This window comes from Platichthys flesus, chromosome 4, assembly GCF_949316205.1.
Source record: "Platichthys flesus chromosome 4, fPlaFle2.1, whole genome shotgun sequence".
Lineage (NCBI taxonomy): Eukaryota > Metazoa > Chordata > Actinopteri > Pleuronectiformes > Pleuronectidae > Platichthys > Platichthys flesus.
Genome location: NC_084948.1, coordinates 8,057,094 through 8,304,444, shown reverse-complemented (window position 1 = coordinate 8,304,444; position 247,351 = coordinate 8,057,094). Strand labels below are relative to the sequence as shown.

Below are 247,351 nucleotides of genomic sequence, written 5' to 3'. Positions count from 1 at the left end.
ACGAGAGTGAACATTCTAAAGACATTTGATATTGGAAAAACACTCCTATATTCATGTCAAATTAACATATCACCCTAAACATGTCATATTTGGAGAGAAGGATGAAAGAGCAGGGAGAAATTACTCACCATGAAGGAAGAACCAGTATATGAAACCCTGACATTATTACTGAAGGACATTATTGAATTATTGTAATGATTTTTTTCTTGCTATACTATGACAAAAATGCACCTTGAGTGTCTTTTCCTTAACATTATATAACAATGAAAAAACAAGTTTCCATGGTCAAAAAGCAACCATACTATTGATGATGGTGGTGATTCATATGTATAAATAAGGTATTGTGGCTCGAGTTAATCGCTTACGGCCATACCACCCTGAACACGCCCGATCTCGTCCGATCTCGGAAGCTAAGCAGGGTCGGGCCTGGTTAGTACTTGGATGGGAGACCGCCTGGGAATACCAGGTGCTGTAAGCTTTTTACAATTTTCTTTGCAACCAGCAGAGGGGGCTGTTGCTGCTGCTTTAAAGGAGAAACACCTTTGAAAGAGCATGAAAGACTCAGCATCAAAGAAAACCAGGCTATGGAACACACAAACATCATCACTGAAGTAAAAAGAGTGAACATTTAAATGCCTTTTGATATTCGAAACACTACTTTATTCATGCACTAGTAACCTATCACTCTCAAAATGTCATATTTGGAGAGAAGGATGAAAGAGCGGGGAGTTTACTCACCCTCAAGGAAGAAACAGGATATGAAACCCTGACATTATTACTGAAGGACATTATTGAATTATTGTAATGATTTTTTTCTTGCTATACTATGACAAAAATGCACCTTGAGTGTCTTTTCCTTAACATTATATAACAATGAAAAAACAAGTTTCCATGGTCAAAAAGCAACCATACTATTGATGATGGTGGTGATTCACATGTATAAATAAGGTATTGTGGCTCGAGTTAATCGCTTATGGCCATACCACCCTGAACACGCCCGATCTCGTCTGATCCCGTTCAGGTGTGCAAGCAGGAAGTGAGCAGAGAGCAGAGAGCAGTCGAGTGTTTGTTGGGACCACGTGTGCTTGTGAGGCATAAGGTGCATTTGTGATAGTTTTATGTGTGATTCATTTCCCCTGCAGCCTGGCTGTTTGGGGGATTGTTTCATACTTTCTGTGATTGGATGGATAATTTGATAAATGACAAAATAGAAGGTAAGGCCACTTTGATTAATGCAGAACCCGAGATTGATTATGCCTCTAGTGATTGGGGGGAAGAACTTGTGAAGGAAAACATGGAAGTTAAGGACAGTTTGGCACATGTAGAACGGGAGAATGATTCTGGAAATATTGAAGCCAGCGAGAAAGGAATAACCCAGGAGATCAATTCCGTAATTAGGCCCATTGATAAAGCAAGCATGGCGAATGGTAGGAGAGATAAAGAGAGACAGGGAGAAAGTGAGGGTGATTGTGGCTATAAAAAGGAGCTGACATTGATTGTAGAGCCCGTCGGTGAGGATTACATTACCATGATGGAACTGTTGCGGGAAATCAAGGAAAAGTGTGGGATTGTTCTGGCATGCAGGGTCAAAAGTATGAACACTTACGAGATCACCATGCAGGAGGGAAAGGGCAAGACAAGGTTATTAGATGGCTTCAAAATCGAAAACACTCGGGTGACTGCCAAGGAAGTTCGCAGCAATGAAATTGTTGTTTCATTTCTAAACTTGCCATCTTATATCACTGATGCTGAAATTAGGCAGAAACTCTCAACGTGGGGCGTGAGGGCGATTTCGCCCATCAAAAGAAGGAAATGGCCTGGGACAGACGTGGTGGACGGGACAAGGTTCTGTAAAGTACAATTTACTGAACTTGTACAGTCGCTGCCCTACTCAGCAAAGTTCGAGACACTAGACGGAGGGGAGTACTTCCGTGTAATTCATGACAGGCAGGTGAAGGTCTGCAGGCTGTGCATCCAGCCAGGACATATTTTGAGAGAATGCCCAGACTTCACCTGTTATAAATGCAAGCGCCAGGGACACTATGCTAGGGAGTGTGACTTGCAGGGGGGGAGGCGCGGAGAGGAGAGGACAGTGGACGCGGAGCCAGCCGGCGGCGACGAGCGCGTTTCCTGGTCCGAGGAGGAGCAACGACAGCAGGACGAGGACACCGGAGCTGCCAGCGGGGGTGAAATTACCCCATCCACCATCGGCAGCAGTGCGGATGGAGTGTCCGGTGAGACGGGTTGCATGACGGGAGGAGCATCCGGGCAAAGTATGGAGGAAGGTGCTAGCAAAGCGCCCAAAACTCCCTCAGCCCGGGCGAGTGAACGAAGAGGCGACCGACCAGGAGAGGTGGAGGCCCCGGATTGCAGTGAGGCTCCAAGGGACGGCGGGGCTGCTGCTGCTGCTGCTGCTGCTGCTGCTGCTTCACCTAAGGAGCCAGATGATTCGAGCATGGAGGTGGTGGAGACAAGAACATCGGGAGAAGGAGAGTCGATGGACTACGAGGCGGTGAAAGGCAGCAGGAAGAGAATGAGCAAAAAGAGGGACAAAAGGGAGCCAAAAGAGCGGAAGGTATGAACAATCGAGCATCTCTGGAAAGCTGTGTTTTTCTTTTCACCGTTACTATGGTCATAATAACATCCTTAAATGCAAACGGCCTGAGGAACATGATCAAAATAGAAAGAACGATTGAACTCTGTAAATCTGACATACTGTGCCTTCAAGAAACGCATTGGGATAATGAACTTGTGGAAACCCTTGGAAAGATTTGGAAAGGGCCCATATTTATAGACAATGGGAGTGCGAAGGCATGTGGAGTGGCAATCCTTGTCAGAGAGAGGTCTGTTAGTGGTGTCAAGCAAACCTTTTGTGGAGGGAATGGACGTGTGATAGCGATAGAATTTGTCCACAATAAAAACACATACAAATTAATCAATATCTATGCACCAAACGTGGAGGAACTGAGAAAGGGTTTTTTTGAGGACTTGGAGGTTCTGTGCACGGGAGATTGTATGATGGTTGGTGACTATAATGTAAAATTATCAAGACTAGATTATTCAAATAATGTAAAATACAGGTATGATGGGTCAAGGACCTTTTTGAAAAGCATGATGGCAGAACACAAAATGGTGGACGTATGGAGGGAGGAAAATGCAGAACGAAAAGTGTTTTCGTGGAGGCAGGTGGTTATGGGGACCCTTAGACAGAGTAGAATAGACCTCGTCCTAGTTAAGGAAAACATTGTCAGCCAAATAAAAGAGGTGAAATATAATTTTACCACTCTTAGTGATCATGCAATCCTGTCGCTGAGGTTAAAGGACGTATGTATAAAGAATGTAGGTGGAGGAATGTGGTGCCTAAACAACAGCTTATTAAGAGAGGATTCATATAAAGAGATGATAGCAAAATGTATCAAAGAAGAAATAGAGAACAGATTAAACAAAGATAATATTTGTATTTGGTGGGAAAATTTGAAAGAAAAAGTTAAAAAGAAAAGCATATACTATTCCAAGCAAAAGAACTTCAGAATGGATCAGGTAGAGAAAGAGATACAAAATAAATTAAACGAAGAAGCAGGGAAAGCAGACAAAGATGGAAATTATAATATACAAAATTATCTGAAGATGAGAAGGCAACTAAAAGATTGTGAGAAAAATAAATGTGATGGGGCGATAGTAAGGAGTAGAGGACAGTATGCTGTAGAGGGGGAAAGGTGCACAGCGTACTTTCTAAACCTGGAAAAAAATAAGCAGGAAAATAATTATATAAACGAACTACAGATTGAAAATGGGGAGAAGGTAAATGATTTGGTTAGCATCTTGAATACAGTGGAAGGCTTCTATAAAAACTTGTATAAAAAAGGGAATACAGAAAAAGTATGTATTGATGAGGTCTTGAGTGGTGTGGATGCAAGGATATCAGCAGACGAGCAAGACATGTGTGACAGAGAGATTACAGTAGAAGAAATACAAATGGCAATTAAAAATGCAAAAAACAATAAAAGCCCTGGTTCAGATGGCCTGAGCAGTGAATTCTACAAAGAGTTTGCTGATGTGTTGGCACCCATACTGCTAATGATATATCAAAGCATGGAAGAGGGACAACTGGTTCCAGAATCCATGGCTACTGGGGTAATCACAATATTATTTAAAAATGGGGGGAGTAGGTTGGAGTTAGGGAATTATAGGCCAATTAGTTTATTGAATAGTGACTATAAGATATTAACAAGGGTTTTAGCGTATAGGATTAAGAAGGTAATGGGAGGAATAATATCACAGACACAGGCATATAGTGTCGAAGGGAGAGACATAGCAGATATAATAGGGACAGTGAGGGACGTTGTTAGGCACATGAAAGAACAGTCTGGGATTGTGTTGAGTGTAGATTTGAATAAGGCTTTTGATAGAGTGGAGCATGAGTTCTTGTTTCGGACTATGAAAGAATTTGGGTTTGGGGATAGAATAGTGAGTTGGATCAGGCTGCTGTATAAGGAAGCTAAGAGTAGGGTCAAATGTAATGGTCTGATGACAGACACCTTTGCTTTGGAGAGGTCAGTGAGACAGGGCTGTCCTTTATCAGCACTGTTGTATAGCATGTCTATCGAACCCTTTGCTGTCCTTATAAAAAAAGATAGTAATATAAAAGGAATACAAATACCAGGTGAGAAAACTAATATAATTCAACAATATGCGGATGACATGACAATAACAGTAGAAAATATGGACAGCATCAATATAATTATGAAACACATGGGAACATATGGGAGGGCAGCGGGGGCTAAAGTGAATATAGAAAAATCGGAACTAATGTGTATAGGTCAGGAGGGGGATAGGGTTGACAGTATGATTGCATTTAGAGTGGTGGACTGCATCAAAGTTTTAGGAGTAAACATAGGTCCAAACGAAAAGGAAGCAAGAGATATCACTTGGGCAAGAGTGATAAATAAGAAAAAACACACTTTAAATGCATGGAAGCAGAGGAAATTGAAATTAAAAGGTAAGGTAATAGTTGTTAATTCCTTATTATTATCCAAATGTGTGTATGTTTTGGGCGCACTAGATCTTCCGGTATGGGTTCTATCTGAATTAAATCAGCTGACTTCAAACTTCTTGTGGGATGGGAAGGGTGCGAGGATATCCCACAAAACGTTGATAGCAGGGTACAGTGAGGGAGGGCTAAAACTGGTGGACATTGACACAAAACGTAAAGCACTGAGGGTTAAAACAGTGAAGAAGTATCTCCATGATGTGAATGACTATGGGTGGAAACAATTCTTTAAAATGTATGTTCAGATGGCTGGTAGATGTGGAGAGAATAGTCTGCTTATGGTTTTGAAAGAACCAATGTATGAAAAAGTGCCTTCTTTCTACCAAGAGGTGTTCAGAGCGTGGGGAGAATTCCTACCCAACATATCATACAACTGTAGTAATGTAACCGAAGTAATGAATAAACCCGTTTTTCTCAATCCTATAATACAGCATAACAACAAAATGCTATACAATAAGGTTTTCATGGATGCAGGAATTAGGCAAGTAAAGGACATGGTCTATGAGTTTGTGCCTGGGTTTCTGCCTGGGCAGGCAATGGTAGACTGCGTAAGAGAATGGGATGAGGATGCTAGGAGAGATATGATTGTAAAAATGTATGATATAATTAAGGGGAGTATGCCTGTAGACTGGAGGTATTTGATTGAGAGAGAGTGTGTGAGGACAGGGGATGGACCTTTACCTAAACTAGTGTTTGTTAAAAATGACGCAAATAAAGAGTTTAAAGATTTAAAAGCAAAAAACATATATTTAGAACTGATAGCGAAACTGTTGAAAAGACCGGCATCAGAACAAATGTGGGAGAGGGTTCTGCCAGGTATGAATGTACAGTTGATATGGGAAAACCTCCAAATCAAATATAATGCAATAGAATGTGAAAACAATGACTTCATGACGAGACACAACAGGATCTATGTAAACACGGTGCTGCATCAGATTAACAAAGAGAACAAAAGAGAATGTGACGTGTGTGAAACTGAGCCAGAAGACTTGTTACATATATATATCCGATGTGAATGTCTACGTAGGTTTGTTTTGAAGTTAAAAGAGATGCTGTTTAAAAACTGGGAAATGGGTTTTGTAAAGGCATATGAATGGAACAAAATGTTGCTGTTTGGAGTAAATGGGAAAAGGAAAGATGAGAATGTTCGTTTGTTTAATTTTGTGTTAAGCCATGTAAGGTATGCTATTATGTCAAGAAGGAATCTTGCTCATTTTGAGAGGAAAAAAGTGCATGTGTGGGATTTGTTTGAATCGGTTGTCAGGAGAAATGTGGGTTTGATCTTTAAATATGGTGCTGAGGACTTTGCTGAATGTTTTATTGACGGGTGTGGCTTTATATCTGTAACATCGGAAGGGAAACTAGCATTTAATTTCTGAGTGTGCCGCTATGTTTATCAGGCGCACGTGTTATTATTAAGTGATTCATTTTTCTTTCTTTTTTATCATTTTTTGAGTTTTGTTATCCCTTAACATGAATGTGATTCCTGTGTGTATGTCATTGTTTTGTGTAAATATTTACAGATGAATGTCGTTTGTATATATAAATTGGTATTTTTGATAATAAAAAAAAAACAAAAAAAAAAAAACACGCCCGATCTCGTCCGATCTCGGAAGCTAAGCAGTGTCGGGCCTGGTTAGTACTTGGATGGGAGACCGCCTGGGAATACCAGGTGCTGTAAGCTTTTTACAATTTTCTTTGCAACCAGCAGAGGGGGCTGTTGCTGCTGCTTTAAAGGAGAAACACCTTTGAAAGTGCATGAAAGACTCAGCATCAAAGAAAACCAGGCTCTGGAACACACAAACATCATCACTGAAGTAAAAAGAGTGAACATTTAAATGCCTTTTGATATTCGAAACACTACTTTATTCATGCACTAGTAACCTATCACTCTCAAAATGTCATATTTGGAGAGAAGGATGAAAGAGCGGGGAGTTTACTCACCATCAAGGAAGAAACAGGATATGAAACCCTGACATTATCACTGATGGGAATTGTCATGATTTTGTTTGTTGCAATATCATGAGAAAATTGCACCTTCAGACTCTTTTTATTTAACATAAACAACAACACAAGATAAGTTTCGATGGACACAAAATAAAAGGAAAGTGTTGATTAAGGTGATGATTCTCTGTATCGCCAGCAGAGCTTGGTGTTGCTCCTGCTTCAGAGGAGACACATTTTGGAAAGAGCAGGAAAGACTCGCAATCAAAGCAAGAAAGGATATTCAACCCGGAGATCATCATAGGTGGAGGACGAGAGTGAACATTCTAAAGACATTTGATATTGGAAAAACACTACTATATTCATGTCAAATTAACATATCACCCTAAAAATGTCATATTTGGAGAGAAGGATGAAAGAGCAGGGAGATATTACTCACCATGAAGGAAGAACCAGTATATGAAACCCTGACATTATTACTGAAGGACATTATTGAATTATTGTAATGATTTTTTTCTTGCTATACTATGACAAAAATGCACCTTGAGTGTCTTTTCCTTAACATTATATAACAATGAAAAAACAAGTTTCCATGGTCAAAAAGCAACCATACTATTGATGATGATGGTGATTCACATGTATAAATAAGGTATTGTGGCTCGAGTTAATCGCTTACGGCCATACCACCCTGAACACGCCCGATCTCGTCCGATCTCGGAAGCTAAGCAGGGTCGGGCCTGGTTAGTACTTGGATGGGAGACCGCCTGGGAATACCAGGTGCTGTAAGCTTTTTACAATTTTCTTCGCAACCAGCAGAGGGGGCTGTTGCTGCTGCTTTAAAGGAGAAACACCTTTGAAAGTGCATGAAAGACTCACTATCAAAGAAAACCAGGCTCTGGAACACACAAACATCATCACTGAAGTAAAAAGAGTGAACATTTAAATGCCTTTTGATATTCGAAACACTACTTTATTCATGCACTAGTAACCTATCACTCTCAAAATGTCATATTTGGAGAGAAGGATGAAAGAGCGGGGAGTTTACTCACCATCACCAACATTAACACTGATGGGAATTGTCATGATTTTGTTTCTTGCAATATCATGAGAAAATTGCACCTTCAGACTCTTTTTATTTAACATAAACAACAACAAAAGATAAGTTTCGATGGACACAAAATAAAAGGAAAGTGTTGATTGAGGCGATGATTCTCTGTATTGCCAGCAGAGCTTGGTGTTGCTCCTGCTTCAGAGGAGACACATTTTGGAAAGAGCAGGAAAGACTCGCAATCAAAGCAAGATAGGATATTGTCAGGCGTGTTGGTTTATCCTAAATAAGAGAAGAGCCGGACTGGTCCAATTTAAATATTTATTGAGATGCAATGAAAGTTGAAAAACATAGCTATGGACAATTATCACAGCCTAGGCTAATTAAGTTAGCAATAGGTAGTGAATAATGGCCCCGAACAAAAGGGGTTTGATATAGTTATAACAGTAGATTTAATATGATTGGTTATGAAAGATTGAAGGGGAGTCACCGCAAATCAATTTGGTTCTCCCTTGTTGGTGCACAGGCATGTCCACGCCTCTTGGCACAGAAATCCAGGATCTGACAAGAAGCCGCTCTCTATGACGCTTCTACTACTCTGATAGTTGCTAAGCAAAATGTTCTCTTCATGAAAGGCCTTGACACAGCTGATGCCATGTGGGCCATTGGAGAAAGGAATATGATGTTTCTGCTATATTCAAACAATGTCCTGTTGATGTAAACATTAGGATCCTTGAAACCAAAACAACGAGACAAAACAATGTCAACAAAGTCACACTGTCCGACCTCCAGAACTTTATCAGACAGCTGCTTGAAATGTATTTGGGTCTAAGGGAATAATGGTTTAATACCAAAAGTTAGAATTCAGAACAATTATAAGATTCGTTATTAACAATATGCAGCAAGGGTTATTTATAAATCATTTGAATAAAGGCCTTATATATGGCCCAACTGCTCATGCTTCCCCCCCCCCTTTAGTTGCAAATAGTTTCAGTCAGACCCAAATACCAGCTAGAATTTAAATTCCTAACAATTCCTCTTTTCACACCATTTTCATGGTGTGAACAACTTACTTGGGACATCCATGTACCCCTAACACCCATCCCATCCAGTGCTGTTCGGACATCAGTTGAAGAGTCAATGATCTCGGATTTTAGCCTTGTTGAGATCCTTTTGTGGAATTAAAACTTTCCGTTTGTCAGGTTGCAAGAGATGTAGCTGTCACCAGATGGGAGTGGGTTGTGGAGACATGGAGCCCAGATCCCATAGATTGAAAGGAAACAAACAGAAAAGTGATTAATATGCTGCAGTGCGTAACTGAGTTTAAAGTTGATTATATAAACTTATATTTGCAAAGGAAAATAAACAAGTAATCAAAACAAGACATACAGGTAGACCCTTCTTTTGAGGTCAACAATTTCTTTAAGATTTTGAGGAGTAGTAGCCTAATAAGTGGACATTAAAAAATAAAGATTCAAAAAGTGGCAGAAGAGTGACAAAAATCTTTGGCATTTCATGAAATATTAAATGATCAACAAGCTAAATTTCAATAAGCAGCAGATATGAGAGTGTTTGAGTATTCGTGTTCAAACCATTCTCCAAAAATCATCTGACTGCTTCTATACATGATAATTCAGAAGCTTTGACTTCAAATTGCCGTGTGTCAACACAGGAATCACATACAAAGGAAAAATGTGTTAGAAATGAGATTCAACAAACCGTTTCAGAGTCGACAGCTGAAACAGATTAAATAAAAGTTATTCTGACACACTTTTCTTTCATGATAAAATAATAAAAACATAAGTAGAGCTTAACAACACCTTTCAAATTAAGAGAATTGGATGTTAAGATAATTGGTGAAACCAAAAAATAAAAACCTTCTTCACTGAAATTAAGAGTTTAAAGTGTTGCAACAAAATTTAAATATGGTTATAGATATGGCATTCAATAAAGTGTAAACAAAGGGCTTGTATTATGGTTTGTGCTTTTCATTTAAGATGAAACACGCTGAGTGTTTTAGACCTCTGGTCCTTAAATTGGATTCAGATTTATTCCTCTTTAAGTGGTGAAACATATTTATTTTAGGTCTCAAGAGTCTTACAATAGTTACATTGAGGGTGAATCAATCTCCTACGCTAAATTGCCCTGTACTCGGTGGTCAGCGCTTTGAATGGCGCATCAGAAACAGGGAAACGGCCCATAGGCATTTGTATGGTCTTTTAAGTGTTGTGTGAATTGCATGTATCGTATTTGTGTACTAAGTTCTCTACCAGAGCTGTCATGTGTTGATGCCACCAGAGTATTTCTATGTTCTTCTGAGTCTGTTTCCTACTGATGTGTGTGGGTCCAGGGGCCTGGTTGAGAAATATCTGGGCTAGTTTAGATTGGAGATCTTTTCTGAATTTGATCTCTTCTTGGGAGAGGTCCTTGGAGTTATGTGGGGCGTGTGTCCGATATCATTCCATTGGCCATGTTGATGGGTTTGGATCCTTCAGGTGATGTCAGGGTGTTTGAGCACCTGAGAGCTTTTGATTTGTCGGGGCTTGTGAAAAAAGTAATTTCCTTAAAGTTCAGAACTGCAGTGATGCTGTGGTCCAAGTTGACTTTGTAGGGGGTGACATATAAAAATGTGGCTATAATGTCACCTATAATCCAGGTGACTGTTTTTTCCTAATTCAATGGCGGTGAGGGTTTTGTTTAAAAGTGGGTATTGGGCTGTATTTATACATGATAAGGGGATGGACTATCCATTAGTTTTAAAAGGTCACTATGGGGTCTAATTGGGGGGTATAACGTGACCTTCCGTGGACACTGGGCAACTTCATTGGTCATAGCCGTTGCTTTGTTCCCCGGCGGCAGTTGGCATCTGGTGTGGGTGCAGGGGCATGCCTCTTCCTCTGCCTCGTCCTTGGGTTCCTCCGCGATGGGGGCCTGGCCTCTGTAGGGGTTAGGGTTAGGTGATGATCGTCTTTGTCCCATATTAGGGCACTCTCGGATCCAATGGTCAGATTGGCCGCACCGATGGCATCGATTATCGTTGTAACCTATGGTTTGATCTCCAGCTTCTGACCACCAGCTCAGCCACCTCCTCCTCAAACTGTCGCTTCATACTAATTCTTTCGGTGTCTGCACTTCGCAGACTCCCTCTCAGTTTGGTGTTTGATCGGCTGAGAGTGTCCCGCTCTTTGCTGACCTCACTGAGGTTGCGTTGCAGCTCCATACTCTCTTTCCTGTGGTTTTCTGCTGCGTCCTGAGTTTGGTTGGGCTGGCGTTTGCCGTTCATCAGATCCCGTCTCAGTTGGTCTCTACTCTCCTTGTTCGCTGCGAAAGAAGCTCTGCACTGATGCAACTGTTCAAGGGCAATATCAGCACGTGACTGAAGGTCGATACTTATCTCTCGTAGACTCTGGATTTGATGTTCGTCCTCGCAGGCTGCGTCTACCAGCTGAGAGAGAAGCTGCAGCAGGGTGGTGGGGGTCTGGACAGGGGCGGCGGCCCGTCTTTCGGGACAAAACACACTGTTTTTGACAGGTTATTATTTATTTTTCTTTAGCCTGTTTATAATAATACCTCCAGAACAGCACACTTCAGTATTATCAGTATTATCACTATCAGTATTCCAAGCAGAAGGGACAGACTCAGAATAAACCAGATCCTCTACTTCAGCCACTCAATGTTTTTGTAGCGCTATGAAATGTCGATGAATGTGTGTGTATTTTGGTTGGTCGGTGTTGGTCATGGTGGTATGTCAGGGGTGTGTATCTCTGTCTGTAAAAAGTTAAAATCAGAATCAGACTCAAAATTCTAATTCAAAATCTAAATCTAAATCCAAATTAAAACTAAAAATTAAATTAAATTAAATTAAAATTAACATTAAAAACAATAACAAAGACAAAAATAAAACAAAACAAACTTAATAAAATATTAAATAAAACCTAATTTATTATACAATTAAACAAGCAAATCCAATGATGTCAAACCAGTTGCAACCTGAGCTTTAATATCTTTAGTTTTCCCCAGGTGTAATACCCTTTATCAGCAACCAGTTGGTGTATAGAGGCCAAAATGGCAAAAGTATTAATTCAAAAGGTCTAAATTTTAGTATTTTGATAATTTCAGGCAGCACAGAATTAAGTTGAAAGTTTAGGTTGAATTTCTCATCCTCATGACTGATTTGGTTCATCGCAAGCACATGAATGACTTCAGCTCTAAAAAATATAAGTCAGTATTAGAGCATTTCAACAAGACTCAAACATTAATCCCTCTTTTGAAACAATTATCCTTTGTTTTCATTTGATATGAAACAGTGGTTAGATTATGCTCACAGATATAATCGATGATTGTTTCAACATAAACTGTTGTGAAATAAAAATAAAAGGGGTGGAGTATGGATTTATATTCCAAAGAGAACAGATAGATTTTCCCTTCTCATCAAACTCGAGCAGAACAAAGCAGACCAGCTCTGTCTAGCTTCACAGGGCTCATTACATCAGAGAATCAAGTTCTCCATACTAAAAACAAAAACAATTATCGTTTCATTGTCACACAACCACAGTTGAGGATGACACTTTTCAAGGGTGTAAATAGCAAATAAATATCGAAAAAAGAAAAAAAGAAAAATCAAAAAACATAAAATTTTATCTGTACCCAGAGATGGACTTTTAAAGGACACATTAATGTGATTTTGTAAGGTTGGTTAATCACTCATCCTTGAAGTTATATTACGAATCAAATTAATAAATTGTGAAGTATTAAACTGGTGTCTACTATTATCCCTGCTGTCGGGTAAAAAATAAGATATTAAATGATCTGATTTTATGTAGAAATTTGGAGGCCTAAACCTTTTCTCCTTTCCTCTAATGGATTGGATATATTTGAAAAATCTGAAACCACAAATTTGTGCCTAAAAAGTATAATTTTAACAATTAAGTTTGGAATTTATTACTTCTGAATGAAGCAATAGTAAAAAACAAACAACCCAACATAGAAACAAACAACCAAGCCTCCTTATGTGGTCAATGCCAGTTGCACGCTGTAAAGCTTTTGGCCATCCCCAGATGGCTTTCAGACTCCCAAACACTCTTATCTCCCTCCCATTCCTCCTGTTGTGAACGTACAAAATCTTTCTATTCCCACATCTCTTCCCCTACTTTCTTTACATTCTATTATTCATCTCAGAGCAAGATATTACTGAATTGAAACATCTCACTCCTATAGATCTTTCTTATTCCTAACCATAGCTTTATCTTTCTCGTCATCAGTTAATCTCTCAAACCTTCAGTCAACATTCTTTTACTTTCTTTGGCAAGTTCTTTACAAGTTTACGCCTCCCGTCCATACATACAACATACATCAGATGGCAGGCATATAGCCTCTAGTCTATTTTCCTATTTTTTCTAGGAAAAAGTCGTTTTCCTGTCAGTCAGTTTTTCGCTCAGTCAGTTTTTTCTGTGTCTCAGTCAGCAGTGTGACCTTGACTCTTTTTCCTCTCCTCCTCTCTCGTTTTCATAGACATACTTTTTAAATTCAACCTAGATTTAGTATTTTTTGTGATTCAGGCAGCCTAAAAATAAATTAAAAGATTATTCTCCCTATTTTGTGCCAATTTAGTTTGAATTTCTAGTCGCTATTTTGTTTATAACAATAGCACAAAGTTAAATCTGATATCAGGTATATTTACTTCCCCTCAGAATAAGCTCTTTAAGCCAGTGATTGATAATAAATAAATGCCCTGAGAATAAACTCTTTAATTCAAACTAGTTAATTTACCCGAAGCAAAAAATAGGAATCTTAGTGATATCCCCACATCGACCTCCTAAAACTTTATATTTAACTACGACACCTCTCCTGAGAGAAGGGAACAAAACAAAAACAAACTTTTCTGTTCACCTTTGGTGCAAACAGAATATTAATGTCTCTGTGCTTTATAATTTGGGCCTGATTCAAGCAACAAATCAGTCTCTAGGTCACAAAAACATCCTTGAAAACTAATTCTATGATCAATGCGTTTTACACAGAGCTAATAGTGATTGCAACGATTTTAACAGGTTTTTATTTACAGTGTTCCCCTGCCTTTACGTCTTCAGTCACTGTCTGAAAATCTCAAATAAGCTCTGATTTAAAACGTGAAAGACACAACACAATAACTTTTACCAAACTAAACCAGAATGAATCCTCTCAGGTCTTTGTGTCATGAATAATAAACCACATAAGCCAAAACGGACATTGCATATATGTATGTACATATGGAAGCGTTACCGTGGCGACTGCAGCAACAGCAGCTCCACGGAGACAAAAACAAAACAGCAGACAGCTTCCTACGGTGATCAGCCTCAGTGCTGAATCACCATAGACTTTACAAAACTTGTACAATTCAGGTGAGCTCACAATAATATTAATAGCAGCTTGGCGTCTTACCCCATTTTATGCTAGACTCAGAATAACGGTAAAGTCTGCTAGTCAAGCTCCTGCCTCGTTAGCACAGGTGCTTGGTGCAGAGTTATCATATTATTACCTGAGTCCCATTAACTAATCTTAGGCACTTGATTCAAAGTTGCACTCTGGGTTGTTAAGCTTCAGATTCGTCGAAACTGATGCCGCGGTCAGAATACAATATTTTCACAGCCGTTATATTCCGAATTCAAGGGCCGCTCCAAAGCGTTGTGACTGGTTGCAGTGAAGCGTCTGGTCTCGTCATAACAGCGCTGACTTCCCAGTACACAATATTTTCGCAGACCCTTATTATCATTGCTTCAGGATCGATTCAACAGGGTATCTGGCCCATTAAGCAACTGTCCCCGTCAGAACACCACTCCGTCCCCAGATCCCACCGCATTCGTCGTCACTGAATCTTATATCTATTAGGACCCGATTCAACAACAGGGTATTTGGCAGTTTGGTCCCTCACTCGCCGGTGCAGGTAAAAACCGCTTCCTCCAAAACCCCCTGACTAATTCAGGTTGCAGTTTGTTGTATTTGCAAACAATTGTTTGAATCGTCAAATTTTGAAATCTTTTGCGCCATGCTGAAAAAACCTCAAAATCCTTCTCTTGGTTTCTCTCTCATTTCCCCTTCATCTCATTTCTTTATCTCATTTCATTTCATGTCTTTATCTCATCTCATTTCTTTATCTCATTTCATTTCATGTCTTTATCCCATTTAATTTCTTTATCCCATTTCATTTCTTTATCTCATTTCATTGCATCTCAAAAAACACAGAACTTATTTATATCTTACCTCCGATCTCTCCACCGCACTCTCACACCTATAACAATGACTATCTAACTAATACAGAATTTGCTTTAACAGGTTTCTGCCTACCTTGTGATTTAGAGCTCTTGTGAGAATGCGGAGGATCGATCGGAGCCGCCTAGACCTCGAGGTCTGCGGTCTTTCTGGTCAAAAGATTCCTTCTCAGGATCACGTCCGTCAAAACTTCTCTTAGGATCACGTCGGGGGTCACCAAATTGTCAGGCGTGTTGGTTTATCCTAAATAAGAGAAGAGCCGGACTGGTCCAATTTAAATATTTATTGAGATGCAATGAAAGTTGAAAAACATAGCTATGGACAATTATCACAGCCTAGGCTAATTAAGTTAGCAATAAGTAGTGAATAATGCCCCCGAACAAAAGGGGTTTGATATAGTTATAACAGTAGATTTAATATGATTGGTTATGAAAGATTGAAGGGGAGTCACCGCAAATCAATTTGGTTCTCCCTTGTTGGTGCACAGGCATGTCCAGGCCCGGCGTCAGGGGGTCAAATAGGAGGGCAGTGCCCCCCCGCCCGTGTCTCTCTGCCCCCCCATTGGCTGTCAGAGGGGTAATGATTTTTTTTTTCCTGCCGAATTTTTTTTGGGTGGAGTTATAATTTGTTTTGTGTGTCACATTGTATTAATTAATCCGTATCAGAACCACCGTATCCCCGCGGCGGAGAAGGAGCTGCAGGAGCCAACAGCTAGTGAGCAGCCCCAGCTAGCTAGCGGTAGCAACACAGCCGCACAAGCCCCCCCAGCAGAGCGGTCCGAGCGGGAGCGGGAGCACGCCGATTATATCGCCAATCCCCGCTGCAGCAGCGGGCTCTCCCAAACACAAGGCCATGATCACAGTGGTCCTCCTGATGATTTAGGTGAGGACAAGCCCGCTCAGATCATTTTGAAGAACTTTCCCTCTCGCCTTTTTAATGGTCAGAAACGCTCATTTGTTGCCCTGTGGTACAACCAAAGAGACTGGTTAGAATACAGTGTTAAAGCTGAAGCTGCATTTTGTTTTGCATGTCGAAAGTTTGGGACTGTAGATTCTGTGTTCACGAAATCTGGCTATTGTGACTGGAAACACGCAGCAGAGAGAGGATTGCGCAAGCATGCAGAGTGTAAAGAACACATGGAAAATGTGGCAAAGTGGCGGGAGAGTGAAGAGGGCTGATTCAGGACAGGAGATTTCTACCCTTGTGAATGAAGGCCAACTAGCCAGAAATCGGTACTACATCGGTGCTATTATCGACATGTTACAGTTCTTGGCCATAAACCGATTGCCTCTCAGAGGGAGTGTGGAAGCATTTAATTATCAAGGTGATGCAAGCTGTGGACTTTTTTTGTCATTGTTTGAGTACTCTATGAGAAGAGACCCAGAGCTTGAGAAGATACTGCAAACAATCCCACAAAATGCCAGATATACATCACATGACATACAAAATGAACTGATTAAGATAATGAGTGATATTTTAACTGAAGAAATTGTACATGAAGTCAGTGATTCATGGTTTACAATTAAAGTTGATGGCACCCGAGACCCCACAGGGTGTGAAAACATTTCCATCGTGATCCGCTTTGTAGCAGAAGATTTTGAAGTTAGGGAGCGTCTACTAACTATTGCTACTGCAGATGTTGGAGATGCCAAAACTCTTGCAAACACTATCATCACAGAGCTGCGCAGAGTTGGTTTAAGTACATCGAAAATCCTGAGTCAGGTGTATGACGGAGCATCTGTCATGTCTGGGAAGCATGGGGGCGTTCAGAAGATACTGCAGGACATACTCGCCAGAGAGATACCCTACGTCCATTTTTTTAATCATCAGCTCCACCTCGTGGTGATAAACGCAATGTCGAGCGAGGGAGCAATTGAGGACTGTTTTGGAATTAGTGGGTCCCTCTACAAATTCATGAAGAAACCCACTGTTGCAGTCCACTATAAAGGAGACACACTAAAACGTCTGCTCGAACAGCGGTGGACAGGCCATCTAGCTACTGTCACAGTTGTGCTCAAGTCATTTGATGACATTTTCTCTCTGTTGTCAGAGATTGACAGCAATCGTGCCTTTGGAACTGACTTACGAATTGAGGCAGCAGGTCTGATTCGGGCTGTTTCAGAACCAAGCTTTGAATTCATTGGACGCTTTGTGCAGAAGATCTTGCAGCTGCTTGATGCACCCAACAAAATGCTTCAGTCAGAACAAATGGATTTGCTCTCTGGGATGTGGTTAGTGAAAAGCGCATCTGAATGTGTTGCACAACTGCGCTCAGAAAGTGAGTTTAACAACATATTGGGCCAATGTAAAGAGAAAGAAAGGCCACAAAAGAGGAAGAGGATGGTTAACAAAAGTCTCCAAGGATATGTTGTTGAAGAGACCGTTGGCCAGCAGCAGGGTGATACAGACGAGGGTGACACTGAACTGCGGAGATTATTCTACAGCACCCTGGACGCGGTGGGGGAAGAAATGAGCAAGCGTTTCAGTGAACGCAACAGTGAGCTAATGACCGCACTTCAATCTCTGGACCCAAACAGTGAAACGTTCCTTGATGTCAAACATGTAAAGCCCATTCTGACTTTATCAAGCACTGAAATCAATGAAGCAGAGTTTGTGGTTGCTCGCCACTTCCTCAAAACAAACATGACCGCTGACGATGAAACCTGGACAATATCACGGATTATCAAGACATTCCACAGCGCGCTGGAGGCTATGCCAAGTGTGATGACGGCCTTTAAACATGCACTGACGTTTGGAGCATCAACAGCCATGTGTGAGAATTATTTTTCTACTTTAAAAAGTGTTCTCAAAGACAATAGACTCAGCATGCTGCACCAACGAAAAGCACATTTAGTGCAGCTGGCCTTTGAAAGAGACTTAACTAAAAGATTTGCAACTGAATGGAAGGAAGCAGTAATGAAGAGGTTCAACTCTGGGAGACGCCGACTGCAGCTCTACTAAGTGGTGAGTAGAGAAGATATGTATTTAAAGGGGGTATGATATTGTGATTGCTGTTGGTTGTACAACTGGTTTTCATGTGCATATGAAATGAAATTTGACAAATTTGCTTGTTCCGGTAATAATATACCATATAGATGAAGTACAATATGTATGTATGTGCAGATCTGTGGGAAAATCAACACTGCCCCCCTGTGATCATCACATGCCCCCCTCACAATATGGTTCTGGAGCCGGGGCTGGGCATGTCCACGCCTCTTGGCACAGAAATCCAGGAAGTGACAAGAAGCCGCTCTCTATGACGCTTCTACTACTCTGATAGTTGCTAAGTAAAATGTTCTCTTCATGAAAGGCCTTGACACAGCTGATGCCATGTGGGCCATTGGAGAAAGGAATATGATGTTCCTGCTATATTCAAACAATGTCCTGTTGATGTAAACATTAGGATCCTCGAAACCAAAACAACGAGACAAAACAATGTCAACAAAGTCACACTGTCCGACCTCCAGAACTTTATCAGACAGCTGCTTGAAATATATTTGGATGAGTCTAAAGGAATAATGGTTTAATACCAAAAGTTAGAATTCAGAACAATTATAAGATTCATTATTAACAATATTCAGCAAGGGTTATTTATAAATCATTTGAATAAAGGCCTTATATATGGCCCAACTGCTCATGCTTCCCCCCCCCTTTAGTTGCAAATAGTTTCAGTCAGACCCAAATACCAGCTAGAATTTAATATTCAACCCGTAGATCATCATAGGTGGAGGATGAGAGTGAACATTCTAATAACATTTGATATTCGAAACGCTACTATATTCATATCAAATTAACTATCACCCTAAACATGTCATATTTGGAGAGAAGGATGAAAGAGCAGGGAGAAATTACTCACCATGAAGGAAGAACCAGTATATGAAACCCTGACATTATTACTGAAGGACATTATTGAATTATTGTAATGATTTTTTTCTTGCTATATTATGACAAAAATGCACCTTGAGTGTCTTTTCCTTAACAATATATAACAATAAAAAACAAGTTTCAATGGTCACAAAGCAACCATACTATTGATGATGGTGGTGATTCACATGTATAAATAAGGTATGTGGGTTGAGTTACTCGCTTACGGCCATACCACCCTGAACACGCCCGATCTCGTCTGATTGCGTTCAGGTGTGCAACCAGGAAGCGAATGAGCAGAGAGAGCAGGTGGAGAGAGCAGGTGGAATTTTTGTTTTTGTTTGGGCTAGATTGAAAGTGAGTGAGTGTGTTCGTTTTTATTCCCCCAGCAGCTTGCTGTTCGGGGGAACGGCTTTTTTTTGTTTGTGTGTGTGTTTGAATGAGTGACGTAATGGAGAGGAGAGAGCGAGTAGAGAGGAGTAGGACGGATCTCATGGCAACTGACAGCGGACCGGCAAGCACAACGACACAAAATATGGACAACGGCATGGAGCAGATATCGCCCAAGAACACTGACCATGGAAAGACCACGACCACGAGCAGGATCATGGACAACGGCAAGACGCAGCAACCGACAAAGAACGCCGACATTGGAAAGGAAACGACCACAAGAAGGATCACGGACAACAGTAAAAGTACCTCGGAGCTTCTTCAAAGCACAGAAAATAAATTTGAGAAGGAGCTTACCTTGGCGGTAGAGATCATTGGAGATGAGATGGTGACTATGATGGAACTTTTGAGTGAGGTTAAAAAAACGTGCGGGGTGGTGAATGGATGCCGTTTTTACATGCCCAAGAAATACGAAATAACAATGGACAATGTTGAAGGGAAGGATAAACTGTTAGATGGGATTAGAATAAAGAAGAGCACGGTATTGGCAAAAGAAATTAGAAATGACGAACTAGTTGTATCTTTTTTAAACTTGCCGACGTACATTGTGGATGGTGTCATTCTTGCAAAACTTGCAGAATGGGGAGTTAAGGCAATCTCGCCAATTAAAAGAATAATGTGGCCAGGAACGGACATAGCCGATGGAACCAGGTTCTTGAAGGTCCGGTTCACTGAAACAGTGAAATCGTTACCCTACTCAACCAAGTTCGAAACACTAGTGGGGGGAGAGTACTTCCGCGTGATCCATGACAGGCAGAGGAAAGTATGCAGATTATGTATAAAACCGGGTCACATCTTTAGAGAATGCCCAGAATTCAGATGTCACAGATGTAAAAAACAGGGACACTATGCAAGGGAGTGTGTCCCAGAAGCAGCGGAGAGAGAGGATGTCGGTGTTGCGGAGGAGGTCAACAGCACTGACAGCGAGGAGGAGGAGCCAGAGGACAGCGACGATGACGACATGCAGACGGAGGGAGACCCAGGGGGCGTCCCAGAGAGCACGGCGGAGTCCAAGGTGCAGAACCAAAGACGGCATCCCCTGAGTGACGCCGCAGCAGGAGACGTGTTGGAAACTATGTGGCAGGAGGAGAGCCGGTCCGGAGAGGAATCGAGTGGAGAGAAGGCTCCCCGTGAGAAGACTCCAGCAGACGGAACCGGCAGCGTTGGGGTAAAGCAGCATGGAGATGGAAACCGAGACGAGAGGGAAACTGCGATGGACTTCATGATTATCGAGGGTATTTCAGAGGCAGAGAGTGTAAGCAGACCGCAGAAGGAACGAAAGGCGCGGGAGACCACAAAGAAAAGGAAAGCTGCGCTCCAAGCTGAGGAGAAAAGGAGGAAGAGGGAGGAAAGAAGGACAAAATGAAGGTTTGAAATGAAACCATAATTATGTGTTTAATGTTAAGCTTGATTTCATTCAACACAAATGGGCTAAGAAATCAAAGCAAATTTGAACTATTACATAAATGTAAAAATAATGACATGTTATGTCTGCAAGAAACGAACTGGACAGACCAGATCATGAAAGATATAAAAACGAAATGGAAAGACATTATGTATGTAAGAAAATAGTGGCCTGCATAGAGAATGGAAAAAAGAACATAGACATGTGTAGAAACAAGGGATTATGGTGGGAAAGACTGAAGCAAAAGATAAGGACAATAAGTATTAGATATGCAAAGGTCCGGGCTTTTAAAGAAAGAGAGAAAATAAAATGGTTGAAGGATGAGCAGGCAGAAGAGGCAGAAAGAATTGATAAGGATCCAAAACATAGCATAGAAAAATACCTAAAGGTGAAATCCAAACTGGACGTTTATGAACAGACTAAATGTATGGGGGCAATAACAAGGAGTAGGGAGAAGTATGCGATGAAGGGGGAGAGATGCACAGGCTATTTTTTGGGATTAGAAAAAGGGAAACAGGAAAGGGTATATATTGAAGAGTTAGAAAATGAAAATGGAGAGATAATAAATGATTTTGTAGACATTATTGGAAATGTTGGGAAATTATATAAAAATCTATACAAAAAAGGAAATGCAAAGAAGGAAGATAGAAATACAGTATTAGGTAATATTAAGAAAACGCTAACAAATGATGCGAAAAGTATGTGTGATGACAACATCAAAGACATAAAAATAAAGGAATCAATAATGTCATTAAATACCAATAAAAGTCCGGGAACAGATGGCCTTACAAGTGAATTTTATAAAACATTTATCGACGATCTGCTCCCAATTTTAAACATAATATATGCAGAGATGGAGAAGGAACAGGAGATACCAGAGTCGCTGGCAACAGGACTAATAACGATCATATATAAAAATAAGGGAAGCAAAAGAAAACTATAGGCCACTAACTGTACTAAACACAGATTACAAGATCTTAACAAAAGGTATTAGCAAACAGAATAAAACCAGCAGCACCAACAATCATAGCACCAACACAGGCATATGGGATACCAGGGAGGGACATATCGGACATTATTTGCACAATAAGGGACACAATCGAATGCATGGGGAAGGATGGTGGAATTATTTTAAGTATGGACCTTAATAAAGCCTTCGATAGGGTTGAGCATAGTTTTTTATTTTGCACATTAGAAAAAATTGGTTTTGGGCAAAGAATAATCAACTGGATTAAATTATTGTACAAAAATGCAAGGAGTAGGATAAAAACAAATGGAGCAATAACGGATCCTTTTCCATTGGAGAGATCTGTGAGGCAAGGATGCCCGCTATCGGCAGTACTTTACAAATTAACTGCAGAAAGTCTCGCGGAAATGATAAAGGAGGATAAGGAAATAGACGGGATAAAATTGCCAAATGGAGGTGAAAGCAAAATACAGCAATATGCTGATGACACCACTTGTATGGTAAAAAATATGAATAGCGTGAAAAGGATAATGGGAAAAATGGAAATATATGGGAGAGCAGCAGGGGCTAAAGTAAATATAGACAAAACTGAAATAATGTACTTCGGAAATATAAACGAAAATGATTGTAACATACCTTTTAGAATTTCAAAGGATTATATGAAAATATTGGGGATAAATATGGGAGGGAAAGAAAAGGAGGCAAGAGATGAGACATGGAATGGGGTAATAAATAAAGTGAAAAACAAATTAAATGCGTGGAAGCCGAGGAGATTGAAATTAAAGGGGAAGGTTTTAGTGGTAAATGCATTAATACTATCCAAGATTGTCTATGCCTTGACTGTGATAGACATGCCAGAGTGGGTGCACAAAGAGCTAAACAGCACAATTACAAATTACATGTGGGATGGGAAACTGGCAAGAATAGCACAAAAGACACTGATAGGGAAATATGAAGAAGGAGGATTGAAATTGGTGGACTTGAATATTAAGAAAAAAGCAATACGAATAAAAACTGTTAAAAAGTATCTGTACGATAGGGTTGATTATGGATGGAAAAATGTTTTTAAGGAATATTTATATAAAAATGGAAGATGTGAAGAAAACGGTCTAATAATGATAATGAAAAACTCCATATATGAGAAAGTACCTAGATATTATAAAGAGGTGTTTGATGCATGGGGGAAATACAGAATAAACATTAAATATGAATGCACAAAATACAGTCAGGTAATAAATCAACCAATATGGTGTAACCCATTGATAAAAATGAACAATAACATGCTATGGGATAAAAAATTATTTTATTCCGGACTAACGCAAATAAAAGATTGCCTATATGAATTCATACCTGGGTTTCTAAGGTACCAGGCTATAATAGACGCAGTTAAGGAGTATGACGAAGAAATGAACGAAACAACTACTGTAAATATGTATGATAAAATAAAAGAAAGCATACCAATAGATTGGGTGAGGCAAATAGAAAATAACGTGGTTATAGAAAGGAAAATAACGTTCCCCGAGTTATATATAGAGAATAATGGGGAAAAAAGGCCACTAAGTGATTCAAAGGTAAAGGACTACTACAAAGCGCTGATCCAAAATTAATTTAAGGAACCTGCATCGGAAAAGGTTTGGGAAAAGGTGTTCCCAGGTATGGAAGGAAATCAAATATGGAAGCAGTGGAATGTAAGCAAGAAAAGTATAGAATGTCAGGATCATACGGCACAACAGACTGTACACTAATGTGGTGATACACCAAATAAATAAGAATGTAAGAAGGGAGTGCGATATATGCAAAACTGATCCGGAGACATTAATGCATTTGTATTATGAGTGTGACAAACTGAAGATCTTTTTCACGAAGTTAAAGGAATTCTTGCAAAAGAACTGGGGGAAGCTGTATTTTGAGGGAAAGGACTGGAAAAAAATGGTTCTCTTTGGAGTATGGGAAAAGAAAGAGAAAGTAAACATAAATATGATAAACTATGTACTAAGTCATGCTAGATATGCTATATGGCTAAGAAGGAATCTAGCACATTTTGAACAAAGAATAATATCTGTCTGGGCCTACTTTGTATTGGGGTTGAAAAAAGACATAAGTTTAATTTTTAAGTATGAAAAGGAAGAATTTCAACATTTTGTTAAGGGATGCAGTTTCATTTCTGTCAATCACAAAGGAAAACTGATGTATAGGATTGAATAATGCTTGGCAGGAGGGCCTATTTGTTAAAATGCTGATGTTATTGTTTGCTTTTATTTTATTTATTTTGTGATTTTACGTTTGAATTCAAGTATGTTTTTTTTCCTGAAGATTACGCTTGTACATAAAAACTGATTTATTTTTATAATAAAAGGTTAAAAAAAAAACACGCCCGATCTCATCCGATCTCGGAAGCTAAGCAAGGTCGGGCCTGGTTAGTACTTGGATGGGAGACCGCCTGGGAATACCAGGTGCTGTAAGCTTTTTACAATTTTCTCTGCAACTAGCAGAGGGGGCTGTTGCTGCTGCTTTAAAGGAGAAACACCTTTGAAAGAGCATGAAAGACTCAGCATCAAAGAAAACCAGGCTATGGAACACACAAACATCATCACTGAAGTAAACAGAGTGAACATTTAAATGCCTTTTGATATTCGAAACACTACTTTATTCATGCACTAGTAACCTATCACTCTCAAAATGTCATATTTGGAGAGAAGGATGAAAGAGCGGGGAGTTTACTCACCATCAAGGAAGAAACAGGATATGAAACCCTGACATTATTACTGAAGGACATTATTGAATTATTGTAATGATTTTTTTCTTGCTATATTATGACAAAAATGCACCTTGAGTGTCTTTTCCTTAACATTATATAACAATAAAAAACAAGTTTCAATGGTCACAAAGCAACCATACTATTGATGATGGTGGTGATTCACATGTATAATTAAGGTATTGTGGCTTGAGTTACTCGCTTACGGCCATACCACCCTGAACACGCCCGATCTCGTCTGATTGCGTTCAGGTGTGCAACCAGGAAGAGAAGGGAGCAGGAAAACGTTTGTTTGCAGATTAGGCTGATATAGAAGCCTGGTGTTTTTTCTTCTTATTGATTGGTAGAGTATATGATTTTGACAAAATCGTAATTTAATTATAGTTGAAAATCTCCCCACAGCTTTTTTTGCTGTTTGGGGAGGCCTTTGTTTGACGAATGGACCACATGGCAGCAGACACAGGACCGGAGCAGACAATGCCTAGCAGTGGAGTTGGAGCACTGGAGGAAGAGGGAAGGAATGGGATTGGGAATCGGACAGAAACGGGAGAAGGACGGCAGAAAGAGTACGGGAAAGAGCTGACCGTGGACGTTGAGGTGGAGGGAACAGCAGTGATTTCCATGATGGATATTCTGCGGGAAGTGAAAGTGCAATGTGGAGTGGTGAGCGGGTGCCGTGTGAGAGGGAAAAAAAACTTTGAAATTACCATGAAGGATGAGGTGGGAAAGCGCAAACTGCTGGATGGCGTGCGTGTAAAAGGAGCCTTAGTGCATGGCAGAGAGATTGTGAACAACGACATGGTGGTTTCTTTTATCGACTTACCTGTTTATATGGAAGATGCAACAATACTGCGAAGGCTGGAGGAGTGGGGTGTACGGCCAATATCTGCTATCAAACGGCGCAAGTGGCCGGGGACGGAGATTGTGGACGGGACAAGATTTTTAAAAGTCCGCTTCAATGAGCAGGTACGATCACTCCCGTACTCAACCAAGCTAGAGACTCTTAGAGGAGCGGAGTACTTTAGAGTAATACATGCACGGACGTAATTTGGGGGGGGGGGACACAGGGGACATGTCCCCTGCGCTTTTTCAAAAGGACGTTCTGGTCCCCTGCAGTTTTCACCGTCCGGAAACCATGTAACGCTAAGGTAAACATAGACTCGTCAGGCACTAGGACCAAGCGGAAACGGCCGCTCGAGCTGAAGCCAGTTTGCTTTCGTTTAGACCTGCCCACAAGCTCCTCCATTGGCTCTGCATTCCTTGTTTGATTGGCCGTCCCCGCTGTCACTCCATCAGGTTTATAACCTGATGGAGCACCAGGACGCACACCGGTCTGCCAGTTGGGGAGGAGGCCGTGTTAATCTTCCGCTGTAAATTGGGCGTTTGTTTTGGCTGGGCCATGTCAGCTGGAAGGATTGTAATATCAGAGGTTTCATTTACATTAACGTTTGAATCGGTGTGTGTGTGTGTGTTTGGTAATTAGACGCAGCCAGGATGTCTAAAAAAAGAAAAGTGGACATAAGAGACTTCTTTCAAAGTCAAAGTGTAAGTTACTCAAAGAAATGCGTTACACCATCCTGCGACACCTTCACTGGCTCCCAATAAAGCAGCACGTCCACTTCAAGATCCTTCTCATCAATTACAAAGCTCTCAGTAATCTTGTAAAGTGTATTTGAGTTATATTGAAAGTGCTGAAAAATAAAATGTATTGTTAAAAAAAGGCGCGAAAATGTCTGGAGGAAAGCAGAGGTACCAGTTTCTATCAATCGCTCTAAAAACCCCATTTCCTAACTTTAGCCACATAAAATATATATGCAGACGTTCAGGAAGAGCTCAGGATGCTCACAGTGAAGCCGGTTCAATGATAGGAACTAACTACAGTTTGGCCAAAAATGCTTCGGTTTCAGTGGTTTGTCTCTCAGCTGTGTCAAATGTCACAGGAGCCGCTGCGGGTGACTGCTCTGCTCTGATTGGTGGGCGCCACCAGGCCCTGACAAAATGTCTTTAGAAATGTTCTAGTTGTTGTTATTGTTATTATTATTATTATCATTATCATTATAACAGTAGAGCCTCAACAATGCAACGGATTTTAAAATGCTTATATTTAATGCCAAAGAGATACACTTATTTTCATGTATTATTTTTTATGTTGAAAGGCAGCAACATGTTATGTTGTAAAACACTAACAATGAAAGATTTAGGGAAAAATACAATAAAACCTCGGATTACAAATGTGATTTTATACATCAATACTCATAATTGTGAAAAAAGAAGTTTTTTCCTCTATAACCGTATCATTAAAATTGATGATTGTTGCACCCCAAACTGTCCCACTGCTCATGTCATGCATCAATATATTTTTGTCAGGTGACGGATAGTAGAGATGCAGAAGGAGATCTAGGAGGAGAGGCTGGAGGAGGGAGAGCAGGAGAGGCTGGAGGAGGTAGAGGAGAAGAGGCTGGAGGCTCACAGGTGAGGTTGAAAGAATAAACATGTTAGTTATGAGATTAAACATTGTGACAAATGTTAGGGTGATGATAATCTGTATCAGAGCTTTCAAAGTTTTGTGGCAGTTTGTCACATACACCAAGAAAGGATGGATGCCTTGGACAGGAAGAAACTCTGCCAGGAATTCATCATTGCCAATGACCGAAGACAACATGTGTTTGGAAGCTTCATGTAGCTGAGAGGCCGCAAATATACTAACTGAGGCTGGTGGATCTGTTAACCTCGCCACTGTGTGAAAGAAACAAAGAGATAACAAATACAGTGTTATCAGACAAACCGTGTAATTATAAATATACACCCTTTCACACCTTAATTGCCACGATCATCCTGTAAGGCTTAACAAGACGAGAAACTACTATAACTGCCTAAAATGACAGTGGTTCTGTGTTACATTAATTTTTAAAAAATTTGATCACTTGACTACTTATTCAGTGTAAGTAGTCAAGTGATCAAATTTATTTAAAATTAATGTAACACATTGTATGTAATGTATGGACATTTTATTCAATTTCTCCCCACCTGTGATATTCCTGCCTGTTTGACCTGCCCACCACTGGGTAGTGCTATGTAAATGAGGTCTGTTTACCATATATTCCAAAAATAAGTGTAAAATTGGTGCTACTGAGATGGAGTGAAGTTGACTAACAAGGTGAAACACAGAATTGGGTGATAATGTTTTGCTACATGCTTTACAACCAGACAAACCAAAAAAGGGAACAGTAAACTTAAAAGTAGCAACAGAAAACTAGAAGAACTACTAGAAAACACAGTGAACTGAAGAGTTTTATAAAACATATGTGTCCCCCCCCCACCTCTGAAATCAAAGTTTTGTCACTGAACACATGACCGACAGGTGCGGGTGTGCCGACTCTGCATCAAGCCAGGACACATCTTCAGGGAGTGCCCTGATTTCAAGTGCTTCAGGTGCCAGAAGACCGGGCATTATGCGCGGGAGTGTGAGGAACGAAACGCAGCGGCGAGAGAGGAGGAGGAGAGAGGAGAACAGATGGAGGAGAAAGACGGAGAGAGCGATGACGGAAGGGGAGCTGAAGAGGAGGCGGAAGGTGGGAACGAGGAAGCTGAAAGAGAACTGGAATGGCGGTATCTGACAGCGGCGACAGTGCTGAGAAGGACGGTGATGCCATGCCAGACTCGCGGTCGTCTGCAGGAGGAACTACGCACACTTTGAGGGGCGGAAAGTGAAAATAAAAATGTTGTTTAAATCAATCATGAAAAGAGATGTGAACTTGATGTATAAGTATGGAGGGGAGAAGGCGGAACATTTCTTTGTGAGTGGGAGTAAATTAATCTTTGAAGGGGAGGGAGGGGAGATATTGTTTAACTGGTGAAAAGACTGGGGCATGCAGATTGAGCTGTATTTTCTGATTTAACGTAACATTTGTCCTGTCTGCATTAGAATTGAGTGAGTTTTTGTGTAGGATGGACAAGAGAAGGGGATTAAGTTGGGTTTGTAAAAGGTTTTTTTTTCTCAGAGATGATTCATGTAAATAATACTCTGTGTTATAGCTTGCTGTAAACGTGTGAACTGGAAAATAATAAAAAAAGATTAAAAAAAAAAGAACATTCCCGATCTCGTCCGATGTCGGAAGCTAAGCAGGGTCGGGCCTGGTTATTACTTGGATGGGAGACCGCCTGGTAATACCAGGCGCTGTAAGCTTTTTACAATTTTCTCTGCAACCAGCAGAGGGGGCTGCTGCTGCTGCTTTAAAGGAGAAACACCTATGAAAGACTCAGCATCAAAGAAAACCAGGCTTTGGAACACACAAACATCATCACTGAAGTAAAAAGAGTGAACATTTAAATGCCTTTTGATATTCGAAACACTACTTTATTCATGCACTAGTAACCTATCACTCTCAAAATGTCATATTTGGAGAGAAGGATGAAAGAGCGGGGAGTTTACTCACCATCAAGGAAGAAACAGGATATGAAACCTTGACATTATCACTGATGGAAATTGTCATGATTTTGTTTCTTGCAATATCATGAGAAAATTGCACCTTCAGACTCTTTATTTAACATAAACAACAACAAAAGATAAGTTTCGATGGACACAAAATAAAAGGAAAGTGTTGATTAAGGTGATGATTCTCTGTATCGCCAGCAGAGCTTGGTGTTGCTCCTGCTTCAGAGGAGACACATTTTGGAAAGAGCAGGAAAGACTCGCAATCAAAGCAAGAAAGGATATTCAACCCGGAGATCATCATAGGTGGAGGATGAGAGTGAACATTCCAATGACATTTGATATTCGAAACGCTACTGTATTCATGTCAAATTAACATATCACCCTAAAAATGTCATATTTGGAGAGAAGGATGAAAGAGCAGGGAGAAATTTCTCACCACGAAGGAAGAACCAGTATATGAAACCCTGACATTATTACTGAAGGACATTATTGAACTAGAAAATTCCTCCTGCCGAGAAATTTCGAAATGGGTGCCTTCTGCGTCCGGGTCGAAAAGAGACTTTTTTGGGGAAGAGAGACAGACTGTCTCAATTTGAGAGAGAGAGAGAGAGACGGAGAGAGAGAGACTGGCTGCTTTAAGAGAGCGATAGACAGACCCAGAGAAGGAGAGACCCAGAGAGGGAGAATGGCTATAAAAAAGAGAGAGAGAGAGAGACAGACTGGCTGCTTTAAGAGAGAGATAGTAAGACCCAGAGAGAGAGAGAGATCATTAGAGAGAGAGAGAGAGAGGGAGACTGGTTTAAGAGAGAGAGATAGTTGATCAGTAGTCAACTGGCCACCTCTGGGTCACTGTCCCTCTGCTCTACTGACTGCAGCACCTACAGTGTTGATCAACACCCGTGAAGTATTCTATAAATAGATCTGACTGTCCCCCCTCCCTCTATGTGTGTGAGTCCCTGATTACGCCAGGTGTGCGGGAATGAGAGGGAGACATCAGACCTCAGGAGAACGTCCCGAACAAAATGCTCTAATACAAAATCTATAACTCCTACCCGTGAAATGAAAACACCGTGAGAATCAAAAGGCTTGGACGAACAAGAACATATCTATATTATTGTTTAGAGCCAAAAAATGAGGCTGTAAGAGCATTTTAGAAACGTACTTCTCATTTCATAATTCTCCTCCAAAGAAAACCTTGTTACTCAAAAACTATAAGTCCTATTTGGAAAATGAACACATTGACTTAAGATATCATTGACAGTTGATTGTTTAAAGAATTCAACAGTTCCCCCCTGAAAGACAAAGAAAATACAAATAAAATGTTTGTATCTTACCCACATTGATACTGGAACACGCCATGTTGAGTTACTGTCCCTCTGCGCCTCTGAATGCACTAACTGCAGTGTTGATTAACACCTGTGAAGTCTAAAAATAGATTTCATTGTTCCCCCCTCCCTCTGCGTGTGTCGCTCTGATTACGCCAGGTGTGATAGACAGAGAGGGAGACAGCAGCCCTCTGGAGAACGTCCCGAACAAAATGCTCTAATTCAAAATCTATAACTACTGTACGTGAAATGAAAACACCGTGAGAATCAAAAGGTTTAGCCGAACAAGGACATATCTATATTATTCTTTAGAGACAAAAAATGACGCTGTACGAGCAGTTTAGAAACTTACTTCTCATTTCATAAATCTTCTCCGAGAATAATCATTGTTTTCTATTGAACAGATATATTTCCACACTCTAGCTCTCTGCTCAAACACACTGTAAAATCCAATAGCTGCCCTGACATACATTCATTAGTTAACTTTACTAGGTTATCAACAATATGCACTTATGACTGGTATTTATCAAGTAACAGTTACTTGCATGGTGAAAAGCGCAAAATACTTAGTGTTAAGAGTGAAGATTACTTTATTTAGAGTTATGCTCACTCGCAACAATAAGTAGCCAACACAGTCTCACTCCCACTGCGCATTCAAAGAAGAAGAAGAAGAAGTGTGCATGCGCAGTAGCAACATTCAGTCTCTCCCGCTCGCCAGTCCAGCACACAGGCCGGGACACTGAGGGCAGCCTGCTGACTCGACTTTTGCGCCGTCTTGTTTATTCTTTTGAAAAATAATAAGGTAAGTTATCAAGCAAGTGTTTCTGTTAATATGTTTTAATTACTGCTAGGACTGTTAGCGTTCGCTAGCTAGCGCTAGCGCTAGCGTTAGCGTTCGCTAGCTAGCGTTAGCCCTAACCCTAATTTTTAAATCATGACCTCTACCTCTGATATTTAAAAAGAAATCTTAAGACATCATTTTAGCCTGAATTTTAAGCAAGGTGCCTCCATTATTAGTTGATTTTGCCTAATGCTATCTTAATTGTTGTGCCCTTGCTCACCTGTGGTTTTTGTTTTTGTTGCAGTGTCTTTCTATCACGTGCAGCACATTGGGTGTAGACATGTGCTATATAAATTAAGATTGATTAATTACATGAATACCTTTGAGGTCTAATAAAATTAAAATGTTACATTTTCATATTTTTCCATCCGCTCCCATTCTAAGCTGCTGTGCCAATGTGAGGACAGAGAACTACTGCATAATAGGAGCAATAAAAAAAAAAATCTGATAATTTTTTTGACCAAAATTATTAGGAAACTATAGCCCAAGGTTGGATTTGCCTGAACTTGTACTTTATTATTAAAAACAGGTTCCTGTAATACCTGTGTTAAGCATGCACATATTAAGGAACGTGTGAGTAATCTACAAACCACGACATCACTGGAACTTCCTTGTAACTACAATATTTTTCTCTTTCAGAACAAGTGCTCAGAGCTACTGAAGAGCTGCTTTGACAACGTGGGCCCAGTGCACTGGAGGTGAGATGCCAGTAGTTTATATTATGGGGGACATTTCATCTTAAAAAATCCAAAAAACTTCTCGTGAGCCATAATCCATATGTCCAGAACCAGCGTCATGTAAATTTATGTGCAAAAGTTGCCATTTAATATATGTTTACAGGCTAAATCCGTCTGTATGCTGTTAGCTTTTAGGCACATGTGCACGAGCAGTCATTTTGTAATTTTGCATGTTGCGGGTTCCGGACATATGGATTATGGCTCATGAGAAGTTTGGAGGGTTTTAAACCTTTTTTGGGGGTACTTTTATTCGGTTTTGCCTGTGCTTACCGCAGACATCCATTGTTTGGAAAAATACAGGAAGCTGTTTCCCCGTGGAGCTCCAGCAGTGCTTAGAGGGCTAAAAAACCTTCACCTGACATCTTATCAGCAAGGGGTGAGTAGATGATGACCGTATTTTCATTTTTGGGTGAACTATTCCTTTAAGGAGTTATAACCACCAGCAGTAGAACAGTTTTTGACAAAGTGCTGCACCTTAATTAGATTAAATTGAGAGACTATTCTTACTTATAATGTCCTTTGAAAATATTTCTTGCAGATGCTTTGGAACTGTAAGCAGTGCCTCTTTTCCGCAGACAAAAGAGGACAGTTGTTAAAACACTGTCGCCTAAAACATGGAGGTTTTACTGTAGCTTTTGAATGCTGCATTATCTATAGCTGAATTTGTTCATCATCCACTTCTAGAAACCAGATGTGACAGCGGTACGCACCGTTGTACTCCGAGGCCTCCCTGTTCTACTTGGTTATGACCCCAGTGACTTCTACAACACCTGCTTCGTAAGTTTTCATAGGAGCATCTTAAAGGAGCACACACAGTTATGGGGAAATTTGATTTGTATTTACCAGTGTCTCAATTAGAGTGAGATAAAAAAACAAAAAAAACGTAATACTGAATATATCCATGAGTTCAGTACAAACATTGGCATGGGCTGCTTGCTGACTGACAGTTTGATGTCTACCAGAAGTGTAAAATTACCAGCCTAGCTCCTGTGAAGTGAGAGGAATACCTTTCATCTCCAAAACTGAGTTATTTAAGTACAAGACCTTGTACATATTATTTTTTGTGGTTTCTGTTTTATTTTGAATGATGCAGTGGAGCGAAACAGTAAATCCAGGGGGAGGGAGAGGGGATAACATGCAGCAAATGGCCCAGGACAGATTCAAACCTGGGGTCACTGTGGTAAGGACACAGTAGGAGATGTGTCCCCCAGCAGTCTAAGCCTATAGCAGCGTAGCTATAAAATGGTTAAGGGCTACCTGAACCAGCCCTAATTAAAAGCTCTGTCATAGAGGAAGGTTTTAAGCCTGGACTTAAATGTAGAGAGAGCGTCTGCCTCTCTGACCCATTGAGAGAGCTGATTCCACAGTCACTATCAAATAAAGCAGAAATGCCTCAAAAAAATCTTAAATGTTTTCAACTTAGCTTAGTGCAAATCATGGCAGTGAATATTTTGTTCACTTTTACCGAGTATGCCACTGACTTCTATCCACTGCCATTGTTTGCGCTGAGCTAAGCCATGATGTTAAGAGCTGAAAGCCAGCTACTGGATGTACAGACACAAAAAAGGTATTGATCATGTTGTCTCACTATGAAAATGATAGAGAAAGTATTCCTTTAATGCACAAGGCTGGAAGGCAGTATAGGGCAGGACACAACAACTGCCAACAACATTTCCCTGTTGTAATGTAATGTTTTTGTTTGGTTTCATCACAGGATTGTGACACTGATGAGACCTGGGTAAAAGTATCTGTCGGGGTGCTGACTGTTCTCCCTGAAGATCTGCAACTCCTTCCAAATCAGCTCCACCTTCACCCAATGTCTACTGCCATCATTGTTGAGGGAGGTATTGTAATGGATGAACTCCAGAACCTACCTGAGGCACTTTGACTTTTGTTTGGAATGTCATACGCTTTGCATTTAGACCCTAAAGCCATGAAAAACACTTTCTGCTTCATTCAAAGAGTGATGCTTGGCTTGGGAGAGGACAAACTCCCACCAAATTACAAAGTCTTAAAAATCTCTTGTTGAGTTAGAATGCAAATGTAGAGTGGATTCAGTTGTTTTTTATTGTTCACTAAATTAACACACTCCACTCAAATTGTCAGCCCATGGGTTCATCAGCAAGTATAGAGGCTGTACATGTATGTATATTCATTCACATATATGTGAGATCCATTGCCAGTTATTACCCTGTCAGGTTTTTGCGCTCATTGAGTAAAGCCACTTTGCACTTTTTTTTTATTTTTTATATATATGTAGTTTTTATTTAGTGATTTTTGAGTAACATTATTCAGGAATACAAAAGTGCACTTGTCAGCTTGTGGGTTATTTCCCATTGGTGGGAAAGAACTGTTAGTTGTTACAGTTTTAAGGCTGTGTTTACTGTATTATTGATCTTGATATTGATATTGAGCTGTGTTTGTGGATGTCCTTCAAGGCAATCTTAAGAAAAAAAGTTGATATAAATGGAAGAAAAATTAAAAACAATTGATATATTTGAACATTCAACTGTGTTATTACCTCGATTTATTATATTTAATTGTAACTCCGATTATTTTAGGAGATTGGAACCTTTTTTTCATTCCTGTATAGATATTTGAGCCACTTAGATTGTTGAAGTAACACTTACTTGTTTTTTTAAGTGCAATCGGTTTGCATGGTTTTAGCAAGTAAGTTAGATTGCTGTTCAAGTAAATATAACTTAGAAATGCTAAGTTAGTCCAACTTAGATAATTATGTTATATGGACTAAACACAGAGTAAATTTCACATGCAATGACTTAGTAGATTAAAATAGGAATTCTGAGTAGTCTTTACTAAGTCGAGAGTACATCTAAAGTAAGTTATCAAGCACACTCTACTTGATTGTTTTAGTTGCTTAAACTCATGTATAAGTATACTCTAATAAGGAAGCACTAGTTAGTACAACTTAAAATACCTAGTTCTCTTTACATGTTTTTTTAAGTGCAACCGGTTTGCATGCTTTTTTAAAGTAATGATAACTAATTGGATTTTACAGTGCAAATACTTGTTACTCAAAAACTATAAGTCCTGAATGGAAAAAGAAAACATTTTGAGAATCACAAGAGTTTACACTACAACCAGATATGTTTTTCTCATTTATTCGTGAGAGCTGAGAAATGGAGCCGTGGGGGCGATTTACGTTTTATTTTTCAGTTTTAATCTTTTCAGAAAAATCTTCAGAATTAACATGGGGCTCCAATGGGAGAAGGATCCGGAAATAATTCCTCGATTTTTCGATGCGTATATAAGCAAAGGTCCGAGAGATTTGAGAGTGACATGTCTGCGAAGGAAACAATCTCACCACCTCAAATATCTAAAAATCATGTCTGAGAACCTTCGTTTGGGGATGTTTCCGATGCAGGAGCACCGGAAACACCACCAGCCAGGGCAGGCGGGGGCCCCGGTGCAGGAGCAGCAGAACCATCAACGGCCAAGGCAGGAGGGGGCCCCGGTGCAGGAGCAGAGGAACCACCCCCGGCCAAGGCAGGCGGAGGCCCCGATGCAGGAGCAGAGGAAACACCACCGGCCAAGGCAGGCTGAGGCCCTGATGCAGGAGCAGAGGAACCACCCCCGGCCAAGGCAGGCGGAGGCCCCGATGCAGGAGCAGAGGAACCACCCCCGGCCAAGGCAGGCGGAGGCCCCGATGCAGGAGCAGAGGAATCAACCCCGCCCGAGGCAGGCGGAGGCCCCGGTGCAGAGGCAGCCGACTGGCCCCCACCGGCTCTGTCCGGGCACAAGCGGATCAGGTGTCCCTCCTTCACACAGCCAAAACATTTCATGTTCCCTGATGTTACATACACCGTGTAGTTGAACTCCTCAACTTTAAAACTAAAAACCAGGTTCAACTCTTCCTCACTTTTCTTGAGCACCATAAAAACGTGTCGCCTAAAAGACACGACATGTTTTAGATTTGGAGATCTACTGTAAATGGGGATCATTTTTATGGGGGACATTAATTGTCCATGTCTGGCCAGTTCCTTCTCCAATAGCTAATTTTTCAGGAATGGGGGGACATTAGAAATGAGGACCTTCCTGACCGGATTTGCCAGGGACAGCACAGGTGTGAAGGAGCCCTGAATCACCACTCCCCTCTCCAGTAGCTGGTTAGCTTTTTCAATGCTATCCACAAACACCACCACAGCACTGTTCATACGTGAGGCAGACTTCACACTGTCATACACCACAACCTCACCCACAGCCAGACTGACCTCCTCCACCGAGCAGTCCAAAGCTGGACACAGTTTGATGCCGTGTCGGCGTGTTAGCTTGTGGAGGCCGAAGCCTCCACCTGCAGCAGCCATGCTGCACAAACACAAAACTAACAACTAAAAACTGCTGCTCATGACACCGTCACTCACACAGAAACAAAAAACACCTCTAACACAAGTGCAGAGGGAAAAAGACAAAAGAAAACGGGTAGAAAAAACAAACAATTTGAACAAACTTTCTCCAGCTCACTCACCAGACTCACTCCCAACATGCACTCCAACAGAGAGAGAGAGAGAGAGAAACTGGCTGGTATAAAAGAGAGAGCAACAGACTTGATCAGTAGGTGGCGCTATCACTAACACTGCATACACACTCATATATCTCTTCAGGTCAGGGCTCTGATCATGTGACAGGATTTTGGGGGCGATTGCTTAAACTTCATTTTCACACCGACCACCAGGTGGCGCTATCACTGTCACTTCATACACACTAATACAGGAACCTGATGTGGAGCCAATCACATTGTTGTCCAAATCATTGAGAGTTGTATGTTTAAAGAGTTCAATAGTCCCTTTCTGAAAAACAATGTTGGAGTCTTTCCCTTACCTGGACTTGAAGTCGCCACCTCTGGGTCTCTATCCCCCTGCCCTACTGACTGCACCACCTATAGTAATTATTAACACCTGTGGAGTAGTCTAAAAATAGATCTCACTCTCCCCTTTTCTCCCTCTGGCCCCTCCCTCAGCGTGTGTGACTCCACTAACGACGCAGCTGTGACACAGAGACAGTGACAGATTGGACCTGAGGAGAAGGTCCCGAACAAAATGCTCTAATTCAAAATCTATAACTCCTATCCGATAAATGAAAACACCGTAAGAATTACAAGGTGTGGATGAACTAGGACATATCTATATTATTGTTTAGAGACCAAAAATGAGGCTGTACGAGCAGTTTAGAAACATACTTCTCATTTCATAAATTCTCCTCCGAGACTTATCATTACTTTTAATGGAAGAGACATTTTTTCACACTCTAGCACCGTCATCAAACAAATACTTGTTACTCAAAAACTATAGGTCCTATCTGGAAAATGAAAACATTTTGAGAATCACAAAGCTTGACACTACAACCGGATATATTTTTTATCCGTGAGGGCTAAGAAATGGAGCCGTGGAAGCGATTTACGTTTTATTTTTCAGTTTTAATCTTTTCAGAAAAATCTTCAGAATTAACATGGGGCTCCAATGAGAGATCGATCCGGAAATAATTCCTCGATTTTTCGATGCGCATATAAGCACAGGTCCGAGAGATTTGAGAGTGACATGTCTGCGAAGGAAACAATTTTACCACCTCAAATATAAAAAAATCATGTCTGAGGACCTCCGTTTGGGGATTTGAGGGCAGTTTTAGTGACGAAAAAAGGGTCTTGAAACACTGATTTTCAGCCTGTCGCTCTTTTGGGCGAGAGACCTTGAGTCCCATTCGTCGTTTTTCGTCGCGTTTTCGCGATCTTTGAGCGAACTGTTGTACGAAATTCTTATAAAACACATAGCACACCATTCAACGTAATTCCACAGGTTTATTTGTAGGTCTCGTGAACGTGCGACAAAATTTGTGGGAGGAGAAGCGCGCCAAACTTTTACGGAAAAAGAAGTAAGAAGCACCACGGAATAGTAATATGTAATGCTTTGCATGGTGCGGCCTAGTGGCAGGCACCACTAGGTCCATGCTTTGCAGGGCGGTTCCAGTCACTAGGCGGCACCCATAATTATTGTAATGATTTTTTTCTTGCTATATTATGACAAAAATGCACCTTGAGTGTATTTTCCATAACATTATATAACAATAAAAACAAGTTTCAATGGTCAAAAAGCAACCATACTATTGATGATGGTGGTGATTCACATGTATAAATAAGGTATTGTGGGTTGAGTTACTCGCATACGGCCATACCACCCTGAACACGCTCGATCTCGTCCGATCTCGGAAGCTAAACAGGTTTGGGCCTGATTAGTACTTGGATGGGAGACCGCCTGGAAATTACAATTTTCTTTGCAACCAGCAGAGGGGGCTGTTGCTGCTGCTTTAAAGGAGAAACACCTTTGAAAGATCATGAAAGACTCAGCATCAAAGAAAACCAGGCTTTGGAACACACAAACATCATCACTGAAGTAAAAAGAGTGAACATTTAAATGCCTTTTGATATTCGAAACACTACTTTATTCATGTGATAGTTATGGAGGACCATACATGACATACGTAAAAATAAATAAATAAAGAAATGTATAAATAAATACAGAAATAAATAAATAAATGAATAAATAAAAATGGAAATAAATAAATAAATGTGGAAATAAGTTTAAGACATTGATTTATTTAATTCTGCATTTATTTCCACATTTATTTATTTATTTCCACATTTATTCCAACTTTTATTTTTCGATTTCAGTGTCCTTATGCTAATGAGAAAGCATTGCTCAGGGGCACTAGACAGGGTAGGGAGACTCTTGGATTTTTGGACAGATCAATCCAGGTACGTCTTTTGTTGTCTCTCCGTGGAGTTAAACCAGAGACGAACCAGAGACCTTCTCTGCCCATAGTCCAAGTTTCTGCCACTAGACCACCGCCTCTCTTAATTGTAAACACACTAAAAAGGAAATTCACTTTTTTCGCGTTGCTAGCAGAGGAGTTTATCTTTCACTTTTTTCCCCCCAGTGTGTCATGTTCTATGTCACAAACACACCAACCATTGAGATGCTCTCTCACCTTGTAGTCTTGCTATCTTAGCATGTTCACCCACTTATCACCTTTCCATCACTCATGAACCTGCAGCAGCGTCATTTGATCCGAGAGTGAATGCTGATTGACCAGTGGAAAGGAGGCTAAAACATGATGGAATATACTCTACAATACAACAACATCTCTGGCAATGAGTTACAGGAATATTAACAAGATAAACACTTTGACAATATAATAGCTTTAGAACATCTACACCCAGTTAGAATATTGCTCTGACGTTCCAGCGCCTGCTTTGTGTTCATCACAACATAAAATCTTTTTTATAAATGATATGAGATTCTAGTTTGTCACTTGTTATAATTTGGTCCTGCAGAACCTATTTTTTTTAAACTTTTTGTGGTTTTAATCTTATATAGTTTTTGAATATTAGACTTTATTTGACTTAACAGTGGTGAGACTGATGAGGAAAAATCCTCTGCACAAGAAGTCTGATGAATTAGAGGTTCTTGGTCCAACGTGCATGCTGACAGTCAAATAAAGATGTTCATCTTATCGCAACACCAGATTCAGGATAGCAGCTCCAGACACAAAACATCAAATCAATGGCACCACAGCAGAGGCTGTCAGCTCAGGTTCACCCTCTGTGAAATATCACTTTAGAAACAGTCTTATACGTTAAGTCTATAAATGATTGACTTTTGAGTCAAGACTTACTGGAAATTAAATAGAGCAGTTGCGTGATATGTGTGTGGGCATATGTCTGTGTGTGGGTGTGTGTGTGTTCGGAGGGTGGAGTGGACATGACCATCACTCTGATTTCTGCTGAAATGAACACAACCCTTCTGAAAAAATCTTCCAGGCAGGAGTTTCATGACTGTGTTGATTTTAAGGTCAGCTCATGAGAAAGGCTTTGATTCATGTTCATTTATTCAGTTTTAACACACATAGTTCTCCTGGTGCCTACAAAATATGTTTCTCTCACAGGTTCCACTGGTGCAGAATCAAGAGGTGTACGACTTTGAGGTGGAGTTGAAAGGCAAAAGCTTTACTCAAAAGAAGTGAGGAAAGTCAAGGCCACAGTCTACCAACCGATGACGTTTGTCCAAACAGATAAACCCATCTACCTCCCTGGACAAACAAGTAATTCTGAACTAATGATCTATGTTGTTGTGCCAAATATGCTGTATATCAGTTATACACGTGTATCAATAGAATAATAGAATAATCATGGCGGATGGTGACAGACTAAATATTTGACAGATCAATGAGGAAATACATTTAATCCTGTTTTATCACGTTTTGCTTTAATTTTACTCTTGAATTTTCACTTCAATTCAAGATGGGTCTGATGTGTTGGAGGCTTCCTGTGGGAATCAGAAACAGAGAGATAACAGAGAGAATGTTTTTAAAGCCAAACAGTAACAGCCTCTTTTGTAATCTCTGGTTTGATTTTTTTGATTTGACATTATCAGCTCAGAATATCGACGAAAGAGGAGATGGGACCCAGCCCGGAGATGGGACCCAGCCCGGAGGAAGCCCGGGGCCCCCGTCTGGAGCTAGGCCCAGACGGAGGGCTCGATGGCGAGCGTCTGGTGGCCGGGTTTGCCACGGAGCCCGGTCGGGCATAGCCCGAACAAACTACGTGGCACCCCCCCTCTTTTCATCTCATGGGCCCACCACCTGTGGGAAGACCCGTTGGGGTCAGGTGCGCAGCCACATGGGTGGCAGCGAAGGTAGGGGGTCTCGACGGACCAGACCCGGGCGGCAGAAGCTGGCTCTGGGGACGTGGAACGTCACCTCGCTGTGGGGAAAGGAACCGGAGCTTGTGAGGGAGGTGGAGCGCTATCAGTTAGATCTGGTGGGGCTTACCTCCACGCACAGTCTCAGCTCTGGTACCATACTCCTGGATAAGGGTTGGACTTTATTCTTCTCCGGAGTTGCCAAGGGCGTGAGGCGTCGGGCGGGTGTGGGGATACTCATAAATCCCCGGCTGAGCGCCGCGGTGTTGGAGTTTACCCCGGTAGACGAGAGGGTCGCCTCCCTGCGCCTAAGGGTTGTAGGGGGGAAAACTCTGACTGTTGTTTGTGCGTATGCACCAAACAGCAGTTCAGAGTACTCGGCCTTCTTGGAGACCCTGAATGGAGTCCTGTATGGGGCTCCAGTAGGGGACTCCGTAGTTCTGCTGGGTGACTTCAACGCCCACGTGGGCAACGATGGAGACACCTGGAGAGGCGTGGTGGGGAGGAACGGCCTCCCTGATCTGAACCCGAGCGGTCGTTTGTTATTGGACTTCTGTGCTAGCCATGGATTGTCCATAACAAACACCATGTTCGAACATAAGGGTGCTCATAAGTGTACCTGGTACCAGAGTACCCTAGGCCGAAGATCAATGATCGATTTTGTGATCGTGTCATCTGATCTGAGGCCGCATGTTTTGGACACTCGGGTAAAGAGAGGGGCGGAACTGTCAACCGACCACCATCTGGTTGTGAGTTGGATCAGGGAGTGGGGGAAATTTCCGGATAGACCTGGTAAGCCCAAACGAGTAGTGCGGGTGAACTGGGAACGTCTGGAGGAGGCCCCCGTCCTAGGTATCTTCAACTCACACCTCCGGCTGAGTTTTTCTGGCATTCCTGTGGAGGTTGGGGGCATTGAGCCGGAGTGGGCGGTGTTCAAAGCCTCCATTGCTGAAGCTGCGGCGGCTAGCTGTGGCCTCAGGGTCTTAGGCTCCTCAAGGGGCGGTAACCCTCGGACACCGTGGTGGACACCGGTGGTCAGGGAAGCCGTCCGATTGAAGAAGGAGGCCTTCCGGGATATGATATCCTGGAGGACTCCTGACTCGGTTGCAGGGTACCGACAGGCCCGAAGGGCTGCAGCTGCTGCCGTGTCGGAGGCTAAGCAGCGGGTGTGGGAGAAGTTCGGAGAGGTCATGGAGAAGGACTTTCGGTCGGCACCAAAGTGTTTCTGGAAGACTATCCGGCACCTCAGGAGGGGGAAACGGGGAACCATCCAAGCTGTGTACAGTAAGGATGGGACTCTGTTGACCTCAACTGAGGAGGTTGTCGGACGTTGGAAGGAACACTTTGAGGAACTCCTGAATCCGAATAACACGCCCTCTATGTTGGAGGCAGAGCTCGAGGTTGATGGTGTTTCATCGTCAATTTCCCTGGTGGAGGTCACTGAGGTGGTCAAACATCTCCGCAGTGGCAAGGCCCCAGGGATTGATGAGATCCGGCCAGAAATGCTAAAGGCTCTGGGTGTTGAGGGGCTGTCATGGTTGACACGCCTATTCAACATCGCGTGGGAGTCGGGTACAGTGCCAAAGGAGTGGCAAACTGGGGTGGTGGTTCCCCTGTTCAAAAAGGGGGACCAGAGAGTGTGTGCCAATTACCGGGGCATCACACTTCTCAGCCTCCCTGGTAAGGTCTACTCCAAGGTGCTGGAAAGGAGGGTTCGGCCGATCGTCGAACCTCAGATTGAAGAGGAACAATGCGGTTTTCGCCCCGGACGTGGAACTACAGACCAGCTCTTCACTCTCGCAAGGATCCTGGAGGGGGCCTGGGAGTATGCCCATCCGGTCTACATGTGTTTTGTGGATCTGGAGAAGGCGTATGACCGGGTCCCCCGGGAGAAACTGTGGGAGGTGCTGCGGGAGTATGGGGTAAGGGGGTCTATCCTCAGGGCCATCCAATCCCTGTACTCCCAAAGCGAGAGCTGTGTTCGCGTCCTCGGCAGCCAGTCAGTTTCGTTCTCAGTGGATGCTGGTCTCCGCCAGGGCTGCGCCTTGTCACCAATCCTGTTTGTGATATACATGGACAGGATATCGAGGCGTAGTCGGGGTGGGGAGGGGTTGCAGTTCGGTGGTCTGAGGATCTCGTCACTGCTTTTTGCAGATGACGTGGTCCTCATTGGATCATCGGCCTGTGACCTTCAGCACTCACTGGATCGGCTGGTGGCCGAGTGTGAAGCGGCTGGGATGAGGATCAGCACCTCCAAATCTGAGGCCATGACTCTTAGCAGGAAACCGATGGATTGCTTACTCCGGGTAGGAAATGAGTCCTTAGCCCAAGTGAAGGAGTTCAAGTACCTTGGGGTCTTGTTCGCGAGTGAGGGTACTATGGAGCGTGAGATTGGCCGGAGAATCGGAGCAGCGGGGGCGGTATTGCGTTCGCTTTACCGCACCGTTGTAACGAAAAGAGAGCTGAGCCGCAAGGCAAAGCTCTCGATCTACCGGTCGATCTTCGTTCCTATCCTCACCTATGGTCATGAGGGCTGGGTGATGACCGAAAGGACGAGATCACGGGTACAAGCGGCCGAGATGAGTTTTCTCAGAAGGGTGGCTGGCGTCTCCCTTAGGGATAGGGTGAGAAGCTCAACCATCCGTGAGGAACTCGGATTAGAGCCGCTGCTCCTTCACTTAGAAAGGAGTCAGCTGAGGTGGTTCGGGCATCTGGTAAGGATGCCCACTGGGCGCCTTCCTTGGGAGGTGTTTCAGGCACGTCCAGTGGGGAGGAGACCTCGGGGAAGACCCAGGACTAGGTGGAGAGATTATATCTCAACACTGGCCTGGGAACGCCTCGGGATCCCCCCGTCAGAGTTGGTCAATGTGGCCCGGGAAAGGGAAGTCTGGGGCCCCCTGCTTGAGCTGCTCCCCCCGCGACCCGACCCCGGATAAGCGGATGAAAATGAGATGAGATTATCAGCTCTGTGCAGACCGCAGTCTTAATGGCCGGATATGATATTTAGCAAAAGCCTCATGTAACCTCTTTGAATTTCTCAGTGCATTTCAGAGTCGTCACACTGGACAGCAGGATGAGACCCACCAGTAGGCTGGTGAGTATTTTAACTATCTCCTTCTTGTAGATTCAACTCACAAACCACAGTATCAGTGATTCTGTGTGACAACGGTGCAGGTTTAATTTGGCTGAATGGGTTAAACTGAACATCCGTTAAATAATGAAGTGACAGACATAGATTTTCCCTTTAATCGCAGTTACTGTATGTCTCTAAAACGTCAGCTCCTGATGAAGGGTCAATAGGACAAGCAGGACTCTGTTTGCGGAGTCAATAGACCTGCAGGCCGCTAACACTAGTTTCTCCCATATTATTGAAGAAAATAAAACTTAAAGTGCCACCTATGAGACTTAGCAATCAAATTAAGTAGAAATAGAGCGGGTTCTCGATGTAAAAAAGCCTATTTTCAGGTTGTGTTTAGTATAATAGTATCTACATTGACCTTGTTGGTCCCTGCATTAGATAATTGGTAGCGACACATCAGAGCTTTAGCTGCTCGATACACTCGAGGACACTGCATGATGACATCAATGTAAAGCAACCTGTCTTTCAACAAAGTTCTCTTTTTTTGTTTCTTTCTTATCTTGCAGTACAATATAATTGTTAAGGTAAAAGTTAAGGTAAGTCTAACATCCACACTACAGTACACTCACACTTTAACACCCTGTATATAGGAGGTGGAGGAGTTTTACACATTGGTAAAATGTAAACCTCCCAAAATCATCAATTGCAGGCCAACGAGTGAGCAAGCCAACTCAATGCTTTATGTCCGTATTTCAAACTTCTAAAGCTTTAAGATTCAATTAAGCTTCAAAGATTTTGCTACCAACCTATAAAATTTGCCTTCACTGACACAAGAAGGTTTACATGTGAACAACTGTTACAACAATGATGAAAGTTAAGGTAGATGGATAGATTACTTTATTCATCCCCGAAGGGAAATTAAGTCGACATATTATGCCCATTTTACCACAGTTGATATGGCTCCTTGGGGTCTGAATGAAATGTCTGTAACATTTTTTGGTCAAAATACCACAAGGATCATTTAAAACTGCACCCTTTTTACCCTGTCTAAAACAGCCCTCTTCAGATTGACCTGTTTTGAGTGCCCCGCCCCCCCTCTCACCGCCCCGCCCCCCTTCTCACCAACAACCCACACCCCCCTCACCCCCCCCCCCCCGCCCACGATTCACACACACACGCACACACGCACAAACATCCAGTTTCACGTCTTAAATCTCCCCTTAGCATATTTAAGGTTGTTAAAATCATTTTAAGTCACTGTCCTACACATATATTTCTGTAGCCGTTTGTTGTGTTTCTTCATTGAAGCTACAATTTTCAAACTACTACATCTTCTGATAAAGATGTACATTATTTAAGTACATGCATTAGATATGTGTGTATACAGTATATAATTGTACGTGTATATTTATTCATACAGGGCATATATTCTGAGTGCACACAGCACACAACATACGCACACACACACACACACACACACACACACGCAGTGGAGGGGCTACAGCTCTGGAGGCTAATACTGCTGCAACTTTTGAGTCAAAATGCACTTAAAACCCCGGGTATGAGTTTATTTTAAAGTGAGCGACGGAGGCGGCAACGAGCTGCTGGTGACCGGCACTGGTGCGTGCATAGAGGGACCACAACAAATCGCGGGAGTTGTTTTTTTCCAGAGTTTTTGGGACGGTAGACATGCCAGATACCCAAATTAACGTGTAGAAGCACTACAAAAGTGGAATTTTCATAATATGTCCCCTTTAAATCTTTTTACATATTTGTGCCTTTTTCCTTTTTAAAGGGCCCATATTGTGCAAAATACATTTTCTGGGCTTTTACTATCCGTAATTACTTGAAGGGCTCAGTAATCAAGTTAATATGTTCTGATGAATGAAACATCTTTATTCAAGTTGTGGTTGTCAAACAGTGTTCAATGATAAGGAAAAGCTATAAAATGGACCTTTACAGACCATCTCTTGTCAGACAAGATTAAAAAAAGGTTTTATTGAAATGTTTATATTTTTCTGTATATACAGTGTCTGTAATTCGACAGTGTGTTGATAAGGCTTTTAGAGTAGTTTGAAAAATAATACTATATGTAATTAAAGTGTGGGCTTATAGTTGGGTTAAATTTGATCAGAAGGAGAATATGAAATGCTGAGCAGCATGTTGAGCGCTGTATTTCTGTGTGACATCCCTTTACATGAATTTCATTTTGTGTCATAAACACATCTTCCTTCCCATTTATTTCATGAAACAGGATTCTAATGATAACCGAGTTGCACAGTGGCTGAATAAAACAGCCGATAGCAGCATACTGCAACTTTCTTACTCCTTGAACTCTGAGGCCCAGGAAGGAACCTACCAGGTTGTTGTGACCGTTGGCCAGGATAAAATAAAGCACAGTTTCAAGGTGAGGAAATATGGTTATGGCTATTTAAAAAAAAAAAAAAACATTTCCATATGCCTGCAATGCAGCAAATGTGTAACAACCATATTTCATCCACAGTTTTGCCTAAATTTGATGTAAAAATAACGGCAGATGATGTCGTCAGTATTGAGCAGGAAGAAATAAAAGCTGAAATATGTGCAAAGTAAGTGAAAATCTTGCTTGACATGTGCACTCTCAAAATACTTTAACTCTGAATAAGATTTACAGTTTTTTTTTTTCTTCTTGTCAACAATCGTAGGTATACATATGGCCAACCTGTGCCAGGCAGTGTCAAAGTTAAGGTCTGCCGACCTGATAATCCAGAGGGACTGCCTGACATAACACCCCCATGCTACGAGGAGACAAAGGAGGTAGATTTGACAGAATCATCTCTCAGCAGAAACAAGAAGCAAAGTGTAACTGTGTTTTTCTATCAATGTGGGTAAGGTGACATGTACTTCATTCAAATATCAATTTATACTTTACGTATTGATTTATCTATTATTATTTATTATTCTTAAATTCCAGCAGCAGACTGAGTCAACCCCACCCCCTTCGTTAACATACAGACAAAGAAATAGAGAAAAAAACATAAACATAAATTTCGAAACAAATAAGTAAATAAATAAGTTTAAAAAAGTTTAATTAATGAACAAATGTAAAAATAAATGGATACTTACGTATAAATATATAAACAAACCTTTCCCTCACCACACTTTTGTATTTTTTCATTTTCAAAAATATTTCAATTACCATATCTATTTATTTATTTACTTTTATATGCCAGCGTTTGACTGAGTAAACGCGCCCACCTCATTAACATACAGACACAGAATCACAGAACGAAATTATGTGAAAATTTGGAAAACATAAATTAATATTTAATTTATAAACCTGGGACAAGATGTTGAATATTCCATGTACGTTTTAAGTTCTTCGGCACAATTTAGGGAACCAACTACCATCCACCTGTTAGCAAGTGTTAGTGGCCCACAGTGGAGGTTAGGTAAACAACTTCAGTTTTGCTCCTTAGCTTCATCAAGTGTTTTGGTCTTGTAATCAATGCTACAAGCCGAACATGAGGGTGCGCTGAGGCTAAAGTTTAATCTGATTGGCTACTGGCTTGTATGGCAGTGCTATGAAAGCTATGTGGCCCCTTTAGTAGATTAGACGTCTTTACCTCTTCACCTTTTTTAACTTAATGCTTTCCCTTTTTAGAACATAGGACAAGATGGAGGATTTCCCTTGTTCTAACGCAGTAATTAATACCTACCTCCAGTTGAGGGTAGTGGATGTTAGGGACATACATATTTAACTGTAAAATAAAAAATGTAGATATTTATGAAATACATTCATGTTTCAAACTGTCTGTGTTATTTATGTTTATTTATGTATATGTTTATTATTGATATTTTCTAATGATTTATTTATTTATTCCTTTTTTTATTTTGGCAGTTTCAGTCCTAAATAGTCACGTTAATCAAAATGCCATTTGTTAATGGTTACTTAGTGGTTACTTTGGTTCTCCAAACATTTGCCAGGTTAAACTTGCATGTCACTCTACAGAACGTAGTTGTCTAAGAAGAGCGTGACCCTCAGACTGTAAATACTGAGTGAATGAAAGTTTAGGTTTGAATTAAATCCATCTAATCTTATTTAATTTGTGATTTTAGACGGGAAAGAAAGGTTGTGCCACTTTTAACTTCAAGATGACAACTTTCACAAAACTCGACCAAAATGTGCTTCAAGATTACTTGGATCTGATTGTTGAAGTAGAAGAGGAAGGGACAGGCAAGTCTTTGGAATATTTGATAATTTTTTCGTACGTCAGAAAGATATTTTGTAGTAAATTTATACAGAATATTTTACTGAACAACATGTTGCATACATCCATGTAACATGGAGGATTTCTGCATAGGTATTTCCCTCCACCAAATGAAGAGACTGCAGATTTCATATGTTATTGGAAAGCTGATGTTCATCGACACACCCAAGATTTATGACAAAGGATCAAATGCGGAAGGAAAAGTAAGTGCAGATTGTTCCCTTCACGTCGTCACTGTCATTCGACGGAAGCGATCTGCATCCTCACTGACACAACGCTCTGCCCTTAACAGGTTAAAGCGGTTCACTTCAATGATACACCCATAGCTGACATGCAGGTCTACCTGTTTAAAGGTGAGAGGTGGTCCTCACATCTGCTGCAGAATCTCACCACTGACAGCGATGGTGTGGCCACTTTCTCATTCTCCACAGCTGAACTCAATGGAGAGATCAACCTGCACGTAAGTAGGAGATAACTCGTCAGCCACACAAAAACAACTTCATAACAATGACAACACAGCTCAAGAGTGAGAAGCCAAGGTGTTTTATAAAAGTACAGCAGCAGTACTGGGTGCACCATTGTATAGGGGCCATATTGCAACAGGAACTGTGTCTTTACCTTGACATTTACCTTATTTATGATAACTGAACTCACTTTCCAATGTATTCCTCCGTTTCATCTGGTTCCTTTTCTACGATCTAGGTTAGTGATAAACCAACACTGGGCTTCTCTGGTTATAGAACTCAATACTACGAGACTGGCCAACACACAGTGTCTATGAGCCAACCTCCCTCTGCTGACAACCAAACAGTCCGCTCCCTGGAGGTGGTGAAGAAGACAAATCCACTGTCTTGTGACACAAAAGAAGAGATCTCCATCAAATACACTGTCGTTGGAGAGAAAGGAGCCTTCTTAATGGTGATCTACCTGGTGAGTTGTCGGTGAACTATTTCTCAGCTTATGAGAAGATGTTTTTCACAGAAATATGGACATGGAAAATGTATTTTATAAAAGGCATTCATATCAGTTTTTGACATCTGACTTAAAAGATCATTGCAGGCCCTTCGCATTAGCACAGAGTTTGGTAGAACTTCTATTAGTTTCTTTGCGCCTACGGCCTGGCACTCATTGCAAAGTGTCTTTAAAATAATAACGTATGCATATGCATCATATTTACTGTGTTAATTTATTCACTCTATCTGTTTTTGTGTATTTTATTGTATACCCTCAATTGACTTCAATTCAAATGAGAGCGTCCCTCAATCAATTTCGATTAGAAATAAAAGTTCATAAAATTGAATCAAAAAACCTCTACTTGTAATCTAGTATGCCAGGGAATGAGTTTTTATTTTTGCATGACTCATTTATTCAGCCATTTTGTCTCAAACTCTCTAGGTCTTATCCAGAGGAGCCATCATCATGCAAGGATTTAAACACATTAAAGTTCAAGACCTTCTAGGTGAGCAGAGACAGGCTTTAATCAAGAATCTGGAAAATCTTATATTTAAGATTTACATGGAATGAAAATATACTTGCACTGCTGTTTTAGTACATGGAGACATGTGGATGATACTTGTTTTTTATAACTTCACCTTTTAGTGACTGAGGGTGGAATATCCTTTGAGTTAAATGTGCATCCAGATATAGCACCAGAAGTCCAGGTCTTGGCCTACACCGTCCTCCCCAGTGAGGCTGTGATCGCTAACAGTGCTGACTTCTTGGTAGAGAAGTGCTTCAGTCACAAGGTCAGTATAGAAGAAAACATCAGGCACCAGCTACACTTGTCAGATTCATGTGTAGAAGGTGTTTGTTACATAATGTGGATATGAACACAGGCTTTCCACAAGGATATGGATGTTACCGCTCAGTTTGTGTGTGTTTGCATATGCAGCCCTGTCCTATAAAAGGAGAGGATATAGAATTTGAGCAAAAGGGAGCGGATCAAAACATGGCTTCTTATTAATATATGACCAATAATAAAAATCAAACAGTGAATTAGATTTGAAAGGCCACAATGAGCATTTATGAATCAATAAATCAATTAGCTAGATGGCACTTAGAAGGACTGATATAAAGTTTGTGTTTATGTAGAAAAACCACACTCACATCAGATGAATTACTTTTACCTGAGTTCAGTGACAAACCAGACATGTTGTGTTGTCATTTGTGTACGCCACGTTCACTTGTGTCATGATTCATGTCCTTCATCTTAAGTCATAAAGTGCAGATCAACATCTCAGTCAGCCAATCCACAGAGAATAGATCATTTATGACAGCTCTGATGCTCTGACCTCCTCCATCACCACAATGAAGAACAAGCCTGAGCACAACAGGCAGTTGAGAGTGGCAACGATAACTTTAGCTTGTAATATCCTTAATAACTGAGATTGGTTTTGCTGTATGGGACTGCCCTCAACAAAAGTGGGCCAACAGCACATGCAGGTCACCACCATATTATCTGGTGTTCATGTGTGGAATAAGTCACCATAGTTTGGCATAACCCAAACTGTAGTGTGTATAAAAGTGCACAATCACCCCTGTCAGCAGTCAAGTCTGTAGCTCTCCACATCTGACCTGAAGTTTGATCAAGCTTTAAAATACAGGACATCACCCAACTCAAGTTCATTTATACAGCAAACTCCGACAGGTCAATCTGCCATGTAGCCACTCCCCTCCGGAACACATACTACCTCCTTCATGTTTTGTGACATTTTTTTTATAATTTCAAGAAGTTTGGGTAGAATATACATTAATGTCCCACTGTCAATATTATAGGCCCTAGTCTTATTGAAATAAAGTCCAGATGGTGTGATGTGTGTTTTCTGTGTTTTCTATCCTCAGCAGTCCCAGGAGAGGAGACCACCATGCAGCTAAAGGCCCAACCAGACTCCCTGTGTGGAGTGAGCGCTGTTGACCAGAGCGTCCTCATCATGAGACCAGGGGAGGGCCTGACTGCAAGCAAGGTAACTGTTCCTCCACAAATAGAGGCTGACATCCTGGAGTTTTATTCTAGTTTTTCCTCTACAAAATCTTTTCCACCATTAATAATATCAATTACCCAGAGGCTATGGCTTTATGTCCTGATTGTTTTTCTTGTCCCTCTTCCAGGGAGGTTTTATTGTTACCACCAGTGTAACATAGCTGTTTAGTGCAGTCCAATGCTAATTATGTTACCTTTAAAGGGATAGTTCATCCAGAAGGGGACATTTTCTAATTGTGTTTGAATCCACAAAACGCTTTTGGAGTTTCAGGGGTAAATAGTGTAGCTGATTAGTGACCTATCTTCAGACGTAATAAAACAAACAGAAAAACCATAATAATCTCATACCAATCGTGTAGTAGATAATGAGTGTTTTGTACTTGACAACCACCTTTTGAGATGAAGCTGCCCTAAATCTACGAATACAGTTATCAGATATTCATGCAGCAGTTTCAAGCTTTCAACCTTTTTTTCTTACAGATTTTTAACTTGTTGCCTGTCACCAAAAGGTCTTATGTTCCATATGATGTACATGATGCAGTAGAATGCTTGCGGGTTAGACCAAGAAGATACATTCATCCAAAACCTACTGAAACAACTGATTTTGTTTTTCAGTTTTTGAGGTAAATCCATATACAGTTACATTCATAATAAAGGATTGAATTTTTTTTAAATACAGTTAATGGTTGTATGTTGTTTGAATGTCGAGAGGGTTGGACTGAAGATGGCAACAAACTTGTTTATCCAAATGCCTCCATGCCTCAACTTCAGAGGAAGAGAATACCATCAATACCACCAACAACGTAAGTATGCTAACTGCTCTGCACTGTTAAGAAACACATACTGGATTAGGTGCAATAAAACAATTCACAGTGTTACTGCCAGTGGTTTAGGAGGTACTGAAATATTTTACTCAAGATACAGTATAAATGAAAAAACTAAAATAAACTCAAGTATAAGTAAGAGGACCACATTATCATTTCTGTTGTTTCTACTTATTCTTGTATAAGTAAATACTTTCTTTTAAATAGTTGTAAATTATTGAGAGTAAAAGTACATGCCGAGTGTAGCCTATTCATCGTTCCATTTTTCCTACATTTATTTATAGATTTCCCACATATACCTCACAATATTATAGACACACCATTGCCCCTTAAACCCCCAACCACTACAATATCAGTACATTCATAATACACATTTTTTAAATCAACATTGCGACCCCACCCTGCATCTAATAATAGGAAAAATAAAATAATGACAATCAGCAGCACATAATACAAACAGAATATAATAAGTGGCTAACTAATGATAGTACACATTAACAATTAAACACTTTACGGGGCTCCCCACCGCTCCGGACATCCGACAGTCTGCTCTCTTTATTTTATTTGTTAATCATCCTCTGGATCCATTTTTTAAGATAGGAAATTACAGGGCTCCATACTATTTTCCTTTTACAATGTAGGTAAACTTTTCCATTGACATATCTATTTAAAAAAAATATATATATCTACTTCAGTAAAATATACATCACGAAAAATGTACTTAAATACAGTAACTAAGTCAATTTACTACGTTTCAATCCCACCACTGGTTACTACTGTCTCTCCATTTGAATCATTTTTTGTTTCTTTTCAGGTGTTTTATATCAAGAAACTCCTCTACTAACCCGAATGGCCAGTGCCCCAAGCTCTCTTCTCCCAGCTATAGAGACAGTCCGTACGTCTTCATCAAGACTTGGATATGGGACCTGGCGGTAGTTCGGTGAGCTTGTATATGAATCGAATACTAGTACAACTTTACATTATTACATTGTTGGATGTGTAAACTTGAGTTTTTCTTTCTGACTGTCTGCTTTTCCCTGCAAACTGTTTATTACATTATATTATACCAGAGAATTATTCCTTCTTATTAATTAATCTGCCTCAAACAGTTTTACAACATACTCTCATTTTTTGTATTTTGTGTGTAGAATGTTTTTTCTAAACATCCAGAGGGATTTTAGAAAACTTTGTGTTCATCCTACCTGGTTAATCTGCAATGACTATTAATAGTCAAATATGTCAAGTTTTTTTCTAGCTCACAGTATCTGTGTCATTGTGTATTTGTTAATCCAGAGCATCCGGGACGAAGGATGTGTCCCTCCTTGTCCCTGATACCATCACCACCTGGGACACGGAGGCTTTCTGTTTGTCCCCTCAGGGTTTTGGCTTGGCTCCTCGTAAAGAAATCACCGTCTTCCAACCCTTCTTCCTCGAGCTCACAATGCCCTACTCCATCATCCGGGGGGAGCACTTTGAACTGAAGGCAACCATCTTCAACTACCTTTCCAGCTGCATCATGGTAAATTAAGTTTTAAAAAGACTGTATACTAATGTCTGCATGGCAACAATCTAGCATCATAATGACAACATTAACTTTCTGATGTTTGGTAGATCTTATGTTCTCTAGCTAAATACAAACGTGAGGTTAAAGGAAATTTTTGCAGGGTTGTTGAAATTACTTCAAGCAGCCAAATTCATTGTGAAATCATAATTTGATTCCATTTTTTTTTTAAATAACTGTTATGAACAATTGAGATTCAAAATACTTCACTAACCCTTCTGTGGAGACCCTTTGGGCATCCTACACATATAGTGCAATGTTGATGATGCCCTTTAATATGTATTGAATTCATGTGTACACTAATGAATGTACATCACACCTTATGAATTAGTTATGAATTAAGTATCTAATATGTCTCATTTAAACAGTTAATATATATATAATGATGCAAGATGCACATTTTAAAGATAAACAGTGGTTAAGGCTGCATTTTGGTTTATTCCTAATTTCATTAGTATCAACGTGACAGAGACGTGGAATCAGGTTTATATGTCTCCAAACATGCAGCAGTTTGAGGATTTGTTCACATTCGCTTCACATTGGCGGTTTCAAATATATTGTTGTGTCTCTTGAACAGGTCTCTGTGACGCCAGGACACTCCTTAGATTACACCCTTACCCCCCTCTCTGGTGACAAGTACTAATCCTGTTTGTGTGGCAATGAGCGCTTGACCCTCAGCTGGAACATGTCCCCTACAGCTTTAGGTGAGGCAAGCTTTCATCCACACTTTTGCCAAGGTAGTGGAATGAGTGTGTCGGTTTCCACATGTTTTAAATCTCTGTGAAATCAGGGAAATCCATCAAAGGGGCAAAATACTTTTGAAATTTATAGGATCTGAGATAATTGTCAATCAAGTTTCAAACAGGGTTTAATTAACATTTTTTCTAAGGGGTTGTAAATGTGTCGGTGAGTGCTGAGGCTGTGGCATCTCATACTTCCTGTGACAATGAGATTGTGAGCATTCCAGAAAGAGGCCGTATCGACGTGGTCACCCGACCACTCATAGTAAGTAGTAGTTGTTCTAGGTAGTTATTCCCTATCTCTTTCCCTCTCAGGCTGAGGGAACTGAAATGACAAAGACCCACAACCTGCTGCTCTGTCCAAAAGGTAAATTGACCACCAGTTGCAAAAAGGAAGCATACATTGGTTATTTTGGCCTTTCGGCCAAGTCAAGTGAGAGCGTCTCCAAATCTTCAAAAGTCATTACTTAAATGCATTTTCATACATTTTGTCCATACAAATGTAATATTTGAACTGTTGTGCTTAAAGACAGACCAATGTTTCATTGTATTGATCTTATTGCTTCATCAGAACTGCTATGATTCAGGATCCACTAACTGTTAATAAATCTGAATGAAGTCTTTGTTTTGATCCTGAACGTGGCTTGAGTTTGTCTCTAAGGTGGTTGTTCTCTATCCGTACACAGGAGATGGATCAGCTTGTTCCTCACTATCAGTTCTGGGTAAACGGATAAACTCATTTTGCAGAGTTAACAGTTCACCATTTTCTTGATGCCTCAGAAATGAGGACATTGATAGTAAAAAGGGACGTTTGGATGTTGATGTTATTGTCCATCTTGAGAGATTGCATTTGCTCGTATAATGCAAAAATGCACTTTCATACAAAATACAGAATATAGTTATTTAGTCAATACAATTATTATAATAATAACTTCATTTGTAAAAAAAACATCTAAACAAGGTTATAAAGTGCCTCACACAAAAAATCCAGGGCAAAAATTAAAAATGATTTATAATAAAAGGTATTCAGTTCAGTTCAATCTTGAGGGTTATGACATAAAAAGGTCAAGACCTTAAATTTGTAGAGAAACCCAACAGTTCCCACAAATGTTGAGATTGGTGTTGAATTACTGAAGCACTTGTGATTTCAGATAATGCTTGTATAAAGAACACAATTTCTATATTTAAGAATTCAGTACAGTTGAGGGAAAATACCAAAACTCCTTCAGTGCATGGCATTCTGTATCAGCTGTGTTTGAAGCTTGTTAACATGGTTTTATATCAGTGTGTCAAGTCATTTACATGCTTAGGGAATCACTGTATTTGTGCAGGCGACATCCTGGGTCAAGCCCTGAAAAACCTGGATGGGCTGCTTAGGATGCCATATGGATGTGGTGAGCAGAACATGGCGCTTCTGGCCCCCAACATCTACATCCTCCAGTACCTGAAAAACACACAGCAGCTGACACCGGCCATCATGGAGAAGTCTACCAACTTCCTGTCAAGCGGTGAGCCTCAGTTAGCTTCAGCTGAATAATCTAGGACTGGTGTGAATCATTATGCCTTGTTAAAATTGTAGTAGTATTTTATTGCACAGGTTACCTGAGACAGCTTAACTACAAACATATTGGTGGAGCTTACAGCACATTTGGATCAGGAACAGGGAACACTTGGTGAGAAATAACTGATGTACATAGAATTATTTTAATTTCCTACTTATTCCACAGCTGTCTGTGTTTCTGTATGCATCACACTTGGCATGTGTATTACTAATGACCCAGGGAAGTGCCCTGTAGCAGAGATCGGGGCGAGGCAGTGTGCTAATGGCCAGCCTGTGAACTGAGTTGATTGGATTGTGGGTGCTGATCTCCGTCATGACAACAACAGTCAAAGCACAAAGTTTGTTTTGTTGCTGCAATGACTTATATCAAGTTGACTTGAACAGCTTTTATTTGAAAAGTTGTTAACTGAAGATTGTGTCAGACCTCTGAAATAGCTAACTTGCGATGTATACAAAAATAACAGCAGTTCAATTTATCATTTTCAATTATATATAAAACCCAAAGTAATATTTATCGATCAAATTCAGTTTAATTTTATGAAAACATTGAATTTATAATCTTCATTGCAGATTAACCAGGTAGAGTGAAGTTTTCTAACTTCACTCTTCACCATAGACCGCTTTGCACGCAATGTCCAGCACACAAACAATAAAAAGGGACAGTGTATTCTAGAACTGTTTGAGAAGGACTCACAAATGACAAGGGATATTTCTGAAGTAGCTCTAGAGCTTTAACAAACAACAAGAGAACATGCCATTCCAAACAGGCAGGTTAAGAACGGGCCCTGCACTAGTTGGTACCTAATGCATGAACTAGCCAAACTTATGACCTATACCATATTGTGTTATGTTCGGTATCATGAAGTGTGATAAAGAACAAGTGCGTCTCCTTATTTTCCTTTTGTCAGTGTGTAACTGTGTTTTGATGTCCTCAGGCTCACTGCTTTCGTGTTGAGATCTTTTGCCAAAGCAAAATCTTTTATCTACATTGACCCAAGGAATATTGAATCATCTAAAACTCGGCTGGAGGAAAAACAACGTGAAAATGGCTGAAAATGGCTGTTTCGAACAGTCAGGAAAACTTTTTAACAACAGGATGAAGGTGAGCTTTTTGTACCTGTAGATTGTGATTAAAACAATATAACTATAGACATTTTATTATCACTGAGTAATATCTTGCTGTACCTTATTTACAATGTGTGGGTGAAATTCGTTTGTTTAATGGAATTAAAGTGAATGTGGCTGCAAGTGCAAAATCATGTTTCTTAATTGGGTCCCTGTGCGTTGCATACAGAGTGATGCGATATGTGAATATTGTTCCCTTCCTACAGGGTGGTGTGTCTGATGAAGTGACGCTTACTGCTTACATCACTGCCGGTTTCTTGGAAATGAATTCGTCCACTGATGTGAGTAAACTCCCTCCCCAAAATTATCTCACGCTGTTTCACTCCAAACTTCACAATAACAAGACAAACCTATATTTGCACCAATCACCACTCCATTGATAAAGAAAACAAATAATTTTAGCTTTTTTTTAATTAAAGAGTTATGTGGTGAAAGCACCCCTCTATGCCAAAAAGGGTGAAGGGGTCAAACGTTTAATCCTGTTTTATGCTGACAACCCTGCTATGAAAGTATTATAGTGCATGAATAGTAATATTGCACATGAAATAATAAAGTGATATCACACATTGTGTTAAACAACGACAACACCTCTACTGTTTGACTTGAGTAACAAGCTTATGACGGCCTCAGATTTTAAATCTGGTGGCTTTGCTCGACAAAGCAACCACAAAACTGTTTTGTGACTATTTTATGGCATCTGTTTCAGTACAGTATTAAGCTCTGATTGTTTCACCAACTGCTAATGTTTTCAAAGAAAGTTTTACACAAATGTAAACTGAATTAACCTTTTATTATTAGTAGTTTTGTTTGTACTAATGAGTGAAATACAGAAATCTTCCCACTTGCCACTCGTTAGTATACAATTTTTTTTTGTGAGTGTAACAATTAATCCTGATTCACAATTAACAATATAATATGCACTATCACAATGTATAAACCTAACCTAACTATAACAACGGCTACTTTTTATCAATCTGAGACTTCAGATTGAAAAAACTCTTAATCTTAACACAAACAGTTCTTTTAGTTTAGTGTAGTTGTAACCCTCTGGGAAAACCAGTTGTTACCAAAACACTTATTTATAGTATTATTTATATTTCCTCCTTACTGACAATTCCTTTTATTTAATTAACAATTCTGTTTTATTTCTTCTGTATTTAATTTATTATTATTAAGTAATTTCCTTTTTGCTCAGGAAGTGTTCTACCTGTCAAGAAACTTGACAACAAGTGAGCCTATTGGTTCAAGGTGAAATAACTGCATGTTATTGGTGTAAAACGGTCTAAGTCCCGCCTCCTCACTCGAGTCAGAGAGGTGCAGTCGAGTGTGGAGACAGACGGAGCCTGATGAGAAGTGGAGAAGTTGGAATTACGGAGCGATATTACTGCTACTGGTACTCGATATTACATACATTACATGTCATTTAGCTGACGCTTTTATCCAAAGCGACTTACATTTTTAGAACACTCATCATTTTATGAGGGGCCATCTAGGGGTTCAGTATCTTGCCAAGGACACTTAGACATGCAGATGGGATAGAGTGGGATTCGAACCGGCAACCTTCTTGTTGCAGAGCACCCACTCTATCCCCTAGGCCACGCTCTCCCCGATATAATACTGAACAAAGAGAAGTTCGTGTATGTTTGAGCCCATAAGAAGTTTATCAACTACTGACAGGACCTGAAGAGCGACTTAGAGCACCGTTTATTCTTTTCTTTTCCCGGCTGGGTTTTCTGGATACCCTTGAACTTTGAGTTGGATTGGAATCTCTCCCTGACGAGGGAGATGGCGAGCCACCCGTGTTGAGCACCTGGATTGAGTAGCGCTTCCAGCATTCATCTACCTTGCTGTCAGTGTGCTAGGACTGTGGGGAAGAACCTCAAAGGACAGTTGAATCTAGCAGAACATCCTATTTTTTGAGGATTACTTTTATTTTCTGGGTGCACCTATTTCAAAAGACATTTCTAATTTTACTAAACTGAATGCCGGCAATGTTGTAAATATTTTGTGTGTTAATACAATTGTTTTGATTTAAACTTAACTCTGTGTTCTGGTTGCTCATTCTGGTGTCTGATTCCTGTTAATTACTCCTCCCTACGAATCTGGGTTATACTGGTCCAGTGTGCACCTACCCTCCATGTGGGTTACATGGTCATAAAATAACGACCTGTCTGTGTAGTGCCTTACAACACTGGTTGATTAGCTACTTCTGTATCTTTCGTCATTATTTAATTGAGTGGTTCTGAAGATGGACTGAAGACAATATCTATAGTGACAATATCTAAATTCAGAGTTTTATTGTTGTTATGTATTGGCACATACTTTCTCAATCTAAAATATACTTTACAGGATGCTGTGGTGAACAAGAGCCTGTCCTGCCTTAAGGAGTCTGCCAATGACCTCAGCAACACCTACACCACAGCTCTGTTGGCGTACGTCTTTACCCTGGCAGGAGACATGGAGACCCGTGCTCACCTCCTGACGCACCTTGACAAAGTTGGACACAAACAAGGCAAGCTGCCGTCCTCCTCAAGGAAATCGTTCTGCCTTCACTTACTGTCACTGTAGCTGACCTTATGCCTGTATGTTTTTGGATGAGTGTGTTTTAGGGGGTTTCCTCCATTGGTCTCAGACAGCAACAGAAACATCGGCCTCTCTGTCTGTGGAGATCTGCTCCTATGTGATGCTGGCCAAACTCAGTGCCTCGCCCAGTGCTGAAGACCTGGGCTACACCTCTCGCATTGTCAGATGGCTGACGGGTCAGCAGAACTATTATGGAGGCTTCTCTTCCACACAGGTACAAGACAAACAGAGGAATGGTTCATTGACTAGATGTGTGCTTAGAGCTGTCATGTGAAAACCATGTCTTTGTATTTATATAGCGCTTTTCTTGATGACCACTCAAAGCGCTTTACAGTACAGTTCTACATTCACCCATCACACACACAATCATACAATGCATCTATTTGCGGCACTTAGTTATTCTATGGGGGGCCTTTCGGGGTTCAGCATTTTGCCCAAGGACACTTTGGCATGCAGATGGGTCAGACTGGGGATCAACCTGCTGACCTTCAGGTTGGAGGACAACCACTCTACCCCTCAGCCACAGCCGCCCACTGTGTGTGTGTGTGTGTGTGCCAATAGAGCGGGTATCTAAATGCTGTATTTACAGTTTATGATTTAGATTGTAAGTAGTATTAAGAATATTACATCATATTTGATCTGTAAAATTCCAAATAATAGTTTTTTTTTAGAAAAAAATGAAATTCAGTTTAATTCCTTATCGTGATAAAAATAAAATTTTGTTTACTTCAACATGTCACCATTGTCAGCTTTTACATTTTAATGGTGACCTTCCACCTCTTCCTGCTGTATGTGTAAACACAACTGATTATATGTGTAAAGATTTAAAGTAACATAGAGTATTTGATGTGTCTTGTAGGACACAGTGGTGGCTCTTCAGGCTCTGGCTCTTTACTCCACTCTGGTATTCAGTCCAGACGGTTCAAGCACAGTGATGGTCCAGTCCCCCAGTGGTCAGCTGTCATTTGATGTGAACAGGGACAACAAACTGCTGTACCAGGAGAAGAGGCTACAGGACGTGATAGGAAAGTACAGGGTGAGGGTGAAGGGCAGCGCGTGTGCTTCAATACAGGTCAGTAAACACTGGAGCTATAACTGCTTCTGTTGGATAAATGCTCACCTCAACAGGCTTACAGTAGCAGTGCAGATAGTCTGAAAGTGCTGCATCTCCAATTATATGTGGTGTCTGTATGCAGAGAGCTTTGCTTCTCATTTTTAATTAAATGAGCCGGTCTGACTATTCAAATAACTGGATTTTGATTTTAATGAAATAACCAGTTGGTCCTAACCTCTTACAACCTGGGAAATGACTTGATGCTACATGAAACCATTAAACATGACAGAACTAAGATCCTTTTGCATAACCATCACACTTCAGGGTTTTTTTGGTAGATAATCAGCATAGATTGAATGCTCCCGGAATTATCAGAAGCGGTGAATCAGGTCCAAAACATCCATATTATCCTGTTTTGTGCAGCAACCTAAAATCTGGACGTGTAAATGTGACTCCCTTGAAAACAACATGGTTCTTCTGTTTCATAAATTTGAGGAAAGAAAATTCTTGATATTCTATTTCAGTATTTTTAATCCTATACTTTCCTTTGTCTCCCTATTTCTCAGCTTAGTCTTAACTACAACATCCCAACTCCGACTGAAGTCACATCCTTCAGTGTTGAGGTCAAGCCAGAGGCTGACTGCCCCAAAAACAAACTCAGTCTGTTGCTTAAGTGCCTGTAAGTAATCTACTCCCACAAGTTACAGTAATGATTGAGGCGTACTGACATTTTTGTAAAACAATGCTCTGTTTATACCAGTGTGTACTTGATGGTGGATGAACCAGTATGCCAACATTCTCCAGCATATCCTAACTGTGAGGACAATGGTGAAGGTATGGGACTTCACATCTTTATGGTTTATTGCAGCTATCATGGAAAAGAAAATAATACAAACATGGTGATCCTGGACATCAAAATGCTCTCCGGCTTTGTCCCAGATCCACAGTCTTTGAAGGAGGTGAGTTATTAGTGTAACTTAGACTAGTTTACATCCGTAATTGATGAGAAACCCAGTTGATTATCCTCTTCCCCACAGCTCAAAGGTGCCCTGCTGGTGGATCGTGTTGAAGAAAAGGAGGATCATGTTCTGGTGTACATCCGGGAGGTAAGAGGAATTCACAGTGAGGGTCAAGAGATAAGGATTTTCCGATTGTTACTAATTGTGTCATCTGTCTTTTCTTTTTAACCAACAGCTACCAAAGGACATACCCATCAACTACAAGTTACGTGTCATCCAGGAGCTCCCAGTGCAGAACCTGAAGCCAGCCGTGGTCAAGATGTATGACTACTACCAGCCAAGTAAATATAACACTCACACAGACAAACCCTAAGTCCCTTTACAGAGACCAGATCAAGCATATATGAAGAAAGGTTATATTTTAAAAAATCCATCTCTCCTTCTGTTCTTCTTTTCTCAGGTGACCAGGCTGAGACAGAATACATCCACACTTGTGCTTCAGGTAACATACATGAAGATACAAGAACTTTCTGACCCAACCACAATAATTAATAATGTCTTTAATTGGTCAGAACCTTTCTCATGAGGCTCTATTGCACTGAGTCGGGAGTAACTCCACAAAGACCCAACAATCCCCTTTTGAAACCACATTTAAATTAACTGCATCTGTGTTTTTAATTTGGATCATCACCATATTGCACAAACACAAACATATCAGTCCCCTTAAAATAAACGATTTGTTTCATCAAGATCCATGAATTATTGTCTGAGATAAATTTTGAAAAGCACAATATCTCATCTCATTTTCATCTCATTTTCATCCGCTTATCCGGGGTCGGGTCGCGGGGGGAGCAGCTCAAGCAGGGGGCCCCAGACTTCCCTTTCCCGGGCCACATTGACCAACTCTGACGGGGGGATCCCGAGGCGTTCCCAGGCCAGTGTTGAGATATAATCTCTCCACCTAGTCCTGGGTCTTCCCCGAGGTCTCCTCCCCACTGGACGTGCCTGAAACACCTCCCAAGGAAGGCGCCCAGTGGGCATCCTTACCAGATGCCCGAACCACCTCAGCTGACTCCTTTCTAAGTAAAGGAGCAGCGGCTCTAATCCGAGTTCCTCACGGATGGCTGAGCTTCTCACCCTATCCCTAAGGGAGACGCCAGCCACCCTTCTGAGAAAACTCATCTCGGCCGCTTGTACCCGTGATCTCGTCCTTTCGGTCATCACCCAGCCCTCATGACCATAGGTGAGGATAGGAACGAAGATCGACCGGTAGATCGAGAGCTTTGCCTTGCGGCTCAGCTCTCTTTTTGTTACAACGGTGCGGTAAAGCGAATGCAATACCGCCCCCGCTGCTCCGATTCTCCGGCCAATCTCACGCTCCATAGTACCCTCACTCGCGAACAAGACCCCAAGGTACTTGAACTCCTTCACTTGGGCTAAGGACTCATTTCCTACCCGGAGTAAGCAATCCATCGGTTTCCTGCTAAGAGTCATGGCCTCAGATTAAGCGGTGCTGATCCTCATCCCAGCCGCTTCACACTCGGCCGCCAGCCGATCCAGTGAGTGCTGAAGGTCACAAGCCGATGATCCAATGAGGACCACGTCATCTGCAAAAAGCAGTGACGAGATCCTCAGACCACCGAACTGCAACCCCTCCCCACCACGACTACGCCTCGATATCCTGTCCATGTATATCACAAACAGGATTGGTGACAAGGCGCAGCCCTGGCGGAGACCAGCATCCACTGAGAACGAAACTGACTGGCTGCCGAGGACGCGAACACAGCTCTCGCTTTGGGAGTACAGGGATTGGATGGCCCTGAGGATAGCCCCCCTTACCCATACTCCCGCAGCACCTCCCACAGTTTCTCCCGGGGGACCCGGTCATACGCCTTCTCCAGATCCACAAAACACATGTAGACCGGATGGGCATACTCCCAGGCCCCCTCCAGGATCCTTGCGAGAGTGAAGAGCTGGTCCGTAGTTCCACGTCCGGGGCGAAAACCGCATTGTTCCTCTTCAATCTGAGGTTCGACGATCGGCCGAACCCTCCTTTCCAGCACCTTGGAGTAGACTTTACCAGGGAGGCTGAGAAGTGTGATGCCCCGGTAATTGGCACACACTCTCTGGTCCCCCTTTTTGAACAGGGGAACCACCACCCCGGTTTGCCACTCCTTTGGCACTGTACCCGACTCCCACGCGATGTTGAATAGGCGTGTCAACCATGACAGCCCCTCAACACCCAGAGCCTTTAGCATTTCTGGCCGGATCTCGTCAATCCCTGGGGCCTTGCCACTGCGGAGATGTTTGACCACCTCAGTGACCTCCACCAGGGAAATTGACGATGAAACACCATCAACCTCGAGCTCTGCCTCCAACATAGAGGGCGTGTTATTCGGATTCAGGAGTTCCTCAAAGTGTTCCTTCCAACGTCCGACAACCTCCTCAGTTGAGGTCAACAGAGTCCCATCCTTACTGTACACAGCTTGGATGGTTCCCCGTTTCCCCCTCCTGAGGTGCCGGATAGTCTTCCAGAAACACTTTGGTGCCGACCGAAAGTCCTTCTCCATGGCCTCTCCGAACTTCTCCCACACCCGCTGCTTAGCCTCCGACACGGCAGCAGCTGCAGCCCTTCGGGCCTGTCGGTACCCTGCAACCGAGTCAGGAGTCCTCCAGGATATCATATCCCGGAAGGCCTCCTTCTTCAATCGGACGGCTGCCCTGACCACCGGTGTCCACCACGGTGTCCGAGGGTTACCGCCTCTTGAGGAGCCTAAGACCCTGAGGCCACAGCTAGCCGCCGCAGCTTCAGCAATGGAGGCTTTGAACACCGCCCACTCCGGCTCAATGCCCCCAACCTCCACAGGAATGCCAGAAAAACTCCGCCGGAGGTGTGAGTTGAAGATACCTAGGACGGGGGCCTCCTCCAGGCGTTCCCAGTTCACCCGCACTACTCGTTTGGGCTTACCAGGTCTATCCGGAAATTTCCCCCACTCCCTGATCCAACTCACAACCAGATGGTGGTCGGTTGACAGTTCCGCCCCTCTCTTTACCCGAGTGTCCAAAACATGCGGCCTCAGATCAGATGACACGATCACAAAATCGATCATTGATCTTCGGCCTAGGGTACTCTGGTACCAGGTACACTTATGAGCACCCTTATGTTCGAACATGGTGTTTGTTATGGATAATCCATGGCTAGCACAGAAGTCCAATAACAAACGACCGCTCGGGTTCAGATCAGGGAGGCCGTTCCTACCCACCACGCCTCTCCAGGTGTCTCCATCGTTGCCCACATGGGCGTTGAAGTCACCCAGCAGAAGTACGGAGTCCCCTACTGGAGCCCCATACAGGACTCCATTCAGGGTCTCCAAGAAGGCCGAGTACTCTGAACTGCTGTTTGGTGCATACGCACAAACAACAGTCAGAGTTTTCCCCCCTACAACCCTTAGGCGCAGGGAGGCGACCCTCTCGTCTACCGGGGTAAACTCCAACACCGCGGCGCTCAGCCGGGGATTTATGAGTATCCCCACACCCGCCCGGCGCCTCACGCCCTTGGCAACTCCGGAGAAGAATAAAGTCCAACCCTTATCCAGGAGTACGGTACCAGAGCTGAGACTGTGCGTGGAGGTAAGCCCCACCAGATCTAACTGATAGCGCTCCACCTCCCTCACAAGCTCCGGTTCCTTTCCCCACAGCGAGGTGACGTTCCACGTCCCCAGAGCCAGCTTCTGCCGCCCGGGTCTGGTCCGTCGAGACCCCTGACCTTCGCTGCCACCCATGTGGCTGCGCACCCGACCCCAACGGGTCTTCCCACAGGTGGTGGGCCCATGAGATGAAGAGAGGGGGGGTGCCACGTAGTTTGTTCGGGCTATGCCCGACCGGGCTCCGTGGCAAACCCGGCCACCAGACGCTCGCCATCGAGCCCTCCGTCTGGGCCTAGCTCCAGACGGGGGCCCCGGGCTTCCTCCGGGCTGGGTCCCATCTCCTCTTTTATCGATATTCATTGAGGGTTTTTGAACAATTCTTAGTCTGGCCCCTCATCTGAGACCACTCTGCCATGAGAGACCCTACCAGGAGCACAAGGCTCCAGACAACACAGCCCTCAGGTTCACAGGGACACACAAACCTCTCCACCACGATAAGGTGACGGTTCAAGGAGAGGCTCACAATGTTAAGAAAAGTGAAAAATAGTTGTTGTTTTTTTTGCAGCTTGAAGAGAGAGAGTTTTCAGTCCTTGGGTTGTCCGACAAACGAGCAGTTTAACACAAATGCTTAACACATTTCTGTCTATATATTGTATGTGTTTGAGGTGAAACTAATGGAGAATAAAATAAAGTGATGTAAATGTCCAACTTAGTTCTCTTATGTTTTACTGTTTCAAATATTTGCTGAGAATATATATGATATATATATATATATATATGATATTTGGAGAGAAGGATGATAGAGCAGCGAGTTTACTCACCATCAAAAGAAGAAGCAGTGTATGAAACCCTGACATTATCACTGATGGAAATTATTGACAATTTTAATGATTTGTTTTTCTTGCAATATTGTGACAAAATGGCACTTTGAGCTTCTATTTCCTTAACATTAAATAACAATAAAAACCCAGCTTCAATGGTCAGCTGGTTAGTACTTGGATGGGAGACCGCCTGGGAATACCAGGTGCTGTAAGCTTTTTACAATTTTCTTTGCAACCAATAGAGGGGCTGTTGCTGCTGCTTCACAGGAGAAAAGTCTTGGAAAGAGCAGGAAAGACTGGCCATTAATTCATACTCCACATGACAATGGGAATTTTACGCCCAGCCGAGATGAAAATCTACCACTCTTGTCTTACCTTATTAGTTAGTTTAATGTTAGTTTACTTTTTGTTTGACCTAAGTTGCAGCATTTACTATATATCGTTTTGCATTTAGTGTTATCGACTTAAGGTTTGCTTCGCACTTGTGTATGTGAAGAAATGGATTAAAAGCACAGATTTGTTGAGTTGAAATTAGCTTTTTAACTGTTTTGACCAGCAGTGCCCACAGCCTGAACCACATCACTACAACCCGGTATGATTCTTCTAAATAAAATTCATAAACCCAAGGTTTGCACAATTTGTGAGAAAGAAAGACATATGTCATGAATAGACGTTGTCCAAAGTATTCACAAGCTAAAACAGGGAAGATACCTTTTATTGAATTAAACAAACAATAAAGTAGAAACTATATAGTAAAATAAAATCACATAAATACAAGTTTCAACTTATTTAAAAAGCCAGAGACTATGGTGAGGTCCTCATGTGGAGGAGAAACAACCGAAAAGGCCTGATATCATTCTCAGGACTTCCAGAAGCATCTGATCTGCAGAGGCATACACAACGTGTTCGGTTCAGTTTTTGGTCTCACCCATCTGCTCTTACTCAAAAATAGACTGTACTTGTGCTCTCTCGCTTATGCAATAATTAACTTCATGTTTGAACAGAAGAAACTATATGAAACAGTAGAGCATGGGTCAAAAAGGACATGTTTGCTAGCTCAGACCAGGGGCTTTAATTGCGTAATTGTAAATTTTCTATCAGTGTGTATGAGGACTGACCTGAAGACTTTGTCATCAAAGTCGGTGTTTACCTTCAGATATGTACTTGTATCTGAGTGAAAACTGGATCAGACTACATCCTGTTCCATGGTTATATATGCCAAAGCAGCTGCAGAGAGTTGCGAACAGAAAGGGGACTGATTCATGCAGATACAAATCAGTGCCTGCATGAATTGCATGAATATTCATTTCAGTTGCATATATATGTCTATGTTTTATAAAGACTTTAGCACATACAAAAAGTTTGAATCGCATATCGCTTTGTGTGTTGTAATCCATCAGCAAAGTTCAAGGACTTTATCAGTCCACAGGTTTACTTATTGTGAAAGAATGTCTACTTTGACCTAAGTCAGAGGGGTTAGCATGCCAAAACCAAACATCCCCTGCTGGGTAAAGGGCAACGTTGTAGAACCCAACAAGGATACCTGCAGCTGTGGTATCCTTCTTTTACAACGTTAGTGGATGTACGCAGTTTTTTTAAGTAATTGTAAACACACTAAAAAGGAAATTCACTCTTTTTGCGTTGCTAACAGAGTAGTTTGTGTTGTAGTTTCCCCCCCCCCCCCCAGTGTGTCATGTTCTATGGTACAAACACACCAACCATTGAGATGCTCTCTTACCTTGTTGTCTTGCTATCTTAGCTATGTTCACCCACTTATCACCTTTCCATCACTCATGAACCTGTATCTACAGCAGCGTCATTTGATCCAAGAGTGAATGCTGGTTTACCAGTGGAAAGGAGGCTAAAAAATTGTGGAATATACTCTACAATACAACAACATCTCTGGCAATGAGTTACCGGAAAATTTACGAGATAAACACTTACACAATATAATAGCTTTAGAACATCTACACCCAGTGAGAATATTGCTCTGACGTTCCAGCTCCTGCTTTGTGTTCATCACAACATAAAATCTTTTTTGTAAATGATGTGAGATCCTTTCTAGTTTTGCACTTGTTATAATTTGGTCCTGCAGAACCTATTTTTTTTTTACTTTTTGTGGTTTTAATCTTATATAGTTTTTGAATATTAGACTTTATTTGACTTAACAGTAGTGAGACTGATGAGGAAAAATCCTCTGCACAAGAAGTCTGATGAATTAGAGGTTCTTGGTCTAACGTGCATGCTGACGGTCAAATAAAGATGTTCATCTTATCGCAACACCAGATTCAGGATAGCAGCTCCAGACACAAAACATCAAATCAATGGCACCACAGCAGAGGCTGTCAGCTCTCTCAGGTCCACCCTCTGTGAAATATCACTTTAGAAACAGTCTTATACGCTAAGTCTATAAATGATTGACTTTTGAGTCAAGACTTACTGGAAATTAAATAGAGCAGTTGCGTGATATGTGTGTGGGCATATGTCTGTGTGTGGGTGTGTGTGTGTTCGGAGGGTAGGGTGGCGGGGGTTCTGTATCAGCGGCTATTTAACAGACGCTGACTGTGAGGATCATCTCAGTCAGTCATGGGTCGTCCTGGGTTTCAGAAGTGGACATGGACACTCTGTGTCCTCTTAAGCTGCATGTGTGTCGCCCAAGTCATGGCAGGACCGTAAGTTTGCCTGTTATTTTTTTTCTTTTCAAACTAGGGTTTTGATCTTGTTGATTTGCTACAGAAGTTTGTATTGGTGTTCCCTGCGTTTGAGATCCAGTGTGACAGGCCTCCCAATGGCATGTGTGTATGTTTCTGTGTCTATAGGCATTACATGGTAGCCATCCCTGCAGTTCTTGAGGCTGGAGCTGAAACAAAATTGTGTGCCAGTCTCCTGAAGCCCAACGAGACTCTGGACATGACCATCACTCTGATTTCTGTTGAAATGAACACAACCCTTCTGAAAAAATCTTCCAGGCAGGAGTTTCATGACTGTGTTGATTTTAAGGTCAGCTCATTAGAAAGGCTTTGATTCATAAGACATGTTCATTTATTCAGTTTTAACACATATAGTTCTCCTGGTGCCTAAAAAATATGTTTCTCTCACAGGTTCCCCTGGTGCAGAATCAAGAGGTGTACGACTTTGAGGTGGAGTTGAAAGGCAAAATATTTTACTCAAAAGAAGTGAGGAAAGTCAAGGCCACAGTCTACCAACCGATGACGTTTGTCCAAACAGATAAACCCATCTACCTCCCTGGACAAACAAGTAATTTTGAACTAATGATCTTTGTTGTTGTGCCGAATATATGTGGTATATCAGTTATACATGTGTAATAATAGAATAATAGAATAATCGTGGCGGATGGTGACAGACTAAATATCTGACAGATCAATGAGGAAATACATTTAATCCTGTTTTATCACGTTTTGCTTTAATTTTACTCTGGTATTTTCATTTCAATTCAAGATGGGTCTGATGTGTTGGAGGCTTCCTGTGGGAATCAGAAACAGAGAGATAACAGAGAGAATGTTTTTAAAGCCAAACAGTAATAGCCTCTTTTTGTAATCTCTGGTTTGATAGTTACATTATCAGCTCTGTGCAGACCGCAGTCTTAATGGCCGGATATGACATTTAGCAAAAGCCTCATGTAACCTCTTTGAATTTCTCAGTGCATTTCAGAGTCGTCACACTGGACAGCAGGATGAGACCCACCAATAGGCTGGTGAGTATTTGAACTAGCTCCTTCTTGTAGATTCAACTCACAAACAGGGCAGGCACACTTGGCTCTCTAGGTAAGCTTCACTCCTGGCGCCCCCCCCCCCCCCCCCCCCCATAAAACAATATTTATTCAAAAGGGGTACAAGGAGGTACCTACCCCTTCCGTTTTTTATTTAAAGTGCAAAAAACATACATTCAATTATTATGGTGTCTCTTTACTTCAAACATCTTAATACACATTATTACAATATTGACCTATTGAACATTAGTTTATAAGATTAAGATGCATTTATTAGTCCCAAACACATGCACAGACACACTCATGCAGGTAGAGAAATTTAACCTCTGCTTTTGACCCATCTGGTGCAGGACACACAGAGCAGTGAGCGACCATGTGCGGCGCTCAGGGAGCAGATGTTATGGGAGTAAGGTGCCTTGCTCAGGGGCACTAGGCAGGGTAGGGAGAATCCTCTTGGATTTTTGGACAGATCAATCGAGGTTCGTCTTTTGTTGTCTCTCCGTGGAGTCGAACCAGAGACCTTCTCTGCCCATAGTCCAAGTTTCTGCCACTAGACCACTGCCTCATAACTGGTCTTTATAAGGCACAATAACAATACGTGACTTAATTACAGAGTCTGTGTGTCGGAGCTGAACTACATCCCTGTGTAAAGTAAACAATATACTATCGCGACCCGCCTGCAAGACGACGCGGAAGTAAATAGACACCTATAGAGGCGAATGTAGCCCCGCCCACCTAGTGGCGCGAGAGCCCTGCCTCACTGCCCAGCGGAGTTTCTAAGTTTTTACCAGTCTAAGTAGATAATCAAAACAACATCAACATGTCTCAGTGACACTCGTGGTGATCAAGCAAAGCTTTAGGAGCTAACGTAGGTGACTATCACCCACTACTAACCTGTAGAATACTGGATGAATGCAGCAGCAATAAAGACACGGAGCATTCAGTTCCTCATCCAGACTACATCTGGCATGTGGGCGGACGTTACCCCCAAAGAGACTACTCTGCTCCGGTGCCAAACGTTCCACCTGAGTGCTGCTGTCATTTACTGATCTCTCTAATGAAACATAAACCCACGTGACTATCAAGTATATTATTAGGAATAATCTTAAATTACTAATTACTAATTATTAAAATACTTAAATACAATATTTTGGGGCATACCACATGCAAAAAACTCTGTCCAGCAAACAATTATATATATTTTATTATTTATTTTTGCTGGGCGCAGTTTTTGACGCCCCCCTCTGAGTGGCGCCCTAGGCAACCGCCTATGTCGCCTGTAGGAAATACCGGCCCTGCTCACAAACATCTGTTAAATATAATAAATAGAAGAGCGGGTTCACGATGTAAAAAAGCCTATTTTCAGGTTGTGTTTAGTATAATAGTATCTACATTGACCTTGTTGGTCCCTGCATTAGATAATTGGTAGCGACACATCAGAGCTTTAGCTGCTCGATACTATTGTGTTGTGTTGCAACCTGTCTTTCAACAAAGTTCTCTTTTTTTGTTTCTTTCTTATCTTGCAGTACAATATAATTGAAGTTGAGGTAAGTCTAACATCCACACTACAGTACACTCACACTTTAACACACTGTATATAGGAGGTGGAGGAGTTTTACACATTGGTAAAATGTAAACCTCCCAAAATCATCTAGTGCAGGCCAACGAGTGAACATGTTTCTGTATATATAGTGTCTGTAATTGGACAGTGTGTTGCTAAGGCTTTTAGAGTAGTTTGAAAAAATAATACTGTATGTAATTAAAATGTGGGCTTATAGTTGGGTTAAATTTGATCTGAAGGAGAATATGAAATGCTGAGCAGCATGTTGAGTGCTGTATTTCTGTGTGACATCCCTTTACATGAATTTCATTTTGTGTCATAAACACATCTTCCTTCCCATTTATTTCATGAAACAGGATTCTAATGATAACCGAGTTGCACAGTGGCTGAATAAAACAGCCGATAGCAGCATACTGCAACTTTCTTACTCCTTGAACTCTGAGGCCCAGGAAGGAACCTACCAGGTTATCGTGACCGTTGGCCAGGATAAAATATATCACAGTTTCAAGGTGGAGAAATATGGTAAGTTATGGCTATTTAAAAAAAAAGACATTTCCATATACCCGCAATGCAGCAAATGTGTAACAACCATATTTCATCCACAGTTTTGCCTAAATTTGATGTAAAAATAACGGCAGATGATGTCGTCAGTATTGAGCAGGAAGAAATAAAAGCTGAAATATGTGCAAAGTAAGTCAAAACCTTTGCTTGACATGTCTACTCTCAAAATACTGTAACTCTGAATAAGATTTGCAGTTGTTTTTTTTCTATTTGTCAACAATCACAATGTGTTTCGTAGGTATACATATGGACAACCTGTGCCAGGCAGTGTCAAAGTTAAGGTCTGCCGACCTCTTAGTCGCTATTATGTTGATATAGCTATTCCTGATAATCCAGAGGGACTGCCTGACATAACACCCCCATGCTACGAGGAGACAAAGGAGGTAGAGTTGACAGAATCATCTCTCAGCAGAAACAAGAAGCAAAGTGTAACTGTGTTTTTCTATCAATGTGGGTAAGGTGACATGTACTTCATTCAAATATCAATTTATTCTTTACGTATTGATTTATCTATTATTATTTATTATTCTTAAATTCCAGCAGCAGACTGAGTCAACCCCACCCCCTTCGTTAACATACAGACAAAGAAATAGAGAAAAAAACATAAACATAAATTTCGAAAACAAATAAGTAAATATTTAAGTTTAAAAAAGTTAAATTAATGAACAAATGTAAAAATAAATGGATACTTACGTACAAGTATATAAACAAACACTTCCCTCACCACACTTTTGTATTTTTTTATTTTCATTATTTCATTTACTTTATTTACCATATCTATTTATTTATTTACTTTTATATGCCAGCGTTAGACTGAGTAAACGCGCCCACCTCATTAACATACAGACACAGAATCACAGAACGAAATTATGTGAAAATTTGGAAAACATAAATTAATATATAATTTATAAACCTGGAACAAGATGTTGGATATTCAATGTACGTTTAAAGTTCTTCGGCACAATTTAGGGAACCAACTACCATCCACCTGTTAGCAAGTGTTAGTGGCCCACAGTGGAGGTTAGGTAAACAACTTCAGTTTTGCTCCTTAGCTTCATCAAGTGTTTTGGTCTTGTAATCAATGCTACAAGCCGAACATGAGGGTGCGCTGAGGCTAAAGTTAAATCTGATTGGCTACTGGCTTGTATGGCAGTGCTATGAAAGCTTTGTGGCCCCTTTAGTAGATCGGACGTCTTTACCTCTTTACCTTTTTTAACTTAATGCTTTCCCTTTTTAGAACATAGGACAAGATGGAGGATTTCCCTTGTTCTAACGCAATAATTAATACCTACCTCCAGTTGAGGGTAGTGGATGTTAGGGACATAAATATATAACTTTAAAATATTTTTTTTTGATATTTATGAAATACATTCATGTTTCAAACTGTATGTGTTATTTATGTTTATTTATGTATATGTTTATTATTGATATTTTCTAATGATTTATTTATTTATTCCTTTTTTTATTTTGGCAGATTCAGTTCTAAATAGTCACGTTAATTATGATGGCATTTGTTAATGGTTACTTAGTGGTTACTTTGGTTCTCCAAACATTTGCCAGGTTAAACTTGCATGTCACTCTACAGAACGTAGTTGTCTAAGAAGAGCGTGACCCTCAGACTGTAAATACTGAGTGAATGAAAGTTTAGGTTTGAATTAAATCCATCTAATCTTATTTAATTTGTGATTTTAGACGGGAAAGAAAGGTTGTGCCACTTTTAACTTCAAGATGACAACTTTCACAAAACTCGACCAAAAGGTGCTTCAAGATTACTTGGATCTGATTGTTGAAGTGGAAGAGGAAGGGACAGGCAAGTCTTTGGAATATTTGATATTTTTTTCGTACGTCAGAGAGATATTTTGTATATTTGGAGTATATTTTACTGAAAAACATGTTGCATACATCCATGTAACATGGAGGATTTCTGCATAGATATTTCCCTCCACCAAATGAAGAGACTGCAGATTTCATATGTTATTGGAAAGCTGATGTTCATCGACACACCCAAGATTTATGACAAAGGATCAAATGTGGAAGGAAAAGTAAGTGCAGATTGTTCCCTTCACGTCGTCACTGTCATTCGACGGCAGCGATCTGCATCCTCACTGACACAACGCTCTGCCCTTAACAGGTTAAAGCGGTTCACTTCAATGATACACCCATAGCTGACATGCAGGTCTACCTGTTTAAAGGTGAGAGGTGGTCCTCACGTCTGCTGCAGAATCTCACCACTGACAGCGATGGTTTGGCCACTTTCTCATTCTCCACAGCTGAACTCAATGGAGAGATCAACCTGCACGTAAGTAGGAGATAACTCGTCAGCCACACAAAAACACCTTCATGACAATGACAACACAGCTCAAGAGTGAGAAGCCAAGGTGTTTTATAAAAGTACAGCAGCAGTACTGGGTGCACCATTGTATAGGGGCCATATTGCAACAGGAACTGTGTCTTTACCTTGACATTTAGCTTATTTATGATAACTGAACTCACTTTCCAATGTATTCCTCCTTTTCATCTGGTTTCTTTTCTACGATCTAGGTTAGTAATAAACCAATACTGGACTACTCTGGTTATAGAACTCGATACTACGAGACTGGCCAACACACAGTGTCTATGAGCCAACCTCCCTCTGCTGACACCCAAACAGTCAGCTCCCTGGAGGTGGTGAAGAAGACAAATCCACTGTCTTGTGACACAAAAGAAGAGATCTCCATCAAATTCACTGTCGTTGGAGAGAAAGGGGCCTCTGTAATGGTGATCTACCTGGTAAGTTGTCGGTGAACTATTTCTCAGCTTATGAGAATATGTTTTTCACAGAAATATGGACATGGAAAATGTATTTTAAAATAACTTTCATATAAGTTTTTGACATCTGTCTTAAAAGATCATTGCAGGCCCTTCGCATTCGTACAGAAGTTGGTAGAAATTATTTTAGTTTCTTTGCGCCTACTGACTGGCACTCAATGCAAAGTGTCTTTAAAATAAAAACTTATGCATATGCATCATATTTACTGGGTTAATTTATATACTCTATCTGTTTATGTGTATTTTATTGTATCCCCTTAATAAATTTCGATTAGAAATAAAGGCTCATTAAATTGAATCAAAAAACCTCTACTTGTAATCTAGTATGCCATGGAATGAGGTTTTTTTTGCATGACTCATTCAGCCATTTTTATCTCAAACTCTCTAGGTCTTATCCAGAGGAGCCATCATCATGCAAGGATTTAAACAGATTGAGTTTCAAGACCTTCCAGGTGAGCAGAGACAGGCTTTAATCAAGAATCTGGAAAATCTTGTATTTGAGATGTACATGGAATGAAAATATACTTGTACTGCTGTTTTTTTACATGGAAACATGTGGATGATACTTGTTGTTTCTAACTTCACCTTTTAGTGACTGAGGGTGGAATTTCCTTTGAGTTGAATGTGCATCCAGAAATGGCGCCAGAAGTCCAGGTCTTGGCCTATGCCGTTCTCCCCAGTGAGACTGTGATCGCTAACAGTGCTGACTTCTCCGTAGAGAAGTGCTTCAGTCACAAGGTCAGTATAGAAGAAAACATGAGGCACCAGCTACGCTTGTCAGATGTAGGTGCAGAAGGTGTTTGCTACATATTGTGGATAGGTACCCAGGCTTTCCACAAGGATATGGATGTTACCGCTCAATTTGTGTGTTTGCATATGCAGCCCTGTCCTATGGGAGGAGAGGACAAAGAATTAGAGCAAATGGGAGCAGATCAAAACAAGGCTTCTTATTAGAATATGGCCAATAATACAAATCAAACAGGGAATTATTGAATCAATTTATGAATCAATAAATCAACTATCTAGATGGCACTTGTAGAAGCCTTGATATAAAGTCTGTGTTGGATTAGAAAAACCACACCAACATCAGATGAATTACTTTTACCTGAGTTCAGTGACAAACTAGACATATTGTGTTGTCATCTCCCAAACTGCAGTGTGTATAAAAGTTCACAATAACCCCTTATTGGTAAGAATATACATTAATGTCCCACCGTCAATATTTCAGGCTTTAGTCTCATTTCAATAAAGTCCAGATGGTGTGATGTGTGTTTTCTGTGTTTGTCAGGTGTCGCTGGAGTTTCTTCCATCCTCAGCAGTCCCAGGAGAGGAGACCACCATGCAGCTAAAGGCCCAACCAGACTCCCTGTGTGGAGTGAGCGCTGTCGACCAGAGCGTCCTCATCATGAGACCAGGGGAGGGCCTGACTGCAGACAAGGTAACTGCTCCTCTACAATTAGATGCTGACATGCTGGAGTTTTATTCTAGTTTTCCTCTGCAAAATATTTTCCATCGTTAATAATATCAATTACCCAGAGGCTATGGCTTTATGTCCTGATTGTTTTTCTTGGCCCTCTTCCAGGGAGGTTTCATTGTTACCACAAGCGTAACATAGCTGTTTAATGCAGTTCAATGCTAATTATTTTACCTTTAAAGGGATAGTTCAGTGTAAACAGTGTAGCTGATTAGTGACCTATCTTCAGACGTAATAAAACAACAGAAAAACCATAACAATCTCAATACCAATCGTGTTGTAGATAATGAGTGTTTTGTACTTGACAACCACCCTTTCAGATGGAGCTGCCCTAAATCCACGACTACACTCATCAGATCTTCATGCAGCAGTTTCAAGATTTCAACCTTTTTTCTTTACAGATTTTTAACTTGTTGCCTGTCACCAAAAGGTCTTATGTTCCATATGATGTACATGATGCAGTAGAATGCTTGCCGGTTAGACCAAGAAGATACATTTATCGACATCCTTCTGAGAGAACTGATGCATTTAAAGTTTTCGAGGTAAATCCACATACAGTTACCTTCATAATAAAGGAGTGAATGTTTTTTAAATGCAGTTAATGGTTGTATGTTGTTTGAATGTCTAGAACGTTGGATTGAAGATGGCTACAAACTTGTTTATCCGTATGCCTCCATGCCTCAACTTCAGAGGAAGAGAATACCACGAAGGTGGTCATCGTCAGTATGGTAACTGTTCTGCACTGTTAAGAAACACATACTGGATTAGGTGCAAAAATCAAATCATAGTGTCACTGCCAAAGGTTGAGGAAGTACTGAAACATTTCACTCAAGTAACAGTATAAATGAATAAACTAAAATAAACCCAAGTAAGAGGACCACATTATAATTTCTGTTGTTTCTACATTTTCTTGTATAAGTAAGTACCTTCTTTTAAATAGTTGTAAATTATTGAAAGTAAAAGTATGGAGTGTGGCCTATTCATCATTACTTTTTTCCTACATTTATTTATTTATTTTCCACAAATAATTAACAATATTATAGACCTTATAATATTGGTCACCCCACCCTGCATCTAATAATAGGAAAAAGAAAATAATGACAATCAACAGCACATAATACCAACACATTATAAGGTCTAGTGGCAGAAACTTGGACTATGGGCAGAGAAGGTCTCTGGTTCGTCTCTGGTTTGACTCCACGGAGAGACATCAAAAGTCGAACCTGGATTGAGCTGTCCAGAAATCCAAGAGTCTCCCTACCCTGTCTAGTGCCCCTTATCAAGGCACCTTACTCCCCCAACATATTGCATGTACGGCGCTCCCCGAGCGCCGTTACATGAGTAAGGTCGCTCACTGTCTGTGTGTCGCTCACTGCTCTGTGTGTACCAACATAGCTATTGGTAAGATAGGAAATGACAGGGCTCCATACTTCTTTCCTTTAAGGATATAGGTAAACTTTTCCATTGACATATCTGTTGCCATCTCTTTCAACCATCTGCCTATTCATCATAATGGCTGGTCAAATTCGTTTTCCATCTTCAGCTTTGCTGGCGTTAAACGAGGCAGTGTCTAATGTTCCTCCATGTCCTGATTGGTTCAGAGAAACAGATCTCTCATTGATTACAACATACAAAAATAACATACTTCAGTAAAATACACATCATGAAAATGTACTTAAGTACAGTAACTAAGTCAAATCACTACGTTAAAATCCAACCACTGGTTACTGCTGTCTTTCCAGTTGAATATTTTTTTGTTTCTTTTCAGAAATTGCATATCAAAATACTCCTACCCGAATGAATGTACACCGGGAAATGGTCGGGCCAACTGGTCATGGTTCCCCAGACTCTTCTCTCCCAGCTATAGAGACAGTCCGTACTTTCTTCCCTGAGACTTGGATATGGGATCTGGTGGAAGTTGGGTGAGCTTGTATATAAATTGAATATTAGTACGACTGTACATTATTACATTGTTTGATGTGTAAATTAGAGTTTTTCTTTCTGACTTTCTGAATTTTCCCTGCAAACTGTTAATTACATTATATTATACCAGAGAATTATTCCTTCTTATTAATTAGTCCGCCTCAAACAGTTTTACGAAATAATGTCAATTCTTTGTATTTTGTGTGCAGAACTTTTTTTATAAACATGCAGAGGGAATTTAGGGACGATTTTATAGTCAAATTTATAATTTTTTTCTAGTTCACAGTATCTGTGTCTCTGTGTGTTTGTTAATCCAGAGCATCTGGAATGAAGGATGTGTCCCTCCTTGTCCCTGATACCATCACCACCTGGGAGACGGAGGCTTTCTGTTTGTCCCCTCAGGGTTTTGGCTTGGCTCCTCGTAAAGAAATCATCGTCTTCCAACCCTTCTTCCTCGAGCTCACGATGCCCTACTCCATCATCCGTGGGGAGCACTTTGAACTGAAGGCAACCATCTTCAACTACCTTTCCATCTGCATCATGGTAAAGGGGGCTTAAAAAGCCTGTAAACTAATGTCTGCTTGGCAACAATCTAGCATCATAATGACAACATTAACTTTCTTATGTTTAGTAGATCTTATGTCTTTGCCTGCAATCATTTACGAGTTGGCACTAAACACAAACGTGAGGTTGAAGGGAATCTTTTGCAGGGTTGTTGAAATTACTTTAAGCAGCTAAATTCATGGTGAAATCATAATTTGATTCCAATTTTTTTTTTAATAACTGCTATGAACAATTGAGATTCAAAATACTTCACTAACCCATCTGTTGAGACCATGTAGGAATTCATGTGTACACCAATGAATGTACACAATGAATGTATATATATAATGAAAAAAGATGCATATTTTTAAGATCAACAGTGGTTACGGACGTATATTGGTTTATTCCTAATTTTATTATAGACAATCAGGTTTATATGTCTCCAAACATGCAGCAGTTTGAGGATTTGTTCACATTTCGCTTCACATCAGCAGTTTCAAAATATATAGTTGTGTCTCTTGAACAGGTCTCTGTGACGCCAGCACACTCCTTAGAATACACCCTTACCCCCCTCTCTGGTGATAAGTACACATCCTGTTTGTGTGGCAATGAGCGCTTGACCCTCAGCTGGAACATGTCCCCTACAGCTTTAGGTGAGTCTTCAAGCTTTCATCCACACTTTTGCCAAGGTAGTGGAATGAGGGTGCCTATTTCCACATCTTTTAAATCTGTGAGATCAGTGAAATCCATCACAGGGGTAAAATACTTTTGAAATTTATCGGATGTGAGATAATTGTCAATCAAGTTTCAAACAGGGTTTAATTAACATTTTTTCTAAGGGGTTGTGAATGTGTCGGTGAGTGCTGAGGCTGTGGCATCTCACACTTCCTGTGACAATGAGATTGTGAGCGTTCCAGAAAGAGGCCGTATCGACGTGGTCACACGACCACTCATAGTAAAGGTAGTTGTTTTTATGTAATAGCAATGGTCTTTATTCCTAAGCCCTTAAAAAAATACAAGTTAGAAACTCTGCCATTCTCATTATTCCACCATCTCTTTCTCGCTCAGGCTGAGGGAACTGAAATGACAAAGACCCACAACCTGCTGCTCTGTCCAAAAGGTAAGTTGACCACCAGTTGCAAAAAGGAAGCATACATTGGTTATTGTGGCCTTTAGGTCAAGTTTAGTGAGAGTCTCTCCAAATCTTCAAAGGACGTTACTTAAATGCATTTCCATACGTTTTGTCCATAGGAATGTATTATTTTAATTATTGTGCTTCAAGACAGACCAATGTTTCATTCATTTAATTGCTCCATCAGAACTGTTATCATTCAGGATCCACTAACTGTTCATAAATCTGAATGACGTTTTTGTTTTGATCCTGACTGTGGCCTGAGTTTGTCTCTGAGGTGGTTGTTCTCTTTCTGTACACAGGAGAGGCCTTGACAGAGGAAGTAGAGTTACAGCTCCCTGAGAATGTGATCGATGGATCAGCTCGTGCCTCACTATCAGTTCTGGGTAAACGGATAAACTCATTTTGCAGAGTTAACTGTTAACCTTTTTCTTGATGCCTCAGAAATGAGGACATTGATAGTATAAAGGGATGTTTGGATGTTATTGTCCTTCTTGAGAGATTTAATTTGTTCGTATAATGCATCCATGGCACTTTCGTACATTATACAGAAAATAGTTATTTAGTCAATAAAATTATTATAATAATAACTTAATTTGTATAGCACAACCTAAACAAGGTTATAAAGGGCTTCGCACAAAAAATCCAGGGCAAAATTAAGAATGAATTATAATAAAAGGTATTCAGTTCAGTTCAATCTTGAGGGTTATGACATAAAAAGGTCAAGACCTTACATTTTTAGAGAAACCCAACAGTTCTCACAAATGTGCAGAGTTGTGTTGCATTGCTGAAGCACTTGTGGTTTCAGAAATGCTTGTATAAAGAACACAATTTCTATATTTAAGAATTCAGTACAGTTGAGGGAAAATACCAAAACTTCTTTAGTGCATGGCCTTCTGTATCAGCTGTGTTTGAAGCTTGTTAACATGGTTTTATATCAGTGTGTCAAGTAATTTACATGTTTAGTGAGTCACTGTATTTGTGCAGGCGACATCCTGGGTCGAGCCCTGAAAAACCTGGATGGGCTGCTTAGGATGCCATATGGATGTGGTGAGCAGAACATGGCGCTTCTGGCCCCCAACATCTACATCCTGCAGTACCTGAAAAACACGCAGCAGCTGACACCAGCCATCATGGAGAAGTCTACCAACTTCCTGTCAAGCGGTGAGCCTCAGTTAGCTTCAGCTGAATAATCTAGGACTGGTGTGAATCATTACGCCCTAATAAAATTTAATTTATTTTATTACATAGGTTACCAGAGACAGCTGAACTACAAACATATTGATGGAGCTTACAGCACATTTGGATCAGGAACAGGGAACACTTGGTGAGAAATAACTGATGTACATAGAATTATTTTATCTACCTACTTATTCCACAGCTGTCTGTGTTTCAGTTGGCATCACACTTGGCATGTGTATTATTAATGACCCAAGAAAGTGCCATGTAGCAGTCATCGGGGGCGAGGCAGTGTGCTAATGGCCAGCCTGTGAACTGAGTTGATCGGATTGAGGGTGCTGATCTCTGTCATGACAACAACAGTCAAAGCACAAAGTTTGTTTTGTTGCTGTAATGCCTTAAATCAAGTTCATCAAGGACTCACTAATGACAAGGCATATTTCTGAAGTAGCTCTAGAGCTTTAACAAACAACAAGAGAACATGCCATTCCAAACAGCCAGGTTCAGAACGGGCCCTGCACTAGTTGGTACCTAATGCATGAACTAGCCAAACATAAGACCTATACCATATTGTGTTATGTTCTGTATCATGAAGCATGATAAGGAACAAGTGCGTCTCCTTATTTTCCGTTTGTCAGTGTGTAACTGTGTTTTGATGTTCTCAGGCTCACTGCTTTCGTGTTGAGATCTTTTGCCAAAGCAAAATCGTTCATCTACATTGATCCAAGGAACATTGAATCATCTAAAACTTGGCTGGAGGAAAAACAACGTGAAAATGGCTGTTTCGAACAGTCAGGAAAACTTTTTAACAACAGGATGAAGGTGAGCTTTTTGTTCCTGTAGATTGTGATTAAAACAATATCACTTGAAACTGAAGAGTAGACATTTTATTATCACTCAGTAATATCTTGCTGTACTTAATTTACAATGTGTGGGTGAAATTTGTTTGTTTAATGGAATCAACATGGATGTGGCTGCAAGCGCGAAATCATTTTTGTTAAGTGGGTCCCTGTGCGTTGCATACAGAGTGATGTGATATGTGAATATTGGTCTTTTCCTACAGGGTGGTGTGTCTGATGAAGTGACGCTTACTGCTTACATCACTGCCGGTTTCTTGGAAATGAATTCGTCTACTGATGTGAGTAAACTCCCTCCCCAAAATTATCTCACGCTGTTTCATTCAAACTTCACAATTACAGGATAAACCTATATGCGCACCAATCGCCTCTCCACTGATAAAGAACACTTTTTTTTGTTGCTTTTTTTGATTTAAAGAGTTATATGGTGAAAGCCCCCCTATATGCCAAAAGGGGTGAAGGGGTCAAACACTTAATCCTGTTCTATGCTGATGCTGACAACCCTGCTATGAAAGTATTATTGTGCATGAATAGTAATATTGCACATTGTGTTGGCAATATGCAGATTGGTTGAAACAATACCTCTGCTGTTTGACTTGAGTAACAAGCTGATGACGGCCTCAGATTTCAAATCTGGTGGCTTTGCTCGACACAGCAACCACAAAACTGTTATGTGACTATACTACATAAAGTCTTTCTTTACTTCCCATTTTATGGCATCCGTTTCAGTACAGTATTAAGCTCTGATTGTTTCACGAACTGCTAATGTTTTCAAAGAAAGTTTCACACAAATTTAAACTGAATTAACTTATTATTATTAATAGTTTTGTTTGTACTAATGAGAGAAATACAGAAATCTTCCCACTTGCCACTCGTTAGTATCCAATTTTATTTTGTGAGTGTCACAATTAATCCTGATTCACAATTAACAATATAATATGCACTATTACAATGTATAAACCGCACCTAACTATAAAAACGGCTACTTTTCCTCATGGAGAGGTCAGATTGAAAAAACTATCTTAACACAAACAGTTCTTTTGGTTTGTGTTGTAGGCCTCATAAAATAATAACTCGTCTTTGTAGTGCTTTACAACACTGGTAGTTGTTTAGCTACTTCTGTATCTTTCTTCATTATTTAATTGAATGGTTCTGAAGATGGACTGAAGACAATATCTATAGTGACAATATCTAAATTCAGAGTTTTATTGTTGTTACGTATACATACCTTCTCAATCTAAAATATATGTTACAGGATGCTGTGGTGAAGAAGAGCCTGTCCTGCCTTAAGGAGTCCGCCAATGACCTCAGCAACACCTACACCACAGCTCTGTTGGCGTACGTCTTTACCCTGGCAGGAGACATGGAGACCCGTGCTCACCTCCTGACGCACCTTGACACAGTTGGACACAAACAAGGCGAGCTGCTGTCCTCCTCAAGGAAATCAATCTGCCTTCACTTATTGTCACTGTAGCTGACCTTATGCCTGTATGTTTGTGGATGGGTGTGTTTTAGGGGGTTTCCTCCATTGGTCTCAGACAGCAACAGAAACATCAGCCTCTCTGTCTGTGGAGATCAGCTCCTATGTGATGCTGGCCAAACTCAGTGCCTCGCCCAGTGCTGAAGACCTGGGCTACACCTCTCGCATTGTCAGATGGCTGACGGGTCAGCAGAACTATTATGGAGGCTTCTCGTCAACACAGGTACAAGCCAAACAGCAGAATGGTTCATTGACTAGATGTGTGCTCAGAGCTGTCCTGTGAAAACCATATGTCCACTTGTGTGTGTGTGTGTGTGTGTGTGTGTGTGTCTGTGTGTCTGTGTGTGTGTATCTATTCAAGAGGTTTTCTAAATGCTGTATTTACATAAATTAGTTTATGATTTAGATTGTAAGTAGAATTAGGAATAGTATCCTATCTTATCTGAAAAATTCCAAATAATAGGTTAAAGAATAAATAAATACGAATCTCATTTTAGTTCCTTGTCCTGATAAAAGTGGAAATCATGTTTACTTTCACCATGCACCACTCTCAGCTTTTTACTTTTTAATGGTGACCTTCCACCTCTTCCTGCTGTATGTGTAAACACAAGTGATTTTATGTGTAAAGATTTAAAGTAACATAAAGTAATTGATGTGTCTTGTAGGACACAGTGGTGGCTCTTCAGGCTCTGGCTCTTTACTCCACTCTGGTATTCAGTCCAGACGGTTCAAGCACAGTGATGGTCCAGTCCCCCAGTGGTCAGCTGTCATTTGATGTGAACAGGGACAACAAACTGCTGTACCAGGAGAAGAGGCTACAGGACGTGATAGGAAAGTACAGCGTGAAGGTGAAGGGCAGCGCGTGTGCTTCAATACAGGTCAGTCAACGCTGGAGCTCTAACTGCTTCTGTTGGATAAATGCTCACCTCAACAGGCTTACAGTAGCAGTGCAGAGAGTCTGAAAGTGCTGAATCTCCAATCAAATGTGGTGTCTGTATGCAGAGAGCTTTGCTTCTCATTTTAAATAAATGAGCAGGTCTGACTATTCAAATAACTGGATTTTGATTTTAATGACATGACCAGGTGGTCCCAAACTCTTACAATCTGGGAAATGACTTGATGCTACATAAAGCCATTAAACATAGACTGAACTAAGATCATTTTGCATAACCATCACACTTCAGGGTTTTTCGGGCAGACAAACGGTATAGACTGTAGGTAAAAAATCTTCCAGATTATCCTGTAGTGTGCAGCAGCCCTTAATACAACAACCAAAATCTGGATGTGTGAATGTGACTCCCTTGAAAACAACATGGTTCTTCTGTTTCATAAAATTGAGGAAAGGAAATTATTGATATTCTATTTCAGTATTTTGAATCCTATACTTTCCCTATCCCTATCAGATTAGTCTTAACTACAACATCCCAACTCCGACTGAAGTCACATCCTTCAGTGTTGAGGTCAAGCCAGAGGCTGACTGCGCCAAAAACAAACTCAGTCTGTTGCTAAAGTGCCTGTAAGTAATCTACTCCCACAATACACTAATGATTGAGGCGCACTGACATTTTTGTAAAACAATGCTCTGTATATATCAGTGTGTACTTGATGGTGGATGAACCAGTATGCCAAAATTCTCCAGGATATCCTAACTGTGAGGACAATGGTGAAAGTATGGGACTTCACATCTTTATGGTTTATTGCAGCTATCATGGAAAAGAGAATAATACAAACATGGTGATCCTGGAAATCAAAATGCTCTCCGGCTTTGTCCCAGATCCACAGTCTTTGAAGGGGGTGAGTTATTATTGTAACTTAGACTAGTTTACATCCGTTATTGATTAGAAACCCAGTTGATTATCCTCTCCCCCACAGCTCAAAAGTGCCCTTCTGGTGGATCGTGTTGAAGAAAAGGAGGATCATGTTCTGGTGTACATCCGGGAGGTAAGAGGAATTCACAGTGAGGGTCAAGAGATAAGGATTATCCGATTGTTACTAATTGTGTCATCTGTCTTTTCTTTTTAACCAACAGCTACCAAAGGACATACCCATCAACTACAAGTTAAGTGTCTTCCAGGAGCTGCCAGTGCAGAACCTGAAGCCAGCCGTGGTCAAGATGTATGACTACTACCAGCCAAGTAATTCTAACACTTACACACACAAACCCTAAGTCCCTTTACAGAGACCAGATCAAGCACATATGAAGAAAGGTTCTATTTCTGAAAAATCCATCTTCTTCTTTTCTTCTTTTTCTCAGGTGACCAGGCTAAGACAGAATACATCTACACTTGTGCTGCAGGTAACAATACATGCTGATTCAAGAACATTCTAACCCAACCACAAAAAGTAATAATGTCTTTAATTGGTCAGAACCAATTCTCAAGAGGCTCTATGGCACTGAATAGAGAGTAACTCCACAAAGACCCAACAATTCCCTTATGAAACAACATTTAAGTTAACTGCATTAACTGCATCTGCATTTATTTGGATCTTCACCAAATTGCACACACACAAAAATATCAGTCCCCTAAAAATAACTGATTTGTTTCATCAAGATCCATGAGTTATTCTCTGAGAAAAATGTTGAAAAGCACAATATCTCACAATCCTAAGGTTCCTGAAGCCGCACCATAATTGTATCGGTTCTTCATCACCGATACCATATCTTTCTTCCAAGATTCATTGTAATTTGTTCAGTTCTTTTTGTGTAATGCTCTTAACTAAGCAGAAGTAAACATAATGTCCTTGGCAGAGGTAATGATATCAACAACAACTCTGGACTTCACATGGTGTAATATACTAATATTTATTATTTTTTTCTTTTTGCAGCTTGAAGGGAGGAGAGTTTTCAGTCTCTGGGTTGTCCCACTATGAGCAGTTTAACACAAATGCTTAACACATTTCTGTTTATATACTGTATGTGTTTGAGGTGAAACTTATGAAGAATAAAATGATATGATGTGAATGTCCAACTTAGTTCTCTTATGTTTTACTGTGTGTTTTACAGTGTTTCAAATGTTTGCAGGTGCAGCTTCAGCAGTTCATTTATTCATACACATATCGGAAACCACATTTCAGCTTAGTGTGGAATATGGAGGACCATACATGACTTAAGTAAAAATGAATAAATAAATAAATGTATAAATAAATACAGAAATAAATGAATAAATAAAAAAGGAAATAAATACAGAAATAAATAAATAAGTATGTTAATACCAAGAGAAATGTCAAAATAAATGTCTTAAATATATTTGCACATTTATTTATTCCCTGATACATTTCCTTTTCATTTGCAGTTTCCTTATGCTAATGAGAAAGGCGGGCCTAACCGCAGTCTATTGCAGGATTGGTCACAGGAGTGTAATGATCAATGCTGGTGTCCAGTAGCTGTTTGCAGCTTTGAGCCAGTTCACACTTAAAATGAACTAGTTCAAGTTCAGAGGGTTAGTTAAGGTTATTTTTTATTACTTGGATGGGAGACCACCTGGGAATACCAGGTGCTGTAAGCTTTTTACAATTTTCTTTGCAACCAGCAGAGGGTGCTGTTGCTTCTGCTTCACAGGAGAAACGTCTTGGAAAGAGCAGGAAAGACTGGCCATCAAAGAAACCAAGGATATGGAACACACACATCACTAAAGGAAGAGAGTGAACATTCCAACCACTACTCTATTCATGTAATAGTAACATATCACTCTCAAAATGTCATATTTGGAGAGAAGGATGAAAGAGCAGCGAGTTTACTCACCATCAAAAGAAGAAACAGTAAATGAAACCATGACATTATCACTGAAGGGAATTATTCGAAAATTGCACCTTGAGCGTCCTTTCCCCATTAAAAATGTATTCATGCATTTACCTATTTATACTTTAGTCATGTATCATCCTCCTTAAACCTTCTTGTACAGTGGCTGTTATCAAATCTAAAAACGTCTGGGTTCCTTCCTTATTTAGATACAGTCAAACTAAAACACATATATGTAATGATTTATTAATCAATTTTACACGCACGCACACACACACACTGTATAGTTTCATTTTATTGGATGCACAGCCAATGCCCTTTTTCTCGGTGTCTTGCATTGTCGATGTAGTTTATTTGATCATCCTCTTAACATTATAGTGTCATCACTGATTTGGGATTTCACACTAAGTCGTATTTCTTACAAATAGTTTTGACCTAACTGTGCAGGAGGCTCACAGGGTTATTAAGACATTAATGTTGTGTGTTACAGTAACACAGAAAAGCTCCTGTACCTCATACCTTAGAGTACACTGCAAAGACAGAAGTCATTCCTTAACATGCGGGGCTTAAATGTTTAACAAGGCATGTCGTTCAGACAGAAATGCACTCTTTAACAAGAAAACCCACTGGAGAGAAAGGTTACTTTTCTAGTGCACGCTGCAAATAGTGTTGAGAGTTGAGAAAACCAAGCCTGCATACCTAACTGACCTATGGAAGTAGAAAAATAAATACAGAAATATAAAAAAATTTAAATGTAGAAGCAAATAAAATTATGAATAAATGAATAAACGTGCAAACAAATAGATAAATGTCAAATCAATAAAGATAATACATGTTGAAATACATAAATTGAGAGAAGAGGATCTACCAACACATTCAAAAGAATAAGAGCATCAGACACATCTGCAGCTTTCCATGAAACAGATCAATAGAAATGATGATCTCTATCTGCAGGAGCATCAGCAGGAATATGACATCATGGAAACTCTTCTCAGGGGTTGCCTCACTGTTTTTTAGCTTTTGTATCATTTGAAAGACACTATTAATTATACTCAGAAGAACAAGTGTGAAGTTAAAAATATCCGCTGATAGAAATTCAGTGTAAATTATTTTTAAAGGGAAATCTCATTTTCTGTTACCAAGCGACGTCACTTCCGGAATGAAAGTGGGGTGAGCAAAATGACAGCTGGTTGTTTTCATGAAGAAGGGGATTTCAAAGTGGACATTGAAGGTAAGTAGGAGGACAAGCTACTGTTTCCTCCGTGTTCACTCGTCCTCTTGTGTCGGGTTGTCATCCGCTGCTGGTCGCTGACCGTGTCTTCACAGCGGGGCCATCGGTGATCCGTGTCCGGCCGCCTCGAGCTGCTGCTGGGGGTCAGGCTGTGTGATGCTGGGGATGACACTGCCCGGTTCTCCGATACACACAGTCCGTGTTTACTGCTCAATGACCAGGCTGTTCTGTGGAGCTGGAGCTAGGATGAGCATGCTCTAGCTCAAAAGAAAAAAACCAAACACCTTTCACAAATCTGTCAATTCTGTAGTTTCTGTGTCTTATCGACCGACGTGCAGCATAACAAGACCCGCATGACACATTTGATTGATCCGCAAGTGTTAAACATTAACTCGGCGTGAGTCTCATAAAAGAAAAAACAGCCATAAGGCTAAAATATCAACTTTTATCGCGGCTCTGCCTGTTGTTGCCAGGGTAATTTTTCAAAAATTGTTTGGATAACGTTTGCTATGTCAAAATGGTAATTGCCGATTTAATGACAAAGTAAATCTGAATCACGATTGACACAGTTTTGTAAATTGAGATGTTTCTTTTCGCTGACAATCGAATAATATTCAAATTAATATATTTTTCAAGGGAGAACAGTCTGCCAATAAATCAGCTGATTTACATTCTAAAATATGTCATTTTAAATTTGTAATTTTGGCATATACGTTACAACCATACTATATTTTACGAATCATCAAGAGTTACACCACAAATCAGTTATTGTAGTATAACATGCACTTTTATTATCTGTTGTTCTGTTGTTGTCAGTATCATTTTCCAAAGATTGTGGTAATTTAGGTAAACCACCAATAAAAAACACTGTCAAAGGTCATCGATCTTTTGTTCGTCACTGACAGATAATTATGTGTTTTTCCCTTGTGGAGAAACTTCTATGTGTGCTGTACTATATCTTTGTTGTGAAGTTCTAAGATATGTCCTTCCACGCTCTTTAGATTTTATTGATATTTGCAATTCAATAAACAAGGACCAAAAAAAACACTGATGTTTGACCTTGATTTCCAGTGTCATGTGGTGAACTCCTACAGAGTCCTCCCTGCCCCGGCCTCTACAGACCAAATCCTGACAACTGACCACAGAGGCTCCAGCATTTCATCAGGGGACACGTGTCAGCCCCATCAGCAACTCTGGAGTAAGACAACCCTTACAGCGCCTGCATGTGCACCATCTCCCAGATAGACAGCGTTGTGTTGTGCAGAAATTACATCTTTTACAGGTTCAACTGCATGAATAAAATGGATAATCAGATGTAGGTGATTTATATACAAATTGTGTTTGTGTGGATGTAGCCTGCATCAGGCCTCTTCCTCTGACAGGCCCTCAATGCAGACACCGAAGGAGACAGAGAGAAGTGAAAGTGGTCAAATCGAGGGGTGCATCACTTCAGGTAACACGTCTTCTGAACTATAATGTTATACAGTTGGAGATGAAAGGAACAAAAAGGACACTGGGTTAGATGGCTGACAAACATGTATCTGTATTTTATTTGTCTGTTGTATGTGTCTAAAACTAAAACTGCGGCCACATAGCTCAGAGTAGGATTCATTAGATGAGGAGTAACAAACTGCTTTCATACATTACCACAATTTTACTGCAGCCCGTTTATTTTCTCAAATAAGATATTGTAACAAGATCCTTTTATTTTTTTTAATCCCAGCAAAAAACACTACATAATTGATGCTTCCCTGCAGCTCATTCCACAGCAAGGCTCTGCCCACCAAGCATTTTAAGACTTTACAATTTGAATTGCAGTCACTCAAGTGATGATTTCACAATAAAAAATTGTTTTAATGTTCAGCTTAAAGTTGATCTTTTTTCAACTCTAATTTTCGACACATATTAAATATAAGGAAATTTAGATTGGACAGTGTCTCTGGTTTGCTGATTAAGACCAGAGGACTCCTCCTCTTGTCCCTCCCTGCTTCAAATATCATTTTGTTACTCGCCTTAAACAAAAGGGGCGACATTTATCAGACTGGACAGCTTTGTGTCATCAGGGTGAAGAGGCAAAATCCTAATACCAGAACGTTGAAGCAAACAGACAGAAAGTACACGTATTTTGACATGAAGTGATATCTTACTTCTATTAAGGTTGTGTAGTATAAATAATACCTACAGTCAGGAATTTTTTGTTTTAGTTTTAACAATGAATTCATTGTATATTAATCATTTCATTAGCAGCTGAACCCGTGGCTATAGTGATCCTCTTTACATTACACAATGGAAAACTTGGAGCAGCAAATGTCATGGTTTGTTTAAATGTGGTGGGTTTCTTTTGGCTGTCTCTATTTTGGAAAGAAAACCTTAGTATGCATGGAAACTAGTCTGGCTTTCAACTGGTCTTCACCTCGTTGGTCTGGGCTAGAACTTCAGATTGTTGATGAATTATTTTGGTGATTGGCAAAGAGAAATCTGTTACTTTAATGATCAACTCATTGTTAAAGAGGTTTATAGCTTGGGTTGATAATCTGTAACTGAATAGATAAAAACAATAACGGTTAGATGAAGCTCTCATCTGTTTTTTTACAGCGATGTAAAAAATCTGAATTGAGCAGTTTATGATGTAAATTGTAGCTTTGGATGTGCTTGGATGTTGTACTTTTCCCTGGTCTTTGCTGTTTCATGGTTTACACACGGCCCTGGTAGCAGCTGGCAGATAATCACTGTGGGCATCTCTCTCCCACACTGCTGATCAGGTGAGGGGGAGGCCATGTACCAGGACATATCCATGGAGCCACAGGAGGACAACGATGGCCGTACCTTTGTGGAGGTGATCAGTGAAAAGTACAGTCCAGATAACTTTCCATGCCGCAGAGGACCTGGTATGGGGGTGGTGGTCGTGCCCACCGCACGTCCTCAAGGTTCCCCTTTGAAAGGTAAGCAGGGGAGGGAAAATTACAGGGTACATTAAATTAACAGATAAAAATGGTTATGTAACTTTCAAATGAAGTTTTTATGACAAAATACACTTCATACCTTTTATTGAATACTTTCAAATTACTCAGTCTGGACAGACATGGATATAAAGTGCAACTTGACTGGCTGGGTCAGGCATACAAACAAAAGGTTGTAATGTTATGTTGAACATTAAATTGTATTCATTGTTTGTATTTTTTTTTAAATTGTATAGAACTTTTCCAGTCTTAAAGGGATAGTTCAAAGAAAAAGGAAGATTTACTCATTATCCAGTCACCACAAAGCCGATAGAAGGGGGGTGAAGTGTTCCAAAGTACACTTTTGGAGTTTCAGTGGTAAACAGTTACGTAGCCAAAACCAATAGAATTTAAGTACATGGTGATCAATTGTTCAAACTTCAAAAACCCTAACAAGCCTCCATAGTGCTCATGTGGTGTCACCCAAGTGTCCGCAAGCCATGACATTTATTTTCGACTTGAAGAGGTCATTTACACCGTGTTTTATGCCTAAAAGTCCACTGGAGGTGGCTAATGTAGCAACTTTATTGTGAGCACGAGGGTCCGTGAACGAGCGTCGTAGGAAGATATCAGTGGCCCTTTAGGCTTAAGACACGGTGTGAATTATGTCAGGGCTTGGGGACACTTGGATGACACCACAGGAGCAGTATGGAGGCATGTTATGTTTTTTCTGTCGTTTTATTACGCTGAAGAAACAGTTGCCATTGACTTCACTTGTATCGTATTCTGCTGCAACAAAGTTTACCCCGACACTCCAGAAGTGTTAAGTGGACTCAAACACTTCATCCACCCCTCCATCGGCAGAGTGGTGAGTAGATAATGAGTGAATGTTCATTTTTCGCCTCACTATCCCTTTAATGACCACTCAAAGTGCTTTACAGTCGTTTTTGCCAGTCGCTCATTCACACACACACAAAGTGCATTTATGTTTAGCACTATTACACATCACTCACATAATAAAAAATAAATAATTGGATTCCATCATTCACAAAAAACTATTTAGCCCCTTTATCTCCATTAACAGCTTTTAGTCCATTTGCCAACTTTGTACAAATTATGTACATCGGTATATAAGCAGTTTATCAAAGGTCCTAGAGTTTTTAAATGTATTTATTCAAAACCAATCAAATTGTGTGTGATGTGATCATTATTGTTAAGTTACTTCCTCTACACAGTCACATCCATATTGGTATAAACTATGGGCAATCTTCACCGTCAAAGTCCACACTTCAAGCAGACTCACTGAAAGTTCACAGAAAGTCTGACTAAGCCCCCTTGCAGATTTGCAGATCTGGACAGTCCTCAGCACTTGGAGACTGACATTTGCATTCAGTCCATGTCTTATTGCTGCATTGCATTGTTTCCAATGTTCTCCGGTGGTGGAAAAACTGACCCATAAAAGATGACATCCTGACTTATCCTTATTTTGGCTCTTATTTCTTTTTCATAGCATCAGCATTGACTGTATGAATTATGACTTGTAAATTCTGTTTTGACAAGTCACATCTTTCTTTGACTCACTGCATTTAGATTTAAGCTGACTTTGCCAAATTTAAAACCCTCTTTTCCCTGTGGGACCCTTCCCCTGGGTTCAACTAACCACATTAATTATTCTCTCCATCCTCTCCCACCTCACCTCCAGAACGTCTGAACCTGCCCAGTGTGCTGGTGTTAAATGGCTGCGGCATCAGCCGGGCAGGAGACCAGACGGGGATCGCTGCCTTCTGTGCTCATGTCAGGGAGCTGGACCTGTCCCATAACAAGCTGCAGGACTGGAACGAGGTGAAGTTTATTAAAGTTGTTTATTCCCATTAAAAGAGTAAGCCATTAAATGAAACGATGAATGGATACTGCTGAAGTAATAGTCGTACTGTGGGAGCCTGGCCTTGCCAGATTAAACAGTGGGTGAACCAACTGGAAAAAGAGTAGTCAGAAGCAGGGGGTTGTGGTGAATACAACTCAGGAGTTTATTTAACCTGAGAGGGAAAAGGGAGAGGGCTTATAAAGGTAACTCAACAAGCTTCACCGGACTGGCAGGTTGGCTCTTGTTGGTCCAAGAGAGAGCGAGACAGCAGTTATTCCTCTTCATTAGTATCAAAGGCGTCTGGTCCTCATTCCTCTGTGGCTCAAGACAGTCTGCCTTCTGTCCTCTGGCTGAGGTTTAAGATGGCTCCTGATTGCCTGGTTGATTCGCTCCACCTGTGAGTGACAATTAGAGACACCTGGGAGGGGAGGAGTTCCCTAGGAGGATCCTCTGGGGTAGAACCGCCCATCCAACACCACGCCTCTGGCTTTCCTTTGTTTGGCTGAACTCAGCCATGTGTGGCACTGCTCACCGGCTGGGCCATCACAGTACCAAGCTCCATCGTTGGCCAAACACTCTTTCTTGAGAGTCATAAAAACTGAAAAACAGCCAGTCCCATCCTGTATGTGTTACCAGGTAAATGTTCCAAACAGAGAAAAAAGAGAAGAGGTTGTCTTTTGTTTGAGAGGAAGAGATAAAGATCCTGATAAGCAGTAACTATTTTTGATTATGCTATTGTCCACCAGATAAAGTCGCATGTTGAGGTTTTGTATTAATTAATTGTTTCTAAAGCTTCTGGACTCACACAATATTATTGTCTTTTTTCAGATCAGTAAAATTGTGTCCAACATCCCAAAGCTGAAGTTCCTGAACCTGAGCTCCAACCCCCTAGCAGGAATGACCCTCGAGCCACGGTGCACCGAAGCCTTTTGCCGCATCCGTCGTCTTGTCCTTAACAACACCCAAGTGTCCTGGGACACCGTACTGCTTCTCATTCGGGAGATGCCTGAGTAAGAATAAGGCCAAACATTCCCCTAAAATTGAATTCTGCACCAAATTTATCATTTTCATTTGGACTTAGTTGTAAATCTATGGAAGATATATCTACAGTTTTGATTCCTCCCTGAATCCACATTATCTCAGTTACACATTAGTGGTAGTTACAGGTTTGTAGCCCTATTAGTTAGTTTGTAGCAGCTGAAAAAAGCTGTGTTATTGAATATAAAAGTAAATATTTAAATTGTAAAATCGGAAGATGCAGGATAAAATACACTTGAGAGGTAGAGAAATGGACTGAGGAAATGTGTGTGGTTTTTATATTGCTGTCACCATCTTAAAATCTTATGAGGTCTTGTATGCGGGGGAGGGGCCATTCAGTTGATTAATGAGGAGAATTTACAGTTTGTACATTCTAAGTGGAGGAAGTCAGTTTTCTGTTGTATACAGAATATAGTCCCTACATTGTCCTGTGTCGTCCTGCAGGCTGGAAGAGTTGTTCCTGTGCCTTAATGAGTACAGAAGTTTGAGTGCCTCCGGTGTGGCCTGTCCCAGCCTGTGCCTGCTTCACATCACCGACAACAGCCTCCAGGACTGGGCCGAAGTCCGCAAGTTCGGCCCCATGTTCCCCAGCCTCGACACGCTGGTCATGTCCAACAACAACTTGGCATCCATCCAGGACAACGAAGACGTCCTGCAGCGTCTCTTCCCCAACCTACGCAGCATCAACCTGCACAACTCAGGTTAGGGGACACAGCAAATTCCTTGCTTGACACAGTTGACTATTTTACATGGTGTGGTAACTGTTTAATAGTGGTTTGATTTCAGTCGAAATTTCTCCTCATTTTTTCATAATACAACAAACATGCCAATCTGTAGTATCAGCAGTAGTATGACGACTCAATAAAACCAGATCATTTAGCATGTCACTATCTCCTAAAAGCTTTGAGTTAATTATGTTCTTATTCCGAAAAGATTCCTCTCCAGGTCAGCTTTTATCTCAGAAAGGAATTGTTCCTATTTTTGATCAGTGTTGAATCTATTTTTAAAGTTCTGTAGAGAGTAGCGGGAGCAGAAACAATACCAAAAGACATTTAAATTGGCTTCAGTGCATTTACTTTGTCATATCTGCTAAGCCCGAGGAATGGAAAAACACCCTTCTTGAAAGTTATTTTGTCTCAGTTAATGTTTATTAGAACAGAAATCTATTCTGCCCACAGACTGAGATAATGTCATATTCCACTTGTTTTTAGGACTGTCTTGAGACGAGATGTAAAATGACAGCAACAAAGAAGAGAGATGTTGATATAATTTGAGCATAATCAGGAGTACTAATAGGGGATTTCATTACATCAAGCACCAATATTCACTTGGCCTCACAAATCATGTTCTTGGCCTCATGAATGTAATATCTAATGCAGGGGTGTCAACCTAATTTTGGTTATGGGGCCATATACTGCCAACTTTGATCTCAAATGGGCCAGACCAGTAAAATCATAGCATAATAGCTCCGTACCCACCTATTTTTTTTTCACCGTGGCGGCCGCGGATACCAACATAAAACCAACATAACAGGGGGGGGTCCGACCCGTATAGGAACACAGACCTAGGAGTCTGATGCACAAATTGAAAGTGAAAGGTGAGGGCCAGCTCGCGCCAGCTTAGGTGGGATTCCAGCCCCCAAGTGAAAGGGATACAAACTTCCTGAATAACAAAGTTGCAAAGATCACCTTTTAAAAATAATTATAATATATGTGAAGAGACTGTCTGATCACGTCAATGTTGATTTTTTCTCACAATAATTATTAACAATGATTTCCACAATAATGATGGTAGGAAACAGTATATTTAAACATGCAACGTTTATTTCTGTTAATATGTTTCAACTTTGCTCAAATTCAACTTAATTGAAGTACTTTTGGTGACATTTGGCACTATATTCCTCCATCAGTCTGTAGTTTTTCAAAAATAGTGAAAAATTTGATTAAATTATAATCACTTTGTTACAACGATGATAAAGCTCAACAAAAAATAACACATGCATGTGACTGGGGTGTAAAACTGTGCCTTGTTGGGATGCTTCACAGGAACGAGCTATGATCTCATGTGTGTGTCTCTGAGCGAGTGAGTGGGGGCGAGCCCCGGGGCCTGTGTGCTGTCTGGAGACACACACACACATTTTCCACTCCTGGTATTTCATGCTGACCTCATACGATGATGATTTAATCATTAATTTAGAGCATGCCTTGCATCTGGCGGGCCGAGCTAGACCCCCTGGCGGGCCGTATCCGGGCCGCAGGCCATATATATTTGACACCCCTGATCTCATGTCTCTCTTTAGGGAATTTTCTTCACATTTTAGTCACTTGGACTCAATTAACTAATTGGATTTCAGCGGTCAAAGGTCACAGTGACCTCAAAAATCTGGAAATAAAGTAAATGTAGGTGGAAACTGCACTGATTGTTGGAGGCATACAACAGTGCGGCAGTTATTATAGTTTTATGACTGAAATCCCCCTAAAACAGTGTAAGTTGTTTTAAACAAATTATATTCAAACAGAAGTAAATAGTTGATGTGATTGGGGACTATTTTTGGTTGTGGATTTGGTGCTGTGTTGGTTGTTTCCAGCAGCACGTTAGAAGGCCCCATACACACCTGGAATTAAAAGTTTTTTTTTGTGATCACGAGCAGACAGCTCTAAATACAGGTGTGAAGATCCGTTCATGATTTGTTTGTAATCACCACGACAATATCAAAACTGATCGATACTTTCCTTATATGGTCAGTGTGTAGAATTTATTGACCTCTTGTGGTGAAGTTGCATGTTGCAGCTAAATACCCCCACCTCACCCTCCTTCCTTAACAACATATGTCACCTTTGTCGCATCTTTGTCTCATCAACAAGAAAACAGAACCAGAGATATTGTCTTTTTTATACCACACATTTTCTCAAAACCTGTCAAATATTACTTATCTTGACTAAACTCCTGATGGTGAATCAAATTACATCACTTGAGGACAGGGGGTTTCATTATTTGAACATGTAAATCTCAAAATAGAAAATACACATACAAATGAAAATGATCTTGTTTCACTGTTTGCTCTGGAGGCACAAACATCTTAACACAATTTGTACATAGACATATGCTTGACCTGTCAATGTGTGCTTTGATGTGTCCATTAGGTCTAAACCGATGGGAAGACATTGAGAAGTTGAACTTCTTCCCCAAATTGGTGGAGGTGCGACTGCAGGGCATTCCCTTACTGCAGACCTACACCAACGTAGAGAGACGCAGCCTCATGATAGCACAGTGAGTCTCATCGGTGTACTCAGTTAGAAATTAGCTCAACTTTAGCAGGTGGATGGCTTGATTTGTTTCTCCCAACTCTCAACAGTCAATCTTACAGGATCACAAATACCTGTCGCTTAACTACATCATGTACATGTGCTTCTCCTCAGCCTTCCTGCAATATCACAGCTCAACGGCAGTGTTGTGACAGACAGTGAGAGAATAGATGCTGAGAGGTTCTTCATCCGTTACCACTTAGACTACCCTGAAGAGGAGCTGCCTTACAGGTACACTGCACTCTCGTCTGTCCGTTAGCCGCAGACGTCGTAGTTTCTTTTGTTGCTGCTGTGTTGGTGTCATGTGTATCTGACAGCACAACCTGCTCTTAACCTCCTCAGATATCATTCGCTGGTAACCAAGTATGGGAAGCTAGAACCACTTGCAGAGATTGACCTCCGACCTCGCTGCCGTGCCCAGGTGGAGGTTCACTGTGAAGAAAAAGTGGAACAGGTGTTTTCAGCATTAGTTCACAATAGTTCACAAAAGTAGAATAGCTTGGTTTGATGAGATATATCTCACCTCATTTTGACCTTCTCTCATTTTTAAAGGTATATAGATTTTCACCACGCGTGGCTAAGAACAGCTGCTCCCATTATTTTTAAGTTTACAATGAATCACATGACTTTGTATAATCTCAAAGAGATTCTCAGCCCGCCTCTGCAGTTCCTCGCTTCTTTCAGCTCTTTTAGTTTTTGGTTGGCAGCTTCATTGTTTTGGTCTCATTCTCACCAGTCTCACCATTAGGTAGCTGTTTGTAAACCAGTACATACTACTCAGACCCAGATATTTCATTAAGGACTTAAAGGTATAGTTCACCTAAAATTTAATTCCACTCATTTTCTACTCACCACTATGCCGATGGAGGGGTGGGTGAAGAGTTTGAGTCCACAAAACACCTTCCGAGTTACAGGGGTAAATAGTAGCAGCCAAATCCAATACAAATTAAGGAACTGGTGAACCACTTCTTCAAACAAAAAAAACTTCATCATTTACACCATGTTTTTAGCTTTCGTCCACTACCGGAAAAAGCGATGCTACTGCGCGCCCCGCATGTTCCCTTGAGTGAGAGCTTGTGTGCAGTGGGTGCAGTATATGCGTGCGAACATGAATGCGGCTCCAGGGGAGGATATCAGAGGACATTTAGGTTGTTCACCATAACCCAGGGGTGGGCAAACTTTTTGACTCGTGGGCCACAATGGGTTCTAAAATTTGACAGAGGGGCCGGGCCAGGACCAGATGGATGGAGTATTTTTGTGAACTAATATAAATTACATGGAAAAATCCTTACATGAAAATTTGGCCTTTAACAAGTATCAAAGCATTTGTTTGCAAGGCAATTTAACAAATACTCAGCCAACCTCTGAGCTGTAGCCGCCCGTTCTTGCGTTGACTGCTTGCTGGTGTAGTTAGCATGCTTTGTAGCAAAGTGATGGCTGATGTTGTAATCAGCCAAACTTCTACAGTTTTTCGGCATATCAGGCATACAGCTTTCGATTGGATTTCAGTGACAAAGTATTTTGTTGTCCACTCTGTGTTAAGCACTCGGAACTCACTGTCCACTTATTGTTTCCTTGAGCCGCTCATTTTACAGAATGGCTCACAGGGCAAAGCGAAAAAGTTAAGGGAGATCATGTGCCCTTTCCAGCCCTATACACCACACTCCCAGTCAAATTTAATTTAGCGGACGCTTTTATCCAAAGCGTCTTATAATAAGTGCAGTCAAACCCAGAACCACAAGAAGCAAGAAAGTACAATTTCTTAAAAAATAAAGCAAAACTACAGAGCGCTATAAGTAAGTGGCATTCAAGTGCTACTAAATTTTTTCTTTTTTATTTGTAATACTTGGAAAAGTTCGGCGGGCCGTACTTTGACCATGTCTGCCCTAACTCTAACCCTTGTGCAGGTTTGATATTTCTTAACTTTGGTTTATTAAACATCTGAACTTATTCTGAGTGGAATGAGGATAAATTTATTGCTTTAAAATGTACTAACTGTTTCTTTGTGTGTCAGCTAAACATCCGCTTGGACCAGACAGTAGCTGGGCTGAAGAAGCAGCTGACAAAAGTGGTCCAGCTGTCCACGAATAGGATGAGGCTCTACTACATCGACAAGAACAGTGCCTTTGGTCCAGAGGAAATGAAGTACAACACCCGGGCCCTCCACTCCTACAGCATCCAAGATGGTGATGAAATACTGGTGGTACCCAAGACAAAATGAACAGCCGGTGTCAAACTGGCTGATGAGAGTGACTACTTTATTGATTGATTGATTGACTGATTCATTTGATTATTTATTTTCTGGTTAATGGCTTTGCATAACAATTGGAATATGCATGATCAGCATCACTGGCCCACTTGTTTGAACGGAGAGAAGTTATACGTGGTTCGAACACATTCACAGGGACTGTTAAGTGGACTATGATGCTGGGAGGCTCTGGCTGAAAAAGCTGCCAGTCTGGAGCTTATTGGGTCTTTATTAAATTCAGCTTCACATGAGGGAATCCACCGGAGTTAGTGCAAAAATCTTTCATGATGGAGAACAGGCCAAGAGAGTGGCACGAAGTCAGTTAGTTAGAAGGGCGCCAGCGAAGCTCACTGCAGCTCTGTATCTTAGTACATGGCTTGTACCATAGCGCCTTTGTAATCAAGTATCCAACACCACTGGCTTTCCCGCTCATCGCAAAAGCTACCAGTGGTAGTAGTGACACAGTGCTGCTGACTGAAGTTCTCAATTGCACTTTTTGTTTAGTCACAAAATCAGGAAGGACAATGTCTGTGAAATGAAAAATCTGCCTACACAACTTCTAAATGTCAGGAATGGGGGAACAACTGGGAGTTTTGTTTTGTTGTTAGTCAGGGTTTTCCTTTGTATTTTTTTGTATAATTTTGGATATGATATCTTTAATATTTTTGTGAAGTAACCACAGAGTCAAAGAGCAATGGATTAACATACATGAGATTCAGCTATCGATGACATTTCTTATTGAATAAGTTGATTTAGAATAGTTTGCTTCAAATCACTACTTGTCTTATAGGGCAAAAAGGTCCTAAAACTAATCTGCGAGAAAGTAAATACAGTGGGAAAAACAACAACAACAGATGAACTTAAGAGAAGATGGCAGGACATAAGAAGAGGAACTAAAGAACAAATTGCTCATAATAAAACTTCGGCAAATAAACCAGGTGTGGGGGGGGGGTGTCAGTGGAAGAGATGCCTCTGACCAATATTGCGCAGCAGGTGCCGTTCACTTTCTGAAAAAAACACTTCTGTCTGTCTTCTTCCTGCCGTATCCTTCTCACCACAATCACTGCAGCCATCTCTGCGCAACGCTGTGCCGATTAGCACCTTTACCGTATTAAATATAGACGCAGTCACAAGCAGCGCAATTATTTTCAGGCTTTGTAAATCACAATGCGTGTGCTAAATTAGGCAATCAAGTTTGCACAAATGCGCAAAACTTTGGCAGATCAGGTCCTCAGTGAATAAACACTGGAATTCACTGGCATACTGGACCATGATTGGCTTCCAAACTAGTTGCTATGTCAAAATCATGCTGTACAAACACGTGTTAAACTGATTTATGGCGAGCTCAGAAGAACTGGGCACCTTCAGCAGATGAATATGAAAACAGTAATTCGCATGTCAAACTTTGCACAGTGAATGTCAAACATCTGAATGAAGTATCAATATGTTAATCCCATTATTGAAGAAAAGGAGACAATGATTTAAAATGGCTTCATAATACGTGTAATAATCACTAACCATTCATATCTAATAGTATTAAGACACTCTAAAGGTTGATGTTTGCATCACTGGCCAAGATTTATTGTTACTAATTTTCCTTTTTAAAAAACTGATACCATGTGCTGCCTTCTAGAGGCTTCTTCTATGTCTTCAACAAAAATTTTGTTCAGCCAATAAGTAACCTCTGTAGAACATACACAGACACACACACAAACACACACACACACACATATTACTATTCCGTGGGGCTTATTATTACAATTCCAACCCTAACATTCAAAACCTCTTCACCCTCAAACAGCCATTTGAAGAAGTGACAACCGGCCAAATGTCCTCAATTTCCAAAAATGTCCTCACTTTGTACAGTCTATGCTTAAAATGGTCCTCACAAAGGTACAAGTACAGGAGCCAACACATATTCTTGTCTTTCTTCGGTTGTGAGGACACCCATTGGCATAATAATCTAAATCTTAAAACCAAGGCTTTGTTCAAAATCACCCTCTCCTTCTCTAACCCCTACTCATTATATAGCAACTTCTATGAGGAAGACAATTGGATAATTATAATGCATTGTGATATACAATAAGTCCAATGTTTGATAAAGCACTACAAAATGCCTATTTCACTATATAGAAGAAGAAAGAGGGGATTTTAGGGGCGAAATTCCCCCCAAAACACTATATTCCCAACAATATTTCAAGTCAAGTACAGAGTAGGGTACCTGAAAAACAATCTCTTTAAAGTAATATATATCTACATTTTAAAATATCCTTGTTGGTATTCAGACCATCCTGCTTCACTTCAACACATTCTGAAGCACAGAGAGGTCAAGAGCTTTTCATTAGCTTTCTCTCCATTTTAATGAAACAACATGGTTTTGACATTTCCTCTGGTTAGTTTTAAGTACACATGGCGATGTTATCTACCATGTGTTTAGCATTTTACCAGTTCCATGTTGTTAGAATGCATTTATGAAGATAGTGTTTCATGTTTTTTAAATGCTTATCTTTTTCTTATGGAAGTTGTATCATCGCGTGATTTCAACTTTTTGTTTTATGGTTATTTGGATTGTATTCAGTGTTTATCTATCTACTATTTATTTAGAATCTTCAACTTATGACAAGTAAGCCTTAAAGAGATGCTGATCTCAGCGTAATGCATTCATGTGCATTTTGTCATGAGCTTGAGAGCTTTTACCAGAAAGCTAGTGTTACAAACTGAAATTGTGAGGTTTGAAAGATGTGGGTATTAAGGCAGAGTGTGATAGGTTATAACAGTTGTATTATAGGAAATGAGGGAACCATACAAAGGACTTAAACTTAATATATGTTGCACACTGCTGCTGAAATTACCTTTTTTGAGTTAGTTTGAGTCCAACCACTTTAAAGAAGCACTATTTCTTGAGGGCCCCTATTTAAACTGCACACTATTGTATTAATTCACTACATTAGTGTTTCATGTCCCACACAAATATATTTTACATCTCAGTCCATGCAGAAATACCTTCTCCAAAGATGACTCAGTAGGTTGTTATTGTTGTAATGTATTAATTTTAATATGCAGCATCCCCCTCACGCAAGAGGAAGATGGATGTAGGATGTTTGGTGTTATTGCTTTTTCCTATAGCAAGCAACTTATCAGAGCAGGGGATTCCTGACACAGTATTATGGCAAAGGAAACAGCTGACAAGACAAATCCACAAAATAAAGTAATCATATTGAGTCGCTGCAGCTTCAATTCATTCAATGTGGATAGAAAGTAGTGTTTTTACCCTTCAAAGGTATCATATGTATACTATAAAAGTATTTAAATACCACAATATTTCAAATATACTATTATGTAGTATTTGTATGACACTGCTGCTCTACTTGATCATTGAAAGGTGTGATAGACTGAAGGCGTAGCAGCGAGCAGGTCAGATGAAAAGACACTGAAATCTTTTTCGACTCATTATAGTAGTGCAGAAAACATGCAGGTTAGTGTAGCATGAACCACAGCCATAGAGACCAGCAGGGTAGTGATGGCATCAAGATCCAAGTTTGAAGTGTTGAGCTATAGTGTCGGTCCTTATCAGTGCAGGGTTTGTCTATGTGCACTATGCAGATTGATTTAAAGGTGTGCCTGTTTTTTCGTGTACTGGTTTGTTGTTTTGTGAGGAACGTGGCTCTGCCTGATGATATATTTATGGATTAATGCACTTGATGGAACTTTGTTCGACATTAAGGCAGAGGGAAATATTTTAAGTCTCGGTGTAAATTTATTGGTTAACTGTTGAGTTAATATAGATTTTGTTATGATGTTATTTATCATGTCTCTTGCTTACTTCCCTTTGTATAGCCCTTAAAGCCATTTCATAGACCTTAAAGCCCCTAGAATTTATATTTTTGGTTTGAAGTATTCAATTTTTTTGTCATTTTCGATTAATGGCTAATTAAGCGTCAATGAGAGTTATGATTTATATTTAAGAGTATAATATTCTAAAAACTCAGCCAATCTGCCTGATCAGGACTGTGTGAGAGAGGTTTGACCTGAAATGTTGTGGATTCTTTCTCGAACCATCCACCAGGGTTCGTGATAATCCATCCTGCAGATTTTACATTATCTTGCTTGCAAACATACAAACAAACGGACAGGGGTGAACACAACCTCATTGGCAGAGTTAAAAACCAACAATGAAGAAAAACAGTGTTGATCCCATCGCTCACAGCAAGACAAATTGGTTTTCAGGCCTTTACCAGAAAGTGCCACCCTAATACCCTTTTAACAGAAGCTATTGGAGATGTGCTGTTTGGTTGTTCCTTCTGTTGTGTTTTTAGCCATGCTGTTCCTCTGCAGTACAGGTCAGCTCAAAATAAAGGTCACTCAGCTAAAACATGAGCAGCAGTGCAGCCGGTAATCGATCACTCAGCAATCCTTCAGGGAGATACCCATTTCAGAGGCAGAGGTAATAACTCCACCAGCAGTACAGTCACAAGACAAGTCCTGCTTCAGGGCCGAGTCAGAAGTGACTGTTCCTTGTGAAAACTCTTAATAATCAAAATCACGATTGCTTATTGTTTATTTTCTATATAGGACATTTAAAGGAAATAGGCTCATTGTTTTTCTAGCTTAGAATTCAATGAAAAGATAAAGAACAATCGTATATTTGTGAAAAAGTATAAGCTACTACAAAATATGCTTACAATTTCTTTAACATCTAATACCTCTTTTGTTTTAATCTCTATAAAAAGGGTAGTTTAAACAAGCTTTGGTTGTATGTGCTGGGCCAGGCTTTGTCTTGGCTTTGAAATATCCTGGTTGCCTCCTATAATATTGGAACTTATTTTTTATACACTTAGCAGTGATCTGTTGACGTGCTGCAGGGTGAAACTTGTTTTCACACGGAGCCAGGCGTGTTGTTAGTAGTCCTGAGCTATTTGAAAGTTTTTCTGTGCTAAGCTATGCTAACTGCTGATTGGTGTAGCCTCATATTAGCTGTGTCTCAATTCAGGGGCTGAATTATTTTGGCCCACTAATACTTAGTTGACCTCGAAGACCAAACTGAAGTAATACTGGTCTACAGAGGATTTCCATGATTGACATCACCAGCTCATCCCGCCTTTACTGGTGTTGCCTAGCAACAGAGCTGAAGTTGGGCACGATGATAAAATGTTAATGCTGTTTGTTTTTTTAACATGTATACCTTTAGCTGTTCGGTTAAGTTGAATTGTGATACTCAAGTATCAGACATCATGTCGCTTGCCAGTGCCATTAGCTCTTTGAAAAATGGTTTGTTACTGAAGTGCATTGAATCCTGGAATAGTTTGGGCCGGGAAGGATCCATCTATTGGAGCCTTAATTTCTCGGGGATGGAAGGATGCAGTAATCAACCGCATTTTAAGTGCAGCCTCTGAAGGATGCAGCCACTGAATTGAGACACTCATCTGACTCTCTCCTGAGCAATGGATAGGCTTATTTTCCAAAATATTTAACTACTGATTTAAGTTCAAAGAAGTCATTAAGGATGACAAAATGCATTTAAAGGTTCAGTGTGTAGAATTTAGTGACACTAGTGGTGGAGTTGCATGTTGCATCTTAATACGCCTCACCTCACCCTCCATTTCAAAATATGAAAGAACCTGTGAAAGCCTTCAGTTGTCATAAAAACTCAAAGAGTGTTTAGTTTGTCCAGTATGGGCTACTGTAAAAAAAACATGGCGGCCTCCGTAGATAGGACTCACACCTGGTGAAAAATATAAAGTATTTAAATATAAAATGTCCATTCTAAGGTAAAGACACAACAGTTTGAACAATTCAGCTGAAACACACTAGTGGAAACACCATTGGGATTATTTTATATTCAATTTCTTCCAATCAATCCCTTTCACCTAAATCTTACACACTGGATTTCAAAAACGAAAATAGAAGATATGACAAAACAAGTTGATGAAATACCTCCTGAAGATCAACTGATTGTGGAGAGCAAGAGAACAAATGAGAAGAAGAAAATTTTCGGTAAAATTTTAACAACCTCTCACAGTAATAAATGTATATTGTGACTGTAACAGAAATGCAACTCTGGTAGCTTTCGAACTGCACATTATATTTGAATGGAAACCCAACTATCTAAACAGCTACTCTGGATGTATCCTTTAGTACACTGCTTGAGTTATCATCTGCCTCTAAAAGTGGTGCACCAGTGCTCAGCTGTATCTCAGAAGTCCGTGTTTGTCTTTGATTATGTATTGTAGATTTTGGTTAGACTGAATGTTGACGACGCCAAGATTTCACCACTGCTCAGACCTAAACACCAGTGCTTAAGCTAATCAGCTCACCCAGCTATGTACCTGCTCATGATCTGTGGAATTTAAAGCATAATAACTTTTGTAGGAACCTATATGAAGTATCAAATGGAAAAGAATGAGTCATCTTTGCTTATGTTAGTATGTGTAGAGGAAGATGTGTCACTGAACGGTAATAAATGGAATTCTCCTGACTCAATGTGTGACACTCTCCATCACAACAGCAGCTTTGGAATTATGTCAGCGCTCCAGATGTGTTTCATGGTAGAGCTGGATATGCTGCAGTATTTTCTATGACTCATTCACTTACTGCAGACACACTCCCCTCCAGAATGAATGACTACTCTGCTGGTAAATACTGATACTAATAGAGGATAAGCATGTCTTAACTCAAAATATGAATTATATAAAGACCACTTTCAAAATTTGACCCAACCAATCCTGTTAAATGTGGTCATAACTGCATATACATAAAGTTATAATGTGACTTTAAATGACAACATTTCATCATATTGGACTGTCACAGACATCCACAATCGTAGAGTCGCGGCTCCTGTCCCTGGCAACAATATTCATAGAATAACATCCTGTGGCTCTTTGTCTTCATAGTAAAAGCACAACATTCGTTGCTGTAATGCTTTATATCGAGCTGAATTACAGAGATTTGTATTTGAAAAAGTTTTGAACTTGGGTCTGGACTTCTTAAATAGGCAACATGCAATGAGTGAAAAAAGTTATATAAAATATCCATATACGTTTGCAATAATAAAGAAAATTCGGTTTCATTTCATGAAAACAATTTTTATAAATCTTCAGTGCAGATAAACCAGGTAGGATGAACACAAAGTTGTCTGACATCATTCTGCCCCATAGACTGTTTCCAAACAGGAAGGTTTAGAACGGACACTGCACTAGACAAACAAAATGAAGTTGTGGTTGTTGTTTTACTGTGTACATTGCTATGAACATTCCTGAATAATTAAACATGTGCACTTAAAGAGCACTATTTCATGGAATGCTATTTCACTCTACAAAGAGCAGGTGCTTCTGTTTATGTTCAGGCCCAAGACTCTGAAGCCATCATGTAAACTGACTTTTGGAAACAAGTGTCGCACTCTCCCAGTGTGAATGTAGCATTAACCCCAATGAAAGCCGCCTATGATGTTTACGCTCGTCACCATGGTGACGGTGTGGGCGGAGACTCGCAGCTCCGGGTGATGACGCGCACAGGGAGGTGTGAACCAACCAGAAGCGAGCTCCGTCGGCGGACTGACGTCACCGTTAAAGTGCAACGCACCGTTACTCGGTCTCGGTAACTCTACAACTGCACCGGGGATAGGAGACATGGCTGGACTTCAGGCTTCATGAGCAGAGACTATGGCGGTGGAGTCCTCACTGCAACAGCACCGGCCACCCTTCACTGCAGCGTAATTACCGGTGCACACAGGAGCACCGAGCGGACAGAAAGACACGTTACCGGGGGCGTTCTCCAGCTGCGGGGTGAGTGGATGCAGTTACCTTACACCACCATGGTGCTGATACCCTACGTGCTGGTGTCTCACAAAAAAACAAACTCCTACCACATTCTGCCCAAATTGCCTCCCCCTGCTTACTCTGAGGAGCCATGTACCCCACCGAGCGCCATCTTAAACGTTCCAGAAGTCACTGCGAGCCCCCAACATATTCGGCAGCAGTGTGAGTGTGAAGTAGGTCCTCATTTTAGAGTAAGAGTGTTGAAGACATGTCAGCTGCAGTAAGAGAAGTGCGTGTGTTATGTACGCAGTGTGGTGAAGGGGTAATAAGCAGTAAATTACACTGCAGTTTGGCGGGGGGGGGGGGGGGGGGGGGCTGTTTGCGCTGTTACCGTAGAGTTAGCCGGCTACACCAGCTAGTTAACTGACGTTTACTGCGACTACACACCGCTAATAACCACACATTGTATGTTAATAAACGTAACTTTGTAAGTGTCTTCCCCCCACTTCAGGTGACTTGGGGGGCGGTTAAGTTTCCTCTGCTCCGGTCCCCCTCTCCGCCCCCTGTCACTGGTTAACACACTGTCAACGCTGCCCCGCTTCCATGACGCTCCCGGTCTGCATGCTTATCTAATACCCTGTGTTCTTAATAATAACAGTATGGTGGAGTATGTCTAATACACCGACGTGTGGCCCAGACCAGGCTCTGGAGAACCATATGTAAATGCATCGAGTATGGCTGCTGGGCCGGTGTCGTCCCATCTCCTCTCAGTGTCATGTAACGCTACACCCCTCACGGAGACCGTCCACCACAGCACAGCTCCGGTCTTTTTCCATTGTCTCACACACATACCTCAACTGCGCCGTGCTGCTGCAGTCACCCCATTTCATCTGATCATTTACTGTTTATCCGCCTCTCTCACAGGACAGTAACTCTACGATCCAGTTAAACCAGGTGCATCACACCTTTCAAATTGAAAGAGGGTTTGACGTCAAGTTTCTTAATTATAATTGATAGGAATTTTTGCTCGAAGCGCCATATATTTTACCTTAAAAATCAAAGCCAGTTGCAATATTACAAAGTCAAAGATTTTTTATTTTTTTATAAAACAAAGCATCATTATGCACCTTTTGCTGCTCCTTCGTACTTCCATATTTAACCTCCTGTGTGTAAGTGTGGGGGAAATACTTACAAAACACACACAAAGCCTGTTGTAATCCTTCATAAAAGAGCCATAACAATAGGAAATAAAAACACTAATAGAGTAAGGACTAACCCACTCTTTATAAAATTTAAAGCACTGGAATTTAGAGAGCTATATTTGTCTTCAGAGCTGTCAAAATGTTGTACAAAGCAGAGAAGTAAATATCATTGAATCACTCTCAAATTAGATTTTTTTTGGAATAATGGTACTAGGGATCTTTTTTTCTATTTTCTCCGAATGCTCTATTGAGCCTATGTTTAACATACATTTTGAAGACAAATACAGCGAAGGGGTAGGACTTGATAAGTTCACATTTAATCCTACACCTTTTGGAGGTAGAATGACACTTGAATTGTTTTTAATGTTCTTTTTGTTCTTGTCTAAAATGCCCAAATGAACTCCATTCATTCATTCATTTGATCCCAAATGACACATTTGGTACTCAACATAGTCTCGGTATCACTTAGTTGAATGGACATCCTTACAGACAAAAATAAACTCATGTTATTCATTTATAAAGCTCTACTTCTGAAGCTTCCAAGCTATTTCACTTCCCTTCTCTTATTTAAAACTAGTCACCACATCACCTTAGATATCCCCTTCACTCACATGCTGGTAGAACTGATTTTAGTTATAATGCACCCTTTAAAATGAATGAGCTGCAATCTGTCCTACAACTGCAGTCTTATCATCTGATGTTATTAATTCTCATTTGAATCAGGTCCTTGTTGTTTTGCTTTTATTTATTGAGTTGTATTTATTTATTTAATTATTTATTATTTGTATTATTTATCCAATATCTCAAAGAGACTGCTTAATCCAAAAAAGATTAGATTGAAACTGTGCATGTGTATAAATGTAATCAGAATGACTGTATGAAAATACAATCAGAAGAAGACAGACTAGAATGAACATGACAGATTTTGAAGAAAGTAAAGTTGCGTGTTAATAAGTCTTACCAATCAGTTATGTGAAATGTCAGAGCCACTGCAGTACAACAGTGTCTACAGTATCTGTAGCTTCATGCACTGACACTATTACTGGTGGAACTCAGATGCCTCCACTTGAATTGTGATCAAGTGAAGCTTTTTCCTAATTTCAGACTCTAATTTCAATGAAAGCAGCCAATATGCTGGCCACTGCAGTGTTCTGTTCTTTATGCTTATCCAGCTTGGCTTATAAACAGCCATAATGCTAGTCCTGTAAGAGCAAATTGGAACGCCACTGAGTGTGGAGTGGCCTGTAGAGGTCATAGGCGTCTGCTATATTTACTGGCTCTGTAACCTGATCTATGGCATTCTGGGTCGCTGTGCTCATGCTATCCTCTCACACTCTGGGGCCACAGCCTCCCAAGTAGCACCCGTTACTTTTTGTCGGTTGGCTCGGTCGCTCAGAACAACAAGGGTGAGCCTCTTACAAAACAATTTAACTGCCACTCTGCCTCCCCTTTCTTCTCCCAGGTACCCGTTGGTCAGTTAAAAGAACACAGTGTGGGGTGTTTGCGCAGCTGTAGTATGGTATATCTTCTCGAGGACATTATGACAGAGCAAGGGGGATAGCGTTTCAGAAAGTTCTGGATTTCTCTAGCACAAGTAGAGGGTCTGAGAAGAGCTGTCCGTGGGGCGTAAAACCAGGTGATATGTCGTTGTAGTGAAAATATATCAAGAAGCAGCTGGTTGTGATTGAAAAACTGTGAGCTTAGGTTCTGAAAGTGACACATAATGAAGGTTTTAAAGACAGAGTCAACTTTTTATGTGAGCTTCATCATTTGACAGTTTTTCCAGATTTGATTATACAAGCAGCTGATGAATGCATCATCAATCTTTCTTTGTTGGACATGAACTCCAGAGAATGTGTGTGCAGGTGGCCCGTACGTTCACTTCATGCTTAACATGTCTGCTGTGAAGTGTCACATTTTCCTGTGAGAGAAAACACGAGCAAGGAGACATTGACTTCTGTTATGTTGGTCAATTCCTGGGTGTGCAGGCAATCTGATATTTTTCCTGTAGAGTATTTGCGATCCACAGGCAGGGATTTTCTCACCGAGCAGGCAGTTCGATCTTTGGTGTTTGACCGCATACGTCTTAGTGAAATTTACTGGCCTGTTTCTGGTCACACATATCTCAAACACATGTCCTCAGTCTATAGCAAATGATTGAAGTTTTTACCCCTGTTGCTTTTCATTGTGTCCTTCTGTGTGTTGACTGATCACATGTAACACGTCTGTGTTTTTCAGCAGGACTGATCAGAGCCACAAAGCCTACATGTGTGTGTACACTGTGGGCTAGCAGGAGTAGGATGAGCTGCCCCAGACCCATCAAAGTCTGGAGGGACTGACGCACAGCTACAAATACGGCAGGTAACTTTTCACACACATGCACACACACACACACTTATAATACATGCCTATTGTGGCATGCAAGGGCAGAGTTTAACGTCACTGATTGCATGGTTCACATATATCACTGCAGCATTTATCAATCCCTTTAGAGAGAGTTAAAGTCAGTGTTTGCCCACACAGACACGTACGCACACAAGCACACACACAAGCACACACACACACACACACACACACACACACACACACACACACACACACATTATCATTACTTATATACTGGATTAGAGACCAAAACTTTTTTTTTCTTTCAGAGCAAGAGATCAGTTAATATACTTGGTTTTGGGAAAACTTATCCTATTTTACAGGTAGGAGAAAAAAAAAATAAAAGAGAAAACAAAAAGGTTTTAAAGTTCCCTTTTAGAGATAGCAACAAAAGGCAGCAACATTAAGAAGTGACAAGAATTGTTAATTTTCAGCCTTGACCTTGGAATAACCAAAGCCCCCTGCTCTGATGATCTCAATGATCCTCCTCCGGTGAGACTAAGTCCTTTACACAGGTGCCTGACCATGAAGGGTCTTGTGCTGATGTAAAGACAAACATTCAGTACCAGCTGTGGTTAAGATAGAGGAGATGTTACAGTAAGCAAAGTGTGATGAGCACGTATTACTTTTTCTATTCACAGTAATTATGCTCAAGGGATGATTTGTTTCTTTTTCCTTAGTTGGGGCAGGACTATTTCACATAGAGCTCAAAATTTTGTTTGGGCAATGTAATTGAAAGTCAAGGGGGATCATTTTGAGTCAGTGTGTGACTGCAGTAAAAAAGATTGTATCCTCTGATATAGCATCATGTTGTGATTGTTTTGGAATTGCATCTACATTGTACAGTTTTTGTCTATAAAAGTGAAAACAAGAGCTATAAGAGACAAGATAGTGGTAAGATACAGCATGTTCACAAAGAAGACCACTGTATCATACTCTGCATAAGCAATTAATGAAAAAACATGATTATTTGGTGGGAGCGATAAGATATAAACTGCAGACTGACAACTACTGTGTGCTTCAGGCTGATACTAGCGTTGACATTTGATAGTAAAGTTAACTGTATATCGTTTGCATATATTAACAGGAAATCTAAACAAACTTAAAACTGATCCTTAAAGGGATAGTTCACTTTAAAATGAAAATGCATTCATGCACTGGTGCACTCATGCACTGGACTTAACACTTTTGGAGTTTAAGGGGTAAGCGTTGTTGCAGCAGTATCTAAAAAAATTGAAGTCAATGGTGAGTCCTTCTTCAGACGAGATAAAAAAAACAAAAAAAAAAACACGCCTCCATACTGCTCCTCTGGGTTCATCCAAGTGTCTGCAAGCACCGACATCATATTCGACTCAAAACGAGGTAATTTATACCTTGTTTTAACCCTAAAAGTTCATAGGAAGTGGCTAAGCTAGCGGCTATAACCACTCAATGTTGTTTCCGAGGGGCTGTGAATTCACCTCGTAGGAAGATATCAATGGACGTTTTTAGAATCGAATTTGAACGTTGTGGATTGCGGACACTTGGATGACATCATAGGAGCAGTATGGAGGCATGTTGAGTTTTTTCTATCGTTTATAATTTTTCTTGTACTATTAAAACTTTATTTGCATAATATTATGGCTTCATTCTTGTAATATGACTTTGTTCCCTGTTAAAAAATACAGGTGGTGAATGACATTGTGAATCGTTAACTGTTACAGAAAAGTAAAGCTCGAGTAATTTTTGAACTAGTAGCTCACGTCTGTGTAACTAATTTATCTCTCAGCATCACTCAGAGGAAAGGCAGAGATTGATAGGTGTTTAAAATAATAATGTGCCCAATGAATCCAATGATTACCTTAATGAATAAAGAATTACAGCAGCCAGCTGTACAGGCTGGTGCATCAATCACTGTATCCGGCAGATCAGCCCTCTGCGAGGTCACTGCTGCTATTATGGCCTCTCATGTGAGTCACCAACAGATGGTGGTAATGATGAATGCTAAATGGCTCCTCCTCACCAGGTTTTAACATCATCGAAACCAGGTTTTGTAGAGAAGAATTGTAATGGGGGTAGATTCAGTTGCGAATGGGCTTTGTAGCAGAAAATATATCTGAGTATGAAATATGCAGCGTTATGGGAATGAGCGTGTTAGAGTGCTTAATAATTTGATAATGTTAATATGTTCAGTAATGCAAAATGAAAGGTAACCGAGTTGGAAGTCACATGGATTGCTGAAAAAACTAGTTCAAAGCAAAATCTTTTGCTTCTCTCATAGCATCTTCCTTCATGAACAAGATATTTTTTGTTTTTGCTTTACTGTATTTTCTCTACATAATTTTCTTCTTTTCTTTTATCTTGCTGTAAAAAAGAATTATATAAAATATTGTACTGCAGCACACTGAAAAGAGTTTAAACAGCTAGTTCGGAAGGCTAGGACAAGTTAAACATTGGCTGGTCAGAATAACAAAGTTGTCAAGCCTAATTTGAATATGCTTGCAAACTAGTAGTCAGGCAGATAAGGGGTGGGCAGAGGCGTCAGTGTGGCCCTATCAGACATCACCCGTGTCTTATCTGCTCACATTTCAGGATATATATATAGTTGCTTGTAAGGCCAAACCCAGCACAGCCCTTAGACCTCCTAACAGGCCCCATGTTGATTCCCCTATGAGAGCCACACTGTTGCTACGTTATGTTAGTTTCTCTGGTGTGTGTGCTCATATGATGCTAAATCAGTTTTGATTTTTAATGAGGTGACTAATTCATTGGCATAGAGAAGCTAAAAAAATCAAGAAAGTTCATGTAATTACAATTACTACATAGCAACTACTACTTTAGTCCTGCCAACGTCACAGATCGGAAATGTTAAGTCTTGGATTTTTCAACTCTAATGCTAGTAAAAGTAGTCTATCATTACTTATTTTCATATATCAGTAACACTGGTACTTGGAAACATCCTCATTAATGAAAAAGGATGTACGGCAGTAATACACATTTTTTAAATAATGATTCATATAATCATCTCTAATTCAGTTTACGGTTGCTTGTAGTGATGAACCCGTAGAGGGTTACGACCAAGCTCTGCAGCTTCCTGTTTGGTAAGGTACCCCTTAATTCCTTTTTAGCTCATTGTTTTGGTTTCACAGCACTCAACATTACTGTTGTGGTTCAGAGTCAGTATCACCTTAAGGTTTTCAGTGAAAAAGCTCCAGAAACTCACTGTTTTTCATGCTAAAGTAACTGTCCAGCAATAAACAACAGACAAAATCAGATTGTGACTAGCAGTTAAACAAAGTGGAGCATTTAACAAGGCGTATAAATGAAGAGGCCAGAAACCTGATTCTAAATAAATGTCAATGTGTCTCTATGGGGAAGAGCAATTGTGTCATGTGTTCAATACTGCAATATTTGTCTAAGACCTGGCAATCGCCACCGACAACTATAATTTCTTTAGCAAATGCACGTATGGCTGTTGTGTTCATTGGTGGCCTACGACAAAATTACTGAGTGATTAGTTGAGTGATTAGCAAATGGCCATAAAGGTGGATGTAATTGACTTGACTGTTTTTTACACGTTAACCTTTAGAGCAGGACAGCTCCCTGATCAATGTTCAGGATGTTAGGCTGAATGATTGTAGTGAAATGGAACAGCAATTCAGTGTAATCCTAATGCTGTCGACAATGTGCTCTGTCAGAGTTTTTGGCTGGAGATTAAATGATTCAATTTGGTTGCTATAATAAATATTTTCAACCATCAGCAAAGTTATTTGTAAAATATTGGTGATCAATAATATCGGCCATTGGGGGAGTGACATATTAAACTATTTGATGCACTTTTTTTTGATGAAATGTGACTTCTGTGTTTGGTGAAAGCTGCATCTGATCAGACCTGAACTTGACTTCTACACAGCACTCATCAGAAAAGCAGTGACTCAGCTGAGATTGAGCTAACCATTCATTATCGTAAAGCTCACCTACACTCACACACACATACAGACGCACATACCATCACTCCAAATTACCAGAGAGCATCCTTGCTGGTGTTACATTCCTACAATGTCACCCCAGAGCACAGTGGTTGTGGCATCTTGCGTCATTGCACAGACTCTTCTAACGCACTTTAGATTGGCCTTGCTCTCTAACTGGCCCGGGGGAGACCTGGGAGGACAATATGTTCTGTAAGAGATCTGACTCACTGACTGACTCCAATGATGGGTTTTCTTCAGAGGCACATTTCCACAAGTAAATAGAAGCAATCAAAACCAACATAATATCTGGAAAAACTCCCCTGACAATTAAAGAAATACAGACATTTAATCATTCTGAACATTCTCATCCATATTGGTAAGGTTTATTTTTAATTGTTCTTTCCTTGAACAAAGTTGAGATGCAACTGTGAGTGACATCACCAGTGACACTGAGGTGAGGTGAGGACCTAATGGTATTTGACACTTTGTGAATGGAAGGAGAATGTGTGTGCTGAAAAGCAAGTGGGTTTCGTAACTTTAGTAGTCGCTTGTGTTTAGTAAGCAATCATGTTTTTTTCTCCCTGTTTATTTCTTGTCTTTTAAATTGCTCTTAAATCTCGGTCCATGTATCAAAAGTGAGTTTACTGTTAAGTATTTAGCTTGGTTTTCTGAAACCTGCCCTGTAAGTGAAACCTCATCTCTGAGATTCTTTGCCAAGGATTGCCAGCAGTCAGTAGTCGCTCATGCAGTCACTCCTGCAATCTCTGTTGACAGCTTTCTTAAGACAGATTTAGGAGTTAGTTCAGTGGACAAACCAGCTCATTCACAGCAGTGGGATGTTGTATTTTCACACATATTTCTTTTGTGCTCTTCCCTTTCATATTTGATTCTGTCTTATACTGTTCCATCATTTTCCGACAGCAATTCCTTGGTGGTTTTCTAAAGGTGTGAAGGAAATATAGATCGTTAAGTCCAGACTACCGGATGTAATTATTGAAATAATATGGAATATGTCCATGTGCTTATTTTCAAGTTCTCTATGTGTTGGTAGTAAGCAAACAAATGCATCCTGTTGCCAAGGTAGCTATGGTAACTAACTGGTTAGCACCACCTCAAGAGAGGCTGAAAATGCCAGAGTGCATTTGTGTGTGTGTTTGTGTGTGAGAGAGAGACACATTTTTGTGCCTCTGCATTTGTTGTTTCCGTGGAGACATCGGCTCTCAGAAGTGAAATCCAGAGTTAGCTATCACCTTAAATCCTGGGTCCGTTACTCCCACGGGTGTGAGTCGCTGTTTGTGCCTCTCTCTCTCAGCAGCTCGCCCACCTGACTAATCCGAGCTTGTTTCACTCAGCTGCCCTGCCTGGTTGTGGGAATTCAGAGGGGGATGCATATGTGAGGCAGGGTTACATTCAACCAAGGCCACTGTGTGTAGCAGGCAAGGGTTCAAAAGACACAAGCTACCGTTATATGAGAGCTTTATCTTAAAAACCACAGTACCAGAGACATCCATAGGAAAAAAATTTGCCTTATTTAAGTCATTCGTTAATTCAGTGATTTGAGGAGTATTGCTTTAGTGAAGAGCCATGTTCTTTTAGTGTGATTTTCTTATTGTTATGTCAAAGAAAACAAATATTGCAATAGGGATGATGGGTGGATTCTTACTGTTTTTTATCTCACATATTGTTTTGCTATACTTGTGTGTATATATGTGACGATTCAAATAATGAGTGTTTGAGATAGAGTGATGATGAGGATGTGGTGGGCTCACAAGCTGCAATAGTATAAATCAGTTGAATCAGGCCATAAGATAGATAATAATGTGGTTGTGTGGGATCACATCACTCAAAGGAAGAGGCAGATTAAGAAAATATTTCCCCTGGACCTTGAAACAAAGTTATCACAGCATCAAACACTGAGTTGTTATGGCAGTGCTTCTGATACTGGCTCAGACTAAGTCTTATCAGTACAGGAATAAGGCCTGCGCACGAAGTTGATAGCTTAGCTAACACATAATCAGTTAGAAAACTCAGCGCACACTTGACTGTCAGTACTTTCTTCCACCAGTGAGGGGAGCTACAATCCAGAAAGTCACAGAAAATGGCTTCAAGGTTCAATGTTAGAAATTTGGTCTTTAGGGAACTGATCATCTCTAGTCTTACAGATGAGCATGTTTGGAAGCTAGGCGTCTCTTACAACTGGTGACTCAAGTTAACACATAGTTGAGGTGGTGGATGTTTATTCCATCTCAATTCTGACACATTGGCCTAGTCATCTGTGTCTGGTAACTGACAAACGTGTAGGTGCAGAATAAATCCAGATCAATGGTGACATCAGAGAAACGTTGCCTGTGTTTTATTGTTGCCATGTTCATTAAATTGCCAAAACCAAAATAACCCTCCAAACATCTGCTTCTGCCAAATTACAAAACCCTAGAAAAAAAACCTAGTGCATTTATGGAGCCATGTCTTTAGCTGGCTGATTTAGGGCCGAACTCTTGGCTCTGTTAGCCTGGCTGGCTTTGCAGTACTCAACTGAGTGGCCGCAGACACCTGGCCTGCTCTGTGTATTATTTTGGCCAACAGCGTGTGTTTGCCAGTCTCCATAATCTGCCTGTCTTCTTATTCCAGATCCATATGCTGAATTATTGATATACCTGTGGTCACAGGGACGGAGGGAGGGAGGGAGAGAGGGAGAGAGAGATAGGGAGGGAGAGAGAGAGAGAGAGAGAGAGAGAGAGAGAGGGAGAAAGCGATAGAGGAGAGGAGATTACTGGAGAAGTAGGTTTGCACTGAGGGAAGGAAGGTTGGTGAGGAGGAAGAGAGAGCTATACAGTATAGGGAGCACAGAGAGACAGAGAGAGAGAGAGAGAGAGAGAGAGAGATGAAAGAAATAGGAGCCTCCTAAACTAAACTCAGCACGGATCAGCAACACCGGATACTTTTATTTATTCAGACAGTGCTGTATATGTGAACCAGAGCCTCTTCCTGCTACAGGAACACTCTGTGATGCTTGCCTGGTTTTACCTCCAACACCCAGCCGGATGTGTATATGTACACATAAATGTGTACATATACACACGTGTGATGCAGGCTCATGTTATGGTAAAGTATAGATGTTGTGGCCATCTATCTGTTCCACTTTTCTAACCTGAGGCCTGGTTAACCAGCAGTTCACTGTAAAAGCCCATAGATACTAGAGTGCAGATTCACATTCAAAAACATCCTTATCTAGTCTCATTTGATTATTTCTTGTATAGGGAAAGAGGAGAAGCAATGACAATATATATGATTGTTTGCTAACACTATACAAATACAAATTTCCAGTCACAGGAACCTTTATTAGAGCAAGAGACATACAAAATACACTCTGAATATACACATTTTACATTATCCTCAATGTTTCTTATATATGTTGCTCCATTGATATCATTGAGGATAGATTACAAACTACATCCCACAAGATTATCATACAGTTGAATCAGCACCTAACACTTTCAACACAAATTCACTTCTTTATTAGACTGTACACACACACAAACACACACACACACACACACACACACACACACAAACACACACATAACTAAATTGTAACTCTTATGTTAAACTCTTCATTAAGTCCATGAGTGTCTTTAGTATGGAACAAAAAACGATCCTTGCAAAGTTTTGTCTTATTCCATCTGATAGTTTAAGGGTTTTGGGATGTTCATCACATTCTTGGGATAAATGAATCGTTTAAAGTGGATTTCACCTGTTCTTGGTCTAATAGAATTGATACAACACTTGCCTTATAGGACAAAATTAATATGGAGTGGGAACCAACAACATTTATCTGCAACAATAGCTTGCGTACCAAAAAAACACTTTTGAAATAGGAAGCCTGCAATAAAACTGTAGGCATGGAGTTTAAAAGACAAAAGACATATACAGCAATGCATGTCCATGTTGCACTGTGATGTATTTTTAAAGATAAAAAATAATAGCATTACTGAGAGAGTCACTACGCATACTTGATTTTGAAGTTATTTTTGTTGGACTTGCCCTCTGCTGAATTATTTACCACAGAGAAGTGACATAAACTGTGTTGACAGTTAAGGGAGATATTAATGTTCATTCTCATACATTATATACATAATGTTGTTTGTAGATCTTGATAAGGTAGATCACTTGTAAAATTTGGCTTTAAACATGAAACAGTGCTACCACGTTTAATAACTACAATGACTTAATGTTGTGTTTTCAAAGCCAAATTAATTATAAACGATGTCTTAATTGCTAAATACATAGTTTCTGCAATGTAAGTATTGCCGCCGATACTCTAATGTTGGTGTCTCTTTGTTGTGGCTTCAGTCGATGCAGTCTTCCAGAGGCTCTGCCTCCCTGTGGCTGAGAAACCAGCAGCAGCATGTCCCGTGTCTCCTCGACCGCCAAGCGTTACGCTGGCCCGTCCTACACCAGCCACTACAGCTCCTACACCTCTTCCCTGACACCGGGCCTTAGCTCGTACAGCGACCGGGACAGGCTCTCCACCTACAAGTCCCCGACCTCCTCTTCCTCAGGTTACTCCACCAGCTATCTAAGCAGCTCTACCGCCCGCAGCCGCAACTACAGCACTTCCTCAGACCCCGACATTGACCGGGGTCGAACCATCCCACGCACCGACATCCTCGGAAGTAGCAGCAGCAGCATCAGCCGTCGGAGTGAGAGTCTGAGCAGAACCCCCGTCAAGAGCTATGGAGTGTCTGGGCTGAGTGGGGGGTCGGTCTACACTGGTTACAGATCCTACTCTTCGTCCTCGGCCCAGTCCAGCTACCTCGCCTCTTCATCAGTGGCCTCAAGCATCTCGCTCAACCGACGGAAATCTGTATCTCAGACTGACTTGAGCAGGGATCTGGCCTCTCTGGGCTTCAAGGACACCACTACTTCCACCCCGTCCTCTTCCGCCAGTGCCCTGCGGAGCTACCGCAATCGGGCCAGTGAAGTGGCCGATTCGTACACCACTAGCTCACGCCCAAGCTACTCGGGCCTGTCACGGAGTTCTACTCAGGAGGCTCTGTCGCGGAGCTCCAACCAGGAGGCCTTTAGCAGCAGCAGCAGCAGCAGCAGCAGCAGAGCATACAGCTCTTCGACTTGGGAGCCGAGTCGTAATCGGGTGTCCAACTCCCCAACCAGGGACTCTACGGTAAGATAATGACCACTGTTCTTGATCTGTATGGGTTCCACTGCTCCAGAGGGGGTCAGTATCCATGGGCTGAATCAAGCTAAATGCAATCCCAGCTGCAGCCATCACCACAGGGGCACACAATGCTTTGTGTGAGTCATGAGAGTACTGCTTTTACCAAATGAGGGCACTGTTGTTCAGATTAAGTTCTGTTGTACAATCATTTATATACCAGACATGTCACTCTTTCAAATGCTTTTAACATGTTATTTAGTAAACAGTTTGAGCTAATCAGTAAAACAGACATCCCTATCATTTACAAACCGGAAGTCATTATACCTCTGTACGTAAGAAGTTCCATGCTTATATAACATATAAGCTTTATCATGGATACCTGGCCCCTTCTAACCCAGCAATTTACCAGCTCACATGTTGCTGTGGGGTTATGATGAGCTGGGTCTGTAGGCCACAAACCTCATCCCTGAGCTCAGTATTAATGACCTGCGCTTCATCTATGCAGGTCATAAAGCATCACTGACCCACTTTCCCCTGCTGTATTAGTCCTGATGACCTGTTAAAATGAGTGGAAAAGGGCGGTGAGAGTGGCTGGAAGGGGGGAGATAATGAAAGGAAGGAGTAAGATTAGGATGGAGAGGTAATTGTGGTAAATTACTACTTGAGAGAGGGTTAGGGTGCTTGAGTGTTTTTCTTCAGACATAGGATCAAACACGTTCATTATAATATTACACTGAATGGGGCCCTTAATGCATATTCTGTTGTACCAGCTCTTTTCATTTTTAATACTTTTTGCGTTACAGATCATTACAGAACAAGCTTTAAGAACATTTTGAAGTCGGAATAAGACGAAAGACAAATCATATTCAAAGTTAAATCTCTGAGACTAGATGCACTCCTTTCTAAAAAGGATTAACGTATAGACTTGATCAGATAATAGTGTATGTTACCTGGTCCACACCCTTCACAGATCAGATTTATTTTCAAAACAAGGAGTTACAGGAAGTACACTGGGTTTCCCATACTCAAAGCCATGTTTCCTTCAAAGAATACTCCCTCTGCCTCCCTTTCACAATGTTGTCTTATGTAATTGGTAGAATTTGCATTTATTGAAGTGAAGTCCTTGTAAAGTTTGCCTATGATGCCTTTTGAGCTGAAAGCATCAATAAGTATCTGAGTTACTCTTGAGGGCTCAGTAGAATCAGGCTTCCTTTTTGTCTGATACATTATACTCATTACCATTAGTTAACTAACTAGTATTTAAAGTGCACTCTGAGATGAGCCCTTCCTGTGCTTCTAATGCATCACAATGCATTATGTGCTTAAAGAATATAAAACAGCAATAAAACAACATAATATATAATAGCATTAATAATATTTTTGCCGTGCAATGTAACAATAGAGCTGAAACATCTAGTGGATTGACAGATAATTAATATGAAATATTTTATATTTTATAATGACTTGTTTTTATAATTTTTCAAACAGTCATTACTTTAATGATATGTACCTGCTCTATTTACTTGAATGACTCAAGCATATCAAGTAAGGGAGGTTAAAAAGTACTAACTAACTGGCCTTGTGGTTGGAGGAGTTAATTCAACAGCACATTTGTAGTTATCCAGGTCCTCCTTTTTAGCTCATACGAGACGCTATTCAGACAAAGATTAATGTGACCTAACAGAGCCTACAAATTACAGAATCATCAGCTCTCCTGAGATACAATGAAGACATTTTTTGACCACGAGACCATCGAATGACCCATTGATTAACCATTTTTTTTTTTTTTTTTGTGCAAAACATTCTTTCGAGATTGAATATAAGTGAGACAAGAGGAGACTGTTTAATATTGCACTCTGACATGGACCCCAAGTGAATGCTAATATATCAACAACAGTTGGATAACACACTCTTAAGACCTTGTGTCACAATAAGCTATGGTCATATGAATAAAGATAGGTGATGAAACTCCTGTTTCTCACACTTTACCATAAAGCCAAAATATCTTGCATATGGCTGCTCCCATTCTGTGCTGGTGACTCTTTTGAGCCAGAGTGTTGGCCGTAATGATCATAGAGGCGACCAATAACAGGTCAATCTCAGCTGTCAATCATGATATCTGTCAAATGTTTTTAGATCCAAATAACTAATTAAGAAAATTAAAGCACTTGAGTATGATATGGATGTCCTATAATGACAATAACCATATTTTGGGGATTTAATGAGATCATTTTTTTTTTTGTCTCGTCCCATCTGCTAACTTGGAGGGGCGCAGAGTTATATTGCAGCCAGCCAACAGGGTGCAATCCAGATGTTTTGGATTCAGTTTAGATATTATTATTATACATTATTGCTTATGAAGTTTCCCTTTATTTATCAGAGGTCAAAGGTTTCATGTCTTTCAAAAAGTCCGTTGTGATGCTTTTATGGATTATTTTATTGACTTAAACTACATCACTATCTTGCTAAATAATAACCATCATCATTTTAGGATGAGTTATGGGGTGTGCTTTGTCTAGTCAGGGTTCAGGTAGACAAACAAAAGAGAATGTCTGCCAGGCGAACCATTACCATTGCCCGAACTGGATCCAGCCACACAGTTAAAGTATAGACACAAGGACACTATAAATGTTCTCATATAATCCGTTAAATAAAATAAGTCAACTTTGATATCATGGCATTTCTGTATTTAGTATTATGAGTCAATTAATCAAAACTATAATAAACAGTTGTTTCAACACAGAAAATGTGGAGCTGCGACCCTCCTTTGATTTACACATGAACCTCTTGGTTGTACTCTATGATGATCTAATATATGTATGCCTAAATATTGACATAAGATGTGACAATGGATATGCTGAGTGCTGTCCCGTGTGTGGGCCTAATGTCCGACACATATTGGGGGCAAAAAAACATCAGGAATGATCTTGTGACTGATGAGCGTCACAATGACAGCTACTGTGACCACCACGTGGTGTCATTTTAGGTCAGCCATCTTCAGACCAGGGGCAGCAAGTCCTCAATCGAGCGGGGTCTTGTTTTCTTGACACTGAAATTGAACCCAAATGTATTAGGTAATTGTCATACAAGATGAATATGTATTCACAAGCGAGAAGCAAACAGAATTGTTTCAGATTCAGAATGAATACATCTCTCTCTCTCTCTCTCTCTCTCTCTCTGTATATATATATATAAACCATGCTTCAGAAAACAGATGTACAGAATTGTTCAATTTTAGTCAAATATGTACAAGTATTTCTCCACATATTTTTCTATCTCAATCCTTTTATGTTCTCATTTTTCCAGTATAAGTAACAGTATGACAAGAGAAGAACTTGAAAGTAAACACCCACTCATGTCTAGTTGTAATATGAATGTTTAAACACATGTGTGCCAGTGTTGAAATGTGTCTTGAAATAGGTTTGGCGAGGCAAGGTAAACCCAATCCTGATAGTTTCTCAGAAGCTTACAATACAAAAATAGCAGCAGCTGATGCCACATGGTCCAGTTCTTACGGTGCCCTGTTTATGAGTGAGGTAAACTGGTTGAAATGGCTATCATCAACCTTGTTTTTCATGCATAATATTCAAATCAGACCAGAACACATAAAAACATTTGATGTAAATATTTCTTCGGCTCTACTAAGAGACAAACAATTGACAGCATTGTCTTGCTGCAAAGTCGTATTTTTTGCGTTGTGAAGCTTCTATTTTGTTTATTTTTGTATTCATAATCAGTCGTATGTAAAATAATTTGGTACGGCTTGTTTAATAATTGCTAGTAGCTGCTGTCTTGCATCTGTGGGTTTTGACTTTTGTGCTCACAGTCAATGAATTAACAGGACAAAAGGCAGATGTCAATGTTCACAACTTAACTGGTGAATCAGCTCGTGAGTTAGATTGCTAACACGTTTAACGTTATCAGTATTTTCAAAAACTACACTGCTTTACCAACTGAGCCCAATAGAAATGTATTACTACATTATTTGTTTTTAAGGTATCGCCAACTTTCCTACCAGCTGTGCTAACCGATAACTTGATCTCAAAATTGCTAAGAATAAGTTCAAGAGTGCAATTTACACACATGGTCACACGATTGTACATGTTGTACAAACACTTGACCTTCCATATGATGCAGCTGTGTGCCCTTTGAGTTTCTGTGCATTGAGATGTTAGCCTCAATATTATATGTTCACTGATCTACCTCCAAATTAAAGGTTTTAGATAATCTGCTGGCTTGTTTATAACCTGCTAAAAATCACTATTAGTGTAGGCTCATTTCAACTCCTTGTATTGCTGTCTAGTCAAGGTACAGTGTTACCTCACTCAAACCCAGTCACAATTTTTACTCTTTGGCTCCACCACACATGCAGCCAGTGAAGGGAGATGGTGACATGCCCGAGTAAAAACTGATTATGCCAGAGTTCATTCTGCTTAGGCTATGTGTCTCGACTTTTTGTTGAGCCAACAATATTTATAGAGTGTCTGGAACTCAATTGGTCAGACAGTTCGTAGTTTGAATTTTTTTTTTTTTAAACGTCCGCTTGAGGTGGTGCTTTGCTTTATTATTTTGCATATAAGGGCCTGTACTTTAAGTAACTGTGAGCTGTTATCATGGGTTGTGTTGACTGGTGGAGTTGTAGGGTCAGTGAGTGGTCATTTTTCTTTTCACACAATACTATGCTATGAGGTCTATTATACAGTATCTGTCCATGCTGTTCATAGATGTTAGGGTGAGTGCATGGGGTGCAGCTGCCCACAGGTTCTTTCTGACTTTCTCTATATCTGGAAATACCTAAAGCTTCTAGGAAGAATCCAAAACAAACTTTTTAGTCTACCTGCCAACAACTGGTTGCCCGAAATGCCGTTGATGGGTGCGTACTATTCACGAAGAACATCTTTACTTACATATTTTACACAGTGAAGGGTCCCATTCTTATGTTTTGTGGTTTTTATCTTTTCCTCCTTTCCTCTGCTGTTCTTCTTACCTCCTCTTTTCTCTCTTTTCATCTGTCCCTCCCTGAACTCCATCCTTATTTCATGTTCCGTCTCTGTCTACTGGGGTAAACACTCGGATTAGAAGATTGATTGATTTTTGTGGTGGCAGGCTACCATGGTGAAAAGTGACTTGCGGAAACACTGATAATACTGGCAATGTGCCACATACCCCCAGACTTCCTTAGCACTTGCTGCTATGTTTAGCTTGACACAGTTCTCTGGCACCAATAATTGTAACATCTAATCTCTTGTGTCAAGCCATAGTGAATGGTGGACAGCAAGGGTCAATCAAAGGATTGAGAAACAGTGTCAATCAACTTTAGCGGTATTTGTTGTATTGAGGTACGCCCCTGTCAGCAACCCGCTTTTGTTATCTGACATAATTCATTTAAGTCGCCAACATTTTTTTTTGGACCATGCTTAAACGCCAAGAAATCATCATTCTCTATCTGGTGATCTGTGCTTAGTTGACCTTTTCTGTTCTATAGCAAACATCCTTACATTCTCATGCACAGTGAGACTTGCCATCAGTTTAGGATTGTTATGTTGGCCATTTTGGTCACTACCCAAAGCTCATTATTGTAGTTGAAGGCTAATGATGACTATAAAGCAATAAATCCAGAGCTGTGCTTATTGGGTCAGCTCCCCCATCACCCCACACTCTGATACAATGCTTTCATTACTCTAGGTGAAGCCCTTTTGTTCCTAGCCATAATGGAAATATAGAGGGGTGTTAATTGACCTTGGAAATAGCAGCTTGCTGAAAAATATTACAAAAATGATCCATTTTATAGTTTTTTTTACAGTTATTTCCACCACTTTCCATGGTGGTCATCATCAAATGAAATATCCCGGTGTTTATGGAGATCACCTTTCATTACCATTTCCTGGAGATAAGCTGCACTTTAAAATGGAAAATTCACTAATTATCTACTCACCACTATGCCAGTGGAGGGGTGGGTGAAGTGTTCCACAGAACACTTCTGGAGTCTCTGGGGTAAACTTTGTTCAGCCAATACTATTTTTGTTAATGTTGCACTGAAAACGTTTCTCTCTCATTATATATATATATATATTAAAAATTGTTAATGTATCTTGTAGACAAAACTTAATTCAAAATTCAAAATTGCACCTTTTCACTGTCTAATTAGGGCTCATGGGGGCCCACAGTGGTCTCAGTTATGTATGGGGGAGGATCTACAGTAACTGATTTTGAAAACCCCTCATTTAGACAAATACTTCTGAATTGTGAGCAGATATCGGACATGACTTATTCTAGTTCAGCCGTTCCCAAACTTAAGAATGTCGCGGCCCAATTTAAAAAATGAAAAAAGTGTGCGGCCCACCCACACCTTTATTGTGGAAATATTTGAATAGAATTTTATTTTTAAAGTGGTCCAAACATATTGTAGGCCCTTCTTTTTTTTTTTTCACAATATTTTATATTGAAGTTTCAAGTGCATGTCAAACTTTATGACGAATTTACAAATATTTTCAATTATATCCCCTCGAACAGTCACTCATTCACACAGACAAAGAGAAAATAAAAAAATAAAATGGACAATGACAACAGACATCAGACTAATGGAGTAAAATAAATAAATAAGAATAAGTACAAAAAAAGGGGCAGAATCATTTCATAACCTGTTATTCAGTCAGTGTTATCCGTTTCATTGGTCAGAAATTACATAAATGATTCCCAAATACAAGCAAACTCCTCCTGTTTACCTTTAACAACGGTAATTTTGCTTGCTTATTGATATGTTGCCTATTTGAAACTGTGCAACTGTAAATAAGACTTCATTCTGTTCTAGAACTGAGACACAGAAGACTTTGTCCTGTTCAGGAACTCTCCCACATACTCTCCTGAACTCTCCCACATGCTCCAAATGAGGGATTATTTACCAGAAGATTATGTAGCTTGTAGGAAATGTATAATGGAGGCCTAGGTTACTTATATGCAACAATTAATTGTTTTCATTGCCCTCCAAAGCAACATGTTGTAGCAAGGTTAAATTTAAACACATGAATGAGAAGATTGTCAGTCTAATTTAGCTTAGGGACTAGAACAGTGTTAACCTTATTTAGAGACTGCTTTTGTCCCATTTTTTTACCAGACCGCTTAGCTCTCTGCATCAGAATTAGATATCAGAATATAAACACTGACTCATTGCCCCTTCTCAAATTGTAGTTTTCCACCTAGGGGATTCAGGACATTCAGACACACATACACACGCACACAAACACACACACACACAGAGCGTGGTGATGGAATGTGTTTCTGGGCTGTTTGTTATGTACACACACTTGAGCTTGGGTCATGAGATTATTGCTAGGAACAAGTGGCATTTCGGTCACTCCAGACCTCAGTTCAGCTAAAATCAGTAATTGGTCATCCAAGTGAAAGCAGGTCTATTTTGGGCTGTCCAAATGTTGAAACGTAACCCTCATTTAAAAACTGATGCAACAGCACATAGTCATGTTCTTTGTAACACAGTTAGATTCCATCACGTGTGTGTATCACCAGGCTGCTTCGTAGAATTGGAAAACACAGATGCAACACCTTCATTGTTAAATAAAAATTTGCCTCCAGCTCTTGAAATCAACAAAAAAAAAAAAATGTAGAAAAAAAGACATGCCCACATCTGAAGTGAGCATTTTAGTATCTTCCTGCTTGACATTTATGTTAAGTCCTACAGCTCTAGTCCACCTTGTTTCTGAAAGCAGCAGGCAACTGATCAAAGAAATACAATCCATAAACCTGTATTCATCAAAAGTTGGTAGAGTCTCAAGCAGACCTATAAGTAGGATGAATGTTTGGTTCACATTTATCAGATTCCCATGAACATGATTACAGAGAATGCTGCTCCTCATTTGTTAAATGTGTAAATAAGCAACTGCCAATAAATCAATTCAAGCCAGATTGAAAAATGTAGACCTGAATCGCCACTTGTTCAGTAGGAAACTGAAATGTAAGGTTTACTTAGCATTGAGTACTACAGGCTTTTCTTGTCCCTCAAAACATTATGTCTGTTCAGCAATAAACAAAAATATCTATAAATCTATTTGGAAGAAGTCATAGGTTGTGTCTGAAATCACCCAGTCATACTACTTCCTACACACACACATTTATATAAAGGACAATATAGCAAGCTCATCAGCAAAATAAAGAATATCCCCTCAGACTCTAGTTGGGTCATTTTCTCTGCCCCAGTAACTATGTTACCTACCCCAACGACTCACTCTGAAGTGACAGGCAGTTAATTTTGCCCTCTTTTCTCTCGTCTATCTGCCATTTCCTCCCTGTCAATGCCACAAGCACAATGCATGATCGTATATTTTGTGACCATTGGTTCCACACTATACTTTTCACGATATAGGGTATAAAAAATGACACTAAATGTTCACACAGCAGTATATAATGGTGAATTTAATATAGTGGACTACGTATATAATGATTAGTGCGTCCTATCTATTAATGAATTGTCTGTATCGATGTGTTTTACATCTGACTAATCTGACTTGACTTGATTAAGAGTCTATATACTTGGTTAGATGTTTGAGAAACCTTGGTTTTCTTTTCATCCTTTACTATGACATGGTGAAAACACTGCCTCACAACTGTTCTCTGTGTTGATGCTGATGAATCATGGGAACCTCATTAAAGGCCCATTTTGAGACTGGCAGATCCTGATTTAAGATCCACCAGGCGAGATTGTACTAAGACACACACCCTACTTGTCAGTGTGTCTCTCTCCCGGCTGTTAACATGATTTTTCACCGCATTTAACAGAATGTATAGTGTTATATACATGAGTCCCAGCCAGGAGAGTGTATGCTTTCTGCCATTATGACAGTGAGGATGAAGAGAAGTCTCCTTGGACTTGAGCATTAGTCCTTCAGGTTCTTACAGCGGCGTGGAGCGGGCTGTGACGTAGACTGCGCGGCTGGAGGCGCTTGCTGACGTCTGTTGAGGGCCGAGCCACAGGGGGCGGATCTCCAGTCCTGTGAAACGGCACAAGACACGTTTATTACCATTTACTGAGCTGCTACTGACAGGGAACGCTTCCGTTTTACCCGATGACCCAGCGGCCAGTTGCTCCTTTGTCATCGGGTCTTTTAACCTATCTACCTGACAGTACAGTGTTAGTTGACCCATTTAAGGGAGAGCCACAGGTCTCCTCCTCGGCGTGCTGTGTGAGCTCGGTACTGTTATATGAATGAATGAATGCCAGCCGGCAGAGAGCCGGAGTGAAGCTTCCAATTCACCTGCCTGCGATAGTAAACGGTTCAGCAACCAAACAGCGGGAGCAGCCGGAAGAAACCTCCGCCGTCGCCTGAATACCTCGCACCGGTAATCGGCTTCCTTACCCCGCCAGCCAGCCTGCAGCATGCCGAGCATGCGACAGTCCTACACGGTGACCGTACCCGAGGAGCCCCCGGCCGCCGCTTTCCCGTTCCTGAAGCAGGAGATGCGGAGGAAGGGCAGCATGTCGGGCTCGGTGCTGGTCTCAACTTTCGTGGGGCTTCTGATAAACCAAGCCAAGGTAAGAGAGAAGCAAGGGTCGCTACATTCCGACATCTCAGTCCCGAGGGGAACCAGACTCCATTCAAAAATCATGCTATTTTGTTGAATTCGGGTTATAATTGCTTGATTTCTTGAATGGAGGTTGGTAAGCTATTGCTTTGAGAGTGGTTACCCTCTCATCATCAGAGCCCTGACAGTCAGAAGAAGATTTGTGAATGGCCGGTAATGATGAATCAAGGTATAATTGAGGAGCGCATACCACACAGCCTGGTGCGTGTGTGGTATCCATTATCTGATGTCACCACAACACTGAGCGATAAGTCTGAATAAAGTGATGCTTCAAGCTACATCTATTAAAAGGTCATAACTTCATACTATTTGAGCGGTTGCATTTAACGGATGGAGGTGATTGTCTGTGATTGTGGACAGATTTAGTAGAAGAGGACATGATCGTTGAAGGCAGAGATGAGCCACAGAGGACAGCGGTGCTTATTTGACAGGCTCATGTATGTTGTGAAAAATGATGTTGGTTGAACCTTGCGGAGTGTGTCATCTGCAGAGGTAAGCCGCTCTTTTAAGCCGCTGTACTCCGCTGTACCAGGATCAGCAGGCCCGCACTGGCAGGTCACTGGTTATATAACCACCTTTTAATCCCCCTCATACATTACAGCTGCTCTTACTACACTACTCTTATGTATACTCCTGTAGGCATCTGCAAATTAATGCACAAATAACCCATCGTGACAGGTCCTTCATTTATGCACTGGAATATCTGGGGCTGTGTGCAGTTGCCTCTGGATCTTTCCATATGGACACACACAGTGATTTACAGATAAATGTAGGTCTGAGTACAGAATGTACGGAAAATCATTTAGCATTTAAGGCACTGTTGCCTTCAGATAAAGGAATTATGGCAGGGCTTTCAACTGAAAGTTGCCATTGATCTGTTAATTCAAGCATTTTAAAATGTTACAATTAATCACCTGATGTTAAAGCTTCACTGTGAACCAAGGTGGACTAGTAACTAAAATGTAACTTGAGGCGTTTGATTCTACTATAGGTTTGGTTCAAGTAGGTCCTCAAAAGTCGTAAATTAAGTGAATGAGTACGTTTACCATACCAGGGGTGTTTGAAATTATTTATTCACACAGTGGTTTGCATGAAGCTTCAGTGACAATGGGAGACAATAGATTCTGAAATGTATTTTGCATTGGCATTGTCATCGCTGTTCACACCTTGTGTAGATCACTGGAAGTCAAGATTACACGTGTACTTTTCAGCTGCATTTTTTCTCAATATGAGAAGAAGAGAAGGAATGAGTTTTTGACGAACGCCTTGCTGCTATTGCCAATTGTTGACAGGTTTTAAGGGTTTGTTTGTATTGTTCCCAATGTGCTGTGTATGCCAGCTTCTGTTATGTAATGATAAATCACATTAAAATACACTTTACTGCCAGCCCGGCATGGACGCTTGGCATGCTTTCTGTTTCGTTGTCACCATCCACCTGCTCCTCCTGTCCTGTCCTTGTCTGTCTGCTCGTGCTCATCGTCTGTCTTCTCCTTCGGCTCCTCCCTCTCTACAGACCACCACACGCCTGCAAACCAGGCTCTGTCTTTCTCTCTGTATATGCTAATATGAATTTATGCCAGGGAATTTTATCATAAGAGGAATATGTGTGGACGACTGTTAGTCGTTAGTTGAATATGTATGTGTATGGGGTGCCTGTGTCTATGTGTGCACATTTGTCTCTAGTGTTTCTGCACATGGTAGCCGTAAGGTTTCTTTCTTCATTCATTAATTATTGATTATAAAAAAAACTCATCAGGAACTTTTTGCTTATATCTGTCTTGCATCAGTGAAGGTTGAGTATGTTTGGGATTGATGCTGCTACTTTAATTGAAGGCTATAAGATAAACTTTTCATTGCAGATAAACCCCAAAAAGAATGACAGTTGCAAAGAAGGCTAAAGTGTTCAAAGATGGTAGGGCCAGTTAAAGGGTTCATGCAGTTAATAATAGATCATATTAGCACACCTTATGCAATCTATCATTTCGTTATTTGAACTTTTGTTATATTCTTCTCAGAGAAGTAACATAATCCTTATAGATTTTTCAGCGAAAGAAATATATAATCAGCATGTGGTGTTTAGACAGGGTTTATTTCAGAGTCTGATTAAACCCAACCTCACCTTAACTTCAGTGGAACAAACTTGTTGATCTTTCACAAGGATCTCATGTGTGGTCCTTCTGCAGTGTAAAACCCAGGGGTGCGTGCAGTTTGTTGCACAGTAGTATTCGGTTATCTTAAGTGTTCATATTGAGGTCTGTGGGGTATGTAGTGGATATAGATACTAGCCCAGGGGCCCTGGCTTCAGTGTATAAAAACAACAGCCTGTTGGCAGTAGTAACATTTCTACCACTGAGGGTCATTTTTTCCCGCTAGGAGAAATACCTACCAGTGTGAAGATGAACAGAGCTGTTTTATAAGCAGCCAATGCATTGCTTAATGGCTACATGCTGTCTAGTTGTTCTCTAAGCAATGTCGGGTTTTAGCATGAGACCCCTGGTGGTTGAAGACAGCGTGTGAGGAGTCTTTGATCAAAGAAATGCAACAAACAAGGGGTCAGTTCATATGATCAGAGGCTATATTTATTTATACTACTCAGAAAGAAAGCAGAGGATCTTACTGTTTACTAGTTTGTATCTGATTGTGTGTGTGTGAGTTGAGAGAGTGATGAGCTGTGGCTCCACGTCACCGGACACTCAGCCCTGATGACTGATTCCACCCGTCTGTGCTTTAGGAGAAATAAATAGACGGCCTCTCTGTCTCCCTCCGAGAACCCCTTCCCTGACTCGCTCACAAGTTGCAAGCGAACATGTCAGTTTTGTGCACGTGGTAGAAACTCAATGGTAGCAGGAGACGTAATTTAGAAGTAGAAGGTGTGTGAGCAAGAGATTGTTTATGATGGTCTGCCAAATAGAGAAACATATCGGAACAGACCGGAACAGACTGTTCTGCTGCTCCTGCTTTCTCTCTCTCTCTCTCTCTCTCTCTCTCTCTCTCTCTCTCTCTCTCTCTGTTATGCTACTATGCCAGCCGATCAACAATCGGCATTCTGCACTGCCAGGTGGACCCAGGCATCCTGCTGCTGCTGGTATATGTGAAGTTTAGTTTACAGCCCCAGAGACACAGGCAGTGCAGGGGAGGGGAAAAGTGGCACTTGTTATTGCATTGGTGTTGAGCAGCATGTTAACGCAGCATTGCCAATACTGCAATTAATTCAACCACAGTGAGTAATCCACAATGATTTTGATTTAGCATTTTTTTCTCTGATTGGTACACACAAATACTTCGTTTTTAATACTTTTTGTTTCACTTCTAATAGCCCACAATAGTCTCAAAGCTTATTGAGGACTCTGACGGTCATTGCAATATGATATGACAGTATATACAATCTAATCTAATTACACTCACCCCATTCATATCAATCAGTGTAGATTAGAGAAGGAAAAGCACCTGTCTGTATAATGGAACACATTTCCAGAATGATCATACATCTGAATCAGTATCCATCTTAAACAGTTTCAATAAAATCTGAACATTCTTACTTTCTTTCAGGAAGACTTTATTGCCGGTGTTCTGTCGCATCTCGGCTATCCCTTTAATATCTTTGGTTGTATACAGTGGACTATGTTGTAAATCAATAAGCAATTAGAGAAGAAAGATTTGTTTAAATGATGTTGGAACCAGTTTGATGAAATAGATGATGTGTTTACATTGTTTACATTTTTTACATGCACTACAGATTTCTCAAATATGTACTGTGTGTATTATACATATGGTAGACATAGTGCTCTAAGATAACAATCTAGTTTATATATGATTTCCCCAATTTCTTATGTCATGTATAAGTAGATAATATCAAAAATCTATCCCTACAGCGTTCAGAACTTTGACTCTATTACTGTGTAAGAAATATGTAACACAAAATATATTAAAAAAAATACAGTCAATTTTTTGGACCAAACTTTAAAAACAGTACAGAATTGCAAAATGCTCCTGTCCAGTCATGTAAGGTTTGACACAAGCTTCCCTCTGGGATTTCATTAGGCTGCTTGCTTGTGCTCTGAACTCGTTATTTTCTCAACACATGTCCAGTCTCTATCAGGGTGAAATGACCGAGTGCACAGCTGCAGGTTGGTTGAGGCAGCCTGTCTCAGAAAGGTTTGGTCCAATAACTTCACATCAGTTCAAATAGGAAGAAGCATTCTTGTCAGCTGCGTGGGCCCAGCAACCAACACAACTCACTGTCTACAGTACATTTGAATTACCAGCCGGTGCAGAATGGGATGTGGCTTTCACATCATTCTCACACATCTGCTTTCAACAGCAATGAGAGTAACTAAGGATACTACTGCATGTAGAAGTTTTCTTGTAAACAAGAAGAATATTCTATGATATTTTTAGGTTTATTTGCTAATCTCTATCTGAATATTTGTTGTATCTTGCTGCCTTCTTCCTTTTCTTTTCCTAATTGCTATTTTCCTTCTCATGCTACCACTGCCAACTGTCGATAGGTAAACCAACGTGATCCTCATGGCAGAACAGTGTATTGCTTTTGTGTTTATGTGTACAATATGGGACTCACTTATAAATATTTCACATAACAGAGCTACTGTTACTCCTCAGGGGACCTTTAATGGGACAGTCACATCCAGTAAAGATGCTCGGTTGGAGGTTGACAGACAGAGATTATGTTCACATCCGCTTACATATGGTCTGTATATGTTCAAACAATGATGGATAATGATTTTTTCGGATTTCACTAACAATGACCACTAAATAAACATTGAAATATTTCCATTTAAAAAAACAATCAGTGAATCTTATGATGAACTACAGTGTCAATTAGAGAGTTGTTTTATTTAGCGTGTTGGTTCATATGCTTACATGCAGCTGCTTTTAACTCAGACACACATATTTATTTAACAATGTAGTTTTGACAGACCTTCAGTCATTTTTTATCAATATCAGCTGATGCAAGGGCAAAACTGAAAGCGCCTCGGACAGTTGTAACACTGGATTCCTTCGATGATGCTTGACGTCAACACAGAATACATGTTAGACAGTTTAATCTCCCCGCTGTGAGTCAGAGTTCATCGTGAGGTGAGATAAGCATTTGTCCCTGGAGCAAACTCAAATCGTCCTATATTCTTATTTTGGCACGTTATTGTATCTCTGTTTTTAAACATTGAATCGGTCTGCAAAGCTCAGCCAGATTTCCGGGATAATTCTTATCTTGTTGCTTCCTCACCTTGCTCTGACCCACTTCCTCTGCTCCAGCGACATTCCTCTGTCCCCCAGGCAAGCAGTCATACATCTTTGAATTAACAGAGCACAGTGGATGGACAGATTTTACTTCCACCAAGCTGGGCTCAGGCAAAGGGATATTTCCTCTGTCTCTTATTCCAAGCTTTACGAAGCGGTTCCACCTTGCCCCTGTAATGCCTTTTAATGTGGCCTCTGTGCTATCGATGCTTTTGAACCTCAAAGGAGTATGGTTTCAAATGTAGCTTGCTAGCTGCCTGTGACCTTTATGGATAAGACATTTATATACGGCTCTCCCCCTTTGGCTGCCTCTTGTGTACAGTATGTATCCGTCTGTATCCGAACAACTGAGAATATGAACAGTGTACGTATGTTCCCTCATGTGACTGTTGCTTTCAGTTATTTTCTATCTCTTTTTTTCCATCCTCTCATCTCAGCCTCTGTAAAACAAGATTTTTTTCTTGCATGCAGTGATTCTATGATGAAACATTTCTGCTTTAGATAAATGCCCAGTTAGATAGAGTAGCTGCTTTATGAATACGTTATGTAAAGTAATAGATAGGTGAAAGTTAGAATATCCTATTATATTGTTTATTATTGTAGAGGGATGAATAGATGGTACATGTAATATATGTTTTGATTAAAATCTGCCTGCGGTTTCTCTGCTCAAGTTGAATATATCCATTCAGCACAATCAAACTTAAGTCTTATCAGTTTGATCTTTGGGTTTTAGTTTTAGTTTGGTTTGGTGTGGATAATTTCCTTCCGCAGTTTGTAAAAGCTGCAGTAATAGTACATTGTGCCCTGAATGGATCTACCAACTAACTAAAAATTACGTCACAAAGACGTAAAAAATATAGAGAAAGGGGAAATTGAGAACATCAACACAGAATACTGGCTATTAAACTCACATCTGCACCAACTCATAACTTTTTGAACGGTTTGATGATCACAGTGGGTAACTCCCTGTGGGTCAGAGAAGCCATTGAGTGGACAGACTGTGCAGGCCACTCCTGTTGGTGGATTAATCTATGCAGCTGTTTGAACTGTGGGGCTTGTTAGGTCACATCTGGGGTATAGTTAAGCTGTTGACCACTGGACAGTCAGATAGTTCGTCAACAAAAGTCTAAATTAGACCATGGGGGCTTTCACTTTGTTGTCAAATGCTTTCTGATTCTCTATTTGACTTCAAACTGGGCTCCTACAAGCTGTTATTGTGTCTGGAGCAGTTTCATTTCACTTTTCTTTAATCAGAGCTTTAAAAAGTGAGCTGCCACCTTCCTCTTTTTATGCTCTTATTTGATAAGTCAGTGAACGGTTTAATGATCTTAATTTGTTTGTTGTCTCTCCTTGGATTTGGCCACTCTTCCGGGTAGTCCAGATACATAGTGCACCACAAGTATGGGTAACAGTGAGCATGTGGGTTAGATCGATTTCAGCAGCCAGTGAGCTCAGGTGACTGATGTTCAGCCGCTGGTCCTACAGAGCTGCTCTCTACGTATAAGCTTAAGTTACAAGGCTGTTCGTTTTTCTGCCAGTAGTTACCCTGATTAACCATTTTTATGTTTCTCATTACTAAATCACTGGATCTTGCTATTATTGCTCATGTGATTTACATAGTATCAGTCAGTGAGAAAGCAGAGGCATCGTCTGATCTCACTGTTATTGCCAAGAGAATTAATAAAATGATGTGTCCTTTGACAGCGAATGCATTTCATTCAGTGCTAGTAGAGGGAATGATGGGAAAATAAATTAACTTTGGCGCAGCTTGTTTTCAAAAGCATATTTGTCTGCTGCCTCTCATTCTTAGTGAAGGGCACAAGAGCATTTCTTATCCACCCCCACATTCTTTGTTACTTCTTCCTCTAGCTTCTCAATTATATAATGACTGAACTTATGTAATGAAATTCATCCACAGCAAGTGATGACATAAGTTCTGCAAAGCATTTTGTACCATTTTAAGATTCTGAAAACATGATAATATGCTCTGCCATCTGTTGCTTTCCACTGAGCTAATGTGCTAAGTATGTGTGTTCGGGTGTTGGTGTGGGTGGGTGTGGGTGGGTGGGTGGTGTGTGTGTATGTGTGTATGTGTGTCATGCTTTCTTGCACTGTAAATTTTCAACAGCGCAGACAACCATCAAGATTCTGTGATTCTATATTATCTAATGTTTTTGATAAGATCTCTGCCATCTGGGAGTGATTAGCAAGAGAGGAACTGACGACAAGATAACAAAAACAAGTTCCTCCCTGAAGATAATGCTCACAAGGAAAAACCTCCTGTCATGTCATTTCTAGACTCACAAAACAATTTCAACCACTGGTGAAGTCAATATGTGACAGTATCTTTATCAAGTTTTTAAAGAGTCTGTTTTATTTAGCTTCCTATTAAGTTACCATAAAGACACAGTATTTTTATTTACATGGTTTTTGACTGCAGTCACCCAGTTGCTGATTCATTCAAGGTCAAATATTGTAGAGCAGGCTCAAAGTAATAATGTCATTCATACACATTACTGTAACGCAGGGATCAGGGAACGTAAAAACCATCACTACATCAGAGATCACCATTCTGTTATCAAAATAATACTGTGAAATTACCATGTATCTTTAACACGTCTAATGAACTGGAATAAAAACCAGGCTGTAAATATTTGAACATTTTCACTGTTGTGATGTGACTTGGGTGAATTGGATTTACCTAAATATATCAAATATTGTTTCCTTTGTCTTTCAGAATTCAAAGAGTGCCCAGGGCCTGGTGGGACTAAAGAACCTGGGAAACACAGTAAGTGAAGGAACACAAATGCATCTGCTTTGAAGCAAACTTTCAGCAACAGTGACATCTCCGTGTTTACAGTCTACATCCAGCAAGTGTTAGACAGATCATAGTTTGTGAGTGGTGTGTGTGTGTGTGTGTGTGTGTGTGTGTGTGTGTGTGTGTGTGTGTGTGTGTGTGTGTGTGTGTTTGTGTGTCTGTGTGTTTGTGTGTGTGTGTGTGTGTGTGTGCACTGTCTTTGACAACATGGGTATATGTGTGTGATCTCAGCAAATACCCAGTTATCATATGAAGGCTCTTTCACTTTGTCTGTAAAGCCGGCAAATTGTTTTTTTACAACATTAGAGTCACAAAATATACCCAAAAAATGTAAATGCAAAATAAGTATGAGTCCAACTCAAAGACCAGGTGAGATACAGTTTTTAAAAGTGTGTGCATATAGGACTCTCCTTCATACTGAAAAGAAAACGGAGCAATGCTCACTGATATAAGCTAATGTTTGAATGGTTTATTAATGCAACAAGCCCATCTTGAGGTGGACACATCACCACACGTCAAAGTATGATGTTAATGTGCAGGATTAGTTATCAGATTGGTGCTGTGATTTCCCTCGAGTTACAAGTTGAACATCACACTGTCATATTAATGAGCCAGGCCTCTTTCCAGTCTGTATGCTAAGCTAATGTGAATGTAGCTTCTATTCAAACAACACAGACTCCTAATAAATACAAATTTCCCAATTTCACATTTTCATGTGTAATTAAAGTGGGAGTGGAGCTGATGCTATTGTTGTTTTTTCCCGCACAGTGTTTCATGAATAGTATCCTGCAGTGTCTCAGCAACACACACAGCCTGAGAGACTACTGCCTGCACAACTCGCACCGCAGAGACCTTAACAACAACAGCCGCACCAACACAGCCCTCATGGAAGGTGAGAGATGTGTTACACAGGCCCCCTAGAGTCCAAAATAGACACTCCACACAGCTGCTCACATCCAACACAATCACTCCCTTATTATGTCTGGATTAAATTTGCATCTGTCATATGTGTAGGATAAACAGGGAAGCTAGTTATTATGCTGTGGCTCTGGAGAGAAACTGTTAGTTTTATTTTGTATTTGGTCATGCAAATCTGCTAAATCTGACATTAGATAGGAAAGTGAGGATGCACCTTCAGTTCACCAGCAAACATGATTTGGTTACAGTTGTGCAACTATCAGGGCACATTTCACGTCTCAGTGTGGAACTAACTCAAGTGTTTCTGTTAGAATTTGCCAAGCTGATACAGACCATGTGGACCTCATCCAGCAGTGAGGCAGTCAGCCCGTCTGAATTCAAAACCCAGATCCAGAGATATGCTCCCAGATTTGTGGGATACAAGTAAGCTTCATAATCTCTTCATTAAGTCTTATAAATGCTGTCAAACTTCTGTTCTTCTAATTTCTCCAAAACTGTCCAAGATAATAGGACTGCATGATCAAAAATACATCTGAGTAGTGGCTCTTGGGAGGTTTTTAGATCTAACTGAGTGTTGGTGTGTCTTGCAGCCAACAGGACGCCCAGGAGTTCCTGCGTTTCCTCCTGGACGGCCTTCACAACGAGGTCAACAGGGTCACTGTCAGGCCGAGAGGCACTGCAGAGGACTTTGACCACTTGCCGTGAGTATTCTAGTTGACAGACTCTGTGTGTCTGTTTACCTGCACTGACACTTTGCTGCAAAGGGCAGTAACCAGGATCTATCATATCTCCTGAAAGAATGAACCCAAAATTTCGAGATTAACATTTTGAAAAGTGTGCACAATACAGGGACATTGGTTTGTGAAAAAGGAAATAGGAATATAGGGTAATTTTATATGTAAAATGTGCTGGAATGGAGCCGAGTATTTAAACAAAAGTCAATGTGAATCATTAAAGGAATAGTTCACCAAAAAAATGATAATTCACTTATTATCTTCTCACTCCTATGCTGCAGGAGTGTCGGGGAAGTGTTTGAGGCCACAAAACACTGCTGGAGCTTCAGGAGTAAACAGTGGAGCAGCCAGGTAGCAGTCTTATCCAATACAGATGAAGATATTAGGGAATTATCTTCAGACGTAAAGAAACAACAAAGAGAAACATGCCTCCATATTGCTCCTCTGGTGTCATCCAAGTGTCTATAAGCCCGACATTCATATTTTACTTGAAACAAGGTCGTTTACACTGTGTTTTAAAGCATTAATGTCCACTGATAACTTCTGACGAGGTGCATTCAGGGACCATCAGACATACTAATGTCAGCTAGCTTAGCCACTTCTGGTGGACTTTTAGGCGTAGAACGCGGTGTAAATTATCTTGATTTGAGTCGAATATGAATGTCGGGGCTTGTGGACACTTGGATGACACCAAAGAAGCAGTATGGAGGCGAGTTACGTTTTCTCTTTGTTGTTTCTTTACGTCTGAAGATAAGTCCCTAATATCTTCAATTGTATTGGATTCTGCTGCTACCTGGCTGATATACTGTTTACCAGTCAAAATCCAGCTGACTTTTGTGGACTCAAACACTTCACCCACCCCTCCATCGTCATAGGGGTGAGTAGATAAATAAGATAAGTGAATTGTCACTTTTAAGGCTTCATCATTAAGCTTTAATTCGAGGCTTTGTGAGACAGTTTCACCCCATGTGTTGCGTTGTGGCGTCTCTGGGGCTCAGATCAGCTTAATGCTCCAATTCTTCTTGGATATAATTATCAGTTATCTAAAAGCAACTTGTTTAAGGGTCACGGTTTTTTGTTGTTACCCTCAAAACAGGTCAGCTCTGCCAGAATACTTTAATAAAATATAAAAAAATACGCATTATCAGCTTGAAAATGTGTTTCAGGATAGGGTGTTTTAAAGCCCCTGATACCACATTCTGTCCTCATAGATGTCGAGAATAAAGTAGGTCAGATTCATAATTCAGTCATTTTACTATTTTAGACTAACTGAGTTTATACCTTGCATCCTCTCAATGACTCTGTATTGTGTAAATCAATATGAGCCAAACAGTTTAATGATTCATCTGTGCTCCATGTTCAGGGATGAAGAGAAAGGGAAAAAGATGTGGAGTAAATACCTTGAGAGAGAAGACAGTAAAATAGTCGGTGAGTAGAAGATGCTGCAAATCTTCCAGGTACCTAGTTTGGATTTGACAGTGTCAAGTTTGATATAATTAAATGAATCAAAATCTGAAAAATTTACTTTCAGCATTAGGAAAAACAGATATATAGTGTTTTCTTATTACATATCATAGCATGTGAATTGATCCAGTGATGTGTGTGTTGACATCATGTCTCCATCTCTGTCAGACGTGTTTGTAGGACAACTGAAGAGCTCTCTGACCTGTAGCCACTGTGGGTTCTGCTCCACTGTCTTTGACCCCTTCTGGGATCTCTCTCTACCTATTGCCAAGGTTAGGAAACGCGTGTGCACACATACACACTCACACGCACACACTCACACAGGTGCACACACACACGCACAGGAGAGACAAGTTCAAACTGGTCATCCGCACATAACATGTTTCAGAAGGTCATCACGATCAGTGGTGCAGAGGTGACATTCTGTTTGTGTGTGTGTGTACGTGTGTGTGTTCGGACGATTGTAGCTTGGACCATTAGCGATAATAAATATCTGTACACAGCTTTTAATGCAAGCTTTTTGGTTTCCCCCTGTGTCTGTTTTTTCTCTGCTTCCCATTTGTGTGTGTGTGTGTGTGTGTGTGTGTGTGTGCGTGTGTGTGTGTGTGTGTGCGCGTGTGCGTTCATGCTAATGTGAATGCATCCATGTTTGTGTTCAGAAGGGCTACGGTGAGGTGAGTCTGATGGACTGCATGCGGCTCTTCACCAAAGAGGATATCCTCGATGGGGATGAGAAGCCGGTAGGTGTCCATTAGGAGAACCAGCGGGAGGGTTAGGTCCGTTTAAACTTCTGTTGTTGGGAAAAAAAATAAAAATATGACAATCATTTAACTTCATACTCACCAAGTCAATACTGAAAGTGCAGAACTAGCTTGTCCAATGTGTTCTCAGTTTTTTTTTCTAAATAGAAAATTGCAAGGCAACCGCCATTTTGTGTTTTCATATAAAACATTACTATTTAAGTAACTGTAATATGTTGATAATTTAATTCATTGTGTTTCAATGAAAACACAGAGAAGCGACTGTTAATAAAAAGTTATTTTTGTGATAATTGTCATTCACCCTGTTTGACGGTTCAGTACTACCCCTGCCTCATTTTCGGTCAGGAAAAACTCTCTCCTCCATGTTGAGTTAGATCACATTCATTTGCTACATGTTTGTTTCAAAAGAACTTAAAAATCTTTTGATCTGAACATGTCTAAACCATCCCTGTGTTTCCTTTACAGACATGTTACAGGTGTAAAGCTCGGAGGAGATGCACTAAGAAGTTCACAATACAGAAGTTCCCCAAGATCTTAGTTCTGCGTATCCTTTCTTCTGGACATCTGATACTGATGTATGATGTGCATTGGCAGTAAAGCTGAGCGAGCATGTAGTATTCTGTCTGTCTGTGTGTCTTTGTGTGTCTTTGTGTGTGTGTGTGTGTGTGTGTGTGTGTGTGTGTGCGTGTGTGTGCGCGTGCGTGTCTGTGTGTGTGTGTAGAATTGCTATTAGGCTTTCCAGGGCATTTGTGTTTTACATATTATTTTATGTTGGATTATAAAAATGTAAGTCCCATAATTTATAAACGGGAGTGAGTTTTTTTCAAATGTCACCTTACACACACATGCAAATAGAATAAAAGTGAATACTAAGTGCTTGTGTGGCGGCTCCTTGGTCCTGCTGCTTTGAAAATGTTACATCAGAGCAGATATTGAACTCTGACAAGCCTTGATATATATAGTTAGAAGAAAGGCCAGGTAGAGTATAATCAGGTGAGATGTGCACTGATGTTGTAACAGTTTGAGTCAGTGTGTCCGGGTTTAAGCAGTTCAGAGAGTGTCCCACAGAGGTCCATGCAGGGAATTCCACAAAAACTTGATGTATATTTGACATAAGCACATTTCAGCCTTACATTTCTCATCTCATATCTTGGCTACACAGTATGCTTTAAAGGCACATTTCACAATATTAACCGTTACAACATTCACAGATCACAAATGTTTCTGAGAGCTACTAATCGATTACTTACAAGTTCATATTAGATCACTTTTTGACTTGCGTCTAATTGTGGCCTGTACTCAAGCGATAAATGAAGTTTCAGTGTGAAATTGTTTAAAATGTATTTGGTGATGTTACGGAAAGCCACAGTGTATCCTGAGCTGTTCCTTGACTCCTCCTCCTGTCCAGACCTGAAACGCTTCTCTGAGGCAAGAAGAACCAGCAAACTGTCCACCTTTGTTAACTTCCCCATGAAGGATCTTGACCTGCGGGAGTTTGGCTCTGAAAACAGCAGTAAGTATAATAAAGTATGTAAATACATACAATCAGTAGCTAGTTTAAGGTGACCTCTGGAGACTGACACATTATTAAAAGTTTACAAAGTTTTATTATCAAGTTAATAACGTACAAGGCAAATTGCAAGAGGGGTTGACTGATAAAACAAAGGACTATCAAATCAGACGGGGAACAGGGTTCCAAAGTCCTGAAGCTGAGCAGAAAGTCTGTGGATAGTTTCAGGAGAGCAGGCAAACAATGCAAGGCTTTCCTAAAATCTCACCAGACAAAAATTGGCAATGTCGGCTGAAGTGTCAGTACCACAAGGCACACAACATTTTTAAAACAAGTACAAGTGTGGAAAATGTATTATATAATAGACTTATTTTTATTATTTATTATTATTATTTAAATATCAGCTGCTTTAACTTCACATGTCTTATACTTCAAAGACTCCAATGCTTTTTAAAAGAACCAGTAGCTGCGGAATGAAATGTTGTGTTGTGTCTCTGTTGTTGCAGTAAATGCAGTGTACAACCTGTATGCAGTGTCCAACCACTCAGGCACCACTATGGGCGGTCACTACACAGCTTACTGTCGCAATCCCAACTCGGGAGAATGGTACACCTTTAATGACTCCAGGTAGGTTCCAGCACTCAGTCTAACAAGACATCAGAGTTCATACCAATGCAGTTTACATCAAGATGGCTAGATGCAAACATACCACACATAGCATGAGTCAGTTCACTCGTATGCAGTTGTAAAACAAAGCTGGTTGAACTTTTCATTAGAATTATGATGATAAAAAAGGGTATTTTTCGATGTTATAAATTATACAGCGGTGTAATGTATTTTCACTGGGTCATACAGACATTAAGAAAATGCTTTCTATATCATCAGTGGCAGCTAATCATGCAACTCCAACAGACACAGTATAATTGTATGATCATCCTTTCTATCTGTAGCTTTATATATTATATATGCAGGAGGTGAATCATTCATAATAAACCCCATTAGTAGATAACATGACATAACAGTGGATAAAAGGTGGAACTATGGAAAACCAATGAACCTAAAATGAGTTAAAACAGCAGCAGAGTGTTGAAGGAATAAAGATGAAAGCAGCAGATAATCCTCATCTGCTGCTTTATCTGGCTTTTTCCTGCTGCGCTGCACTCATTCATAAGACCCTTCTCTCATTCTGACTGAATACAGTGTGTCACAGCGTGCAGGACAATGCAGAGCGTCATCACCACACACCAAGTGGGCTTTTTATCTGATAGTGCTGCTTTTTGTGTTGTGTGCTTAAAAGTATTTTCAACACTAAGATCACATGATCATAGCTTTTACCTAGTGTATATACTGAGATACTGTAGATACCTTCACTTTAATAAAACATTTTGAGTTTATGACTTGTTTCAGTGCATGAGCTAAATATCAGAAAATCTAATCAGAGCCTAAAAACACAGATAGCTTACACACAAGACATGTATGTCCATGTACGGTATAGCAACATCGGTTGATTGATGAATGTGCTGTCTTCCACAATGCAATACACTAAGGCAATGGAGGAACTGTTCGGATGAGGCTGCTCCAGAAAGAACTTGAAAAACAAAGGAATAACAGATTTATTAGGAATTCAAATGTTAACCATTTATTATCTAGACATATTCCTATTTTTACTTCATACTTAGCTGAAAAATACGGTGGCCCTGAGAGCTCAACGAACAGCAACTTAAGAAAACACATGCAAGTTGACAAAACACAAGCAAAGTAAGAAAACATCTTCATTAATTTCACAACACAACACAACACATTACAGAAACACGCAGTAAATAGTCACACGCGCTGCAAATAGACGAACGCGCAGAAAATAGAGGCGACAACACAACGGAAGTGTTTCCAGAGGACAGCTAAAAGGGATGGACACAGGAGACACTAAAACGTCCACTACATCATACAATTTCGGTTCCGCACAGGTGTCGGCAACCCGCGGCTCTGGAGCCGAACGCGGCTCTTCAGCCCCTCTGCAGTGGCTGTACAGTACAGTGTTGTGCATACGTTTCGCGATCGCTGAACTTAACAAATCAGTTTTCATATTATTAACGTGAACGTAACGATGAACGTGATTGAACGTCACGTTACTTTTTTAAATCATCATCGTATCAGGCCCACATGAAATACCAGGAGCGGGCGTGGGTGTGTGTGTGTGTGTGTGTGTGCATGTGGCCAGCGCACCGGGGCTCCGACCCCGCCCACTCGCTCGGAGAGAGCCACAGTGAGCTCTGAGCTCTGAAGATGGTCCGATCTAGAGACATGCCGTCTTCTCCTGTTGAACTGAATAAACAGCGCTAAGAAGCAAGCCCCTGTTTGTGAGGAAATGTATTGTCCATAGTGAGCAGGGGTTTGAAACCTTTACTATCAGAAGAGACATTTTGACACACGCCCGCTCCTGGTATTTCATGTGGGCCTGATACGATGATGATTTAAAAAAGTAACGTGACGTTCAATCACGTTCATCGTTACGTTCACGTTAATAATATGAAAACTGATTTGTTAAGTTCAGCGATCGCGAAACGTATGCACAACACTGTACTGTACAGCCACTGCAGAGGGGCTGAAGAGCCGCGTTCGGCTCCAGAGCCGCGGGTTGCCGACACCTGTGCGGAACCGAAATTGTATGATGTAGTGGACGTTTTAGTGTCTCCTGTGTCCATCCCTTTTAGCTGTCCTCTGGAAACACTTCCGTTGTGTTGTCGCCTCTATTTTCTGCGCGTTCGTCTATTTGCAGCGCGTGTGACTATTTACTGCGTGTTTCTGTAATGTGTTGTGTTGTGTTGTGAAATTGATGGAGATGTTTTCTTACTTTGCTTGTGTTTTGTCAACTTGCATGTGTTTTCTTAAGTTGCTGTTCGTTGAGCTCTCAGGGCCACCGTAGAAAAAGCTCTATTTGCAGCGCTATTTACAATGCAGTTCTCTAATCATTTTCTCTCTCTCTCTCTGTCTCTCTCTCTCTCACTCTCTCTCTCTCTCTCTCTCTCTCTCTCTCTCTCTCTCTCTCGCTCTCTCTCCTCCAGAGTAACGCCAATGTCCTCCAGCCAAGTTCGCAGCAGTGACGCCTATGTCTTGTTCTACGAGCTTGCTTCTTCCTCACGAATGTGAAGCCTACCGGAGGACGACGGCCTCTGCACCACACTTACTGACGGACAGACAGATGGCAAATGAGAATGTTGGCGGAGTTGGGCCTTTATTGTTCTCATATCTGGACATATAGCTCACACACACACACACACAAAGGCACACACCACTACCAGCCTATAGGCTGGTTCTCTCCACAGAGAGAGCTGGGGAAGGGGAACTTTCTGGACACCACAGGAACCTGATCAACCAGCCCTGCTTTCTTTCTTTCTCTGTCTCTACTCTTGTGTCTTGCTCATTCTGGGTGGAGGTCTGTGTGTGTGTACTTGTGTGCGCGCATGTTCATTTGCGTATGGGTGTGAGGCTAACACAGGCAATAATCCCATCCGACCGACCAGCCGGTGTATCCGTCTCCATCTCAGAAGTCCCTCTCTATGCACTGCAAACCAAACTCTCCTGACTGCGTCTGTTTTCTTCAAGTCTTGATTTTCTCGTTTGCCTCAAAACATTTTTTCTGCTTTGAATTTATGTTGTTTTTATGTTTTTTGGGTGAGGGGTGGCAGGGTTAATTATCATGTCATCACCACCACATCCCCACTTTGGCCTGCGAATAAACCAGTGCTTAGAGTGAGACTGTAACTTAACAGAACCGGTATTTGTTATGAAGAGCTTACAGCCACCAGCCTGCTTGGTTTTCATGAATATCCCTCCCACTGCACTACAACACTCCCATGTCTCTGTTTGCATCTTCTTCACTCTGTCTTTCTCTTCCAGTGATTGGGAGGCAAGTGGCACTGTGAGCGTTACATGTTTCAGAGGACAACCCTCTACGTTGTGTTTTATTTAAATTGTTTCTCCCTCGTGTGGCTGCTACTGACGTTTTAAAAGTGCTGTGAATGGATGAATGGACAGTCCTGTGTGGATCTGCTAAGGGTTAATGAAATATAATAACGTGACACCCCTCATTGTCAGTATGAGGTCTTTTCTTCCTCTCTTGTTTCATGCCATTGAACAACATGGAAAGAATGTTTTAAAGAAGAAAAAAAAACGATATCTGTATATTTTTATATTCTGATGCAATATAGAGAATGTACTATTCAATGGTGCTGAAAATGACCCATAACTGTTTTCAGTTGGTTTCTTTACCAGGTTTCAAGAGAGAGAAAAAAAGTTCTTATTTATGCTTACAGGTGATAATGTGATGAGTCACACTTTTTAACAGTGGCAGTCAAAAACATGGGTATATAAATATATATAAAGATATATATGAATAAAAGTCAACAAAACTGTGGTTTTACTTTGAGTCTTTGTCTTTGTTTGGCATGATTTTATGAATGAGTCAGCACTGTGGCTCACAAACAGAAACTAATGGACAGGTGAGGAATAGAAGATGTGCAGAGGTGTGTTCTAAAACAGTTTGACTTGTCACAGTGTAAATAATGAAATGAATGATTGCTGAATTCTGTGTAGATGATTCAGCTTCAGGGTCTTTGTGGTGTTCTGCATGCTGTTTCACTGTTGCACTGTCAATCTCTCACTGAGACCTGAAGTGAATAGAGCAAGGAGAGCTGCTCTTTTGTCTGTTATGACACATCAGAATGTTTGCTGTGAAAGAGGCCAATGAAAGGATGATGTATATTGAAGTGTAAATTCAGTTTACTCATCACGATTATACACCACTACTACACAGTAGCATATGCAAAATAAAGAAAAACACAGTTGTTCTCATGCTAGCAGTAAATTTAATTTTAATTTGACAGGAAAAGAAAGGTATACTCCTGCATAGAGTAAAATCACACTTCATCTCAATATAATTCATCTTGCGTACTGACAGCTCTTGCATCTCCCTTATCAGCTTAACGCCGCAGAGACAGACACCATTTTCTTTTGTTGGACGTTCCGTAATCGTTATGGAGGCGCAGCAGCCTGGCCTACTTTCTGCTGCTCCATTATCCGTACATGGCCTATTTCTGTGGTCCGAGCTTTGCGGGCCAACAGTGCGATCAGATGCCACGATAGGGTCCAGCAGCCAGGAATAGGTCTGCAGGCCGTCACTCAGGAGGCTCCCATGTCGCCACAAAAGGATCAATCCAGGTAGACATGTTAAATAAAGAAAATGCACCATCAACACAATACATCAGAACATGAAGACTTGTTTTTGTATCATCAGATTGTTGTCCCTTCACAACACAATCTGCAAAATCAGAAACCGTGCTTAATCTACGAATGCACACAATGATGCAAAACAGTGCTTTTCACTATATCTCAGTTACCATGCTACACTTTATGTTCTATTCACTCTGAACCGATGCCGTTGACACCAACATGCAAGTACACAGCATACTTAAATAAGATAAAAGATAAAATGGGAATATCCATGCAATCAAATTTCAGCTTAACTAAAAGTTAACTATCATCATTAATTCAGCATATTTTTTATTAGAAACTCAAATATTCGTAACAATCACGTGATTGTCTGTAGCAATATTTTTATATTAATGTATTCTCTTCTGATTAGCTGAAACTGGGAAAAGCCAAAAGGGGCCCAATGGAACACTGTTATCATTTCTCTGATGTGAGCACCCGTCTGCAAACCTCTTCTCTGGGGAGGTTTTTGCAAAGTTATTGATGAATATCGCTAATGTACATCAGCCAATATCAGTCCAAGTGAGGCTTTAAACCCTGCTTTCATTGAGTAAGACGAGGGTTCACTTTACTAATTGTGATTTCAATTCATTCTTCCGTAAGGATGAAATGTGACAAATGTTCTGACAAATGTCACATTCGTGCGTTTAAAAGTGAAATGAATTTGAATATACTGTATTCAAATACTGTGTGTGTGTGTGTGTGTGTGCTCTCATTTTGTATTTTGTCCTCAGTTTATGTGTGTTTGATCTGATCTTCTCAGGAACGCCTCTGTTGTGAACTTAATTAATCACGTGGCCTGGCTTGGCCTTGATAAACACATGAAACAGTAGCTTTGATTGTGGATTGATTCAGCTCGACAGAAAAAAAGAGGAAATAGATGTTACACAACCAGTTAACTGCTGTCAGCGAAGGGAGAGTGAAAGAAGGAAGAAAAGATGAACCACCAATATGTTTGTATAGCTTGTGGCTTTTAGACTGAGAATCATCTAAATATACAGTGTAAATATGTGAAGAAAACATAGGATTCAATCGATACATCCATCTGTGCATTGTCTATACTGCTTATACTCTGGGAGTAGATGAGCTGGAGTAATGTGTAGATTGACTGGTGTAAATGTTTTTTATTTTATTATTGACCTTTTAAACAATACTATATGAAAGTATTTTTACTCAAGGGCCACTTAATGAAGCAAACCCTGCGAGCTAGTTCCGGCAGCGAACTCGAGCTGCGCCAAGCCAATCATGTGACATACATCATGTGACATACCTCACTCTCCACAACCATCTATAATACACACCCACCCTTTTAGGTGGTCTGTTTAAGTAGAGAGATATTTCCAATCACCCCCTGCCAAAACATCCATCCATCCATCCATCCATCCATCCATTATTTATAACACTTTTTCTTTGACGGTCATGGGGGAGCTGGAGCCAATCAGCTGATATTGGACAATAGGCAAGGTACACCCTGGATACAAATCTACGAAACATTCATAAGCATACTAACTTAAAGGGGTTGTAAAAGACAAGAGTCTGCAGCCTTGCTCGTTTCAAGAGGAGATATACAGGAAAGCAATGCATGATGTTAATGATGAGACAAGACAAAGGCAGTAGTTATCCTTAGGATGGCTTTAAAACCAGAGGTAAGGAAGAACCTCGATAAGACATTTCTAATGTTGCCCTCAATCAACAAAGAACTAGAGGATGAAAATATATTTAAGTTGGGTACAATGAGAAAAACTGAATTCCCAGAGGAATTAAGTCGTAATGAGAAGAGGAGAAGAGTCACAAGGCAAATAGTTAGACTAGAATTATACATTGAGGAAAAAAACTCATATTTTGATAATTGTTATTTAACAAGAAAAACTGTCAATGTAAATTCAATTCAATAACACAGTATGTCTAGTTTTCTACTCATTTTGATTATTTCAGTACTAATATTTCGGTATTGTTATTTCAATAGTAGTATATCTGTAGTACAATTTCAGTGGTATTTCTTCAGTGGTAATATTTCAGTTTCATTATTTCAGCGGTATTATTTTAGTTGTATTATTTCAGTTGTAAAATATTAGTAGTTATCATTCAGTTGTGTTGTTTCAGTAATATTATTTCAGTGGTATTATTTCAATAGTAATATATTTTGGCAGTATTGTTTTTAGTGCATGCAGCGGACAATGACGTGTTATTTAAAAGGACCAATCATCAGAGTGTTTCCAGGGCTCTTTCCTCGGACCAATAGCAGCTCAGTAAAGTAGAATACGGAAGTAGCTCAGTGCTCTTGTTTACCTCACACGATCCAGCGAATATAACCAGCTAACAAGCAGCGAATATAACCAGCTAGCAACCAGCGAATATAACCAGCTAGCAACCAGCTCGCACTGCTGCTGCTGCGTGGCTGAGGTCGAGTGTGACTGAAGTGATGCTTAAAGCTTTCATATGTGGAGCTGTGGTGTTTCCAGGACTTTACTACACCTTCAGGAAAATCCTCAAATCAGCTCTGACACACTGGAGCGATGGCGACGTGGTGTTGGTCAGCGAGAGGTCAGCAATTCACCGAACTCCCTTAAGATGCTGTATATTCTAATATTGTCTCCTTTTCTCTACAGTGCTACGTACACGGTGAACGTCTGCAGTTATTATGTGTTATTGTACCGAGATGGTTAATTCGGCTCTATAAAATAGGCCAATGACTCGTTTCAGCTAAGACATCTGGCTAAGAAAGTCTCCTCGGTCGGCTGGTAAACAGCCATGGGCAGCTATTCAAAAAGATGGATCTCTACTCAGTTGTTCGGTCATGTGTAAATAATATGTCAGCCGGAGACACCGAGCACGACCTGTGGGTGAATTAATAACTCCACTTGTGTGTGACGTCTCTGCAAACTGTCCCTCAGACTGGTCTCTGCCATCCATGCAGTTGTGTCCACTGCATCTGGAGTGATAGTTGTGACGTCATGCAGAGATGTCATTACTGACAGGTACACACACAGACACACACATTGTGACCAGATCTCCTTCAATCATTTTAACTGCTCTCTTAAATCAAATCTTATCGACTGAGCTGCTGCACTGTTTGCATATGAACTATGTTACATGACTCACATTCAGTCACTGGCTGGTCAATGGGTTTGCTCTGTTCGGAGCGCCCTACATGGCCCACGACATCCACGCCATGTACATGAGCTACTTTCACAATCGGAGGAGCAAAGGTCCCAGCGGTGCACCCAGTGGCCACTCTCTGCAGACAGTCAGGGATTTCCTGCTCAAGGACTGGATGATGGTCCTCCACCACCTGACACTGCTCCTCGTTTTCCTGCCCATTGTTCTGGTAAGAACAGCTGGGGGGGAATGACTGTCACACACACACACACACACACACACACACACAGACACACAGAGAGAGTCTGTGCTGAAGTGTGTGTATGTGTTGCAGTTCTACAGAGGAGGACTGGGGGATTTCTTCATCGGCTGCCTCTTCATCGCAGAGTTCAGCACTCCCTTTGTCTCTTTAGGAAGGATCCTCATCCAGGTGAAACATATCATCACTGTGTGTGTGTGTGTGTGTGTGTTACTCTTATATTTAGATTTTTCCAACAGGAACACCAGTGTTGTGTCTGTTTTCCTAAATGACTCGTACAGTGTTGCAACCAGCTGAAATAACATGTTATAGTTATTTATTTTGCACTTTATTGTTGCTGGGCTCCACAGTTTAGTCTTTTCTTTATACTGGAGACTCTCTTTCCACTCCATAGTACGTAACCACAGACTTGATTCGCCAAAAAAAATCAGATAATCTTACGTGGACGTCATGAAAAAAAGTATTCTTCTGATATATGTATTCAAAAAAAGAACTTGGCACTGATTCCTAAGATGTCGTTATGAATCCCTAATGCTAGAGAAATGCAAGTGAGGCTTGATGTATAGAATAACAATAAACTTTATCATAAGTAACTACAAAATGAAAAGAAAACACAAAGACAACCAAATATAGAAAACTTTGAAATAATATAGATAATAATTAGTTAACATATACCATAAACTTAAATGTACTTCTTTTCTGCATCGTTTAATCTGTGATATAAAAGTTTTCATGTAGTGCATATTAATTTATTAAATAAACGCTGACACTGTTATTTCTGTGTAAGGCTCATAGACACCAACTGATAAATCAAACAGGCTTTCACATCAGACCCATGAAATGTGAAAAATATTAGAAAATAAATAATTGTATTTAGTGTTGGATCCACTATGTAAATTATAAATCTGCACTTGGCAGATTCACAGCCCAAAGTTATAATTAAGAAAGAGGTTTGAGGGATGAAGAGAACAACCAGAGATTTGTTCAGCTTGGTCTGAGCGAGCACTATTTCACTATCACATCTCTATGATCAGGAGCAGTTTCATTTCGGTAAAGTACAGCAGAACAAGTAGATGATATCCTTTTCTCTTCCAGTAGAGTATTTTTGTCTTGTCTCACCTGTTTCTCGTCTCACTTGTCCCTTAACGTCCAGCTGGGCCTCGACAACACCATGCTGCACAAAATCAACGGCGCCATCGTCCTCCTGAGCTTCTTCACATGTCGGATTTTGATCTTCCCCTTCATGTACTGGATGTACGGCCGGAGGTTTGGGATTCCGCTCTACAGAGCGCCCTTCCATATGCCTCTGCATTGCAACTTGGGCAACCTAGTGATCCTGACTCCACAGATCTACTGGTTCAACCTGCTGCTAAAGAAAGCTAAGAGACTCTACCTGAGACAGAAGAGAGGGCCGGGAGACGGACACAAAGACAGGCCGAAGACAGACTGAAGAATCCATCTGCTTCTATTAATAACCTGCTCTAACTTCGCTGTCAAATATATGTGGACCTTGAAGTAGAAAAATTCTTAGAGAATCAAGTCATGAATTATATTTCGAGAGAATAAAATCATATTCTGATAGTTATTCAACTAGGGAAGCTGTAATTGTAAAATCACTTCAGTAATACAGGGTCTGGTTTACTGACTTTTTGTGAGGCCGAAATACAATTTGTTTCGGTTTTACATCAAGTTATAACAATTATTTTTTTACTTAACATTTCCATCAGTTTTTCTTGAAAAACTGACATTTTCTCAAAATGTATCAAAGCTATCTGCTAAGTTTTGGGGCACGACATCATGATGCGGCTTTTATCTGTGAATTAACATTGTTTGAATTGGATGTTTGGTTTGGTATCAGAAGTGTCAGATATATGTGACAAAGAATGTTTTAACATTGTTCTATTCTAAAAAGGGTATTTTTGTATAAATTGTGTTCTGATTTATTCATTAAGGTGAATTAAATTTCCAGCTAAAATAGATTATGTTTCAAATGATTATGTATAACTGAATAAATGCCATAAAGATAAATCTATATGCCAGATTGAGAGTGACATTTTTTTTTCTTTTTGGAATAGCAAAAGACCACAGATTTCATTTTAAACGGCCTAGGGATACACCTTGCTTGTCAAAAAATTATAAAGCAGCTTAGTTGTTTTCTCATTTATTGGTTTGAATGTTAAGTAAAGTAGATGTTTAGAGTTAAGTTAAACAGGCGTTAGGCTCCAATCTATAAAACCCCTCAAAAGGAACATTTAACAAAGCAATTAAATGGATGGTGCCCTCAGGACAACTGGTTTTAAAACAATAGACCCAAAATTGAAAATATTTTTGGGGGGGATTTTAACATTAAGTACAGCATAAATTCCCTACATAGAGAGTTAGGGCTAAAAAATAGTAGAGAAAAAGGAGTCTGTTGAATATAACAATTAATGTGTAATAGAATTTTACCCCCTAGTTCAAATTAGAGAACATGAGAGGGGGAATCTTCAAACTAGAAAAGAACAAAGAAAGTTGCTGTGACATGTAGTTTTTTTTATTAACTCATATACCAAAAATATCCCCTTGCAATAACTCCATTAACTGAATACAGTGAGCAACACTGAAAAATGAAATTATATCTTTGTTTCGTCTTAAACTCTCCAGACGTGAGTTTGATCATCTAAACCGTGACTCCCCAGTGAAAAACATGTGATAACAAAAAAATCAACGTGCGCCTGCCGAGACGAGCTGAGCGATCTTCTGCTGCAGCACCACCTTCATCTCCTCGCTCTCCAGGTTGTCTGTGATGGTGGTGAAGAAGTGACGGGTGTTGTCGCTCTCCAGCGCGCTGCTGCTTTCTGGAAACGCGGTCATGACGGCTTCATAGTGGCTGAGGATCTCCAAACTGGACAAGAACAGCGGCTCACTCTGGCCTCCTGGCATCATCACCTAGAGTAGTAATTAAAATTATACTCGGAGGAACGTTTTGCCATCAAAATATCATCTACTGGTGCCATAAATCTAAAATATTAGGATTTTGTCTTTTAATAACCCAGATCCACACATTTTCTTAGGAAACCAAACTAACTATCTGCACAGAACTTAAACAATTTAATTTACATGGTTTTTGTTCTCCGTAGAAGTTTTTTTAAAGCCCAGTTAATCTGTAGCTCAATCTCACTGGGACTGTTTTTACCCACAGTTTAATATATGAATTAAAACTCACATCTTCTCATAGACATTTAGATATACTGTCCAGCTGTGGCTGTGGTGTTAATGTTACCTGGATGTGCTGAACATGGCAGAAGAGCTGGCTGAGAACAAACAGGACTTCCTGGCTGTGAGTCGTCTCCACCTCCTCTTCCTTGTGTGACTCTTTCAGGCCTTCTGCTTCAGTCGGAGAGTCTATGGTCGGCTTGGTAACTTTGACCGAAGTGCAGGAAGGATTTGAGTCTCTGGATGCTGGTGTTTTAGGAGGTGTTGGAGCAGAGGCCGTCCAGGCACCAGATGAAGGAAGAGGCAGCTTGGCTCTTACTGAGTTCATCATCTCTCTCACAGCATGGGCGTACAACCTGCCAACATGTGCCCAGCCATCCGCTGACAGCCAGTCTGAGCAACTGGAGCCACAGAGCAGCTGAAGGACTCGAAGCAGGAGGACTGACAGGCGGAGATCACATGAAAACCTCCTAAGATCCATTAGGGGCAGATAGTCCACGTACTCGAGCGAGAAGGGAACATGGAGGCGACCGGAGGTGATCAGCTCCCTCAGGGTCCCCAGCAGCCTGGACCACTGGGAGATGGAGCACCAGGGCAGAGTCTGGGTCAGAGCCACCAGAAGGCCTTTGCTGAACATGCCGACATGGTCAGTCCGGCGCTGGTCCAGAGAGAGACAGGACAACATGGTGGCCCGAAGGGAGTCTGATATGGAGCAGCACTCCATCCAGGCCAAAAGGCCGCTGCCCTGTCCATACTGAGGCAGGTCCAAACCGGACCACTCCTGGAGAGAGGGATAGAAAAAGGACAAGTTCAAACTGAAGAAAGAAATTTAAAGTTACACTGAAAAACAAATGATGCAGCTTCCTGCTGTTGAACAGCAACAAACATCTAATCTCTCTGTTTTCAGCTGCACAAACAAATTTAGTCGGAAATAACAGCGACAGATTCTTGCAAAAGGCCCAACGTGTATTGTCCTCAGAAAATGGAGAAACGTTGGGACATGACGTGGCTGTAATATATAAATGATTATCACACTTCATTGAGATTGAATGATCACCATTTACTTCATCTGAGCAGTGTATTGAGAGGATATGGTTTGTGCAAAGAAGATCGGTCGTACACAATGTCTTCACTATTATCTGAAACCTTGGATGAATAATGTCTTTGAAAGGCTTATAAACAAAGATACCAACTCAGTGTGAAGTCAAAACCAAGATGTTTTTACCTGCTCTGGTAAATCACACACAGTCAGCAGAGACAAGGGAACTTCATTTTTGAAGTGTTCTCCCCACACGGGCTTCAGGTGGAACCTGACTGCCCAGTCAAGTTCCTCCATCTTGTTGTAGAGCCAGAAAAGAGCTCTGGACCAGCTGCTGGGGGCCGCTGCCACCTCCGCACCAACCAACTTCGCCAGGGTGGCCAGCACCGACTCCAGCAGCTCCTTGGTGTCCATTGACCAGTGGCAGACAGGGCCCTCCAGTGGCTGTTCCCAAAACCTAGTAGAGATTTAAGATGCTTTCAGACATGCACTGAACTCTGGATAGTCTTCTGACATTCTCCAGGGGGGGTTGCATGTGAGAACAGAGTTTCTTTGGCCTCCTTCTGCTTTGTTCATGTGTGAAATATAAAACTACAGACCAAATCTGGATCCCCATTGAGACATGTCACAGTTATCACTTAACCCAATGGAAATCACTGAAAAGGCTAAACGGTTATGGAAAAACAATGTAATAACAGCAGGTATCATAATTAAAGGCAACAAGATGACTAACCTGAGAGCCTGGTTGTGCAGTTGAGCGAGGATGTACAGCAGAGGAAAAGGAGAACAGTCAAACAGCCAGTGGGGAGAAGATCCTGGTTGCTGGACATCAACACCCAGAGCAGTGTGAAGGAGCTGCAGACTCAGCTCTGTGTCAAACAAGCTGCGACCTGGAGGGAAAACATTGGAGCAGAGAGGCTCATTCTTATTTTCTATACTCAAACACACTTTTTTGATAAGCTGTACTATTCTATATATTGACGTCAAGAGTGGAACAAATCACTACATGTAATGTCAAAGGTTTTGCTTGTAGTAATAAACTCAGATGATTGTATACGCTGACTCCACCGAAACCTCTCAGCATCTTTCATCTTACTGTTCTGGTTTTACAGGGAGAACATGCAAACTCCACACAGACCCAAGCCAATCCTGAATCATGAATACCACAGGACACTCACCCGCTGTGGAAAGGCTCGGCAGGACAAAGATATTCACGACCTCCTGAGGTGGCAGAAAGCATTGCCTCCTTTCTTCTCCCTCGACCGCTATAACCGGCATCATCAGCAGACCCAGGAACTTGAGCAGCTGCTCTTTTTCACAGGCCAGCAATGACTTGGTCTTGATTGTCTCCTGCAGACACTTGCAGAGTAGACGGCCACCACTCACATTATCCTTTAGTTCATCACGATTTCCCTTTGCCTGTTTTTCATTGCATTCCGCTTCATCTTCTCTTGCCTTCTCTCCTCTGAGTCCAGGCAGCTGCTGGAGGATCTTAGCCATGAGAGAGAAAGACCCCTTGTTGAAGACAGCTGAATGACAACAAGACTTCAGCGCGGCCTCTGGATTCTGAAACGCCACTCGGGCTATCAAAGCGGCCGCTGTATTCAGATGGCCCAGCGACACTGTGGCTGACGCTCCGCCCCCTCCTTGGATGATGCAGTTGAACGCCATGTTCAGCTCCTGCTCAAACCCATCAGTCACAGCAGGGGGAACGGAATGCCCCAAAAACCCTCTGGTAGACAATCTCAACATGGCTGCCAATGATTTGTTCTTGTCTTCTAACGAAAGAGCCGAAAAAATGTCTGCAGTGATTTTCATCAGCTTCTTGCACTGTTTGACATTAGGAGCCTCGCTGTGGAGTGTAGCCATGAGGGTGGAGGCCAGGCTGAGCAGCGTATCATGCTGCTGGAAGGCTGCTTTGTTCTTTTCCAGGAAGTCCAGCAACTGCTCATCAGGGGAGGCCCAGCTTTTCTCACTTGCACACAACTCAGCAAAGCTCTGATAGTCCTCCAGACGGTGACTGATGATGTTCATATTGACCTTTGCTTCCATCTCGGGGGTTGTCTCTATGGTGGGGAAAACCAGGGACTCCAGCAAACCTCTGAGTAGATTCATCTCTGGCTTTTGCACATCACTTTCAGTCATCGTTTCAGGCAAACCAGCTTCCTCTGGAGCTGTGAGGACTCTCTGGACACTCTGTTCCAGTCTAAATGTAGAGTAGCTCAAATTTGTACAGTCATCTACTGCCAGGAGTTTGCTGTTAAGCCAAAACTGTGTAAGGTCTGTTATAATCTTCAAGGCTTCTCCAAGCGTCATCCTGCTGGGTTTAAACTGAGAGGGTGTGTAGGAGGCACGCAAGTCCCTCTGAGCCTCCTGAATTAGTTCGGGACTCAGCTTCCCATCATTCTTTTCTCTGATACTGACAGCTTTAGACAATATGTGCATCTTCTCTTTAGTCGGAAGCTTGACCTCTTGGTCTATAAGCAAGGCAGTGAAAAGAGAATCAAGGGAAATGGAGAGGGCTTGGAGACAGAGATCTGATGAGGATATGTGATCTTTCATGTCTTTAAGTGCATGAAGGAGAATGTACAGGACATCATTGGCTGGTGAAGATGTCATCGGATTTGATGTGTCAAGCTTAAACCTCTTGGCAGCTTGAGGGGACAGACTGGAGGACATAGAGGACAGCCGAGCGAACTGCTTGGCAAACATGGCCTCTATGCTATCGCCACCTACTTCCTGTTCATTTCTGCCCTTCCATAGTTCCAACCACACCTCCAGGAAAAGTCGCACATCATCCTCTCTGGAAGGGCTGCTTTGCACATGATGCACCAGCCTTTCAAGCTCAACACAGATCTGAGATTGGGGAAGACACAGGAGGAAATTGGCAAAAACATCTGCAGCCCCCAATGACCTCACCAGCTCCAGCAGGACAACATAGTTGACTTCAGGGAGGCCATTCAGGAGAGGGAAGAAAGGGTTCTCCCTCCATGATGTCTCTACATCCTCTTCGGCCTCTCCGCACAACAGCTTCAACCAGACAACACAAACTATCTTCTTTTTCCAGCAGGAGGCTGTTGTGTTGAGTTCTTCCTGTCCACAGATTTCTCTGACTGCCTCCACCACTGGATGTCCCACCCTGCTCCAGTCAGCTTTCTGAAGGGAGGACAGGGCTGAGGGCAGACATAGCTTGTTAGCGAGGAGGAACGCCCCCTGAAGAACAGCCGAGTCTAAAAGCATAAAAGAGACGACTCAACACCCAATAAAGAATTATTGATTATGAGAAGCCAATCACTCAATTAGGAAAGTTTATAAGAGGTGGAAAAAATAACTAGTGAAGCAACTGCTGATTACTGTCTCAAAAATGATGTCCACATACTGTCAAGACAACATAAAAAAATCTTATATGATTTGCATAGCCTGTATTCAAATCACATTTTTGCCTAGTAGAGTATAACAATTGGTACAATTATTTAAGCATTATACCAATGCATATATATGACAGTTATACTCAGACTCCAGTCTTAAATTGATACATTAATCTTTTTTCAAGTGTAACCATGTTTCCCATACAGGAGAAGATGATAAACGGGATGACAGAAGTCCGTTACCTTTCTCCATCACTTATGTTGTAGCCTAGCAGCTGAATGTAGCTACAGGAAGTCTTCAGCTTGTTTCCAGTTCTAACACACGAGTTGTGATCAGACTTAAGAGTGTGTTTAGTCAATTAAATCTGCACCGCTGCAGAGCAAATACAACAGACTGACACAAGTCACTGCAGCATGTCAGAACTTCGTATGAAGCGCTTCCGCTGTTCCGCATCAACGTGTCAACAAAACAAGAGGGTCCCACGGCTGATTCACAGCGCCACCTCGGGACAGATCGAGTATTGAAGGTTGAAAACGGAAGGAAAACAATCGAATTGATCAATCGATGAATTACGTTATGAGAAGGAATTGTGTGCTTCTTGTTAATTTCATGTGTTCATATGTCATGTTATACTGAACATGTGACGTTCCGAATGTGTAGGTCAGCGACATCTGTATTTAATCAACGTCTGTAGTGGGCAGACCAGACACACAGTATCTCTCAACTGTTGGTTTTATACAGTGTGTTCACATTATGAAGTATATTACGGTCTCTTGATATTATGACGTGACATCAGCTGCAGCTTGTGTTTCAGACCAAGTGAAAGTGAAAGTGTATCTTCACAGATCTGCAGCTACAACAAGGGGATCTGTACCGGTGGACGATCATGTATTCACTCTCACACGTACTTTGTTACTTGTCTCTATATTCAGGTAAGTTACTGACTCAAGCTTTGTTTCAGTCTGTGGTGTGTGTGTGTGTGTGTGTGTGTGTGTGTGTGTGTGTGTGTGTGTGTGTGTGTGTGTGTGTTTGTGTGTGTGTGTGTGTGTGTGTGTTTACTACATCCTGCTTTACATTCCATACTACTTTACTAGCTGTACTAGTAAACTACACTATCCTGTCTAAAGCATACCACACTGTAAGCCATTATTATATTATAGTATACTACACTTTTCTTTGTATACCATACTACACTGTGCTTTAATTTACTATTTTAATATACAACTTTATACTGTAATATAATGAATGCAGTATACCACACTGTACTTGTACGATATTATCAAGCAGTAAAATAAAGAAATTGTAAGCTGACTGCACTAAATTATTTTGTGTCTCTCAGGAGTTCTATCCCTGCATCAGATGAAATGGCTGCCCTGTCAGTTCACTGATGAAAAGGTGTTTTTGAATGAACATGGTCACACTGAGACTCAGCTCAAACATAGACAGGTCATGCTGCAGTTTGGCCAAAAAGGAGATGATCCAGTCAACCCACATGCCGTCACTTTCCTGGTCATAGGTAAGAGCTGTAGCCTTTTAGCCAACATCAACAACACTGAGCGTTGTTCTGTTCTCTTTTATTCTACTGAATTCTGTTCTGTTGTAGGATCTGAGTTGGGCCTGCGGGATTATGTGGAGGGAGTTGAGGCAGATCTGTTGAACTGTGAGCTGCGTAGGTACAGTACAGAGGGAATCTATGTCCACTGGCCTGCCCAGGAAGCCAAGGACTACAACCGTTGGTTCAGCTGCACCCTCAAACACAGCAAGGGCCTGTTCACTGTCACTAGCTTCCTCAGACATCCATCTGACCAACCCCCCCCTGGACAGCAGGACTACCACAACTGGCCTGTCATTGAGGATGGGGAGATACTCACAACAATGGGTAACACTCACTGTCATTAATAATAAAACTAGCACAGTTTGACTAAATCATGTCCGTGTCTCATTTGCCTCTGTCTTGTTTTCAAAGTTGCCCTGGTCATGAAAACACAATCTCCATCAGTCAAAGCTACCCTAGGCTCCCAGCAAAAGCTTCACTGCCAGTTTGCTCTGGACCACAGGGATTCAGATGTCACTGTGGAGTGGAACTGGCAACATCGTGACAAAATAATCCCAATCTTCAGGCATCCCCCCCGCTTGGGGCATAACCAGGGGACTGGGGTTGAGTTGAAGAGCCTTGCCAAGGGGGATGCTACCTATAACCTCCCCTTCACCAAGATGAGCTTTGAAGGGAGGTACATTTGTTCAGTATCAGTGAATCCACTGTTCACCAGTCTGGATATAAATCTGTATGTCGAAGGTAAGACAGTCACACAAAGGTTACAGAACAGGGCATGATGTATAAAATGCTAACTGTGGTTGCCATAAAAAAAATCTTTTGAATGTATAGTTTTAAGTGTGAGTTTATAAGCCTGTACAGACCTAACTGTAAAAGCTTGGTCCCCTTTAGTCAGAAAGCCTGAGGACATGTCAGCAAATGTTCAAAATATGGAACAACTTTCAGTATGATGTGTGAAGGCGTCAGAGGGGAAGTGTTCTCTTTTGATAGATGTCTAGAGATCATTAAAAAAGTGGAAGTGTTACGAAAATAATCCTTCAATAATAGACGAGTTACATTTTATATGATCCAGCTAATATGAGTCTCAGAAATAAAAGGTTGTGAATGGTTAAAAGAATGAGTCATCAGTGTAGGTAATAGAGCGGAACAGCATTCATTTTCCCCTTTGACATATCAGAAGTTCAGATTCAGGATTAAAACTGAGAACCTGATGCAGCCGGTATTGAGAATAAATACTTTTGCTTAGAAAAGTATTGATCCAGAAGAAAATGAATTCCTTCAGGTTTTTATTCAGTTTACAAATATAAAAATAGAAACTAAAAAAACATTTGTTTGCAATCATTAAGAAGCTTAAACTAGCATGGTTGATATTCTTGTTAGAGAAATTCTCAATTATATCACTTTGAAAAATAAAAAGAGGATAATTAATGTTGTACACAAAATCGTCTCTTGACAATCTAATAATGAGTTCAAGGCATGATACCTCTCGCTGAAAATTCACCTATACTTCATTTTCTCGTCAGAGCCTCCCCGTGTCACTATCAACGTCGGACCCATCCTCCAACTGAAGGAGGGCGAGAAACAGAGGATTTTCTGTGATGCAGAGAATTACTACCCTCTGGATGTGGATATTGTTTGGCATGAGATAGACCCGGCAGCGGCAGGCCAGAGGGTTGGCGCTCCTCTGCCCAGGGTAGTCCAGAACATTTTGGTGTCAAGCCACAAACACAACCAAGACAAGACCTTCTCTCTGTCAGCGTTCTTCTACCTCCAGGGTTCCCGCGGGAACTCTGGGAGAAAGTTTACATGCGGCGTCTCCCACCAGTCCTTGCGGATGCCCATCAAAAAGAGCTTCATCCTGCATGTTGAAGGTGAGGGGAGAGAACCCACCCAGAGCTGTAGTGCCAGGAATTTTCACACAGTGGCAGCAGAGGGACTCATTTGAGGCCTGACATCTTTCTGTTGTGTTTTCTCCTCTCAGAGCCAAGCAGCTGGTTTTCTGACCGCAATGTTGGTGTCGTCATGTTCGCGTTGGTGCTCCTCCTGTGTGTGATGCTGTTTTACCTGCACTCAGGTGGGTGTGGAGGTCCTCACATAAACAGGCTGATAAAAGGATGTGCAGACACGATGATCCAGGTCATAATGAGGAATATACTAAATTAATTTGAAATCCACTTATTTGGGCTAAAAGTAACAGAGGTACACAGTTAGTCAGTGGCATCACCTCATGCGTACTGCAGGTAAATAAAAACAGATGAGAACTAATGTTGTAGCAAACACTGAGACATGTGAAGAGTTCATTTCTAAAGGAATAATTATCACCTTATTCTATCCACAGCAAGAAGACAATCAGTACAGGTAAGATAAAGTGAAAACAAACATAAACATCACCATCAATAAAAAACAGGTTTGTAATCACTGTATGTCTCCCTGTGTGTGTGTGTGTGTGTGTGTGTGTGTGTGTGTGTCTGAGCAGAAAAAACCATACTGAGAACATCACTGGCCTGAACACGCATCACATGCAGAACCAGAGAAAATGGAGTGACTGTCACTGTCCTCACTTCTTCAAAGGCTTGTTTGAGGGTTAAGACTTGGCTTTAAGGTTAGGGTTGTAACAAGGTTTAGGTTAAGGGGCTAGGGAATGCATTATTTGAATTAGTTTCCCCAATAAGATAGAAGTACAAACTTGTGTGTGTGTCTGTTGTTTGACGAGGTGAGTTTGGGTTTCTGTGAAACTCAAAGCTGCTTTGATTTTCATGGTAAACTTATGATGTAGATTTGAATCCTTGTGGGCGGCCGGAGCGACCGGAGACACTGGTTACTATTTAAAGTATAGAGTAGTTCCATGGAGCTGTGTTTTCACAAGTTGGTCCTGTTTGTATCAGGTACGTGCATGATGATGCACATGCACACATGCAAGCACTTAGGCTATATGGCACATGTTCCTGCTGTGGTTTTTCAATACTCCACTAAAAGCAGTTAATAAAATAACTTCAACAAACATGGACGGAGGCAACACTTAGTTTCAAATGTTTTTAAAAAATCGGCTTTGTGAATGTTATATATGGATGTCAATAAACTCAACATGATCTCAGGGATACATACACTGTGAATGAAACTAGAACATTATTATGTAGAATAAATTAAGTGAAATTATTTATCTGGAGTGAACCTCAAATGTCCTAGAACATGCTCATATATTGCTGAATATTGACATTGACATGATCGTCAACCTAGAAATATATTACACATGGCAGACATTGTATAAATGATGCTAGATTTATATTGAAATTGTACAAATTACTAATGAATTGAAGAACTGTAATAATCATGTGGTTTGTGCTTTATTTTGGCAACATGTGTTAGAATAAATTCTTCTTGGAGTAAGTCACCTGTCTTTTCCTCTTGCTTACATTTCTCCCCCGAGCTCATCCCATTACAATTTGCTGAATGAAAACTTGGACTCAAGTAAAAACCCTTCAATTATTTCCCACTCACAAACTTAATAAAGGCACAAATAAGCTGTCTTTTGACAGAAGAATTCTGCAGCTGATGCTCAGAAACAGGGGAAAGTGGACACTGCTGGAGATCTGACCTGAAATAACTATGTTTCTGATGCAGTATGAATATCTCTGGGTATTTTAAACCCCACAATGCAGAGGCCAAACACTTAAGTTGTTCTTCTGCTATCCTCAGGGGTAAACACAACATGAGAATGGCTATTGCTGTCATTGATTTCTCTTTTCTATAAATCTTTACTTGCAACTTTTCAATTCAGATGAATCAACTAAAGGATTCTTATTTTCCTTTTCATACTTTTGATTCATTCTTCGGCTACAAGATTTGAAAAATGAAAACTCTAGAAAATAAAATCATACATCAACATTAATGTAGTCCAAATTCTTATCTCGCTATTCTTCTGTGAGAACTTGACAGCTTCTTTTAAACTCTCATACTGAACTAGTTTCACTGGGAATCACTTGATACATTTATCTTGTTTAAATTTGAGCTGCAGAGCAATTTTGGGTGTGATCCTTGGAGCTTTGATAAACATAAGCTCTAAAACTGAAACCAAAATGGAGCAAATGTTTTGTCTAATTCTCTTCTTGTCACTGTCTCCATATCCACACACACACACACCCATAAAGTAAAAGCCTCTTTTAAAACTGCTAGGTGGACTTTGGCAGCCATTTTATGGCGTGCTGCATAATCTTTGTGGCCCGCTCATTAGAAACACACACTTACCCCATGCAAACTACACTGACCTTCACTTCTTGTATATGTCAGCCATCAGCTTTGAAGCAGCCTGATGAAGAGGAACTCAAACCTGTTCACAGCGAGGGGAGATGGTCAGTGAGGTCTGAGTCCATTTACAGGGATAAACAGAGTTCTGCTCAGACTGATTCCAGATGTGTGATTGTGTGTGTGCTACCAAACAATCAAACATATTGTATCGAACGGATAAATGGAGGCAGAAGACGTTATCTTTCAGTCAGCAATGCACAAACTGCAGCTCCTATACCTTGCACCTTTAAAATAAAAACATGAATATATGAGCCTGTGTTATAATTGAATAGCTTAGTATTGAATGCAAAATACCAGAGTAGCTATGTTTATATATGGCACTAGGCCCAGTTTAATATAAAACACAATTTTTTACAATATATATAGTAGGGGGTCCCTGCTCCATCTCTCTATCAGTTTGGGGGTCCTTGGCCTGAAAAACGTTGAAGACCCCTGTTGTAAAGGATGAGATCACAATCAACCTTCTGACCTCAAGGTGCTAGATCAAGGCGGTTAGGTTCAGGGTTCTACGTTAAGTGGTTTAGTACGATTGATTTAAGGCAGAGATTTGGCATTTAGTTGTGATGGTTAAGTGAGGGTAAGGGTCTAGGGAATGCATCATGCCAGTGAGTGTCCTCACTAACATGGAAGTTTAAAACATGATTTGTGTGTCTGTAGCTCTCAAGAGCCTATGAACAAACTGCAGGCCACACACTTAACTGCTGCACACATAATGAAACGTCATGTTGAGCAAGTGGAAAATTCACTGTCTTGAGCAGGGGGGGGCAATGAATTTTCCCAAGGGGCCACATGAAAAACATGGACAGTTGTTGAGGGCCGGACCAAGTGGCTGAAGTCAATTCTACTCATATTAATTTGATAAGCATACTGGTAGGAGTAAATGATATGATTAGGAAATGAAAAAGAGAGGCAGGCAAAGTAATAACGCCAACAATATATCACACTTTAATCAACATATACAAAAACAGTTGTGAACAAAATATGCATGTTTTTTGCAGTATTTCAAAGATCAGCTTTAAAGTAACTTTATACAAAGGGCCATTACTAGCTGCATATAGTCTAATCACCCCATTTGCTGGTTTTCTGTTGTTTTTTCTTGTTCAGTGAGAGAAGTCTAGTCTGTTTGGGCATGAACAAGTGCACTGAAGTCAGGTGGAATATCTGAGGTGGCTATGCGAAGGACAGCTGACAGGTGATCATCAGTGAGAGAGGATCTGTATCTGGATTTGTTAAACTTCATCACAGAAAATGTTTGTTCACATAAGTAAGTAGATCCAAAGAGAACCAACATCTTCTGAGCATGCCTCCTCATGTTTGGAAAGTTCTCCTCTTTGAGAGAAGAATAAAACTTCAGCAGTGATACTGACTTAAAGTGCTCTCCCAGTAGTGTATCAGACTGCAGGTCAATGAGTTCGAGCTGAACATCACTGGGTGCATTATCCACGCTGTACGTGAAGGGAGAAGAAATCATGTGCATTTCACTTTCAACTGTTTTGAAGTCTTGAAATCTTCTTGAAAACTCACCATGCAGTGCACGTAACATGAATGAGTACCTGCGGAGGTGATCAACTGATGGTGTTGCTTCTTTCAGTGTTGGCATGTGGTTGAGAATGTTACCCTCCAACTGACTTGAAAGAAACTGCAACTTACTCATGAAAGCCTTCACCAGGCTGTACATTTCATGTGCAAATAGGCCCTTGCCTTGCAGCTTGGTATTTAGCTCATTCATTAGTGCAGTGACATCAACAGCAAATGCTAAATCTGCCACCCAGTCTGCATCTGAGAGCTCTTGGATGTCCTTTCCTTTCTTTTCACAAAACTCTCGAATCTCTTCTCTCAGGTCCCATACTCTTTTAAGCACTTGGCCTAGACTGAGCCATTTGACAGCTGTGTGGGAGACTATGTCACCATGTTCAGTCTCATGCTCCTCCAACAGTGCAACAAACTGTCTGTGATTCAATGCCCTTGCCCTGATAAAGTTAACTAATTTAGTTACAACATCAGTAACATGATTCACTTTTAGCACTGACTTACACAACAACTCCTGATGTATAATACGATGCAAAAATAGCAATTTAATTTCTGGGTTAATTTCCCTCCCTTTATCTTGCATCTGCTTCAAAAGTCCGTCATTTGTCCCTGTCAGATTTGGACAACCATCGGTTGTAATTCCTGCCAGCTTGTCCCATTTGACTCCCAGTTTGTCCAAGCATGCAGTTACCTCCGTGAACAACTCACTCCCAGTCGTCGTCCCTTTTATTGACCGCATTGCTGCGAGCTCCTCCGTAATCTCAAAGTCTTTCGTCATCCCACGTACGAAGATGAGTAACTGGGCTGTGTCGCGGACATCACAGCTCTCATGCAGAGCCAAGGAGAAAAAGTCAAAATCGACTACTTTCTTTTGCAGCTGAAGCTCGAGATTTCCCGCGATGTCCTCGATCCTTCTCGTTATGGTTCGTCTGGAGAGGGACACGTTCTCAAATGCCTCTTTCTTCTCAGGGCATATTAGTGCAGCGGATGCCACCAAACACTCCTTGATAAACTCCCCATCAGAGAATGGCTTACTGTTTTTGGCAATTTTGTGGGATAGCACAAAGCTGGTCTTGACAGCTCCATCCCTGGGGGTGGGAAGCTTGGTAAACAAACATTGTTGCTTCCCCAGCTTGGCTAGCAAAGCTTCCGATGTCCGTGCACGTCCTTCATCGGTCAAGTTTCTGTAATTCTCTCCGTGCTTTGTCTCGTAATGGCGATTCAAATTGTAATCCTTAAAAACAGCGATCTTTTCTCCACAAACTAAGCAAACGGCTTTCCCTTTGACTTCAGTAAAAAAATATTTGGAAGTCCACGACTTGTTAAAAACTCTACATTCTGTATCGATCTTTCTTCTTTTAACGTGGGCTGACATTTTTCCTGACTCTCCTAAACTCCGTTCAAGAACACATCATGCACGGGATGTTAGAATTTTGCATTACGCGCTTCCACTGTTCCGCATCAACGTGTCCGAAAACAAGAGGGAACCATGGCTGATTCACAGCGCCACCTCGGGACAAATCGAGTATTGAAGGTTGAAAACTTAACGAAAACGTAAAAAACAAACGCCCGCTTCGTTTGATCGATCGATGAATTACGTTATGATAAGGAATTGTCTGCTTCGTGTTGATTTCAGGTGTTCATACATCATGCTTTACTGAACATGTGACGTTCCGAATGTGTAGGTCAGCAACATCTGTATTTAAGCAACATCTGTATTTAAGGAACGTCTGTAGTGCGCAGACCAGACACACAGTACTGGTCAAATTTTGGTTTCATAAAGTGGGTTCACATTATGAGATATAGTTAACTGACCACGTGACAGCAGTTGCAGCTTGTGTTTCAGACGAAGTGAAAGTGAAAGTGTATCTTCACAGATCCGCAGCTACAACAAGGGGATCTGTACCGGTGGACGATCATGGATTCACTCTCACACATACTTTGTTTCTTGTCTCTATGTTCAGGTAAGTTACTGACTCAAGCTTTGTTTCAGTCTGTGGTGTGTGTGCGTGTGTATGTGTGTAATACTATATTACACATTCTACTGTAATACACTGTTATACGATAATGAGGTATACCTGTACTTTATGTATTATACTGTTTGTACTACAACACATTATAATACACTATTCTTTTCTCTATACTGTTGTACTGTAATATACTACAGTATACTACACCCTGCTTTACATTCCATACTACTTTATAGTGCTATTCTGTAGTGTACAACGGTGTGCTGCACTATGAAACTACACCATCCTGTCTAAAGCATACCACTCTGTAAGCCACTAATATATTATAGTATACTACACTTTTCTTTGTATACCATACTACACTGTGCTTTAATTCACTATTATATACAACTGTATACTGTAATATAATGAATGCAGTATACCACACTGTACTTGTATTTTATTATCAAGCAGTAAAATAAAGAAATTGTAAGCTGACTGCACTAAATTATTTTGTGTCTCTCAGGAGTTCTGAGCCGGCATCAGATGAAATGGCTGCCCTGTCAGTTCACTGATGAAAAGGTGTTTTTGAATGAAGATGGTCACACTGAGACTCAGCTCAAACATAGACAGGTCATGCTGCAGTTTGGCCAAAAAGGAGATGATCCAGTCAACCCACATGCCGTCACTTTCCTGGTCACAGGTAAGAGCTGTAGCCTTTTAGCCAACATCAACAACACTGCACATTGTTCTGTTCCCTTTTATTCTACTGAATTCTGTTCTGTTGTAGGATCTAAGTTGGATATGCGGGATTATGTGGAGGGAGTTGAGGCAGATCTGTTGGACTGTGAGCTGCGTAGGTACAGTACAGAGGGGATTCATGTCCACTGGCCTGCCCAGGAAGCCAAGGACTACAACCGTTGGTTCAGCTGCACCCTCAAACACAGCAAGGGCCTGTTCACCGTCACTAGCTTCCTCAGACATCCATCTGACCAACCCCCCCCTGGACAGCAGGACTACCGCAACTGGCCTGTCATTGAGGATGGGGAGATACTCACAACAATGGGTAACACTCACTGTCTTAATAAATAATTTAACATATAACAGTTTGAGTAAATAATGTCCGCGTCTCATTTGCCTCTGTCTTGTTTTCATAGTTGCCCTGGTCATGAAAACCCAAACTCCATCAGTCAAAGCCACCCTGAGCTCCCAACAAAAGCTTCACTGCCAGTTTGCTCTGGACCACAGGAATCCAGATGTCACTGTGGAGTGGAACTGGCAACATCGTGGCGAAAGAATCCCACTCTTCAGCCATTCCCCCCGCTTAGGGCATAACCAGGGGACTGGGGTTGAGTTGAAGAGCCTCGCTAAGGGGGATGCTACCTATAACCTCCCCTTCACCAAGATGAGCAGTGAAGGGAGGTACATTTGTTCAGTGTCAGTGAATCCACTGTTCACCAGTCTGGATATAAATCTGTATGTCGAAGGTAAGACAGTCACACAAAGGTTACAGAACAGGGCATGATGTATAAAATAATAACTGTGGTTGACGTATAAAAAAGCTTTTGAATGTATAGTTTTAAGTGTGAGTTTATAAGCCCGTACCAGACCTAACTGTAAAAGCTTGGTCCCCTTTAATCCGAAAGCCTGAGGACTTAACACATGTCAGCAAATGTTCAAAATATGCAACAACTGTCAGTATGATGTTTGAAGGCGACACAGGTGAGGGGTTCTCTTTTGATAGATGTCTAGAGATCATTAAAAGAGTGGAAGTGTTATGACAATAAACCTTCAATAATAGACGGGTTCGATTTTATTTGATCCAGCTAATATGAGTCTCAGAAATAAAAGGTTGTGAATGCTTAAAAGAATGAGTCATCAGTGTAGGTAATAGAGCGGAACAGCATTAGTTTTCCCCTTTGACATATCAGAAGTTCAGATTCAGGAATAAAACTGAGAACCTGATGCAGCCGGTATTGAGAATACAAGTTTTTGCATAAAATATCATTGATCCAGAAAAAAATGAACTCATTCACCTTGTGAGATTTCCCTCATGACTTCGTCTTGTACATTAAGGGCTGCAACTGGTCTTCCTTTTATTATCACTGAATATATGTGAATTAAGATTGACTGATTCATCTTTAAGTCTACTAAAGTCAAAATGCAGTGTAGCATGCCCGTCGTAACTCATATCTTTTTTTCAGTTGCAACTGTTCAAAAGAAATGTTTTTTATTCAGTTTACAAATCTAAAAATAGAAATTAAAAATCATCCGTTTGCAATAATTAAGAAGCATAACTAGCATGGTTGATATTCTAGTTTGAGAAATTCTCAATTATATGACTTTGAATACTAAGAAGGGGATAATTAATGTTGTACACAAAATCGGCTCGTGACAATCTCAGAGTCATGATACCGCTCGCTGAAAATTCACCTATACTTCATTTTCTCGTCAGAGCCTCCCCGTGTCACTATCAACGTCGGACCCATTGTCCAACTGAAGGAGGGCGAGGAACAGAGGATTTTCTGTGATGCAGAGAATTACTACCCTCTGGATGTGGATATTGTTTGGCATGAGATAGACCCAGAAGCGGCAGGCAAGAGGGTTGGCGCTCCTCTGCCCAGGGTAGTCCAGAACATTTTGCTGAAAAGCCACAAACACAACCAAGACAAGACCTTCTCTCTGTCAGCGTTCTTCTACCTCCAGGGTTCCCGCGGGAACTCTGGGAGAAAGTTTACATGCAGCGTCTCCCACCAGTCCTTGCGGATGCCCATCAAAAAGAGCTTTATCCTGCATGTTGAAGGTGAGGGGAGAGAACCCACCCAGCAGCGATTGAGCTGTAGTGCCAGGAAGTTTCACACAGTGGCAGCAGAGGGACTCAGTTGAGGCCTGACATCTTTTATGTTGTGTTTTCTCCTCTCAGAGCAGAGCAGCTGGTTTTCTGACCGCAATGTTGGTGTCGTCATGTTCGCGTTGGTGCTCCTCCTGTGTGTGATGCTGTTTTACCTGCACTCAGGTGGGTGTGGAGGTCCTCACATAAACAGGCTGATAAAAGGATGTGCAGACACGATGATCCAGGTCATAATGAGGAATACACTAAATTAATTAATTTGAAATCCACTTATTTGGGGGAAAAGTATCAGATGTATTCAGTTATTGGGGAGAGCGTGGCCTAGGGGATAGAGCGGGTGCTCTGCAACAAGAAAGTTGCAGGGTCGATCCCACTCTATCCCATCTGCATGCCTAAGTGTCCTTGGCAAGATACTGAACCCCTAAATGGCCCCTCATAAATGCTGAGTGTTCTAAAAATGTAAGTCACTTTGGATAAAAGCGTCAGCTAAATGACATGTAATGTAATGTAATGTTATTCAGTGGCATCACCTCATGCGTACTGCAGGTAAATAAAAAGTCAAGGATAGAGCACAGAGAATCAACGTTTTCTGGATTTGAGGGACAGTTACATGACAACAGATGAGAACTACTGCTGTAGCAGAATGAGAGTATGTTGGATTTAGTCTCAAAGGTCCTTGTGGCCCTCAGCTGTACGTGTGAATGATTCTGTGGCGTTTCAGGTGGTGCAACACTGAGACATGTGAAGTGTTCATTTCTAAAGGAATAATTATCACCTTATTCTCTCCACAGCAAGAAGACAATCAGTACAGGTAAGATAAAGTGAAAACAAACATAAACATCACCATCGATAAAAAAAAAAGGTTTGTAATCACTGTATGTCTCCCTGTGTGTGTGTGTGCCTGTGTGTGTGTGCCTGTGTGTGTGCGTGTGTGTGTGTGTGTGTCTGAGCAGAAAAAACCATACTGAGAACATCACTGGCCTAAACACGCATCACAAGCAGAACCAGAGAAAATGGAGTGATTGTCACTCCTCCTTCCTTCATTTTATTTGTGAATGTCCTAGGCTTTGTGTGAGAGTGAGGACATTTTGTCCAGTCTTCACTTCTTCAAAGGCTTGTTTGAGGGTTAAGACTTGGTTTTAAGTTTAGGGTTGTAATAAGGTTAAGGTTAAGGGGCTAGGGAATGCATTATCTAAATAAATGTCCTCACTAAGATAGAAGTACAAACGTGTGTGTGTGTCTGTTGTTTGACGAGGTGAGTTTGGGTTTCTGTGAACCTCAAAGCTGCTCTGATTTTCATGCTAAACTTATGATGTAGATTTGAATCCTTGTGGGCGGCCGGAGCAGTCCTAGACACTGGTTACGATGTACAGAATAAGCAGTAGTTCCATGGAGCTGTGTTTTCACAAGTGGCTCTTGTTTGTATCATGTACATGAATGATGATGCACATGCACACATGCAAGCACTTAGGCTATATGGTACATGTTCCTGCGGTGGTTTTTCAATACTCCACTAAAAACAGTTAATGAAATCACTTCCAGGCAACAAACATGGACGTAAACAACACTTAGTTTCAAATATTTTTCAAAAATCGACTTTGTGAATGTTATATAAGGACGTCAATAAACTCAGCATGTTGCTTTTATCTCAAGGATAAATACATTATGAAATATTGAATGAAACTAGAACATTATTATATAGAATAAATTAAATGATATTATTTATCTGGAGTGAACCTCAAATGTCAGAGAACATGCTAATTTATTGTTGAATATTGACATTGAAATCATTGACATGATTGTCAACCCAGAAATATATTACACATGGCAGACATTGTATAAATTATGGTAGATTTATATTGAAATTGTACAAATTACTATTGAATTGAAAAACTGTAATAATCATGTGGTCTGTGCCTTATTTCGGCAACATGTCTTAGAATAAAGTTCTTCTTGGAGTAAGTCACCTGTTTGAAAGGTCTTTTTCTCTTGCTTACATTTCTCCCCCGAGCTCATCCCATTACAATTTGCCAAGTGAAAATTTGGACTCAAGTTCAAATCCTCAATTAATTCCCACTCACAAACTTAATAAAGGCACAAATAAGCTGTCTTTTGACAGGAGAAATGCTCAGAAACAGAGGAAAGTGCACACAATGAGATCTGAACTGAATTAACTTTATGTTTCTGATGCAGTATGAATATCTCTGGGTATTTTAAACCTCACAATGCAGATGCCAAACACTTAAGTTCTTCACCTGCTATCCTCAGGGGTAAACACAACATGAGAATGGCTATTTCTGTCATTGATTTATCTTTTCTATAAATCTTTACTTGCATCTTGTCAATTCAGATGAATCAACTGCATGATTCCATTTTTTCATACTTTTGATTAAGATTAAGATGCATTTATTAGTCCCAAACACATGCACAGACATGCAAAGGCACACTCTTGCAGGTAGGGAAATTTAACCTCTGCTTTTGACCCATGTGGTGCAGGACACACAGAGCAGTGAGCAACCATGTACGGCGCTAGGGAAGCAGATGTTGGGAGAGTAAGGTGCCTTGCTCAGGGGCACTAGACAGGGTAGGGAGAATCCTCTTGGATTTTTGGACAGATCAATCCAGGTTCGTCTTTTGTTGTCTCTCCGTGGAGTCGAACCAGAGACGAACCAGAGACCTTTTCTGCCCATAGTCCAAGTTTCTGCCACTAGACCACCGGCTCTCTGATTCATTCTTCCGCTACTAGATTTGACGAATTAAAACTCTAGAAAATAAAATCATAAGCCGTGGCAGAAGATCACCATTGATGCAGACCAAATTCTTCTGGCTATTCCTATGTGGTAACTTGACAGCTGCTTATAAACACTCTCATACTGAACTAGTTTCACCAGCAATCACTTGATACATTTATTTTATTTAAATTTGAGCTGCAGAGTAATTTTGGGTGTGATCCTTGGAGCTTTGATAAATATAAGCTCTAAAACTGAAACCAAAATGGAGCAAATGTTTTGTCTAATTCTCTTCTTGTCACTGTCTCCATATCCACACACACACACATAAAGTAAAAGCCTCTTTTAAAACTGCCAGCGGAACTTTGGCAAACATTGGCTGGCTAGCTGCATACTCTTTGTGGCCCTCTCATTAGAAACACACACTTACCCCATGCAAACTACACTGACCTTCACTTCTTGTATATGTCAGCCATCAGCTTTGAAGCGGCCTGATGAAGAGAAACTCAAACCTGTTCACAGCGAGGGGAGATGGTCAGTGAGGTCTGAGTCCATTTAGAGGGATAAACAGAGTTCTGCTCAGACTGATTCCAGATGTGTGATTGTGTGTGTGCTACCAAAAACCATGTGGCCTGAGGGGTAACTGTGTGTGTGTGTGTGTGTGTGTTTGTGTGTGTAGGTTTGTGTGTATGTGTGTGTGTGTATGTGTGTGTGTGTATGTGTGTGCATACATGCATGCATGCATGCATGCCTGCATGCGTGTGTTTGTCCGTGTGTGGCCCAGATTTGATCACAAATGTTCAGAGAAGACAAACAGAGTAGGGCAGCACTGAACCTGTCTCTAAGTTGCAAAGGGCAAAAATAGAGAGCGTTAGAGAGCCAGAGCGAGTTTGGAGTGTTTAACTAAAAACTAAATGAATTAACAGACAAAACATTCAACATATTCTGAAGAACTGCTGTGACCAAGAAGTAGAGAAAGATTTAAATAAAGGAAGCAATAAAAATTCACAGACACTGACACAAGCTAACTAACACCATCAACGGAGCTGGTTTCCCGAAAACATACAATTAACAATGTTGAATATTGGTGGTAGAATGACCATGAATAACTAAAAAAAGGTGGTTTAATGATAGATGAAGTATAATGTAAAGGCCAAAGGATTGGAGCACAGTAAAGAAAAATATGAAGAAATACTCTTTTCTTGGTGTATTGTACAGAAATACATCAAAACTAGAATGTCTGTCAGCCGAGGGAAAACCCCTTCACCAAGTCCCAAGAGTCCTCATTTAAAGCCACATTTATATTCACTAGATCCTGATTTTAATTTGGATCTGCACAAAATTGCACACACTCATAAATATCAGTCCAATAAATATGTCTGATCCGTGAAATATCCCGGGAGAAATCCGTAAGAACGTCAAAAAAAGCCCTAGTTTGTATAAAATTCCTGGATCCACCCCCTGATTTGGATCCACACCAAAATGTCATAATATCTTCCCTGACCCATACTGCATGCCTTTACCAAGTTTAGTCATAATCCGTACAGTAGTATTTGCGCAATCCTTCAAACTAAGTAACGAAGAAGTAAACAGATAAGGGTGAAACCATAACTCCCTTAGTGGAAGTAGTTAAGAGCATTAACTGGTCATATCCCTTTTTACTCCTGAGAAAGTGAGCACATTTAGGTTAAGGTAAGGGTTAAGGTTAGGGTGAGACATTTATTTGTGATGGGGCGAGGGAGTATTAAGTTGTCTCCATGACTCTCATTGCGTGAGTTGTGAGTCGTCCAAGTTTGTGGCTTTGGTTGATCAGATTTGATTCAATCTCTGACTTGTACTCCTGTATTAGAAGTGCAGTTAAAGGTTCAACTTTTAGGCGAGAGATAACTGACTTGCAGTTTAATCTTGTAGAGGATGAGATCAAGATGAACCTTCTGACCTCAAGGTGCTAGATCGAGACGCTTAGGTTCAGGCTTCTAGGTGAAGTGGTTTAGGACGATTGATATAGGGTAGGGTTAGGCATTTAGTTGTGATGGTTAAGGTGAGGGTAAGGGTCTAGGGAATGCATTATGCCAATGAGTGTCCTCACTAACATAGAAGTTAAAAAAAAATGATGTGTGTGCACATCTGTGTGTGTGTATCTCAAGAGCCTGTGAACAAACCGCAGGCCACACACTTAACCGCTGCACACATAATGAAAGTCCATGTCGAGCAAGTGGAAAATTCGCTGTCTTGTGTGTGCGTGTGTGTGTGCGTGTGTTTTTGTGTGTGTGTGTGTGTGTGTGTGTACATCCGTCATTTTGTGGCTTCGACTCTCCTCTCTTCACCCTCATCTCTCTTTTCCTTGTTCTCATAACCACAGAAACGTTTTTCATTCTTTCCTTACGGTTCATTCCCTCTTCTCTCTTCAGCTCAGAGCTAGGGGCACAGTGCTCCTTTGATCTTTGAATAATAAACAGCTCTAACGACGGTCCATCCATCTGACTCTCCTCTCCTGAGCTGTTGTGACAAATCAGGAATAACACTCGACTTATTTCCAACACAAAGGGTGTTTGGGAAAGCAAAGCAGCTAATTTCCATCAGCGCTCTCGCTGACAGACCTCGACTAGTTCACTTTATGCAGCAGCTTGGAGGACATGAGCTCATGCGTGCAGCTCCAGGCTCGTCTGACGACATGCTTCTGCCAGCAGCTATGGACGCTCTGGGCTTTCATGTTGAAACATCACACTTACATAAGCGAGCTAAGAGAAAGAGTCAAATGTGATTTATACGGTGCAGCAAACCAACTTTTAGGTCAGATCGTAAAAAGGAGGTTGTGTCATTGCTTAGCTATGCAACAAGCATCAAGATCATGTTCAGAGAAAATAACCCTCATCAGTTCACAGGGACATTTCTTGATTGTCTCTCTGGGAAACTGTTTCCAAAGACAGATTGCTCGTGTGTTTGTGTAGTGCTGCCAGACACACAAAGCAATTAGGTGCATGTCGCATGATTCAGCTAAGAATTGAGGACTTATCAAGCAACCATCGAGAGGAGGCTGAGTATTTTTAACTTTTATTAATCCTTCTGTTTGTGTTCACATGGAAACTGGGGGGGGGTTAAACTGGTAGTGGCCTTCAGAGATAGAGGTGTGGATGACAAAGCACGCACGCATGCACACACACACACACGCACACGCATAGTGTAAACACTATCAGTGGCTTCAGAGTGTGTGAGATAGTTCCCTGTGGGGAAAAGTAATAAGGCAGATGATGATGAGGATCCATGGCGACCACAATCTGCTTTGTAAAGTGTTGTTTGCTCATGTCAACACAGTATCACATTGGTCCTTATATTAGTCATTAACATTTGAAAACTGTGAGCCACCAACTGGCTCCACGTAGCTCTCACACTCTCACACTTCAGATCTTTCTGAAGTCAAGTGTCAAGTGGAAACAAATCATATTTGCTTGCACCTATGTTTATGTGTGTTATATATATATTCGCTGATTCATCAGGCCCCTATCACATGACAGTTCAAGTTCTGTTCCCTTGTGCCACTGAACATGTGCAAACAGTTAATGTGTTCTGTGGAAAAGAGCTTTGTCTCTTGAGATTAAAGTTTTGAGAGAGGGTTACAGTCATCTGCATTTAGAAAACATCATTAGCCAAGGGATTGTTGGAAAATGAGGGCTAAATCTATAAATCTAAATCTGTCCACACTAGCGTTTTTGCTCCATATTAGTTTTAATCCTTGTCCATACTAAGCACCTGAAAACGTATATCATGTGACATCTCAGTTGGTTATTAGTTGCTAAACAGCTGTTAAGGAAGACAAAGGGTCAGAAACTGGATAATCCATGTAGCGTTCTAAATTGTTCGCCAAGGTGAATCCCAGTTATTTTCTTCAGATTTTATGTTGGCGTTTTAAAGCTGCTACTGCCATGTTTCAATAAATATTATGTATATATATATATAACCTCTTTTGGTTGCGAATCCAGAGATTTTGTGCAGGCATCAGCCAATCAAATCAGGTTAATGCAAAAACAGATCATGTCTGACACCAACAATAGAATGAGTCTGGAGAGAGGAGCAGAGGCAGCTGGTAAACCTGGGGTGTGTTCATCTGATTGTTGATTTTATTACCTCTGCCAAGAAGGTCATGTTTTCAATCAAATTAGCAGGATAACACAAAAATAAATTCAATCTATGGAAGTTGTGGAGAAGTTTTGTATGTTTCTTTGAGTTGTGTGAAGGTTTCCATTGCTGCCAGCTTCTCCAGCTCAATGTCACCATATCAGGTCTGTTTACTGTGAAACTATATCTCAGATCAAAAAGGCTTCTTTTCTTCTCATCTACATGTGTGTGAAAAATATTGAGCTTTGACATAAAGATTTTTTCCGAGACTTGTATGGGAACTCAAGTTAATCCAACATCTGTTGCATCATCAGAGCTGCCTTCTCAGCAGGAAGACTGATGTCCAGAGTCAGTGTGATGCAGGGGGCTTGTTTGTGAGCCCCATTGCCATGGGGAAAAAACTGTTCAGGTGACGCAAGGTTTTAGTCAGATGGCCCGTAACCTTTTTCCGGACGGGAGTCTTTGGAACAGGTGGTGAGCGGGATGGGAAGGATCAGCAATGATCTTGCTTTCTCTCTTACTGGTCCTGGCGTGGAACAGATCTATGAGAGCCGGCAGGTCACAGCCGATGACCTTCTCAGCTGACCAGATGATCCGCTGCAGTCTGCCTCTAATAATAGATATTATTAGACACTAATATGCGTTTCAATTTATTATATATATTTGTATATTTTCTCTTCTCAGACATCTTCATCACAACACAGAAATCTCTGTGGCGTTCAGGTGAGGGGTGTTACAGCAGACAGATGTACCTTATTAATACCGCTGCAGTGATCATGTGATATTGTTTACAGCACTTCGACAACACAAGCAATTCTATTCACATCTTTGATTGTGTCTTCTACATATATGGCACCACATTCTACTCCTCAGATATTTTTATTCCTTCTGTTTTTTATTTCAAACATGCATATGTCACATGTTAGAAATGTCTTCAGCACTGGCTCGCGGTGAGACCTGCAGAGGATCTCCTGCTGTGTCCTCACATCATCTCCTTCAGACTTTCTGCTGGAGGCTGCCCACAAAATGTCTGTGGCTTAAAGTCAGGAATTTGTATTTACACATACAGTCTGCATTTGAATTCACGGCAGCACAACCAGGCTGTCCTATTTCGAATGCTATGTGGTCGACAAATGTGTCCCTCCATCCCTGAAAAACAATGCTCAAAAGGCTGAATCCTACCCGGCCTAAACTATAACAAGATTCATTGACCTTCACTGACAAATTATCTTTAAAAAGAGGTAATGGTGCCAGGAATCAATGAGAAGTCCATTGGTACACATTGGTACTTGTGCGGACTAATGTACCGCACAAGTATTCGATGTCAGGTGATTTTGCAAATGATATTAGTGACCACTTTATGATTGCTGCAGTCAGAAATGCCAAAATTCCAAAATCCAAACCTCGTATTTTGATAAAACGTAATATGAGGGCCTTTGTTGCACAGGCGTTCTTCCGTGATTTATATGATCTTAACTGGGATTGTATTGAATTAATTAATGATGTAGAGACTGCATGGCAATTTTTCTCTGAAGGTTTATCTTCCCTGCTTGATAAGCATGCTCCCTTCAGAAGATATAAGGTTAAGGGAAGGGGATAATCCCTGGTTCACGCCCGATTTAGCCGATCTACTGCATAATAGAAATCTTGCCTGGACTAAGGCCAGAAAGACACAGTCTGAGGCAGATAAACTTATATTTAGGCAACTCAGAAATAGTTTTACCTTTCTTATTAAAAAAGCAAAGTCTAGCTTTTATCTCTCTGCAATAATGAAAAATTTAAACGACCCTAAAAAATTTTGGAAAGTGATCAAATCTATCTCAGCCACTGATAATCATAGCGAACTCCCACCCTGTATTGTTAATGATGCTTTCACTCTTACTGACAGGGCAACTATACTTGATTGTTTTAATACTCATTTTTCTGCCTCTGGCTCCTTATTCTCTCGGTCTTCTTCCACGATTGCTATGCCTGCCCTTAATATTGCGTCTTCTGCCCCAGATGTTGGAAACATGTCTCAAGGCCTTATCTCTGCTGGTCAAACTTCCTTTGTTTTTAGGTTGTTTTCAGTGGAAGAGGTCCAAGAGCTCTTTGCTCTCTTGATATCAGTAAATCTGCAGGTCCAGACAACTTGGAACCATATTTCTTAAAGTTAGCAGCTGATTTTATTGCCAACCGCTCCAATATCTTTTTAACCTCACTATCACCACAAATTGTATTCCTGAAATTTGGAAAGTCGCTTACGTCCTTCCCCTTTTGAAAGGGGGGGACCCTACTTGCTTGAATAATTATCGACCCATCTCCAAGTTGTCCATCCTGTCAATGGTCCTTGAAGGTCTAGTAAACAATCAGTTGAAAGATTTTCTCCATACTAACAACATTCTCTCCCCATACCAATCCAGCTTTAGGAAACAACACAGCACAACTACAGCCTCACTCAAACTCACTAATGATATAATAGACTGGCTGGATCAAAAGAAAGTGTGCACAGCTCTCTTTGTTGACCTTTCTAAGGCCTTTGACACAGTGGATCATTCCATTCTGAAGCAACGCCTGCTTGATATAGGTTTATCTGAGCAGGCTGTTGGCTGGTTTAATAATTATCTGTCTAATAGAAAACAATGTGTTTTTTTTGAAGGCAGCTCATCCACACTGCTTAATGTCTCTACTGGTGTGCCACAGGGCTCAGTTCTTGGCCCGATTCTGTTTGTTATTTATGTAAATACATTGGGCAGTAACGTCCCAAATGCCAAATTTCATTTTTATGCTGATGACACAGTTATATACTGTTGTGGCACCACTCTTGCCGAAGCCCTTGGCAACTTACAAATTGCTTTTAACCTTGTGGAAAATCAGCTCATTGAACTAAGACTTGTCTTGAATGCCGCCAAAACCAAACTGTTGATATTTTCCAATGGCAGAAAAGTGCCTGTGTCTCCACCCAGCATTTTGTCATTGCAAGGGTATGAAATTGAACTTGTGAACTGTTACAAGTATCGAAGCATTTTAATTGATGATCGACTTTCTTTTAAACCACATGTAGAAAATCTGGTAAAAATATTAAGAGTGAAACTGGGATTCTTCTTCCGTCACAAATCTTGTTTTTCTTTTTTTACCAGAAAAAAGTTGATTGCTACCACTTTCCTCCCTGTACTTGATTACAGTGATCTCTTTTATATGAATGCCTCAGCAAACTGTCTGCGTTCTCTAGACACTGTATATCATGGTGCCTTAAGGTTTGTCACTGGTTGTAAAGCCCTCACTCACCGCTGCATCTTATATGCCCGAGTTGAGTGGCCATCTTTGGCAGCACGCCGCCTTATACATTGGCATATTTTTATTTATAAAGCTATCTTGGGTCTGCTCCCCCACTACTTATGTAAGTACATCTTAAAATCCCAGAGCAATTACTGCTTACGTTCAAATGAGCTTTATTTATTAATTATGCCCAAAGTAAACACAGAATTTGGTAAGCACTGTTTTAAGTTCGCTGCGCCTGCTGCTTGGAATGTACTGCAAAAAACCCTAAAGTTAAAGGAGCTCATAAACCTTGACACTTTGAAGACTCGTGTGAGAGAAATTGGAGCGGCTTCATACCGCACTTGTTCTTGTTTTGGTGGGAATCCGGAGCTTTATTCCTGTTGCCTTATCTTAAGGGAACAGGGAACTTATCTTATTTGATCTGTGTTATATGATTTGTGTGTGTCTTGTGACTGTTGATATTTTGTATGCTGCTGTCTTGGCCAGGCTTCCCTTGGAAAAGAGATCATTGTATCTCAACGGGACCGACCTGGTTAAATAAAGGCAAATAAATAAAATAATAATAGGGTAAAACGACTTTTTCTGAGCCAGTGTCATGTGAGACATCAGAAATCAGATGAACTCAAAAACCTTTGGGAGAACCTCAGAGATTTAAATTGTACCTCTTCTAATCAGTGTGAACTTCACCTAATTAGGAGAGAGACTGTGAATATTCGGTTAGGTGTTTGTTGTTGTTTTCTCTCCCCCTCCCCTTTTCTGTTTCTCCCTAGGCTTGTGTGCGGCAGGGGGCGTGGCTGGTTCCTGGCTGCAGCGGACGAGGGACACCTGCTCTCAATTCACCTCATCATCCCCTCAATAAAAGCTTGGTCTGCTCACCACTACGGCGCCAGATTATTCCGTCTAGTCCAGTAGATCTTGTGCTCTCGTTCTTCTTGACCCTGGTGTCTAATCGTATGCGTACTAACTCTTGTGTTTCATTCATCTACCTAGACCCTCCGTGTGCCTCACCGCTCTGCTTCTCATCCCCGCCTCATCCAGGATCTCCGAGCCAGCCAGCACCCTGCCGCCCCAACCTGCATCTGCTTTTCATTCCAATAAACTCTGGTCATTCATTCTCAACAACCAGTCCGCGTCTGCTTTGGGGTCCAACCTTGCCACTAAACCTAACTGAGACAAAGCAATTAAATATACACAGCAAGGATATTATCATTCTTAAATGAGTATTATAACAAGCCCATTTGTGTGTGATTGCTTGCTTGTACTTATATCTTTGTGATCATGATTTAGAGTTTAGATTATAGAGTGAGGGCATTTTGAAAAAAAATATTGAAATTCACTCCTTATCTACTCTCCACTATTCAAATGGAGGGGTGGGTGAAGTGTTTGAGTTCACAAAACACTTTGGGAGCTTCAGGGGTAACTTTGATGCAATCACATCCAATACATTTGAAGAATATGGTGACTGATTCATCAAAAAAAAAAAAAAGAGAAATCATAAAATGCCTCCTTACTGCTCTTGTGGTTTCATTCAAGTGTCCGAGAGGCCTCAACATTCATTTTTGACTCGAGACGGTGTAATTTACTAGCATATCATGGCTAGATCCGGTAGCATCTCTGCATAGCTGCAGTTACTGCTGTGCATCGCTGATGTTGTCACCTGCCCCTTGGGCAAGTGCATAGAGGGGAGCTTGTGTGTTGTGTTCGTGCACGAATGTGGCTCCGGATGATGATATCAGGGGACATTTAGGCTAAAAAGCTGGTGTAAATGATGCTGTTTGGGTCATGTCAGGGCTTGTGAACACTTGGATGACACCACACGAGAAGTATGGAGGCATGTTGTGTTTTTTATGTTCTTTTATTATGTTTGAAGAATCGGTCACCAGTTACTTCAACTGTATCGGATTTGGCTGCACCGCTGTTTACCCCTGAAACTCCTAAAGCGTTATGTGGACTCAAAGCGGTGAGAAGATCATATATTTTGTTATAATTTTTGTGTGGAAGGTTCGAGTAAGGGGCTGGGGAATATATTACTGATTGTCCTCACTAAGAAATAAGTCCAAGGCTGTGTGTGTGTGTGTGTGTATGTGTGCGTGTGTGTGTGGATAGAGCATTAGAGCAGTTCCCCAACAGCGTAACATGTGAAAGGTCAGCAGGACAGATTCCCAGACTGTTAAACAGCAAGAAGACACGGTCGCTAGGTTCTCTTTCTGCAAATTTTTGTCTGTGTTACTAGACACACACACACACACACACACACACACACACACACACACACAGACACAGACACAGACACAGACACACACACACATACACACACACACACCCATATACACACACACACACACACACGTTGCAAAGACAACATGCTCCTGATTTATTGGCTCTCCAGGCTGCTGATAAAACTCATCCTGAATGACCTCATTTGTGCTGCTAGAAAATGGAACACACAGACACTGTCAGTCGCTCTCACTGATTGTTTGTGCGTGTGTGCGTATGTGTGTGGATGTGTATGTGTGTGTGTTGTTGATGTTTTGGTTAATTAGAAATGACACGACTCATTGTCATGACAGTTAACCAGTGTTTTCTGCTAACGGCATGTTTCTTTCACTCCTCTTCCTCTCATGTTTGTCTCCTCTGTTCTTTCCTGTTTGTCAGATTTTTTATGTCCTTGTACCCTTCAGCTGCTACATGTGGTTCCTGTTTAAATCTATTTAATGAACCTCAAATGGTACATACAACTTTACGTCATCTTATACCAAATGTATTTTTTTACTTTTATTAGAATAGAATAGAAAAAATAGAATTACATACTCCAATGCAAAAGTTAAGCTTAAGTGAAACAAATAACACATTTGTTTTCTTAATGAAAATCTAAAATGATACTACCATGTAATTGGCAATAGCCAAATTTGACCTTCTATTTAAGCTGCAAAGACTTCCCATCTCTCCCTCTGATTTTAAATGCCTCTGCTTCCCTATGTCAGTATCACTACCTGTTGATTCAGCTCCTCCACCACCCCAGCATCCACCTGGAAGCTCCGACAGGGGGGGTTAAAGATACAGTATTTGCAGATTACTCACCATTTAAAACAATTTAATCATATCTAGGGCAGTGAAGTCAGAGCCTAAAAGCTAAACTCTTACTTTGTTCTGCTGCTGCACTACATAGTTAGTAATTAGTTTCCCTGATCGCATTTTTACAGTTTTGCTCACGATCATCCTGCTGATATTGAAAATGTTGTAAAATCCTTTCTGAATATTTACAAACTACTGTGCAGGGTTCGGGTGTCTGATAAGCCTTAAAAGCTTGAATCCATTTTTACTCTTTACTGAATTCCCTGAATCGTATTTCATGTCTTCCACACCCACACCATAAACCGCCACAATCCCCACTGATGCAGCCCCCTGTGCTGCTTCAAGGCAGGGCAAGAAAATTACAGAACCAGCCCATGGGCAACAGTTACGTGATTTATAGTACAGGGTGTATGTATTTCAAAAATATGCAGCAGGAGGACAGAATGTACACTGTGGTTTTTGGTGTCACATAAACCCAACTATCCACCCTGATGGTGGATAACCCTGAACTCAGACAGATGGTACCATAATATGTCCTTCATCTCCGTAGGAACATTTTCCCAAGTGAATGACTTTATGATTGCACATGGGATAAATATCTGGTTATTCAGGCAATCATTACAAAAGACGATAAAACAACAACATTTTAATTTTACACAACAGAAATTTTTACACAACAGACCTGAAAAGTAAAGACCCTGTTCACGTTTGTAAATGTCCTGCTCTCCTCTCCCCTATTCCACATTTTAGGTTGAGCTACAAATCAGAAAGCAGCGTCGGCCCTCGGAAGACAGCAGGTCACTGAAGGGTTGATCCAGAAGTATTTGAACCTCCAGTGTTTACAGATCCCACCATGAGACCCTGGATTGAGTTACTCCTCAAAGAGACACAGAGTGATGTGACAGCGTTTCACTTATTATCACAGAGTTTTATGTTCTTCCCTGACACAACATTTAGATAAACTGTAGGAGCTGTGTGTGTAGCAGTAGAAGTGTCATGAAGGATTTTAAAGCTGCGTAAAATGAGGGTTTACCAAAAGCAACTGTCACTTACTGGCGTTTATACCTCAAATGTTTTGCCTGTCACCCTGGTGATACTGACTCTAGCTGAAGGAAATGTCACTTTTATGTTTAAGCTGTCTTAGTAATAAGCAACTAGTGGACATTGAAGGGGAGTTTCTAAGTAACCCAAAGTTATTTACAGCTCAATCCAGGCCTAAGGAGTTTAGGTGAACATTGGAATTAAACGTAGAAGCAGACAGAGAGAGACAAGGAGCAGCCGCTGCCTGTGCTGCAGCTAAATGTGAAACCAAGTGTTTTATCACAGAGATATATGTGACATCTGGCTCCCCGGCATTGTGACTGCTGCCGTCTATGGGATCATCATCATCGTGGGCCTGGTCGGTAATGTCACTTTAATGAAGACGTGTTTGTTGGTGAAGTCAATGCAGACGGTGCCCAACTTGTTCCTGTCCAGTCTGGCTCTAGGGGAACCTGCTGCTGCTGGTGACCTGCGCCCCAGGGGACGCCAGCCGATACCTGGACGAGTGGCTCTTTGGCCACGTTGGATGCAAATTAATCCCATTCATCTAGCTCAACTCGGTGGGAGTCTCCGTGTTCACCCTCACGGTAGGACAACAAATGCTTGTTTTAAAAAATTCGATTTTAATTTACCCCCCTAAAAAATTACTTGTTGATTCACACCTCAAACGTGTAGGTTTTAAAAAATAAATGAAATCCACGCAGAAGAAACAGAATTACATTATTGTCTTTTTTTTAAGCTTGCACCTTTTTGATCAACAGGATAAAATTCCGCCCTGAATGAAAATGTCAGCAAATTGTATTAGGACTGATAAATTCTTTCAATGGGTTCACTGTGGAATCCAATGCCTGGAGAGAATTTGGTTTTAATTTGGTGAATTTGGTCTGAGATAGTCTCAGCATCATCCTGGATGCATTATCAGAGAGAGAGAGAGAGAGAGAGAAATCCTGGTCTCAAGAAAGGTAATGATGTGATAAATACTTCTCACCCTGGCAGGTTCACTGCTGAATAGAAACAGCAGAGGTGAAGTTAAATACAGAGTAAAACTGGATGGTAGCAATTGGTGATTAGTTCACCTCAGAAAAATGGCCCAATCTCGAAAAGGAAAGAAACAAACCAAACAAAAATTATCAAATGCTATTTGTATCGCCCATATTTACAAATAACAATTTGTCTCATAGAGCTTAACAAGGTGCCACACCCTCTGTCCCTCAACAAGAGAGAGGATAACTGTCAAAAAACCTCCTGTGCTTTCACACAATCTAACATATAACATATATGTTGCTCTGCTGTTGTCCACAACACGACATGTTCTTTTCAAACTTTAGCCTTGAGGAAAAATAGCTCAGCTTGATGGATGTTCTCTAGGAACCCTGCTAATGAGCTCTGTTCATGTACCAGTGAGTGTGTGTGGATGGATGTGTGTGTGTGTGTGTTTGTGTTTAGCTTCAGGGCCTGGACTAGGAAAGGATGATGTAATTCTGAATCAGTACCTTGCTGCCAGCTGAAGGGTTGATCTGCTAATGCTGTGAGGTTTGATACAGCATGACACTGTGTGTGTGTGTGTGTGCTCGTGTGTGTGTAAGTGTAGATTGCGGTGGAAGAACAATTGATGGATATGACTGAGGTGTTTTGGCTGAGTCTGGGAGAATGACATCATCTTGAACTTACACATAAATACACTATGTGTGCTGGAAGTTGCTCACTGGTTGAGTTTGGCAACACGGAAAAATGTCTCACACTACATTCATATGTGTGCATGTTTGTGCAAGTGTGTGTGTGTGTGGCTAGTAGTTTAGTCAGTGACTACATTGTGTGTCAGAAGCAGCAAATGTTTGTCAAAACTTTTCAGTTTTTCTGACACGACCCATTGTAGCAATACATTGTAACATACAATACTGTGTGTTTTCGTATCCGTTCTTTTTTATCAATACGTATTTCATTTCCCAAACCCCCTTCCAATTCTTGAGGTCACATCCTCACAGCAGTTCCCTGTATCCTCTCTGCTGTTGACATTAGAGGCTTGTCTACTTCCACACCTATCTAATGCTGACGCCGTCCCACAGAGGACACCCTGTCCGTACTCAGTCACTGGACGTCTCCCTGAGTCTGCTCACTGTCTCATATCTTTCCCCTCTCTGGGGAGTGAAGAAGACGGCCACAGTGAGCAAAAATGAAAGAATAAGTTACTAGTGAAAAATAATCAGATAATACATTATAAAAGACGTGCAAAGCCATGAGACGGAGAATAGAAAGGGCAGAAATATGCTGAAATTGATGAAAATTCTGTACGGTCTATAACCATGTTTGTGATTTAGGCTTTAAAAATGAAAGAATGTTTGATCCTAAAAATCCTTTCCAGTGTTTCTCCCATGCAGAGTTTAAGATAGAATCTGATGGGGTCTCTAATGACTTACATTTGCAAGATAATTGAATAAGTAATAGCAAAGCGGTGCGCTTTCCGTGAGAGAAAGAGACTTATGAATACCTTCAAATCAACAGTGTACTTCTTAAAGATACTTAAGATTAAGGTTTTTCAAATATTCAGTCTGATCTCAGACAGGTTTTATAAATGTTTTCAAGAAGATATTCTAGAAAAATGGAAATAAAGTCTGTTTGTTTAATTTGCGGCATGCTCAAACGGTTAATAATAACCTTGTTTTTACTGATTTCTGAAAAAATACTTGGTCAAAAGAGTAAGTGTTTGTTGGTAGTGAAGTACAGCCACTCTGTCATTCGTGTTGTTCGTAACTGGACAATGTTCCTTTTAGGATTCATCTCATTAATTTAAATAATTCAGAGGAAAATGCTCATTTTGTGGTTAAAACAATGATTGTTGGTGATGTATTAGCCACCTTCAAAAACGTGTGATTTAAATGCTTTCGTAGGAGCTCGACTCCCACTGGCCCCCATATAACTCAAACACTCCTGCCAGGTAATAAAGCGAGGTTTGAGATATCTTTAAAAGTTATTGAAAATAAAGCTCTTCAGAAGTACAGGACAATATGAATGTGTGTGTGTGTGTGTGTGTGTTTGTGTGTGTTGTAATTATTCAAGCCAGTGATCTCAGGAGCTTGGCTTGAGTTTGCACAATGTGGCCCCTTGTGTAGACTTCCTCTTTTAGTCCTCAAGCCCTCGCTCCTCCCCCTTTTCAAAGGTTACACTTGTATGACGTTTTAAGCATTAAAGGGATAGCTCACCCAAAAATAAAACTCACTCATTATCTTCTCACCACTATGCTGATGGAGGGGTGGGTGAAGTGTTTGAGTCCACAAAACACAAAATGCCTCCATTCTGCTCATGTGGTATTATTCATGTGTTCGGAAGCCCCAACATTCAAATTCACCAAGTTTTTAGCCTAAATTTCCGCTGTTATCCTCCTCTGCTTTCACACATAATGATGATTTCACCCAAAATGAAGGCTAAAAACATGGAGATAATGACACTATTTCGGGTAGATAGTGAGTGAATTTAAATTCTTTCAAATAGTAGCTTACCAATATTTCAGATACTTTATATTACTTCGGAGTAATAGCGTTCCAAACAAGTCCCACGCATATGTATGTGTTGTGATCTGAGATTCCCTATTCTTTATGTCACTTGTGCAACAAAATGCTGTTGTTACAGGAAAAGCCAGGCCCTTTAGGGCGGTGGCCACGTGGGTATTTTGCGTGACATATGGGACGTAGACGTTGCCATGGGGTTAAGTGTGGTTCTAAGCTGCAGCCACAGAGCAATGTTAGTGACCTGTATGCCACTGTGAGCGGTGAAGCATCGACTGGTGAAGCTGTGGATGTTCACCAACAAGAGTACCTCCTAAGCCACTTAGCTGGGAACACGGGGGAAAGTGGAGGCATGGCCGTGGAAGTGCTATGTCTTTCTCTCTCACTGCATCCACCCTTCTTCCCTGTGTCTGTATATTATCTCAGCTCGTATTTCAAGTGCAGTTCAGGGAACACTTCGTCAGATAAGAACAAACCTTAGAGGGGTTGTTGGAAAATTTGCAACATAAAATGTTTTATTGCTGTTTGAGTTACATGAACAGTGTGATCTGCACACATTGGTGATATAAAGGCTTCATAGTTCACGTTCAGTTATTTTGTCCACATTTCTTGTTAAGATAGTGTAATACGTCCTTTTAAGTTGAGACAGCAGACTGATTAATGTGAAACAGACCTCAGTGGAGAGCAGGCGCTTTGTTGTGCTTTTGAAGGCCAACGAAGGACGATGCTGTGGAAATAAACCAAATGTTGACTTTGAAAGAGTTTCCAGAAGTGACCCTTCAGTTGTTAGATATTCCTGATATAAGCACATCCCCCCTCTCCCACCTCATCCTGTTGCTGTCCTTAACCCCCCCTAAATGTATATCAGACACAAATGTTTATCGTCCTCAGTGCTCTGCCTGGATCCGTTCAAATCTCAAATTTCCATCATCACTCCTCCAGCTCCCCTTCGTCTGTGCTACGTCAACCACCCTCCGTCCTCCCCATTAGAGGCTCAGAGTGAAAACAAAAAGTGAAATGTGTGATTTGCAGAAGAATTCAGATCCTTATAATTGCACTCTATAGAGGCTCTTCTGGCAGCAATCGCTCTCTTCCAGCTTTTGTTCACATGGATTTGGGCAGTCTAACCTATTCTTGCATGAAGATCCTCTCAAACTCCATCAGATTGCATGGGAAGTATGTGAACTGTTCTCTCCACTTGTTTTCTTTGTGGTTAAAGTCCTGGGCTTTGGCTCGGCCACTCAAGGACAAAGACTTGTCCTGAAGCCACTCTCGCATTTTCTTGGCTACACTCTGGAGCAGGTTTTCTTTAATGACCTCTCTCTATTTGAATTAATTAAATCTTCCCTAAGTTCTGATCCCCGTCTTTGCTGTTCAGAAGCACCTTCAGAGCATGAAGTTGCCACCACTACACTTTAGGAATGGTATTAGCCAGGTGATGGGCAGTGGGTGGGTTCACCAGTTTGTAATTCTACTTGGTGGATTCAATTCTTTGTCTGATGAGATGAGATTATGCTCAGCGGCCATTTAAATGTTTGATAAACTCAGAGAGGGCTTTCATGTGCCTTTTACTCAAACTCACAGTGGTACACTTTTCACTTGGTATTCAGTTATTTTTTTTAACTATAAAGACCAGAGAATCAGGTTTTTATTTCTTGCTGTTTGCCATGGGCTGTTGCCTATAAAGTTATTATAACTAAAGCTGTTTGTCAATTCATGTGCTGCATTAGAAGACTGGCTGTATCACAGATTCTAGAGTGTCCAATTTCAAAGGCTCCTCCAAATGTGGCCAACGCATGCATCCAAAACAAAAAAGGATCCACCATATATCCTTCTCTGGCCAACCTATACCAGAATTCTTCGAGCTGTCCAATTCTTAGTATCAGGCTTCAACTCAACCGAAACAGTATACACTAACCGAACGGTACTGACAAGGGTGTGCTTATTAGCTACCATGCTAACATTTGCAGTTTATATATAAAAAAATTGTAGTTCAGGATACCGACTAGCCTTACTGATTCTGATCACTGAATCCTGTCTGCCACACATATATAACATATATCACACAAAATAGGCTTCTTCACACTGATTGAAGGCAAAAACAATATCTTTTCTTTCTCTTTTGTTTTCCCTATCTTAGCTCCACATGCTATTAATTAAACTTGGACTTTGAAGTGTCAGTGACATCATGACTTGGCTGCCGTCCCTGTGGCCCTGTTTAGGCAGGTTCCCATGGAAACTGTGGGGGCAGTGAGGCAGGATTGAGTGGATGATGTTTTTGGGCCTGTTCTAGGTTGAAATGTGATGTCTGTTAACACATAGACAGGCAGAGTGTCGGCAGACTATAAGATCCAAGCCAGCAGGTAGCCAGCCCTTCAACCTGAGGCTTCATACAACATTCTGTGCCTGGCACTAACTCCTGTGTGTTTTACTGGTTGTTTCAAGGCAGACATATCAGAGACAAGCTGTCCTGAATTTTACAGTGTGTGAGTTAAAGCCTGAGGAATGACCTGGCTGGAAATCTAAGGAAAGGGCTGAGAGAAATGGCAATGAATAGAAAAACATAATCTTTTACAAATTCTACCATATAATTGTTGCTTTCTAGCAAATCTAGTAAGAACGATTTAAACAATGTTTTAATGCAAATTTTGACATTTGTCTGTGTTTACTTGCACGTTGGTTGTTACTGACTCATTACCTGGATTACTTGGTTTCATACTTTGTGGCAAAGATTTGTCGGAATAACACCCGTAATAATGGTTTGGCTTAACTTATTCTGGAAAGCTTGACATCGCTCTGGAATGGTTTCTAAAAGCAGAAAAACAAAATATCAATATTAACTTGTAATGCAGTGCATGACAATCATATAATTTCATAATACGAATAAATGATTTCTAAAACTATAATAAATTTTTTCAGCTGGTTTGTTGGCCACAGGTCCTGCTAAGTTGTACCTCAATAAGTCTAAATTCAATTTGCATTTAAAACATATTTTCTTTAAAGCGGTGGTGACGTACACTGTTCTCTATGGGTGAACTCAAACCTTGTTTTAAATGTCTTTAACCAGAAGAGAGAGAGAGAATATGTGTGTGTGTGTGTGTGTGTGTGTGTGTGTGTGTGTGTGCATGCGTGCGTGCATGTGTGTGTGTGTACCACCTGATAAGATTTGTAGGGGATGTTAGAGGGGACATTAAACCAGACTAAAGAGGCACTGTATGTGGTTAAATCTGGCATCTTTAGCTACACAGTTTCCTTATGTGTATACTTACATACCTATAATCAACAGCTTAATTATAAACAACGTATTCCCTAATGACCATCTGTCATCCATTATTCAGTTAAGTACAGCACTAAATTCTCCATTCAAGTTGCCAGCTGTAAAACGAAGCCAAATGTGTTGAAATAAAAACCACTGGTGACCTCTCTGAAAAGCAGGAAGGGGACACAGACCATGTTTGTGAACATTTCCTTCTTGTACCAACAGAACATATTTGAATCAAGATTTGCGTGTTTACATTTCCATGTTCCTGATGTAAATTATAGTATTATGACATCCAATGCAACCTGTTTGAAGTCTGTACAATGACAACTCAAAATGTATAATTATGACCTTGCTTTAAGAACGGAACGCATGTCAAAATCATCCAACTGTGGATATCAAAAGGTGCATTGGATTTGTTTTGTCTTCCTCCAGTGTCCGCCAGACATAACGTTTTTACTGTCAATGCCAAAAAGAGAGAAGCGTGAGTGTACATTACATCAGTGTGTCGTCCATTGGACTAGTCTGTCATAGTTTTGACTTCATGTCTAACATTATGTGCACCAGAAGGAAGTTTAAAACATTTGTGTTCCTTCAGTTAATGATCACAGACAGAGTGAGACAAGCCAACGAAACCTCTTTCATCACGAGCCAGGGAGCATATCAAAGACTGTCACACAATCACAGAAATGGAAATAAGATATTACTAGGAAGAAACCATTATGATCAGGCAATTAGATCCAACCTACACAATGTAAAATTTTAATCTGAGTAGTTAACAAATGTCTCAACTTAACTCAACTTAAAATCATGAAGATTTCATCTATATACTGAAAATAAAGATGGACGTCACTTCCTCCCACTATACACAAATGAAGTCACAATATCTTGGTTGCAAATTCTACCTTCTTACACATTGAAGCCTGATTCTGCTCAGCAGGGATTAGGGGTGTGTGTTTGTTTTTTACAAAGTGAGTGTGTCTGCTGCAGAGTTGCTATACACAACGTTTCACATAGGAAAAGTACTTTATGTACACAATTAACCCCCTGGACTCTATGGTAGGAGGATTTGCATATTCTTGTCTGGCTGCAAATAGGTCACAATGAAAGCCGTAATTATTCAACAAAAACACTAGCATGATTATACTTAGCCCATCAGGTCTGGTGATGCCACTTTGTACCTCAAGAGGCCCAAGGGATCCAATGAAGTGTCCAGTCTGCCGTTAGTCCAACGTGAAGAATTAGTACTCTCAGAGACATTCCTCCGCTCACTTCTCAAGTTACTGATACTGCCGCTCCTGTTGATTTTATCATTTTTATTTTACCAGTAACAAACAAAAGAGTGAGTTAATAAAAAAGAACAGGGAGTTCCCACGTCAGTGCTTTGCCCATGAGCACTGGCAGTACTTTGTAAGGGAGAGTGTCTCCATCTGGTTTGGGGATTTAACTGTAGATTTTCTGCTCACAGTCTGGATCTGCAGTCTATAGAACCTAAAGATATTACTCTTTGTGCTCTTTACTTTTTGCAGATGTTTGGGCTTTGACAGGTGTGATATATTTAAGGCCATAAGTGTGTTATATATCAAAACCCCATATGTCCCCCAGTCACCTAATTTGCACTTAATCAGTTGAGGCAAGCTCCCTTCTCAGAGGAAGCTACATACTCACAAATGTCTCTGCAGAATCAACAAATACTTTCACTGGTTTAAGACCAGATGAGAAGAAAATCAAAGTGTGTGACCTCTCCTCCTGGGTAATCACACCGGACAGTTACAACTTCAACAGTGCACAGAGGGAGCCAGAGTCAGAGAAGTAAAACATATGTGGTCATTGTCAAAACAATGAAAAAGCTCAAGTAGGATTGTGAGAAGCTTTGCAGAGAGAGAGAGAGAGAGAGAGAGAGACAGAGAGAGAGAGAGAGACAGAGACAGAGAGATGTATTGTGATGATAGATGAAATTTTTCATTTCATACCGCTCTGAGTCATGCAGGTCATACCGCAGTACCTGCTGACTCACTCTTACTGGAAAGCACTGGTTCTCAAAGTGGTGTCTGAGGACCCACATGGGGTTGATGGGGACTTTCAGGCTGCCCAGTTCACTGTAAATTAAGTCTAATTCAATTTTAAAACTATGAATCATTTCTCAGAGCAGTATCTACAGATTTTTTTCACCGCTGGTGGTAAACACAACTATCACATATCACCTCAAGAAGCTGATATGACAAAGGTGTAAGCAGACAGGCATGTGATTACTCATCCAGCAGACACTAGGCAACAATACTGTACTCATGTACAGTCTGGTTTCTGTTCTTCCAACAAGTTTAATTCCAGTAATTTTTTATACCGGAATCTTCACATTCCCACACTTGTTTCAACCAAACAATTCACACATTTACCATCAGTACGCTATGTGAACTGTAAGTGAACACCACCTGCTGTGCAACTGAACAAAATTGTAGAAAAAAAGATATTAACATATTCAAAAAAACACAGTAAATATTATTAACTGTGAGATTTCATTTCAGAAATTTGTTGCATATTGACAGGAGCATGTAGGGTCTGTGGAGATTCTCAAAGCAAAACACAGAGCTCAGAAAGGTTTATTATAAAAATGTTTTTAATCCTGATCACACAGATAAGGTCTGAGTCAGGAGTTTGTACCAAACAGGTGAACTCCAGTGGATCATCCATAAGAGAGCAGGTCAGGCAGAGGTTTGGCTCTAGGAGGGATCCTGACAGATCAGCAGACAAAGACAAAGACGTAGATGCTGCTGAACAGAATTGAATAGGCAGGTAGACCTGGAGCTCATGTGAATTGCAAATATTTCAAGGTATAGCAGTTTTATTATAAAGCACAATGATGGTATGACATTTTTAAATAGTTTAACTAATAGTTTAACTAAAGGCACTTTAGTTAAACAAAGTTTTCAATCTGGTTTTAAAATCTGTAATGGATGGAGCATTCCTCAGACCACCAGGCAGTTGGATCCAGCCCCGTGCTGCATTGTGACTAAAAGCTGCTTCAGGTGAATCTTCACATCAATCCTGGATGAAGTGCCGTGTTATTGAGATAAGTGTGAAATTGATTGTGAAAAAAATTCTGAAGCACAAAGTGAAGGTGTCCTAACTGAACACGTCTGTTTTTATGTTGGCAGAAGATTGAATTATGTTAGAACATGATCTGATTGCTTGTTGCGCCTGTCAGCCAAAGCAAACAGACATTTCTGAGCTGCTGACACCCTGAATTAAAGGATGACTATTTTTGACGACTTGGTTTGTCAAGTTGTCCCAGTGATTTTGAGGGTTATTATTTAAAAAAAAGAGGAAGTCGCTTTGTGATTTTGCTGCTGCAGAGAAACATGCCTGTGAAAGGTTGACAGCTGTCGTGTGTATTCATGTTTTTTTGTCCAGATCAGTGTCAGTGTAGAGGAAAAGCTATAAATTCATTTTTTTTCTTTAGTGAGTAAAATGTGAAAATATGAAAACGAATTCACATTCCTAAAACATACAAAATACAAAAATAATGCTAATAAGAAAATCACTCAATTACAATTGCCACTGATCCCTACAGAAATAAACTGCAAAAGGGTGCTTGACGTGCATCGAGAGTGAATACTAAGCCTTTATAATTGATTCCTTCTCCTCATAGACTCAAGCATTCGACAGCTTTGAGCACACAATGTCCTCGCACACGTCAGAACCCAAACACAGACAGAGAGGGGGGGGGGGAGTTATGAGTCTTGCAAATTGTGGCAACCATTTTTTATCACTGCTGTAATCTCAGCTGATAGTGCTCATTTTTAGTGAAAACACTGCAGTTCATTTTTATTACCTCAGGTGACAGATACCTGTGACCTCTGACCTCTACAGTGCTTTGCTGCCATATGCACTATCCCCAGTACACTCACATAAAACCCTCAAGTGAGCCCCCTCCTCTTCATCACCCAACTCTCCCTTTTTCTGTCTCACACACACACACACACACACACACACACACACACACACACACACACACACACACACACACACACACACACACACACACACATACACACATACACACACACAGGCTGTTGACAGTAAGCAGGAGGGTGGAATGTTGAAGTATTTACATGAGTCTGTCTGCTACATGGGCACACACCACACACGCACAATTGCTATCTAGTGTGGAATGTTTGCTCTGTTGGGGTCCTGTTACGAGGGGGAGGGTGGTGGTCCTCAGCAGCCAGGTCGTCTTTCTTTCTTTCTGTCTCTCTCCTGTTATCAAAGACAAAACGATCATACAACAATACAGAAAAATGTAAAGAGGGAAGCAGTGGCAGCTTAACTCATATGAACCCTCTCTAGCATTTACACTCATGATCTGTGGAACACATGTAACTCGATATGAAAATTAAGCCACATGTGAAAATTGCACATCATTATTTTCTATACTAGAGTCCACTTCTTTATCTGCCTGTGGCTGTTTTCCACACAGCTTCGTTTGTTACACTACAGCACAGGGTGAAATGTTGTCTCTTGACTTGCTGCAGTGTTTATCGTTACAAAAAACCCTTAGAGCGAGGAGATGGAAAGATCATAATAGAGAGGAGGAATTACAGGAGACCAGCGAGAGACAGAGAGGTCAGGGGAGGGAAGGGAAACATTTTATTAAAATCATGGGAGCACCCTTTCTATTTCTATAAATCATATTTACATTTTAATGTATTAATCATTTTATTGAATCAGTAACAATATAAAATATGTCAGGACCCTAAACAGGCAATCACCTTTCTAAATGAGTGTGAGTAAGCAGCAACGTAGCAAACTATAGCAGCCACAATAATTTGTGCTTCTGTAACGGTTGAACATAATAATAAAATAAATACAAAATACAAATTTCAACATACAGTATGGGAATGGAGGATTAAAGCTGAACTTATTGGAGCACTTGGAGGTAGGAGAACCAACTGTCACACAAACAGTGATCTGACACGCTGTGGTTCCGAGAGGAAGTGCAGTGTCAGTCATTCTCAGTGTCTGTATTTTCCCATTGTTGATATTATATATGAATTTGTGCCGCTGAAAAAAATTTGACTGCATATACAGTATACTTGGTTTGTGAATGTACAAGTTGCTTTTCTAGACATAATGGCCACTCAAGACACTTTACTGTAGAAGCCACATTCGCCTCTTCACATATGCATATTTTCTCATAAAACAATCTGATTATTTGTGCTGTGTCAGGAAAACAAGTCCCTCTGTTTCTAGGAGAACACACACTATAGGAGAGGAGAGGAGGGGGAAGAGATGCAGAAAAGAAACGGAGTAGAAAAGAGAAGAGGAGGGGAAGGGATTTATTCCAAAAGTTTACACAGTTTACACTAGGATGTAAAAGCTGCCCGGTCTGCCTCCCTCCTTCCCTCCCCTCCCCTCACATTTACTACTCTTCCCATGTGGTTTCTCCCCTACACCACTGACACCACCCTCCTTCTTTATCCCTCCCTCTCTCCTCCCTCTTCTGGGCCAGAGGAGCGACCAACTTGAGCCTTTAAAACAAACCGGCAGCACAGACACACACACACATGACGCACAGAGCTGCTGAGTGCTGAGGGAACTCTGGTGAACTTCGCAGCAGAGCTGAGGTAGGTGGGCTGCAGCTGGGGGTGAAGATGACCTCACCCTTGTTTTTATGGCACTTACATAAACATGAAGCATTAGTGGCTGGAAGAGCTGTATGATTTGTTTCTGTCATCCTGCTCCTTCCTGCAGCAGAGTCAGAGCAGTTGTGTTTGAATGTGATAAATATGTTCTTATTTGAGATTCTTAATGAAATCATTTTGTACGAGCCGTGATTTTAATGTTACTCTCTCGTTTTTTTTTCTAATGTCGTGCTTTTCACTGTAGAACATGACCTCTGACTTAAAAGTAACAGTGATGGTTCTTTCAAGAGTTTGACAGCTCCTCACAAGCCAAAGGTCAAGTCGTGTTCCCTTTGTGCTTTCAGAGAGAAGACACAGGGAGACATCTGTCAAGCTCACTGAAGGAGGAGTAGCCTGGGACGTCCCAAGACGGAGCCGAAGGAGTAGGGATAGAACAGACCAGACCTTTGCCCCCTCCTGCAAACTTTCACCTCCCAACTCTTGTCCGTCTGTTCCCACCCCCTCCAGCCAAACCCTCAGCACACTGACTGAAGTCACACATTGTCCAGTGTCCAGAGGATCTAACAGACATACAGGCTGTCTCTCCCGTCCCCAGAGGGTCACCAGCGGTACAGATGGAAGCAGCGACCCTCGCTCAAATGGGAGACTTGTGTCATCCCCGTTCCTCATCTCCAGAGGACGAGACAGTTTGTGCGGCTCTAGCCCGTTATGAGAACACTCTACAGGACGCCATCAGGGAGATCCACTTGGACGTCAGTGCTTTTAAGATGGGCATGGAGCGTCGTCTGGAGGAGACAGCCAACGTGAGCGGGCCTCTAGCACGAGCAGTGGTTCAGCTCCAGCAGGAGAACCGGCAGCTCAGGAGTCAGCTGGAAGCTCTCACCCAACAGGTGGAGCTCCTGAGCGGGATGACATGTGACAGGAGCACCCTGTCGAACAACATCCACAATCACAGTCTCAACCACAAGAATCACCTTAATGATATTCAGGAGAACCATCAGGAGATTACAGAGGTGGTGTATGGGAAGGGTCAGGCTCACACTCAGAGCCAGGCTCAGCTCCACATCCAGCCCTGCACCGTAGGGAGCCAAGCCCAGACCTTGAGCAGCCTCAGCGGTCAGTCGAGCCCTGCATCGCCCCCTGCCACTTTCTCATCCTCCCCAAGTCCCAGCAGTCCTCCTGCCAGCTCCAGAGTTTCCTCCATGCTGACAGGCCCAGTGTCCAGCAGCAGCCCCTCCACCACTCGCTTCTCCAGCCGAGCCACGTTTGCTGTGTCCAGCAAGACGAACGTGAGTATTGCATGTTGGGGATGTGGGTGGTGAATTTTTTTTTTAACCACAATGGTCCCAACCTTGTTGTCCTGATGTCAAACACACACCTTCATGCACACATTTTATATTGAATGTTTTTTAAGATGTAAGTATATTTATATAAAAGAAACGACATGTCATAAGAGACATTTGAGTTGATTTGGTTTCATACACTCTTTTCTCAGCACTACTGTTTGAAGTAGCAGGCAATGCAGGCTTCAATTACTTCTATTAATTGTCTGTTTAAGCCGTTTATCAATTTAGCAATTCATTCATCCTTAATTATATCTACCTTCATTTTGTAATTGCCATTTTTTGCATTAACTTATCGTTATGAGGTCAATTTTGGATGCGTATCAATGTAATGACTAACAAATAATGACCTTTACACCAACGGGTATGAAAGGTTTGATAAATGGCACAAAGAAAATGTGTCTCCCACCGTGAAATTAAAACAGGAAGAAATTAGCAAATTTGTTTTCCCTGGCTGGGATCGCTGTAGGTTATGCTATGCTGCACTTTTATTCTTATTCATTGTCACTTGCAACACACAATGTTTAGGTGTATAATATACTTTATCAGTACTTTTAAGAAAAAATATTGATTTTATTGTATTTACATTTTTCTGATTTCTAATATTCTCCCATACTCCCCTGTAACTGTAAAATATCCCAAAGTTTAAATTCCCCCTGCTGGGAAATCACAGCTTTACAAGTCAACCAACTGCTTAAATCTCAAGCATCAAGGAATCTCATCCAAGACAATTTGCAGTTCCTCCTGGACTGTTACACATAGAAGCTCTTGGCACAGTTGCACTGACCCACCCCCTTGCCCTCCAGTGCCAGATACTTTGTAACATGGGTGGAAATGTAATATACAATGTCAGAGGAGGTAATCCAGTAATTGCTATGTAATTTTCCAGTTTGGGAAAGGGCCCCCGCAGAAAGTGAGCTTGACCGAGGCTGTTTGCGTTGTGGCGGCGTCGATGTGTCACACAAAGCAGTGGCTGTGTCACGGCGTTGCACAATGGGCCTCCAGCGGGACGTTTAAGGATTTATGAAGAACAGTAAAATGAGTGCAGCGGGATGAGGTGCGGTCAGTGTGGTTGTGTGGTTCCAGTCAAAAATGCGAAATCAGTGTTATGAAATGAAGGCTCTGGTTAGTCATTATTTGGGGGATATTCAATAAGCTTGTTTCGCCTGAATGACGGCATGGTTCTGCTCAGGTGGAAGCCTTTAAAATCCTACAGGATAAGTTAAAAAAGCGATGGCTCACGCTGAAGGTACATCTGTTTTTTCTCTGTTCCTGGAGAGCTGACATTCGTCTTGATAAGAGTATTAGGGTGGATCAGACGTGGTTTCATGTTCCGTCTGTATCAGGGTTGCATCATAGTTCATCAATGAAGAGTCAGAGTCGTAAAGCTCAGTGGTTTCTAAGTTATTAGCAGTAGTAAATTTGAACTGTCACCAAACAATGCTGCTAATGGAGGTTTGTCCTCTGGAGTGGAACTCATGTTGGAGTCACGTACACAATCTGTCACTGTTCACGTCATTGTGTACTTTAATTTGTTTTCTTTCCTGGCTCAACCGTGTCTCCGTCATGTGCTTTCTGCTCATCAATCAGCTAGTTGAAGATGAGCGTGCACTTTTTCCTGGCATTCTCCAGAATTTATTGGTTTTTCACAAGGGAATGGAAATTCTTTCTTACGTCAGAATTTCCTCTGTATAAATATTTAGAAGAGATTGGAGAGTACACAGCAGCTGAAGACAATCAAGTATTCGTTCTTTTCTTTCTTCCTTTCTCGACAATTCAGTAGCTACATGTCTTTAAGCATGTTTCTGCGTTGTTTGTCAGCTCTTAAGCAACTCTGCAATTGCAAGACTGAAGACGAATATAAATCAATTCCATTGTTTGCAAGAATTTCTGTAGAAACTTTTCAAAGTGCGATTGCAGCATAAATCCATCATCCTCTTTTTGCCTCTGTTATCAGTGTCTTTAAAACAGGATCAATTTAGGCAACACACGCTCAATGAAATGCCTCCATCACAAGGGTGGAATGTTCTTCTGATTGTAGAATCCGAGAAATTTGTGTTGTTTCTTTCACATTTCTACATTACTGCTACGTTTTCAAACTAAAACTCTGTCCACACAAGTTTTTACTCCCTCTCAGTTGTAATCCCTGTCCATTTTAACATACATATCGACTGTATATACATGTACATGCCGCTGTACACAGATTGCTTGAATCTCCTCTCCTCTCCCACACATATAAACAGTTGTATCATTGGGAAATGTAGAGTTTAACTGCACATCAGCTGTAAGCAAAGACAAAGGGTTAGCAGCTCTTATGATTGATTACGGTGATTGATTACCATATGATTGATTAGAGAGGCGGTGGTCTAGTGGCAGAAACTTGGACTATGGGCAGAGAAGGTCTCTGGTTCGACTCCACGGAGAGACAACAAAAAGACAAACCTGGATTGATCTGTCCAAAAATCCAAGAGTCTCCCTACCATGTCTAGTGCCCCTGAGCAAGGCACCTTACTCCCCCAACATCTGCTCCCCGAGCGCTGTACATGGTCGCTAACTGCTCTGTACCAGATGGTACCCTACCTGCATGAGTGTGCCTTTGCATGTCTGTGCATGTGTTTGGGACTAATAAATGCATCTTAATCTTAATCTTAATGTTGCATTGTGCACTAATAGCAGAGGCTAACGCTGGTTGTTTTCCTTCAAAAGAGGGTCATGTGATAGGTACCTGAAGACTCACGTCGTTACAGAATAGATCCAAAGAGCAAGTGGTTGTGAGTGTCTACGTCACGGTTTCAAAACATCTCAGGAGGTTGCAAAATGTATAATACAAGTCACAGTTGTGCATAAGTTGTGAACATTTACACTCTTGGTGTAAACAGCCGTATTTATTAAAAGCATATGTTCCATCAAACCTTACTGAGATGGCTGACATGATATACTGCACGAGTCCAATAGCTCTTCTTTTTTTTTATCAGAGCACATAACACAAACCATCTTGACTTGGATCCCTTAGATCTGCTTTAATTATTTATTTTACTGTGTGTGGTCAGGACACATACTGAGCAGGACATTTTACACTGTAAGAGCGGGGGTGTATGTTCCATCAGAATTAGTTTATAAGAAATCAAAAGTCAGTTGTAAATGGGGGTTATGTGACTTACTAGAGCTCAATCAGCTCCAACCGGTCTGATCGGTCTCCTCTGACTTCTCTCAACAGTGTGTTTCAATCCACAGAAATGCTGCTGTCTAGAGTTTTGGTTCCAGTCGTAATAAAAATGGTTGTGTATGAACATGTCAGTACAGCAGCAGAAATCCTTAAACCAGTCCTGAAGTCCTTATGTCTGTCTGGTTGTATACACTGCACTGATGCAACATTATTGGCTGATTGGAAGATTTGCATGAATGAGCAGTTTACCACGTTCACGAGGAGAGCCCCCCTGTATGAACGCCCCCCAGAGTTCATCTCTTCTGTTATTGGATGGTAGGGTAATATATTGCCATTACAATCATGTAGTTTGTTGTTGTAATTTTTATTGAAATTCTCAATAGCACATCTCTTCCTTCTGACATTAAGCCTTTATTTTCCTATTTTACGTGACCGGCCTACTTGCTAAATTCTTCTGCCAGATCCATGAAGCTGTTCCCTGTTCTCAGATTTAACCTTTTGAACGTCAAGCATACTGCGTACACGTCTTTCCATGGAGTAAATATGAGCTCACAAGTTCCATATGAAAGCAGCACAAGAGATTGCGGATCTTTGTACATGTCTATACAGAGTGTGATAGTAATAAATGTCCAGTGAAAGGACACAATGCAGTCTATAAAAGCACACACATGCAAATAGCTGTTCTACTTTTGGCTGTAATTACCAAACTATGTGGTTGGAAACAACAGAGGAATGTTTTCTTCTGTGAAATCATGTGGTCATAGCTAGACAACACAACGGTACCTTTGTGTGCGCTTTTGAGAGTTTGTGTGGGAGATACATGCTGTCAGCTGCAGTAACACACAGATCATATCAAACAAGAGATGCAGAAAATAATGTGAACTAGTATCAGTGCACAAACAATGACTTTTGTGCACATAGTCGGATCTCAGGACACGACTGTTTGGATTATAATTGCAGCTCACTCTTCCTGCCACATCCTCACAGACTTGTCAGAATCACACCAGAGGAAGATACAGCACAAAAAGTACAGTTGGCTCTTCAAACAGGCCTGACTGACAGTTACACACACACACACACACACACACAAACATACACTGTAGGCAAAGGGATGTGTATAGGCGTGTCAGTCTTCCAGCCTGCTTTCCAGCTGTTACTGTGCAGCGTCACTCTGACCTGCAGTGCCGTCTCAAGAGAACACACACACACAAACACACACACATACACACAAACACACACACACATACATATCTCCTAATCACACCTGTAGTGTGTCAGCGCCGTCTCCTCCATGTTGAAAACACCTCCAGCACGAATCCGTATGAATTACACAGCATGACTGTGCCTTTTCTTCCCTCTATTTTTCAAAGGAGAACAATCTGGAGCTGTTTCATCAGCTGAGTTGAAAAATAGTGTGTGTATGTCTGTGTTTGTGTGTAGATACTATTTTTCAGATTTTATATTCCTCTCATTCCGCCTTGTTAAAATGAAGATTATTGTTTTGTAATATTTGATAAACTGTCATACTAGACTGGCTCTGTTCCACTTTTCTGATTCAGAACATCGGCATTTAAATAAAAATGCTTGAATGGAAACCCATTGGAAACAGTGTGTGTGTGTGTGTGTGTGTGTGTTTGTGTGTGTGTGTGTGTGCGTTTGTGTGTGTGTGTCCATCTCAAAGGTTTTTGTGGTTTGTTAAGAGGCAGCTGTGTGGCTCTTTTCTATCCTCTAATGGTTCTGGGCAAAAGGAATTAGTGAAGATTAGGATTAGGACAAAGACCTAATCCTCCTCAACAATGTCTCCTCTTCCTCCTTTGTTTCTCCACCTCACACATACATTTACACACGCACACACACTGTATGTCCGCATACGGCACATGCTGTTGCCAATTACAGTGCCAAAGCAGCCGTCTCAATGGGCCATTGTGTGGGTTCTTGTGCTTCATAGAGAGTACATTCAATGTGGAGGTATTATAAAATCGACCCTCCTCTCTTCATCCTCTGACTCATTCCTTCATTCCTTCCTCTACCTTTTCCTGTCTCTCACCTGTCGTCCTCATTTTCATTTCACCCCTAGAGGCTGATACTTCTGTTTGAAATCTGCCATTATTGTACATTGTACAATATGATTAGTTTAGATTAATTATATGTTAATTGATCTTAAAATATGATTCTTAATAGCATAATAGTATATGCTTGAAAAGATAACATTACTCACGGTCCACTTAACTTTTCAAGGACTTCATCCATATCTCTCCATCTTCATCAGAATTAGCTCATTTCGCATCACAAAACAAAAGTTTGGTCATGTAACAGCTGGTGTTATGAATACAGCTGTCAGATTCACGATGTTGGTGAAAGCTTCAGAAAAAGGTATGTGTACTGCCTGATGTACAACTGAAACCTGCCAGTCCAGAGACTGTACATAAAGATGAGCGACGCTCCTCCACTTCCTCTTGTAGTACAATGATTGAGCTAAAAGATCCCACACATGCTCAACCAATCATGAGTCAGCGTTAGCTGAACAATCTTGTTCACCTTATTTTTTGAATATCAAATGGTTATTCAAACCTAACTTCCCCAAAAATGTTGCAGAGTATGATAAGAATTGCCCCAAAATTATAGAATAGATAGATTTTTGAGAAAAATAATTTTGATATGTACTTTAATGCTTTTTTTGGTTTATTGCCTATACTGCAGCCAGCCACCAGGGCTATCAAGATGATTTGGCTTAACTTTTTGGAGCTGTCATGTCGTCCATCATTATATACAGTCCATGACCAGTCTAATGAAATAAACTCATGAGTTGCAATCTGATAAATATGGAATCAAGTGTTTTTGGAGCTTGACCAGGTCAAGGGATTAAAATTCAAGAATCAAGAAATTGTATTTAATTTGACTGCTCTCTTTTATATTTCCTTCAACATGTGCAATACATCTAGATACATACAAGTTAAACTTCATTAAAAGAGGTTGACAGGATAACATTTAGCTCTTTATATAAGGGAGATATCTGATAAATTCATGACATAGTTGTCATTTTCTTTACTTTAACAAGACTCTACACTTTCATTTGACTTCTTTCCCACAAATACCTTCCTAAACCACACCTGTACCATTCAAGCCTCCACAACAGAGCATTAGACTTTGCATTCCTCTAGTGCGTGTGAGTGTGTGTGTGTGTGTGTGTGTGTGTGTGTGTGTGTGTGTGTGTGTGTTTGTGTGTGTGTGTGTGTGTGTGTGTGGGTGTGTGGGTGTGTCTGTGTGTGTGTCTGCGTGAGTGTGTTCATTAGCAGATGAGCAGATCAGATTATCCCGGTCAGGTCACGGGGTCATCTAATGTTCTCTATCAATGCACAGAGACAGGGTGCCCTTCAATCATGACCCTATACAGGAATTGCATCACATATTATGTAAGAGCCGAATTCTGGAAATGGAAAAGTTGTGGTGTTTCTTACATGGGCTTACAGGATAGGCTTTTTAGATAACACAGGACTTGTTTACGTGATGGTGCTACATATAGCATTAATATGATTATTATATGATTACCCTGGACATGTCCTGTGGTCCATTTAGGCAATGAAAGAAAATAATCTCCTTCATTAGTTTCTTGCAGTGAGCAACATGATTTATTAAAAACTGGGTTTTAATTTTAAAAAGTATCTTTGCTTTTCTAGTTTCTACCGTAATTACATTAAGCTATTTCATTAATTCACAGTTCAATAATAATTTATTAAGTCACTTTATTCACACTATATTTTTAAACTGGAATCAGGTCTCTGTGAGTATTTATCCTGCTGGTTGATGATCTGATCATTCAGAAAGTGTTGGTTGTTAATTCCGTCAGGTAATACTCCTCCAGATACTTTGTCTCCCTCCGTCCCTCCCTTTGCACCCACTGGCTCCATCTCCCCCCAACATTTCACAACTCAGCCTAGATGCTATCTGCTTTCTTATCTGCACATAAGCAGACCACTGCAACATTTAGCCTGCAGGGTTTTAGTCTAGTCACAGTCTGCGAATAGGCTGATGGATAGATTGTACATTTGGAGCACTTAAGATGCACTGATCCTAGTCCAAGCTGAATTACACTGTGAATGCCAACTGCTGGTGCACACGTTCACACTAACAGTGTTGGCATGACTATGCTGTATCAGCAGGGTATTGGTAAAAACTAATACAAATGTGGAGTATAGTATAGTATAGTACAGTAAAGTATAGTTTAGACTTTAAAATAGTATGACATAGTTTAATATAGTGAAGTATGATATAGTGTAGAATAGCATACCGAAGTACTCTATATTGTAGTATAGCAGAGTGTTGTATAGTGTAGTGTGGTATAGAAAAGTTCTATAGTAAAGTGGAGACTTTCCAAGCAGGACCAGCCCTGACTCTTGACTGTGACAAATAACCTCTGATCTCTGTGTGTATCCAAATTCCATCCGTCCATACGTCCCTCTCTCCTCTCCTCTTTGCCTCCGTGGCCCCTTCCTCAGCCTTCTACTCCAGTCTCCCCCTGCATTTTAAGGGTTGATTCCTGGCAGTAGCCCACCCCACGTCTCCACGTGGCTATTAATAAAGCCCGGAGTGAGACAGAAGCCAGAGTTTGAAGTCTGATCAAAAACACTCACAAAAACACATCAAATATTTATATAAGTAACAGATATATATATATATATATTGTTTATTTTTTTAGATCAAAACTTGATTCATCACTTTACAAAATAACCTCTACTCTTTTCTTTGTATGTGTGTCTCCCTGTAATTGCTTGTGAGACGTTTGTCAACATAAGCTACTTATCAAAGCTACTGTTATGTTGCTTTGGATAAACTTCTCCAACTTATTCTGATAAGGAATTGCTATTAATAAGAATTTAATATAGTGTGTGTGTGTGTGTGTGTGTGTGTGTGTTTGTGTGCACTTGCTGGGGGGTTTAGCAGAGGTATGCGACCACTCCCTGGCTACCCCTGGTTCTCTTAATGACTTCCAGACAATAAGCCATGTTCCCGTCATCATCTCTGTGGAAACAGGTTAATAACTGACTGGCTGGTGGGATAGGTCACCCTCCTCACCCTTCTGACCCCCGTCAGCCTCCTCATCCTCGCTGCCCTGTGGAACAAATAAGCCTTTCTGGAAGTCAACTTCAGGAATAGATTTTAAGGTCGTCCCTTTAGCTCAATCCACCTGGGAACACTGCACAAATTTCATTTAGCAGCACTCTGCCCGAGTGTTTTTTGAATAATGCCCGAAAGGCACTTAAAGGAAAATCGGTTTTAGAGGTTGGGTGACACTGCGCGGGGACACGGGTGAGAGAGCAGGGGTTCCTTGCATTTTCAGGTTTTGTCAGAAATCAAGTTTCCCACCACAGGAGGGGGACTCAGATATAACTGCCGCTCTGGGCATTCTGGGAGCTCGGGAGACGAGCGAGAAGAAACGTGGCCTAGAGTTAATTTATCTGCCTGTCAGTCATTCTGAGGGTGAATTTCAAAATGTAAACTCCACAGAGGCAAGGTGATGGAGTGTTGGGGGTGAGCAGAGGGCCAGTTGTGAATTCCCACTGCCGCCTAGCATGTTTTCACTTATACATGCCCAGGATTAACTGCAGCCATACAGGGTGAATAAAAATGGAAAATAACATGAATTCTTAAACCATTCAGATGCAACACAGCTGTAGAATTCAACAGTAGAATGAAGTGGCATTGCCAGTGTGTGCAGTGGAAGGAGAAACAAAGGAAACATTTGCTAAAATTTTAAAAAATGTGTGAATGCATTGTTTGAAGCTGATTTATTAAGATGCATATATTAGTCCCAAACACATGCACAGACATGCAAAGGCACACTCATGCAGGTAGTGAAATGTAATCTCTGCTTTTGACCTATCTGGTGCACAACACACAGAGCAGTGAGCGACCATGTACGGCGCTCGGGAGCAGATGTTGGGGGAGTAAGGTGCCTTGCTCAAGGGCACTAGACAGGGCAGGGAGACTCTTGGATTATTGGACAGGTTCGTCTTTTGTTGTCTCTCCTGGAGTCGAACCAGAGACGAACCAGAGACCTTCTCTGTCCATAGTCCAAGTTTCTGCCACTAGACCACCGCCTCTCACTAGAAGAGAAATCGTCCCTGGGTGGGCTTGAACCACCAACCAACAACAAATATGTAAAACAGTTGATAATCACAGAAAAAAAAAAAGAAGAAAAAAAATGCATTGCTACAGGTAATTTTGGATTCTGTCTGATTCAGCTCGGTATCTTCCATGCGGGTGGTCATGTGTTTCATTTCAGCCATACTGGCCACAGGGCTGAGTATAGTCACTGTGCAAGCCATGATGTCGGCAATGTTAATGTTTTCTCCAGATGATGTCTGCTAATTCATGAGATCAGGACTCAGGATTCTTCAGGATTTAAGTCCAAACCAATGTCTTTGGTTGAGTCGTGTTGGCTGGAGTTGAATCCTTGCCTCACTGACATGTAACTGGGAGACATCGAGGCTCAAGCTCAGCCTCTCTGGGATACTACTCTGCTGAGATGGTTCCATCTTGTAACCTCGGATCATCAGCACTAATAATGAGAATGGGATAACTTTGGTTGGCTTCTTCATTAGAAGAGTGCATATTAGTTTACATGACTAAAAATGCAGTGGCCGTTATTGTCTGTTCTCTTGTCCTGTGTTGATGCTCTGGAGCTGCTTCAGAATTATTCCTTGTCGTTAGTGAGTCCTCCTCAAACAGCTCTACAATCAAACATTTGTGTGCTGGTCATTTAGAAAAAGTCTATGACAGAAAACTTCTGAAATTAAGATTTTAGAGTCAAAGTTTTTCAGAGTTTTCTTTATTACTGTTCATGTGTGTGGTTCATATATAGCTCTGAGCCGTTATTGTTTGTATACATATCATGCTGGTTATTACATAGGTATGTTGAGCAAGTGACACAATCTGAAGACCACAGTTCACACCCTTTTTCAATTCAGCTCGATATACAGCATTACAGCAACAACACAAGTCTGCTTTTACTTTTAAGACAACTTGCGAAAGGAAGTGAGTCTACGAATATTGAGGGATCTGCACCTGTGATACCCATGAATGTCTGTGTCAGTCTGATATGGTGAAGTAAAAATAATCAGATTATCAAAGTGATCTGGTGGGACAGATATTATCGACTGCAGTCCTGCTAACATTGGTAAAGATTTTTCTCAGCGACAATCAATGTATTATTGATCACTGCAAATGGAGTTAATCCTAATCCAGATTAACAAACATCCAGACATCAATATTAGATCTATGGAAGATTCAGTATTTACAGCATTATGGAAAGGTTGTGGTTATTGTTAATAAAAAGGTGTATCTTATTTCTCTTTATCCATGTGGGAAAAAGGTTGTCATTCTTGCAAGACGATTCGGACTCCCATCAATGCCCGTACACCACCCAGACCTCCACTGCAATAAAAGACACAATACTTCTTGCTCTGGCCCAGAATGTTGGCACTGGATGTAAATCACGAGGTGAAGATTTGTCCAATATTGATGTAATCCCTGGGGATACTAAACTGAAATGACTAGTGGGGCCGCCTGCTCTTACTCTCACCACTTATCCAGTTTAGTCAACTGTTTGTCAGCGATTGGGAATTAAGGTAGAAGCGATACAGATCTTTATTTGCTGACCTCCTGCCTTCCTGCGGTGAGCATTTCAAGTCTCCTCCAGACATCATCCCACCCTCCTCTGCCTCACTGCAAGGAATGAAAGAGCAGAGGTGGATGGAGGGAGGGATGGAGGTGGAGAGGGAAGACAGGGGAGTCGCTCTCTATTGTTGCCACATGTTAGAGCGAGACATTACAGAGGACAGAGTACAAGTCAAAAGTGAAAAATTATATTTTTCCCCACAACGAGCAGGACCTGTTTCTCAAAGATACTTGGCCTGAGACCACACTCTTCTTCTTCCATTAATCTAATGCTACACATCTTTAACACTGAGAGTAGAAGCAGTTGAGAAAACTCACCAAATAAGGAAATACATCTTTAAGTCTAAGTTATAGAGGAAAGTTTAGTTTGTCTGTACTGTTAAAGCTGGGGTTTGTAGCAAGTGTAGGCAACTCTTTGAAAATATGCAACCAATTCATCTCATCCCTTCTATCAGCCGTCTTGTCAAAGCTTCGCACCACATGAATTTGCACTGACATCTGCTAAGAGGACTTTTCCAAGATTTGCTTGGTAACTTCTGGCTATCGTTTCTCTGTCCGAACGAAATTTACAGTCCCGAGACGGCCACAAAATTTTTTTCCAGAAGGCTTTATATATTTATGGCAATTGAGAGAATTGCCCCCAAAAAAAAACATTTAAAGAATGCCCAGTGTTTTACCAGATGCCCAAAAGAACAATGGATTTCAATGTGCTGCTTGCAAAAGTGAGAATGTTGGACGGAGGCAAGCACAAGAGGAGAAAGCTCATCAAGTGCCCAAAAGAGAAATTCTTCACCCTCTGAGTTTGTTCAGTAATGAACTATCCACTATCTCTGATACCAGGGAGGTAGAAACCCCTCTGTATCGCTCAAGAACAACGAGAGGTATGATCCCTTTTCTTACATTATAAGAGCAGATTGTGACAGAGCTGTAAAACATGAATCAACCCATGGTTTAAGATGCTGTCAGAAGGTAACCACGTGTGAAATTCTGCCTCGTCAGCAGCCGACACTCTAACTTCCATTCAGACAGACTTTTATGTTTATAAAGAAAACCTCCCCCTGTACAGTGGCACTCACCTGCAATTTGTGTTTTATATCTTCTCTCTACAAAGGCCGTGCATTTTTTCACCCTCAACCCAAAGTGGCGTTCCTTGCGATTTTTCGAGCAGAGAAATTGCAGTCTGTGCGAGTGTATTTGAAGAACAGGTGGTCTGAGTTTGTCCCTCTTCCTCTGAGAGAATTCCTTTATACGAGGAAATTACAGAGCAGAGTCCTCTGTCTCTTACTGTTGACTGAGCAGAAGTCTGATCGCTTTACAGTAGCTGTGTGAATAGAAGTGCATGTTTCTTCCTTCATATATATGTATCTGATGATTGTGGTGCATCCTGTGCTTTTGGAGTGTCATATTAAATTGCAAGGTGGTGGCTGTAGTTGACATTGATGCATGACAGTTTACTAGCTTCATAATAGCTTTCCTGTCACCTCACGTATTCATATAAATGCCATGAGCACAAAGGCTGCATTGTGACTTCATGCGCCTCATGGGAATCTCTGTTAGTGCATTTATTAAGCAAATTAAAATGAGAACTTAAGTTTGGCGCCCATAGCGGTGAATTTATCTTCACTCTCACACACACACACACACACACACACACACACACACACACACACAAACACAAACACACACATGCATACAGGTAGTCGTTGGAGGGATGCCAGCCCTCCTCCATTGTTGAAGTGTTCTCGTCCTCCACCACCCAAAGGCCCAGTGAAGCTCAGATGTCTCCCTGAGAGTAAGAGACAGAGACAGAGGGACTGAGGACAGTTTATGAGAAGGAGGGATGAAAGAGGAGCTAACAGAGAGAGACCTCTGGATACCCAATCCCATGTCACACATGATGAATCTTCAATTGAATAAAAGTACAAGTACCGTTTAAGGGAGGTTCAGGATGTTCACATTCATACATTCTGAAAACAAGCAGGAGGCATTATAGCTCTGGCATAAATTAAATGAATGCAAATTATTCAAAATATACAAAATATACAAATAATAATATTCAAATATGATTCCATGTAGCACAGTAACAGGATCCCAGCTGCCAATAGACCAGATATATGTTAACACACCTCCTTTGTGTCCATCCAGGGTTCTTGACAGCTCAGCTCAGTCTTTTCTGGTGTCATCGTTCCTACTTTCAGTCATTTATCAGTAAGAGGGCAAACACTAATACACACGTGTCGGCCAATAGATTGAAACGTGACTTGTAGTGTGGTACAGAGTCAGAGTGAGTGAAGGTGTCACCAGCTGAGAGTTCCTAGTTCTTAGGACTGTCACTGGTAAAAAATGTTAGATTAAAATAATGCTTTATTAGACTGTAAATAAATTGTGATATTATGTCAGATTCCTCCTAGGGTCCCATGCCAAAACCCTCCACAACAATTCAGGAGAAGTTAGCATAATATCAAACAAAAATATCAAACAAACTAACACACAACCTAACCTCCTTCTATGGACATAGAGTCACTTTAGAGCAGCTGTATATTTACACAGGTTTATAGTGCTGGTGCAGGTTTATAGTATCTATCCACATCTACACGGTGTACAAATATTTACTTTGCAATACTGAGCTGGTAGATGATTGCAACCCTATCACCTGTCCACATTGGACAGATGCTAAACTTCCAGTCATGAGTAGAGAAAAGAATATTTTCTTTTTTATTCCCTATCCTGATAAGATGATCCCAAATTATATATATTTGGCACATTGGGAAGAAAGCCGAGAAATTGATAAAGCACCAACGAAGAAATTAAATGTTTGAAATCTGGTCATTGTAAAGAAGCAACCAGTTCAACCTCACTTCCATGCTGGGTGAGAAAGGTATTAACGTGGAGCTGCTGTGCAGACTGTAACCGCTGAGTTGCTGATTTTAATAGAAAACGACATCCTCAAAACAACATATCACTACCAACAGATATCAGCTAATGTGGGTCTTCACGAATGCTTGTTTAAGCAAATGTGACGCGGGTATCATGTTCACAGGTCCCTCGGCGGTACTGTGTACCAGTTTGTTCTGCCAGAAAGCGAGGCCTCGAGATACCAGAGAGTTTACTGGAAACTCAGCAGCACAGCGATCATATTTCCCCCTCTGACCCACAGTGGACGTCTGATGATCTCAGTACTTAAGCCAGGGGAGCTCCCCTCCCCAAAGCCAGACACTGAAATTTGTCTCCCTTCTCCTGCTGGATAGCCAGCTGTTTCCACCCCACTGCCCCGTCCCTCTTTGACATTTCCCATCAGGCAATGTAAAACTGTTCCCCTCTGACTCCCTCACCTTCATACACAGTGGTGTAAGGTTTTCATTTGTCAGTGTTATTGCCCCTTTCTGAAATCACAACCACTCCACAACCCCCACAATTCTCTCTCTCTCTCTCTCTCTCTCTCTCTCTCTCTCTCTCTCTCTCTCTCTCTCTCTCTCTCTCTCTCTCTCTCTCTCTCTCTCTCTCTCTCTCTCTCTCTCTCTCTCTCTCTCTCTCTCTCTCTCTCTCTCTCTCTCTCTCTCTCTCTCTCTCTCACACACTCACACACACACACACACACACACACACACATACACATACACATATATTCCTTCCCCCAACAGCATTCTTATGAGGTGACCTCAGCCCACTGACACACATTTACACTCTCCCAGCCATTTCAAGTGAGCATAGTGTGTGTGTGTGTTAGTGTGCGTGCGTGCGTGACAGTGTTAAGTTTCTCTCTTAGTTTAGTTAGTTTTAGTTTTGTTTGTCCAGGTTTTCAGATATCCATCTCTGCAATCTTGTGCTTTCAACCAAAAATGGAGGTAAATCAGGTCAAGATATTTGTGGTGTTCCAAGCACTGCAATATTAAATTCACATGTCAACCACAACATCTCTTTTCTCTTACGGCACCTTGTTCATATGAAGAATCCACACAACACACTGCCAGCAGTTTTCATTGGGACTATTTCGTCAGCAGAAAATACAGGTCCATTGTGGGCTGCTATTGTTAAATGTGATTTGGTTGTTTTCCTGTGACCATCACAAGTGGACATTTTGTTCTATAGCATTAAAGGGGATTCGAGGTAAAACTCAAAGGCACCAAACCCAAATAAAACACATAAGACACTCGACTTTTTTTGTATTGTTAAATTTAGGCAAATTGTTCACATGTGGTGACTTAAGAAGGACTCATTCATAATCAGTTTGTTATAGGCCATAGCAGTTTGCCTGGAAATGAGTTGCCAATTATAATTCTCCTCCGTCTCTCTACTTCCGTACTGTCAGATCCTAATACTCTTTTATTTTTAAATTTCTTAAATACTCTGAACTCCTATAATCTACAAGCTTATGTCATCAATAGATTCTTCAATTCATCTAAGCTCTATTGAGAATGTTTGCTTCTTTCGTTGTTTTGGTATTTAGTTAACTACCTATTATTATAAGCATCATTTCAAAATCCACCGTACATTGTCTGACCAGCACCGGACCAGAGATGAAGTTTTTAGTAGCTTCAGGTTTTCTGTATAATTACATCCTCTATCTACAGATCCCCCTTGGGGTCATCTAAGAGAATATACATATATATATTATATCAATATTAGAGCATGAATTATATTCTTACATTTTACATTCATACCTAGATAAACTGGGTTTATTTTGCAAACCTGTGCAGATGGTTTACAAATATTTGGCAGGGATTATTAATCCGAGAGCGTGGTTTATATTTTGTTTGCACAGATTTATTAACTGAGAAAACTGATTTACACTTCCCTCTTTTGCTGACCCTTGTTGAGGAGGCTCCATATCTATCTGATCACGTAGTGGGTTTTGGGCCGATGCTGCAGTTTTGCTTCCAAACATGCTGAGTTTATCTAAACACAGATTGAATGCATCAGATGCATCATTGGATAAATAACATCCTCAGTCAAACGCAGCACAGAAATGGACGGTGTGTATTCAACATCAGAACATGAAAAAGAAGCATCTGTTCATTTGTTTGCTTGTTAAAGAGCAGAGGACCTCCTACATGGGTGCCTGAGGGTGTGTTATGTTCCCGTTTCAAAAGTTGTGAGACAAGCACACACACAATGTGACCTTGAGAAAACGTGCATAGCTATCAGTACTGCACTATTGACCTGAGTAGTGTTGTTCTGTACCAAAGGGGCCAACTATCAATGCGCTGTGCTCCGTCTATCTTGCTACATGGAAAGTGACAGCTTGACCCACAACCTATGTGGGTCAGCAGCGCCGTGCGGTCAAGAGTTTAAGATAGAAGTATCTGCTCTGGACGGTGATTAGCTGTTTCCATGTGGCTAATTGTGTTTGGAGAGAGAGGAACGCGAGCCTCCACCGAGGATCTGCTCTGATCACGGAGAAACAAATGGGGGTCACAGAGACACTGAACCCCAGATGCTAATGATGTTTGACATTATAACCTGATCTCAGTCATTTTAGCGGTGCTGCCAGATCGTCAGATAGATTTTGGCTGCTTTTCCCGTCACTGTCAATGACAGCAGTGCCTGATTTTAAACAAAGGCTTGGCAGTTCTTATCAAGGGGAGATAGGTTCACAGAACAGAGCAGAACACTGGTGCCTGTCACACCTACAACACTTCTCTGATGTCCATGCCGCCAAATGTGCTGCGTTATCGAGTATGAGCTGAGTCACACTGCGTTGATTTGTTTTGTCTGAAGTCATGTCAGCAAATCCCATGTGTTGGAGAGAAGTCTAAAATCTGAATAGAGTGAAAAGGTCCAACAGTGACTCAATAATCACAGGACATCTGGATTCATTTTCTGTTCAAACAAGAGCAACATGATTCCCTGACTCTTTTTTTCTTTGATACAAACACAACATATTAGCGATGGAACAGATTGAAACAGAGCTCTGTTTTGTTCGGATCAGATTTTAATCCCCTTTGGCAAAAAATACAACAAATCAATACCAGAATGATTCATTCACCAGGCGAGTTTCAAAACCTGTTTTCCAACTTGGACAGTGTTCTAAACATAAACATCTACTTACAGTCGTCCTACTCTCAAGTGCAGGTCAAAGATGACCTCATGCTGCTTAAAAAGCTATAAACATGGTTAGTGTGTTAGTTAACTATGACTCTATGTGTGTTTCAGAGCATTGAGCGAGAAGAGCCAATAGAAGTGGACCCCACCCCCACACACGCAGGCCTGGAGAATGGTCACGCTGCAACAACAGGTGAACAAATCATAACGGTGTCACACCATGGCATCTCATTTGTTACCACAGCATACATTTTCGATTGAAGGGATAGTCCACGGATATTAGACGTGAAGATCAGTTTACTCCTGAGGACATGTATATAATCACCATTGTGACCCAGTATAAAATACAGTTGGGCTAAGTTATTCTAACAGAGGGCCTGGGCTACAAACACAATGTTTGGATTATGAAAAACTTAGTTAGTTTCCTGCATAGAGAAGATCTTGAGTTGACCATGTTCCAGTACAACAAGTCAAAGGTTGTGTTGTGTGTGATGGAAGAAGTAGGCTTTTCTCTAACCAGGTTACCCATTGCTAGCAATACCAGTTGATAACAACACAGTACATAGTATTTTTGTGGATCTAAGAATATAGCAACGTGTCTACAGATACTTTGTCATCGCTCTGTGTGACTGATTTAATGAGAAACAAATAAGACTTCTGATGATAAAAAGTTTATCACGAAAACTTTCAACACTGTTGGTGCGCAGAGCAGTAATCTTAGATGTGGAGGTAAATTAAGTCTCATTTAGTTTGTTTCTTGTGTATTCATCTTGAATACTAAATATTTGATTTCAGCTACATTTTATTCAATTTTAACTTTACTCCCTTTTTGGCTCTGTTTTGGTCTCCACCATCTTCTAGACAAAAAACTCCCTTTACTGTGTCTATTTTTGTTTCTATTTGCTGGGCAGTTAATGTATAGTTTATCAGACCTGAAAACACAAATTTACTGAACAGAGTTTGTGAGACAAAACACTCCTAAGCTAAAAATGGTTACAATTATCCAATGACGGAAACTTTAAAGGATAATTTTCTGTGGACTTGTAACCATGGGCAACCCCTTGCACACTACATATTGTATAGTGATCTGGATCACTGTTGCTAAATACAAATTTATTGTGCTTTGACAATTTCCATTGATGTGATCATTTTAAATCTTTTTTATCCAACTAGAACATTCAATGTTGGTACACGGAGAGATCTCTCCACCCTTTGATTTCCCACACGAGCACACAGCCCCTGTCGCCATGCGGATGCCTCACCTTCCCATCACCGCCACAACCAAGACAGCGGAGCTCAAGGGCTCTCCCGGCTCTCCCAACTCTCCCAACTCTCCCAGCAGTCCCGTTGATTCTCTGTCCTCCCCTGACTTTGAGGCCTCCTCTCCTGGTCAGTCAACTACAACATTCAACCAGCCTCAACCAATAGAAGAGTCTTCACTTCAATCAGGTAGCTGACTCAATTTGACCGATCTGTTGTTGTTTTTTCTTATTAAACATTAGTACAGCATATCAAGGTATTTTCTAACATCCTTAAACTGACTGTTTCTTTTCTAATTGTTTCTGTTAGTATCTTCTGTAAAGACATGGACCCCTACACCAATCAGAGTCCTCGGATCCCCCCGCCTTCAGGGTGAGTCGCACGTTCAGTCACATACAGTATCTTGTACTGGACTGCAGAATTGTGGATATGATTTGATATTAATGTTTGTCTTACAGAAAAGGCAAGTCCAGCTCCTGCTAAGTCAGTGACCTACGCAGGGTTACAGCAGCATGATAGGTGAGTGTAACGTGATTGAGTAAGGACATCTTTAAGGACAGGTTTCATATATATTATATGTGTCTTACACTTCTGTGCATCCACCCTGCAGAGATGGTGACATAAACAGTGACAAGTCCTATGGACAGGTAGGAGAGAAGAGGAGGGAGCTTGTGAGGTCACAGACTCTGCCTCGTAACATTGGTGCTCAGGCTCGTCGATCTATTTTTGAAAGACTCGACTCTGAAGCAACAAACAGGTAAATGCAATTTAATGCTACATTTTAGCACCATTGGAATAATGGTATATAAAACATCTATGCATCATTTTTGCCTCTTTTCCAACTTCTCCTGGAAAGGTGTCCCAAACCAGTGGAGTCAAAATCCAAACTCAAGCGGTCTCAGAGTTTTGGGGTATCCAGCGCCAGCAGCATCAAACAGATCCTTCTGGAGTGGTGCCGATCCAAGACCATAGGCTACCAGGTAAGATATCTATTAATATCTAGCAGACAAAACTCTGACTATGTTATTCTGTAATTTAACATTACATTGAATACTGCGCATTTATGATAATATAGTATCAATTCATCCATATTTCATAACATTTGATCCATATATTTCAAGTTGCTACTTGGCTCCAGATAAACTCAAAGCTTCTAAAGTATTTTAGCCCATTTACCACAAATTGCATAAATATTATGCTACTGCTGCACATATTCCAGGACATCTCAAAGTCGATTACCTTTTAGAATGTGGTTTTACTTAGTGCCAGACCGTCACTCTTCATTTCACTTCATAGCATGAAAATGAGGTTTGCTTGAGATTCTAACCCATTTTGCCTATTGTAGTTTAGGTCACATTATTGTTGTATGGAGATGCAGTGGTAAACTGTGTATCCACATCCTGTGTTTGAAGTTTGAAGCAGGGCTTTAAAGTCAGCAGCAGAGGCTTATAAATTCATTTTATCCTTTTCAGGATGCTTTCCAGCTGTAAGTCCCTTGACTTTTACTTGACTGGCTTTTTTTTTAACTGCAAAGTCATGTCATAATAGTGTTACACTGACAGATATAGATTCGTCAGATATTTGAAGAGAAGTATTTGCAGCATATGTCTGAAATTTGCTTTCTTTCAAAGAGTTAGATGAATAGATGTATGTAATCTTATATATTATGTTCCCTGCCCTGCTTAGACCAGAAGCACAGGGATAATAGCTAGCTGGCTCCCTTAAAAATTAAACACATACTTGCGTATTTAAAGCTCAACAAATATCACATCATGTCCCCCCTCCCCCCGCTTCTACTCTTCATGCTAGAGGCATAAGCTTATTTCCTCCTGGCTACAGCTTTGTGGACCTACGTGCTGCACACTCATGACAGTGGTTTCAATTTTCTTGTCTGTAACTGTCAGACAGAAAGCGAATATGCACATGTCAGATAATCACACAGACAGAGATAAATGTGCAGAAGCTTGCAAAAAGTAAGGAAACCCTTTCAAGGAAAAAATTATAGCATGCTTTTAAAAAGTGGCCTGCAGTAATGTGATGTTTATGTAGTCTGTTGTAAATGGGTGAAGGTCACAACATTTCCAGCACGGGGCTTTTGAATTTGAATATGTCTGAGATGAGACATAAAAGTAGTCGGTTTTAAATAAGCCTCACTCCATATAGCTTTAACCTGTCAGCACATAGCATAGCGCTAATGTGTTAATCATCTACCTCTCGACCAGAGAGCTGCAGTATATGGAGGTGAATATCGTTGTTAATCCAAGGTGTGTGTAATTAAATGTATGTGAGGGTGCAGGGCTGAGGTAGTTGAGGTCATGGTACCATTTTCTTTTCACAACGCCGTTCACCAGCTGCTCCATGTGGCTCTGGTTACGGCCACAGTCAAGCTAAACTGCTATTAACTGGCAGCAATAAACATTCACACACACATGTGAGGGAGATGTTCATCCTGTGACTTGACATGCTGCATTTCATTCAAGGCAAACTCCAGACTAATGAAGGGCAGCCTTGAGTTGACATGACTTCAAAAGCATGTAATAGACCCAAAGCTGGAGAGGCGAAGAATGTCTGTTTTATCCATCATAATTAAAGGCCAGTCAGTGAATGGAGAGATGTCTTTATGAAGCTCTGACGAGCTGCCAGTCAGTTTTACAAGTCATGTTTCTTCTACCTCTCCCTGTCTCTTAAATGTTTTTCTCTGTGCACACGGAGGTCTGAAATGATCTCACGGCAACACATGCCACATCATCACCAAATGTTTTTCTTTGTTGCTCCGTAGAACATCGACATCATGAACTTCTCATCCAGCTGGAGTGACGGGATGGCTTTCTGTGCCCTAGTCCACTCCTTCTTCCCCATTGAGTTCGACTACACCATTCTGTCGCCTGTCAACCGTAAACACAACTTTGAGCTGGCCTTTGGAACTGCAGAGTGAGTGAAAGTCAAAATTTTAAAGAAATGTTGTGTTTAGAAGTGGCCAGTTATTATTATGACATGATGCAGATTAATTCCTTTTTTTTTTCATTTTGTAGAATTTATCATTTTGATCATATATGACCTGACAGAAATGTGTTGCATGGCAGTTTTACTTTACTTTCTTTCGAGGGGAGGGATACCACTGCCATGTCTGTGCATTGGGCCAAGAATGGACGATGAGGTGGTTGGCTTTATTTAGTTTAGCTCCCTGTGTATCATTCAGTTTAATCTGTTCTCACACAGAAAGTCAAAAGTAATTGTTTTTGGTGTATAAAGATTTATGAACTGTTACTAATGTGGGATCATAAGGGCCACTTAAAGGGTCAATTTGTAGAATTTAGTGACATCTAGAGGTAAAGGTATTTAGTTTGTCCAGTTTGGGCTACTATAAAAAACACTGCTTTTTTCTTCTTTAAAAAGCTCGCTAAGGTCGTCAGGTTTCTTAACTTTTCGCTTTTGCAAAGACTTCTAATTAAACCTGTAATCACCTATCACCTATCTGACAACTTGCCCTGTGGCTGGATACACTTCACAGACACATTGTCTGATCCACTGGAGTTTGTCAGTTGTCAGAAATGTTTCCAACACATAACTCCATATAAAACCACACATTTATAAAAGAAAATAAGATACAACGTGTTCATTGGTGAGCTTTATGGGGGCTGGCAGGAATATTTTTGAACCCTGCAAAGAAGCAGCACCCTGCTTCCGGCGGGCAAATAAGATAACCACTTCACAACACCAGCTGGAGGCAGTGAATTTGTGGTGACTGCTTCCGACCAAAAAATAGTCTCCCATTGTTTTTCCACACTCATTTTGGAACAGATTAAACAAAGGCGGTGGTTCATCTTAATAAGTGAGATTCAGAGGTGCTGTTTTTTTACATTTGTGCACAGAGACAGTTTTGCTGTTTCCCTTTGTTTTCAGTGATGATACATCAAGCTAATTGTGTACTTTCTCTGCCCTCATCTATAGCAGAAAAATACTGTGACTAGTACTACTAAGCTCCTCAGCAAGAGGTGGTCAAGTATTTTCTGTATTTGCCACAAAATGTCTAAAAAAACTATAAAAAAACATCAATCACCCATTTGTTTGCTAGGGGTTAGTTGTGGTTTGGGGATTTTGCCTTTAAGGATATATTGGTCTTAAGTGCATCTACAATAACTTCTTTCTTTTTCATTTTATTTTATTGTGGGTTCCTTAATTTATATTCTTTGTTGTTTTTATTTTATAGTCCTCTGTATTTTACGAGACAACACCACACAAACATTTTATATGGCAATTTTCCTGCCGATCCTCTCTGCTTCACCAGACTTTCTTCTTTTAGGTGTTGGGCGTGCATTCCTGTTGCCTGACCGCATAGCTTCACAGAGCATGGCTTATTGTTACTGTTACGGTTACTGCTCCAGCAGGCTGCACTTTGTAGATTAGACATTATACAGGCACATAGTTCTGACATGGACTTAAAGATACCCCTTGATTCATAATGTTTTTTTTTAGGACTGCTGTTGAATTAAGCTGATTTGACTGAAAAACAATATTCACTTGGTCACAGAATCAATCCTTTATATACAGGGGGCAGCTTTAGAGTTGACCTCTTAAGGAGATCACATAGCAGAGACTTATAGGACAATAAATGCATATGAATTATTACATATATAAGCTCCTCCTACACAAAACATGTTTGTGAGAATGTAAAGGAAATGAGTATCCAAGGCCTGATGCTAGATATATAACTTTATGATGTTAGATATACAAATATTGGCTGTGTTGTAAACCTTTTGTTGACACAGCTCAGTCATGTGTGTCACATCTCAGATGACGCAGTGTTGAAAGAACAGAAAATGAATTATCAACCATTTTGATCATAAACTAGGTTGAGCAAAAATATTAAATTATTATTGTAAATTCTGCCACATGTAAAAGCAGGATCGACATTCAGTTTCTCTCTAATCTCTGGTGTAAACAGAACATATACGTACGTAACAAATTAAGCACTCAGTCAATAGGCATGGGATAGACAGGATGCTTGTAGTGCAAACCGTAATAGTACAAACATTTATTGAAAAATGCAAAATTTGAAAAATGCAATAGTATTGTCCATCCACAGGATGAGTAAAGTAGCAGCAGATATTACAGCAGCATTTACATAAGAAAAACACAGCATGCAAAATGACAACAAAAATATACTGGTTCATGTTTGCATTAAAAAAGGAGTTCAGAGTTAAGAGTTAATATGATTGATATCATTAATAATATTATTGTATGTATTTAACATATTCAATTAATATTGCGGCTTTTTGATTTGCTAATGAGAAAAAATATTGCTATTTTAATATATTAGTTTGGATTTCCTGTTATTTCTTGGACTAGTCAATAGTTCGGGCAACCTTCGTTTGATTCAGCTGACACATTTTGATCCACCACTCTGAATTCCGGCTGTTTCGTTGTACGTAAATGCTCTTTATGACGTGTTAAATCAAACTTACGTGTAGGTTGAACCGTATAAAAAGAGCCTTCCACTCTGACTTGTGTTTCTCTGTCTGTGTGTGCAGAGTGAAGGCCGGCTGCGATCGGCTGATCGAGGTGGACGACATGATGATCATGGGTCGTAAACCAGACCCCATGTGTGTTTTCACCTATGTCCAGTCCCTCTACAACCACCTGCGCAAGTTTGAGTGATGCTTAGACATCGGAGATCCATTTTCCTCCACGGTTCTCCTTTTACTGTCCAACTATTTCAGCCTCCACCTGCAGCAGTGGGTTCTTCCTCCTCACCTTTCAGCTGGACGGATACAGAGCTGGTTTGGTAGCACTTTGAAAAGACTATGCTGCCCCCTGGTGGTGGATTAGTGGACACTCCTCCAAACGGTGCAGAAGAAATGCTCACAGACGTGAAATGTATCGTGGGGGGAAAAAAGTGTGTAAGAGTGTGTGTGTGTGTGTGTGTGTGTGTGTGTGTGTGTGTGTGTGTGTGTGTGTGCGTGTGTGTGTGTGTGTGTGTGTGTGTGTGTACACTCCAATGCTGTTTTTTTGTATCTGTGGATCTGTGTGTATGTAGATAAGATATATTGGGCTTGAAATGTTGATGTGTTGTGTAAGTCACCACAATATGTGTGTCTCAATATTATCCTTTTACACTGCAACAACAGAATTGATGATTCAATGTTGTTGAAATTGTTTGTGATAGACACTTGAATATGAATTGCCTCACAATTACGTAACAAAAACACCCACACACAGGAAAGAATATCTAATGACAACAAAAAAATAAAGGATTGCTGAGTGATATTTACATCCACAAATCGTTTGATATTGTATGAGCTGTGGTTGAGATAGAGGAAATGAAATTAATAAACTGGGCTGTTTGACAAATAAATGCAGAGATTGTGTTCATGGGAATCAGACAAGAGAAAAATGAAAAGGTGAAACAACTCCTCACAATCATTTAATATGACCCAATGATATCTGGCCTCAACAAGGAAAATTAGTAATTTTGGTCACGCTAATTGAGTTACAAGAATTTTTGGTAAAATTGTGATGAACCGTGCAAGAACATTAGGTGAGGTGAACGAGCCTTTCCTTCACACTCAGAGAGATTAATCGACACAGACAGAGCTGAGTAAATACAAAATGCAAAGATTACTGATGTCAACCTGGTGCTTTTCATTGCTATCAAGGGTCCTAATCTCACCACAACAACATTTGTTCACCGTTAAACATGTCAGTTATAAACTATATTGCATCAGTTGGGCATTTGACTCTGCAAACATGGAGTGTACATTACCCTTATTACACTGAAGTGATACAAAGTAAATTACTATCCCTATGTTTTCTTCAGCATTTTGTTAATTTAACTTTTTTCACATTTTTTATATTATGACAGTCCCAAAAGCAAATTTAAATAAATGTTAAAAAATGTGCCATATTTTCACATCCAAGCACATCTATGGTTGGAAGTGAGACCCCAACAACATGTGGCCTATCATTCTGCTAACCTTATTTAAATGAAATATCCAGCGAAGCAATTCATGAAATATAGGATAATATGGTTTTAATTCATTATTATTATTATTATTAAAATTATTATTCTTATCATTTGCTATTTTCACTGATATTTGATCTGTAAACACACATTTTAATATGTGGGAAGCACAACACCCCAAAATCTCTTTAAAGTCTGTAATGACTTGAGATAACAAAATGTAAAATGCAGCCGGAAAACCGCTCTATTTCTCAGACAGAGGTGAAAAACACCTGGATTTGCAGGGCGGTGGGTGTGGGAGGTCTCCATCTGATCTGGGTATAAGAAGTGGCAACTCCTCCTCTTGTTGGAGCAGTTGATGTATGAGCGTGTCTCTGTGTGTCTGTGTGTGTCTGTTTGTGGTAATGGCCCTGATCATGGATCCAGACTTCTCTTTACTCAAGCAGAACCAGCAGAAAGACATGACGGATTTTAAAGCGTTATTTGGAGAACAGGATCAGTGTAAAGGTATGTTATGATGATGATGATGATGATTTTCATTATTATTATTATAAGTATTGTTATTATTAATAACTATAACAATTCACAAAAATGAGACTCTTTTCAAAGATATATTTATATTAATAATAATTTCATCCGTTAAAAAAATATTAAATAAATATAACAACTTAATTTCGTTATGACAATTATTAATATTATTATTGTGACATGTTTTTAAGCAACTTTGATAAATATGATGTTAATCAACAAAAAATAAATAAAAGCAGAAATGAGGCAGAAAAAATATAATTTAAATAGCCAATGGAATTATTATACTACCTGAAAATATAACATTAACATTTAATTAATTTAAGTTGCTCTTACTCAATTTGTAAAATAAAACAAATTAAACAATTTGACATAATTCCGACTTTATTCATTTTAATCGCCTCATAAACAATTCCAATTCAGACGATACCCTCCTCCTAATGTCTCTTATTTGACATTATGCAGTATTGAATTTGATTGCACCTGAAAGTTTCCCTGTCATGTGTGGACGCTAGAAGAGGCCGGGTCCTCTCCGGAGCCGGAGCGCACCACAGGCTTCCTGGAGGCGCAGAGGAAGAGGAAGAGGACCATCTTCAGCCGAGCGCAGCTGTCGGAGCTGGAGCAGGCCTTCAATGTCACCCCGTACCCCGACATCACCCTGAGGGAGAGGCTGGCTGCACACACACACCTGCCCGAGAGCAAGATACAGGTGCGGCAACCTACATCCATTTAAAACTATAAACACTCTCACCGGCCAACATGCCAGGTCTATGATGAAAATAATGAATGCTGCTCATCAACTTCTACAGTTTTTATTCACATTTATATTTTATATTTTTAAAGTGGCTGTGATTAATATTTATATAGGCTATTAATAACAGATTAAACAACTACTTGTAGGCTCATTAAAAATTGCTGGATGTAATATCTGACCAACACAGTGTCACAGCTCTTGCAATCCTGTTTTTTTTTATGACCCACAACCTTTAATATTTCTGTTTCACTGCACTCTCACTGTTAACGGCCGTTAGTTTTTGTTTCCACTGTCACTAGTTGACATTACTGTGGGTTTGAATATTGATCTACAAAGCCTTACATTGCTTTTGAAGGGGGTGTTGTTACATGAATGAAGGTGAAACCAAAAGTAAACATCATATGACCTCCCTAAATAAAAGCCATTTTCCACAGGTGTGGTTCCAAAACAGGAGAGCCAGAAGCATCAAGACTGGCAGACTCCCGACGTCTGTCACTAAGCCTGTCCAGGGAGGGAGAGGTGAGGTTGAGTCCTCCCCTGCAGCCATGACCACCACCTTCTCCACCCCAGCCACCCTGCAAGACATATTCTGGCAAGAGCAGAGCCACCACTCCGAGGATCTTCCGCACATGTATTCTGACTGGTTCCAAATGTACAGCAACTCTGTATCGTCACCACCGTCCTCTTCAACCCTCCAACAGCAGCCCGGCCCGGCCTCCTCCAAAGCTTCAGAGCCTCGTCCCTGGGTGGAGGAGCACCACCGACAGCAGCACCTGGGACCAGCGCTCCCTGGATTTAATCCTTGTTCATTTCCCCAGCCCATCAGCAGGCAGCCTCACCACTCCTCCTCATCCCGCTCGTATCAGGCTTTCAGGAGCTTCAAGCCCCAGAGCCTGGTTCAAGCTGGGGCTCACCAGGCTATGTATGGAGGCAGCCCTGGAGGTGGAAGCCATGCCTCTGTGGACCAGGTAGTCCCCTCTCACCCTCAGCCAGTGTACTGGGAGGTAACTCAGGGCCAAGGACCTCACCACCATCACCACCCACAAATGGGACCACAGACATCCATGGGATACATCTCAGACCTGATCTACAATGCTGCTATTGTCACTAACTTTCTTGAATTCTGAAGAGTCTGGAGCATTAGCTTTAAAGTGTTAGAATAAAACTGTCTCTTCTTCACATTGTTCAATCTGTCTTTTCTGTCAGGAACCCTAGTATTTTCCTTTATTTCATTTTTTGTGTCTCCATCTGTCCTTTGTTTTAAAAGAGCTGCTTGTGCATCAAAATTAACCTATATATATATATAGTTGTTGTGCTGCTGTTGCTTCATCCGTGTCATAATTTTTCTTTAAATGTTTTTGTGCTGCATATTTTAGGCAATAAATAGATTTTATTTCACCCCAGCCATGAGTGTAATTTCTAACAACACATTTTTTGTTTGTATGTTCTTAACAACAATCCATATTTTCCCATTTCTGTTGGTGAAACCATCATTTTACAAATAATATGTTAGAAAACAAGGATCAGGCGAGAATAACGTACAGTAAAAGTCTAACAAATGTACAAAATGTACAGAAAAGAAAAAAATTGTTACACCCATCACTGTTTCCTGACCAAAAGCAAGAGGTTCAACACACAATGAGTGACCAGAAAATGAAGGCCAGGTTTCCATCATTTGAAAAAACATTAAAAATAATTGTTATTCTAAGCAACGTTTTCATTTGTTCATTGGTTTCCAGCATTTTTTGTTAGATTTGGCCCTACACCTCTGTCAGTGGCTACTGTTAAGATCAAATGTGTTTTTCAATCAGTCGAGCTCTGTGTTTTAAACAATTCGTCCATTATTTTCCAGCAAACCTCGTACTGTTATTCACAGGCTACAATTTAAATCGTTTATAAGTTGGCTTTTAGCTGTCCACTTCAACATTTTTCCAGTATCTATTCGCTTTCTTCTGTAAATACATCAGCTTACATTTAGTTTACTGTTTACAAGGTTTTGTGAGTTTACTTTACCAATTTTAACCATTGATCCTTTATTCACTACATGTCCATTGTTAATACATGAGTTTAGATCGTTGCTACTATTTACACCTTCGACTTCAGCCATTTAACCATCAGTTAGTGTTCTTTTTTATTGATAATGTAGTTCAACACAGCTCTTCTCTTCTGTTAGTGATGATTTGTTTAATTAAAAACTCCTTTTTTGCCCCCCCAAATACAGATGTATAAAAGCCACATGTATGTAGCTGAGTCTTCATTGCTATCTGTATTTTTGGAGTTTAACATTGATCATTTCTCAGTAAATCAATGTCTAATAGAAGCCGTCATATCAACACCAACTTGCCTCCTCTTGCAAACACGTTTGTACGTGGCAAGGATTCTTATCACAGATGCCAGCTCCTATTTTCCTGCTCTAAGCTGAACCATGGCATGTTTAATGCTACGACCCCGCAAGTATTATCTTTCAAAACATCCTGATTAAAATGATTCCTTGTGGTAATATACCATGACAGGAATAATTATTTTCTGAGGCAAAATATATTTTTCATATCTCTCTGTACTGTAAGTATCAGGAGGGTTAGATGGACAGAAGGAAGAAAAAAAACTAAATTAAAGCCCCAGAGCTCAGGGTCTATCAGCTTACAGTCTCTGTAATTCTGCCTGGATTTAAGTTTGGAAATATTACATGAGAGATATAATACAGAAGCAAATATGACAGACAGTGGTGCCCACTGTTCATCCAGCACTGGACAGAGATCTCTGCATATCATAATCATCTTTAATACCAAATAATCTTTCAATAAACCTTTAATCCGGTGTCAAATCTCAGATCTTAGAAAGATACTTTTATTTTGTATTCCAGATGTAGTTACATATTTTAATCCTACCACTGATATGACAGTACTTGACAAGAGGAGGTTGGGATAGTTTACAAAAAAATATGAAGTCATATCTGGAGAGAGGATCATAGAAAAGCGATTATCTTATGTCATCCGGGAATTGTCTAGAACTAAGAAATCAAGTGTTATTATGCTGGGGATGTTAAGTCTTTTATCATGGCTACTGTTTGTTTTTCATGTATTGCTTGGCTCTATAGTTCATTTCCATCCAGATATAGTAAGCACTTATCAGCAGATAATTAATACTACATCTGTCAGTTGGAGATGGATTATAAAATAATTCAGGAACTATTCAGGATGAGTCTTAACAGCACAACTAGCATAATATATCAAAAACAACAACAAATGACTTAAACCAGGCTCCACTTACTACTTTTCCTAAGAACTATCAGGTTCATCTCATGGTCTCAATAAAAAAAAAAAAATGGATATAAAGTAACAGGCTATACAAAATTCTTTTCATCATTGCAGTTTGGACAAATTAAGAATTTGACCTGATGATGATGCCAGATGGAAAGTTAAGTTTTTTTGTTTGTGTTTTACTTAAATACATTTTTGTGACATTCTCAAAACCTGGTACCTACATTACCCCCAATGCCGCATGACCATAGAGAGTTCAGTCTGAGATTTAGGTGTGTTAAGGTATTAATGGCTCATAACCATTACTCACACAGAGGCACAGGCTACAAAGGTCTTTTAAAATAATAAAAGCTCAGGAAAGTATATCTGCATCTACTGTGTAATGTGTATTTTAGATCATAGTCCAAACCACAGTAACTCACTGTGAGGAAATGTTAAATAAGATCAAATTCTAACATCAGTGTTATCAAGTCCCTGTGTCAGTGTTCTTACAAAAGTATCCCCATATATCCTGTTTAACTTTGCAGGAATTGAAAGCAGGGAAGATGAACTACAATGTACAATTCAAAGGATTATCTTCAGTCACCACTGATGATTTTATTGAACACATAAATATAATAACATCTGAGAACAGAATAGAATCACAGAAAAATTTGCAACATTCTATTTGTATAGGGAAATGCCAAGGAGAACGAGGAAGAAGAAAAAAAGTATGCAGTATCAGGAAAAATATGAAATATAAAATACCTTTAAATAAATAGAAAACATGACTCGTGTTTAGATTTAATTTAAAAAGCGTGATTAATTGGAATGTCAGATTAAGCAGACCTATATCAGTCACAGATATTCCGATATTTTAAATCAATTTGCGTTCATGTAATTTTACAGCCTCCCTTTAGTAGTTCTAGTGTCATTCATTTGTAAATTCTCAGCAACTTTAAACTCATTGCAAAATGTACAGAATGTTTGAACTAAACTCCCCTCAAATCCAGATATTCTGACCTAGCTGGCATCGCTTACAAAGATTTGTGTTTCCCTCATTTGATGTGCAAGGCTGCTATGGCTCGCCCAGATCTCCCTCCATGGTCCTGACCAGGACGTAAAGCTCAGCCAGACCGACTACTGATGCAGCGATGACAGCTGATATCACTCTCTGAAAAACACGCGTCAGAAACAAAAACAAAAGCCAAACTTAGGAAACACAAGAACAACTACACAGTTGACAATTACCTCCATTGTTATCACAGGCGAGAGTAGATAAGTTCTTCATTGTGGTTGTGTTGAACTTGTTAACTTTTGTTATATTGTATTTCTCATCCCAAAAAATGCTGTTTTATTTGATTGCTATGAATTAAGATGGGTGTACCCATGGACTATAAAAATATTGACGACATGACTGCTCGCCAAAAGTGAGGCCAAATCATCTTGATCGCCATTGATTGCCTCTAGTGCAGTATTAGTCATAAATCCTGCCTCCTCCATGTTGGTGGATGAGACATGGCCATAACTAAAAAGTCAAATGACACATCGAATCCATTTTTCTCAAAGACACTTTCTGTCATTTATGGTAGTTCTTCGCAGACTGATGTTTGTTCAAGTGCAAATTTTTCACGCAAGTTTGGTTATGGTTATTTATTTGAAGATGTTAAACAGTCAAAGAAAGAAAAAGTGTATATACCGCTGTTGTTTCAGTGAACAGGTACTGACTGCCCATGTAAGAACAGGCGAAGGTAGCCATCACTGTGATCAGGAAGTTGAATATGGTTACCACCACTGCTTTGGCTGATCGCACTGCAGAAAGAGAGGGAGAAAAAATTATGCAACACAATTGAGGTTGTGTTTGTTAATTTCTTAACTTTAGACACAGTATTAATTCAGCTGCTGTAAGATAGTGAACATGTTACGAACCTTCCCGTCCAAAATCTGCTAATGTTCCATTTCTGTTGATTTCCTGGAGAAAAGGAAAAATATGAATAATATTAATTACAAAGTGAAAATCTTCATTCTGTCTGATAGGAGAGCTAGTCTGCTACAAAGATCAGTACTGTACATGCACACCCATGTGATTAAAAATGTATCTGACCATCATCTCTGTGTCTTAATTCTGATGTGATCTTTAAAATAATCATCACTGTGTTATTGGCTCAAACAATGTGATAATGTGTAATTTAAAGTACAAGAGGGTGTAGAAATACTTAAATAGAAAATAAATGACCATAAAGTTACTTAGTTTTTGTAAACATGCCTTTTTTAAGCTTCAGTAATGATCACATCATAATTAAAATGATTGGACAATATATGATTTGACAGTACAGTCAAATAAGTGATAAGACCTCTACATTTCATATTATACCGTGTTTCTACTTTAATATCTCTGACACATATTGTCCCTGAGACATTAACCCAGAAACATACTTGAAATCTTTGAGTTTGAGTTTTACCTGAGCGTTGACATTACGTGTGATCCTACTGTATTCCTCATTGGCCAGTTTGATTTTGATCCTCTCCAGACGTGCGACCAGCACAGGGTTCTGCAGTTAGAGAGAAACATCAGACTTTAATGTGACATGATTCCAGCTGTGGTCCCAATGGTAGAGCTTCAGTTTCAGACAGGGTCCTCTCACTTTCCTTCTCACAGGTCTACACGACACAAGATCAAACGACACTGTTGGATCTTGTACTTTACACTCACTAAAAATAACCTCAAGTTGTGTGTGCTACTTAGATAATACACCTCAAATAACATTTTTACTGCAACCGTGTATTTAAAATGTCAACCACAAATGGAAAGTCAGTCAACTAGTGTTATGGCATGGCAATTTAAGAGCTGTGTACACTGATTATTTTATCACAGCTAACCAATATCAGATTTACAGCTATAGCGGACATTAACTACAACATCTCCAACATGTGCATGGCTTCACTTACTCTGGGAGGCTTCACAAACTCAGGCAGGTTCAGTGAACTGTCTTCCAACAACTCATGCAGGTAGAATGGATGCCCTGAGGAGAACCGGTCATGAGAAATGTTTGAAGTCAAATACTGAAATCAAACATAAGACAGCCCCTATTGAAATTATTTAGATTTTCTTATACTTCCCATAGTTAATAAAGGTTAATGCATTTAAAATTATTACGTTGTAGTCGGCAAGGTTCAAAGCCCATTTAATGGTATCTTCAGATTAGCTCTACTCATGAACATTTCATCAACCTCCAATAAGGTCAAATGTTACAGGCAATAAAAGGAATATATTTTCAGACAGTTATTGAATAAAAATATCAATAAGATTCTCACTACCTTGGTCCTGAAGGAAGCTCTTGAGTTGTCTTGCTGTGCTGAAGGACAGGGTCGCTGCTGCTGGTTTGTCGAGGATCTCCTGCAGCTCTTCTCTTAGGGGATGTGGCAGAGACGAGGCTGTGTTTTCTAATAACTCTGTCACCTTGTTCCTGAACTGATCCCCGACCACAAATGATGAGGCCATGGTTTTAATCCAGGAGACTGTGACAGGGAAGTCGGACTGTGTCTATTACCAGGTCCGTTCACAGTCAAAGAAACCTGCCTTGGTACAAATAATAACAATAAGAAAACGGACAGTACCTGTTTTTACATCAGTACACCATATTACGGAGACTTCAACGCCAACAACAGGGAGAGATAGAAATATTACTACAAGTAAGCGGCCATGTTGTTTACCATGTGACTCGATGACGTACTCGCTCACATGACCAACCGTATGGCATGCTATTCTTAAAACACTCATTTTATTTTTTAAACTTGTTATCTTTTTACATGTTTCACGTTTATTCAATTATAGAACGATAAGTTTTGTTTCATATTTATTTTAAACGTTGCTCGCTAAATGTGAGCACTTTTGGTGCGTTCAGTGTTTCTTCATACGGTCGTAAAGACTAGGGTCGAATCGCAAATTAGTGTTGGAAAAACTACATTTCAATTTAAACACCAGATCTTTGGACGATATATTTTGTAATTGCAAGATATAAAAATATGCATTGATAATAAGTAGTATTAAAAGTAATGATAATTCTACTAATAATAATAATAATACAAATAAACTTGATATAAAGCACCTTTCATAGCACAGTTGCAAGCTGCTTTTAGAGTTTAAAAGGTAAATTGAAGGTAAACAATAGGAAAATAAATAAACCAATCGGAAACAATGCTGTTTCTAAAGTATAAAAAAAATAAAGTTTAGAAATTACGAAGTCTCCGCAGTCCCGTGAAAGCAGCACGAGTGAAGCTCATGACTGTGCGTCTGAACGTGCTATGGTGTCAGGGCAGGAAAGATGGCTGCCTCTGCGCTCCGCCGCGGCTTGTGGAACACCGTCAGTAAATACAACAGGAAACACACCCACAGAATACTGAGCGTGGCGGACAGCAGCAGCGGCTTCCAGGCGTTCAGACAGAGGCCACAATGTCGGAGCTGCGGGCTGACCGGCGTAGCCCCGCCGGTGAGGTTCATGTCGACACGGTGAGATACGCAGCTAGTGTCCTCTCCTACCGATGCTAACATGCTAAAGACTTTAGCTAAGGTTTTCAAGATGGCCCCCCCCAATGACCCTGGCTGTAGTTTTATGACTGCACACGTGGCTGGTGTTGGTGTCCACATTATGAGGCTGGTGTTTGGACATGAGCTGATGTGTAGCAGCAGAAAACCAGAACGGGACAGTCGTCCTCTGCTGCTCCGCTAAGCTAGCGAAATGCCTTGTGCAACACCTGCCTCCAGCCAGCATGTTAAATAACGGTGACCCTTACCCTAGGCCATTGTGCTTCTAGTAAGATCAATAGTATCATTATGGTTTTAATGTGAAGCAGCACAATCAACAATCTGCTAATTATCTTGCATATTGGTTTAAATTCGTGCATGACAGTGAGTATATTGATAACTGTAGGTGTCTATTTGGTTGAACGTCCATAATCCACATTGTAGGATGTATGGTTTATAGTTAGAGCTCTGATTGTTTACATGTCTCTTTGCAACATCAGCCTTTTGTAACTTGACACAAGGCCTCGCATGCCACTGAGACACCTTCTGCAGTCATGTTAGCCAGTGTATCTCCTGTTATTTCCCATCAAATGGTCATATTTCTAAGTTTTCATAAACAACTTTGTTTGAACTGGTGCTGCCACGTAAATAAATGCAGTTTTTCAGAGTTCCTTTAGTCGCTATTTTGAGGTTTAAAGTGAAAATTTAATGCAGAACACGTGTAGGAAGAGTATTTGGGGGGGAATGGATTTTAAAAAGTAATAGAAGCTGTGTTAAAATCTATTAAAGATGATCAAGTAATAAGTGAAATGTTTATCATCTCCCATGTTACTAATAATTACTATTATAAGCTATAGTGAAGGGCTAATGCTTAACATAGCAGTACGTCTTATAGCTTGTTAAGCAATATATAGAGTTGCTTGTTATGATTGAAAGAAGATCTTTTGAATTAGATTTATCTAGAAGAAAAGGCTCAGATAAATGGACTTGACCTTTCAGTAAATAACCTTTTGTGTTAAGCCAAATTACTGAAATTCACTCAGGATGCAGGGGTGTCTTCTTTTCCACTTATATTTTATTTTGGGATGATTTACGGAACAATATGTGGTTTGGACTTGTTTACTAACATGAAATTCCTCTTTCTAATGTTAATATAAAATGAAAAAAATCACGTAACATTGTTAAGAAAAGTGCCATGTAAAGGATTATATAATCATTTTATTATTATGCACATGTCCATGGTGCTGTTATTACACTTGGTGCTCACATAGAGTAGCACCCCAGGCATCAAAGGCATCTCAGAAAATAATTCCATTACATTATCTGTTTAAATTGTAATGGTTTTAACTGTTCCCACGGTTCGACTGAATGTAAAGTTTCCATGACTGTTTCAAACTGCTGCTTCAATGAAAACCCCCTTCACAAATGATGACGGAGCATATCTATCCACTCAGTCAGCCTGGACATGTGCTCAGAGCTTACAGACTTAGTGCTATCATTAGTAACATATAAGACTTAAGATTTGACTTTCCACACGACTGATAATAATAAAGTTATTCAGCTCAGACAGTTGCTCAGAGAATAGTTAAGATTTTCCAGCACTTTCTTTGTTGTTATGTAGCATTGCAGGTCAGTGACATGCTCAAATGTTCTTTTTGGCGTTCACAACACCACCACCACCAGCAGCAGCAGCAGCAGCAGCAACAGCAGCAGCTTGTGGTTGAATAAAAGTGATTCTCTACTAAAAGGAAAAACTAGTGGGTCTTATGTGGGTCGGTAGGTGGGTGAATGCCCATGCAGTAGATGGAAAGCAGCAGTAATGATTCAGTATTAATGTGTACTAACTTTATTTTAGTAGCTTCATAAAACTACTTGATGAGAGCTCATTGACACAATGACCTGTGTTCAGGGTCATGTGTGTGTACATACAGCTGTTGGCTGTAGAAAGTCCCTGGGTTTGCAATGTGTTTTCTATATTTAGATCTGATTCTGTGTATACACAGTGTATTGACATTTCTCAGATTGTTGCAGAGGTTAGAACAGTAGAGCCACTGTTAAAACTTGGCGTAGTATTCATACTAAAAGTGTACATGCGCACAAAAGCCGAAAAGTTCCGTACCCCAAAACAGATTCTGATTTATAAATCAATGTGCACCCACACATGAAGGCAATTTTATCTTTATACATCACACCTCACCTGGATACGTTCGTACGTGCATCTGCCTCATACTCCGGCCTCTACATGCCCACAATCAACCTTAAATGCTCAATGCAAAACAGAAAAATCTCATAACACTGTCCGATTATGAGGCGACTCGTTTTACCATCTGTTTCTTGTTTGTAGTGTTGCACGGCGTACTAGTACTAGAAAGGTACCGCGGTACCCTTACGTTAAAAACGATACGGTTTCGCATATTTTTAGTACCGGTACCTCATTGAAATAGCAGCAATCAGAGCGCACTCGCTGTTCAACTCCCTGTCACACTGCATGCAGACTGCGAGGGGCGGGGCTGCCAGCTCTCACACATGCAGGCGGCCCTCACTCACAGCGAGTGATCTCAGGGGAGACATGGCTCTTGCCGACCGTCCTCGTCTTAATTGAAAAGAAAGATGCGCGGAGTGAAATCTGGAAATTATCTGGCGCGAACGGGCGGAGACATAACAAGTGGGGCGCGCGAACAGGTGGGTGAATGTGAGGCGCCACTACTGTTTCGAAGTCCGCATCTCTTTAATGGCGGAGCAGTAAAAAAAGTAATTCTTTCTCCGGAGCAAGGGGCCGCAACAAGCGGCTCTTCAGCCCCTCTGCAGCGGCTGCCTGTACAGTGTTCATATGGTGAACGGTATCATGAGGGAACGTCACCTTAATTTGTCACGGCTCCTGATTTAACATGCTGGCCTGATACGATGCTGATTTGACAAATTAACGTGACGTTCCCTCACGTTACGCGTGTGTGTTTTTGCGCACTTCGAAACATTACACCCCAATCACTTGAATGTGTTCTTGCCCTATTGCATGTATTCTCGTTTAAGACGTTGATCTAGCTTTCAATTTGGCTGCAAGAACGTAGCTCATTGTCAAAATTAAACTCAATTAAGAATTAAGAAAAAAATTAAGAAAATGCTATACATGCAAAATAACCTATAATTTCACTTATGTGGGCCTGTAGGCTAATGCTAATATGAATGCCATTTGTTAAGTGTCCAAAAAGCTGGGCATGAACAAGCTGGTAAAAAAGGGAACCTTACAGATGTTTTATTTATTACTATCAGATAAACCAGTATCGTATCGTATTTGTGGTATAGTAATGTATTTGTGGTATCGTGACATTTTGGCAGGTATAGTATCGAAGTCATAATTTTGGTATCGTGACAACAGCACTAATCTACAAACTTCTTGTTGAGTTTGAGCATCAGCTGATTTTCAAGGTGAGTAGAGCTCATCCAGGCTTGCTGTGCATAGAACAGCGTTACAGAATGTTTTCCTTCTCTTGAGAGACCCTGTCTTGAGATCATTGTTGTGTTTATTTGAAAAGAAATGCAGTCTCAAAATACCAACTGAAAGTTGCAATTCCGTTTTCGTGGGAAATTGTTTGAAAGGGGGGGGGGGGGCGCCAGGAGTGCCAGGAGTGAAGCTTGTATACAGCGCCAAAATGTGTTAGGGCCGGCCCTGTGTAGCGCAGTGATTCTCAAACTGTGTGGTGCGCCCATAACATGTGGTGCGCGCGACCTGCATCTCTTTAACGGCGGAGCAGTAAACAAATCGCTTTTTCGCCGTAGCCAGGGGTCGGCAACCCGCAGCTCTTCAGCCGCGGGCGCCTCTTCAGCCCCTCTGCAGTGGCTCCCTGTGCAGTGTTCTGCATGTCGCACATTTTTTCGCGAACACTGAACTTTACGATCAGTTTTCATATGTTGAACATGCACATAAGGGAACGTCATCCACTCTGTGCATCTACCACTGCAGTGAGAATTGCCTTGCGCCTTGAACTGTTTTTTTTTTTTACTCAGTAACGGATTTAATTTCCAATATAGCGAAGTACAATACTTCAGTCAAAATCTACTTAAGTAAAAGTAAAATTACCCATTTCAAAAACTACTCAAAAAATTACAAAGCACACAAAAAAACTACTCAATTACAGTAACGTGAGTAAATGTAATTCACTACTTTACACCTCTGGAAGGATACTTTCAAAACGGATTCCAATACAGAATACATGCCCAAAAATGTCATCTGTAACGTATTCCGTTACATGAACTAATCTGAGTTACCTATTCTGAATACTTGGATTACTTCCACATTGAATTGAATTTTATAAGTGTTGGAATGCGGCGTTGTTATAGTCAGTGGAGCAGCAGCAGTTTAAGCTCTGTGTCTGCGGATGCGGCGGGCCAGCTGGATGCGCTGGAAGGGCAGCTTGCGGATCAGCAGCTCCGTAGATTCCCGTTCATGTCCGGTTGGTCGTACAGCGGTATGGAGGCGCCGGGTCTCAGCAGGAACACCCCATGCTGAACACCTCCGTCTCGCAGATGTGCATGTAGGTGACCGGGGGGCTCTAGAGCCCCGCCACCCCGGAGCGCGGCTTGCTTTTCTGGGGAGTTATTTTCAGGTCCGCCGCCCGCACTGCGGTCAGCAGCGGGATGAGCTCGCGATTTTATCGCAAATGCAATTAATCGTTCAGCCCTACCCCCTGTCTCTTTATGGCTCCTTGCCCTTAGCCCGCAGATATACTTGTGTTTAACCATCATTGCTGTCTGTATCTCATCCATTTTGTCCGTCCGTTGTACACGTCTACAGGATATAATACGCACCTGAGCAGGAGGGGCACATGACATCAAATTTATTCATGTCTTTACAGGATGCAAATCCAGAAGTTCTTTATTGTCTGAGTTTTGTGTTGTGTTCTCTTTTGGAATACTCCAGTAGCACTTGCAGTACAAACGCAAGAATATCATATATATATATATATATATAAAAAGCATTTATTTTCTACGCAAACGCGAGGCTAAATAAAAGGCATAAATCTGACTTTTGAATATCAGGATTCTGTTTTTAACCATTTCTCTTATAATAAAATCAGGTTATCAGGTGATTATTATTCTCCAATAAAGCCATGATATGAAAATAACCTGAAGATAACCTACAGTGAATATTAAATCCCTCTGTAAATATATCCACCTTATTAATCCCCTCTCTTCATTCATTGTGAAGATTAGCTTTGCCGGAAGCACAGAAGTATGCATGTTATTTATTTGAGGTGACCAGCTGTTGTTATCACTGGCAATATTTACTGTAAGTCTCTTTGTGTTGTTGCGAGGCTGAAGGCGAGGACACAGCGATTAGATTGACTGGTAGTCCTGTTTGTTGACATCTGACGAGTGTAGATGTTTTATTCAATCTTGTCAAAGTTGTGATTGAGATTATGATTGGGGAGAGAGTTTAAAGAGAGGCACAAGAGGGATTCCCCCCTTATAAGGATGATTACCAGTCTTCTCTGTAGGAGGTAAAATCCTGAAGCCCTTTCTCTTCAAATCTGTGTGAGACTCCTCTGGGACTTACAAGTTGTTTATCCATAAGCCATGTTGTTTTGACCTTAGTCCCCATGTACAATAAACAGGCCTGTATGGTAGTTTGTGATCATATGGTCATGATTTATAGTCATGCGAGCATGCGTGAACAATTAAACATACACACATGCACTCATACTCACAGACAGTGTCCAGTGTGTAATGGTGGTGCCGGTTTTTGGCAGGAACAGACCTGAGGGGAAGATTTTGGAAACAGTCGGAGTGTTTGAGGCTGTGAAGCAACATGGCAAATATGAAACGGGACAAGTAAGACACACACTCGCACACACTCTAAGGAAGTAAATCATTTTTATACATTTTAGACCTGTTTTTGAATAATATTGTCATATGGTTTAAAAGTCAGGTCTGTTTTGATGAATCAGTAATTTAGTGCACATTTGCATGATCTTGTCAAGTGACTGTAATCCCATCTTATTTATGCTTTACCAAACCTCCTACATGTATAATCTAACATGGACTTATCGCTTCCCGCCTTGTTGTTTTGCTCTCCTCAGCTGTTTCTCCACAGCGTGTTTGGCTACAGAGGCATCGTCTTGTTTCCCTGGCATGCCCGACTCTATGACAGAGACATCACCCCTCCCATGTCTGACAGGTAAAGCTCCATCTCTCGCTGCAAATTGCCCCAATGGGTCTTTAATGACTGGGTCAGACTAGTTTTTTCCCTTTCAACTTAGATCAAATTGTCCGTGTTTCACTGTATTCCTTCAGCAAACCTGATCCACCAGGAAGCCACGGTTCCAAAGAGGTTAAGGGGAAGACTCACACCTATTACCAAGTCCTGATTGACACCAGGGACTGCCCTCACATAGTAAGTTCCTGTATAGTTTTCCTTTAGAACGTACATAATAGCTACCTCTATTAGAGCTGGGAGGTGGGTATAGAATTAAGCAACACAGTTTATATCAAAAAAAAGTTATGCTTGTGATTGTATTTCTCCTGAGGAGAAGACAGGAGTCTCCTCTCTTCTACACTCCTGGCAACACTGCCCCACTCTTCCTCTGCTTGTTCACATCCCGCATCCCGAATACCACAAACTCCAGTGTAAGGAGTGTATTCAAAGATGTGCTGCTGCTACAATCCCAGCTACGAAGCTCCTACATCCTTCTGCCTTCAAACAAAACTTGTTACAGGCCTATGAAATACTGCCCATAAATTTGGAATGCGCCCATATTCAGACCTTTATGGTAAATGTTTGGCTATTTCCCACTCTCTCAAGACACATGTTCCAGTATCAGAGACTTACCTGAAGAGAGGTGATGAAATCCCTTCTAAACACAAACAATACAGTTTTGATGAATTATAAATCAGATTCAGCGTGAGGGTAAGCAAGTGACTACTTCTGGTTTTCCAAAAAAGATACATGATATGGAAATAAGATTAGATCATATTCATATACTGTGTAAAAATGTTATCATTATCTGAACAAAACATTTGCTAAACTTGAACAGGTTTAACAGAAATTTCAACTGCCAAGTCCCACAACTGTAACTTGAAGTGATTTGAAAGTCTGATATTATATACTGTAATACTATCTGTTCTTCCATAAGTAGTTTATATTCCATGTACTTTTGTAGCTACTTGTCCAAATTGTATTGAGTACTTTTACTGTTAAGTTCTGGAGTAATCCGAGGCCAAAGTACCTATAACAGACCTTTTTAGCATATTTTTGTGATTTTTTTGCACTTGGATTTAAACTTTACTTAAGTAGTTAATGACCCCCATACCTTTTCACTTAGCTGTTCTTAACCTTCTTGTACAAACACTATATAGTCTAGTAATACTATCATTATTGATTTTTTTAATAATTTATTTTATATATTTTTAATTTACATGGTGATATATTTTGATCACCGGCTGTTATGACACCATTTCTTGTGATAGCTCTGTTGTGGATGTGACTTACAATTGCACTAGAAAATACCAAGATATGTATTGTGTTTTGGCATTCAACCAAAAAAATAGAGATATTTGTTTTATATTTCCCTGCCCAAACATCTAAACTGCCCCTAGAAATTGTGGGTGAGTCCAGACAGGCAAGTAGTTTCAGTAATTAAATCCCATGTGCTCAGCTGTAGCTCTGTCGACTTCTTTGTTCATTGTAATCAAGAAATTGCTGCATAATGAGGATCTCTGTGTAAAAGAAGCTAAAGCCACAACTGTGGGTTGTTCATTAGTGTGTGTCAACAGTTGTGTGACTGTTATTGTGTTTTGACAGTCTCAGAGGTCTCAGACAGAGGCAGTAACGTTTCTGGCAAACCATGACGACAGCAGAGCCCTGTACGCCATCCCAGGTATGTAACCATGTAAAGAGCAGTCGGGAGGCACAGACTTCACTATCTTGTTACACATTGGGGGACCCATCGTGTTCTTTGTCTAATCATTTTCTGCTTAATTAAGATCGTGTTTACATGATAATTTAAACTTTCCAGTAAAACACTGCTTTTGAAGATGTTATTATTGTTTTTTATCTCCTCTCCATGTGACAGTGTGTCTGTTTCTTTCCTCAGGTCTGGACTATGTGAGCCATGAAGACATCCTTCCCTACAACTCAACAGAGCAGGTCCCCATCCAGCATGAGCTGTTTGAGCGCTTCCTCATGTACAACCCAACAAAATGTAAACACTCTACCACAGTCTTGACTTCAGTCTTCACACCTTTTTCAATGCCCATTCATATACCTTCAGTGATAATATACTACATAAAAAACTAACGTGACATGGTCATTAAAGAGTATAGAATTTCTATTATTATATAATTTTGGGACATCATCGAGCTGCCCCATGGAAAAGTGTCCCATCAGATTGCAAAATTTGGCTGAAGCTAGTATGATTTTGACACGCTACTCCAATGTCCTCGATAGGGTTCTTGACCGGGCTAGATATTGGCAAGGGGTTAAATCTTCACCAATGGGAGTCAGTGTCAATGTCCAAATAATTTTGGACTCAACTATGTACCTCATGATAGAAATGTATTGTAAACATACTATAGGCTCAATTAAGTACACTGTGGCAATATAGAAGAGAGGGAAGTGAATGTTTTTTGATAAATATTAGTGTGTTTCTTCGCCTTCTGTAGCTCCTCCGTTCACATCCAGAGACACCCTGAAGGCGTGGCAGGATAAAAACCATCCCTGGCTGGAGCTCTCAGACGTCCACAGAGAGACCACTGAGAACATCCGAGTCACTGTCATCCCCTTCTACATGGGCATGAGGGTACATGAATAATACATGAAATATATTTTGATCATATTTTATTTTCTTTAAGCACACCCTGGCTATTTCAGCCCTCAAAACGTGTCTACATTGCAGTACAGGACCTATTGACAGGACTTGTTGAAGGATTGCATGTGCTCTTACGTTGCAAATTTATCAATCATAAAAAGCTAGAACTTCCTCTTAATTAAGGAATAAAATGAGACATTTGAAAGCAAAAATTATTTTATTTGAATAAGATATTAACTCATTTTTTTTTAATTATTTTTGTTTCAAACTGTATATTATTGATGTCCCTCAAGTTTTTTTGTTACATGATGTCTAACTCTGTTGGATTTAATGGAACTAAAGAAACTTGTGGTTTTTAAGTGGTGGAACGGAGTGAAGGTTCTTCTCTCACAAACTATCTTTGGCTGGTAGTAACAACAGCCTTCTGAGACACAATCAACAGCAGCAGCTTAATTAGTGACAACTTATGATCAACCGCTGACTTGTTACTTTAACCAGATATAAATGACAAGCTGCAGCTGAATGTTTTCTACAGCGATTGTTAGCATAGGGCTTAGTGGACCCGTATCTCTCCAACCGCAGTTCCCATTGTGCCCAAATAGTATCACACATTCACACACACACTTATTTTTACTCACTAATTCAGCAGGATGATGATCTAGAGAATAAGCTGTATAAACCACTGTTTAATAAATTTAGTTTTAATGCCAAAACAATCAAAGAGTGCGACTGCTCCAGCAGCTTTTTGTAAGCCGGTTGTCTGGCTCACCCCGAGCTCAACCAGTGCTCCTCATGAAATCAAAGTTTTTTCAACAGATAATATCGGTAATGATCAGCGTAATCACAATTGTTGTATTATCAGCTTTTTTAAAAAAAATAACCATTATCTTAATACATTTTGCACACCTATTTTTAGTCGCAAATCCAAGTGCCAACCTGTCACTGTCAAACCCTGCATTGTTTGTATTTGGGTCTGCCAATCTGCGGTTTAAATATTTTTACGTTGTTCTTTTGTCGAGATCCCTTTTAAATACTAATGGAAATATTTCTTCATCTTCTCAGGAAGCCCAGAACTCTCATGTTTACTGGGTGAGTTGCAAAGTTTTGTCTGGTAAATATTATGTGTAATGATCCTATAGGACGCTTGCATTTAGAAATTACCACTATATACTTCATGTAGACTATTAACCCTGACTTTTAAAATGAGTATTAAAATGCTTTTGTGTGTTTTCTTGGGATAGTGGCGATACTGTATCCGTCTGGAGAACATGGGCAGTGAGGTGGTCCAACTGAGAGAGAGGCACTGGAGGATCTTCAGCCTGTCAGGAACTCTGGAGACGGTCCGAGGACGAGGAGTCGTGGGCAGGGTCAGCATACACACACACACATTCATGCAAGCACGCACAAACCTACATGAACACAAAGTCTGGAGAGCAGTGTCGGCACCTTTTAACCAAGTGAATTCAGTTTTTTCCCCAAACTTTTACCTTTTTAATTTCTCAAAATTGCTGTGTTATTACCTGGTGAAAAACATCACTTAACCAAACTGTTCAGTGTCTTTAACTTAAAAGACAGTTAACCTCAGAGGCGCTTGATCTCATGTTGTGTCTGTGTTGTTGCAGGAGCCAGTGTTGTCTAAAGAGCAGCCGGCCTTTCAATACAGCAGCCACGTGTCTCTACAAGCCCCCAGTGGTCATATGTGGTGAGCTTGCTCATTAATATATCACTTTACTGCTTCACACATTCCACATATGCTACACTTTCTACATCTTCTCAGTGATTAACATTTTTTTTACTGGAATCACTGGTCCCCTCCTATGTGCACAATGGTCACTCCTCTGTTTCTGTATTTGTGTTAAGGGGGACGTTTCGTATTGAAAGGACTGATGGCTCCCACTTTGATGTTCGCATTCCTCCTTTCTCCCTGGAGAGCAACAAAGACGACAAAGCGCCCCCAGCTGGCTACACATTTTAACTGCGAGTAGTCACCTACCACCTGTGACAACCAGATTCCAATCAGTCTTGGACATGCCTGGGTTTTCAGAAATTGTCCTTCCTCTGTAACATTGCCTCAGCCTTCAGCGTCAGACCAGCGTGAGCCAGGTTATGCAAAGGTTAACTATTGCATTTTCTAGGTCATCCAAATGCAGGCCTACATTGCCCTTTTTCTGTCTGAGTGCACCCAACAGCAGTATAACATTTCATTAAATCCTATAGAGTAGAAAATGGATGCGCCTTCACTCTGTGATGTGTTTGAAAACATGGACAGTGTAGTGGATGAGAACTGGGAAACAGGGGGGGAAGAATTGAGGCTGGATACCTCAAATCAACCAGAAAGCAGTTTTTGACTTTTATTACCGAAACTGTAGTCTCAAATGAGCCCATAGTCCCATTTGCTCTGCCCAGTTTCAGAATGACCCGAAGTTGTTTCTTTTACACTTCATATCATAAGTCTCTAACTTTGTGTTTTATGCCATTAATGTATAGTAAAACTGTTTGCAGAGCTCCTTGCCCTGCTCTATCTCTCTCAAACAGTCAGGCTGGCATGACATTCCGCATTAGCTGTGTCATTCTTTCCACAGCCGTCTAGTTCTCGGTGGGCAGGCAAACCTCAACATACCCTTTGTCTATCCAGCTGATGTGCAGGAGGGTAGAGGTTCAGTTGGCTATCGTAATAATCCCCCGCCCTGGAGCTACCACCACTGCTGGAAAGCAACCATCCCTGAAGCTACATGTCAAAAACACATCCTTCCATTGATGCTGGGATTTATGAAAACATTACATGACGTTTGTCCTGGACCCTGTTTTATTGTCATGTTCTCTCATCATAAAACTATACTATCACACATAAGACCTTTGTTGGGCAACTTAATACAGAAATGGTTAAAGTGCAGAGGTATTTATGTCTGACAACACTGAAGCACAGTGGATTGAGTTAGGATCTGTTTGACACTGAACAAAAAACAACTCTTAAATGTCAATGTGAATTCATTAAGAATTATCTTAAGTCAAATTAAATAATTAGAATTTTCAATGTATGACACCTTTGGCAGAACAAGCCTTGAATCTGTGTACAGAGGTTTGTTTGTGGTGTTATTTTGAAGCCTTCCAGGACCTGCTGTAAAGTAGCATCTCTATGCTGCCACCAACAGGCTTGATGCTGTGCAGACGTCTTAATGGACCGATGGCAGAGATTGAAAAAAATGTCCATGTTATCTACTAGTGAGCATTCTCATCATAGGACAGCTTTGGATGGTACACTGGTCAAGTTGGATTGAGGGTGAATTTATTTATTCAATTTTAGTTCAATGACAGTGAACATTGGCTGATGTGGGGCAGCAATGTTTTTTTTTTCTTCAGGCACTTGAGTTTTCTTAAGATCCATGTTGGGTAGCAATCATTGTTGTGATTCATAAAAAATAATGTGTCACAGATAAAGAAGTGAGTCCACCATTGATTAATTTTATATTTGTCCGTAATTCCGATCTTTTAAATAGACATCTGGTTCATCTTTGACATTTAAGTCCTTTCTTTTTTTTTACAGTGCTTCTAATAAAAATCCAGAGATTTCATGGAAAAGAGTAGAAGTCAGGTTTTCATTGTCATTGAATAGCAAATACACCACAACATTAAATAGTTAAGGCAAGCCGTGGGCTGCCAGTGTTGTGTTTAACTGGAGAACTGAGTGTGTGACATGTTTATCTTCCTGTGCTGTCTGCTCCTTTGTCAAAAGCTGAATGTCTTTCGTTGGGGCTGACTGTTTGACCTTGAAATATCTGTGGCGAGGGAAGTTATGAGCCTAAAAATCCTCACCATAAGAGTGAGAACACAAACTAACCTTGTTGGTTTGAGAAGTGATTTGAAGCAACTCAAATGGTTGAAATACAACTGTAAATAGAGATGTAATTAAAGGCTACACAAATAAATATACCTTTTGAAAAATACTAGTTATTTGTTGTGTAATTTTGTCTTCTCAGCATTCACTGCCAGAGCTAACATCTATCGGACTTATACATAGCAAACTATCTTACACTATGTAAATTTAAATGAATTAAATATAAAAAAGAAGAAATAGTTTAAAAGAAAACTGCGCGCAATTCCTGAGCAATGGGACGTTAATGTATTGTTTTACATTGCATGTGTCACGTCATGATAAATCAGTCTCTTGTGTCACCCTCTCGGCATTTTGCGCTCTAGGCCAGGGGTCATTTTTCAGGCCAAGGACCCCAAAACTGCTTGAGAGATGGAGCAGGGACCCCATACTATACATATTGTATGAAATTGTGTTTTATATTAAACTAAATGTTCATATATGGCCTAGTGCCATGCATAAACATAGCTACCCTGTAATTGTGCATTCAATACTAAACTATTCAAATATAACACGGGTTCATTTATTCATATTTTTAATCTAAACCCCTGCAAGGTACAAGGTGACCATGCCACTGCCATTTATAAACATACATCTTGCATACAACACTGCGCCATTACAATGATTCACAGATTAATGTTTTTATTCAAAACATACATGTAGAAGAGACAGTGAATCCTCAAGCCATCTGTGGATAGCACACATACTCCCACATTAGTGAGATGTCGGACCCTGATGGGTAGCACACAACTCATCTAACCTAGGACGGCTGGAGGTTGTCAGGTAGAGGGTCATATCGGCCTCAACATTTTTGGGAAAAAAAATGATTAAAAAAATGTATATATTGTCTCATGCTAAAATTTCGCGATCCCCTGCAGTACCTCCATGGACCCCCTAGGGGTCGCGGACCCCCTGTTGAAGACCTCTGATGTAAAGACGTTTACATTTTTGGAAAAAAATTAAAACAAATTAAAAAATTTACTAATTAATTTTTACTCTTATGAACTGAACTTTGATCTAGTTCATGAGAGGTGTGAA

At 40.7% G+C, this 247,351-nt stretch overlaps 12 protein-coding genes, 2 non-coding genes and 2 pseudogenes across 24 annotated transcripts; 14 read left to right on the top strand and 2 right to left on the bottom strand.

Annotated features, from left to right (window-relative positions):
• Nucleotides 1-359: 359 nt before the first annotated feature.
• LOC133952533 (5S ribosomal RNA) lies at nucleotides 360-478 on the top strand. Its single transcript, XR_009920640.1, has one exon. It is a non-coding gene; the product is annotated as a 5S ribosomal RNA (ribosomal RNA).
• A 7,186-nt stretch (nucleotides 479-7,664) lies between these two features.
• Nucleotides 7,665-7,783, top strand: LOC133952522 (5S ribosomal RNA). Its single transcript, XR_009920629.1, has one exon. It is a non-coding gene; the product is annotated as a 5S ribosomal RNA (ribosomal RNA).
• A 17,187-nt stretch (nucleotides 7,784-24,970) lies between these two features.
• On the top strand, nucleotides 24,971-28,808 carry LOC133951326 (uncharacterized). 2 transcript variants are annotated; one of them, XM_062385203.1, is made up of 3 exons: nucleotides 24,971-25,694; nucleotides 27,096-27,200; nucleotides 28,090-28,808. In XM_062385203.1, exons 1-3 carry the CDS (start codon nucleotides 25,167-25,169, stop codon nucleotides 28,423-28,425), a joined length of 969 nt encoding a protein of 322 aa, XP_062241187.1. In that variant the 5' UTR covers nucleotides 24,971-25,166; the 3' UTR covers nucleotides 28,426-28,808. The 2 variants fall into 2 exon arrangements, with proteins under 2 accessions (XP_062241187.1, XP_062241188.1); XM_062385204.1 differs by having other exon boundaries at nucleotides 24,971-25,391; nucleotides 28,090-28,807.
• A 9,430-nt stretch (nucleotides 28,809-38,238) lies between these two features.
• LOC133952492 (5S ribosomal RNA) lies at nucleotides 38,239-38,356 on the top strand (annotated as a pseudogene).
• A 1,482-nt stretch (nucleotides 38,357-39,838) lies between these two features.
• Nucleotides 39,839-65,848, top strand: LOC133952263 (alpha-2-macroglobulin-like; annotated as a pseudogene).
• A 2,637-nt stretch (nucleotides 65,849-68,485) lies between these two features.
• Nucleotides 68,486-86,178, top strand: LOC133952260 (alpha-2-macroglobulin-like). Its single transcript, XM_062386633.1, has 36 exons — nucleotides 68,486-68,633; nucleotides 68,781-68,961; nucleotides 69,063-69,219; nucleotides 69,624-69,676; nucleotides 71,218-71,238; nucleotides 71,609-71,774; nucleotides 71,858-71,942; nucleotides 72,052-72,196; nucleotides 73,506-73,623; nucleotides 73,746-73,855; nucleotides 73,945-74,112; nucleotides 74,355-74,582; nucleotides 75,010-75,073; nucleotides 75,214-75,359; nucleotides 75,910-76,059; nucleotides 76,497-76,637; nucleotides 76,724-76,823; nucleotides 77,864-78,017; nucleotides 78,336-78,561; nucleotides 79,088-79,214; nucleotides 79,401-79,522; nucleotides 79,630-79,681; nucleotides 79,996-80,079; nucleotides 80,681-80,857; nucleotides 80,945-81,020; nucleotides 81,538-81,694; nucleotides 81,936-82,010; nucleotides 82,985-83,147; nucleotides 83,245-83,432; nucleotides 83,875-84,087; nucleotides 84,613-84,725; nucleotides 84,913-85,003; nucleotides 85,082-85,150; nucleotides 85,239-85,344; nucleotides 85,464-85,505; nucleotides 86,036-86,178. The coding sequence occupies exons 1-36, from the start codon at nucleotides 68,548-68,550 to the stop codon at nucleotides 86,038-86,040; spliced, it is 4,359 nt and encodes a 1,452-aa protein (XP_062242617.1). The 5' UTR covers nucleotides 68,486-68,547; the 3' UTR covers nucleotides 86,041-86,178.
• Nucleotides 86,179-87,968: 1,790 nt separating this feature from the next.
• Nucleotides 87,969-106,048, top strand: LOC133952261 (tubulin-specific chaperone cofactor E-like protein). Of its 2 annotated transcripts, none has more exons than XM_062386635.1 (11): nucleotides 87,969-88,179; nucleotides 89,251-89,377; nucleotides 89,562-89,632; nucleotides 90,942-91,121; nucleotides 92,821-92,960; nucleotides 93,811-93,992; nucleotides 94,465-94,721; nucleotides 97,164-97,290; nucleotides 97,440-97,556; nucleotides 97,668-97,779; nucleotides 99,340-106,048. In XM_062386635.1, exons 3-11 carry the CDS (start codon nucleotides 89,569-89,571, stop codon nucleotides 99,544-99,546), a joined length of 1,386 nt encoding a protein of 461 aa, XP_062242619.1. In that variant the 5' UTR covers nucleotides 87,969-88,179; nucleotides 89,251-89,377; nucleotides 89,562-89,568; the 3' UTR covers nucleotides 99,547-106,048. The 2 variants fall into 2 exon arrangements, with proteins under 2 accessions (XP_062242619.1, XP_062242618.1); XM_062386634.1 differs by having other exon boundaries at nucleotides 87,970-88,179; nucleotides 89,535-89,632.
• Nucleotides 106,049-107,144: 1,096 nt separating this feature from the next.
• On the top strand, nucleotides 107,145-147,518 carry usp2a (ubiquitin specific peptidase 2a). Of its 8 annotated transcripts, none has more exons than XM_062386501.1 (14): nucleotides 107,145-107,354; nucleotides 110,768-110,890; nucleotides 119,215-120,046; nucleotides 137,631-137,681; nucleotides 138,480-138,603; nucleotides 138,941-139,052; nucleotides 139,220-139,330; nucleotides 140,727-140,791; nucleotides 140,996-141,099; nucleotides 141,490-141,567; nucleotides 142,054-142,132; nucleotides 142,997-143,101; nucleotides 143,605-143,725; nucleotides 146,161-147,518. In XM_062386501.1, the coding sequence occupies exons 3-14, from the start codon at nucleotides 119,270-119,272 to the stop codon at nucleotides 146,243-146,245; spliced, it is 1,812 nt and encodes a 603-aa protein (XP_062242485.1). In that variant the 5' UTR covers nucleotides 107,145-107,354; nucleotides 110,768-110,890; nucleotides 119,215-119,269; the 3' UTR covers nucleotides 146,246-147,518. The 8 variants fall into 8 exon arrangements, with proteins under 8 accessions (XP_062242485.1, XP_062242482.1, XP_062242480.1 ...); XM_062386498.1 differs by having other exon boundaries at nucleotides 107,146-107,354; nucleotides 110,771-110,890; nucleotides 141,487-141,567; XM_062386496.1 differs by having other exon boundaries at nucleotides 107,146-107,354; nucleotides 141,487-141,567.
• Nucleotides 147,519-150,634: 3,116 nt separating this feature from the next.
• LOC133951737 (TLC domain-containing protein 3A-like) lies at nucleotides 150,635-153,756 on the top strand. The gene is made up of 5 exons (XM_062385858.1): nucleotides 150,635-150,910; nucleotides 151,261-151,344; nucleotides 151,475-151,694; nucleotides 151,800-151,895; nucleotides 152,878-153,756. Exons 1-5 carry the CDS (start codon nucleotides 150,789-150,791, stop codon nucleotides 153,172-153,174), a joined length of 819 nt encoding a protein of 272 aa, XP_062241842.1. The 5' UTR covers nucleotides 150,635-150,788; the 3' UTR covers nucleotides 153,175-153,756.
• A 479-nt stretch (nucleotides 153,757-154,235) lies between these two features.
• Nucleotides 154,236-159,748, bottom strand: gemin4 (gem (nuclear organelle) associated protein 4). Its single transcript, XM_062385857.1, has 6 exons — nucleotides 159,570-159,748; nucleotides 157,137-159,188; nucleotides 156,692-156,848; nucleotides 156,145-156,415; nucleotides 154,987-155,700; nucleotides 154,236-154,652 (listed from the first exon to the last, which is right to left on the bottom strand). Exons 1-6 carry the CDS (start codon nucleotides 159,577-159,579, stop codon nucleotides 154,428-154,430), a joined length of 3,429 nt encoding a protein of 1,142 aa, XP_062241841.1. The 5' UTR covers nucleotides 159,580-159,748; the 3' UTR covers nucleotides 154,236-154,427.
• A 272-nt stretch (nucleotides 159,749-160,020) lies between these two features.
• Nucleotides 160,021-164,260, top strand: LOC133951582 (tapasin-like). The gene is made up of 8 exons (XM_062385610.1): nucleotides 160,021-160,259; nucleotides 160,667-160,843; nucleotides 160,931-161,206; nucleotides 161,294-161,623; nucleotides 162,406-162,753; nucleotides 162,864-162,956; nucleotides 163,221-163,240; nucleotides 163,359-164,260. The coding sequence occupies exons 1-8, from the start codon at nucleotides 160,214-160,216 to the stop codon at nucleotides 163,371-163,373; spliced, it is 1,305 nt and encodes a 434-aa protein (XP_062241594.1). The 5' UTR covers nucleotides 160,021-160,213; the 3' UTR covers nucleotides 163,374-164,260.
• Nucleotides 164,261-168,568: 4,308 nt separating this feature from the next.
• On the top strand, nucleotides 168,569-173,481 carry LOC133951581 (tapasin-related protein-like). The gene is made up of 8 exons (XM_062385608.1): nucleotides 168,569-168,681; nucleotides 169,193-169,369; nucleotides 169,457-169,732; nucleotides 169,824-170,153; nucleotides 171,122-171,469; nucleotides 171,590-171,682; nucleotides 172,309-172,328; nucleotides 172,471-173,481. Exons 1-8 carry the CDS (start codon nucleotides 168,636-168,638, stop codon nucleotides 172,483-172,485), a joined length of 1,305 nt encoding a protein of 434 aa, XP_062241592.1. The 5' UTR covers nucleotides 168,569-168,635; the 3' UTR covers nucleotides 172,486-173,481.
• A 24,543-nt stretch (nucleotides 173,482-198,024) lies between these two features.
• On the top strand, nucleotides 198,025-223,966 carry smtnl (smoothelin, like). The gene is made up of 10 exons (XM_062385181.1): nucleotides 198,025-198,125; nucleotides 198,488-199,432; nucleotides 216,483-216,564; nucleotides 217,545-217,820; nucleotides 217,941-218,003; nucleotides 218,090-218,150; nucleotides 218,242-218,388; nucleotides 218,488-218,611; nucleotides 220,411-220,562; nucleotides 223,163-223,966. Exons 2-10 carry the CDS (start codon nucleotides 198,758-198,760, stop codon nucleotides 223,287-223,289), a joined length of 1,707 nt encoding a protein of 568 aa, XP_062241165.1. The 5' UTR covers nucleotides 198,025-198,125; nucleotides 198,488-198,757; the 3' UTR covers nucleotides 223,290-223,966.
• Nucleotides 223,967-224,817: 851 nt separating this feature from the next.
• On the top strand, nucleotides 224,818-227,197 carry sebox (SEBOX homeobox). The gene is made up of 3 exons (XM_062386260.1): nucleotides 224,818-224,910; nucleotides 225,611-225,829; nucleotides 226,309-227,197. Exons 1-3 carry the CDS (start codon nucleotides 224,818-224,820, stop codon nucleotides 226,999-227,001), a joined length of 1,005 nt encoding a protein of 334 aa, XP_062242244.1. The 3' UTR covers nucleotides 227,002-227,197.
• Nucleotides 227,198-229,701: 2,504 nt separating this feature from the next.
• tmem199 (transmembrane protein 199) lies at nucleotides 229,702-232,846 on the bottom strand. Its single transcript, XM_062386805.1, has 7 exons — nucleotides 232,732-232,846; nucleotides 232,432-232,632; nucleotides 232,063-232,136; nucleotides 231,576-231,665; nucleotides 231,043-231,085; nucleotides 230,813-230,925; nucleotides 229,702-230,287 (listed from the first exon to the last, which is right to left on the bottom strand). Exons 2-7 carry the CDS (start codon nucleotides 232,613-232,615, stop codon nucleotides 230,192-230,194), a joined length of 600 nt encoding a protein of 199 aa, XP_062242789.1. The 5' UTR covers nucleotides 232,616-232,632; nucleotides 232,732-232,846; the 3' UTR covers nucleotides 229,702-230,191.
• Nucleotides 232,847-233,397: 551 nt separating this feature from the next.
• Nucleotides 233,398-246,386, top strand: poldip2 (polymerase (DNA-directed), delta interacting protein 2). Of its 2 annotated transcripts, none has more exons than XM_062385735.1 (11): nucleotides 233,398-233,623; nucleotides 239,386-239,467; nucleotides 239,716-239,813; nucleotides 239,930-240,029; nucleotides 241,437-241,512; nucleotides 241,729-241,836; nucleotides 242,297-242,433; nucleotides 243,505-243,531; nucleotides 243,684-243,809; nucleotides 244,065-244,144; nucleotides 244,303-246,386. In XM_062385735.1, the coding sequence occupies exons 1-11, from the start codon at nucleotides 233,439-233,441 to the stop codon at nucleotides 244,415-244,417; spliced, it is 1,134 nt and encodes a 377-aa protein (XP_062241719.1). In that variant the 5' UTR covers nucleotides 233,398-233,438; the 3' UTR covers nucleotides 244,418-246,386. The 2 variants fall into 2 exon arrangements, with proteins under 2 accessions (XP_062241719.1, XP_062241720.1); XM_062385736.1 differs by having other exon boundaries at nucleotides 233,399-233,623; nucleotides 239,392-239,467.
• The last annotated feature ends 965 nt before the right edge of the window (nucleotides 246,387-247,351 follow it).

Excerpts from the sequence above, each read along its gene's own strand:
- gemin4 (XM_062385857.1), bottom strand. Across the intron at positions 156,849-157,136 it reads GCCGAGCCTTTCCACAGCGG|GTCGCAGCTTGTTTGACACA; the intron begins GTGAGTGTCCTG and ends TTTTCCCTCCAG. Across the intron at positions 155,701-156,144 it reads TGTGTGATTTACCAGAGCAG|GAGTGGTCCGGTTTGGACCT; the intron begins GTAAAAACATCT and ends CCCTCTCTCCAG.
- LOC133951581 (XM_062385608.1), top strand. The coding sequence starts at position 168,636 with ATGGATTCACTCTCACACATACTTTGTTTCTTGTCTCTATGTTCAG. Across the intron at positions 168,682-169,192 it reads TTTCTTGTCTCTATGTTCAG|GAGTTCTGAGCCGGCATCAG; the intron begins GTAAGTTACTGA and ends TGTGTCTCTCAG. Across the intron at positions 169,370-169,456 it reads CGTCACTTTCCTGGTCACAG|GATCTAAGTTGGATATGCGG; the intron begins GTAAGAGCTGTA and ends GTTCTGTTGTAG.
- usp2a (XM_062386498.1), top strand. The coding sequence starts at position 119,270 with ATGTCCCGTGTCTCCTCGACCGCCAAGCGTTACGCTGGCCCGTCCTAC. Across the intron at positions 139,331-140,726 it reads GAGGACTTTGACCACTTGCC|GGATGAAGAGAAAGGGAAAA; the intron begins GTGAGTATTCTA and ends CTCCATGTTCAG. Across the intron at positions 143,102-143,604 it reads GTTTGGCTCTGAAAACAGCA|TAAATGCAGTGTACAACCTG; the intron begins GTAAGTATAATA and ends CTGTTGTTGCAG.
- LOC133951326 (XM_062385203.1), top strand. The coding sequence starts at position 25,167 with ATGGACCACATGGCAGCAGACACAGGACCGGAGCAGACAATGCCTAGC. Across the intron at positions 25,695-27,095 it reads AAGTCCGCTTCAATGAGCAG|GTGACGGATAGTAGAGATGC; the intron begins GTACGATCACTC and ends TATTTTTGTCAG. Across the intron at positions 27,201-28,089 it reads AAGAGGCTGGAGGCTCACAG|GTGCGGGTGTGCCGACTCTG; the intron begins GTGAGGTTGAAA and ends CATGACCGACAG.
- tmem199 (XM_062386805.1), bottom strand. The coding sequence starts at position 232,615 with ATGGCCTCATCATTTGTGGTCGGGGATCAGTTCAGGAACAAGGTGACA. Across the intron at positions 231,666-232,062 it reads AGTTTGTGAAGCCTCCCAGA|AACCCTGTGCTGGTCGCACG; the intron begins GTAAGTGAAGCC and ends CTCTAACTGCAG. Across the intron at positions 230,288-230,812 it reads TGTTCACTGAAACAACAGCG|AGAGTGATATCAGCTGTCAT; the intron begins GTATATACACTT and ends CGTGTTTTTCAG.
- LOC133951737 (XM_062385858.1), top strand. The coding sequence starts at position 150,789 with ATGCTTAAAGCTTTCATATGTGGAGCTGTGGTGTTTCCAGGACTTTAC. Across the intron at positions 151,695-151,799 it reads TTTTCCTGCCCATTGTTCTG|TTCTACAGAGGAGGACTGGG; the intron begins GTAAGAACAGCT and ends TATGTGTTGCAG. Across the intron at positions 151,896-152,877 it reads TAGGAAGGATCCTCATCCAG|CTGGGCCTCGACAACACCAT; the intron begins GTGAAACATATC and ends CTTAACGTCCAG.
- smtnl (XM_062385181.1), top strand. The coding sequence starts at position 198,758 with ATGGAAGCAGCGACCCTCGCTCAAATGGGAGACTTGTGTCATCCCCGT. Across the intron at positions 216,565-217,544 it reads TGGTCACGCTGCAACAACAG|AACATTCAATGTTGGTACAC; the intron begins GTGAACAAATCA and ends TTATCCAACTAG. Across the intron at positions 217,821-217,940 it reads AGAGTCTTCACTTCAATCAG|TATCTTCTGTAAAGACATGG; the intron begins GTAGCTGACTCA and ends TGTTTCTGTTAG.
- sebox (XM_062386260.1), top strand. The coding sequence starts at position 224,818 with ATGCAGCCGGAAAACCGCTCTATTTCTCAGACAGAGGTGAAAAACACC. Across the intron at positions 224,911-225,610 it reads GAGGTCTCCATCTGATCTGG|TTTCCCTGTCATGTGTGGAC; the intron begins GTATAAGAAGTG and ends TGCACCTGAAAG. Across the intron at positions 225,830-226,308 it reads TGCCCGAGAGCAAGATACAG|GTGTGGTTCCAAAACAGGAG; the intron begins GTGCGGCAACCT and ends CATTTTCCACAG.
- LOC133951582 (XM_062385610.1), top strand. The coding sequence starts at position 160,214 with ATGTATTCACTCTCACACGTACTTTGTTACTTGTCTCTATATTCAG. Across the intron at positions 162,754-162,863 it reads CTTCATCCTGCATGTTGAAG|AGCCAAGCAGCTGGTTTTCT; the intron begins GTGAGGGGAGAG and ends TTCTCCTCTCAG. Across the intron at positions 162,957-163,220 it reads GCTGTTTTACCTGCACTCAG|CAAGAAGACAATCAGTACAG; the intron begins GTGGGTGTGGAG and ends TTCTATCCACAG.
- poldip2 (XM_062385735.1), top strand. The coding sequence starts at position 233,439 with ATGGCTGCCTCTGCGCTCCGCCGCGGCTTGTGGAACACCGTCAGTAAA. Across the intron at positions 241,513-241,728 it reads AGCCCTGTACGCCATCCCAG|GTCTGGACTATGTGAGCCAT; the intron begins GTATGTAACCAT and ends TTCTTTCCTCAG. Across the intron at positions 244,145-244,302 it reads GCCCCCAGTGGTCATATGTG|GGGGACGTTTCGTATTGAAA; the intron begins GTGAGCTTGCTC and ends ATTTGTGTTAAG.
- LOC133952261 (XM_062386635.1), top strand. The coding sequence starts at position 89,569 with ATGCAGACACCGAAGGAGACAGAGAGAAGTGAAAGTGGTCAAATCGAG. Across the intron at positions 97,557-97,667 it reads GAAGAGGAGCTGCCTTACAG|ATATCATTCGCTGGTAACCA; the intron begins GTACACTGCACT and ends TAACCTCCTCAG. Across the intron at positions 97,780-99,339 it reads GTGAAGAAAAAGTGGAACAG|CTAAACATCCGCTTGGACCA; the intron begins GTGTTTTCAGCA and ends TTTGTGTGTCAG.
- LOC133952260 (XM_062386633.1), top strand. The coding sequence starts at position 68,548 with ATGGGTCGTCCTGGGTTTCAGAAGTGGACATGGACACTCTGTGTCCTC. Across the intron at positions 73,624-73,745 it reads AGTGGAAGAGGAAGGGACAG|ATATTTCCCTCCACCAAATG; the intron begins GCAAGTCTTTGG and ends ATTTCTGCATAG. Across the intron at positions 76,824-77,863 it reads AGGTGGTCATCGTCAGTATG|AAATTGCATATCAAAATACT; the intron begins GTAACTGTTCTG and ends GTTTCTTTTCAG.